General features: G+C 34.4%; 1 protein-coding gene across 2 annotated transcripts; it reads right to left on the bottom strand.

Moving 5' to 3' along the window:
* Positions 1-80,842: 80,842 nt before the first annotated feature.
* On the bottom strand, positions 80,843-243,239 carry DKK2 (dickkopf WNT signaling pathway inhibitor 2). 2 transcript variants are annotated; one of them, XM_003772918.2, is made up of 4 exons: positions 241,977-243,239; positions 88,225-88,375; positions 85,050-85,205; positions 80,843-82,156 (listed from the first exon to the last, which is right to left on the bottom strand). In XM_003772918.2, the coding sequence occupies exons 1-4, from the start codon at positions 242,196-242,198 to the stop codon at positions 81,906-81,908; spliced, it is 780 nt and encodes a 259-aa protein (XP_003772966.1). In that variant the 5' UTR covers positions 242,199-243,239; the 3' UTR covers positions 80,843-81,905. The 2 variants fall into 2 exon arrangements, with proteins under 2 accessions (XP_003772966.1, XP_031799287.1); XM_031943427.1 differs by having other exon boundaries at positions 241,938-243,238.
* Between the last annotated feature and the right edge of the window lie 45,119 nt (positions 243,240-288,358).

Raw genomic sequence — 288,358 nt, 5'->3', positions numbered from 1 at the left:
GGAAATTGTAATAATCAATTTTTAAAACCATAACGTTATGACTCCTCCACTAAAGTTCTATTCAAACATTTCAGTGTGTTAACAGAGTCCTCTGGAGTCCTTAAGGCTATGTTAGTGAATCATAAATTTTAGCAGATCTTTTTCTAGTAACTGGAAAAGATTCAAGAGCTCAAATTATATATCTATAATATAAGGATAAGGTATATGATATCTTATCTGGATAAAAAGTTGTAGATTGGGAAAAATGTGCTTACTTCAGTCAAAAAATGGAAAGGAAGCACTGTGGGTGACAGAGTTGTTTAAGTAAAATTTAAAGCGTGGCTTGGTCCATGAGGATCAAACTGTAATGTCCTAGATGGTTATAAATGTTATAGAACTCTCATGGAGGCTGTCCTCTTTGAACAAATTTGAGAGAAATGATTATTAATAACCAATGATTTTGGAAGATTCATACTTTCCCCCTTTTTTTTTTATCCTCATTTTAGTTACTATTTACCTTAAACATGATTCATGAGATGAGAAAATGAGAGCCCTCTAGTGGACAAAGTGATAGGTTTAAATGGCCACACACATCTTTTTCAGAATTTAAATAGGAAGAAAAAGTATTTTGAGAAAAAGCAACCAACTGACTTTGACAGTATATTATGAATATAATTCAATACAACTGACTTATATTTTAAAATTATATTACTTTCTCTTTTAGAATAATTTCAAGGTTTCTTTTTTATTAAAAAAAATCTAGAGAGAATTATTCTCAGCATCACATTTATTAAAAATGGAAACAAAATAAAAAGTCTACTACCCACCCCATAGGAAAACATGCACATTGGGAAATATTCATTTTTTTCATTTTTATTATTTTATTCAGTTTTTATTTGCTTTTAATTTTTTAATGAACATGTCCTATTTTTGATGAATTTGTGGCTTCATCAACATGAGTATTCCTTCTTTTCATGCACAGCATCACCCATTCATGTTTCTCTACTTATTAGACTTTTGTCATATTTTCTAAATATTCCACAAGTGTTCAGCCAAACTTTAACTTTAATAGTGCTTAGGTAGACCCCAGATGATCTCCCTGACTAGTCTTCATTTTTATTGGAAGTCTGGCTTACTTCCTCTTCCTAAATTGATATAAGTCACTCAACAAGCATTAAGCACTTATGAAATAACAGGCACTATGCTAAGCCCTGGAGATACTAAAAGAGGCAAAAAAGCAAACAGTTTCTGTCCTCAAGGAACACACAGTTTAACTAATAATAATAAAATATTATTAATAATAATAAGATAAGATTAAATAATAATAACTAAAAATAATAAGCAGAGATAATAAGCAAATAAAAAAAAATTAAATATACTTTGTATGGGGTAAATAAGAAATAATTAAAAGGAGGAAAACACAAGAATTAATAAGGATTGTAACAGGCTTCCTAGAAGATGGGCTTTTAGCTAAGAACTCATCTTCTAGGAACCTTGTTACAATCAATTGGCAAAAATAAGGATGGAGAATACTCCAGGCATAGGGGACACTCACAGGAAATGCCAAGAGATGGGGTCTTGTTCATAGAATGGTCAGGATGCCACTGCCATTATATCAGAGTATGTCTTGGGAAATAAGATGTAAGAAAACTGGAGAAGGAGGAGGGGTGGGGTTATAAAGGAATTTGAATGCCAAACTGAGCATTTTGCATTTGTTCCTGGAGCCAACAAGAATTAGAATTAATAGGGATAGATGGGAGCGAGGTGGAGTGGGAGTGACAAGATGGACTTTAAGAAAATTATTTTGATGGTTGAATGGAGAATAGATTGGGGTAGTTAATTTGAACATGGCCAACCTAGCAATAGGGATATTAGATTAAATAAAGAGTAAAGTGATCAAGTTCTATATCAGAGTGGTTGCCTTATCAGAGAAGAAAAGAGGGACATATTTGAAAAATGTTGTAAAGGTGAAATTCATAGTCTTAGTAACAGTTTGATATGGGATGTGAAAAATAATGAAGAATCCAGAATGATACCTAAGATGTGTGACTGAGAAGACAGAGCTGGTAGGAAAGATGAGGAAGGGATTGAGGTGGAAAGATAATGAATTCTATTTTGGACATGTTGATTTAAATCTACTAGATATCCAAAATGAAATATCTGAAAGGCAATTGACATTTCTGCTTTAACTTATTTAATTCTTTGAAAACTAAATATTTCATGATATCCATGATTTTCTCTATTCTTTCTTCCTCTTTTGTTTTGGCCTTTAGAGAAGCATTAGAAAGAAGATTGGGGCCATCACAAATAACATGCTATTTCTCACATGTTATTCAGCTGAGTAATAAAACCCCATTTAGGAGGTTTAAAAAATTCTGTGATTGAGTAATCACTCTACAAATTCTACAAGTCCTACAAATGTAGCCTCTAGAGGGCCTCATCAGATTTAGGTAATGGTTTTCTATTTTACATTTAGAATGTTTCTGGACATCCTCCAAAATGGTAGCAAATATCATTGGTGAATATGTTTGTTTATGATTATTTTGATATACTATTGAACATAGTTACCACTCTCATTGAAACTTTCAAGGAATCTTGGCTTTAATGTATGCATAGGGGAATTCTTGTCAGAGGAGAGCCTTTAAGGAAGCAATTTGCCCTAATGAATATTTTCAATAGTTCATAAATAATACACAATGAAATTTTGTATTCCTTGTACCCAGTCAATCATGTGACTGTAAAGATACTCTAGAATATCATTGGGAAAACCTAGCAGTTCCTTTCTTACACATTTATCAATGATTCTCTCTTAATTTTTGTATAGATTATTCTTATGAAGATATTTTTAAAGATGCATTCATCCAGTATTGATATTATCCATTATTTTTTCTTTTCTCCAAGCACTAATTTTTCAAACACCCATATCTGTCCTTCAGCAGCATCAAAACTATGTTACCTCTAGCATGAATCTCCTCTGTGTACACTTCATTTGATTGAGCTTTTCCTTTGTGCCATTTTTAATCCTTTTGCATCAAATCAAATGTTTTGATATCATATTCTAAATATGCCTTGCCTTTATTATTGTAAAGAATAGTTTATTATATATTCTTGAAATATCTCTTCCACTTCATGGTCCTCTTTCCAGTTTCATCTTGGGATGGTTTTGCTCAATTAGGCATTCCACCAAGTTTTCTTACACCAATTCTTCCCTTTACCATTTTTCCGTATGTTGCCAAACTCTTCATTGCTGTTTCCAGAATGAGGAAGGCAAGACTTTCCCATGAGTGTTCTAGGAATACATGAGGAGTTGGGGAATGTCTATCTCAATTGCTATCTGTTCAGGGTCCACCTGGTATGTTCTTTCCAGAGTTGGGCACTAATGGATTCCTGTCTCATTTCCATTTAATCAATTAACATTACAGAATGGTATTTATTGAAGATATAACAAGAACAAAATTGTAAATTCTATTCCTAATACTTTGGGGCACAGTCTTCTCTATGTCACCTTGGATTCAGAGAAGAGAAGACTCACTGTTAATGTGGTTTCTAAGCAGCATTTATTCCATATAGCTTGTTTCTGAATATAGTGTAATCAATAGATGGATGAATTCACATCTTGGCCACTGCAAGTCTAGATCAATTAAGTCACTAGTGCCCCCTCATCATGATTCTGCTTTTGTTCAATGGTGCTGTTACTGGATATCAGCTATTGTTTTTAACTTGATATTCTGTTATTTTATCCCCATGTGCATGTAGAAACAATTGTTGACATTTGAGCTTTTTTTAAGTTCTGAATTTTAAATTTTGTCCCTCTTTCCACTCCTTCTCCCCTTCCTGTGATGGTAACCAATCTGATATAGATTATATATTTAAATTATGTAAAACCCTTGAAAGAGTTTGAAAAGTAGTATTTTTTTTTGCAAAAATGAAAAAAGAAAAGAAAAAAACAATATGCTTCAGTCCATAGTCACACAACAGCTGTTTTTTCTTTAGAGGTGAATAGCATTTTTCATCATGAGTCCTTTGGAGTTGTCTTGATCATTCTTTTGTTGAGACTAGCTAAGTCATACATCATTCTTCATCATATAACATTCCTGTTACTCTGTACAGTTCTTTCCTGGTTCTGTTTATTTTACTTGGCATCAGTTCATGTAAGTCTTTCCAGGTTTTTCTGAAATTATCCTGCTTGTCACTTCTTGTAGAAAATAGTATTCATTACATTAATATAACTTGTTTAGACATTCCTCAATTAATTGACATTCCCTCAATTTCCATTTCTTTGTCACTACAGAAAGAACTGTGATAAATATTTTTGCACAAGCAGGTCCTTTTCTCTTCTTAATGATCTCTTTGTAATACAGATCTAGTGTTGGTATTGCTGGGTCAATGAGCAAACAGAATTTTGAAGTCTTTGGGGTATAGTTACAAATTGTTCTTCAAAATGATTGGATCAGTTCACAACTTCACCAACAGTGTATTAGTATTCCAGTTTTCTCACATTCTCTCCAATATTTATTTCCTTTTTTGGTATCATATTAACCAATTTGATAGGTATGCAATGATTTAGAATATTTTTATATGACTATAGATAGCTTTGATTTCTTTATCTAAAAACTGTTCATATTTATTTGACCATTTTTCAATTGGAAAATGGTTTGTATTCACATAAATTTGACTCCATTCTTTATACACTTAAAAAATGAGATCTTTATCAGAGATATTTGCTCAATTTCTTTTCCTTAGTTTTCTGTTTTCCTTCCAATTTTGGTTTCATTGGTCCAAGACTTTTAATATCTTATATAATTAAAATAATCCATTTTAAATTTTGTAGTGCTCTCTATCTCTTGTTTGATGCTAGATCCTTCCATTATTCCTAGATAAAGTATGGATAAACTATAATAAGTGAACTATCCCATATTCTCCCAATTTGTTTATGGTATTATCTTTATGTGTAAATCATGTGCCTATTTTCACCTTATCTTAGTTTAATGGTATGACATGTTGATCTACACCTATCATGCCATATTTTCCAATTTTCCCAAGGCTTTTTGTAAAATAATGAGCTTTTGTTTCAAAAGCTCATTATTTGGGTTTAGACACTAGATTACTATGGCCATTTACTATAATGAATTGTGCACCTAAATTAATCCATCACTCTATTTCTTAGCCAATGCCAGATTGTTCTGATGATTACCTTTTTGTAATACAGTTTGAAATATGGTACTGATAGGCCACTTTCCTTCATATTTTGCTTACGGTCACACAACTATCAAGGATCTGAGGTTGAATTTCAGACACTCTATCCAATGTGCCACCTAGCTATCTCTTTAAGCTGATATATGTCTTTTTATACCTTACTGCCCCAAGTAACTCCTTAAAAGGTCTAATTTTCATAGCATGTGGTAATTTTGATGAATGGCGAACTCCAATAAAAATACGTCAGCTTTAAAAAAACAAAAAGAAGAAGAAAGAATATGGAATACTTAATTTAAGACAGAGAGAATGCTGAATATTTTTTAAATACCTTAATTTCATTTGATAGTCTGGTTGATCAGGACAATGTGGATCAAAGTAAGAATACACACACACACACACACACACACACATATAAAATTAGAAGCTCTGTGAAGAAATACAGATACATGGCCTAACTTTTTCTCTTGAATGTCATCCTTATAGTCATCAATATGACTTAATTTGAGTATGTGTTTGCCCCCTAAATAGAAGCCCCCATCGTTAGCAGGGGTTATGGTGTCTAAAAATAATGCCTGGCATATCTGGAATGTTTTATTAAAATTCCAGGAAGCTTGGTGATGACTTTTGAGCAATACATAAAGTGAAATAAATTTCTTGGAAATTCCAAAAGACCAAGGACTTAATAATCTTAATGGAATATTCACAAAATATCAAGTGGGATAAGCCACACTGTACCCTGCCCCATTTTTCCATTTCTCTGTCTGCCAGTACTGATTAGAAAATCATCCCACATTCCTTCCTCCCATCTTTTTCTCAGAATTTTGAGTTAACTACCTTATTTGTTGGGTCTCTTTAAAGCTGATTTCTGCTGACCACACACATAATCACTCTGTTTCTGTATCATTTTTTCTTTTTCTGTTTCTATCTGTTATTCCCTCTCCCTGAATGTGTTTCCTTCCCTTTTCCTTTTCCTCTCCATCTTTTTTCCTCCACCTATGTCTTCCTCTGTCCTTATCTCTTTTTTTCTCTGTGTCTCTATCTATCCCCTCTCCAAACAAAAGCAAAAACATGGACAAAGGTAGTTTATGCCTGATTTAAGTGAATGTCTATTTACATGTGCTTTTCCATGAAGCATGATTTACAATATTTCAAATACAGTTGAGTTTTTTAATGTTGCTTAATACCTCTGCCTTTTATTGATTCTTGAGGCAAGTTTGAATTTTGTATATTTTCTCAATTAAGAAAAGACTTAATTGACTTTTCAAAGACTAAATAAATCAAGATATTTCTTTAAATTTATTAGGCTTTTTATTCCATTACTTATTGGGCTCTGGAGAATAAAAAAGAGGGATTCAATTATGTTCCTTAGGGCAATAATTCTTAACTCTTTTGAAATTGTCATCTTTCTTTGATCTTCCCACACATTCCTCCAAAGCCTGCCACTATCCCCCTCCTTAATTTTAAAAAGTTCTGTAGGATGCTCATTTTTAAAAAATAAAATAATATAAGCATATTTTTTGTAGAATTTTTATGATACTTCTTGACATTATTGGAGGCTAGAATGCTGCAAAACAGGACTGGAAATTCTGTCTTCAAAAAAGAAATTTAAATAACTTATTAAATTAAAATGAAGAAATTGGAAGATTTAACTACCACTCAATCAATTATTCAGTCAGCATGCATTTGTTGTTGTTGTTTTTTTCCCTAGGAAGAGTGATAGATTTTGAACTCAAATGTTAAGTAGCCTTGAATTAGAATTTTTTTAAAGTGAGATCTTTTTACTTCTAATCCCAGATTCTGAACCTTAGTTCTTATTCTCAGACTCCTTTCCTCCACCCAATATCATACCACCAGCATTACTGACTTGAATTCCATGAGAGTATCAGTTTTTTGGGTTGATAAACATCCACTTTTATATTTGCTTAGGCAGGTGTTTACATATTTACCTTAGCATGAGTTTGTTTCTTCTCAATCAGCTAAGATCTTTACATAAGGAATGGAGTTTGGAATGAGGCGAAGAGTGTTGTTATGGAGGGCAGACATAAGTGAGGACTAGGCATCAGAGCCAGTCAGTCAATAAACATTTATTTTTTAAAATTTATTTTATTTTAAAAAAAACAGAATACAAAAACGAAAAACAGAAAAGGAAAACAAAGCAAAAAAAGAAAAAAAACAGAATATTGTCCTGTGCCCAGAAAAACATCAGGGAGGATTCAAAATACATAATAATAAATTACTAGTTCAAGAAAGGATATATAATAGTAGAAGAAATTGTATTCAGAAAATACTTTTCTTTACTTCCTTGCATGTTCTTCTTTTGTTATTGGCTGCAAACTTTTTTTTAAAACTTTATTCTTTTTTTACCCCTCTCATCCCCCCACCTTCCCCAAGTAGGCTGTAGTTAAGCAAGGATATATATATATATATCACACACACAAACACAATATACTTTTTCTGTTCCTGATAACTCTGCTTTAATTCTGCTCCTTACTTACCTTGCTATTACTTACTCTCCACCAACCCTTATCTTTTTCCCCGACCCTTTGCTTCCTCCTGTGCCCATCCCTACCTCCTTATTTCTTTGTAAATTTTGGAGAGTGCTATACCCTTCATGGTATGTATGCAGTGTTGCCTATATAACTTATTCCAAATGTGAGTAGGTTTTCGGAACTATGAGCCTTCCTATCCCCTCTAATGCCTTTGTGTCTATTTTTCCTCAGCACCTCATTTGTATAACATAATTACTATTTTTACCTTAACTGTGCTCCAATCTTTCTTCTGAGCTACTCAATTGCTGATGTCATTCTTAAACATATGTCATACATTTCCATATAAAAAACAAAGGCAATTTGTCCATATTAAGTTCCTTGAGATTGATGTTTGATATTGACTCTTATATGTTAAATTTTCTATTATGTTCAGGTTTAATTGAAAAAAAGTCCTAAAAATCAGCAGGTTCATTGAATGTACATATTTTTCATTTACTATCATGGATAATTTTGAAGAATATGATATTTTGGGCCTAGTTCTTTTGATTACCAGTATATATAATTCCAAAATATGCAGTCTTTTATTATGGCTGCTGCTAAGTTCTGTGCAATTCCAATTGTAGCTATAGCATGCTTCTTTCTTATTTATTGCAAAACTTTCTCTTTGATCTGGGGGTTTCAAAATTTGGCAATAATATCCCTTTATTTTCCACAAATGATCTCTTTGAGGTGGTAATAAATGGATTTTTTCCATTTCTATTTTTCCTTTATGTTCTGTCACTCCAGGACAATTTTCTTGGATTATTTCTTTTCAAAAATTTTTTATTAAAGCTTTTTTGTTTTCAAAGCATATGCATGGATAATTTTCAACATTCTCCCTTGCAAAACCTTGTGTTCTAAATTTTTCCCTCCCTTCTCCCCTACCCCTAGATGTCAAGTTATTCAATATATGTTAAAAAATGTGCAATTCTTCTATACATATTTCCACAATTATTGTGCTTTACAAGAACTATCAGATCAAAAAGAAAAAAATGAGAAAAAATAAAATGTAAGCAAACAACAATAACAAAAAAGTGAAAATATTATGTTGTGGTTCACATTCAGTCCCCACAGTTCTCTCTCTGGGTGCAAAGGTCTTTTTCTTCATGATAAGATCATTGGAAATAGCCTGAATCATCTCATTGTTGGAAAGAGCCAAGTCCATCAGAATTGATAAATCTTGTTGCCATGTACAATGATCTCCTGGTTCTGCTAACTTTACTTTGTAGCAGTTCATGCAAGTCTCTCCTGGACTCTCTGAAACCATCCTGCTGATTGTTTCTTATAGAACAATACTTATTCCATAGCATTCATATACAACTTATTCAGACATTCTCTAACTCATGGGCATCCACTCAGTTTCCAATTTCTTGCCACTACAAAAAGGGTTGCCACAAACATTTTTACAAACGTAGGTCCCTTTTGCTCTTTTATAATCTCTTTAGGATACAAGCCTACTATATATGAATGTTATATGAATATATGAAAGGGTGTATTCTGATGGAAGTAGCTATCTTTGACAAAGATCCAATTCAGTTCTAGTTAATGATGGACAGAATCAGCTACACCTAGAGAAGGAATACTGGGAAATGAATGTGGACTACTTGCATTTTTGTTTTTCTTCCCAGGTTATTTTTATCTTCAGAATCGAATTTGTCTTGTGCAACAAAAGAAATGTATGGATCTGCACACATATATTGTATCTAAGATATACTTTAACATATTTAACATGTATAAGACTGCTTGCCATCTAGGGGAGGGGGTGGAGGGAGGGAAGGGAAAAGTTGGAACAGAAGTGAGGGCAAGGGACAATGTTGTAAAAATTACCCATGCAGAAGTTCTATCAGTAAAAAGCTATATATATATATATATATATATATATATATATATATATATATATATATATTTAAAGGATACAAGGCTACTAGAAACACTGCTGGATCAAAGGATATGCATGGGATGGGGGGAAGGGAGGAGGGTGCAGGTGGTGGAGCCAAGATGGTGGAGAGGATATATGCTTCTTTCTGAGCTGTCCTACTACCCTCACATAAATTACAAAATTCAGCCTCTGAAATAATGCTTGACTGACAGAATCCATGAATATTGGGAGTGCAGCAAATTACCAGCAGAAGATAATTTCGAAGATCATCAGATAAGGTCTGTTTTGATTGGGCACAAGCACCAGAGGAGGCCAGGTGCAGGCAGGGAGGAAGAGCATGGAAACCAGCATATTCTGAACAGACAGGGGGTGGAAGGCATTCTCCATGGGGTGGACAATCTAGAGGGAGGATTCTACCACAGTGTTGGCTACTCTGCCCTGGTTGTAAAAGCCAGTAGATTAGCAGAAAAGTTATAAAACATCCAACACAAATACAAAAGATAAAGTGTACCCCAAAGTGCCAGAGTCTCATGGGACCAGGCCATATCCCAGGAGGGACTCAGTGTGATCCCAGCACAGCCACTGCCACTTCCTACTCTGTAGAGGAAGCTTGGAATCTCCTTGCCCTAAAAGCAAGTTTTTTTTTTTTTAAACGAGTAAAAAGGCAAAACAAACTCTAACTATAGACAGCTTCTAACCTTGAGGAGATTACAAGCAGATTGTCTCCAGATGAAGCCCCAAAGGCTTCTATAACCTGGTTCCCACCACAGAAGGCTCTCCTAGAAGAAATTTAAAAGGATCTTAAAAGAGAGCTAAAAGAAAAATGAGGTAAGGAGAGAAAAACTCTGCAAGAGGTTTTGGAAAAGGCATATAACTCATTAAAAGAAAGATTTGATAAAGTGAAAAAAGAAAACAGCTCCCTAAAATGTGAAATGGAAAAGGTAAAGAACTCCCAGGAAAACAGAATTTGTGAATTGGAAAAGGCAAAGAACTCGCAGGAAAGCAGAATTTGTGAATTGGAAAAGGTAAAGAACCCCAGGAAAACAGAATTTGTGAAATAGAAAAAGAAAATAACTCCTTAAAAAATCTGTGAAATGGAAAAAAATTCCATAGAACAAAATAACTCATTTAAAAACTCAATTGGATAAATACAAAAAGAAGTAAAAAAAAGTAAATGAAGAAAATAATTCATTAAAAATCAGAACTGAACAAATGGAAATGAATGACTCAATGAGACATCAAGAATCAGTCAAGAAAAACCAAAAAAATGAAAAAAAAAAAGTTAAATACCTACTTAGGGAAAAAAAACACCTGGAAAATACATCTAGAGAGATAATCTAAAGATTACTGGACTCCCTGAAAATCATGATTAAAAAAAAAAAAAAGCATAGACACTATTTTTCAAGAAATCGTCAAAGAGAACTGTCCAGATGTCATAGAATCAGAACGTAAAGTAGCCATTGAAAGAATTCACCAAACACCTCCTAAAAGAGACCCCAAAATTAAAACTCCAAGGAATATTGTGGCTAAATTTCAGGACTATCAGACCAAGGAAAAAATATTATAAGCGTCCAGAAAAAACAAAACAAAACTGAAATACCAAAGATCCACAATAAGGATTACTCAGCATCTAGCAGCTTCTACATCAAAGGATCGAAGGACCTGGAATCTGATATTCCTAAAGGCAAAGGAACTTAGAATGCAGCCAAGAATATACTACCCAGCTAAACTAAGCATTTTCTTCCAGGAAAGAAGATGGACATTCAATGAAACAGGTGAATTCCATTTATTTCTGATGAAAAAACCAGTTAAACAAAAAATTTGACCTCCAAATATTGGACTCAAGAGAAGCATAAAAAGATAAAAAGAATTCTTAAGAACTGTATTTCTATTATGGGCATACATAGAGAGTGCATGTATGATTTGATTTTACTGTTATAATATAAAAAAGTAATTATAAGTGGAAAGGGGATTATACCAGAAAAAGGGAAAAGGAAAAAGGGAAGTAAAAAGAGGGAAATTTCATCTCATGAAGAGGCAAAGGAAACCTATCGTATCTGAGGGAAAGAAGGGAGGGAGATGAATATTGTGTGAATCTTACTCTCATCAGATTTGGCTCAAAGAGAAAACATAAGATATATTTAGTTTACACAGAAACTTCTTTCACCTTATTGAAAAGTTCGAGTGGAAAAGCAAAAAAGGGAAGCGATAGGCTAAATAGAAGGGAATTCAGAAATAGTAGGGGAAAGGTATAAGAAAGAGGGAGGGACTCTAAGGGGGAGGAATTCTAAAGGAGGAGGGCTGCTTGAAGCAAGTAGTGCCCCTAAATAATGGGGAAGGGGGTATGGGGAAAGGAAAGAGAAAAGTATAATCTGGGGATAATAAGATGACAGGAAATACAGAATTAGTAGTTTTAACCAAAAATGTGAATGAGGTGAACTCTCCCATAAAATGGAGGTGGTTAGAAGAGTGGATTAAAAGCCAGACTCCAACAGTATGTTTACAGGAAATACATTTAAAGCAAGGTGATGCATACAGAGTAAAGGCAAAAGGCTGTAACAGAATCTATTATGTTTCAGGTTAGCTAAAAAAAGCAGGGGTAGCCATTCTGATCTCAGATCCGGCAAAAGCACAAATTGATCTAATTAAAAGAGATAAGGAAGGAAACTATATCTTGCTAAAGGGTACCAGAGATAATGAAGCAATATCAATACTAAAAATATTCACCAAAAGGCACTAAATTCCTAAAGAAGTTAAGAGAGCTTCAAGAACAAATAGACAGCAAAACTATAATAGTGGGAGATCTCAACCTTGTACTCTCAGAGCTAGATAAATCAAACCACAAAATAAATAAGAAAGAAGTTAAAGAGGTAAATAGAATATTAGAAAAGTTAGGTATGATAGATCTCTCTCTGGGTGTAGAACCCAGAGAGGTTCTTATTTATTTGATTATTTATTTTTGTTTATTTTTACCTTTTCCTCAATCTCTCTCACTTTATTTTCAGTCTTTTTCAAGTTCTATAAATTTCTTCTGGGCATGTAACCATTTAACATCACTCTTTTGGGTAGGAAAGGCTTTTTTTATATCACTGTCCTCCTCTGAAGATGAAGCTCACTTTTTCCCTATTTCCATGATAGGTTTCTCTGGTTCATTTCTTTCTTCTTTACCTGCTAATTTATTTTGATGGGCAGCCTTAGTGTAAGCACCTCTAATCCTCTGTTTGAGGGTATGGTGCCTCTACCTTTACTTCAGCTTTGCCCTCTGACCTAGAACCCCAAACCAAAAGCTCCACCGTCCTGCAAGTGCCCACAGCCAGTAGGTCCCTGCTCCACTTATGCACTCAGTATATGTGATGGTTCCATCTTGTACTGGGCCTTGCCTATGCAGCACAGCTAAGCCTGGCTTTCCTAATCAGGAGAGATTCCCTCAGTTTTCCTTCTCTCAGACTCTCAACTCCCTACACTGACCAGAAGGTGAAAGTTCCTGTGCTTTGGGCTGAGGTTCCAGCCAAAGCCAACTAGCTTCTGGGCTCTGCTGGATATTTCTGTGGAGTTAGCCTGGAGATGTTTGTACTTTGCACTGATTAAAATCTATTCTAGGGTCTTTCTTCTGGTGTTTTTGAATTGTTTCAGGAGGACACCTTTTCTAACCCAAATCATCTTTGTTTTTCACCAGTCTGCATTCACCCTGAGGTGCCAATTTGTTCTGTTTATGGGGAAAATCTGGAGTGCTTGGAAATTTCTGACCTACTCTGCCATCTTTCCAGAATCTTCCCCTACTTCTTTTATCACACAAATATGGTGTTGGTATTTAAATCAGGAAGAGCAGAAACAGAAAAAAAGTTAGACCAATTTCCCCAAGGAATATTGTGCAAAAATTTCAAATAAAATATTAGCAAAATGATCATAGCAAATATCACAAGGATTATACACAATAAGCAGAAATACACATATATCAGGAATGCAGGATTGGGTCAATATTAGGAAAGTCATCAGCATAATTAACCATATCAATAATAAAACCAACAGAAATAATATAATTATTTCAATAGGGTATGAAAAACCTTTTGACAAAACCCGCACTAATTTATATTAAAAAATATTAGAGAGCATTCCTGTTTATTCCTATAAAGGGAGCATCCCTTCAATTGATAAGCAGTGTCTATCTAAAACTATCAGAAAGCATTATATGTATTGAGGATAAGCTACAAGCTTTCCCCAAAAAAATTACTGGTGAAGTAAGTGTGACCATCATCACCTCTATTATTCAGCATAATACTAGAAATATTAGCTTTAGAAACAAGAGAAGAAAAAAAGAAATAGGAGCAATTAAAATATGTGATGAAGAAAAAAAACTATCACTACTTGCAGATATATAATGATATACTTTAGAAAGTCCTACAGATCAAGTAAAATTTGCTTGAAATAATTAACATTAAGCAAAGTTGTAGAGAACAAAATAAACCCACAAAAATCATCATTTTTTCTATAACCAACAAAGCCTAGCAACAAGAGATAGAAACATTGCATTTAAAATATTTGGAAGTCTACCTGCCAAGACAAACTCAGGAACCATATGGACACAATTACAAAACACTTTCCACACACAAATAAAGGCACTAGATCTAAACAACTGGAAAAATGTCACTTGCATATAGGGTAGGTTGAGACAGTATTTTAAAAATGACAGTTCTCCCTAAACTAATTATTCAATGTCATACCAATAAAACTACCAAAAAAAATACCTCTAGCTGATAGAGTTAGAAAAAATAAGAACAAAATTTAAATGGAACAACAAAATATCATGAATATCAAGGGAATTAATAAAATACAAAGAAAGGTGGTCTAGTAATGTAGAAGACCACAGATAGTGAGGGAACTCTGGGTGAGATATAAGACCCTTCAGCCCAGAGGGAACCTGCTAACAATGTCTGGTTTGGCTCCCCATTTCCCTTAAGGTCTCTTGGCCTTCCTGAGAAGTCTGGGGACTGTGACAACCTGTTTAGTAGTTGAAGCAGAGTGATTTCAAGTAGCAAAGAGTCATCTGCATACAACAGAAAGTTGTTTATGTGGTCCCACATGCACAGTATATATTTAGTGCATGCACAATGTTGCTTTGGTTATATAAGGGTATTAGGGTATATAAGGATGATAGAATTTGGAATAAACAGGCTCCATGTTTGACCAGCCAATGTGAGTCTCCTGCCTTCATCACTCCTCCAGTAAGACCAAGGACTTAGGCTGCTCCCAAGATCCTCCAGAGAGCTAGTCCAGACAGTATATTTTGGCACCAGTGTGGGGGCTCTAGAAAACATAGTACATTTTGGCACCCCAGTTTGGGGGCTCTAGAAAGCACACAACATGTCAATACCAAATCACAGAATATATTATAAGGTAATAATCAATCATTATCACTATCTGGTATTGGCTAAGAAATGGAGTGGTACTCAATGGAATAGACTTGGCATACAAGACACCATAGTGAAGGATCTTAGTAACCTAGTGTCTGATAAAGTCCACAGTATTTGGAAGAACTCAATATTTGAAAAAAAAAAACTTCTGGGAAAACTAGAAAACAAGAGAGTACAAATGAGGAATAGATCAACATCTCACACTATATACGAAGATAAAGTGCATGGGTGCATGATTTAGACATAAAAGGTGAAAACATAAGCAAATTAGAAGAACAAAGAATAATCTACCTGTCAGACCTATAGGAAGAGGGAAATTTTATGACCAAACTAGAGAGAGAGAGAGAGAGAGAGAGAGAGAGAGAGAGCATTATGAAATGCAAAATAGATAATTTTGATTATATTGAACCAAACAACTTTTGCACAAGCAAAACCAATGCAATCAAGGTTAGAAGGAAAGCAGAAATCTGGAAAATAATATTTGTCTCTGACAAAGGCTTCATTTCTCAAATATATAGAGAATTGAATCAAATTTATAAGAATGTAAGTCATTCCCTAAATGACAAATGATCAAAGAATATTAACAGGCAGTTTTCAGATGAAGAAATCAAAGCTATCTATAGAGATTTGAATAAGTGATCTAAATAATTTTTGATTAGAAAAATGCAAATTAAAACAATTCTGAGAATGCTTCCTCATACTTTTCAGATTGACCATTATGACCAAAAAAAGAAAAGTGAAAGATGTTGGGAAGGATATGAAAAAATTGGGACATGAATGCACTGTTGGTGAAGTTATGAACTGTTCCAATTATTCTGGAGAGCAATTTGATGCTGTGCACAAGGATCAAACTGTGTATGCCCTTTGATTCAGCAATACAACTATTAGATCTATATACCAAATAGATCATTAGAAAAGGGGGGGGGGAATATATACATGTGCAAAAGTGCCCTTTTGTGGTAGCAAAATACTAAAAATTGAGGAGATGTGTTAAGAGACAGGTCAATTCTCCAAGCGCCTCCACAACTGTGGATCATAACATCTGAAGGAGTTGCAAGGCAGCCTTTGCTAACATAGGTGTTGCAGACTAGGAATGAGATCAATCGGAAGCAAAAGAAAGAGGAGAGAGGTCAGACAATGCAATGGCCTCTTAGTCAGATAGGTCAGAGAACAGCAACTTCCTCTCAGTCTCCTTGTATCATCCTCTCACAAGAGGAAATCCATTCTGGGTTGGATCTCCAGCAGCCACTGTTAGGTGGCTCCCATGTATTCCAACATATGGCACCTGAACGTGGGGCAAGAATTACAAGAACCAGAGCTGTTCATGAGAAATATCCTTCCAGAGTTAAGAAAGAAGGACCCTGGTAAGATTGTGTTAGTTGGGGTAATTAAATGGGCCAACACATCAAAGGGCCAAGCCAGGAGTCTGATGAGAGATTTAAATGCCTGTTCTGACTACAATCCTCTTCTCCATTTGAAAATTTGCCTTGATCAACACCAGCTACAACCATCCAGAGATGATAGTGCTGCTTGCATTCCTCAGTGTGCGGACCATACTGTGGGTGGAAAATAACAGCAAAAAACAAAAAATGGGGAATTGTTAAGGGACAGGTCAATTCTCTGAGAGCCTCCACAGCTGTGGATCATAACATCTGAAGGAGTTGCAGGGCAGCCTTTGCTGACAGAGGTGTTGCAAACTGGGAATGAGATAAATTGGAGGCAAAGGGAAGAGGAGAGAGGTCAGACAATGCAACGGCCTCTCATTCAGAGAGGTCAGAGAACAGCAACTGTCTCTCAATCTCCTTGTATCATCCTCTCAGAAGATAATCCATTCTGGGATGGACCTCCAGCAGCCAATGTCAGGTGGCTCCCGTGTATTCCAACAGCTCTCCCGTGTATTCCAAAAGGGATGCCCATTAATTGGAAAATGGCTAAACAAGCTGTGATATATTAAAATAATGAATATTATGCAATAAGAAATAAATGAACAGGCAATTTCAAAAAAAAAAAAACTAGAAAGATTTGTACAAATTGATGCAAAGTGAAAAGAGCAGAACCAGGAAAGTATTGTACTCAGTATAAGCAATAGTGTGTGATGATGAATTATGAATGATTCAAGTCTCCTTAGCCTAATCTAAGACAAGTGCAAAGGATTCATAAAGGAAGATGTTATTCATTACCATATAAAGAACTGATGAACTCTGAATGCAGATCAAAGCATATTTTTTCACTTAACTTTATCATTTCTCATGTTTTTTTCCCTTTTAATATTTTTTCTTTGACAACTGTGATTACTATGGAAATATGTTTTACATGATAACACATCTTTGAAAGGATCTTTGAAAGAAGGGAGGAAGAATAATTTGGAACTCAAAATCTTGTAAAAATGAATGCTAAAAATTTTCTTGGCATGTAACTGGTTAAAAAAAAGCTATAAAAAAGAAAAAAAAAACAGAACTTTGAGAGATTATTTGCCTCTCAAACAACCTAAAGCAATAGAAATGCAGAAGTAAATAAATGTAATAGGCAAATTTAGAAACAGAAATAGTCACAACACACTGGTAGGAGATTATTTTTTTCTAAATGTACACAAAGGGATGGGACAAAGGCAGAAATCTAAAGTGGCCAGAGGACATTATGGACAGAATTTGATAATACCTTGTCTTCAATGCCCCAGAATCACAAAGGTAACAAAACTAAGAAAAATATGGCATTAAAATTGGAATGAAAGATACAAAAAGAAATCATTCTGATTTTTTTTTCAGGCACATATTATGTGCTAAAATGGCTGAGGAGATTGAGATCATCCAACTCCTTTAAGAAACTTCATCTCCTGGCCCAGACAAATGATACCCCAGGGGACTGAATGAGCTTGCAGATAAGATTGATGAGTTGAAGAGAATGTGATAAATACCAAACAACTGGAGATGGTCAGATATTGTCCCAGTTTTCAAACAGGGTGAAAAGGTGGATTTTGCAAAATAAACTGTTTATCTTGACATAAACCCCAGCAAATACATACATACATACATACATACATACAAATACATGTGTATATATACTCACATGTGGAAGCAAATGTAATTGGAGCAGCCGGGGTGCTTTACATGCAGATCATGTCAGACTAACCTACTATCCATTTGTGACATAGAAAATAGTTCTTTTATCTTTGTGAAAAAGATGAGAAAATATGAACTGTTTAAGAAAATAGTTGTATGTGTTTACAGCTGATAGTAGCATGCTATAAAACTTCCTCCAGGTCAACCTGGGTTAATGTTTTTATTCATTATTTGGAAGAAGATAGAAAAGGTTTGCTCATTAAACCTCCAAATAGGAATATTTTTGAAATAAGGTTGAAATTATGGGGATCATCAGGCACTTAGAGATGTGAATAGAATATAGGGAAACTACAACAAGAGGAAATTTGAGTGCACATGTGAGTGCATATGGAAATTGTGGAGTTGGTAGCTAGGCAACATGGGGACAGAGTGTTGGATTAGAAGTCAAGATGAACTCTGTTAAACTCTTGTCTCTCACTTGTTCGTTTAACTGAGCAAGTCACTTAATCTTTCTCAGTCTCAGTTTCCTCCTCTGTAAATTGAGAATAATAATAGCATCTATTTCACAGTTATTTCAAGGATTAAATGAGATATAATGCTTTACATACTTGAAATCAATATAAAGTGGTACTAATAGTAGAAAGTAGACAGAGAAAAAGAAAAAGATGAAAAAAGAAAGAAGGAGGAGGAGAAGGAGTAAGGAAGGAAGTTAGGAAAGAAAGGAAGGAAGAAAGGAAACCAAGAAAAAAAGAAGAAAGAAAGAGAGGAAAGAAGGAAGGAAGGGAGAAAGGAAGGAAGCAAGGAAAGGAGGAAATGAAGGAAGGAAGGAAGGAAGGAAAGAAAGGAAAGGGGAAAGGAAAGGGGAAAGGAAAGGAAAGGGGAAAGGAAAGGAAAGGAAAGGGGAAAGGAAAGGAAAGGAAAGGGAAAGGAAAGGAAAGGGAAAAGGAAAGGGAAAGGAAAGGAAAGGAAAGAAAGGAAAGGAAAAGGAAAGGAAAGGAAAGGAAAGGAAAGGAAAGGGAAGGAAAGGGAAAGGAAAGGGGAAAGGAAAGGAAAGGGGGAACGAAAGGAAAGGAAAGGGGGAAGGAAAGGAAAGGAAGGGAAAGGAAAGGAAAGGGAAAAAAGGAAAGGAAAGGGGAAAGGAAAGGGGAAAGGAAAGGGGAAGGAAAGGGGGAAGGAAAGGAAAGGAAAGGGGAAAGGAAAGGAAAAGAAAGGGGAAAGGAAAGGAAAGGGGAAAGGAAAAGGAAAGGAAAGGGAAAGGAAAGGAAAGGGAAAGGAAAGGAAAGGAAAGGGAAAGGAAAGGAAAGGAAAGGGAAAGGAAAGGAAAGGAAAGGAAGGAAAGAAAAGGAAAGGAAAGGAAAGGAAAAGGAAAGGGAAAGGAAAGAAAGGAAAGGAAAGGAAAGGAAAGGAAAAGAAAAAGGGAAAGGAAAGAAAGGAAAGGAAGGAAAGGAAAGGGGAAAGGAAGGAAAGGAAAGGGGAAAGGAAAGGAAAGGAAAAGGAAAGGAAAGGAAAGGAAGGAAAGGAAAGGAAAGGAAAGGAAAGGAAAGGGGAAAGGAAAGGAAAGGGAAAGGAAAGGAAAGGAAAGGAAAGGAAAGGAAAGGAAAGGAAAGGAGGAATATTTGAAAGGAAGGCCAAAAGAAGAAGGAAAGCAGAAAGGAAGAGAATAAAGGAGAAAGAAGGATGGAAGGAAGGAAGAAGGGAAGGAAAGAAGGAAGGAAGAAAGGAAGGAAAAAGAGAGGAAGGAAGAAAAGAAAGAAGGAAGAAAAGAAAGATTTTTGTTAGTTGGGGTAATTAAATGGGCCAACACATCAAAGGGCCAAGCCAGGAGTCTGATGAGAGATTTAAATGCCTGTTCTGACTACAATCCTCTTCTCCATTTGAAAATTTGCCTTGATCAACACCAGCTACAACCATCCAGAGATGATAGTGCTGCTTGCATTCCTCAGTGTCAGGACCATACTGTGGGTGGAAAATAACAGCAAAACAAAAATGGGAATTGTTAAGGGACAGGTCAATTCTTCTGAGAGCCTCCACAGCTGTGGATCATAACATCTGAAGGAGTTGCAGGGCAGCCTTTTGCTGACAGAGGTGTTGCAAACTGGGAATGAGATAAATTGAGGCAAGGGAAGAGGAGAGAGGTCAGACAATGCAACGGCCTCTCATTCAGAGAGGTCAGAGAACAGCAACTGTCTCTCAATCTCCTTGTATCATCCTCTCAGAAGATAATCCATTCTGGGTTGGACCTCCAGCAGCCAATGTCAGGTGGCTCCCGTGTATTCCAACAGCTCTCCCGTGTATTCCAAAAGGGATGCCCATTAATTGGAAAATGGCTAAACAAGCTGTGATATATTAAAATAATGAATATTATGCAATAAGAAATAAATGAACAGGCAATTTCAAAAAAACTAGAAAGATTTGTACAAATTGATGCAAAGTGAAAAGAGCAGAACCAGGAAAGTATTGTACTCAGTATAAGCAATAGTGTGTGATGATGAATTATGAATGATTCAAGTCTCCTTAGCAAAGCAATAATCTAAGACAAGTGCAAAGGATTTATAAAGGAAAGGAAAGGAAAGGAAAGGGAAAGGAAAGGGAAAGGAAAGGGAAAGGAAAGGGAAAGGAAAGGGAAAGGAAAGGGAAAGGAAAGGGAAAGGAAAGGGAAGGGAAAGGGAAGGGAAAGGGAAGGGAAAGAGAATGGAAAGGGGAATGGAAAGGAAAAAGGAAAGGAAAGGAAAGGAGGAATATTTGAAAGGAAGGCCAAAAGAAGAAGGAAAGTAGAAAGGAAGAGAATTAAGAAGAAAGAAGGATGGAAGGAAGGAAGAAGGGAAGGAAAGAAGGAAGGAAGAAAGGAAGGAAAAAGAGAGGAAGGAAGAAAAGAAAGAAGGAAGGAAGAGAGGAAGGAAGGAAAGAAGAGCAGAAGAAAGGAAGAGAAGAAGGAAGGAAGGAAGAGAGAAGGAAGGAAGAAAGGAAAGAAAGAGGGGAGGAAGGAAGGAAACACCTACTTGAGAAATGCTTGAATATGGGAATAGAAATAAAGAGGGAAGGATAAAAGATGAAATTGAAGTTCTATACCTGATGATCTACATTTGAATGATGGTTTTGTAATCAATAGAAATAGGGAAGATTGGCAAAGAGGTAGTATTATCAGGGAAGGTAATGAATTCTGTTAAACCTGCTTATTTTGAGATACCTTTGGGACTGAAACTATCTTTATATTTCTACTACTGCAACAACCTTATGATTGCTCTTCCTGTCTCAATTCTCTTATTCCAATCCACCTTCCACTCAGTTACTAAAGTGATCTTTCTATATCTTTGGTCTCATCATGGAGTTGTCTTTATTCCAACTCATTTAAATGTATAGCTTACTATTAATTTTAGAATTAAACATAAATCCTATTTGATACTTAGAATCTTTCACAACTTGAGCCGTAATATCTTTCAAAGTGGTTTTGTGCTTTCTTATTCCCAAGCACTCTGCAATCGATCTACATTGGCATTCTTATATTTCCTGCCTATGCTTTTTCACTGACTTTCTCCCATATCTGGAATTCTCTACCTCATTACCCCCACTTTCTGGTTCCCTGACTAAGAATCAACTCAGATCCTTCCCTTACCTACCTCTCAGTGCCTTTCCTCTGAGATTAATCTTCTATGTAGTATATATATCTTGTATGTACCTAGATTTATTTGGGGGAGGGAGAGTTGGCATGTTTTTTTTTTCTCCATTAGAATATGAGCTCCTTGAGAGTAGAGATCTTGTCTTTGCTTTTCTTTGTGTCCTCAGAGCTTAGCACAATGTCTGAAACATATTCAGTATCTGGGAACATAAGGACTGTAGCTCATATCTTTATCTACAGAAAATCTAAAAGGTTTCAGCTCCAATTCAGTACTTTTATTAACAACTCATCAAAGATAGAACAGATTGGCTTTTGTTTCTGTTTTGAATTCTATAGCCTCATAGATGAATCCACTAAGATGAATCAAATTATCTTTTCATTTCTAGTGAGGCTTATTACCTCAGGGACATATCCAGTCCTTCAGATTTATAACACTACATTTTGATTGAGGACAGGAATAAAAAAAGAGATAATCAATAGAAAATTTATTACTTATCCCTCGGTGAGCCACCTCTCCCTGAATCTACCAATGGCTGAAACTCTCTGGATAGGCAAACATACTTGGGATCACTAGGCTTTTAATCTCTAGATGTACACAGTCCATACAACTCATAATATAGGTGAAAGACAAAACACAAGTTTTCTCATCATATTGTGCCTATATTCTTCCCTGCTCTCTGACTCTAGCTCTTAACTGCTATTAGTTTGTCCAGGTTTTGTTTGTCTAAGAATTCTTCTTCTGGCCAGGAAGCAGGGTCCTGGAATGGGTATTTTTCTTCCAACTTGATCTAAAAACTTTTTTTCTGGATCTTATATTTTTCCCCTGCCTTGCCATTTGCTGCCAGTTTATTCAATTTCTTCAGCAATGTTGCTCTCTAGAAAAGTTATATACATACTTTTGTATGTTCCTATTCTAAGAAAGGTCATATGCTAATGGAAGAAATAACACAAATGGAAAATTTCTTTTTTTTTCTTTTTTTTTATTTAATAGCCTTTTGTTTACAGGATATATACATGGGTAACTTTACAGCATTAACAATTGCCAAACCTCTTGTTCCAATTTTTCACCTCTTACCCCCCCCACCCCCTCCCCTAGATGGCAGGATGACTAGTAGATGTTAAATATATTAAAATATAAATTAGATACACAATAAGTATACCTGACCAAAACGTTATTTTGCTGTAGAAAAAGAATCAGACTCTGAAATATTGTACAATTAGCTTGTGAAGGAAATAAAAAATGCAGGTGTGCATAAATATAGGGATTAGGAATTCAATGTAATGGTTTTTAGTCATCTCCCAGAGTTCTTTTTCTGGGCATAGCTAGTTCAGTTCATTACTGCTCCATTAGAAATGATTTGGTTGATCTCGGTGCTGAGGGGGGCCTGATCCATCAGAACTGGTCATCATATAGTATTGTTGTTGAAGTATATAATGATCTCTTGGTCCTGCTCATTTCACTCAGCATTAGTTCATGTAAGTCTCTCCAGGCCTTTCTGAAATTATCCTGTTGGTCATTTCTTACAGAACAGTAATATTACAAATGGAAAATTTCATCTAAAGTCAGATGGAAAAGTCCCATGATTCTTAGGAGCAAAGTAGATGGTGACAATTCTTCTTTAATCATTTCCACTGATAAAATTATGTGTTTCTGATGTTGATCTATTTGACAGTTCCAAGGACTTTGATGAAAAGGACATTCTTTATTGGATCTTCAGTAATCACCACTTTAGCACCTCTAGGAGCAGTAGCCATCTGTAGCCACAGAGTTTGCTTCCCAGGATGATGGCTGGAGGTTGGAGATATGAGAAACTGGGATGGAAGCTTTGTCATTGGCTATACCTACTGGGCTTGGAGGGGAGATGGTGATCAAGACAGTGATGATGGTGAATTTCTTTGTCTTTTGCCTCTTCCATCAAGGTCTTGATACTTCAGTTTTGCTGGCCTGTCTTACAATTGCTAGTCTATGGAGATAACTAACCCTTTCTCCAGAGGAGTTGCTTCTCTGATTTTTAAAGATTAAGGTCTATCCATAACTCAATCAGTTATCATCAACATAATATCAAGACATTGTGGCTTAGTGGAGAGAGGGCTAAATTTAAATTAGGAGGGGCTAGGTCCAAATCTATACTTACAACTATGTGGATATGGACAAGTCAATTAAATTTTCAACCTAATTTTCTTATTAGTAAAATAAGTTAATCAACCATTATTTACTAAGCACCTATCATGTGCCAGGTACTATTGTTAGTCAATGAAAATAGTGGGATTGTTTTGAGAATTGAATCAGTTGACAATTATAAGATTTTTATATACTGTATAGGATTATGTAAGTAATGGTTGTAAGTCCACTATGGAGTTATGATCAAGTCTTGGACAAGATATACATCATACAAGGAAAGATCTTCAAGGTCAAAACAAAATTTTATTTTGGTTCTAATATTGGTTCTAAGAGATAGTTCTAAACTATCCCTTTTCAAAGCTGAGATTTTGCTTTTCTACTGATTTATGATGTGTTTTAATTAAAAATGAAATGAAGAGCATTTATTATGCACGCGTTATGTGCCAAACACTGTGCAAAATATTAGAACTAAAGAGCATTGTTTAAGAAAGCAATTTTATGGCTGAAAAATGATATTTTAAAAAGCAAAAATTGTTGTATAATTGAATTATATGTCTTAAAGTAGTATGTTCAATGACATAACACTTTGGTATGAGGCCTTACTTCCTAATAGAAATACCATGTTTTGCCAAATGGCTTTGGCGCTTTTAAAACAGAATTGAAGAATTTCAAATCCATCCAGAGAGTGTATGTGGAAGGAATTCACAAAAGTTGTTCTGTCAAGGAGAAAACTAAGTTAATTCAGGGAGGGTCTGCCAAGAGTAATGAGCATCTTTGAGGAAACTTGATCAACAAATTAGATCAGAAGAAAAGACTTTAGAAAAATAAGACAGCTCCAATAATTTTTTCATAAAATGACATGCCACAGAGTATCCTGCTTCAAATGAATCATTGTGGAAAAAAAGATGAATGGGCATTGGAGACACCCTAACCTAAGATGCAGCCTGGGAATAAAGCTCTTTGGTTTGTACCAAGAATCCAAACTGTGCTGAGGTTTAGTTTCCTCCCAGTATGGGACTAAGTGCACACCTGCCCTCTGGAGATGGGGATAATGGTTGAATTTACATGGGAATAGATGCTCAGGGTAAATGCAGGCTTTTGACCTTTCCCATCCTTATGCACATAACTATCTTAGTCTAGATAGTGCTCTAAATGACTCCAATTGCTTAGAAGCATGGCTTGGAATTTCCTCCTAGCTTACATACACAAAATACTTTGGCAGCAGACCATTCCCTTCAGCCCACTGCTAAAGCCATCCTTGGTCTGGCAAAGAGACCAGGAGTCTAGTAGCCAAGGATTACCTGGAAAGTGTACTTTCCAAATACCACAGATGCAAAAACAGATTTTTCCTTTTTTTTTCCCAAATAGAAAAGAGTCATTCTAAGAAGCAATCAGATATTTTCATAAATGGAACAATCAGCTAAAGATGAAGAAAATATAACATTGTTAATGTTCTTGCCTTAGAATGATCAGTATTGATAAAGTAGGCTCTGATTAAAATTTTTCTCTTAGTCAGTGAAGTATATTACAAGAAAGATATGGTTTCTCCTGAAAAATCTGGCATTGGCTTCTCTACAAATCTTGTTCATACAGCCTACTTCTGTAGTCAGTGCAGGACCACAGCCCTCTGCGGCTCTTAAAGGAGATATTTTGGTGTTCTTTGGTGTCTTATTTATTTATTATCCATGCTAAAGGAAAAGTTGTCCCAGGCCATCTACTACAATTTTGACAAGAGGTTATTAAATATAGGGTTTTGGTAATTTATAATATGAAATTTATTCTAAGAAAAGCAGATGTCTATCTAGTGGTTACTGTTTCTTGAATAGGTTTCTCCATAGATAGAAAGATAGACAGAGATGTGTATCTATATACATACAAATGTTATGTGTGTATGTATATTGTATGTATTAGGATCAATCTTTCATTTCAGCTCTAGGTCACATTTGGAAAAATAAATCTAAGAAGCCCAGAATTAATTTAATATTTTGCATACATGAGTACTGGAAAATTCTAGGAGCATATTTTGTTTTTCATACCCTATACATTTCTTTTGCAGATATTAAGCAATGTGGGTGTCATCTGGTGACCCAAATTATTCCTTTTGCTTCCCATACTTGTCACTGAATATTCTATCCTCAATAAAGAATGTAACTTTTTCAAGAGATTTTAGTTCAAAAATGCCTTTTCTTCCCCCTCCCCTCCAAAATTCTTTATATTGTTCAACTTAGTATTGTTAAAAAACAAAACAAAACAAAACAAACAAACAAACAAAAGCACAGACTTCCTCTCTTTCAAGATCCTTAAGTATTCTTTCAGGAAGTTCATTCTGGTCTTCATTAATAGATCAAAAGACAACGTGAGGGGAAAAGAGTGTTTTTTCCATTTCCAAATTAGTCCTCTATCCAAAAATTAAGTTAAGAAAAAATAAAACAACTCACAATCCTGTTCATTACAGTACAAAGATACAATCATAAAACTAATTTATCACTTGCACTTTTCTAGGAATTCTTCATATCTCCTGTCTAATCTTTTTAAAGCTGGGATATATAGTGAAAAGTAAACAAGCTGAAGAGTGAGAAAGAACTGGGTCAAAATTTGGTGTCAGACATATGTGAGTTCTGTAATTTCAAGTAAGCTGATTAAATAAACTTCTAGTACTTCCATCACTTCTCTAAAACTACTGATTTCAGAACAGTTATCAACTATTTTCATTTGTAGAGGGAGTTTCCTCATTGGGAAGTGGCCTATATACATATTCAATTAAAAGCATATCATTCTAAGAATTATCTCTTAAATATGACCTGAGCAATTAGTTCCTCATGATATAGACTGTAGTGGACACTGAATACATATACTTTGAATACATATACTTTATTCTATGTTAAATTAGTTCTTGAACCTCACTATTCAATTATTTACCAATCCAAGACATAATATTTAATAATTGTTGAAATTTATTTGTAAAATAATACAACTTGACATTCAGAGAGGACTGTCTGTTTCTTATGAACTTCTACATTAGAAGATTTTTTAATTAGCCTCCTTTATCATGTTATACATAAAGAAAGTAATTAGTAGTTTGTACTTGATAGAAAACTGTATTTCCTTCACCAGCACACATTTTTCCAATAACTCCTCTAAAAATGATTTCAAAGCAACAACTTCCTCTCCTATACATGGGAATTTTTTGTTGTTGCAGTTTTATGTGAGACCTGTAAGAGATTCCCCTTTCCCCAAGACATTTTTTCATCTCATTCAACATTGTTTCCAACTGAATCCATGTTTCTTATGTCTTGTATTAATTCCTTGCTTGATTGTTCAAAAGATGATTTAATTTACCTTTTTTAATTAAAAAAAATCAGGTATAGGATGTAAACACAAGATGTGTTGTAATTGTTGTGAAGTAACTCTATCAATTGTACAACACTTTTTAAAAGACAAAATTCCATTCATATCTTAAGTGAGGAGGGGATAAATTATTGCATTATTTAACAAATTAAAAATAACATTAAGCCAGAAACCCTAACCATCAATTCATATTCTCTCTCTCTCTCTCTCTCTTTCTCTCTCTCTCTCTCTCTCTCTCTCTCTCTCTCTCTCTCTCTCTCTCAGAGAGAGATGTATACTATCTATATCTATATATACACACATACACACACACATATATAAATTAAATCCCATTCCCTTAAAAAAGATAATGGAAAATGGAAGTCAGGGAAGATGAAACAAGAGAGAGAGACAGAGATAGGCACAAAGAGAGAAATAGAAAGTTAGAGAAAAGTTGAGGGAAAAAAGAGAGGGAAACAGACTTCTAGATGTAGTGAATAAAGAAAAAGGGACAGGAGAAAACGACAGATATTGCAGGGAGAGAGATTTGCCTCATAAGTCAGTGCTGTCACAAGTGTAGCTATTGGCAGGAAAGCCATTCCCTGGCTAGCCTTATTCCTTTTACCTACTCAGCTTGTCTTCTGGTATCCCTAGAAATTAGGAGTTAGGGAGATCAGGGTTATCTTTCCCCAGAGGAAAGGAACTTGAGAACTTCAAAAATGAAGAGAGGAAGGTCTCCTGAGCCTGGCCTTCCCTGAGTTGAAGGCACTATGTGTACCTGCAGATGAGTTTAACAGTTGTGTCTGCTCGGCAACAGAGAACTCGCATTCATTGTGGTGCAGCTGGAGGGGTTTGAATGCCTGGGGATTGAATAGGTTTAGTAATGGAAGCTTGCACAGACAAAGAATTGGCTCAGCACAGCACTTACCTTACAGCTAATCCAGACTGTCATGGACCTATCTTATTGGAATGAGAGTGGCAGGATCATCTGACAAAAGGAAAGCTCAGAGTGGCTCAAGTCTTCAATTCCACTAGTCTCTAGATATATCCAAAAGCCACTTTGTGGTAACTCATCATGCCAGAAGAATCCAGATTCCCTTTAGTTTTCCTAAACTTAATAGCAAGAAATGAGCTATTAACTGAGACTCATAACTAAAATTAATATGGGGTATGGATAAGCAAAACTCTGGGGGAGTCATTATCTGTCTTCCAGATGCAGGGGGTGAGGAAAGTATGGGAGTAACTGTGCATCTTAAAATATTCATATTCTTTTGGCCTTGGGCCAGGTCTTGACTAATAATTTTGAAATGCTGAGGACAGAAGTTAAACAGGCATCTAAGTCCAGGTCCACCAGGGAGCCCTTGATCAGCAAGTGCAGATCAGCAGTGAGGAAAGCTATGAAACTTGAAGCCAGTCCAATCGAAGGAAACCCAGTGGGTGCTCACTTATCATAGACATTAATGTAGGAAGATAGTACAAAGGAGGGTGGAGAAGAACAAAACTCATGAAATGATGGTGAATAGAGAAACAAGGCATTCTCCTTGGGAGAAAACCAATGGTGTGGGAACTTCACAGAAGAATCTTCTGGATAATGATTCGGGTACAACATGAAGCAGTAGACACATATTTGAAATCTGTAGATGAGCTAAATACTTTGGCAGTTTGAGAAATTAATGAAAGAGTGATGGTAGGACTAGGTTAAGTATACCAGAAAGCAAAAATGGTAGAATAAAAATGATTCCTAATAAAAATATTTTGGAATTTGAAGGTAGTTGAAGAATTCATTAAGAATTCTACCCTATAATTATTATCGGATCACCTATTTAGAGCTGAATGGGGCCTCAGAAGCTAATCCTCTCATTTTACAGAAGCAAATAGGATTCAATGACTAACTCACACAGCTAGTAGAAGTCTGAGGCCATATTTGAACTTAGATGAGTCTTTCTCACTCCCGGCCTAGTACTTTTTCCATTGCATCACTAGCTTCCTTTTCCTGTTGTACTACACAGCTATGCAATTAATTTTCAAGGAGAACCAAAGAGCATGTTTCATTTTCAAAACTTGCAAAAGCCTATTTTGTGATCAATTATATTTTGTTTTCCAAAGGAAAGATGACTTTTAAAAAATGTAAGCATGCTGACTAACACCAAGAAAAAATATCAGAATTTTAGATTTTGAGTTAATGATTTCAGTGATTTACAAATGGAAGAAGATATTCTGAGATGCTTTCAGGCTATGGTGTCTGAGTATTGCCACATTTAAGAAGGGTCTCCATCATAGCTATAATGAAGATCATGCAAAAAATGCAAAGATTGAATTTCCTATCCTATGAGGTGTAGGGAGGCGAGGAGATCATGGCAATATACTTGTGAGACACACTATCAGACACTAGTCACAGCTGGAAGCACATGAGTGAAGGGAGACATTAAGAACATATAGCTTCACCTATGGATGGAAGTGAGATGGAAGCAGTGGTCTAAAATGACGCTGAGTGTGCTGTTTGGACAGGCATTTGCTGCAAAGGAGAAATCTTTAATATTTTGTTCACCGAGACGAGAAACCAAAACAGCTGCTCACCAGAATGAAGGCCTATCCAAGCAAGGAAATAAATCAAAATGCCACAGGATTAAATAAAAGAAAGAGGACCAATCAGTCACTCCTGACCTAAAATAAAAATAGACCAATTTTCTAAACAGCTCTGCTCTTCTGTGGGCTGGGGAGTCAGGGCTCTGGTTTCAGCTTTGGCCCTTCCCCTGTACATTCTGGTTTGAAAATTTACATTTCAATTCCCAAATCATTGGAGGGAGATCTGAAGAAAAAATTTCTCATCTTGAGCCATGCCATCCATCTCTTTTCTCTTTCTTTCTCCACTTCTTTTCCCCACTCAGTTGGTAGCGAAAAGACCAGTTTCAAAGCTGTTGATATAATGGCAAACCTTTGTCCCCATATAGGAACGGCACTATTATGTCAGATAATTCAAAAAGAAAAATACATATAGAAATTAAAAAGAGAATGAATATTTATTAAGCACTCACTATGTTCTAGGCTATGTGCTAAGCACTTTTTGGTTATTATCTCATTTGAAATCTGAAGTATGATCCAAATAATTTGGGTAGAACAGAATTTTGTCTGACATTTCCATATAATTGTTTCCATACATTCTTCCTTCCTTAGTGAAATGATTCTGTCCCATCATACTCCAATATGAGAATTTCAATTCCACAAATATTGTAGTGACTACTACATACAATCTACTGATGATTCTGGGGGAAATTCATATAAATAAGTTTTTAATCATATTATTAAATATTTGTAAAATGAGAAAGTTTATAAAGTGCTTTTTAAACTGTAAAGAACTATGTAAATTCTAGTTAAAATAATATTGATGATAATACAATTTTCATATAATGGATTATCTTAATAATAAATTATTATTATCATTATACAAGGATTCTGTCCTCAGAAATATTTCATTCTAGGAGGTTAAAATTGGATGCAGTGAAAAATGTGAGAATTGGATGGGAGTTTAGTTTCCACAGTTGTGAAAATTAAATTAAGAGGAATGAAGCTCCAATTAGAAAAATAAAATTGAAACTTAAGAAATGGAGGCAGAACAAGAAAACAAAATTAATAAAAGAAAAAATGTAATTGGGGTGGGAGATTCATACTTATAAACAATTGTAATATGTAATAAGAGGTGGAAATTTAGAATAAGAAACACATCATAAAATATAATTAGGAGTGGGGATTTGAAAGGAAGGTGTGGCGATCAGAGGAAGAGACTATATTTATTCTTTAGTTAGGATACTACTCCGTCAATGGAGAATCAGGAGAAATACTGAACTATATCAATATAAGGTGAATGCCAGTGGTACTCAATCAATGGGATTGGGGGAGGGCTTATGTTTTAGGTATAGAAAAAGAGAAGTATTGAATCCAGGGGTTCCTATTCTTTAGGCTACTCTCCTCTGCAGTTGTGTAATTAAAGCCCTTTAATTTTATGCCTTCTGTGTGGGACAATGCACCCAAATTAAAATTGGAGACTTTCAGAGTAAGAAAAGCAAAAAGGGATTCATTACAATCTCTTGAGAAGACAACTTCCATTTGATAATGTGTTTGTCAGTAAAGGAATGCAAAGCACAAACTTTAAAAAATAAAAGTAAATAGAAGCCCTGCCTCCTCCCTTGATCTTTTCTCCCATTGTCTGGGGGAGTCCAGCTTATACACTAAACTCAAAAATCTATGCCAGAAACAAAAGCATAAGTTGCCTTTAAAAGAAGTACTTAAATGCTAATTAAGAGATAGTGGAAAACAGGAGAATATTCTTTTTTATTTTTTTATTTAATAGCCTTTTATTTACAGGATATATGCATGGGTAACTTTACAGCATTAACAATTGCCAAACCTCTTGTTCCAATTTTTTACCTCTTACCCCCCACTCCCTCCCCCAGATGACAGGATGACCAGTAGATGTTAAATACATTAAAATATAAATTAGATACACAATAAGTATACATGACCAAAACGTTATTTTGCTGTACAAAAAGAAAATAGGAGAATATTCACTCAAGACAATTAAACTCCTGCAGCTTTTTAGATATAACTTAACTTGTTATTGCAAAGTCTCAAATCATAATTAGGGCAGTGGTCAAAGTCACATCCTTATGAGTCCCACTCAATGCTCCTCCCAAGTCCAATGAAGTTATTTTTTTACAAAAAGATCACAGATTTTGAAAAGAACCTATGTACATTATTACCGGTGTGACCTTAGACATTACCTGCATAACCTTGGGAACTACTTTTGTGACCTTGGGCAAGTTTTCTCACCTGTAAAATAGGGGCCTTAGGCTATGTGGCTCTTGAGGTCCTAAATTTCAGTTAAACGTAGAAAGTGCCCCCCCTACAATAAATTGGGGACAAAAAACAAATTGGGGACACTGTAAAACAGCTCTCCAGCAGAAAATGAATTTCCTTTGGAAACAAGGAGTAAGGAATTATTAAAAAGGGAAAGGTAGTAAGAAATAATCTCAAGTAAAAAGTGAATGAGATGAAGTGAGATCTCTCAATACAGTTGTAAAAATCGAGTAAGACTTCACCAACCCAGAGTTGGTGCAGGCCTAAATTGTAAAGGTCACAGATAGTGGGGAAACTCTGGGTGAGGTATAAGACCCTCCAGCCCAGCCAGGTAACTTGCTGATATGTCTGGTTTGGCTCCCCATCCCTGCCTAGGGGTATCTTGGCCTTTCTGAGAAGTCAGAGGGTATGATAATCTGTGTTGTAATTAAAGCAGGATTATACTAAGTGGCAAGGAAACACCTACATACAATAACAAGTTGTTGTGTGGTCCTATGTACACTGTACATAGAGCAGAGACTGTAGTTGATCTAAGATTATTAGGAGATATAAGGCTGAGGGAAATTTGAATAAATGAAATCCTGTATTGACTATCTTCATGAGTTCTGCCCCTTTACTCCTCATCATGATCAGACTACCAAATTACCAAAATACTCTAGTGAGCAAGTCTAGACACTGACCCAGCACCCATTAAGACATACCTACTTCCCTTCTGGTTATTCTTCTATGACATCATTTGCTTCCTATCTCAACCTAAAGCAAATATGGGCAGCTATGCTCTTATTGACCAAAGTTCAATTTTCTGGGGTAAATTTTAGAATGTAAGACCCTCAGCCAATGAGGATTAGGGTCAGGGGTGGGAGAGATTTTTGTGTTAGAGACTATTTAATCTGCTATTCTGTCTCTATGAAGCCTCCTCCCTTTGATTGCTTGTTTGACTGGAATGATGCCTACTTCTCATGAGAACATATAATAAATCTTCATTTTGCTCCTAGAGATATCTCCACCTTTTTTATTATATGGTGGTCACTCACTGTCTGAGCCATATAAAAGGAAAATGAAGCTAGATTACTAGAAAAAGTAATGAAGGTGGGAGGTCTTACTAAAGGAACAAAAAAGTGAGATCCATGAGACATGAGAATAAAGAAACAGGAGGAACAGGATTTCTGAGAGAAGAATATTAATTTTAAAAAATGATAATAATTAGGAAAAAAATCCAGAATTCAGCAAGAGGGGAAATATTGAGAAGCAATGTATTACAAGAATAATAAAAAAGATGTTATGCATTAACATCCTAGATTAAAGTTAGTAGATGTGCATTCAATTATTTAATAAGTTAAAACATTTTCCCAAACTGCTAATATTTATTTTTTTTATTGCTTAAAAATTCGAGCTATTATTAGACTTAGGGAGATTGCTAGCTTGGTGCAGTAACTGCAAAACTTCTGAGTTAGAAGCCAGAAGATGGCATTATTTTAATGCTTCTTCCTTATGTGACTTCAGGCAAGTTCTCATCTATGAAATACATAGGCATGCTCTAGATAATTTCTGAAGTCATTAGGTTATAACAATCTAGAATTCAAATCAAGGTTATTCTTCAGTGAACTTAATATTATTTGATTTCCAGAATTATTAAAAAAAACACTTGTCTTATCCACAACATTATGGACATATATGGACATTTATACCTAGCATTGCATATCAATATCTATCTAAAATGCATTGTAATAAAAATTAAACTCAAACTATGATTATTGGTAGAGAATATTAAAACTAAATCCTCAGGAAAAAATTCATCGTTTATTCATTTCAGTATTGAATTAAAAGCAGCTTAACTTAAAGTAAGCTTTACACAATTTATAAAAAACACAAGTTCCTAACTTTAAATATTGTTTTTAAGGTTTAAAACTCTTTTCTAATGAACAATGGTTGTTCCAGTGTTCCAAATTGTGTTTTTTTCATAGCCAAAGTAACCAGAATATTTATAAATAATTTGCCTTTGCTTTGTTGATGTTCTGTCCTTACAATCTTTGTGATGCCTTTTCTTGGAATTTTCTTGACAAAGATATTGGAGTATTTTGTCATTTCCTTCTCCAACTCATTTTACAAATGAAGCCGAGTTAAGTGTCATACAGAGTCATATAGCTAATAAACTCCCTGAATTCAGATTTGAAATCAACAGTATAAGTCTTCCTGACTCTAGACCTCTAGGCCTGCACTTTATCTACTGTGCTATCTAGCTGCCCATTTGCTTCTCTGTATTTTCCAGGAATGGCCCTAGAAAGGAGATAAAGTCTATTTGGACCCTTGTGGAGACCGAGTTAGCACCCTGGATGCCTTAGAATCAGCCAGAGTCAGGATAAGGAAGAGTCCTTAGTCTTTATTCTTGATCTTTAGGGATAGAAATGAAAAGGATGGACACAAGATCTCCAACAACCTTCCTTCTCTTCATCTACCACCAAAGTGACTCTGGCTTGTCTTATTCCACTCCCTAATCCTTCCCACAATTCTCTATACATCAAAAGATCAAACCAGCACAGAATAGTGGGAAGGGACATTTTCCAAGCATATGCTAATATTGTCCAATCTGTAGTTAGCCTTAAGTGCTTGGTTGTCCAACTTCAGTGCATAACCTCAAGAGTTTCAGTCCTTTACAGCCTACTGTGCCTGGAGGCAAAGAATCCATAGGCTGGAGAGGAACAGATTTCATCTCTCCAGGGGGTATCTCAGCTGTCCCAGTTGCATATAACTCTTATTCTCCCCAGTTGTAATCCCTTTCTCCCATCAGGTTGCTTTCTGGCTAATTGATCATGTCTGGGTACTGAACTTCTAGACACTCTCTGGGTGTAGCATCATCTGCCATTATGCCCAAGTATGTTTTGTCTTGAGCTCTGGGGCTCTACCAAATTGGTCTTCCTCTTCTCGATGCATTCCAGCTTATCTCAGTTTTCCCTAAAATGCCTAGAATGAAGGACACTAGTTCAGATGAAGCATGAACAGTTCAGAACATGATGAAGTGATCACCTTCCACAACCTGGACTTTATAACTTCTTTAATGAAGGCTCTGATAGCAATAGTTTTATTGACAGCTTGTTAGCTGTTGACTCAATTTGAACTTGAAAATCACCGACCTCCTCATCTTTTTTATAGGAATTGTAAGGTCAAATCTCTTCTACTTTGTCCTTATGATTTTGAATTTTTGAATGTTTGACCTTGGTACGTTGCTTCTTTTCAGATTTGGTCAATTTTTGAAACCTCCTTGAAATCTTTTGTCAAATTGAGCTAATATGATTTTTTGAATACAAGATTCTAGAAATGTTGCTGATTGACTAAATGCCTTTTCACAGAATGAGAAAAATCACTGAAAGGGATTTCCATCTTGTCAAGCATCCATTTAAAAATATAGTCCCCATCTTTCTTTTTTCTCCCTTCTGACCTGAAACTATCCTGCAAGAATAATAATTCCATCTTGTTTAATCACCTTAGCATCTGGAAATACCATCTGCATACTGCTGTTCAAATATGTATCCTTGACAAATTGTCTTGTAATTGATTCTTCCTCACTCCCCAGTCTTGTTAATTTTTCAGAGCATACATGGAAAGAATCAGAAAGTCCAATAGCACAAAATCTTTTGTCTCAGAAATGTAATTAAGAATTTTTGGTCTGCCACCTAATTTGTAAAGACCTACAAATATTCTTTTTCAGGGACAAAACATTGCTCTTTCTTGATCAACATAATATCATAGTATATGTAGAAGACAGCCATGACATCCACAAGAAGAAAGCCATACATTATTGGATGATGGTAACTTACATCACACCATTCAAAGGAGCAGCAGTTTCTTTTTAAAAAACTATAGCCTTACTTAGCTCAGGGACAATCCTTAATTTTAGATTAAACTTACAAGCTCTTTAATCATTTTCTTTCCAATGTGACAGTTAATTTTTCTCCTAGATTTCTTACATTTTGTCTTTAAGAAGTCCCTACCCTATGTCCTTTGTATCTAACCATAAACATTTCCCCTGATTATTTCTTTCTCTATGTTCTAAATTTTTTAAATTAATGGGGGAAAAATACTCAATGTACTCTTTCCTTGTGTTGCACAAGAGAAAGAGTATAATGCTTTTTATGGAAATCTTATGATTCATTTTGTGAAATTATTTAGTTGTATAGGATATTGCAGGTAAATCAAAGAGATTCTTATTTTAATGCATTGTTTGATTTAGATTGAGTATTCTTAATTCTCTGGATTGGTCAATTACCTCATCTGTGATTTGAGGGAATTAACTATAATCACTTTTAGTTCTGAATCTTATGAATTAGTATTTGGACTATTGTATCCAATTGTGGATTTTCTCTTCATCTGGAACATTTCTACTCTGTTGAAATTCCATTCTTTAAAACCAACCCAAAAGAAGTCACCTCTTACAAGAAGCCCTCCCTAATTCCCAGTTACAATTTTCTTTTTCAGACTCACATAATATTTTGCACATATTTTTTGACTGCATTAATAATGTTTTATTTTATATTTATTTATGAACAACATCTTCCTCCTTCCTCCCCTCATTAGATTCTAAACTTCATGAGGACAAAACTGGCTTATTTAGAGCCTAGTTTCTCAAATTGTGGTTCACAAGTCTATCTGGGGCCGTGTAAACTGAATGTGGGAGTAATGAAATTATGATTTATTATCAGTAAATGTTTTATTTGTATAACTAATATGCCTCCTAATCCAAGGTCCACATAAAAATTTCTCAGGTGAAAAGTGGTGGTGAGTAGAAAAAGTTTAAGAAGCTCTGATCTGGACATCATAACTCCTCTGAGCAATTATCTAGTATAAAACCCTGTGTACAAAAAGAGATTTTTATATATGCTAGATTTGAAGTTAAATGAGTGATTGTCACATCTTCTACAAGATGAAAGGTAGATTATTTGCATGGGGATACAGTTTTAAATATGGACTTCAAAATAGAAAGCTATGCTTCATGTTATTTGCCCTTTACTATCTTGTTCACTTTGAAAAAATATAGAGTAAACTAGGGTAGGAAGAAAGGAAAGGGAGTAAGCATTTATATAGTACATGCTATGGCCTGGGAACTGTGCTAATTACTTTTTAAAAATATTAACTCATTTTAACTTTACAACAAGTAGATGCTATTATTATCCCTTTTACAATTAAGGAAACTAAGATTTATTTTGTATTTAATTTATACTTTAACATATTTAACATGTATTGGTCAACCTGCCATCTGGGGAAGGGAGTAGGTGGAAGGAGGGGAAAAATTGGAACAAAAAGTTTGTAGTTGTCAATGCTATAAAATTATCCATGCATATAACTTTTAAATAAAAAGCTATAGTAATAATTTAAAAAAGGAAATTAAGATTAAGTGATTTGCTAATAAGTGTCTGAGGGCACATTTGAACCTAGGTCTTCCTGCCTCCAGTGCCACTAGGTGCTAGTTAGTAAGACTTTCAGTTAGCAGCAGCAAAGGAAATTAAAACTGTGGAGTTAGGGATGCCACTAAGAAAAAAAAAAGCAATGAGACAAACAAACAAAAGGAGACAAACAGAAGCAGAAAAAGAGATGAGAAAGATGGTGGGGTGGGAGAAGTGATGTGACTAAAGTCTACTACTATAGAAAGAATAATGACAACATATTTTTATTGACTATGACTTTAGTGTAAAATACATAGAAACACATATTTAGAATGAAATGAGAACCTGAATAAAATAATTTCTTTGAATAAGTTTGCTGCATTCTTTAAAATGCCTGAAAACAGTTGAAATTTCCAATCCTTGAAATACCTTGTAAATATCAAAGTATAAATGTACTTACTCATGCTCATGCTCAGGAAGAAATGACAGAGGAAGAGAAGTATAAAGAAAACAACCCTGAATTGGAAATATGTAGATGTGAATTTTCATCCTAATGCTCTTAGGGATTTAGGACTATAGGCACAAAAATCACGGGATCTCAGAGGTGGAAGGACCTCAGGAGCAATCTGCTCCAATTTGCTCTTGAGTACAAGTCTCATGTAGCACAGTGGCTAGAGCTCTGGGCGTAGAGTTAGGAAACTTAAATCTGAGTTCAGATATTTAAAGTGTGACTCTAGTCACGGTCTACCTCAGTTTCCTCATCTGTAAAATGAGCTGGAGAAGGAAATAGAAAATCACTGTGGCATGTTTGCAAAAATCCCCCCAAGACAAAACAACCAACAAAAAACCTGAAATGGGGATTATGAAACATTAGAGACACAATCACAAGGATAACTATTTCTATTCCCCATCTGCGACCAAACAGATTGTCTATTCTTTTTTTCCCCATGACAATCTTTAAACTACTTAAAGACAGTGTTTCTCAGTCTTCTCCAAGTCAATCCTCAATACCTTTCATTTGGTCCTCATATGGTATAGTATCTAGTCTCTTCATCATCCAGGTCATTTTCGGATAAATAGACTCCAGATTCTCAATGTTCTTCCTGAAATGTGTCAGCCAGAACTGAACATAGTCTTTTCTAATTAGGGCTCAAAATAGGTCTTGAGTCAAATTCTTTCTGGAAGTCTTTGTTCCTCAATCACATAGTGAAACAGTTGGAGGAGATGATATGCTGAGTCCTTTATGTATCCTCTCTTCCATGTTCTACCAGTCTGCCTTAGATTAACAATAAATTCAAAGAACTACTCCTATATTAGTGGATTTCCTATGATGAAAAATGAGAAAAAAGATTAAAGTTCAAGAAAACAACAAAACAGGGGAATAAACAAATTGTGCAAGGGCTGGTGTTTAATCAACTTTTCCTGGAATAACTTGGGGTTGACTGTAAATTGCATGTGGGTGGCCAAACCACAAATAAAGAATGCAATTAATGATTAAAAGTATATAAGACCTCATATAATTTTCAAAATACTTATCTTGGAGGCTGTCTTCTGTATTTCTTACAGCTTATAATAACATTTCCTTCTTTTTTCCATGAAGTGCAAAATTTATCCTGAGAACAATGATATCATTTACAAAGATGAAATTTTATGAAATGCAATATAAAATTAGTATCAGTATCAGTTGTATTAAAAACTGAATATTCATTTATATATTCATTTGTCTGTATATTCCTTTAATCTTCAATATATGTATAGTCAGTCATCCTTCAATATATATCAAAACCTTTCTCTTCATGAAAGTATGATGATCTACAGCTTCTTAATAAAATGTCTCATTAATGATCTTTTTATATGACAAGCACTTCCTGACATATCTCAGTCCTTATGAAACCTTCCTTGAAACAAAGAAAAACAGTGAAACAAAACCAACTATTGTTGACAGTGGATGGAACATAACTGACAATGTCCTACCTCTCAATTTATTTTTAAAAATTTTTAAAAATCCATGTATGTTAAATACAATATATGTATACATATTTGCATATATATTTATATAGTTATCTTGCTGCACAGGAAAAATTGGATTTAGAAAGAAGGTGAAAATAACCTGAGAAGGAAAACAAAAATGCAAGCAGACAATAACAGAAAAAGTGGAAATGCTATGTTGTAATCCACACTGATTTCCCATAGTTCTTTTGCTGGGTGTATCTTGTTTTCTTCATTACTGAACAGTTGGAACAGATTTGGATCATCTCACTGTTCAAGAGAGCCATGCCCATCAGAAATGATTCTCATATAGTATTGTTGTTGAAATGTATAATGATCTCCTGGTTCTGCTCATTTCACTTAGCATCAGTTCATGTAAGTCTTTTCAGACCTCTCTGAAATCCTGCTGCTGGTTATTTCTTACAGAACAATAATATCCCATAACATTCTCATACCATAATTTGTTCAACCATTCTCCAATTGAAGGGCATCCATTCAGTTTCCAGTTTCTTGCCAATACAAAAAGGGTTGGCACAAACATTTTTGCACATGTGGGTTGCTTTCCCTTCTTTAAGATCTCTTTGGATCTTTGGGATATAAGCCCAGTAGTAACACTATTTGATCAAAGATTATGCACAGCTTGATAACTTTTTGAGTATAGTTCCAAATTGCTTCCCAGAATGGTTGGATCCATTCACAACTCCACCAACAATGCATCAATGTCCTAGTTTTCCCATATCCCCTACAACATTCAGCATTATCTTTTTCTGTCATCTTAGCCAATCTGAAAGGTGTGTGGTGGTATCTCAGAGTTGTCTTAACTTGCATTTCTATGATCAATAATGATTGGGAACATCTTTTCATATGAGTAGAAATAGTTTCAATTTCATCATCTGAAAATTGTCTGTTCATATCCTTTGACCATTTATCAATTGGAGAACGGTTTGGTTTCTTATAAATTAGAGTCAATTTGCTATATATTTTGAAAATGAGGCCTTTATCAGAACCTTTGACTGTAAAAATGTTTTCCCAATTTATTGCTTCCTTTCTAATCTTGTCTGCATTAGTTTTGTTTGTACAAAAGCTTTTTAACTTGATATATAATCAATATTTTCTATTTTGTGACCAGAAATGCTCTCTAGTTCTTCTTTGGTCACAAATTCCTTCCTCCTAAGTCATGAACACATTTTGATCTTATCTTGGTGTATGTTGTTAAGTGTGGGTCCATGCCTAGTTTCTGCCGTACTAATTTCAAATTTTCTCAACAGTTTTTGTCAAATAATGAATTCTTATCCCAACAATTGGGGTCTTTGGGTTTGTGAAACACTTGATTACTACAGTTATTGACTATTTTGTGCTGTGAACCTAACCTGTTCCACTGATCAACTAGTCTATTTCTTAGCCAATACCATCCATTTTATCTTTTAATGAGTTTATGCCTTATCCAGACCCTCTTGCAAGGTTTTCCTTTTCTTTCCCCATTCTTCTTCTAGCTCTTTTTTAAGAGTTTTAATTTTTTAAAAATTTTAATTTTTTAATTTTAATTTCTTCTATGAGAGCCTTGTGTGGTGGGCACCAGGTCATATCCCCTTTTTTGGAGAGTCTCATCTAGAGACAATCTGTTTTTAGTCTCCTCAGAGTTTGAAATCTGCTCTCTTTCATTATAGAAGCTATCTATAGTTAAAGTCCACTTTGCCTTTTTACTCATTTTAACAACAACACAAAAAAGGCTGCTGTCTGCTTTTGGGGCAATGACAGCTTACAAAGCTTCTTCAATAGACAACAGGGAGTGGCAGTGAAGTGGCAGAGGAAGCATTGGTGGCTGTGCTGGGATCACTCTGAGTCACTCCTGGTATTGGGAGGATGTGGCCAGGTCCTGTGAGACTCCAGTGCTTTGGGGTGCATTCTTAACCCTCTGTGTTTATGTTGGAATTTTTATAACTTCTCTGCTGATCTATTGGCTTGCTGCTAGGGCAGAGTAGCCAACACTGTGGTAGAGTCCTCCTGGTAGATTCTCTGTAGCATGGGGACCACCCCCCTCAACCCTCTTCCTCCCCCGTCTGCTCAGTGTGAGTTGTCCTCCATGCTCTGCCAGCTTACCTACCTATGCCTGTGCCAGGCCTCCTCCCATGCCCAAGCCAACTAAAACACACCTTTTCTGCCAGTCTTCAAGATTATTTTTTGCTGATAACGTGTTGTACTCCTGATATTTGTAGGTTCTGACAGTCCAGCACCAATTCAGAGGCTGAATCTCGTAAATAGTTTGAGGGTAGTAGGGGAGCTCATAATGAAGTGTATGTCCTCTCTGTCATCTTGGCTCTGCCCCCTACCTCTCACTTTAGAAGAGAATTCTATACAATCATCTATTCTCTGGGTCCAAGATTTTTATTGGCTGTTCCCTCAGCTTGGAACTTCTTGTTCCTCAACTCCACCTTCTCATTTTCTTCAACTCTTTTACCTTCTGCAAGAAGTTTTTTCCAAGCTTCTCTCCATGTTGCTGCCTTGTCTCTGAAATTCCATTAATTTATCCTAGTTCATCTAGTTTCTACGTGTCCTATTTGCCTAGTTTATATGTTGTCTCTCCTGTTAGATTGTAAACTTCTTGAAGTAGAGAAATATTTTTGTCTTTCTTTGTATCCATAGTTGTGAGCAAAGTGCTTAACAAGTGGTAGGTATTTAGTAAATATTGACTTGAAATGAATATGATTACTCAGAGACTCAATGTATATTGACATTATTATAATCATAGTACAGGTTGTTTTTCTGTTTCTGCTTACTGCATTCTGCCTCTGGTCGTACAAATTGTTCCAGATATTATTGAATTCTTCATTCTTGTCTTCTATTAAAGTGCAATAATATTTAATTACATATAGATTCCATAATTTATCTAACCATCCCCCAAACAATAGACATTCATTTTGCCCATGTTTTGAATATTGCATATAAAATATCCTGGTATGAATATATTGATATATATTTGGCCTTTTCTATGTCACATGCCCAGTATTGAGTGTGACAAATTATTTTTAAAGGAAATTTTAATCAATTTTTATGTCTTATTCATTTTTAATATATTTTTGCTCTACCCACCTCCCACTTATCCAGTCATCCCTTGTAGCAAAGAGTAAAAATAAAAACAGTTCAAAAAGCAATAGCAAAAGTGAATCAGCTATTTCTGAAAGCATATATAATAATATTTCATTCATATAGTTTCCTTTTACAGAAAAGGAAAGGAGGGAAGTTCATTTTCTTAGCCCTTTTCTGGGGCCAGGCTTGGTCCTTTTAATTACATAGTAGACATAGGAAATGAATTAAGAAAGAATTACATTGATTGTGTGTTTGTTTAAATCATAATTCTTTTTAGCATTCTCATAATAAGAACATTATAACAATGTCATGCTGTTAGAAATGCTTGTTATATTCAAACAGATAGATTAAGAGTTTGGCAATAGCCCTTTCCCACAATCTCTTGGACTTGACTGCCCAAAGCTCAGCCAGGTATACTAGGAGAGATGTGAAAGGAGGAAAGAATAGGGTTAGAGATGCAGAAAGCTGAACTCCATGCTGAGCGGCTATCAACCTTCTTGACTGGCTGCAGATCTGAAGGCTTCTAAGAAGGTGATACCTATTTCTTAACAGTCCCTAGCACAGGCAAGCAAAATTTCCTTACATTATAGTCCCTAGTATAACTCGGTTGGCCAGTTTCCATTAAGCAGCCTCTACAGACTTCTACAAAATATGCTTGAAAAGTTCATTCAATTAGTTTATATGGCTACACCACTAAGTGTCTTTACACTTCAGAGTTCTAGGGTCACTATTATTCCTTCCTAGTAATTATGCCTCTAGGGGCCTTAGAAAATCTTATCCACACATCCATATTTAACTATCCCCTACTATGTTATAGTCTAACATCTGTATAGTACTTGAATCTTTGCAAAACAATATGATTTAATGTCCACAGAAGTCCTGGGAGGCAGGTGTTATTATTTCTATCTTGTAGAAAAGAAAACTGGAGGTTAAGTCACATACCTAGTGTCACAGAGCTAGTGTTTGAGGCCTAAGTTGAATTAAGGTCTTTCTGATAGCAGGAACTTCGCTAAAGTACAACCTAGCTCTCTCAGAACATAGGATTTAAGAACTAGAAAGAACCTTGGATATCATCTAAGATATCTGATGTTTGCTGTCCTAATTAGAAACTTCCATTTCAGGAAAGTCTTAGCCATGCTTAATTTTGTCTTCTTACTTTTGGCACAGACCTCTAGCCTTTGTTCCTCTCCTTTCTCCCTCTGGTTTCAAAACTAAGATCAAATTAAATGCCATTTTTCCAGGATGAGGTGTAAACTCTATCTGCCCCTTTCCATCTCCCCTCCTTTCCCACACTCTTAGGATTCCATTCACCACTTCTAAAAAGTCTATTGGAATTGGCTTGAATCATCTCATTGTTGCAAAGAGCCACATCCATCAGAATTGATTATCCCAGAATTTTGTTGTTGCTGTGCACAATGTTCTTTTGGTTCTACTCACTTCACTTCATCATCAGTTCATGTATGTCTTCACAACCCTCTCTGAAATCATCCTGCTCATCATTTCCTATAGAACAATAATATCCCATAAAATTCATATTTCATAACTTATTCAGTCATTCCCCAACTGATGGGCATCCACTCAAGTTCCAGTTCGTTGTCACTACAAAAAGAATTGCTACAAACATTTTTGCACATATGGAACCTTTTTCCTTTTTAATGATCTCTTTGGAATACAGGCCCAGTAGAGACAGTTGGATTAAAGGGTATGCACAATTTGATAGCCCTTTGGAAACAGTTCCAAATTGGTCTCTCGAGTAGTTGGATCAGTCCACAACTCCATCAACAATGGTATTAGTGTCTCAGTTTTCCCACATCTCCTCCAATATTTATCATTATCTTTTCCTGTTATTTTAGCAAATCTAAGAGGTCTGTAGTGGTATCTCAGAGTTGTCTTAGTTTGCATTTCTCTGATCAATAATGATTTGCCGTTAAAATATTCAAAACCAAAATTCACCTTCCTGATAATGCTCCTGTTTGTATGTGTCTCTTGCTTTTAAATATATTTCCAACACTCATTACAGAGCTTGGCTCTTAATAAGTGCTTGACAAATGCTCTTCCATTCACCCATTCATCCATCTGTCCATCCATCCATCCATTTTTTCTATCCATTTACTATAGTTGTTCTATTTCATATTTACCAATCAGTACCAATCAGCTGTACTATACAACTGAATTGGAGACATTGGATTTATACTAACCATAGCATGCCTAATAATTAATAATAACTCCTGAGATATCCAACACATCTTCATAACAAATATTGATACATTAGCCCTCCTTGGGTTAATCCTTGCTGCAACTGGAAAATCGGCACAGTTCGGTCTGCATCCATGACTACCCTCAGCTATAGAAGGCCCTACTCCTGTATCAGCATTACTACACTCTAGTACCATAGTTGTTGCAGGTATCTTCCTACTAATCCGATTTAGCCCTGTTACACAAAACAACCAAACAGCTTTGGCTATCATACTATGCCTAGGGGGAATTACAACTCTATTTACCGCCATCTGTGCTATTACCCAAAATGATATCAAAAAAATTGTAGCTTTTTCTACATCAAATCAACTAGGCCTAATAATAGTAGCTTTAGGCCTAAACCAGCCACACCTGGCATTCTTACATATTTGTACACATGCCTTCTTTAAAGCAATACTATTCCTATGCTCCGGCTCCATTATTCACAGCCTCAATGATGAACAAGATATCCGTAAAACAGGAGGACTACTCATACTTCTCCCAAACACATCCTCCGCAATTATACTAGGCAGTGTAGCCCTCATAGGAACCCCATTTTTAGCAGGATTCTACTCAAAAGATGCAATCACTGAAGCCATAAATACATCACATATAAATACCTGAGCCCTATGCATAACACTCATTGCTACTATTCTTACAGCTTTTTACAGTATACGAGTAATTCACTTTGCTCTATTAAATGAACCATGATTCCTTCCCCTCTCTCCAATAACCAAAAACAACCCAAATATAACTAACCCTATTATACGACTAGCTCTAGGTAGTATCTTCCAGACACATTATTTATCTCTTCATTCCCTTCAAGGCTCAACTCACGAGTTATACATTCAACAAGACCTTTCCTGATTATGCCTGGTGTTAGTGTCACCTCGTCATTGTGAACTTATCTTATAGATATCTGATATAGTATATACTTAATTGTGAACACATTATATTTTCTAACAGAAGTTGTCTCCTAGAGGGAAAAGAGCTGGAATAAACAAATGAGGCCATCTAGTCCAAATTCCTCATTTTTACAAATGAGGAAACTGAAGCCCAGGGAGGTTAAAGTGTTGGACTACAGATAGGATTTACATCTAGGATCTATGAGTTCAGAGATAGGGCTTCTTCCACTGGAATTTCTTAAGAGTTGGTGCTTAATAAATGCAAATTTATTGATAAATGAAGAGCTCTTTGATAAATATCTGTTGGTAGGCAGCTAGATGAACAAGGAACTTGGAGACAGTAAAATCAGGGACATTTTGTAATCTTGGGAAAAGCATTTAATCTCTCTGTGCCTCAATTTCTTCATTTGTAAAATGGGGATAATATTAGCATTTATCTGAAAGAGTTGTGAGGATCAAGTGGGTTAATCAATGTAAAATATTATGCAAACTTTAAGGAGCCAGACAAATACCAGGTATCATTATTTTTGTTGCTCTTAGGAATAGCAGTTGTAGTTCAATCATTTTCAGTTGATCCAACTCTTCATGACCCCATTTGGGATTTTCTTGACAGAGATGCCAGCTTAGTTTGTCATTTCCTTCTCCAGATTTTTATAAGTGAGGAAACTGAGGCAAACAGGTTTAAGTGATTTGTCTGGGCTCACACTACTCGAGTCTGAAGCCAGATTTGAACTCAGAAGAATAAGTCTTCCTGGCTCCAGGCATATTTAGTTATTCCAAAGATTGCTGTTGTTTAGTCATGTCTGATTTTTCTTGACTCTGTGAACCATGGCAGAGCAATATTGTTCATGAAGTTTTCTTAGCAAAGATACTTAAAAAGTTTGACATTTGTTTTTCCAGTGGATCTTAATCCACTGATTAAAATGAAATTAAGTGACATGCCCAGAGTCACATAGCTAGTGTCTGAGGTCAAATTTGAACTTAGTTCTTTTTCTCCTCAGGCCTAGTGCTTTATCCACTGTGCCACCTAGCTACCCTCAGCATTGGCAGTAATAGAATGAATTCTCTGAGTATTTGAGGAATTTTAGGATTTGGATAAAGTACAATTTAATTCTAAAATGGCTCCTTACAACAACTCTGGGAAGTAGCTATTATTATTTTTCCTATTTTATAACTAAGTCAGTCAAATTAGAAAAATTGACCAGGATCACATAGCTACTAAGTGTCTGAGGCTCGTCTTCCTAAGTGACTGACTCCAGGTCAAGATATCTATTCACTGCACTATCAACTTGGCTAATAATAGCGATATTATTTGCCAATTAAAATTCTCCTCCTTTTTCCTGCTACATATATATTTCTATGAGGTCAGATTTTCTTGATATATTTCAACCAAACATATAGAAACAGATTGAATACAGAAGCAGCTATGAGAATCCATCTGTCTTCTATTAAGCTAGACATTAAAGAGATTTGCAGAAATACGTAAAGCAATATCACTCTTCTTGCTAAAATTACTTTGCTTTTGAAAAACACATATTTTTTATTAAAACATTTCATTTATGTTAATATATAAGGAGTTTGTTATTTTAAATGAATTAATGAATAGATACTTTTAAATGTATCAGTTTTAATTTCTAATACAGTCAATATTGATAGATATAATTATCTATATTGATAGATATAACTAGGTATGCTCCTCAACAGAGATTTTTAGTGTGAGAAGTTACACCTCAGAAAATACTACAAATAAAGATTTGATTTATTGTTTTGTTGATTACTTAGAATTATTACAATGTTGGAGAAAATGTTGACAATGCAGATTAAACTTAAAAATAAATTGTGACCAGTTTTTTCTTTTGGAAAACTAGGTGTTAACATTTACCAGGATATCCCTAGATATAACCCACATAAACAAAAAGCTTTTGTGTATCTCCAAAAATTTTTAAGAGCATAAAGGAGCCAAAGAACAAAAAATTTTAGAACTGTGGTTCTAGAGTATTTACTAACTTTCACAAATTTATTTTCCAACTGTATATTGTTTGTGAGCTGTGAGTGACTTTATTCTAATTGTATTGTATATTCTGAACATATACTATTGCCCTCTACTGGACAATCATAAGCTACACTTAATTCTGGCCAGACATATTCTTAATTTGCATAGGCAAAAAGTAGTATATTCATAAATGATCATTATGAACATCTTGCGTTTTCCTTCTCTGGGAGCTAAATGCAAATTGAGTGAATGATAAGACTTTTTTAATTCTCTACTTTAAAGGACCAGAGAGTGACAAGCATTATGGACACTGTATGGTTAGGTCTTTTAAATACAAATACAAACGTAAATTATTTCAGTTTCCAATCTGTGACTGGTTGTAGCTGATGATTTTTCATTTTTATAAAGTAAAAAGTTCTGAAATATTCTCCCTCAAAAAAAAAAAAGTCAACCACAGTAGCAGACCTGCTTCCTTTTAGTCTAAATTTTTATTTCCTTCATCTTGTATTGTAATTAAAATATTATTTCCTTTATCTCTGTCAACTCCTTCAATCTACCTAATTCTCTAGTTTTCCAGAACAGTGATTACTTTTTCATCATGGAAGGTAGCTACACTAATCTGAAATTTTCCTTAATAGTAATAGGATTCCATGAGTTGGGCAATTAGGTTGTTTCCCAGGTAAATCACATTTTATTAAAAACAACAACAACAACACCAAAAAACCAAACAGATGACAAACTATTCAAGGGAAAGAAGTTTGAAAATAACTTTAATGATTATAATGCTAATCTGTGTCTTGATTATCTGGTTCAATGGTTAGAATGCTAATCTTAGAATGAGGAAGTTAGGCCTTCTTAAGTTCAAGTCTAGTTTCAATCATTTCTAGCTATGTGACACTGTATAAGTCACTTACCTCTGTTTACCTCAATTTTCTCATCTATAAAATGAACTAAAGAAGGAAATGGAAAACTAAGTATTTTTGCCAAGAAAACCCCAAAAGGGTTCATGAAGAATCAGACATGACCGAAGTGATTGAATAACAATAAAGCTTTGGTTTCCTCATGATAAATAGGGATAATAACAACTATTTAATATGTTTTTATGAAGAAAAAGCAAGATACAATATGTAAAATGCTTTGCAATCCTTAATAGGCACTATAAATACCAGTTAGTTATTATTATTTTATATTGACTTGCCATAAATATTATCAATACAGAAATGTTAATTTTATTATCTTTTATTTTGAAGAATTTAACTGAAACATATCTGCATTTTATTACACTACAAGGATTTTTCTCCCAGTGGCTTATTTTGGAATGTCACATGCCAATGAAAATCCTTACCACATTCAGTCACTTTAGTTCTATTAAAAATAAATGATAATTAAAATGGACATTTTGAGCCTACAGCTTTGTTGATGAGTCAGGAAGCGATTAATGGATTTTATTATAGATGAGTAATGTTCCGTATAATCTGCCACCCTGTTTCTCACAATGTCAGAGGCTATAAATCTTAGGCGAAAAGTCCTCTTACATTAAAGATGAAGGCAGAAAGACCCCAAAAGGCCTCTAAGGGAAAAGGTAATGACTGCTTTCAAGTTTGCAGGGAAGAATAATGCCATAGGGAATGGAGAACAGTTGTTTCCATAGAAGGAGGGCAGGATACAAAGAAAGTTCAGCAACTGATGTAGGAAGCAGTTATCAATCAATCAATCAATCAACAGGCATTTATTTATTAAATTCCTATTATTTGCCAGGAACTGTGTTAAATTCTGAGGAATAAGAAACAAAGTGAAACAGCTTGCTTACAATCTAATTGTCTTCAAATATTTGAAAGCTTGACTTCTGGCAAAGATGGTGGAGAGGACACACAGATCTACTTAAGCTCCATGTTTTCTCTCAGAATTTATTTCATGACAAGCCTTGGAATTAATGTTTGACTAACACCCTCCCCCCCCACATCCCAAACACCAACAGAAGAAATTTCTTGAAATTCGCAGAAAAGGTCTGTTTTTGCTCGAGGACGGGGACAGTTAGACGGGGCCCAGGCTGAGGCAAGCAGTGTCAGCGAGAGCACAGCAGGCATCTCACAATGAGTAGACCGGAGGGCAGTGGGGTGTGCTCTTAGCCATCTCTTCAGGGAGAGCTTTACTACAGTATTGGCTACTTTGCCCTGGCATCAAGCCAGTAGACAAGCAGAAAAGCTAAAAACACAGGGGGTGAAGACTATAACCCCGAAAAGCTAGTCTCTCGGACTTGGCCACACCCACCCACAGTGTCTCAGCATGCTTTCAGAGCCTCAGAGTTATCCTGCTAGTGCCTCGCTGCTCTCCCCCCCCCCCCCCCCCCCCACAGTCTGTAGAGGAAGCTTGGTAATACCATCCAGCCCCCTCTCTCCCCTCCCCCCAAAAAGCAGATGGACCCTAACCATTGATAGCTTCTATATGGATAGAGAGCAGACTTTAAACCCTGAGGACACTAAAAACAGACTGTGTCCAGATGAATCCCCAAATGGGGATATGATCTGGTCCTCAACACATAAGACTCTCATAGAAGAAATTTAAAAGGCTCTCACAAGAGAAGTAGAAGAAAAATGGGAAAAGGAAAGGGAAACTTGGCAAGAGAGTTTGGATAAGTCATCCCATTCATTTAAAGATAGAGTGGATAAAGAAATCAAATCCTTGAAAAACAGAATTAGTGAGTTGGAAAAAGAAAATAGCTCTCTAAAAATAAAATTGGCAAAATGGAAAAAAATTCCATAGGACAAAACAATGCACTTAAAAACTCAATTGGACAATTAGAAAAAGATATTTAAAAAGTGAGTAAAGAAAATACTTCATTGAAAATCAGAATCGAACAAATGGAGACACCAAGAATCAGTCAAGCAAAACCAAAAAATAAAATGAAACAATGGAAAAAAAATGTCAAATAATCAGTCAAGCAAAACCAAAAAATAAAATGAAACAATGAAAAAAAATGTCAAATACTTTCTGGGGAAAACAACAGACATGGAAAATAGATCTAGTAGAGACAATCTGAGAATTATTGGACTCCCTGAAAAATATAATGAAAAAAAGAGCCGAGATACTATCTTCCAGGAAATTATCAAAGAGAACTTTCCAGAAGTTATAGAAACGGAGGGTAAAATAGAAATTGAAAGAATTCATCGATCACCTACTGAACAGGATCCTAAAATCAAAACACCAAGAAATATAGTGGCCAAATTCCAGAACTATCAGATGAAGGAAAAAATACTGCAAGCTGCTAGAAAAAAATCAATTAAAATATAGAGGAGCCACAATAAGGATTACCCAGGATCTAGCAGCATTAAAGGATCGAAGAGCCTGGAATAGGATATTCCAAAAGGCTAAGGAACTGGGTATGCAGCCAAAAATAACTTACCCAGCCAAAATGAGCATCTTTTTCCAGGGAAGAAGATGGACATTCAACAAAATAAGTGAATTTCCTCTATTTTTGAAGAAAAAACTGGAACTAAACAAAAAGTTTGATCTACTAATATAGTAATTATTGTGCAACTAAAGGTGTGGCTTGTTCTAGAGAATAATCTATAAAAGGCATCCAATATATCTGTTAGCTTAATATCTATTCCTATTCCTTTCTCATATTTTTTAAACCAACGATGTATTCATTAGCCACAGTCATAAGAATGTTATAATAGATATGAGAAAGTAAGTATATGGTCAGTCAGTCAATAAATAATTATTAAATACTTACTACTTGTATCCCTGAAGCAGCTAGATAACTTGGTAGATAAAAACACTGGGCCTGGATTCAGAAAGGATAGTAGTTCAGATCCAGTCTCAGCCACTTACTAACTTTGTGACCCTGGGCAAGTCACTTAATCCCATTTGCCTCAGATTCCCCATCTGTCAAATGAACTGGAAAAGGAAATGGCAAATCACTTCAGAACCTTTGCCAAGAAAATCCCAAAGGGGTCATGAAAAGTTGGACAAGACTGAACTGATGAACTCTCCTTTGTTTACCCTATATATCTTATCCAGTCAGAGGAAGGGAGAGACCTAAGGGCAGGAGGTACTGAGGAGATATGAATTTTGGAATTGATGTGATCTTGCAGAATAAGATTTTAGACAATGTAATGAACTCCTGAGGAGTGCAGCTAGGTAGAAAACAATGAATATGGGTCAGTAATAACATATATTTTAATCATTTAATAATTTTTTGTAATAACCCACGATCTTTTTATCCTGTTTTTTCAGGAAAAGAAAGGCTTTATGATATTTTGAAAATTAGCACCTGAATGTTTTTAAACTTATGTCCTCAAGGTGGATTTCCTCTGTACATATTTGGTCCAGTTCCAGCTACTTTTTCCTGATTTTCTTTTCTTCAATGCCATTTCCATTTTCTTCTCTACTGTGAATGATGAATGACAAAGATACTATCAAAGAATTAGTGATGGATCTGTTCCATTTAATATTTGTCTATTGACTTCCTTCAACAGCTAATTGGCAAAGTAAATAGAGGACTGGACCTGGAGACAGGAAGGTCTGAGATAAATTCCTACCTCAGATCCATATAGCTGCGTGACCGTAAGCATATTATTTCACTGCCATCTGCCTCAGTTTCCTTGATTTATAAAATAGGAATAATGATGGCACTTATTTCCCAGGATTGTCATGCAGATCAAATGACATAATATTTATAAAGTGCTTTGTTAACCTGAAAATGTTATATGAATAATAGTTATTCAAATACATGCTTTAAATGATCATTTCAGTTGGCAGTGATTTGTTCCAAATTATGTAATAGTTTGTTTTCTTTTCAACTTATTTTTTAGGTTATACAGGTGCAATCATATTAAACATATTTCCCCATTAATCATGTTCTGAAAAAAGAATTAGAAGAAAAAGGAAAAACCATGAAAAACAAAACAAAAGTGAAAATGGTTTGCTTAAATCTGCATTCATATTCCATAATCTTTTCTCTGGATGTGGATAGAATTTTCCATCAGGAGTTTTTTGGGATTGACTTAGATCATTTTAATAGTGAGAAGAGTTAAGGTTGTCATAAATGACCATCACACAATGTTATATGTACAATGTTCTCTTGGTTCTACTCACCACACTTAGCACCAGTTCTTATAAATTTTTCCAGGTTTTTCTGAAATCTGTCTAATCATTGCATTTACATTAATGTTCCACAATATGTTTAGCCATTCCCCAATTGAAGGGCATCCCCTTGATTTCTATTTCTTTGCCACCATAAAAGGGCAACTATAAATATTTTGCATTTAGGTTCTTTTCCTTTTTTATGATCTCTTTGGAATCCAGACCTAGTAGTTATATTGCTGGATCAAAGAGTATATATAGTTTTATAACTTTTGGGAATAGCTTCAAATTGCTCTCAGAAATGGTTGAGTCTGTTCACATCTCCACATCCAATCCATGACTGTCCTGATTTTCCCATATCTCCTCCAACACTTATTATTTTTCTTTTCTGTCACATTAACCAATTTGATAGGTGTAAAGAATTATCTCAGAGTTATTTTAATTTGCATTTCTCTAATCAATAGTTATTTAGAGGATTTTTTTTCATATGACTATAGATAGCTTTAGTTTCTTCATCTAAAACTGACTGCTCATATATCCCTTGACCATATTTCAATTGAGGAATGACTTGTATTCTTATAAATTTGACTCAGTTCTCTGTATATTTTGAGAAATGAGATTTTTATCAGAGACACTTGCTATAAAAATCATTTCCAAGCTTTCTGCTTTCCTTCTAATCTGGGTTACATTGTTTTTGTTTGTGTAATGTATTAATTTAATGTAATCAAAATTAGCCATTTCTCTGTGCCTAGACTTTGACCAGTGTTAGGGGAGTAGTTTGCCATTTCTTTTTCCAGCTCCTTTTAAAGATGAGGAAATTGAGGCAAACACAGCTAATCAACTTGCTCAGGTCACCCAGACAGTAAGTACCAGAGGCTGAATTTGAAATCAAAAAAAGGAGTCTTCTTGATTCTAACCCTAGAATTCTATACACTGTGTCACATATTAATGTGCATCTGACATAATAATGGTGAGAATGTTAGTGAAAATTGTAGGATAAGAGAATTAGATCTTAAAGATACCTTTAACACCATCTACTTTAACCTTTTTTAAATAAAGAAACAGAGGCACATAAACATGCTTAAGATCTCACAAGTGATGATTATCAGAGCTAAATTTTTAATTCTCTTTCTTTGACTCCAAACTCAATATTCTTTCCATGGCACAATTTATTGCTTTCCACTGCATAAATCTTCACAATTGATGCTTTGTCAAAAGCAGAGCTCTGAGAAAATTTCAACTTGCCTTCATAATACGGTTTTAAAATTTTTCAGATAGCACAGTTTTTTCTTCCTTCATTTAAAGATCATAGTGAGGAAGAAACTGCTATTTTGGTTGAAAAACCAAGAAAACCTTCATTCTTTAAAATATCTAAGAAACAACAAGGGAAGATATTATCCTAGACCTGATTCAGACCAACCTAAATTGACTATTAATGATGTCAAATAATAATTTACAAAGAGAAGAAGTAAGAATCTGGACATTATTCAATAAAGTCCTTATATCTGGGAAGAGTGAATTTCAGAAAAATCAGAGAAAAAACAGATAGAATGTTTTTTTGTTCAGCTCTATGGACCCATTTAGGGTTTTCCTAGCAAAGATACTATAGTAGCTTTTCATTTCCTTCTCCAACTCATTTTATAGATTGCAAGAAAAGCAGATTTAAGCTCAATGTAAAAAATAAAACAAGAGCAGGTAGGTGGCACACTGGATAGAGTAATAGCCCTGAAGTCAGGAGGACCCCGAGTTTAAATATGACCTTGCCACTCTTTCTAGCTTTGCAACCCTAGGCAAGTCATTTAACCCCAATTGCCTTAGCAAAAACAAAAAAAGAACACAACAAAACAAAAGATGCCTCAATTCCTGTTCACAGTTCATTCAAAGGAATTAAAGGGTTAACAAATCTAAAGTTGAGAATGACCTCAGAGGTCAATGGATCTGAGTCCCTCATTTTAAAAACCAGGACACTGAAGCATAGAGTTAATTGACCTTCTTACATCTAGTTGGTGTCCGAGATGGGATTCAAACACACCATGCTTTCTTTCCTCATCATTAGAGATTAATTATTGCTCTCAGTTTTAAAATTTGTCATTGATCTTGAAAGAAAGATAACTACTTTTTAAAGATATTGGCAAAAGGGATTCTTTCTTAGCCATTATTTGGATTATATATATTTGGATCATCTCCAAGAATTCCTTCAATCTTGAGATTCTACAATTCTGATTTCATTTATAGCTAGATTGTTAATAAGGATTCACTTGCCATTAGACAACTATTAGACATTTAGAGTTCTGACAATATTTTTAGATGAATTTAAAACTGTGCTACTTTTATATTCTCTATTCCCTTTTGAGCACTATACTATAAAAAACAAAACAAAAAAAGGTGGAAAGTGAAAGTGGAAAGGAATAAGGATATTATGTTCTTATTTCTTCCATGAAGTTCTGTATCTTTGCCCTTATTCATTGTGTTACTAATAAACCCTGAAGAATTCCCAAAAACCAATCAGAGAAAGTGTCTAAAACTACTTAGGGGAATAATTTCTTAAAAAAAAGAAAAAAAAAAGATCAACATGGTTCACTCCTCTTCATATATTGGGAGTCAACAGTTCTGCTCTATAGAATTTCTAAGCTTATTCATCACATCTCCTTGTGGACTGTGGCATAAGGGCCACCAATGAAATCATTTTTCTCTAAGTAATTAACTTTAACTCTCCAAAATTAACATAGGCTTCAGGAGGACCACAAGATAACTCCTCCATTCCAGACCCATATAGAAGAGGGTCTCAAACACTATTCTTCCAAATGGTATCCGAGGGACCTTTCCATTCAGGCCATCCTATCTGTAGTGGAAAGAAAATAAATATATGTCTTCATGGACCATTTCCACTCTAGATCAATTTGAACAAAACAAATATTGCCAGTTGGATTGAAATCAAAGCTCTATAGTTGTGTTCTGGGATCTTAAATTCTCTGGAAGCAAGGCCAAGACCATCAGACTCAATTCATTCAGAACTTTTTACCATCACATCATCAGAATGAGTTCAACTCCAGATGGTCAAGAATGAATTGCAACCAAGTTGCTTCAGGGGAAAAATCATTGATTTGATAATTAATTTGATAGAGTTAAGTGTTTTTTTTTAATTTCACTGCTTTCTTTCATTTTAATTAGTGCTTGGATTTAGATAGACTAATAATAAAAAAATACTCATCTGTCCCCATCTTCTATAGAATCAGTTTACTCCAAGACTTTTTGATTCTTATTTAAGAGGTTTGGTTTGCCAGGCAAACTCTTTTAAAACAAGAGAATTAAAAAAATATTTAGCATATGATGTTCTTGTTTTAAGTATGGACATCCTTGAACTCTAGAAGGTTATTTATCCTAGCAAGAAAAATTCAACTGAAGGTTGGATTTTTTTGGAGGTCTTTAGAAACTTGGGTGACTTGGGTGGTCAAGGTCAAAGTAGAATTATTGACTACATAGAATAGAAGAGTAATTACTCAAGGTTGGGATGCTAAGAAAAGAATTGAATCTGGAAAGAAGGAAGAAAACAAGAATTTATTAAGCACCTACTATGTGGCAGGTACTATGCTAGGAGCATTACAATTATCTTGTTTAATCTGCAGAACATCACAAAAAGGTAGGTGCTATTATCCTACTTTACTATTGAAGAAATTGAAGCAGATAGAAGTTAAGCAAGTTGCCTAGGATGACACAGCTACTAAAAGGCTAGACTTTAACTTGATTCCAGGCCCAGCACTCAATCAGCTGAGCTACATAGATGTTTTGAGCTTGAGTCAAACCCACTTACTTCTTTCTTTCTTTCTTTCTTTATTTTTATTATAATAACTTTTTATTAACATAACCCATGCCAGGGTAATTTTTTTACAACATTATCCCTTGTACTCACTTCTGTTCCAATTTTTCCCTCCCACCCTCCACCCCCTCCCCTAGCTGGCAAGCAGTCCTACATATGTTGAATATGTCGTAGTATATCCTAGATATAATATATGTGTGCAGAACCAAACAGTTTTCTTGTTGCACAGGGAGAATTGGATTCAGAAGGTAAAAATAACCCGGGAAGAAAAACAAAAATGCAAACAGTTTACATTCATTTCCCAGTGTTTTTTTCTTTGGGTGTAGCTGCTTCTGTCTATCATTGATTAATTGAAACTGAATTAGGTCTCTTTGTTGAAGAAATCCACTTCCATTAGAATACATCTTCATACATTATCGTTGTTGAAGTATATAATGATCTCTTGGTTCTGCTCATTTCACTTAGCATCAGTTCATGTAAGTCCCTCCAAGCCTCTCTGTATTCATCCTGCTGGTCATTTCTTACAGAACAATAATATTCCATAACATTCATATACCATAATTTACCTAACCATTCTCCAATTGATGGGCATCCACTCAGTTTCCAGTTTCTAGCCACTACAAACAGGGCTACCACAAACATTTTGGCACATACAGGTCCCTTTCCCTTCTTTAGTATCTTCTTGGGGTATAAGCCCAGTAGTAGCACTGCTGGGTCAAAGGGTATGCACAGTTTGGTAACTTTTTGGGCATAATTCCAGATTGCTCTCCAGAATGGTTGGATTCGTTCATAACTCCACCAACAATGTATCAGTGTCCCAGTTTTCCTGCATCCCCTCCAACAATCATCATTATTTTTTCCTGTCATCTTAGCCAATCTGACAGGTGTGTAGTATCTCAGAGTTGTCTTAATTTGCATTTCTCTGATTAATAATGATTTGGAACACTCTTTCATATGAGTGGTAATTGTTTCAATTTCATCATCTGAAAATTGTCTGTTCATATCCTTTGACCATTTGTCAATTGGAGAATGGCTTGATTTCTTATAAATTAGAGTCAGTTCTCTATATATTTTGGAAATGAGGCCTTTATCAGAACATTTAACTGTGAAGATGTTTTCCCAATTTGTTGCTTCCCTTATAATCTTGTTTGCATTAGTTTTGTTTGTACAGAAGCTTTTTAATTTGATGTAATCAAAATTTTCTATTTTGGGATCAATAATGGTCTCTAGTTTGTCTTTGGTCACAAATTTCTTCCTCCTCCACAAGTCTGAGAGATAAACTATCCTATGTTCCTCTAATTTATTTATGATTTCGTTCTTTATGTCTAAATCATGGACCCATTTTGATCTTGATATACGGTGTTAAGTGTGGCAAACCCACTTACTTCTATCCTTATTACCAATAGAATACTGAAGGTATCACTTCATTTCCCTGGACCTCAATTTCCAAATATGTAAGATGACCTTGATGGAATCCCACAGCTTCAACAGCTCTAAATCTCTAATTCTATGCATCTTTCAAAGAGCCATTTCAAAAATAGTTCAGAAATTATTAATCCTAATTATTTTATAAATGGTGATAAAGTTCCTTACCTCAAATTTAAGAGCCAAAAAGGACCCTAGAAGCATCTGAGTCAGTTTTCTTCTTTTATAAAAAAAAAGAGCTGAGTTAATATTATGAAATGATTTTTGAATATCTCATGTGCTGTTTTTTTTCTCCTTCTTTTATGATCCTTGTACCTTCCATTTAGGAAGAGATCAACTTTGGTAGGAGTGGGGCTTGCCAACCATCATTATTTTTATTGTCAGGTATTGATATTTGAGCTGTTGATCTGATTAAAGAACCAAATGGGATACTCTATACAGAAAAGCAATATTTTGTTCTTTCATTTGTTTTAAACATTAATCTGGACAGCACCTGCTAAGCTAGGATCTTTGAACAAGGGCTAAATCAGTGAATGTAGAAAAGGGCCTTTGGGAAATACATAACTCTTTCAGGTAATAAGATTTTTTTTATTGAATAGGCTTTTGTCCTGGGCACTGTCAGTATCAATATAATTTGCTAAGGTGCATGTCAGAATTACATGATTTCATCTTATGTGTAATGGTGAGGCAACACATACTTATTGAGTCCTTCAAAGGAAAGGGGAGAGGAAAAAAAATTTAGGTCTTTTCTCTGTTGCTTATTTCATGTCACACATGTTGATGATCTGTGTTTTGGATTCCCCACTCAGGCATGTAGTGTCTTTTATTCTTGCTCCTGGACTTTATTTGAAAACCAGAAGCAACCTTTTGTCCCTACTCCCACCAGGCATATCAATAGAGATCTTCTTGGCATTGCTTCAAGCAGCATTACAGAAAGTAGTTAGAAGGTGCCCAGCAGACCAAAGAGTTAACACAGCTCCTCAAATCCCTGGATTCTTCCCCAAGCATGCTCAATCTCCCATGGAAATAGGCCTTGTGTTTTCTAGTTAGAGTACATAATAGAGATTCAAAGTTTTTGGCATTGATCCTTGGTTCTATCATTGAATTACTATGTGACCTTTGGTGAGTCAATCTTTCTGTCTGTGAAATGTAGATAACTAGCTGTCCATATGCAAGGAAGAGTGGAAAGGCATGTTTAATGTTCTCAGAGAACTTTGAAATTATTGCCTAAAAGGTGTTGCATGCCCTTTGAGAGAGGGAGATCAGTGGATGATGTCATGGTCTCAAACATGTGCCTAAGCATGTCAAAGAAAAGTAATGAAATGAAGATATTTTCATTTTTTTCTTAAGGAAGATATGTGAGTGTATATGAGAAAGGGTGCTCAGATAAGTAGGTTGCAGACCTCATATTTGTTTTCCATAATGCAAAACTTTTTCATCATGTTATTTTGGCATGCAGAATCCCAAGACTATTCCTATGAAGGCATCTTCTATGCTGGAACGTTTGATAATAAACAAGCAAACAAATGAATGAATGAATGAAGAGATGAACAAATGAATAAATGAATGAATGAATAAATAAATAAATAAAAGAGCATAGGGAAGTAATTGGGAATCTAGCAATGTGGATTTGATTTGAGCCACTGCAAGAAAACCTTCTTCTCTGTGTTGTTTCCATGACATGTAATATTATAATGATGACATTTGTATATTCCAGGCCAGGATTTCTGCAAATACAGGATTAACTGTGGTGAAGTCAAAGCTTGGTTAGATGACTCAGGTCATCAGAGCATCACTAAGCAGATGATCTTACCTAAATTACAATGTGTTTTGCAAATTGTGCCAAGGAATCACACCAAATTATGACACATATAAGGGCAACATTTTTCTTCAGACTAGACTATATCTCTGCTCTCAGCTTGAAGGAGTCCTTGCCTTAAAATAATAATACCAGAGTAGTTCCCACAATAGAGATTACAACAATACCACTGACACAGATTTATGGTTTCATTGGAAACATCTCATCCCAACCAACATTTATCTTAAATGATGAGCTACTGGTGGGGAGGGAAGGATATGACTTATATATGAAAGATATGAATATTTTAGATGTCAGGAATGGATGATACACAGATACAGATATGGGAATCTTTCTATTATTTCAGCTGTCACTTAGGTATTAGCTAGGATATACCCTTTAAGCATCAGAAAATCACCTGACATCATGTAAAGATGTTATGGGTTGTTTAAAGCAAACTATTAAATGTTCAGTATCATTAATAATAACAATACTGTACTAATATGCTCTTTCTGTTATTTATATATGTCATATACATACATACACACATATATGCTTTGCAAAGTGCCTCACAGCTGATTTATTTCTCTCGTTACAAAAATCATGTAAGGCATGTAAGGTAGGTACATAAAATCCCAACTTAAGAGCTGAAATGGGTCTTAGAAGCCATCTAGTCTAGCCCTTTTATTTTATAGATAAGGAGATGAAGGCATAATTTATTTTACTGATATAATATAAAAAAGGGGGAAGTAGAAATGGAAAGGAGATAGTATCAGAAAAAGTGAAAAGGAGAGATAAAAGAGGGAAACTACATCCCACAAAGAGGCAAAAGAAATCTATCATATCTGAGAGAATTTAGGGAGAGGAAGGAACACTGTGTGAATATTATTCTCATCAGATTTGGCTCAAAGAGAAAATAACTGACATATTTGGTTTACAGAGAAACTTCTCTCACCTCATTAAAAAGTGAGAGAGGAAAGGGGAAAAGGAAAAGAAAAATAAAGGAAAGGTATAAGACAGGGAAAGGGAATCAAAAAGGGTGGGAGGGATGATAAAGAGGGAGAGTTGCAGGAAGAAAGTGGTGCCCACAAGTTTAATACTGGGGAAGGGGGTAAGAGGAATAAGAAAAAGAAAAGTATAATCTGGGGATAATAAGATGGCACGAAATACAGAATTAGTAATTTTAACTGTAAATGTGAATGGGATAAATTCTCCCATAAAGCAGAGGTGTATAGCAGACTGGATCAAAAGCCAGAACCCTACAACATGTTGTTTACAGGAAACACATTTAAAGCAGGGTTAAGGTAAAAGACTGGAGCATATACAGAGTAAAGGTAAATGACTGGAGTAGAATCTATTATGCTTCAGGTGAAGTAAAAAAATCAAGGCTAGCCATCCTGATCTCAGATCAAGCAAAAGCAAAAATTGACCTAATTAAAAGAGATAAGGAAATTATATCTTGCTAAAGGGTTGCACAGACAATGAAGCAATATCAATACTAAACATATATGCACCAAATGATATAGCATCTAACTTCCTAAAGGAGAAGTTAAGAGAGTTGCAAGAAGAAACAGACAGCAAAACTATACTAATGGGAGATCTCAACCTTGCACTCTCAGAATTAGATAAATCAAACCACAAAACAAATAAAAAAGAAGTTAAAGAGGTAAATAGAATATTAGAAAAGTTAGGTATGATAAATCTTTGGAGAAAACTGAATGGAGACAGAAAGGAGTACACTTTCTTCTCAGCAGTTCATGGAACCTATACAAAAATTGACCATATATTAGGACATAAAGATCTCAAAATAAAATGCAGAAAGGGAGAAATAGTAAATTCATTCTTTTCCGATCACGATGCAATAAAAACTATATTCAACAAAAAGCTAGGGGCAAATAGACCAAAAAGTAATTGGAAACTAAATAATCTCATCCTAATGAATGACTGGGTGAAACAGCAAATCATAGACACAATTAATAATTTCACCCAAGAGAATGACAACAGTGAAACAACATACCAAAATTTGTGGGATGCATCCAAAGCAGTAATAAGGGGGAAATTTTATATCTTTAGAGGCTTAGTTGAATAAAATAGAGAACGAGAAGATCAATGAATTGGACTTGTGATTTAAAAAGCTAGAAAAAGACCAAATTAAAAACCCTCAATCAAATACTAAACTTGAAATTCTAAAATTAAAAGGAGAAATTGATAAAATTGAAATAAAAAACTATTGGATTAATAAATAAAACTAAGAGTTAGTTTTATGAAAAAAACAATAAAATAGATAAACCTTTGGTAAATCTGATTAGAAAAAGGAAAGAGGAAAATCAAATTGTTAATCTTAAAAATGAAAAGGGAGAACTTTCCACCAATGAAGAGGAAATTAGAGCAATAGTTAGGAGTTACTTTACTCAACTTTATGCCAAGAAATTTGATAACATAAGTGAAATGGATGACTACCTTCAAAAACACAGGCTTCCCAGATTAACAGAGGAGAAAGTAAATTGCTTAAATAGTCTCATTTTAGAAAAAGAAATAGAACAAGCTATTAATCAACTCCCTAAGAAAAAATCCCCAGGACCAGATGGATTTACATGTGAATTCTACCAAACATTTAAAGAACAATTAACTCCAATGTTATATAAACTATTTGAAAAAATAGATAATGAAGGATTCCTACCAAATTCCTTTTATGACACAGATATGGTACTAATACCTAAACCAGGTAGGTTGAAAACAGAGAAAGAAAATTATAGACCAATCTCCCTAATTAATATTGATGCTAAAATCTTTAATAAAATATTAGCAAAAGGATTACAGAAAATCAACTCCAGGATAATATACCATGTTCAAGTAGGATTTATACCCGGAATGCAGGGCTGGTTCAATGTTAGGAAAACTATTAGCATAATTGACCATATCAATAACCAAATTAGCAAAAACCATATGATCGTCTCAATAGATGCAGAAAAAGCATTTGATAAAATCCAGCATCCATTCCTATTAAAAACACTTGAGAATAAAGGAATGAATGGATTTTTCCTTAAAATAATCAGTAGCATCTATTTAAAACCATCAGTAAGCAACATATGTAATGGAGATAAACTGGAATGATTCCAAATAAGATCAGGAGTGAAACAAGGTTGCCCACTAGCATGATTACTATTCAATATTGTATTAGAAATGCTAGCTTCAGCAATAAGAGTTGAGAAGGAGATTAAATGAATAGAGTAGGTAATGAAGAAACCAAATTATCACTCTTTGCTGAGGATATGATGGTACACTTAGAGAACCCCAGAGATTCTACTGAAAAGCTATTAGAAATAATCCACACCTTTAGCAAAGTTGCAGTATACAAAATAAACCCCCATAAGTCATCAGCATTCTTATATATCACTACCATTTAAAGTAAATGCCGATAGTATAAAATATTTGGGAATCTATCTGCCAAGGGAAAGTCAGGAACTATATGAGCAAAAGTACAAAACACTTTCCACACAAATAAAGTCTTATCTAACCAATTCGAAAAATATTAAATGCTCTCGGATAGATCAAGCAAATATAATAAAGATGACAATACTACCTAAACTAATCTATTTATTTAGTGCTATACCAATCAGACTCCCAAAAAACTATTTTAATAACCTAGAAAAAATAACAACAAAATTCATCTGGAAGAACAAAAGGTCAAGAATTATAAAGGAACTAATAAAAAAATCAAATGAAGGTGGCCTAGCTCTACTATATCTAAAACCATATTATAAAGCAGCGGTCACCAAAACCATTTGGTATTGGCTAAGAAATCGACTAGTTGATCAGTGGAATAGGTTAGGGTCAAAGGATAAAATAGTCATTAATCTTAATGATCTAGTGTTTGACAAACCCAAAGACCCCAGATTTTGGGATGAGAATTCAATGTTTGACAAAAACTGCTGGGAAAATTGGAAATTAGTATGGCAGAAACTAGGTATTGACCCACACTTAACACCATACACCAAGATAAGGTCAAAATGGGTTCATGATCTAGGCATAAAGAATGAGATTATAAATATATTTTTTTTATTTAATAGCCTTTTATTTACAGGATATATACATGGGTAACTTTACAGCATTAACAATTGCCAAACCTCTTGTTCCAATTTTTCACCTCTTACCCCCCCCCCCTCCCCTAGATGGCAGGATGTTAAATATATTAAAATATAAATTAGATACACAATAAGTATACCTGACCAAAACGTTATTTTGCTGTAGAAAAAGAATCAGACTCTGAAATATTGTACAATTAGCTTGTGAAAGGAAATAAAAAATGCAGGTGTGCATAAATATAGGGATTAGGAATTCAATGTAATGGTTTTTAGTCATCTCCCAGAGTTCTTTTTCTGGGCATAGCTGGTTCAGTTCATTACTGCTCCTTTGGAAATGATTTGGTTGATCTCGTTGCTGAGGAGGGCCTGATCCATCAGAACTGGTCATCATATAGTATTATTGTTGAAGTATATAATGATCTCCTGGTCCTGCTCATTTCACTCAGCATCAGTTCATGTAAGTCTCTCCAGGCCTTTCTGAAATTATCCTGTTGGTCATTTCTTACAGAACAGTAATATTCCATAATTTTCATATACCACAATTTATTCAACCATTCTCCAACTGATGGACATCCATTCAATTTCCAGTTTTTAGCCACTACAAAAAGGGCAGCCACAAACATTCATGCACATACAGGTCCCTTTCCCTTCTTTATAATCTCTTTGGGATATAATCCCAGTAGTAACACTGCTGGATCAAAGGGTATGCACAGTTTGATAACTTTTTGAGCATAGTTCCAAACTACTCTCCAAAATGGTTGGATTCGTTCACAACTCCACCAACAATGCATCAATGTCCCAGTTTTCCCGCATCCCCTCCAACAATCATCATTATTTTTCCTGTCATCTTAGCCAATCTGACAGGTGTGTAGTGGTATCTTAGAGTTGTCTTAATTTGCATTTCTCTGATTAATAATGACTTGGAGCATCTTTTCCATATGATAGAAATAGTTTCAATTTCTTCATCTGAGAATTGTCTGTTCATATCCTTTGACCATTTTTCAATTGGAGAATGGCTTGATTTTTTATAAATTAGAGTTAATTCTCTATATATTTTGGAAATGAGGCCTTTATCAGAACCTTTGACTGTAAAATATTTTTCCCAGTTTATTGCTTCCCTTCTAATCTTGTCTGCATTAGTTTTGTTTGTACAAAAACTTTTCAGTTTGGTATAATCGAAATTTTCTATTTTGTGATCAGTAATGATCTCTAGTTCTGCTTTGGTCATAAAGACCTTCCCCTTCCACAGGTCTGAGAGGTAAACTATCCTATGTTCCTCTAATTTATTAATAATTTCAATCTTTATGCCTAGGTCATGAACCCATTTTGACCTTATCTTGGTGTATGGCATTAAGTATGGATCAATGCCTAGTTTCTGCCATATTAGTTTCCAATTTTCCTAGCAATTTTTATCAAACAGTAAGTTCTTATCCCAAAAGCTGGGATGGGTTTGTCAAAGACTAGGTTGCTATATTTGTTGACTGTTTTATCCCTTGAACCTAATCGATTCCACTGATCAACTAATCTATTCCTTAGCCAATACCATATATAAATAAATATATATAATAAATATATAAATATATTAAAAGAACATAGGATACTTTATCTCTCAGACCTGTGGAGGAGGAAGGAATTTGTGACCAAAGAAGTACTAGAGATCATTACTGATCACAAAATAGAAAATTTTGATTATATCAAATTGAAAAGGTTTTGTACAAACAAAATTAATGCAGACAAGATTAGAAGGGAAACAATAAACTGGGAAAACATTTTTTATAGTCAAAGGTTCTGATAAAGGATTCATTTCCAAAATATATAGAGAATTCAATCTAGTTTATAAGAAGCCATTCTCCAATTCATAAATGGTCAAAGGATATGAACAGATAATTTTCAGATGAAGAAATGGAAACTATTTCCAGCCATATGAAATGATGCTCCAAGTCATTATTAATCAGAGAAATACAAATTAAGACAACTCTGAGATACCACTACACACCTGTCAGATTAGCTAGGATGACAGGAAAAGATAATGCTGAATGTTGGAGGGGATGTGGGAAAACTGGGACACTGATACATTGTTGGTGGAATTGTGAATACATCTAGCCATTCTGGAGAATGGTTTGGAACTATGCTCAAAAAGTTATCAAACTGTGCATATCCTTTGAGCCAGCAGTGTTACTACTGGGTTTATATCCCCCAAAGAGATCTTAAAGAAGGGAAAGGGACCCATATGTACAAAAATGTGTGTGATAGCCTTCTTTGTAGTGGCTCAAAAGTGGAAATGAAGTGGATGCCCATCAATTGGAGAATGGCTGAATAAATTGTGGCATATGAATGGTATGGAACATTATTGTTCTATAAGAAATGAACATCAAGAGGATTTCAGAAAGGCCTGGAGAGACTTACATGACCTGATTCTGAATGAAATGAACAGGACTAGTAGATCATTATATACTTCAACAACATTACTATATGATGATCAGTTCTGATGGACGTGGCTCTCTTCAACAGTAAGATGAACCAAATCCGTTCCATTTGTTCAATAATGAATAGAACCAGCTATACCCAGTGAAAAAAACTCTGGGAAATGAGTGTGAACCACTACATAGCATTTCAATCCCTCTGTTTTTATCCACTTACATTTTTGATTTCCTTCACAGGTTAATTATACATTATTTCAAAGTCTGATTCTTCTTGTACAGCAAAATAACTGTATGGATATGTATATGCATATTATACTTAATATATACTTTAATATATTTAACATGTATTCGTCTACCTGCCATATGGGAGGGGGTGGGGGGAAGGAGGGGAAAAATTGGAACAAAAGGTTTTGCAATTATCAATGCTGAAAAATTACCCATGTATATATCTTGTAAATAAAAATCTGTAATAATAAAAAATAAAAATTAATCATAAAAAAAGAATTTATTGATAATTCACTTATAAGGCTTGCCATTTTCAAAATTGCTTAATATTATCCAGAGTAGTTCCCACTAAACCTTTTTCTTGGTAATTTAGCATTGGTTAGTCCATTTTCCTCTTTTAGTAGAAAAATGAGAGTGAGAAAAAATCAGCTTCAACAGAAGGGAGAATTAGAAAAGTAAGGTATTCTGGCTCTCATGGATGATTTTCTTGGTTAAGGAAAACCAGTATATTTCTAGTTATTCATTATTTTATCAGAAGTTTTCAGAACTGAATTATTTACCATCATATATAGACATTGGCTGTTGTGATCAACTTCAAGTCTCATCATCTAGTGTTTTCTGAATGCTATAAAAGGAATTTAAAATATTCACATGAGCTAACTTTCTTAGGATATTTTAATGACTTTAAAAATGGCAATGGACAAACCTCAGAATTTTTTTCCCAAGATTTAGTTCTTTTTAATTCAGAGACCCAGGGGTAGGATTGTAGAGGAGTACTTCCTCTCATTAATGGCCTTTTACAAATCAAACAAACAAACAAATAAAAAATCTTTGGCTCCAGTTCTTGCAGCTAGCTCATTTAATCCATAATTTTTACTATATGCCTGCAATGAACCCACCATGGGACTAGATGTAATAATAAGAGTATTATAAAACTTGGTCCCAGATTGGAAAGATAAGACATTAGGTAAATAATGTGTTGTAATACATCATTTACAATGATTTTTTATGTTAATGAGAATATGGTTCAGAGAGAGGGATAATTGGGGACCAAAGTACTAGAAAAACATCATTTCTATTCATGTAATCTTTACTGTCTGCTCCTTCCCATTTCTCCTACTGTAAATTAAGTCTTTCTTGTATACTTCTTTGTAAGATAATTTCTTCCATTCTTCCTCTCCCTTCTTTTTTGTTCCATCACATCGTTCTTTCTTATCCTTTCATTTTTTTTTTGAGATCATCCTAACATAATAGACTCATATTTATATCCTGTCTCTAAGTAAATTTCTTCTAACTGCTGTAGTACTGATAAAGTTTTTAGGGTCTATATGTACCATCTTCTCATGTAAACAGTTTAGTTTTATTTAAATTCCCTTATGATTTTTCATTCATGACTACTTTATCCTTCTTCTGATTCCTACATTTGGAATGTCAGATTTTCTATTCAGGTCTGGTCTTTTCATCAGGAATGTTTTATTTTCATTAAACAAATCAAATTAATGTCATTAAATATTCATTTTTAGTCTTGTGGTATAATATTCAGTTTTGTTGGCTAGGTTATACTTGGTTGTAATACTAGCTCCTTTGCCTTTCAGAACATTATTAGCCATAGTCATCCACTCCCTTAAAGTGGTAGCTACTAAATCTTACATGATCCTGACCTTGGTTCCACAGTATGTGAATTATTTCTTTCAGGCTGCTTGCTGTTTATTTTATCTAGACAGCTTTCTCCTTTATCTGGGAGATCTGGATTTTGGCTATGATATTACTGAGAAATTTTTTCAAAAAGTGGAGGTAGGGATATTAAGAGATGATCAAGATTCCTTCAACCTTTACTTTGGTCTCTAATTCTAAGGTATCTAGTTGTTTTCCTTTGAAATATATCTGTGCTTTAAAAAAAAAAATATGGCTTTCACCTAACTCAGTTTCATTTGATCAATGATGGACAGAAGCAGCTACACCCAAAGAAAGAACACTGGGAAATGAATGTAAACTGTTTGCATTTTTGTTTTTCTTCCCAAGTTATTTTTACCTTCTGAATCCAATTCTCCCTGTGGAACAAGAGAACTGTTTGGTTCTGCACACATATATTGTATCTAGGATATACTGTGACATATTTAACATATATAGGACTGCCATCTGGGGGTGGAGGGAGAGAGGGGAAAAATCGGAACAGAAGTGAGTGCGAGGGATAATGTTGTAAAAAATTACCCTGGCATGGGTTCTGTCAATAAAAAGTTATTATAATAATAAAAACAAGTATGGCTTTCAAATAGTCCAGTGAATCTTAAGTTATCTCTCTTTGATCTATTTCCCATATTGTTGTTTTTTTCCTATAAGAAACTGTACATTTTCTTCATTTTTTCAAAATTCTTTTGATTTGGTTTTATTGTTTCTTAATGTCTCATTGACTTCCATTTCACCAATTCTTTTTTTTTTCTTTTTCTTTTCTTTTGCTGAGATAACTGAGATTAAGTGACTTGTTCAGCATCATACAGCCAAGAAGTGTTAAATGTCTGAAGCCACATTTGAACTCAGGTCCTCCTGATTTTAGGGCTGGTACTCTATCTACTACAACAACTAGCTGCCCTCACCAATTCTTATTTTTAAGAAGTTATTTTCTTTTTTTTAATTATTTTTTTTCAAAAACAGAATAAGAAAAAATAAAAACAGAAAAGGAATACAAAACAAACCAAAAACAATCCTTGCCATGTGTGCAGCAGAACATGAGGGAAGATTCAACATATGTAACAACAAATTACCAGTTCAAAAATTATATTCATGAATGTCCATCTTTTCTTTATTTTCTTGTAAATTGTTCTTCTAGTCAATGTTGGGTACCTTTTTGATTCTATTCTTTTTTTCCTTTCATCCCCCCAAGCAAGCAATAGTTAAGAAAAGATATTTTTATGCATACATATGTAGATATATACATACACATACATACACACACATACACACATATCTTTCCTATCCCTGCTAATTCTTTGTTTTAATTTTGCTCCTTAACTTGCCTTGCAAGTTAACTTAACCTTCCCCCATACCAAGAATCCCTCCCTTGTGTTCTTCCCTCACCCTTTGCTTCCCTATCTGCCCATCCCTCCCACTTTATTTCTTTATAAATTTTGGAGGGTGTTATATCTTTTATGCTATATATATAGTGTTGCCCATTTAACCCATTCTGATATGAGTAGGTTTTCAGAACTACAAGCCTTCCTTCCCCCTCTAATGCCTCTGTGTCTATTCTTCCTCTACATCTCATTTGTACAATACAATTACTACTTTTACTTTAACTCTACCCTAATCTTTCTTTTGAGCTACTCTATTACTGATGTCAATCTTAAACATATAGTATACATTTCCCATGTAAAAAGAAAATAAACAATTTGTCCATGATGTGTTCCTTGAAATTGATCTTTGATGATGGTTCTTATGTGTTAATGTTGTATTAAGTTCAGGTTTGGTTGATAGAAAGTCCTGAAAATCTGCAAGTTTATTGAATGTCCACCTTTTTCTCATTCAATATTACATATAATTTTGCTGGATATGATATTTTTGGCCACAAGATTAGTTCTTTTTATTGTCCTATAGATACGATTCCAGGATCTGTGTTCTTTTTTATTGTGGTTGCTGATAAATCCTGTACAATTCTAATTGTAGTTATAGCATATTTGAATTGGTTTTTTTTCTTGGTTTTTGATCTGGAGGTTTCAAAATTTGACAATAATATTCCCATGTGTTTTCCATTCTTTAAGATGGTGATTTATTTTTTTCTATTTCTACTTTCCCCTTATAGATGAAAGTTTCTGTATTTCCTGCTGAGGCTTCAGCCAAACCCAGCTAGCCTCAGAGCTCTCTACTTGCTATTTCTGTGGATTTAGCACTTCACACAGGTTAATCCCCACCTGGGATCTTTCTTCAGACATTCTTGGGTTCTACCAGGAAGACCCTAGTTTTGTTCCACCTCTTCTTGATATTTCACCCAGCTATGTTCATCCTAAGACACAAATTTTTCTATTTGTGGGGAAAATCTGGAGAGCTTGAAATTTATCAACCTCCTTGGCCATCTTCCCAGAATCACTCACTCTTAAATATTTTTGAACCTCTTTTACCATTTGGCCAATTGTGATTTTTAAGGAGTTATTTTCTTCAATACTTTTTCTATCTCTCTTTTATCAAGCTGCTATTCTCTTTTCTCGCATTATTTTAATTTCTCTTCAATTTTTCCTCTGCAACTGTCATTTGATTTTTTTCTTTTTTTTTTCTTTTTTGTCTTTTGCTCTTTTAAAAATTCTTAAGCTCTTCTAGAAGTCCTCATTGATCTTATGTCCAATCTGCATTCTTTCTTCTGAGGTTTTACTCATAGACATATTCAAGTCACTGTCTTCTGGGGTTGTGTCTTAGCTTCCATTTCACCATAGTACTTTTTTATGGTTAGTTTTGTTGTTGTTATTGTTATTATTTGCTCATTTTCCTAACCTATTTCTTGACTTTGAACTTTATTGAAGAATTAGATCTCTGGGGATGGAATGGGGTAGGTATCTGGCCTGAATATCTATTTTTTATGAACTTTTACTGCTTTTATAGCTCAGTGGACATCTGAAAGTTTTGAGTACTTCCAAAATTGTTTGATCCAGAGAGAGATATGGTCACTGCCATCCTCATCTTTATTCTAGTTTTTATACATGTATAGCCCTGCTCCCTCATAATAGCAATTGTTGCTCTCTGTGCTAGAACTGCAATTTAGAACTGGGCAATGTGTGACTGAATTGTCAAATTATATCTGATCTAGTCCTACCACAAGGGATTGCTGAAATCTCTTTCTGATAAGCTTTTTAGTCCCCTTACTGTCACTGTGTACTAGGTGCTATTAGTGTCATTTCTGTTATACTCAGATCCTGGACAGTCTACATCCCAGATTTTGTAATCCTTTCTATCCTCACACACTGTCTTGGGATGAAAAATGACACAGTGTGACTTTTTATTAACCTAATAAGAATTTTGTTTGATGCATTTGTTTGTTTGTTTGTTTTTTATCTTTTTTAGAGGAATATGTTGGGGAAACTTGGCAAAAAATTCCCAGTTCATTGTATCATTTTGATCCTGCTCTATGATATGAAACCTAAATTGACTGGTATGCAACTGCTATCTATTGTTACAGATTTAACCCTCTGGTGCCCAACAGAATACTTTTAATTTCTCTTTCTCATGACAACCCTTCAAGGACTTCAAGACAAAAAGCACATCTTCCCTGACACAATCTTCTATAAGATAAATGCTTCCCATTATTTTTGTCTATTAAACCTAGATCTCCATAGTTAATTTCTTTTTGCTGTATCATATCCCTTCCTTCAACTGAGGACATACCAAAAAGGCTTCATGGATAAAGTGAGATCTGGCCTCTCCCTTGAGGGAATAGAAAGATTTTAACAGATAGAAGGGAGTATTTTTAAGGCATAATATTTTGTTTATATGAATGCACAAAGATAAGATAGGACAGAACAATCAGAAATAGTTATACGTTCATGGGGGGCAGAGTTGGGTTATAGAGAGTACCTGAAGAGGAATAGTGTAAAATAAGGTTGTAAAAGTGGAATGGAACCAGGTAAATAAGGGTCAAGCTAAATCGAAATCCAAGATAAGTATCTATAGGTTGCTTGAAAAATGGGTGGCTGTAAATTGTATTTATCCCTCCACAGAGATGAAATCTCTTCATATATATAAGAAACAGAAGTGAAAATAACTTTTAGGAGACAACCACTCACGTGTCTTCAGGGATACACACATGACTGCCAAGTCTCTGGGTGGTAGAAAGGATAAACTATGGGGCTTGGGTTATTTAAGTAACTGTAGGGAGTGGAGCTAGATGTGTGGCACTTCTTAATGGGCCAGATTGATTCATTTGCCCATCCCTAATTAAATTTTGCTTGCATTTCTTACAAGTTTTGTGTGGTTAGTAGTTCCAAAGGAAGGAGGAGGAGTGATCTTTTATTGTTTATTTCTAAAAATCTTTTGTATGCATGTGTGTGAGGTTTCTACGCTTTTATCCCCCTTTCCATTGAAAAGAATACAACTATCCTGGAAGAGATTTTGGAAAAGAGTTGCAAGTATATGTTAATGGAAAAGAAATATTTCTACAGGGAAAATTCAAGGCTGTTTGAAAATAATGGCTTTGTAATTCTTTGTTGATCTTTTTTTATGTTCATGTTGATATATGCAGGCTTTCTAAGTGCACTTTCCCTGATTAAGAACCCCCCATTACTCTAATTAAAATAACACATCTGGTCTTAATACTTTATAATAACTGACTGTTATACCCCCTAATCCTAGCTCTGGAGTAAATTTCACAATCTGGACCATAAGATATAGAGGTCATACAATATTCCTGAATTGACTGCTACAGTTTATGAATGTGTTGATGGGTCAGTGAGAAGAAGGCAGAAGGAGGGAAGGAAGAAGAAAAGAAAGAGGAGGTGCTGAGGCAGGCAGAGGAGCATAGTGAATTGAGCTCTGGACGTGAAGGCTGGTTCAAATCCCAATACTAACCCAAAGCAGATGTGTGCCCATGAACGTGACATTTAACCTCTGAATTGCAGTTGTTTCATATGTAAAATGGTGACAATGGTAATGAATTTTTCAGGAATCAAATGACATATTAAGGATCAAATGAGATATTATATCTAAAAAATGCTTTTGCAAATCTTGAAGTACTATAGAAATGTGAACAATGATGGTGATTTTGAGCTGGAAGGGAACTTCAGGCCACCAGTTGTAAGCCTTTGTTTTTCAAGATGAAGAAACTAAGGCTCAGAGAAGCAGAGTGTCTTGCTTGGATATTAATAGCCAGCATTTATGTAGCATTTTAAAGTTTTCAAAACACTTTACATGCAATATCTCATTTGACTTTTACTATAACCCTTGTAGGGAGGTCTTATTATTATCCCCATTTTACAGAAGGAAGAAGTGAGGCAGACAGAATTTAAGTGATTATTCAGGGTAACACCTTTAGAAAGTATCTGAGACTGGATTTGAACTTAGATCTTCCTGACTCTAGATCTAACCTCTGTGCAACCTAAAGTCCAAACACTGGAGAAAACATGTGAACTCTATAATTATTTCACTTTGCATAGTAGCATGGCTGATTGAGTTATTGAATTAAGAATCTGTGCATAAGCTTGTGTATATATGAGGGGACAAAGTGTCTAAGTCAAGTATTTTGTGTTCTATAGCTTAGGTCACTGAATCTAGTGTCAGAGAACCTACCTAGTTTCAAATCCTACCTTTATCACTATCTGTGCAACTTTGGGCAAATCACCTAAATAAGGGATGATCAGGGAAACAAAGGGGATTCGATAAAGCACTTCCATATTGTGTACTTTCACTGAAATTCATCCCAAAAGTTAAAGGTTATTTCTATTTACCTAAATCCTCTACTCACTTGTCATTGGCCCATGTAACAACCTCATTTTCTTTAATTGATTTTCCCCCACTTATATACTTTTTCTTACTATTTCCATTTGAAGGAGAACATATAAAATTCACTCCTTAAAATTCTCTTTCATATCCTTGAAAAGTCACATTGCTTGACTAAATTGAAAAAGAAGCAAACAAAATAAAATCCTTCTAAATCTCTCAATTTTTCTGGGGTTTTTTTTAAGTTCTTAATTTATGGTTTACAGTGAGAATCACCACTTCACTGAAGCTGCAGTTTCCTAGGCTACACTTCCCAAACTAATGAGAAACATGGTAAGCATACAAAGCTGTTAAAGAGGGAGCCTGACCCAGGGGTGAAAGCACAGGTGTGAATTTGCAGTATATTAGTTTTAGTCCTGGCTGAACCAAAGTCAGTTTCTTACTTTGGATCTCTATCTTTAAAAAGGGATGATTGGGAATAAAGATCACTTACATTTGAATAGGATAGACTGTATACATGTGCCTGGCAACTAAAATGTGGTATATTTTGAAAACTAGTTTTATAATAGCAGAATTAGCTAATGGAAAGAATATATAGCTCATATTCAATTGTTTATTTTGTAGATTTTAAAAAATCATAGCCCAAATACCTGTCCCTCCACTGAATTGTTTTTTTGTAAAAAAAAAAAGAAAAAAAGAAAAACTTAATCATAATTGACCGATAAAAATGACCATGAGCAAATGTTGTTTACAACAATCCTTTCTCCCCATCCCTCTTCCCCGACCCCCCTTTTACAACAATCCCCTCCCATCCCTACTACTCTTTTCTGAGCACAGGGAAACAATCATTTATTCTCTAGTCATTGCAATTAATCTATTTTTGGTAGTGTTGGTTTTAAGTCTAAAGTATCTTGTTTTAATATCCCCCTTCACTTAGTACTTAACCTCTCCAGACCTCATTTTTTTTTCTTTTTTTAAATCAGTACAATGAAGGGGTTTAGAATGAATCGTTTTTATGGTTGCTTCTACTTTGATAATTCTTTGAAAATTACAACTTTGATCTGTAAGTGAAACTTACTTGAAACTTCTGGATTCTGTGGTATAATGAAAAGAATGTTGGGTCTGAATTCAGAACAACTGGGTTCACATCCTTGCTCTGCAATTTACATTTTCTAAGACCTTAGATAAGTCGCTTCAATAGTTGGATCTGTTTTCTGATCTATGAAAGAGAAGTTTGCATTGGCTGGGTTCTAAGACCCTACTGAATGGGACCCGGTGGAGATTTCTCAAAAACTCTATGAGATAGAGTAGATTAGACCTTAGGCCTAAGTCACATGATTCTCATTCCCAGAGCCAGCCTTGGGCCTCAGGTTGCAGAAGTCAAATGATCTCTGGGCCTAAAAGTCCCTAAAAGGTTAAGACTCTAGGCCAGCTACAGGAAGTGACCGTGACCCATAGAAAGCAGACGGTGGTGACCATTGGTCAAGGATGGTTATTTCCTTTTAGTCTATTCAATGAAAAGGATTGAATCTTTTGCCATTTAACCCTTGACAAGCTTCTTGTTTGTCAGGTCCAGGAGCACATGGTGGGAACTGGGATGCCTCCCAGATGTGCTTGGGCCTCTCCCTGCAGAGACTAAATAAATCCTTTCTCTTTGTACCTGAAGATGTCTCTGATTAGTCGATTTGGGAAATGGGGTCTAGCACCTGTTCCACACAGTTCTAACTCTAAGATATGATCTTATTGTCAAAACACCTTCAGGAAATATGCAATATTGAGAGCCATTTCAATTGTTCTGTTGGTGACTATATACTTTTGCTTTTATGTAATTTAAACTCTTCATCCCTGTTTCAAATATTTTCTAGAATCAAATATTGGAGATGGTAGTTTGTCTTCTGAAAAGATAGCATCACATTTTATTAACAAAGCTGTTGGTCTCAGGCTGAGGTATCCAGGGTGAATTGTCCACGCTTTTCCCACCACTCTCCTTGTACATTAGGCTAGGAAAAGCAAATGACTAGGGGAAAAAATGGCATACAATGGGGCAGAATAGGATTTAACAGAGTGAATTATTAGAGCTAGTTGACCTTCAATTAATCCCCACATTTAACAAATTGTTGGACACAGTTCTCTTTTATTATCCTGACTCAGTTTCCCTAATTATCCTGACTCAATTTCCCTAAATTGTCCTGACTCACTTTCTCTAATTGTTCTGCTTCAGTTTATAATTATCAGCTCAAAGCTCAGTCCTGCAAAACCTCCCCTCCCTCTTTATCAGAATATTTGATAAGGATAAAAGATCTTATGTTTTAGAATATCAGAATGCCTCTCCCCATCCCAAGCTGTCTGAATGTCAGATACCATCATATCAAGATGCCTGCCCCATCTCTGCACCGCTCTCAGCACCCAGCATCCACTTCTGCCTCCCTCTACCCCCTGAGTCTGAGCCATGTGTATTTAGGTCATTGAGAACTCACATTGTTTGCTGGATTATTGGAGATGATAGTCTCATTCAGCCCTGGGACCAAACCATGGATCCATTTGGTCCCAGTAAATCTCTCCCTTTCAAATAAAATATCAAATACTCTCTAATTTCTATCTTGCCTCAGTTTCTCCAGCATTACAAAATGAGAAAACTGAAGCCTTATTAAATGAAGTCTCTTGCCTTAGCAGATAAATGGAAAAATCTGGATTAGAGCCCATATATCTTCCTCAGTAGAATGGAACTACTTGATTCTAATGGAATGACGTGTTGAAAAGAGCCTGCAAATGAAAAAAACAAAAACAAAAACAAAAAACTTGAATTCTTATTTTAGATGCCTAACTTTTTAGGCAAATTATTTACTCTGCCTATGATTTGCTTTCTTGAATATTGGATCTTCTGACATCTCAAAGGTTGTTGATGGGAAAAATAAAATAATGTATATAAGAAGGATGCAGTGAACTCTGTAAAAATTGTGTAAAATAATCACTGAAACTATGTCCCCTTTGATCTGCAAAAGAAGAGAGATTGGGGTCTCCCAGGCTCCAGAGAGTCTAGGAAGAACTAGACCAGTATCATTCAATTGTAAATCTTGGGCAAATCAGTCCTCATTGATCTTTGCGTGGGGGGGGGGGGGAACCAGATCCCCCATTCAGGCTGAAAAAGTCTTCAAAGTGATTTTCATTCAATTGGGAGATCCTGGTCTGATAATCAGTTCAAACTGCCCCCAAATTTTCTCATAAAATAGGTTTTTTTGCCAATTCATTCTTGCAAATTTCTTCATTAAGAAATGTGCCCCCTAAGGGAAAGCCTGTTAGTGAAAAATGAAACTTCCTTTTTTTGCCACAGATTTTGGGGTTTTAGAATTCTTTCGCTTTTGAATCAGTGTCTCAGAGCAGAGGGGATCTCATTCCTACACATCATCAAGAACACTTTTAAATATAGTAAGATTGAATTCAAAATTACTGCTATTGTTATTAATATTACTTTTTCCAGTGGAACTGATACTCTCTAGATCTCTTTTGAATAAGGTAGGTAGACACTATATCTTCCTGAAGATGCTTGGAAGAAAGGAAGACGGAACCCAAATGAATTAAATTTTTGACTAAATTTTCTTAGTACCAACAATGATTTGTTTCTCTGAGATTTCCTTAAGACCAACTAGTTTTATTCCAACTGTATCCCTTTCCGAAAATGTTCCCTTTTCTTGAACTATTTCAAGCCAGATGTTGCATTCCTTTGAACCAAACGCTTAAAAAAAAATTAAAAAAAGGAATTCTACTTAGTGCCTACCTCCTTCCCCTCTAGCCAGCCTCCCAGGATTGCCTTGATCAGGGCCATTTCTTTTCCTTCCCTTTTGTAAATTTCCCCCCATCCCCATCCCCTAACCTATTCTTAACAATGAGTGAGCTTTTCCTGTACTTGTTTTTCAATGTTAATTAACAAATACCAATTCTCTTCTGTAACATTCAGACAAAATTTAGAGAAACTTTATACTCATTAAAGAAGCAAATCCCACACGCTCTCCAGCTGTCTCCACCTCTTTGATTAAAAGGGACTTTTTGCATAGCATTCCAGCATTTTTCCACACCCAACATTTGGTTTTAAAGGTCCCAACCCAATACTTGTGAGTTTACCCCTACCCTCACCTCTGTATAATATTCAAGACCCCCTTAACAAAAAGTTTAAGGAGAAGTTTCAATGTAGGTTTCTCTTAGGCATTATAAAAGGCAGCATTGCCACATTTGGGGTTTGGGAAATCAAAAAACATGTGTTAAACAGCTTGAATATTACTACATGAGTCTCAAAGATACTGTAAATTTACAATTATCTAAATTTGATTTAACCATGGCCTAAAATGGGACCACAGAATGAGTGATTGTTTGACATAGAGAAGAAGGCAGCTGGGAGGAGCGAAACATAAGGTAGGAAAAAAAGATCCTAGAAATCACAGTTTTTTAAATCTATAGCAAGAGCTGAAGACATTTAAAAAAATCCAAGCCTAGCTAATCTGATGTCCTCCATCTGTTCATATCCTTTGAGGCTGACCAGCTATTAAATATAAAATAATGACTAAAGTAACAGGTGCAGAGGGATGGGAAGGTGTGGAACCAGTAAAACAACTCTGTGGCATCTCGCAGAGATGCTGATCCACAAGTTTAAAAAATTGTGCCCAGCCAGATTTCATGACATGTGTGAGAGGCATGATGTCAAATAGATTTCTTTTGGAAATTTCATTTACTTTCATACTTATATTCCTCTAGAATTCACAGTTACTTTCTGACACAGTAACTTAAGGCAAAAATTAGAAAAAGCTGACTTTGGCAAATTACCTTCTCAATACCATTCATTAGTTTGATGTCAGTGGGAGCCCTAGTCAAACACTTCTGTTAAAATAATTCCTGATACCCACTGCTGTGACTTTATCATTTTCATCCTTACAGGCTTCCTTTGGCTCTCCATTGCCACCTGTATCAAATTTAAACTTCTCATTTCGTCTTGAAGTTTTTCCACTGCTCCTCCCTGTTTAAAGTACCCGCCAAATGTCTCTTATTCTCCATGCTAGTAACTGAGCTCCCATTTTTCTCATTTTCTTTCACCATTCTCTCATCCCAGTCTATCTTGTTTGTCCTTCCATCTAACCCCAGTGGTTTGGTAGGGAGTGGGGAAGTGGGGGGAGGAGAGCTTTTATTCCAAAGCTGTGTCAGCTTTCAGGTTAAGATACTTAGTTTTGAATTATTGCCTTGTCATGGGCTCTGAACTTGAATTTCCTTTTGCCAAGAATGGAGATAATATCTATACAATCTACTTCACAAGGTGCCATGAGAAATGTACCTTATAGACTTCAATGTATTTTAGATATATCAACTAATATTATTATTTCATATTATTCATCATTTATTTCTTGACCCTTTTAATTCTTTGTGCAATCTTTTTCTGATCTATAAAGTTAGTTGACATGAGACCAATACATGGAAGTTCATAACTATGCTCATTTTATTCTAGGTAATTCACATAGTTACCTCCTGAGAAGAATCTGTTCTTTCTCTGCTTTAGTTAAAAATCAAGCCCAATGAAGGAGAAACACTATCTTAACCATGTCTTGCATATTTTTTCATTGATTCTTTAAATAACAAGATAATATGGGATGGGATGTTAGAGAGCACATAATAAAATCCTTCCATTTCACAGATGAGAAAATTGAGGAGCAAAGAGATTAGGTGACTTGCCTAAGATAACGTAAGTAGTAAGAAACAGAGAGAATTTGAGTCCAGATTCTTAAAGCAATGCTCTTTCCATGATGCCTCATTGAATTCTCCTAATTCTCTTCTTACAAATATAAATCATCATCATCATTCTTCTCCTTATCATCACATCATTTTCTATCCAGGGAATTAATACCAAAGTAAGAGTTGACACATACATTTCACTAGTACTGGAGGCATATCAAACTTTAGCTGCTACCTTCTTTGAGGATATCCTTCCTTTTCCTAAAAAATGGATAGCAGGAATATTTGTCACTATTCATATAAAAGAGAATCCATGGTTAGCATTCTGGTGAACTGGGGAGTGGTGAAAAAAACAGTCTAAATATCATCAGCAGCAACCATATGAAAACCAAAAAGCATTGATCTATGGAATGGGAGTATAAATAATCTATACCTATAATTTCATCAGTATAAGGAGCTCAATGTGGAAACTCCCTCCATCAATGGATATCAGTAACTCATGGGACACTTAGCAGTAGAATGACTTGCTCTCATGTTCATATAGTAAAGTTAATATGCCTTAGTGAATTCTTTTCCTAAGAATCCATTCTCTACACACAAATATGTGACTCTCATGGACTTTTGTCAAAATAGATAGCTCTAAAGGACAATTTAACTGTCGTCCAATGAGAATCATTAACATTTCTTTAGCCAATGATGAAATGGCTCTCTCTCTCTTGTCAGCTGATTCTCTTGCTATGGGTTTATTTACCCAACTCTATAAAAACTAATTTTTCTACATCCAGCCAAATCTTCTTTTGCTACTTGTGAAGTAACACCTTTCTTTATACAAATATAACCCACCTTTGCACTGTAAGGATTATGCAACAAACCCCATAAGCAATGTCAGCACTTTTTTCAAATTTGTCAAAGTTTAGCCTAGAGAAGAAAAGGTTGAAGAGAATATGATATCTGTCTTCAAGTACCTGTCAGACTGCCACAGGTCAGATTTCTTGTCTGTTGCTTATTGACTGAGGCAGAGCAAGCACTATGGGAAGAAATCAGAGGGAGACACATTTTAGCTTAGGACAATGGAGAATATCCTTGCCATTGGCCTCTGTCCAACAGTAGAATGGAAAGCCTTAGGGAATGCTCCTTGTGATTATTGAAGTAAAGACCTTATAGTCATCTTAGCAGGCACATAAAGAAAGTACATGTACCTGAGCAGGAGGTTAGATTAGATGACCTCCAAAGTTTCAATCAGTTCTGATATTACATGGAAATTCTTTCTGTAATCAAAACACACATAAATGTAGATGTGATATTTGAAAAAAGAGAAATTTAATATATTTAATCTTATTTATACATTTCCCCTAAATTACAAAGTCAACAGGCTGCAAATATATTCTGCTACAAAGCTTTCTGTAAGAAATATCTCTATAAGAAAATACATCTCATTAAACATTCCCTATAAATAAATTACTTCAAATAATCATTTTTGAACAGTTAGGGTAGATCAGACACAAGGGGAGTCATGCAGAAGCCAGCATATAAATGTAATTGATGCATAGAAATGGTTCATGGAAATGCTGCATTTTTTCACTTCTTCAAACTCACAGAAGCCTATTTGTACACACTCCGAATATTATATAGATTGGCAAACAGTGTATTATATGTATATATTTTTTTATCAGTTGTGGGGAATATTTGTAAATCTTAATCATTCTTTTTAAGTGTGGATGGGAACTCAGATTCCTAAGAGAGTAGGAAGAGGAAGAGAAAAAGGAGGAGAAGGAGAAGAAAGAAGAAAGAAGATTCTGACATCGGACCATGTACAACATTTTAACTAAAATTATGGACTTGTGGACACTGTAAATGTAATTCAGATACTGTTTACCATTTATACCATTCCTCTAGCTCTTGTCATTTTCCAGCATCTGGCATGATACCAAAATGGACTTCAAGAATAATATTTCATATAAATCTGGCTTCATAGAACTTCAATTTGTCTACTCTTCCAATAGTCATTAACATCCTCATGGAAACCTATTCTCTGGCACAGTCTAAATTTATGGGAAGACAAATGATAAATGTCAAAATTTTCCACTCCATGCTTTTTTTTTTTAATAGCATTTTCACAAATGTTTACATTATTTACATAAACAAGTTTGCATAATGGAAACTTTCCAGCATTGGATGTTGGCCAACCATTCCAAACTACTTTGAAGGACTTTAGTGATTGATTAGTTTCTTTTCATTTTTTGGTGATCTATACAATCCTCATTTGAGCCCTTCAGCTTTGTTATCTCCCTTTTCCACCATGACATAAAGCATTAAATACACAAATTCACAGTCTTCTAGGGATGTTTTCCTCATTTCAAGTCATATTTTCTGACACACATGGAGTCTGGCTTTGGAGGAGTAGGTAGCATCTTTCCATACTTTGCAAGACAGGCCTTTGGCACAGTCACACCGCTGAAAGATCTCCAGGCCATGAGAGCCCTTCTTACGTTGCTTGGTGCACACCTCCCCTTGATGTAGCACTGGTTTGCAAATCTTGGTCCAGAAGTGACGAGCACAGCAAAATCCTTCCATGCAGTCTGAAGACCTTAAGCAGGGATCTCCTTCATGTCCTGAGGAGATAAACAGATGATTGTTATTTCCTCATTCTGATAACAGTTCTTTCAAATCAGACAGCATGGTACAATGGCAACAACTCTAATTCAAGAATGAGAAGATTTGTGTTCAACTCCCATATCTGATTGTTTCCCATCTGTAGGAGGGGGTGTTATGGACCTCAGTTTCCTCATCTTTAAAAGGAGGAAGTTTGAATAATGGTCTTTAAAATTCCTTCCAGCTCCAAATCTAGGATACTATAACATTAAATAAATTATTTTGGAACCTTCTTAAATATTCTTATACACAATATTTTCCACATGAATATTTCTTGTTATTTAAATAATTTGGCATATTTCCCCCATCTTAACTTTTGAAAATCCATCACTGTCAACTTTTGACTACTAAAGAGCTGACAATTCTGTTTGTAAAATATCCAAGTCCTTACCCTATCCCACTCTTACTCCTTTTCCATATTGCTTTTATTCTTATCATTTCCTAATGTCAAAAATATAAAAAATAGTTGAAACCCCAAACAGTCAATGTTATGCTTCACTGGAAACTTCAATAAAAAATGAGACTGGCAAAACTTTAACATTCAAACTTCATTTCCAAATCATTATTTCCATTATTCATATCAGCTCTGTATTTCATGAATAAGGATGCTATATACCCATTATAAGAAAAATTTGGAAATAGAGGGATGAGGCCAAGGGAATTCCTGAGGTAAAGAGGTGCCATCCATTTAACATCACAACTCCTATTGTTGCCTTAAAATTTATAGAGCATTTTTCTCACGCAAATAATGTGAAATATATAGAGTAAATGTCATTATTCCCATTTTACAGATGAAAAAACTGAAACTCAGTTAAGTTCCCATTTCACTTGGCCACATAAAAAACAAATGCCATATATGAGCTTTAAACCTAGGTCTCCTGACTCAACTTCTAGTGTTCAATTTGCTACATTATCTGAGATATTACCAGAAGTAAACCATTCTATAATATGGCTTAGGGACAATTTCCTGAAGGACTAGAAATGTTGCCAAATATTGTTACCTAAGAATATCTCTTCTCCCCACTCCCAACCCCCTACCCACCCTCCTCTCTCTCTTTGTCTCTCTCTCTCTATCTCAAAAAAAAAGGTATACATGAAAAATTAGGAAGTTTACTGAAACGAAAAAAAAAAAAAAACAACCAATAAATGTTATTCTAGGTGGTCCTTACTAAGCTTGGAAAAAATGAGAGTTACAGAGAAAGAATGTGATAGCCTTTATTCAGCAATGCTTTGGGAAAAGGATGATCTATTGATGGAACATGAGTACTGATTCCCCAGTTTGTCCAATTGTTATTGCTTCTGTTTTGTAAATGGAAAATTAATATTACTAAAATGAGATTGAAATCTTGTCATTAGAAAATATCAGATGATCTTCATAAATTATCTGCTTAAATTCTAAAACAATATTTTTCTATAGTCTATTTTCAATTCAACTTAATGAAACAGACATTTATTAGTCAGTAAGTACACATTTAACAATTTTTTGTTTAGTCATGTCTTCATGACCACATTTAGGGTCTTGGCAAAGATATAGGAATGGTTTCCCATTTCTTTCTACAGCTTGTTTTACAGAGGAAGAAACTAAAGCAAACAGAGTTAAGTGACTTGCCCAGAGTCATAGAATTAGTAAATGTCTGAACCTGGATTTAAATTCATGAAGATAAGTCTTTCTGACTTCACATCTACCACTGTATCATCTAGCTATCTTAAACACTGATGATGCAAATAGAAACAGCTCATTGTGTTAAAAACTTTACAGCAGCTAGGTGCTATAGTAGATAGAACGTGAGGCCTGATGAGCTCAATTCCAACCTCAGACACTAACTAGCTTTGTGACTCTGAATAAATCATTTAAACCTGTTTGCCTCAGTTTCCTCATATGTAAAATGAGCTAGTGAAGAAAATGAGAAACCACTCTAGTGTCTGCAAAAAAAAAAAAAATCCAAAACAAAACAAATGGAGTCATGAAGAGTTGTACCTGACCAAAATAATGTAACAATAATAACAAATTCACATGGCATTTATTCTGTATATTCTTATGCATGCCATTATTGTCTTCTCCATTAAAATCTAAAGTCCTTGTGAATAAGAATTGCTTTATTCTTTGTTTAAGTATCTTAATGCTTACACAGTTCTTAGCATGTGGTAGTTGTGTAATATGTGTTTCTTTCTCTATTTTAAGTAGTATTTTATCTAATTACACGTATTGACAAATTTCAACATTTGTTTAAAAATTCTGAGTTTCAAATTTTCTTCTTTCCTCCCTCATTTTCTCTATCCCTAAGATGGTAAACAATATGACATAGGTTATATCATGTAAAATTTCTCTATTAGTCATATTGTTTCAAGTTTTTTTTTTTCTGAAATCATCATGTCTATCATTTCTTATAGTACAATAGTATTCCAATACATTTATATATAACACAATTTAATTGATTGATGTTATTCAAGATAACCAGCTAATGCTATGAGTTGCAGAACAGATGACAAACCGCACTCATAAATATTCAAGAGACTAAGCTTGTCAGTGAGGACATAAAGAGAAAATATAATACATTGTTTTCATTCAACAAGCTAATAATTTAAGATGTTAGAACCTCACATGACTATAAGAAAAGATAGAATGAGACAAGTGAAAAGAAGTTTAAACAAAGAACCATGTGCATATTGAAGGAGGTATAACAGCAAGAGAAGAAATGTCACTTCAATTGGACCTTGAAAGATTTCTACAAATGCAAATCATGGGGAATGGTAGTAGAGGAAATCTTGTGCAAACCTGTAAGTGGTTGTTTATTTAAGTCTGATATAAAGTAAAAACAAACAGACAACATATAACAGCTTTTGTAATCCAACCTTTTATGTGTGAAAGCTTAGAATTTGATCTTCCAAGATTCTGCCAGCCCAAGTCATGATGTGAATAGTGACCATGATTGCGATCTTTATGGCGTGTGCCATCCAATGCTGGGATGTGAGGAGTTAATATGCTTTCAGTAACTGGGATACAGATGCCTAGAAAGAATGATGGGAGAGGTTAAATTAATTCATTTATACTCACTAGTGATTTTCTATTTCTTTATCAAGTCATATAATGTAGACGGCCACAGATAGTGGGGGAACTCTGGGTAAGGTATAAGACCCTTCATCCCAGAGGGAACCTGCTGACATTGTTTGATTCAATTCCCTATCTCCCCTTGGGGCATCTCACCCACTTGTGTACTACTTGAAGCAAGGGATACTTAAAGTAAGAGGAATTTACATATCAATATCAAGGTGCTTATAGTTAACACATGTGCAGTGTGTTGTGGTGATGGGATGATGTCATGGTTCTACAGTTGTACACATGCTGTAGTTGGCACATGCTCAGTGTTCTGTAGTGATGTAATTATACTAAGGTATTTAAGGCCTGAGAGGACTTGAAATAAATGAACTCCATCTTTGACCATCCTTGTGAGTTTTCTGCCTTCATCACTCCTCCACTAAGGCCAAGGACTCGGGGTGGTCCCAAGTCCTCCAGAGAGCTAGTCCAGATGGTATATTTTGTCACCCCCCTCTTGAAGGCTCTAGAAAGCAGGATATTTTAATCATGCTGGTGTGGAGGTTCTAGAAAGCAATGGTATGTTTTGTTACCCTGACTTGGGGGCTCTAGGAAGCACACTACATTGCAACATTAAAAATAGGGGAGGGGAATTGATAAAAAAAATTACATTCTTCATTGACTGACTAAACAACAATCTCTTGTTAAGCATATGCTTTTTGCCTAGATTGTACTTTAAGGAGAGAATGAAAGAAGGGAGAGGGAAAGGAAAGAAAGAAGAAAGGAAGGAAGGAGGGAAGGGAGGAAGAGAGGAAGGAAGGAAGGAAAGGAGGAAAGAAAGAAGGAAGGAAAGGAAGGAGGAAAGGAGGGAGGGAAGGAAGGAAAGAAGATAGGAAGGAAGGAAGGAAGATAAGAAGGAAGGAAGGAAGGAAGATAGGAAGGAAGGAAGGAAGGAAGATAGGAAAGAAGGAAGGAAGGAAGATAGGAAGGAAGGAAGGAAGGAAGATAGGAAAGAAGGAAGGAAGGAAGGAAGGAAGGAAGGAAGGAAGGAAGGAAGATAGAAGAAAGAAGGAAGATAGGAAGGAAAGAAGGAAGATAGGAAGGAAGGAAGGAAGATAGGAAGGAAGGAAGATAGGAAGGAAGGAAGGAAGAAAGGAAGAGAGAAGAAGGAAGGAATAGAAGCCTTGATAGAGAGTTTCATTCCAAATTTGCCCAATTGCCTGTCTTCTGCAAACAATATATGTCTAGTCTATAGTACATTATAAATTGGAATAAGCTTTCTTTCGAGTCAGAGGATCTCACTTCCAAAACTTATGATTCATGTGTTGGCACATCATTTAACCTCTATAAGTCTCATTGTCCTTAATTGTTAAGAAAAGTTGAGTTAGATGGTCTCTAAAGTCCTGTATGATCTATAATTCCAGATCACTTTTCAAACTTCAGTGAGTGTATCAACAACTTTGTGAAAAATCTGTGCATCTCCTTCTTCTTCACACTGACTATAGATGTTAGCAAAGCACATCATCCCAGATCACAGGAATAGCCATAGGATAGGGCTATGTATAAATATGTTCATCTGTGTATGTCTTTGTACTTTCCAAGGTCAAAGATGAATAATTTGTATATTCTTATTGTCTGTGAATCCTTCCCACACCTTTAAATAGAATAGATTATCACAAAGGAAATTCATTGAGAAACACAGACCTGGGTGTTTTGAGACTCAAATGAGGAAATGAACATAAAACACTCTGTAAAGCTTAAAGAGATGTATAAATTACAGATGTTCATATTATTAATAATGTCAATTTTTATTCTTAATAATATTACTGTTATTATTATCTTAAAGTAATCAGGCTTCTGATCTGGTAGTAACATATACCCTGAGCCCTGTCCTATATTTTTGCTGAGTTCAAGGAATGTTTATCCTTGAGCTCATTTATAAATCATTTATAAATGATTTCATCAGACCTTGCTTATTTTCTTTAATTTATAAATATTCTTAATCCTAGAACAGTTTCTGTCCTTTGATTCTTCTCTACACATAACTGTTATTTAGGCCTTTTTAATTGAAAAGCACATTTAGCTGGGCATATGAAATGAATAATTAGAGAAGCAACACGAAGAGAAAGGAACAGGCATTTCTATAGTACCTACTATGTGCCAGGCATTGTGCTAAGTAATTTTTATAAATATTATCTCATTTGATCCTTAAAATAATCCTGCAAGGTAAATGTCATTATTCCCATTTTACAGTGGAGGAAACTGAGGCAGAAAGGATTTAAGTGACTTCCCCAAGGTCATACAGATAGTATCTGAGGCCATATTTAAATTCTATTCTTCCCATCTCTAGTTACCAATGTCCAAGAAAAGTAAATTTCAGGTAAAATTTACTTTCTAACACCTTTTGACAAACAAACTAGGCACCTAGTTGGCACTGAGGAGAGATAAATGTTGGACTTGAGAGTCAGGAAAACCTGAGTTCAAATTCTTATTCAGACACTGACAATATGTGATCTTGGGTATATTATTTAATTCACTCAGACTATTTTCTCATCTGTAAAATGGGAATAGCAACATCTGCCTTACAGAGCTATGAAACTCAAATGAGATAACTTATATAAAGTGTTTTGCATACTTTAAGTACATACACCCCTCACTCACCTACCTACACATAAAGTTTTACTGCAGTTTTAAGCTAAGTAAAAACTAATATCTATAGCTATCGATTATGTACTATGAACAATATATTAATGACATACAATATTTACATTATATTTTATGTGTTATTTATATATTATATTGTATGTGCTATTTTATATAATATTTAACATATAGAAGTATAATAACAATAATATATTCTATTTTTTCCCATCCCAGACTTCTGACTAAAAGGAGGGAATGCCCAAACTTTAAATCCATGATTCCTTAGTAATAAAATCTTTAGGACATATGGAAAGAGAAGAGGAGTGCTAGGAGAAAAGCCTATTCATGTACCATTGTTGCAACGGGTGCTGGGGCAGCACATGCCATCTCTATGGCAGCGTTTCTTTTTTCTCCGGCACACTAGGCAGGCTGAAGAACCCTGATGGGGACTGTTGCAATATCGTCCAACTTCACATTCTTTATCACTGCTACAAGGGTAGGCCTGTCAACAATTTTTTAAAAATTAGGAATTATGGTTAGATTATCAAATGCATCTGGGGAAGAAATAAAATCAAAGTCAAATAAATAACCAAAACATTTCACAAATCAAACTAGAAAAACAATATTAATATGGTATTAAATATATCTCTTATATAGTACTAATCACTCTTCAAAACCTTAATGTTAATTATTGCTTTAATATTGAATAATGAATAAGAATAATGAAGAAACATTGGGAAAAATTTCCATTTTTAGGAACTTTATTATTAAACATTAGAAAGACTATTGAGCAATAGACAAGTTTCAATGAGCTCTGACAACATGGTAGTTGTGGCCAGGGACTCAAATGATTAGAAATTTACTACATAGGTTTTGAAGTCTCTAGTCCCTAAAGTAGCTTCATCTATCTGATTGAAGGTAAGAATTCACTGAAAATCTATCCCGCTGGGATATGTCCAAAATAAAATAAAAGGAATGACTGATATTTCCTTGTTGGAACAAAAATAAGATACACATCATATTCCTGAATAGGAGGAGCAAGCATATGAGGTAAAATGTGATTCAGAGAGAAATTTAAAAAGAGTTGAATAGATTTGGAGTATAAGATTGAGTAAAAGAAGCAGAACTAGAAATAGGCAAATGGAGTTACCTTGCCATTTAAATCATCATGTTATTTACAAGACAAAAAAAATTCAGTCGACAATTTGACCATTTATTGCACCTTTATAAGAACAGACCCATCCTGTAGTCTAAATTACTTTTGAGTCACTCAGTCAACAAGTATAATCACTGTCTGACTAGGCACTGTCTTAAGTAAACATTGAGTTACAAAGTAAGACAAAAATAAATAAATAAAAAGGACTTTGATTACTATATAAATGACTTCTGGGAATGTGAATGACACATTCAATGAAATAGTTAAATCTGAATGCAAATTTGTATTTGCAGGAAAAAATGTTTTGTAGTTTCTTACATTATAATAAAATACAAAAGCTTATTACTCTGACCCTTTATTATTGCATTTCACTTTCCTTCTGAGGTTCATCGAAGTTAGGATTCATAGCACTTGAGAAATTCCTTATTAGTTTAATTTCTGCTAGTTAAAACACCAAAAAGAATTTTTTAGAATATTACATTTTCTATCCTGAATTGAATTGCATATTAAGACACATTTCCAATCACATCAGGTTCAATGTCACTTCCCCTCTCTGCACCTCAATTTCCTCATTTGAAAACTAAGAGCTAGACAGAATAATTTCTGATGTCTGTGATCTAAGAAGATCATTTTTATGCATTGCTTTAAGTAGCATGTGGTAGGAGCATCAGCCAGAGATTCTAAAGAGCAAGGATTTGAATCCCATTTCTCATACTCTTAAACCATGTGATCTTTACTTCAATTGCATCACCTATAAAAGGTAGATGACACCTGTGCTGACTATCTCCCAAGACTCTCATGAATGGAAAGTGCTTGCAGCCAGAAAAACATTATAATAAATTTAAGCTTTTGTCCATTTATCTTAGAATCACATTTCATGTCATAGTTGATGCTTTCTTGGTTTTCTCAGATTCATCACTTCCTTCTTTTCTATATCTTCCAATTTTACCCCCTTTTTATGACTTTCCCCTCAGATGAACATATTATCCAAGTCAGTCAGTAGCTTTTGTTGCCTTTAGTTTTCAAAGTTTTCAGAAATGTTGGAGTTTTGCACTTTAGGAAAAATCATCTTAGAGCATCATTATAATTTATTTTGTCCCTTTACCTCCACACACTACCAGCCTATCCAAAAACAGAACTCAAGTACACATGTAGATCTCTAATTGTGAGTGTTTTTTTAAACAATATATGGTGATAATTTCTAATAAGTACTTCCTGCTTCAAAGAGTAGTGATCTATAGAGCTAGACCTGCAATTAGTCTTTCTAGCCAGGAACTCTATCATGACAACTGGAAAAAACCTGCATGAGGTTTCTGAACATATATTAAATTTTCTTTTTTTCAGAACATAAAACAAAAGGTCCCCCTTTCCCCAATCCACTCTCCTTCCTCCTCCCTACCCCAAATCCAGCTACCCAGTCAAGCACTTAACTCCTTTGGGAATAAGATTCACATTTTTTCTTAATTTGTTAAATTGTTGTTTTGCAAGAGATATTTGATGTCTCTTACAACTTTTTGATGTCTCATTTCCCCCTTAAAAATAGGGCATATCCTTCCAAAGAAAAACAACCACAATTACCTTCCCCCTTTAAAAAGAGATTATAATCATTGAAGAAACAACAATTTTCAGAGAATTTTGCATTTAGTTCAACAGTTGTATTCTTGGTTTTTTTCAGCTGAATGTATAAAACTACTGGTAACTTTATACTTCTATGGTTAATGTTTTTATCAGAATGGATGATTCCTTTGCTGATCCAGATAAAAAAATTTCTTCCTGCCTTAGTAGAGCATAGACTTTTAGGAGCAAAGCTGAGGATTGAATTCATTTCTTGTGGCTCCAAATCTGATGTTCTTTCCACTATATAATGCTGATCTTATACTTCTGGATGTCCTCAAATGTTAGTAATTTTTCTGATATCTAGCCTAAAATAGGCTTTGTTACAACTTTAGCCCATAGCTTCTAGTTATTTTCTCTGAGGCCAAAAAGGACCATTCAAATGTAGACCTCCTCTACATTACAATCCTTTATGTAGTTGGACCATAGGTTTCAAGTACAGGTCAGACAATGGGCAATGTGTATACACCAGACAATAAGACAAAAGATTTGCCTGTACAGGTGTGGAGAGACTCAATGCCAAGATGACCACAGAGTAACTAATATCTCAGCCACAGTACATTTTGAACAATTGTCTAAGTTATTGGAGGATTATGGTCAATATCCTTGTGTTGTGGTCAATGGCCAGGTCTACTTGAAGTTCTGTGAGCAACTCCCATCTCTAAGAGACCCTTTGTATTGGCTGCCATCCATCCCTGAAGTCTTTCCTAGTCCTTATTATCCACCTCAAGTGATAATAATCTTCCCTTCTCAGACTATTTTAGTCTTATTTCTTATAAGTAATTAGAGCAGCTAGGTATTATGGTGGATAGAAAGCTAGATCTGGAGTCAGAAAGAAATTAGTTCAAATACAGCTTCAAGCACTTCCTAATCATATGACAATGGACAAATCATAAATCCTCAATTTCATCATTTATAAAATGGGGATAGTAATAGCACTTACTTCCCAGGGTTGTTGTGAGAATCAAATAATATAATAATTGTATATGCATATTGTCTGGCATATAGTGCTGTAGAAATGTTAGCTATTATTATATCTTGTACATACCTGGTTATTTTGTCCTCCATTAGAATGTATGCTCTTGGCTCTCTCTCCCTTTCTCTCCTGATCCCTATCTCTCTGTCTCCTTTCTTCCCCTGTCCCTCCCACAGTTGGTCAGGCATTTTAGGCAGTTGGCAGGGAGGTGCCCATATCTTGTCACTGTTAAGGTGCAGTATCCTTTAGCATCCCTGCTGAGTATCTCTCTAAAGAGCTCGATCACATTTTATCTAGATAAAAGCATCTTGAGCATTATATGTGGACAAATTATTAAGAGCTACAGTGAAGAGGGTGAATACACCCAGCCAGCATATTCTGAAAATTCCTTGAACAGGGCAAGTCAGAAAAAAATCAGTTCAAATATAGCATCAGGCACTTTCTAGCTATGTTACAATAATGATAATAATAGCATAATAAAACAATTACTGCATTTCAGCAGGGAAGGTTTCCTCCAAACCTGTTCTCTACTCATCCACTATGAGGCCTCTGATCCCTCCTATTCTTGAAATGATGCTTGTGTAGCTACCTCCTGGCATGAGGATGTCCATGGAAGGCCATATGCCTATGATACCTGGCCCTCCATTGATGAGCTTCCTTCCTTATCTTATGATGGTGTCCATTTACTCAGTAATGCCCAGACTAGACAGATAAAATAGAAAAAATATAAAGGAACCCATTTCTCCGTTTTCTATTCTTTGTTCTATTTCACCAAAATATCATGGTGCTAGGTCTCAAGCATTCTTTTGCCCACTACTTATCCTTTTGAAATGTTGACACTCTTATATTGCTGTCATTTCCCCATGATTCCCCTTCTCCTGCTCTCCAGTATATCTCTCCCCTGTTATAAATAAGCACATTAAAAATAATTATACATTGGAAAAATCTAAATATTTTCCTTCTTCTGCATCTGTAATTTAAAACCTCTCTGCTAAAAAGAAGAAAACACTTCACTAATCCTCTGAAGTCACAGTTGCATAATGCATTGATCAGAATTTCCAAGTCTTTATGTTGTTGTGGTGGTTGGGTAAATTTTTTTCTTGTTTCTGCTCTACCTTTAGTTCATACAAGCCTTTCCAAATTTCTGACTTTTCCATATTCATTTCTTACATCCCAATAATATTTCATTGCTTTCATGTACCATATGTTATTCATTTGATGTTTGTCAATTGATGAGCATTGTTTGCTTGTAGTTCTTTGCTACTATAAAAAGTGCTGCTTTAAATATTTTTGCATATATTGAATTTCCCCCTTTATCTTTGCTTTTCTTGTCAATAATGGTATCACTGAGTCAGAGAGGTAAGTTTTAATGACTTTTTAGAATAATTCTAAATCATTTTTCAGAACTATTAGACAAATTCACAGATCCGCCAAAGGTGCAATAGTGTGCTTATCTTTTCCATTGTCCTTCCATCCCACTGATCATTTTCATCTTTTGTCATCTTTTCCAATTTTATTGAGTGTAAAGTGGAACTTCAGAATTATCTTACTTTGTTCTCTTTTGTAGAGTTAGAGCATTGTGTCATGATTGTTAGCTAGCAGTTTTTCTTTTTTTTTTTCAAAGTGCCCTAGGGTCAGTTTTTAAACATGTAAGAAAAAACAATTTAAAAAGGACAAGTGGGGTGGAAATTCAGTTTATAATTGTATTGTGGTGTGTAAAAATAAAAGTATTGACTGTTTTAGCATTAAAAAAAAAAGAATGTATGCTCTCTGAGAATTGGAACTATTTTGTTTTGTTATGAATTTTGGTCTTTTTTTATTTCAAGTGTTTAGCACAATATCTGGCAGCTATTAATTGCTTAGCGAATAGGTAAGTAGCACAGGGAATACAGTACCAGGCCTAGACTCATAATTACTTGAGTTCAAATCTAACCTCAGACACTGAGTAGCTGCATGACCATGGACAAGTCACAACCCTATTTGTCTCAATTTTCTCATCTATAAAATAAAATGGAGAGGGAAAAAGCAGACCATTTTGGTATATTTTTCAGAAAACTCCAAATGGGGTCACAAAGAGCTCGACATGACTCATACACTAAATAATAGCAATAGTATTTATTGACTGATGGGAATGAGGGAGAGAGAGATAAAAAGGGGAAAGGCAGAAAAGGAATAAATCTTCAGTAATGAAAATTTAAGATTCTAGAAGAATTGACTTCAATTTAATCTTATCTTGAGAAACTATCAGATTATCTCTTTTCATGCAATCTTACATAAAATAAGAGTACCTCAATACAAAGTCCCATAAAATTAAAAGGATAATGGTCATGTTGAATAGACAAACTCAACATTCCCTCTCTGAGAGCTGGATTGCTGTCTTTTTTTTTTTTTTTTATTATAGCTTTTTATTTACAAGATATAAAGATATAAGCATGGGTAATTTTTCAGCATTGAACCTTATAAAACCTTCTGTTCCAACTTTTCCCCTCCTTCCCTCTCTCCCCTTCCCTAGATGGCAGGTAGATAAATACATGTTAAATCTGTTAAAGTATATGTTAAACACAATATATGTCTACATATCCACACAAATATTTTGCTATACAAGAAAAACCAGACTTAAAAATAAGGTAAAAATAATCTGAGAAAGAAATAAAAAATGTAAACGGACAAAAACAGGAGTGGAAATACTATGTTGTGGTTCACACTAATTTCCCATAGTTCTTTTACTAGGTGTAGCTGGTTCTCTTCATTATTGAACAAATGGAACTAATAGGGTTCATCTCATTGTTGAAGAGAGTCACGTCCGTCAGAATTGATCATCATATAGTGGAGGAGGCATTGTGTGTGATTATTATTTATGTAAAGCCCAAGCTAGCTCCCTGGAGGCCTCAGGTTCAGCCAGAGTCAGGATAAGCAAAAGTCTTCGGTCTTTAGGGGGAGAAGTGAAGGACATGGACAAAACTGCCAGGAGTTTTGCCAAGGATCCCTCCTTGATTCTAGAATCTACAATCTCCACACTTTTCTCCTTCTAGTTCTGTGGCCAAGTGAAGTTCTTTCTCTCTCTCACTCCACCCCCTAATCCTTACCTACAATTCTTTTAGCCCCAAACATTGAGCCAGCATTAACTGAGAGAAGAGCAATTCCAAACATATGCTAATAGAGTCATTGTCCAATAGGTAATTAGCCTTAAGTGCTTGATTATCTAATTAAAGTGCACCTATTCAGAGTTTCAGTCATTTACAATATAGTATTGTTGTTGAAGCATATAATGATCTCCTGGTTCTGCTCATCTTACTCAGAATCAGTTCATGTAAGTCTCTTCAGGCCTTTATGAAATCATCCTGCTGATCATTTCTTACAGAACAATAACATTCCTTAACATTTATATACCACAACTTATTCAGCCATTCTCAAATTGATGGGCATCCATTCAATTTCCAGTTTCTAGGCACTACAAAAAGGACTTCCACAAATATTTTTGCACATACAAGTCCCTTTCCCTTCTTTAACATCTCTTTGAGATTTAAGCCCAGTAGTAACACTGCTGGATCAAAGGGTATGTACATTTTGATAATGTTTTGATAATAAATTGTCCTCCAGAATGGTTGGATGAATTCACAATTCCACCAACAATGTATCAGTGTCCCAGTTTTCCCACATCCTCTGCAACAGCCAGCATTCATTTCTGCTGATCTGCTGTTTTGCAACCAAAGCCGAACAACCAACCTGTGGTAGACTCCTCCTTGCAAATTCTCCACCTGAGGAGACTGCACCCCGCCCCTGGTCCACTCAGCTTGTGCTAGCCTCTGTGTTCTGCCTCCTGGCCTGCATTGGCCTCCTCCCACCTGATCAAGACAGACCTTTTCTGGTGATCTTCCTGGTTATCTTCTGCTGGTAATTTGTTGTACTCCCAATATTCACGGATTCTTCCAGTCAAGCACTATTTCAGAGGCTGAATTTGGTAATCAGTAGTGAGGGTAGAAGGAGCTCAGAATGGATGGTTCTTTTCACCATCCTGAGCTGAACTACTTTCATACCCTCTTGGTAATGGGATTTTGGCATTTGTCATCTTCTGCAAATTTTGCTGAGTGAAATAAAGGATTTTATTTCTTACCTAGTTCAAAAGAAACTTCAAGTGAATTGGGAAATTTGTAAGGGAATCCTGAAGTTTGGAATGGGATATAGGACTGGATAAAGAGGAATGGTTAAATCCAGAAGACAATGCTGATGTTTAGGGCCTTTTGGAAAGCTCTGTTAAATGAATGGCCTTTTATTAAATGTGTAATATAAACCAAGAGCTGTGATAAGTGCCAGGGATACAAATGCCAGAGAAAAGATGAGTCCTACCCTCTAGAAGCTTGCATTTTAAGAGGAGAGACAATACAACTAGAGAAATCAGAGGTAGGGAGAGACATTTTGGTCCAAAAATGTCCTGTAGTGGAGTAGTCCATCCTGGGACACTAACAAAATCGATTTCTTATTCATTGTTCCAGAGATGCAAGCAATGAGGGAGGCAGAAAGGATAAGGCAGAGGCTATGCAGGATAAAGGCAATGATAAAAAAGCACGTCAGGGACTTTCCCAATATAATCTTCAGGAATATCTGTCATTTTTCAGGAAGGAGACCTGCATCCAAGGACAGGTGTTCCTAATGGCATAGAATTTTACTAATTTTGGGCAACTTCTTTAACCTCTTAGATATTCATTTTTTCTTAGTGTTTCTCCTTATTAGATTGTGGTTCTAGGACCACCCTTTGAGAAACTTCTGCCCTATATAAATGTCAGTTGTGGTGATAATAATGTCTTTCAGGAATGAATAACCATTTATAATTAGATATATGTGAGAGAGAAATAAAAATGAAATGATTCACTCTAATACCTGCTCCATTAATGAGTATCTATTGATTATTCCAAAATAAAATAATCCCTAGAAACAGAAACATTGCTGTGTCCAGGACCGATGCTAAAAGTGACTTTGCTTAGCCTAAGAATAAATACTGAAATGATTCTTTCCAGTACAAAGTATACATCTATGCATTGATACAAAGAAACAATATATGTGTATACATATATATATATATATAGTGTCTATGTATCTGTTTGTGTGTGTGTATACACATATGTGATAATCTCATTAGGACAAATTGTAAACAACAGATAATACAAAATAACAGAACTCAGAGTTGAGAAGGAACACAGATTACCTAGCCTAACATGCCTAAAATTACTCCTCTCATATCTTCTACAACATACCATGCAAGTGATCATTCATTCAATCCCCTACTTATAGATCTTCATGAGAAGGCTTTTTTTTTCAGTTTTGTACATATTTAAATATTAGGCAGTTGTTTTCCCCTTTATAATAAGACTATTTCTGCCTCTCTATTTTCCTACCATTTCTATTCAATCTTCTCCCTGGGGTCAGACAAAACAAATAAGTTTAATTGTCTCTCCCTAAAAATACCAAAAAAATAAAATACACCAACTCCCCTCTGGTATACACAGACTTTTCTTCTGGAGGCTCAATGCTCTCAATTTCATCAAGCTACCCTCACAGATAGTGTGTGCAGACTGCTCATCATTAGGGTATTTCTCTGAATCCATCCTACTGTGTCAGCGTCCTTCCTAAAATGGTGTACCTAGAACCAAAATCAACATTCTAGATGTGATCTAACCAAGGCAAAGAACAGTGGGACTATGACCACCCTCTTTTTGGGTCATTAGACCTCTATTACTGTGCCTAAGATTGCATTAGTTTCTTTAGCTGCTATATTATATTGATAAATTGTACAGTGACTTTATTATTAACTCTATAGCTTGATAGTCTCTTTAAAAAAAACCTCAGAACTTTTCTACATAAACTATTGTCTAACTTGACATCTTATACTTGAGCAGCAGAATTTTTGAAGTTTAGCATGCAAAACTTTATATTTATTTAGATCAGATTTCATCTCCTTATATTTATCCTATCATTATCTTTTGATCCTCTTTTATCCAAAACAGTAGCCATCCCTTGAAACTTTTTCTATCTTTACTATCCTTCCTCCTTTCTTTGCTTCCTCCTTCCCTTTCTTCCTCCCTCTCTTATTCCCTTCCTATCTTCTTTCCCTCTCTTTCTCTCTGTCTGTCTGTACTTTTTCTTCCTCCTCCATTTCTTTCTCCTTCCTCCTCTTTCTTTTTTCCTCTTCATTTCTTTTCCTTTTCTTACCACACTTATGTTTGTATCACTGTAAAGACTTCCCTAAAAAGGACTCTCTATAACCCTAACTAACCTTTGTTCTGCAGTTTATCTTAGAATGTTATACAGGTTATGGAAAGATTAAGGTCAAGCAGTTTCCCCTGGGTCATAAAAGCATGAACAAAATTATGAATTTTTTTAAAAGTAAGAACAAAGGTATAAAAAGGTAGACAGATTAATATAACATGCAAATTTTATAAGCATAAGAATAATTTTTATCAAGTTAAAGTCATTGATAAAAATATTTACTCTGAATACCAAGACGACTAGTCACTATATATCTTCCTCCAAATAATAATAATTAGCATTTACATAGTGTTTAAAATGTGTACAGCACTTGAAAAATATCTCATTTTATCTTCACAGTAATACTGAAAGATAGGTGCTGTATGATATCTATTTTACATATAAGGAAACTGAAGCACTGAAGCATTGATTTACCCAGAGTCATGTGAGATTCAGTCCTACTCTTCTTAACTCCAGGTCCATTATGTTTACAGACACTTCTTAACTAAAGGTCCAACACATTCTCTGGATCGCCTGACTGATACTAACCTATTAATCACTAATTTTTGAGTGTAATCACTCAACCAGTTCTGAATCTATTTAGGTATACTGTCATGGAGTTTTTATTTCTTTGTCAACTTTAGGGGGGTAATCATAATTTTATTTAAAAGAATGCTACACACTTTATTTTATTTGCTCTCAATATCTTATGATATAAATTTATACTAATTCTTATAATTTTAGAAAATGGGCAAAGATCATGAGACTTTGGAAGAATAGATGAACCATTAAAGTCAAAGCAAATATTTATCAGAAGACACAGAACCAGAGCCAGAACCAAAGCAGAGGGTTCTAAGTCCTTGTCTTACTACTATGACAGCATGTTCCACCTTTTAATGCAGAATGCTCCAGATCACAGAGTTTTGGTACACTCTCAGGTAACAGAGTTTTGGTGAATTTTTTGGGGGGAGGGGAACTAAGGAGGATCTGAATCAAGACATTAGGAGGAAAAAAAAGGTTTCTTCATTATTCATTCCCATCAGTCTCTGAATGTCAACAGTGTAAATTTGTATAGCTGTTGGAGAGGTTGACAAAAAATATCAACATGTCTGTAAACAACATTTTTTCATTTTATCTCTCTATCATGGTTTTATGTCTGATTAAGTTTAATACAAATCAGAGGCTCAAAGTGAAATTCAAAAATTCAAGCAATTATTTTGTATAATCTTATTGAACAAAGGGAAAATTAGATTTAGTTACTGCATTTAATTTTAACTAATTGATTTTTTTCAATTATGTTCAACACTGCATGGTTAAAAAAAAAGGGTTATTAATTCAAGTAAGACTTATATTTAGGATTTTAGATTTTTCTGTGGTTAGTTTTGTTCCCCTTCTCCCCAGCTGCTGTCCATTATCTAGAACATATAATGTGTAAGAATGTGACAAGCTGATCAGAAGGAATAAAGGGGAAATAAATGTATTTCAAGTTCATAAGGACATTGTGGATAGAGTCAGTTATTTCACACCTCTCGAAAATCTAGTTTAGCTACTGAATGAATTTTCAGGCTAATGAAACTGTTCATGTTAATAACGGAAAAAGAAGGAAAGAAACATCATGAAAATGATCCTGTAGGATGACCACCCATCCAGACTCTTGCAAGATTGTCCTAGTTTTATTTTGTTTTGTTTCTGTTTTTTTTTTTTTCAAAAAAATGGGGACGATCCCTTGTCCCACAAGCCCTTTTTGTACACAACAATTTAACAATCTTAAAAGCTTTCTGGAGCCAGAAAAACATCATCCACTGGGCAGACAGTATAATGCCTGCAGGGGACAGTCCAGCTGTGGGAATGAAAAATATTCAAAGGATAATAAGGGAAGGGATGTGTGGAGGAAAGCAGTTCTGAGGCCAGGATTGATTCAGATCTGAAGGCTCTAAGAGAGCATCAGTGGAAGATCAGAGGTTGTCTTGGGAGTCTAGTTCAGATGTCCTCTCAGGGGCCTAATGGAAATTTTAATTTGTAGAGGACTGGAATTCCTTTTAATCAATATTAGTAATTAGTAATTATTCAAAAATTATTTTCCGTTTCATAAACTTCTATGCACTCACAGGGCATTTCACCCACCAAGGGGAAAACTACAAAATCAAAATCACTTCAGATGGTTTGTCCTGCTCTAGTTTAGTAACACATATTTCTTGCCTGATTGGTGAGTGAGCACAAATTCACCAATACACTTTATTTAACAAGTCTATACATTTCTTCTTATTCCATCCAATCATCCACCAGGAAACCTATGACTACATGACATCTTGCCATCCATGCCATTGCTATGTGTGTTTCTCTCCCTGTTTTCTTCCACCTTAACTTTTTATTCTAAGATCAATAATCACTGCTAATTAATATTACTCCTATAAAAGACATGATAATCCCTGTACTGTGGTTAGTGCCCTATAGAATTGCCTAGACTAAAACTCCTTTTCCTTAATCACCACTTCCAATTGTCTCACCCTATTGGAATATAAACTCCTTGAGGTTTTTCTGTTTTATATTCCCACTACTTAAAAAAGATTGGATTGACCAATTAAATAATCAAAGATGTAAATGTATAATATAGCAAGCTAATTTGGAATTAGTACATCCAATAGCAAACCAGTCAAGTTTCTGGAGCTTCCAAATTCAAGAGCACCTTGAAGAAGGAGATCCTTGTGTCTGAAAACCAAAAGATATAAGGAAGAGGAAAGTAAGCTCAAAAGAAGTTCAAGACCATGATATGAATAAGTAGGAAGTTGTGTACCCATAGGGAGCTGAGACACATGGGGATAGGGGCTTTCAAAACTATGCAAAATTCCTGTAGTCTAGTAGACAACTACACTTAGTGGTAATGATTGCATGAAGAGAGGGGGAAAAAAGGCTTCCAATAATTTAAGAAGTAAAGCCTTATTAAACATCTACTATGTGCCATATTTACTATACTAAAAACTTTACAAATATCTCATTTTAACCATATTGAGAGGTAAATGCTATTATTGACAATTTACAGTTGAGGAACCCGAGGTAGACAGAGGTGAAGTGACTTGAGAAGGATCGAATGCCTAATATATGTCTGAGATAGCATTTGAATTTTTTTTCCTAATTCCAGACTTAGCTGCTGTCTCTACTATGGCACCTAATTGCCTCTACTGCTATAAATTATCATTTTGTCACATACCTGTCTTACTGCCATGTTACTCTAAGTCTGAGCCCATTCTTCCCATAGATTTCTTTGTAAGTGAGTTGCCTAATATTTTTGCATGCCATTTTGGCACCAACTGTTCTAATTACAACATATTAGAAAATACTTTTTTCTAAGGTTAATTAAATCTCACTGGGAGTTCATAAATACCAGTATTAGAAATCTTGGACTCTTAGAACTCTAATAAAAAGAATTTGCCCTTTGTCTTCAGGAAATAGAGAGGGGGAGTATTATACATACACATGTATGTATGCATATGTGTATAATTTGCATGTGTGTGTATGCATTCCTTGAAGTTATGGACTGGTTCATTGTTGTCCTTGTATCATCAGTGTCTAGCAGAGTAACTAGCTATTGAACAGCTATTGTCATTATCATCATTATTATCAGTGGCTTAATTTTCCTCTATAATATAACATATATAGTATAAAAGACATCTATATCTCCCCACCTCCAAATCCAGAAAGCAACATCTTAGTAAAGATTTTCTAATGGTCAGGTGTATTTTCAAACAAGGCATATTTTCATTTCTCTCAGAAGACTTGGTGGCCATTCCTAAAGAGAGAAAGATGGATGGAGTATATAATCTATCTATTTTTGTTTGCCTTTTGTTCTGGAAGAGGACTATGACATCTAGTAGGTGACCATGACTTTTAAGGTTCCTTTGAATGTCTGTATAAGATCCTATGATCTTTCATAGCACTACGATTGATGAAATATATGTTACTGCTGAGTGTCCTTGTCTTAGAAGCATACATTCCCATGTGCCTTATGGTGAATAACCCCTACCAGTAAACTCTTCAGCACATTCAGAAGGTTCTTGCTGAGGACAAATGCTTTGACAAAATTCCTGCTTTCTTTGTAGGACTTAGCTGTTGCCCTCTCCACTTTGAACACAAGCATTTCTAATGTTACTTATAAAAGCAAGGTTAAATACATACCAGATGCATTGGTGCACCTTGGGACAAGCCCAGTATGGATTCAGAGCTGTCATCATACCTATTATAACCAGATTGGTTTTATGTATTCATGTGGTACACACCTGCATCTTGCTGGTCATGTAAGAGGTTACAGTTGCCTTAAATCTTTGCTCCCCTGGGTAACTTTGCAAAACCAATTCTCTTCCTTTCCTTACCAAGCACAAGGCAGAGGTGACATAGGTTTTCATTATTTTTTCTCTCCAACATACCACATACTATAAGAAATTTTCCTTCTTGAGGGAAGATGCTAGTGTTACAAATAGAAGACAGAATGCTATTAACATTGCATTAAGTCTTGGACTAGTTATTACACTTCCATAGGATTTTATTTCCTCATTTTTAAAATGCAGGGAATTGGCCTACATGATTTTCTTTTTTTTCCTATCTGTTTCTAACAATTCTGTTGGATAATTGGGTTATGGTATGTTAATTTTTTTTATTATAGCTTTTTATTTACAAGATATATGCATGGGTAATTTTTCAGCATTGACATTTGCAAAACCTTTTGTTCCAATTTTCCCCTCCGTCCCCCATCCCCTCCCCCAGATGGCAGGTAGTCCCATACATGTTAAATATATTAAAGTATATGTTAAATACAATATATGTATGCATATCCATACAGTTATTTTGCTGCACAAGAAGAATTGGACTTTGAAATAATGTACAATTAACCTGTGAAGGATGTTCACACTCATTTCCAAGAGTTCTTTCACTGGATGTAGCTGGTTCTATTCATTATAGAACAAGTGGAACTGATTTGGTTCATCTCATTGTTGAAGAGAGCCATGTCCATCAGAATGGCCTACATGATTTTCAAGATTCCTTCCAACTCTAAGAGATACATGGATTAGATAAATACAAAAAAAAATTTTGGCTTATTCTAAAGGTTGAGTTCTTCCTTTTTTTCTTTTTGGTTCTTATCTGTGACTGTGGGGAAGCTAGGTGGCACAGTGGAGAGAGCACCAGGCCTAGAATCAGGAAGATCTCAGCTCAAATCTATCTTCAGACATTTATTGTACCCAGGACAAGTCACTTATTCTTGTTTGCCTTGGTTTCCTCATCTTTAACATGAGCTAGAAAAGAAATGGCAAAGTACTCCACTATCTTTGCCAAGAAAACTCCAAATGAGGGTTATAGAGGGTCAGACCGTATAAAAATGACTAAACAACAGAAATGTCTGCATAATACTTAAGTATTCAAAAAATTTTTTAAAAATAGGAAAAGAGAATAGCCAAAAGAAAGGCTGATAAAAGTTTAGGAAAATAAAATAAGAAAACTTGAACAACTTGAGATCTTAAAATAAAGTGACATTTGTGATGAATTCAATTTAATTTAACAATCATCTTAGCACCTATTGTACTAAGGACAGATACTGTCCTTGATGCTAGAGATTTGAAAATGAGAGGACAGATATTGTACTTGACCTTAGAGATTTGAAAATTAGAGATGAGACATAGTACCTTGTTTCAAGATTATAATTCAGCAGAGGATATGAAACATGTAAATTTGAAAAGAAAACAATCCCCCAAAGAAAACTATATTGCAAATTAAAATATGAGTAAAGAATTAGCTCTTTTCCTTCATTCTTGCCTTTTCATTGGTTATCTCCCACATCTGGGATGTTATCCATCTATCCTCTCCATTTGGTTGCCCTGACTTTCTGTAAGATTCAGACTTAGTTCAAATCCCACCTTCTATAAGAAACTTTTCTTGGTCTCCCCATTGCTATTATCTTCCATCTTTGTAGTACTTCTCATTTACTCATTAAACAAGTATGTATATATACACATACAAATTCATGTATCTATATCTATATTATATATATATATATATATATATATATACACATACACACATACACACACAGGTATTCCTTCCACCCTACAGATATTAGTGGGTGCAGCACCCCTGCAATCTAGGAAATCCAATTAAAATTTTTTGGTCTTCCCTTTGTACCAGAAAAGAATTATTATGGTATTGTATTAAAAGATAAAAATGTTGATATTATGCAACACTGTATTTTATTTTATTCATATTTATGTGCATATTTTATTTGTATGTATTTTATGCATATATATTTATGCATTTCTGAGTTTCTAAACTTGTTCTGTGTCATCTATGGATTCTGCAAAATTTCCCCAAAATTTCCATTTAATTTGTTCTGCTGATTTATGACATATCAAAACCATTGTAGGGAAAGGCACAGTAGGAAGGAATGGTGTGCACACACCACGCACACACACACACACAAACAGTATATCAAAAAGTCTTAGTGCAGTATATATTTTATGTAAGTAACTGCTTGTCTCACACACTAGAATGTGAGCTGGTTGAGGATAGGGACTGTGTTTGTCTTCCATTATATCTCCAGAGCTTAGGACACATAAGTCCCTAAATGCATATTAAATTATTGCAAATACTGCAGGTTTACAAATAAAGCCATAGGATTGAAAGTGAAATTTCTTGAGACATATTCTCTCATTTTATTGATAGGTTCCTTTATGATATGTGTTTATAATAACTTGACTTCTCCAAAGTATATCTTTGGAGGGCCACTGTTTTTCAGGATATATAGTGATAAAGTCATCTCTCATGGTTGCAGATTTTTATGGTTTTACAGAAGTGTCACCTTTTCAAAGCCCAGCATGAAGCCAATTAAAGTTGCCAACTCTATTACAATGCCTGACTTATGCCAACAATAATTGATTTGAGTCATTACTTGCTATCCTGGACTGGGCTTTGTTTAAAGTAGATGTAAACACTAACACTTCTCTGATATTGACTGAAGACTGATTCTAAGAATCTGTCCAGACTAATCATCCAGTGGTTCTTTAGTAAAATATGGGAGAGATTTTTGAGGAAATAGGTGAAATGAAAAGCTAATATTTGAAAGATGAATCCATTATGATAGGGGGAAAATAATTCTTCATATTTCAACCTGACTTGAAAATTCAGTTCTATTCAATGAATTTTATTAAATGATCAACATATACAAAGCACTTGAAAATATTTTGAGTATCTGATTAAAGAACACTTGAATTTTGTTTAAATATTTTCCCTGCCAGTGCTATATTTTGAAATAAGTTTAGATTTGTAGCTAGAAGGCACTTTATATTAGGAAATGAGTTTTACTGTGTGTAAATTGGTGGTATGAGATAAACTCATCTGAAGAAAAGAATCACCACAATAAAAGTAAGGCAGTCTAATGCAAGAGAGCTGGACAGCAGAAATGATTTCTTTCCTCTAAAAATATTTAATTAAAATGAAGTGTCTAAGTAATTATCTCCTAAATGGAAAAATGTGGGTACAAAATCTTACTTATAAGACAGTGATTTCTCTCTTCTTTCCATATGGAAGAAAGACAGAGTACTTTTTGGAAAGTCATCCTCTGCAGGAACTACTATGATCTTTGACCTTTACTGCTGAGAAGGAAAGAACTAATATAGAAGTTGGAGATATTTTTCTGTGAAACCCCAAAATCTAGCAGTGGCATAGTTATTTCAAATCTGCTAAATGATAGAATAGAGCCAAATCTTTTGTTTGAAGACATAGAGAATCATTGAATTTTGCATGGGAAGCATGCATACAGATTGATGCCTTTTTTTTTGTAAATGAGAACATGGAGAACCAGATAACTACTGTCCAAAGTCGTACAAATAAAATGCTCTCAGAGGCAGATTTTTGAACACATGTTCAAAAGTACAGTGCTCTTTCCACCATACAAGGCTGACTTAGAAAACAAAAGAAATTTTAACAGATAAGAAAGAAATGCATCTGTATACTTATTGTGTATCTAATTTATATTTTAATGTATTTAACATCTACTGGTCATCCTGCCATCTGGGGGAGGGGGTGGGGGGGTAAGATGTGAAAAATTGGAACAAGAGGTTTGGCAATTGTTAATGCTGTAAAGTTACCCATGCATATAACCTATAAATAAAAGGCTATTAAATAAAAAAAAATTTAAAAAAAAGAAAGAAATGCATCTAAATATGAAGTTTTTAAAAATTATCTATGTAAGAAACACATGTACGTATGTAAAAATATAAAAATTTATGTAAAAAAGAAAATTCATATAAAAAAAGAAAAAATATATTTTTAAAAAATTGGTTATTTAAATAGTCATCTATTCTAGTTTTTAAGGCATACACTGGAAAAATGTAATATCTTAGTCTTTATCACTAGTTAAATTAGTAACTTGTTATTTAAATCACAAACCACATTTACTACAAGACTCTCTAGTTGAGAGCTCTACTCAACTACATTTAGGGTGATAACTCCTAAATACATATAAAATATCCAAAGAGAAAATAATTAGCCCTTTGAATGCTGAAAATAAAGTCCTAAATTAATAAAGCTATGAAAGCCAAAATAATTGTTGCTTATTAAAACTGTGAACAAGAAAGAAAAGTTGCAATAAGTAGGTACACATCAAGTTAAATGTCTAGAATCTCAAATAAATTGAGAAACTTCTAAAAAAAGTTAAAAACTTAATATTTTCAACTTTAACTTTCTGTTAAATGCATAGAAAGATTTTTAAAGTTGTTTTTGTTTGTTTTACTATGTGCAAAAAAACTAGTAATACAAATAGAATAGTAAGACAATCCTTACTTTCAAATAGTTTACATTCTAATGCGGGAGACAATCAATTCATATAGGAGGTTTTAGCTACAATGTTTTTAGTGAAGTTTGGGTTTTTAGAGGAACTAAAAACCAGTTGGAGGTATAAGTTTATATTATCATAACAGTCACACATGTAATGGAGGTATGGTTTTCTGAAAGGAGGATGTGGGGATGTCAGTATGTAGTCAAATCATTTTTTCCATCTTTATGTTTTGTTATTATTTATACTTATTCTTGTAATGACTATATGCTTCGCACATGCCCCCATCATGATGTATAATTGATGAGGATATATAACTTTTCTTTCTGTTTGATTTATTTCAAACAGAGACATTTTGTAGTGAATGAGAAAGCATTATAAATAACAATATCTCCTCACTTTCCCAAACAGCAGACCCCACTACAAAATAGTAGTATGTTGAAGTAGCACTTTGATCTTTTTAGACATAGATGGTATTATTGACAGCTTGAATATCTCTGGCTTCAAAGAAGCATAAAATTTGTTCTTAGGAATGTTTGACCCCCATCTTCATATTCCTGGGCATGATGAGAAGACATGTGAGATATGGAGAAGGCTCCACAGTAACAAATGTGTTCACAGTTGGCAAGACTTCATTTATTTCAGAATCAATCATTTATTCAATCAATCAATGAATATCTATCAAATGTCTACTGTGTGCCAATTCTGGAGAGTCACACAATGAACAGGTTGAAGTGGGTCAACATTGTGGAACTCTAGCAGAGAATAGCAACAAAAATAACAAATAAGGTATAAGTAATAGTGACAGTTATAGTGAATCAGCATGGTTTTATGGCTAAAGAGCTGGCTTAGAAGCCTAGAAGGTTTGGGTTCCAAAGCAACCTCTGGCTCTGTGTTCCTGGACAAATTATTTAGATACACAGTGTCCTAGACAATTTTCTAATATTATAAATTGTATAAAGATGCCAGCCTTCACTAGTATAGGGAATTTACTCCTGGAGAGATTCCCTAAATCAATGAAATCACATCACTAATCCTCACAATTGTTTGAGAAACTACCATTCATTTTCTATTTTCAACGCAAACAATAAACAATAATCTCCTTTGTATACACATTAAAGTCACAAGCTTAACACTTCCCAGGGCTTTTCCCCAGTAAAACAATTTGAATTCTTATTGCGTGGCATATGGAAGGAAGGGTTAGAACACAAGGACAAAGGAAATTCATATAAAGTAAACAACATGGTATTGTGGAAAATACCACTTGTTGACTTGTGATTCAACATCTGTGCAAATTTCCAGACAAAAGCTGGGCTAATCCATTCAAAAGAATAAAAGTATCAGTCAAGAGGACAGATCACTTGGCTTCTTGACTATTATGCTAAAATCTCAGCCTTTCAAGCATGGTATATTTCGTGATGACATCACAAATGTGTTAGTAATCCAAAAGAGAACAGATGAAAGGAATTGGACTCCCAATCCCACCACCCACTTTGGTGCAGTGACCAAATGCTTTGTGACAAGATTAAAACAAAATAATCTAAACAGAAACCGGGCTCAGAATGTGTCACTTTCCCTTTATCCCATTGGCGTCTATATCCTGGCCAAAAAGTGAGCTCCCCTTTGCCTCTTGGTCTTGGCCTCTGTTCATTGCTAAGGAGCCCCAGATGTACTGGCTCTGGCTCCCCCTTTAACACCTCCCTGTCTGGCCTCACATTCCAACAGTCTTTGTAGGGAATATGGCCTTTAAAAATGGTGGAGGAGGGGGAAAGGGGAAAAGTAGATTATTGCCAAGAAAACTGAGTTCCCCCTAGGGAAGAGAACTAGTCTATCTTGGCCCAAAGCAACTCAAGTGAAAGTTTGGTGACTATAAAGATTAAGCAATCAAATGAAGGAAGGAAGGGAGGGGGAGAGGGAGAAGAGAGAAGTTCATCTCTGAAAATGCTCTTTAGAATTATCTGGTTCAAAGTACATCAGGGCTTCTTGATTAAGGAAAGAAATCATGAAAAGATGACTAAAATATATATTCTCCTGCATGATTTATTTATGCTTTATACTGCAAAAATCCCCATCAAAAAACTCCAAAGTGCTCTGGGAAGTCCAATGACCTGAAAATTAAGTTATCAAAATAGGCAAAAAGAAGGGGCAGTATTAGGAAAGCTAGATGGATTCAATTGTAAAAAAACAATTTAGGAAATAATTTGCATTGGACTGGTGGGAATTTGTGATCAGCTGACTAGCTCTAGATAAAAAGTACTTAATGTTTCCTATTGCTTATCTTCTCTCAGGTATACTTAATATATAAATCTGACAATAAGCTTTGCTCTTCTAAGTGCTAAAACCAGTTTTATTTGCTTGCTTGCTTTTCCCATTTGGTTAATTGAATATCAACCCAGTAGGCCAACAAAGTAGATAAACCATTTTCTATATCAAATTGTTCTTAGAAAGTAAATTAGGCATGCCTGAATACCTTCCTTAGTTAGTGCATAGTTTTTGGACCTCTTTTCCTATTATCTTACTCTTCATTTTCATTCCTCTTTTCTTCCTCATTTCTACTTCTTATATAATTGCGATGTCTCTGATAGAGTATCATGTTATATTTGGAGTCAGTAAGACTTAGATTTAAATCCTGCCTCAAGCAGTTACTGGTTATATCACCTTGGACAAATTATTTACATTTTTGTGCCTCAGATTCCTTTTAACTACATAATCCTATCTATGAACCTATGGGCTACTCACAAGTAGAGAGTTTATATGGAGAGTTATATGGCTTAGAAAATATGGCTTGTAAATGGAGATCCAGTTAAACACTGATGAAGACGACATAGCAGAAAAGAGACAATATCAATCATTCCATTAGACCGTTTAGATGAGAAAGGCTCTTGCCCATCTCATTTTCTAAATCTACCTTGAAGCAGAAGTATTCTAAACAGTACATGACAACCAAGGCATGTTTTTTTCAGGATTTCAGTTTGTTTACTATCCTAACTGAAAAAAAAAAGTCAAATGATTTTTTTGTCACGGTTTGAGGAGAGGGTTATACTAAATTACTTACATGAAGTTCCTCAATTTCCCTCAATTTTCAAATTATTTTTTTGCCACTACAAAAAGGGCTACTATAAATAATTTTGTACAAATAGGTTCTTCCTCCCCCTTTTTTTTACTTCTTTGAAATGCAGACCTAGTAGGAGTATTACAGGGTCAAAAACATATATACAATTTTATAAGCCTTTGAGCATAGTTGCAAATTGATCCCCAGAATGGTTAGCCTAGTTCACAACTCCACCAATAGTATATTAGTGTCACATTTTTCTATAGAAATAAGTAGCTTATAGATCTTGATAAAGTATTTGTAGTCTTAAGAGGAGGGGCAATTTTCATCAGATTAGGCTAAACAAGATTGCTAGTTGCTACCTTGTGAACTTCGAACACATGCATATATTTGTCATATTTGTTAATACATTATTAAATTTATCTATATCTATATAAACTTTATACATTTGTGCATACATAGGATTAGTGTATAATGCCAATTTATAGCTGTCAGAGAAATAAGGTAACATATATACCAGTAAAAGGGAGTTAGAAAAAGAGGCTTAAAAGTTATTTTCTAGAAATTCATCTTGTATTGCTTAGGGATTGGGACTGGGATAAGGACAGAAAGACATTTCTCAGGCAAAGAAGCATTTCATAATATTTGTACATTTGTAGGTGAGATATCAAGTGGCTATTATCAGCATGGTTGATGTTAGTGAATATTAGTGAAACCAAAAGCATAAATTATATCCTTTTAAAATTTACTTTATTAAAATTTATTTTTGTTTAATTCACTAAATATTTCCCAATTATATATAAAACTTTTAAAAACAAGCTTTTAAAAAAAATGAATTCCAAATTCTCTCCCTCCCTCATATTTTTCCCTCCTTGAGAAGATAAGCATTCTAATTCCAATTATATATATGAGCTCATGCCAAACATATTTTCATATTATGATGTTGCAAAAGAAAACAAATAAAAGAAAACAACAAAAATAAAGAGTTAAAAAGTATGCTTCAATCTGCATTCAGAATTCATGAGTTCTCTCTCTGGAGATAAATAGCATTTTTAATCATAGATCCTTTAAAAATTGTCTTGGATCATCATCTTGATTAGAGTAGCTGAGTTTTTCCAGATTGTCATCTGTTCTCTTGATTTCACTCAATTCCTTTTGTGTGAGTCAAACACCCCCCCCCCACTCCTCAAAAAAAAAATCCTCAAGAAAAATAAATCTATATTCAAACACAATCAGTTCTTCTTTCTCTGGGTAAGGATAGCATTTTTCATCATTAGTTCTTCAGAATAGTTTTGGATTATTACATTGTTGCTGCTTGTCATTTCTTATAGCACAATACAAGGAATACTAATTCCTTGACAATTATATACCACAACTAGTGTATGCATTCTCCAATTGATGGGTATCCTCTCAATTTCCAATTCTTTATCACCACAAAAAAAGCTGCTATAAGTAGTTCTGTATAAAAAAGCCTTCTAATAATGGTATTACAAGGTCAAAAGGTAAATACAATTTTAAAGCCTTTTGTTCACTAGGATGGATGGACTACTTCACGACTCCACTGACAATGCATTAGCATCCCAACTTTTTTATATGTCTTCCAACACTTGTTATTTTCCTTTACTGTCATGTTAGCCAAGCTGATGAGCTTGAGGTGGAATGTCAGAATTATTTAATTTATATTCCTCTAATGAACAGTAATTTAGATAATTTTTATTTATTTATTTTTTATTTAATAGCCTTTTATTTACAGGTTATATGTATGGGTAACTTTACAGCATTAATAATTGCCAAACCTCTTGTTCCAATTTTTCACCTCTTACCCCCCACCCCCTCCCCCAGATGGTAGGATGACCAGTAGATGTTAAATATATTAAAATATAAGTTAGATACACAATAAGTATACATGACCAAACCGTTATTTTGCTGTACAAAAAGAATTAGACTCTGAAATATCGCACAATTAGCTTGTGAAGGAAATCAAAAATGCAGGTGGGCATAAATATAGGGATTGGGAATTCAATGTAATGGTTTTTAGTCATTTAGATCATTTTTAAAAAAGTGAGTATTGATAACTTTGATTTTTCACCTGTTCTTTTTTTTTTTTTTAATAACTTTTTATTGACAGAACCCATGCCTGGGTAATTTTTTACAACATTATCTCTTTCACTCACTTCTGTTCCGATTTTTCCCCTCCCTCCCTCCACCCTCTCCCCCAGATGGCAGGCAGTCCTGTACATGTTAAATAGGTTACAGTAGATCCTAGATACAATATATGTTTCACCTGTTCTTATATGTTGACTATCAACTAGAGAATAGATCTTATTTTTATAAATTTGATTGTTCCCTACATATTTAAAAATGAGACCTTCATAAAAGAAATTAGTTGCAATTCTCCTTCACCCTCAAGTTTCCTACTTTTCTTCTAATTTTGACTTTTAGATTTGTTTGTGCAAAAGGTTTTTAATTTCATGGAATCAAATTATTTTGTTTCCTGTAATGCTATTTTGTTTGGTCATAAATTGTTCCTTATCCATATATCTGACAGATTTTTGCATAATACTCTAATTTGTCTGTGATATCATACTTTATGTCTAATTTTTTTATTTTAACCTTAACTTAATATATGGCATGAATATTGGTCTATATCTAGTTTCTGCCAAACTACTTTCCAATTTTCTCAATAATTTTTGTCAAATGTTAAGTTCATTTGGAAAATTTGGATCTTTGGGTTTAATCAAATAGAAGATTATTAAGTACTATAAATCTAATCTGTTCCATTGATCCACTACTCTATTTTTTATCCAGTACTAGAGTATTTTGATGACAACTACTTTGTAAAGTTGTTTGAAATCTGGAACTTCTAGGCTTTGTTCCTTCATTTAAAATATATACATAGTCACATACATATATGTATTCCTTGATATTCTTGATCTCATGTTCTTTCAGACAAATTTCATTACTATTTTGCGTAGTTCTACAAAATAATTCTTTTCTGGGGTTAATTGGTATGACGCTAAGTAAGTTAAATAATGTAGAATTGTAATTTTAATTATATTGATTCAGTTTATCCAGAAGGAATTGTTATTTCTCAAATTATTTGGATCTATCCTTGACTGTGTGAAAAGTGTGTTGTAATTGTATTCATATAATCCCTAGGTTTGTTTTGATAGATAAACTACCAAGCATTTTATATTGTCTGCAATTATTTTTAAATGGAATTTATCTTTTTAACTTTTGCTGCTGGGTTTTGTTCACAGTACATAGAAATACTAATGATTTGCATGAACTTATTTTATATCTTGCAACTTTGCTGAAGTTGTTAATTGTTTCAGAGAGTTTTTTAATTAATTTCTTAGGGTTATCTACATATGCCATCATATCATCTGCAAGTGATAGTTTTGTTTTCTTGACTATTTTGAATCTTTCAATTTATTTTTCTTGTCTTTTTGCTATAGTTTCATTTTAAGAAAGACTCCATTAAATTCTATGTTTTCTAATTATTTTTTAGGAGGAATGGATTTTGTGTTTATTCAGAGTCCTTTTCTGAATCTATTGATATAATCATATGATTTTTTCTTATTGTTATTGATATGTCAATTATGCCAACAGCTTCCCTACATCAAATCAGTCTTGTTTTCGTGATGTAAATTCCACATGGTCAAAACAGATTTTTTTATGATTTTTTTCATTAAAAAAAAAAGTTTCAGGTCTGGTGTTTTACTGCCCCCTTAAATAAATAAATAACTGAATGAATGAATAAATAAGCAAACAAACAAATGAATGAATGAATGAATAAACAAATGAATAAATATATAAGGGGGCAATAAATAAATAAATAAATACATTTTGCATCAATATTCATTAAGGAAATTGATCTATAGTTTTATTTCTCTGTTTTTGCTCTCTCTGGTTGAGGTATCAAAACCATATTTGTGCCGTTTTGGAAGGATTATTTTTTTTAAAAAAAATAGTTTATATAGTATTGGGATTAATTGTTCCTCAGATGTTTACAAGCATTAACTTGTGAATTTATTTGGTCCTGGGGATTGTTCTTGGGGAACTCAATTATGATTTTATTCAATTTATTTTTCTAAGAATAGGGTTATTTAAGTATTCTGTTTCCTATTTTGTTAATCTGGGCAGCTTATACTATTGTAAACATTCCTCTATTTTATTTAGATTGTCAGTTTTGCTTACATATAATTGAACAAAATAATCTTTAAATAATTGCTTTAATTTCATCTTCATAGGTTATGCATTCATCTTTTTCTTTTTTTCTTTTTTTTTTTTTTTTGATACCAGAAAGTTGTTTTTCTTCTTCCTTTTTTTTCTTTTTTTTTTTCAGCAGCAATTGGGGTTAGGTGACTTGCCCAGGGTCACAAAGCTAGGAAGTGTTAAGTGTCTGAGACTAGATTTGAACTCAGGTCCTCATGACTTCAGGGCTAGTGCTCTATGGACTGCGCCATACAACTGCCCCTCTTCTTTCTTTTTTAAAAAATTAAATTAACCAATGATTTATCAAGTTTTATGTGTTTTCTCCTGAAAACCAGGCCTCAATTTTATTTCTTAGTTCATTTTTATTTTAAATTTAATTAATTTCTCCTTTGATTTTTCAGAATTTCCATTTAGGTATTTATTTGGGGATTTAAAAATTGTTCTTTTTTAAAAGAATTTTTTCCCCCATGCCCAATTCATTGATCTGCTCTTTCTTTCTTTTACTGATATAAATATTTAAACAAGTAAATGTTCCCCTCAGAACTGCTTTGGATGCATCCCACACATTTTGGAATATTATCTCATTACTGTCATTCTCTTTAATGAAATAGATTGTTTTTATGATTTGTTTTTGACCATTCATTCCCTATACTTAGATTATTTAGTTTCCAATTAGCTTTCAATGGCCTTTTATTAAATATAATTTTATTACATTACAGTATAGAAAGGTGCATTTAATATTTCTGCTTTTCTACATTTGGTTGTGAGGTTTTTATGTCCTCATATGTGATCAATTTTTGTGAAAGTGTCATATACAGCTAAGCAAAAGGTATGCTATTTTATTCTTACTCAGTTTTCTCCAGGAGTCTATCATATCTCATTTTTAAAAAGTTCTATTCATCTTCTTGACTTCTTTCTTATTTATGGTTAGATTTCTCTAGTTCAAAGAGGGGAAAGATGAGGTCTACCATTATTCAATTTCTGCTCTGAATTTATGTTTTCCCACATTTTACATTCTTTTCTATTTTTTTATTTTTATTTTGTTTTATTGTTTCTTAGTGTCTTATAAAGTCTTAAGCTTCCACTTACCCAATTCTAATGTTTAAGGAATTATTTTCTTCTATGAGCTTTTATGTCTATATTTTTTTTGTATGTGGCCAAATAAGTTTTTTAAGGAGTTATTTTCATCAGTGAATTTTTGTATGTTTTTTTCCATTTGGCTAATTCAGTTTTTAAGGCGTTATTTCTCTTAGTGCTTTTGTGCCTCTTTTACCAAGATATTAATTGCTTTTTCATAATTTTCTTCCTTTGCTTTCATTTCTGTACCTCATTATCACTCTTACTTGATTTTGAAAATGATTTTCAACACTTCCAAGAATTCTTGCTGGACTTATGTTCAATTCACATTTTTCTTTGGTGCTTTGGTTATAGCTGCTTTGACTTGTCTTCTGAGTCCATGTCTTATTCTTCCTTGTTACAGATGGTCAGATTCTCTATTTGTTGCTTGTTTTTTTTCCATTCTTTTTCTTGTTTTGGTACTTTCTCTAATGTTGGGCTCTGTTTCTGGTATGAAAGGAAGGATCTCTGTCTCAAATTTCAATATTTTAAGAATTCTTTTCAGAGCTAGTTTTTAGTTCTTCCAAGGTGGTGACCTGGGGAGTGGTGTAGTTACTGCTCTTTTAGTCTGCAGTATGGTTTTTATCCTGGAAGGGTCCCTGATCCCTTGTGACTACAATACATACTGCTCCTCAGGGCCCCTTTTCTCTTGCGATCTGAAATGATCCTGCCCCTCAGGGTCTCTGATTCCTTGTGGTCAGAAGTAATATTGTCCCTCTTGACTAAAAATGTTTCTCTTTGCCCTTGAACTATGAGCCATTAGTGGGAATAGGCAATTGAGTTTTCAAATTGTGCCCAGTCCTGCATCTATTGTTAGTACGGAAAGACTCTATAATCTCTTTCTGACCAATTTCTGGGTCCCCTTACTATCAATAGCTTGAAAGCTCCTGAGACTGCTGCTTCTATCGCCAAGACTATCTCACCACTGGTGTTTCATCCACATTGGTTTTGGGCCATCTTCCTTCCACAGATCTCTTTCCAACCTCCAGTGGCTGAAAGAATGTTTTCCTAACCTTCTGTTGATGCTGCCATTCCAGAACTCAATTTGAGACATTATTTGTAAGCTGTTTGGAGGGGAATGGTGGGAAAGCTTAGCTGAGTGCTTCTCTACTGAACTAGCTTTAGAAGTCTAAATTTTATCTTTCTATAAACCAGAAGACCTAGCATGAAATAATAATAATAATAACAACAACAACAATAACATCTAGCATTTATATAACTTACAATGTATTATGTTGAATTCTAGCATCATATCTATAGAGTCACCTAACTGCTATAGTAGTAGTAGTAGTATATATAGAATTGACCTTGAAGTCAAGAATATCTGGATTTAAGTATTGAGTCTCTTACATACTGATTGTGTGACCCTGGACATGTCATTTACCCTTTTAATTCTCCAGCCAAGAATCTAAGACTAGGAACTACAGTAAGTGTGAATTGGAATGGGAAAGGGCAATTCCTTATAAGGAATAACCTAAACAATAAAATGCAGTTAAGTCCAGTAAAAAAACAAAGTTAGTGGTTGATTTTATTCTCTTCCATGGTCATACCCTTGTGATATGTGTGCCATTAGTCTGAAAGAATATCAGACCTTAGAATGTGAAGGGAGGAGGGTAAATCCACCACCACATCCATAAAACAAGACTCAAAGTACTCTCCCTTCTCATAGTGTATTAGTAACATCCTTTGCATATATAATAAATAAGAGCAAGTTTTAAGGATTCCAGCTAAAGGGAATCTCAAATGTTCACATGGAACTCTATGTGGAACTCCCTGAGAAGTGACTTGCTTGCACAAATAGATCTTTACAGCAACTGTTCTAAATTAGGTCCACATTTGATATTTATAATAAAATAATGGCACCTGCTTGGACAGACAGTACAGTAATGTTGCTGTGCCTTCTAGCTTTGCTTCTCCTAATTAAATTTGCTTTCCCCACATTTGAGATTAAGGCAGTGATGTAGCTATGTATGAAAATGTTGAGATCTATATAAACTCTGCATGAATTGCAGCTGTATATATGAACAAAGCAACAAATGGTTATATTCTGCAATGATAGGATACAACATCTGGGCATAGTAGGTAATACGGGGGATGGATTATAGTAGAGCTGCAGTATTCTCTGTGTTTAAATTGAGATTCCCAAGATTTTATTTATTGTCACTTTTTAAGGGGTGGAAAAATAACAAGTTATTTCTACATTAGCATTCAGGGGAACAAATGATCATGATTATAGAATCTAGCATTAGCTTTGTACTGACCAAAACCCAAGGGCAAAGCAAAAAATATTAATGGCTTAACCATGCTGTTTTTCATCTTTTCCTATTGTGCATAAGACTGTCCAACACATGCTGATCAAATCATAATTGAGCTGGCAGAAAACTAGATCCTTAAGTGAAATATTATGAAAAAAGCAAGCTCTGGCTACTAAATAAAGCTACGCACTCATAGTTTAATGTGAGCCTAGTAGCACACTCAAAACTGTTCACAACTTTCAAACCATGCTTCCAAGAATTATTGGATGCCTTTCTTGAAAAGGAAAATTAATAAATTCCAGCAAATTTAAAAAAAAAAAACATTTTCCAGATAATCTTTTAGAAAGAATTTCACAGCTTTAACAGTTTTGCAATCAGCTTGCCACCAAGTAGTGAGATTATGTAATGATAATTAATATGAATACTTCATATAGGGCTTTCTGTTTTTAAAGTACTGCACATCATTAAGTATTAATTAATTATCTGTTGCAAACTACAAGCATCTGTTTTGGAAGTCTCTTGAGGGAATTTTTTAACTTAATATTCATGTGCTTGGAGTGCTAATATTTGTAATAAGAGACTTTAATAGGTAAATAATTCTGGATATGTAGAAATGAATGTAAAAATTCCTACTTGTATCCCTGTTATCATAGGCTCCTGTGATTGATCTTCAACTTATCACCCTAATGTAGGCAGAAGTATGCTTCAAGGGAAGTTCTAGAAGGGTTTTCATTTAAGAATCCAGAAATTGTCTGGGAATTTGAGTGAATAATCTTAGTATGGAGCACTATAATTTTCACCAAAATTTAGCCAGAGATATAAACCTTGAATTCACTAGCCCTATAAAGCTTTTTCTGTACATAGATGCTATTGGTGACAGTCCTTCCCCTGAAACATATATGCATGTTATACATACATACACAAGTGTGTTTATCTAGCTTATCAATCTATCTTAAGAACAATGTCCAGAAAACATACACAAAACACCCGGCAGATATTCCAGGCTCCTAGAAACTGCAAACACATTGATGTCTTAAAACCTTTTAAACTGATTTTCCAATTTGCTGGAAAACATTTTCAAAAAGTTGCAATCTTGTATGGGATTTGTGATTGTGAATTGTGAAATTGAGAAAAAAAACTGTAAATTGAAAAAAGACTAAACAACAGGCTGAATTTCTGGGTTGCAATCATTAGTTTTTGTTTATTTCAATAAACTGTGTAGCATATTTAATACATCATGAGTGTCTCACAATGCCTCCATTCCTTCAGAACTGGGAAAATCATAGGTTCAAAAATATAGAGTTAGAAAGATTTCAAAACCATCTTTTCCAATCCTTGCTGCTGGCCCCTCCATTTTACAGATTCAGAAGTAGAGACCCAGGAAAGATAGGCGATTTGAGATCTCAGAAGCAGTAAGTAGTAGAAAAAGAATTGAAAGTGCCTTTCCAAACTAAATTCTCCTTTTACTGTACCAGAGGCGAATTGTAGAAGAAATAATCAGATAGTTAATTGATTGAATCAAATCCTCTCACTCCAAATCCAGCACTTTTTCTGTTGAAGAAATTAACATTTCTTCAACTGCAACACCCAACCAAGAGAGAAAAATCTTATTTTACATATTCAAACCATGGTGAGATTTTTTGGGGGGAGTTGTCTTGTATTGTAGCATGAAAGTAAGAAAAACTGACTTCTTAACTCTTTCCCATCAAGGCCTCTAACACATTCAGCTGAACCAATTTTTTTCTTTTTTTCCCTCCCATTGAGCAGACTGGAGTGTTAGAGTGTAGTTGTCCTCTTTAAAACTATCCAGTGTGCAAATTATTCTATGAGTCAATGAAAAATACCCAAGCACTATTTTTCCCCCTGAGACAATTGGGGTTAAGTGACTTGCCCAGAATCACGTACCTAGGAGCCATTAAGCATCTGAGGCTGTATTTGAACTCAGATCCTCCTGACTTCAGGGCCAGTTTTTTTATCCACCGAGCCATCTAGCTGCCCTCCTCCCTCCCTTCCCAAGCACTTTTGAGGGAGAATCATTTATAAGATGAGATAATTGATTTTCCATATTTTCAAAGACTGAGACTCTTCAAACTTAAAGCAAGTGAGGGAGGCAGTTGATGAAAATGTACTAGGTATATATAGTTCTATTAGAAAGGCTAAAATACCTGATAAAAATTTTGGCCAGGACTAACTGAATTAAGAATGTCAACTGTTGGCTAGAGTTAGGAGAGGGACAATAAAGGTATTGTCCCTTCTTTGTTTATTGATTAGGTACCTAGTATGTTCAAGGTACTGCCTTTGGTACTGAGAAGCAAAATTATACAAAGATGTCTCCCTTCATGCCATTGTGAAACTTTTTTGCATACCGCCCCCCCAAACAATAGAACTATGCCTTTACTCTTGAGAACTGAGCCAAAATTATAATTATATATATATATATAATTAAATTATATATTTATTTATTTCATTAAATATCTACCAATTGAGTTTTGAATTCTCTCCCTCTCACCCATCCTTTCCTCTTCCTTCAGAAGGTAAGCAATTTAGTATCAGTTATACATGTAAACTCATGTAAAACATTTCCATATTAGCTATGTTGCAAAAGAAAGCACAGATTAAAAAATAAAATAAGATAAAAATTTTAAAAAGATAAGCTTTAATGTGCATTCAGTCTTCAGCTTTTGTGTGTGTGAAAGTGGACAATTTATTTTTGTTTTTTTTTTATCATGTTGACACATACAATTTACAGTGGAAACCCTGTAGCCTAGGTGTATATGTGTGTGTGTTTGTTTGTGTATGTGTGTCTGTGGTGTTTGTGACTCTCTTTCTTTGTATGTGTGTAAGGGGTAACACCAGTGCACATTACAATACAAGCAAGCTCACAGATATTCCAACATCTGCCTACCAGATCCAGATGCTTACGTATGTTTTCTCTGCTGGTCATTTTTACTTGAAGGTGGTTGAGGGACGAAGCTAGAGTAAGTGAACAGTAGAGCTGACAATGACTTGTTCTCAGACTTCACAGTTCCTTTAATCTCCTTTCTTGCTTTCATGTCTAGGTTTCCTCTCTACATGCAGGGATAGTGGAACTAAGTACAGCACAAGGAAGCCATTTACAAGTAAATGGTGTGTGTTACAAACACCTTCTCTGTCTTTGGTGCCAGGTGAGTTGGATTACACACATATTTCAAGGTCTCTGTTCTCTGAGTAGGTGGACTCTGCATTATCTTGACCTCTAGAAATATAATAGGAAAGGGGGAAAAGCTCTGACCACACTGTTTTTCCATAATGTCTTTAATGCAAATTGCAAAAGTAAGACTTTGGGGAAAAGTTGTTGTTGCCTTTAAAAATATGTGCAAGCAGCTAGAATGTTTTTGTTAAATGATTTTTAAATTCAATAAAGAACTTTCTACCACAGTTAGGCTGTGCACATTGAACTATTTCTAAGCTGTTTCTTTATACTTTAAAAAAAGGAACACATCTCTTTAGAAATTATTTTTAGTAAAATCATTGTGACATAGTAATATTCTTTTAAGTAGCAATGGGGACTTTAAAAAATAATAATAATTAGTACTTAAAAAGCATTTACTAGGTGCCAGACATTTACAAATAATATGTCATTTGAAACTCACAACCCTGTGATAGAGGTGCTATTAAATTCCCATTTTTTTCCATTGAAAAAATAGAAACAAATTTATAAGAATACAAGCCATTCCCAATTGATAAATTGGTCAAAGGATATGAATAAGCAGTTTTCAGATGAAGAAATCAATGTTTCTGTAGGCTTATAAAGCACTTTTGGTTAATGAAATGCAAATTAAAACAACTTTGAAATACTTTTTGTGCCTTATTTTTTCTGTATTACCTTATCTTAAAATGAAGGGTGTGGGACTAGAGGGTCTCTAGCTTCCTTTCCAATTCTAAATCCAATTAATATTAGGAAAGAAAATGAAAATGCTCATGTAACAGTAGTGGGATACATTTAAAAGTATTTCCTTATGTTTTTTTGTTTTTCAGTCACTAAGTGCACACACACACACAGACACACACACACACACATACACATGCATTTTTTTTCCCTTTCACAATGAAGTGGCTTCAAGCTTTCCCCATCCCTCTTAATGATGGTTTATTGGTAAACATTGCTTACAGAAATTATTCTTTAGGTTTTACTTTCCTATATTTCTTTAGGTCCCCATGGCATCTGATACAAACTCTATGGATTTGTTTTTATTTTAACTTTTGTTTAAAAAAAATGATCTGTACTTTTCCTCAAAGAATATGTTTAAAGGAATCTTTTGAATATGGAGATAGTTGCCACCCTGAAGGAGAAATGAAAGTCCACTGGTCAGACTCTTTGGGACCAAATAGTAATATGTTTTCCTGCAATGGAGGAGTCCTTCACCTAGGGAGATGAAGAAAATAAAGCATTTTTGTTCCATGTAAAGCATGCTAGATTTGTAGTCAGAAGATACAGGGTTCAAAGCAAGTCTTTCCTATTTCCTATACTGTTAACTTTGGACTTAACCCTTAACCACTTTGAGTTTCAACTATTCCAGCTTTAAAATAAGGGAGCTAGAATAAAACCTCTCTAAGGTTCCTTGCAACTCTCATCTTGATGCTAGCTGCCTATCCAATATGAATAAAGTAGCATACAATCCTTGTTTTGTTAGTCTGGGACTTATAATGCAAGGTTTAAACACTCAACATTTGTTTGCCCTTGTTTAGAGGTTTTCCTATAATTACTGTCATTAAAAACCCCCACAATAATAGTTTGTGTGCTATTCCACAGCCAACAGGATATGGGAAATGTTTTGAATCTGTTTGACCTTTCTCCTGAAATCTTCTTGATGAGACACCAGGGCTATGAATTTAAGACAGTATTTGCCAGTAGAGGGAAGTATATAGGTAAGGGCTCAAACCTTATAGTTACTTCTAATGTAAATTCTACAGGACAAAAATGACTAGAGAAGGAAATAGCAAATCATTCCAGTGTCTTTGCTAAGAAAACCTCAAATGGGGTCAAGAAAGAGTCAGACACGACTACACAACCAAACAAGAACAAAAAAAGGGACAATTACAACTATTGATGAATGAATAAAGGTAAAAATGCTTATTCATTGCTAATAATACAGTAAAATCTCACGATACCAGCTCAACAATCATAGTTGACATTTAAATAAAATTGAAGGTTTGCAAAGCCGTTGATATGTTCTCAATTTGATGCTCACTCTCTGAAGTATATTTACATTTTTCATATGAGGAAATTTAGGTTGGAAGAGGATAAACAATTAGTCAGTGACCACACAACCATATTTAAAGAAATACTGGAATTTGGAACTTTTATGACTCCATTCCAGTGCTCTTTCAAATTTGTTCTATTGTTTCAGTCATGTCTGACTTTTTGTTACTCCATTTGGAGTTTTCTTGGAAGATATATTGGAGTAGTTTTCTTCTCCAGCTCATTTGACATATGAGGAAATTGAGGAAAATAGGGTTAAGTAACTTGCTTAAGGTGACATGGCTAGTAAGTCTCTGAGGTCAGTCAATCTTCCTGACTGACTCTATCCACTCTCTCCACTCTGCCACAGTAAATAAATATTCTTAGGCATATTTAGAAAATTATTGCAAAATTAAAATGTATTATTTACTAATAGTACAATAATTCTAAACAAAAATTATACATAATCATAGAGCTGAAACTTTTTTCTATATTCCTAACTTTTTCATTTTTAGTAATTAGGGACTATTAGATTGAGATAAAGTACATGAAAGAATTACTAAGCAGATTTGTTAAGAACAAAGAATATATTGTCTATGACTGGAAAAACATTTAAATGGAAATCAATTATAATGATGAAGTTCTAAATGATACTGAACAGAAATACACTGATGTATCAGTATGATATTGGACAAGTCACTTAATTTCTATGGGCTAAATTTAGGGAGTAGATTAGATCTGTAAATAAGGGAGTAGACTAAATAATCTAATGCAATTAGGAGGGATGATGGCTAGGAATGGTATCAAAAAGATCTGAGTTCAAATCCATCTTTAACACATTAGTTTTTTGACCCTTTGACCCAGTTAAACTTCTGTCTGCCTCAGTTTCTTCTTCTGTAAAAAGGGGAAGATAATAATATCCAAGAGTTGTTGTGAGGATAAATTGAGGCAATATTTGTGAATCACTTTGTAAACCATTAGGTGCTATACAAATTATCTTGTTCTTAAATACTCTGTGATTCTCTAAAACTAAACAATATACAGTAACTTACATTAAATTTATAAGAAAGAAATCTCAAAAGCCTCTTTATTTGTAATAAAAAAGCATGATTCAAGATGTATAGTATGACAGTGAGTAGGAAATTATAATTTTATAGAGTTAAATATACTTATGCAGTAACACACACACACACACACACACACACACACACAAAATCTGATTTTGCCAGAGACTCATCCGTCCATGGACTATATGCCACTCCAAAGGATAAGTCTTGAATCCAGATTAATTTTGAAGAACATTCTCCATGAGTTCTGAAAATGCTTGAATGCTTAATTTAAATTACTTAATTTTTCCAAACTTCAAGTTTCCTCATCTGTAAAATAGGATTAATAATATCTATAATATCTACCTCACCAAGAAGTATAAGGATTAAGTGAAGTGTACATAAAATGCCTAATAAACTTTAGTGTTCTCCCTAGATAACTATCACTGATAATATCCATATTAATTATTCTTTTGCCAGATCTTCAACTATTCTAATTCAATCTCCTTTTCCTATTAAAGTTTATTATATCTATTCCTAGTTAACTATTTTAAAAACAATATCAATAATAATCAACAAAGATTATTTTTTAAATGCCAAAATGTTATTGATAATAAGGAAGCAATGTTTTCTTTTATCCATTTCTTGATGTTGATATAGTTAGAGAAAGGTTTTCTACTTTCCCGTCTTTTTGAAAGTTGCATCAGATTTCCTGTGCTAGCTGAGCTATTTCTCCATGTTTGTCCAAAGTAACTACTTTTTTGTAGTATTCCCATTTGTGTGTCAACCCCTTGTTTAGTTTTTCTTTTAGGCAACCAGCTGTTAAGCCTAAGAAAAGCAGATATATGTGCTAGATTTATAAATGTTGTTACTTGGGGCAACAAGTTCTATGTGCCTGCCCTCGCCATCCTTCTGCTTCCTACTGTAAAGGAAAAAAGCAAAAACAAACAAAAAACAAAACAAAAACTGGACTGCATCTTCCTCTGGAAATGAAACAGACCAAAGTGTATTTGAAACTCAAAATTTTTAAATTGAAGGGAAAAAAAGATCCTGTTTTTGTGGGAATTTGTATTTAGTTCTTCCCCAAAGCTAAGTGCACATTCTTGGCTGCTTTAATGATTAAAGGTTTATTTGATATTACAACAACAACAACAACAAATTCACAACTTAATAAAGGTTAAATTCTTTTTAGATTAAAGGTAAAATTGTGAAGTCTCACTTTAAAAAGTGAATCAACAAGCACTATATTAAATGTTTTCTTAGGTGATAGGAAGACAAAGACAAAAGGAAGATAATCCCTGCCCTCAAGGAGATTGTAAACTGAGAATTCCATCAGATTTCTACATAAGTAACTGTAGAACAAATGCAAAAATAAATATAAAATGATAGAAAAACAATACTAACATATAGAGGAAGTAGGAAAGTACTCTTGAAGAAAGTTTTACTTGAGTTAAATCCTAAAGGGAAGTGAGTTGTCTACATATAAAGGGCATATCAAAATTTGCCATGAAGAAAAAGAAGTTCAGGTAATAGCCAGGTTTGGAAAAATTGTAGTTTTTGGTGACACAAAGAAGTTGCAAATGGTAATAGTGAGGAAGACAAAAATTCCAAGCATGAGAGATAAATTATAGTAGACACAGAAGTATAAAGTGCTATGCTACACATTTTTGGAACTGTGAATGAGCTAGTTTGGCTGAAGAACAAAATATGTGAAAGGAAATAATTCATAATCAGCTTGGAAATATAAATAAGAGTCATGCTGTAAATATCTTTCAATGAAATGTGAATTTAATCTTAAAGACAATGGGGAGTCAATTTCCTGATGAAGATAGAACATTCACAAACCATGTTATTTTTAACATCACAGAATTGTAGGTCAGGATAGGAGAATTAGTCCAGTCCCCTTGAAGAGGGGAGCTTCAAAACTCTCTCTCTCTCTCTCTCTCTCTCTCTGACTTTTGGGAGAAAGCTTGGGAACTCCCTCAGAGAAGCTCTCACTTGAAACACCAGCCCCAGGGAATCAAGATAAAGTGATTCTGTTATCTGGGTGGGACTGGTTGAATCCAGTACCATTGAATTGGAGATTAGCCCAGAGACACTCATTCAATTCCAAGATTCTCTATTCTGATTCCAGCTCAAACTGCACCCAGCCCCCATCAAGAGCTGCTAGCCTAGGCTTCTATTATAAAAAGAGCCAACTTGGGGCTCAGTCCTTGCAGAGGACCTAATATGCCATGCCATGCTATGCTAAGGAACCTCTCTCTCCCCTTTGCATAGCAGCAACCCTCTGCCTGCTGAAATGATATTCTCTTTCAGTGTTACCTTCTCTTTATCCTCACCTATTTCCCTAACAAGACTTTATCCTCTCTGTTGGGATTTCTCTGCTAGAAACTTTACTTCTCTGTTAGGACCTTGCCACCAAGGAATTCAGTCTTTCTATTCATGCATAGCAAAGGCTGACCCCCTTTTGGGGTTTGTAAATTCCTTTATGAAGGACCCTGTGCTTCCAGTAGGAGTTCCCACAACTCCCTGCCCTGTGCTGAATCTTAGGGGAATCTAGGGAACCCTGAACCTCTTCATTTGTTTCCCTGAACCCCGAACCTGTCACTAACCTCATCACCCTCATTTTCAGAAAAGGGAACTGAAAATAGCTCTTAAACTCTATTTGCTATTTAATTCTGGATAATTCACTTAGCTTTGTTTCAAGTAATGTCATTGTGCCACAGTTTCCCTAAATTGTCCTGGCTCAATTTCCCTAAGCTGTTCTGCCTCAGTTTCCTTAATTATTCTGCCTCAGTTTCCTGGAGCTGTTCTGCCTCAATTTCCCCAGTTGCAACCCCCCTTTTTTTTTTTTTTTTTTTTTTTTTTTTTTTTTTTTTTTTTTTTGCTCATTAGAACTGAGATAATTAGAGCTGCGGAGATCTGACATTCCAGAAGATAAGACTCCAGATGTCCTATCTCAGATACCTAATTGGCATTGTATCTCTAAATTTCAGACTTCCTGGCTCTAGTTGAACACCTCTTAAGTCCTCCCAATTTGTGAGAATTTATGGTCCTACCTCCAACCTATCAGAACTGGATTGATGGTCCCTGCCTGGAGATTCCTACTCATCAGAGTTTGGACTCCATCCTTCCCCCCTCCACACACACACCCTGCCTTTGTTTAGTTACCTGAGCTTGGAGCCATAGATATATCATTGAGAACTCACATTCCCTGCTGGATGCTTTGAGACATCAGCCCTGGAGGCAGCATGCCCCCAGCACAATCTCTCTCTCTCAAATAAAATATTAAAAACTCTCCAATCTCTATCTTGCCTCAATTTTTCCAGCATTATTGTGTAAAGTAGTATTTTTTTCTTTGGAGAGGAAGCCAAAGAATTGTGTTTATTTAAAAGGTATTAAGGAAGAATAAATGTTTAAGATACATATTGATTATACTTATGGACTTCTTCTAGGGCAGCAATGTCATCAATGTGCCATATATGGACAACTTATATATAAAGGGCATATGAAAGTCTGCCATGAAGAAAGGGAGTCTTGAGTATAATGACCAAATTTGAAAGATCTATAGTTTTTGGTAGTACATTGTTCCTGAGACAAAATCAGTAGTGCTTCCTGAAATTTTCTACTTGCATCATTTCAAAATTCCATATTGGCAAGGAGGGATAACTGGGGAAGATTGAAGAAGGAAGGATGGCTATTATATGTGAATTTTCACTACACCATTTCCCACTATGACATGATTTTGAAAATGTCAATTTTATATGTTAGAGAAGGCAATCACTTGGCAGCTTATGGTGAGTTTAGGCTAGGATCAATGATAGATAAAAACAATGTTATATTAAACAAAGTGTTATAGAATAGACTTAGAGGTCCTTTGGGATTGTGGTAGAAATATTTCTGGACACTGAGAAAGGGGATTCCCTGTTATGGAGTATGATCTCATGGGTTCATAATTTAATAACATTCCTCTCTTCTAAATTGAAGAGCCATGGGAAGTAGTTTAGTTAAGTATTTCTTAATTCCTCTCAATGGAAAAGTATTTTGTTGACAAATTAAACCATAATGGGACAAATGAACTGTTCTAGATTTCAATGTCAATTGTCTTAATAAATAAAAAATTACTATAGATTTGTGAGACTTAACTTTCTCTTTCAAAACCAATAATGGTTCTAACTAACCTTTTGATCTTCTCTTTCTTCTCCCTAACAGATAAAAGGGAAATAACTTTCCTTTATTTACTTTTCTGGAAACAGATAGACTTGAGTTACTTCTCACAGTTTGTGTTTATCAATATACAATATAACTATATGGGAAAACTTTCAATAACTGTTTTTGATATCCCAATCTTAAAAAAAAATATCCTGGTCTAGATCCTCATCCAGAAAATAGTAGAGGTAAGAGGGAGATCTCAACATGTGTCATTTGCTAGGTATAATAAGACATCAAGGAAATCTCCACACTATAGACTGCTTTTGTTTGTTTTTGTTTTAACTTCTACCTGGTAGCTGACTTTCATTGACTTTCTTTTAGCCTTGCACTCTCAATTCTGCTTATTCTCTTGGGTTTGATTAATTCATGTCCTCCTAGCATAACCTATATATGTAATAGGCATATATTTTACACATTTAATTTTTCCTAATATCCTTTGAAATAACAGAATTCTCTATCTTCCTCCACCTTTATGCAAGTTGAGAACAAAACTAAATAGAATTTAAGACAATTTGCCTAGAATTATGTAGTACTCATCTTACATCTGGTCTCTTCCCTTCCCCACAGCTGATAATTGTTTTCTTTTTCTTATTTGTGTGTTTAGAGTTTTGAGTATCTGAAAGATCCTTCAGAGACCCAGAAACTACTCTACTACAGAATACCATATCATCACATAATGCCTAGAACCTTCAAAGCATCAGTCAAAGTTTTAAAAAATTCCTAGCCCACTCCAATGGCCTGTTCTTTCCCCTAGCATAAGAACTAATAATGCTAAGATTATTCCACTAGGTCTGTGATATACTTTTATGAAGTTAAAAATGATTAGTTAATGCTATAATAATTTCATTCTAATTTCATATGCAGAGACATACACAATATACAGAGTTGGCCCAGAACTTAGAATTTATGGGATTCTGAAAGATGGGAAGGAGAATAGGATAAGACCAGGATTCTTAGTGTTTGCTTCCACAGGCTGGCCAGGAAATCAACATAGAGCATAGTAATATATTTGGGAAAACATTTCTAGCATGTACACATAAATGTTCAAATTAACCATAATTTATCTCTCTTTTTTATATCAAAATGCAAGAATTTAATTTCATCCTAGAATTTAATTATCATTGTTAGCATTTTCAAACAAGATTCTGCAATCATGTATAATGGTACATCCTCAATTAATGGAAACATCTATCCAAATTTCAAGTAAACCTAAATATACTAGTTTAGTTGCAATCTCCATTTCTAAATACAAAGAGATCATAAAAGGAAAAATTATCCTTTTTAATGGGAGGGGTTTGTTAATGTCATAGCATTAGAGCAAGATACAAACTCTTAAATGAAGATTAAAAAATCTTTGAGAATTTTGAATTATCAGATTCAAGTCTTTAAATATAATTTAGTTGAATATTAAAGTGGACGTTCTCAATCTTAAATAAATGGACTTTTACCTTTAAGCAAATAGACTCCTCTTAGCAAATGAAAAATAAACACTAATAATAACAGCCAGTTCTTCCAATGGATTCTATTTGATCTTGGCATGTTACTTAACTCCCTCAGATCTCATTTTCCTCATCTGCAAAATGCGAATGTTAAACTAGATGATCTCTGAGGCCTTTTCCAGCTGTATATCTGTGATTTTATTATTCTAAACTAGAGAATCTGAATATATTCATGAGTTCACATATAATTGGAGAATTAGGAGGTCATCTTGTTTAACCCAAACTCAAAAGGGACCCCTAATATGGTATTTGACAAGTAATTATCCAGCCTCTACTTGAAGGAGAAAGACCCTTGTCAATGAGAAGGAGCTCACCACCAATCAAAAAATCCCAATCTATTTTTTGACAATTCTAATTGTTAAGAAACTTTTTCTGATCATCAAGCTTTAATGTGACTTTTTGTAATGGTTGATAATTGCTGCCAGTTTTCTCCTTTGAGCCAAATGAAACAAATGTAATATCTCTTCCACTTAATATTCCTTTAAATATTTGAAGTCAGTCATCAGTTTCATCTCCCAAGTCTTCTCTTCCCCACATGATAACTTCAAGTTTATTCAATGATCAAAATATAATGTACTTCAGAATGCCTCACCTAATTTCTAGATACTATGATCTAAGGAAAAGAGTGGTTGTAAGTATCATATTGTTATATAATAAAGGACTTTACATAGAATAAGCACATTAGCCCCTAGAATAGGGCTACATCTCATTTATCTTTCTTAAAGCAATACTAAACAACAAATCTTCAACTCTTTTACTTTTGGGTCAGCCAAGAAAAATAATTTAAATTCAAATTATGATATTCTCCAAGTAAGCCTCATATCTAAGATCATACCTACTTTAGGCCTTTAGTTCTATTTTGTGAACTTCACATAGATGAGGAAAAAACCAGAAGAGTAATGACTGCATTCCCTAGTTTATTTATTCCTTGTTCTCAAAGAGCAAAACTTCATCATCATTAATTTTTTGAAAGAACCAACATTTACATAATGCTTCAAAATTTGTAAAGAGCATCTAATAAATGATAGCCACATTGGGTATTTTGAGAACCCAATATAAAAAAGTTGAATTCTGGTTACATCAAACAGAATTTTTGAAATAAATACTTTGCACCTAACCTTTATTATATGAAAATAAACAGATTAAAAAAACCCAATAAATCAAGAAGCATTGATTAGACCTATACTATTACCATATATTGTGCTATTATTTAGAGATATAAAGATAAAAACCTAAAAGTCCCTGCCCTCAAGGAACCTACTGGTTGACAACCAACTTTTCTAAATAATAGGAGGGGTTGTCTGATCCCATGTCAATGCAAAATATTCCTTTTGTGACCAATATCATTCAACTTTCCCTGTTTTTCTCATTAGTTATATTTTTAAAATCAGGAATATAGAGAAAAGTGATAAAAGGAGGAATGAACCTAAAATAAAGAATTGTGCTCAATAGAATGTTTTTTTTCCTTTATAATCCATTTATATTCTGTTCACTTTAAAAAGGAAATATGCCCAGTGACTGTCTACAACTCTCTGAAGTCACCCAAGATTTTATTTGCTTGTGTGGGAAAAGTTTCCAAGTGAGTAAAGAGGTTTCCCCAATGAATTTGAATTCAAATATTCAGAGTCTCTGCATTACAAAATTCATTACTTTAAGCTATTTTTATGAGTGTATGATTGTCTCTCAGAAGTTTATGTTCCTGATTGATCTCTTATTTCTCTGGGACTCTTAAAATATTGGCTTTGATAGTAGTAAGAAAGAGTTGGTTTGCAATGGCTCAGTTCAAAGGTATTGCTCCTTTCCATTTCATGTAAATCTTTTAGTTGTTCTGGGAAGAACTCTTCATTCTGCTTGCCTTTTTCTTCAAATGTTTGTTTAATGAGGATAAAGGGATTAAGTGTGACTTAAACACAGAACAAAATTCCCAAATGTAATTTCATTTCAGAGAGAGTATGTCTGACAAGAGGAATTTTGTAGTAGATCTATCTGGAAGATACTAAATAATAATAAGAATCACCCGCCCAAGGAATTTTACTCCTGGGCTTCAGCAATTCTGAACAGGTGCCCTCATATTCAAGACTCACATATTGTTCTCAGTATTTTTATTATCTGAACTACTTTCTAAGATTGGTTTCATTACCCAAGATGGCTTTTTGGGAAAATACCCAAAATAAAAGGAATTTTCAAGACTCACATATTTTTCTCAGTATTTTTATTATCTGAGTTACTTTCTAAGATTGGTTTCATTACCCAAGATGTTTTTTTGGGAAAATACCCATGCAGACCTTTGCATATTTAACATACCTGTTAAACAAAGCAAGACCCTATCACCTATTTAAGGCAGAAAATATAAGAATCAAAAAATGAAAACATGGAAAACTTAAGACTAGCAAAAGTCCAACATCTGGTTGATCCTGACCTCAAAATCTAACAACCCTGTATGTGTAGCACAAGCACACATTTGCACACATACAAATCCAGCTCCCTAGAAAGACAGAGAATAAATTCAAGGATATAATATTGCCTATAATAATGCTGCAAGTCATATTATACGGGGCTTTCATGCATTATTACCACAAAGATTTTGCTTGAATTTTGACCCATTAATTCAATTAAAAAATTGTAATTCAACCAATGTGTTAATTGGTTTTGTTTTTAAATATGAACTGATTTGTTGACAGATTTTCTTGATCAAAACGATTAAACCAGTTGTGGGAAAGACCAAAACTCTGACAATAGAGGTAGCCTCAGGGACAGAATTTCATTTATAAGGGGTGATTCACATAGAAGTGGCCTATAAAAAGCCATACTTCATTGAAGGATTATGTTAAAAGGCCACCCAGTACAATATTGAGGTTCAAATGTGATAAGTGCTCACTACTGCTTATCTAAATGCTTATGTCTACAATGTATAACTGCCCTCTCTACAGCCCTCAGTCTCAGGAACTGATTAATGCTTATGATATTTGTGTAGATTTTAACAATACTAACCAGATTAAAGAGAATTCAATGGCATAACCAACTTCTTTTCTCTCTATTTCCTTCTTTTCCACTGTTTTTTTTTTCTTTTATTGTCATATATCTACTCTACTATAGGAAACTAGTTTAATAATAAACCTTAGTCACCATTTGATGAGGGAATAAAATTGGATAAAGGGCCAGTTTCCTTTTGAAAGGGCTAAGAGACTCCACATTGGATCTCATCAAACTAGAGTGATTTCTCAAATGAGACCTGCAAAGATCAATGTTTTGTTTTACTAGGCCTAGAACCAAAATAGGACACATGGAAGTATTCATTGCCCACTTTAGGGATGCCTATCCATTTCCTTCTGCTACTTACATTTCTTGTGCCCCCAAATAAATATGAAGTCATCTTGGTAGAAAATTCCTGCACATGACTTTGGATCAATTGACTTTATACTTACATACACATGATTTTCTAGGAAAAAATACTAGAGTATTTTTTGCCATTTCCTTCTCCAGATCATTTTACAAAAGAAGAAGTAAGGGAAATAGGATTAAGTGCCTCAATTGGTAAGTGTCTGAGGCTACATTTTAACCCAGGAAGATGAAATCAGAAAGATTCCTGAACACAGAACCAGTACTCTAACCATTGCACCGCCTAGCTATTTTGGGTGTAAGTATATGTATATATGTATATAAAAATTTTCATCTTTATTAATATATATATATGTAAATTTGAACATATACAGCTAAGTGTGTATGTATATGTGCATATACATATACACATAGCTTTCCACTAAATTTGACTACTCAGTGTATAAATTATGATTTTTCCAAGTACTTTGCTTCAATTCTTGCACAGACCTATTTCATATATTGATAACACTTTGATTAGAGTGTGAAAAAAAGAGGAAAAAAAAACTAAACTAAAATTCAACCATTTAGATGTTTATCAAACAGTTATCTGAAAAAGTTTTGGTAAAGAAGACTTGTTATTAAAATGAAATTTTTGCTCCCTTCACTTAAATCTTTTCCCTCCTCTCATTTCCAGAGCTCCTCAAAATTTGGTTCTACTTTGGTTTCTCTTCTAAAACTGGAATTTTAAAGCTCATTAAAACATTCCAAAAATGGGTTCCATCTTGTTGACAAGCTAATTAATGTTGTGGGTTTTTCTTTTTTAGTTCTTCAGGGGTGGAAAAAATTCTCAGTGTTTAATTATAGTAACCATGTTTTTAACATCATGTTAATTTTTTTCATAAATTTTCAATAATGTTAAAAAAAAAAAAACTTCTAAGACTAGGCCATCATGTTAATAAAGTAGGATTCCATTCAAACAGATCCATTTGTCTGCAAGGCAATAAATTTCAATTATTTTGTACTTGTGAAGGAATCGCAAACCCTAAGAAATCTGTAGTCACCAACAGCCTGCACTAAAATCTTTATAGCTCATCATCTTCCTGGAGAAAACTTCCTGGTTTATACTTAGAGTCACAGAGCTATGCTGGAAAAAACGCCAACCAAAACAAAACAACTCTCTTTCATATATTTACTAAATAGTAAAAGTTTAGTGCACCCCTTTGTAAATTGTAAATTGATAAACCTCTTACATATATTTCTGGGTGTATGTAAAATATATTTCATGATATTCTTTTTTTTTTAATTCATATAATCTTTTCCTGCTATAATACCTAGAGTCAGAGAGACTATCTTTACAGAGTCAATATTCCTATGTGGTTAAGAGGGGGAAAGAGTAAAAGAACAACATGATAGCTATTTCAACGAGAAGCAGCATAAGGATAGGGACAGGACTGGACCTGGCCTTTTCAATTGGAAAGTGAACTCCAGAATGAGGAAATTTCCTCTATCAATACAGATTAACACTTCTGCACTTCAGAGTCTTAGAGTCTTGCTTAGGCATTGAAAAACTATCAGATTTACTAGGATCCTTCATCCAGTATATGTCAGCAGCAGTACTTGAAGTCATCGTGATATGTTGTTAAAAGAACTAGTTCTGAAGTCAGAGAACCTGGGTTCAAATCCTGCCAGTAACACTATCTATGTCATCATGGACAAGCTACTTGGGCTCTCTGGGTCTCGATTTCTTTTTGTACAAAATGAAAAGGTTGGGCTAGATGGCTTCTTAAATTCCTTCCAGTATTTATTCTCTGATCAAATGGTTTTTTTCAAGTCTCCAAAGGGTTTTCAAATGCAAGAGTCTTGTTAATCTTGGCCCCAAAGCAGATATTTTTGACCTGGAATCTGAAAATTTGTGTTTTTAATATTTTAGTAATTGTGTTTTGACAATTGATTTCTTCTGTAATCCTGTGCATGTTATTTTATGCATTTAAAAAAAAGTATTCTGAAAAGGATTATGTAGATTTCACCATATTGCTAAAAGGATCCTACAATACAAAAACTAAAAATCTCTCTCTCTCTCTCTCTCTCTCTCTCTCTCTCTCTCTCTCTCTCTCTCTCACACACACACACACACACACACACACACATACACACCTATTAAGAACTCTACCCCTGCCTTCCAGATGTGGGAAGAACAGTATATGAAAGTTGAGGCACATTTTGGTTCATTCCAAAAGTTAGAATAGATCAGGAGATGTAGAGTTCATCTCCATTAGATATCTATAAATGAAACCTGGAAGAAAGATCACTAAAGTGGCAATATTGTAGGGAGAAGGGGGACACTCCTGCATGGGTGGAACTAGACAGTCAGTGAGGTCCCTTTCAACTCTAAGATTCTGTGATTTTATAAAACAGGAAGAGTATAAAAATTGATCCCACAAATAATCTCTAAACTTTAATGAGTTAAAAGTCTCAATTTCTTCTTAAATTATAGAGCCATAATACTGACAGCATTGTTATTTCCTCCTTCCACATCTATTCCTCTCAACTTTGCATTTAATTTCTATGTTACAAATTTTCCCTTTTTTGTCATTTACATTTTATAGTGATAAACAGTGGACAAATAAGTACTAAATGTTTTTACTAGAGAGGAGTTATGTTTATGACATAAATACTTAATATTCTTAGAAATCTTTAGAATTCACCATTGGGTTTTGAATTTAAACTGCTCATCATTAGAGTTCTTTAAAAGTAATTGCAGAAACCTCTGCAGGATTAGTCTGTCTAAGAAGATCCCAAGTCTTCTTAAATAAAATATATAAAAAATATAAAATAAATAAAATTAAATTAAATAAAAAGCAATTAAAATCTTGTAAAGAGGCAACCTTTCCTAATGAATACAGAGTTGGCCTTGTTTCCTGCTTCATATTCCTTAGTATGTTGACTAGGCCACTTGGAGCAAATCACTTCACCTCTCAAGTGCTCTGGGTATCTCTCTAAGATAATAGTTTACAGGGAAAGTATCAACCTGCATGGGTGGAGAGGATTTTCTCGTTAGGAAGTCCTTAAATCAATGAAATCACAAGATTTTTATGCCAGAAACTCTATACAACCATTAACAGCATTTAATAGATGCTATCTAATTTGTAGTTGATCTTTTAATAATTCTTTCAAATTTCCTCCTAAACTTCTTATTTTCCAAGGCAACAGAGACATCCCTGATATGTTTGAAGTTCAGCAGAATTCAGAAACAATATGAAAATTCATTTAGCAAAATATGAATACTTATCTTATAGCTATATACATATGAAGGACAATATAATTCAGAGAAAGAGGTATGGATTTCATATCTTTGGTTTGATTAAGTTTTCACTGTGGTACTGATAGCTATATAACCACTATGTAATATAGTAAGAAAAACCACTATATAATATAGTTAGAAAAGCTACTCTGAGCTAGTTGGCTCTATGTTGCTTTGGAGAAAGTATTTTAAAAAACTTCTAAGTCCTTTCTTATCATCATCACTATCATCATTTTTATTATCATTTTATTGTTTACTTGTTATGGATTTTATACAGAGCTTTCATACATTTGGATAGCATAATATAGTGGAAAGAGCACTGAAACTGGAGTCAGAAGACCCAGATTTGAGTCCAATCTTTCCCTACAAAATAATGGATGGCATAATGGAAAGAACAATAGACTTGTAATCAGGAAGATCCGAGTTGAGTTCAGATCCAACCTCAGACAATTACGAGTTGCGAGACCTGGGGCAAATAATTTAATCTCTAATTGCCTCTGTTTTCTCATCTGCAAAATGGGAACAATCATAGCATCTACCCTCCAGGGTCCTTGTGAGAATCAAATGAGATGATATTTGTAAAGTTCTTAGCATAGTGTTTGGCACATAATATGTACTATATAAATGCTGGCTATTTTTGTATTATCTGACTTATTCTTAGGCAAGTCAATTAACTGTAAATGAGGAGTAAATAATTCTTAGGCTGCTTATCTCTCTGACATAAGGTCAAAATTAGAAATGAGAGATTATACATAACTCTGAAGGGGAAAGGGAACTAAGAGGTCCCACTACATCTCAGTTTCCCAGATGATAAAAGCATGATCCATATAGATGAAGTTAACCTGCCCAAGATCACATGGTTTGTGTCAGAGTTACTATATTGTTCTTATTTTAGTTAAGTAAAGACTTGCCAATGAAATTTGTAACTTTTGGGCAAATACTTTGCTTATCTCATTTCTTAACTGAGAGAGGAAGAGAGGCACAGAGAAAGACAGACAGATAGACATAGAGACAGAGAAAGAAGAGAGAGAAAAAAAGAGAGAATGCAGGAATGTCTGGCTCTAAAATAATGACTGCTTTGATCTTTTTACAAGTTGGTGGGCTCTAAATTCAAAACTTAAAAAACAGAAAATAGATAAGGTATAATTCAAGAATGGTAAGTGGTGGATTATGATTAAGAGGTAATAGAAGCAATTTAATCCAACAACTTGGCAAAAAGCAATAACTAAACATGCTGACTTTAGTAACAAGCTGACATCTGTAACATAACTCTCCTGCTGAACAAAATAGTGATCAAAGTTACTTATTTTATGATCATGTGTTACATAATTTAAAAGAATGAATCCAAGTCCTTTGTTCCTTTCACATGTGGAAGCAAGGGATTATACATGGGGAAATATGTTAGATACCAAAATTTACACATGACATATTATAATCCCTATGTACAAAATCTATAATTGTACCCAAACCTAGTTAATTTCCACAGGGTTTTCTTATTACCATTTGGCTTTTCAAACCTTCTAAACTTTCATGTATTCTAATTTTCCTAAGAAAAGATTTATGTTTTTATTTAACTCTCATCTGTTAGGAAGCAAACTAAACCTCTTGACCATTGTTAGCAACAGTCATGCTGAGGATGGCACATTGTAAAACTCTTTTTTATTCTTACATCCAACAATAAGCATCTTATTAAGGAGCCTAGAAAATGAAATCCTTAGGAGAAAGTCCTAGAAATCCTTTAAACCTCATCTATAGGCCTCTGTGCATTTTGTTTGTAATAAAATGCCAGTAGAAAAATGATCATAATTAAAAAGCTATTTTTGAAAGACTGCTGTCATTATCAACATGAACGTGCAAAGCACATGAGTCATTTCTTCAGGAGGAGCTATATATTTCATTTCTTTGTAAGCCATGAGACCACCAGCAGGGTGATGGAAGACTGACAGGCAAGTCCCAACAAGGAAGGAGAGAGAGGGGAGTAATGCTATTTTCAGTACTTCCTTATCTGCTGAAATTTTTGGCAAACTTCTAAAGAGAGGGATGGAGCACAATCAATAAGCTCAAATGTTTGATGTGACTGAGAGGGAAACATTTGTGCTGCAATTTTTACTCATATTGCCTCAAAATAATTATTATTCCCATTCTATGGAAGAGACAGGCCCATTGCTTAGTTCAGATAGGGCAACTCTAGTTGGAAATAAAAGGGCATCATCTTATTCAGCTTCTATTTCATTTCATCCTTCTTTGTACATATTTCCTCCCTTGTTTCTATAGAAGAGGAGATTAATACAGAGGGAAAATACAGGTCCATTGCTTAAATCACACTGGATGGGATTAATAGAAAATGAAAAAAAACCGCATTTATTCAACTCCTATTTGATTTCAGCCTTCTCTGTACATATATCTTGAACAAGAAGGTAGCACTATCATGGTCTGTAATACTGGAGAGCTTAATGCAGGTGATAGCTTGAATTCAGAAATTCTGAGCTGCATCAATGCTAAAGCTGATCAGATGTCCTTATAAAGTTAAGCACCAAGCCCTAAGAACAGAGAAATACCATGTAACTGAAGATATGGCAAATAACACAGATTAAGTTAAAATTTTCCTGATGAGTAACTACTGTTTTTCCAGCCTGAGCATGCTAGAGAGAGATTCAGTCTCAAAACCAAACAAAACATTAACAACAGAGGGAATAGATAGATTGTAAGAACTGTGAATTAATTCAAGTTAAATATTTAGTTCAAGGCTCTCAGTTCAGCAAAGTGAAACTCTAGGCTACCGGAATTATGACAATCCTGTGGAAGGACATAGGTTCAAGAAGATTAGAAATAAGCACATGCTTGCTTTTTTAAAAGGGGAAGAAGTTAGATCCCCTGCACTATGAACTGTTAATACTGACAACAATCCCTAGCAAAGTTCTAAGACAGAATGGCAATTAATGATTTGTGATTACCAATTCCCAGCATTTAAACCAGGTGAATCCCTTTTCCTCTGTTTTATGTTGCTGCAAACACTAGGAGGATTGAAATTTAAGTATACCTTGAAGGACCAAGCTGAGTCAATTGAAGTAGTATTTTTTTTTAATCATAAAGCAGAGAAAATAGAGACAGGATGTTTATTTCAAAATAAAATTAATAAAACTGACAAATTGTCCTTCTTGTTCTAGATTATATTGATGGATCAAAGAAATGTTGTCAAACTACATTCATGATATTTTGATATCCTCATAGAGGAGTTCAAGAAATATAGTCTTAATAATAATCAATAAGTTCAATTTATATCTGATTGAACAATTGCAGTCAAAGAATGTTGATTAACAAATAGATTGGGGGCAGCCTAGGTAACACAGTGGATAGAGCACCAGTTCTGAAGTCAGGAGGATCTGAGTTCAAATCTGCCTCAGACACTTAATACTTCCTGGCTGTGTGACCCTGGGCAAGTCACTTAACTCCAGTTGCCTCCGGAAAATAGATTGGACAGAAGTTTTCAATGACAAAACCCAAGATTTTATACTCAGCTTTGTTTAGCTAAATATAATATCAACCACTCGGTAAAAAACAGTTGGTCTCCAATTCAACAAAATCAGGATCCCAAAATATGTTAGAATAATACAGTGAAACTAAAAAGGTAAAAATCTAATAGAAATAAATGTAAAGTCAGATACTTTAACTTCAAAATGCATTTATTATGTGACAAATTAAAGTCCCTTTAAAATTTCAAATTCTCTATATCTAAGATCCATGGACTTCTTTGGAAATAAACCACAATGTAGAAGTTCCCTCTCCCTACCTCCCAATCCAGTTCAAGGTTACTATATCCTGTGTGTAACTATCTTCCTTTTCCCTTTCCACAATAATAATAACAAATATAACTAATATTTATATAGCACTTTAAAGTTTTCTATAAGCTTATACATATTAGCTCATTTCTTCCTCATTTCATTCATTCACTCATTCATTGCCCTAACAAGAATCCAAAGTTTGAGGATCTAAGTAACGATGACCCATGTTATGAGCTCTCCTTTCCCAAAAGAGCATTTCTCATAGCTTATAACTCCAGATTCTCCTTGGTATTTGAATATATTCTATTATTTTGCCATATAGTTTACTCTAATGAGTTGTTCCCTCTTTCATTCATGTTTCTCAGGACACTTAAGAACACTGAACAGCAAGGGAGGCAGTGTTGCCAAGTAGAAATACCCTCTGTCACATGGATAGTCATATGATCTCATACAAAATAATGCAAGGCAAGAAGCATTTATTAAGTGTTTACTATACGCCAGGCACTTTTCTAGTCCTACAGATACAAATAGAAAATGAAAGATAGTTCCTGCCCTTAAGGAGTTTAACCTCTATTGTTATTGTTCAGTCATTTTAATTGTGTCTAGTTCTTCATGACACCATTTGGAATTTTCTTGACAAAGATAATGGAGCAATTTGGCCTTTCCTTCTCTAACTCATTTTATAGATGAGAAACTGAGGCAAGCAGGGTTAAGTGCCTTGTCCAAGGCCACACAGTTAGTGTTTGAGATTGGATTTGAATTCAAGGTGAGTCTTCCTGACTTCAGGCCCAGTGCTCCAGCTGCTGTCCCACCTGGTTGCTCTACTCTCTAAAGGGGGAAGACAATTTATAGACTAGGGACTTGGAAAGAGAGGAGCCTGGCATGGTATTGAGCAGAATTCTTTCCTTTAAATTATCTTGATATTTCCTTGGATAGCTGCATAATCTGAATTATTAAGGAATTTGTGAGAATGGATAGATTCTGAAATTAACTAACTGATTTTGAAAAAGTTAAAAAAAATGTCTTCATTAAGGAGACTTTTCTTTTTCCTGAACTGGAAATCCCACAACATTTAGATTTAAAGCTAGAAGAAACTTTAGAAGCTGACAAATCCAACATTCTCATTTTACAGTTGAAACTAAAGCAGAGAAGGATTAAGTTGACCTCAGGGTGACAGATCTGAATCTGACTCAAGATTTGAACCCAGGACTTCCTTGATTGACTTTTCCACATTGCTTTTATATGGTGTGATGTGGACTCTAGGTCCAAAATAGTCTCAGAATACAACAATATGATCTAAAAATAATAAGGCTCAATAATGATAATAATTATAACTAGTTTTTATGTATTAATAATTTACAATGCTCTTTACATATTAAGCAATAATCTTAGTGCAGAACTGTTGTTGCTTATGTATACAACTTTACATTTATTTTAGTGTCATTTGATTTTTATTATGTATTTCTCACTTTTTCATATTGAAAGCAATATTCTTCATTAATTATACAATTAACTGGTTTTTTTTTAATCTCAGATTTCTTGGCTGCTAATCAGTATTTTATTATAAAAGCTTATTTCTTTATTCTTGTCATTGCATCAGTGAAAGCATTTATTACAGAGTCTTTTGGAGTAAACATTAAGGATTCAGTCTTTTTAGACAAATCATCCATATTTTGGGGAGGAAGCTAGGGAAATAGGGTCCATAACTGTACTCTTATTTCCTTAAGAAAAGCCAAATCTAGCAATCTGACACATTTTTGACATATATCCAATATAATGACCAGAATATGATTTATTACTTTTTGCTAAATCCTATGACTCAAGGACCACAATCTAGGAATTGCAATTCTATTTCTGATAGTTGACATTTTTCAGGGTCACTTTAAGAAAAGCACAATAGTAATACCGGTAAGTGAGAGATTTTTTTGAACTTTGCTTTTCAATTACATACGTTCACAGAAATGACAAAGTTAATGCTTATATATCTACCCCAATTCAAACCATGAGTCTGTTTCTTTTTTGTTTTAAATCAATACACTAATAGGATTGAGAATTTTAGAGCTAAAACAGACATGAATGGCATCTAGTCCAATCCCATCATTTTTCAGATGACAAAACTGAAGCTCATTCAGGGTAAATGACTCCAAGTTAGTTAGAATAATAATGAATAGATGAGATAAAAACTAAAATCAAAAATTCTGATTCTCAATACAGAACTCTCCATCCACTGATTCTCTCAATCTGAACTTTTCTATAAAAGTTTTCTAGACTCTCAATAATAATAATAATCAATTAATCAAAATATTTATTAAGCACTTCTCTGAATTATAATTTAATTTTTCTTTTCAAAATTAAATTTACATTTATTTTCCCAAATTAAGCCACAATATTCTCAAAATGCAGTTGTTTACATCAAATTTTTTCATAGCATCTTTTCATACAGGTTATCTTTTGAATAATTCTATGAAGTAAATGGAAGTATTATGATCCCACCTTAGTGAATATATGGGAAGGTAAGTGACCAAGGTCAAATTTGCACCTAGATCTTTCAATTTCTAGTAAACTGTTCTTTTTCATTGGATCATATTGTTACCCATTCCAAGAATAATTTTCTGCTCTGCAGATGAGTAGAAGGTTCTGTCATCTAATATTCTTAAATAGGAATATTTTGAAAAACTCTAAAATTATATTTTAAAAGCAACACTTTTCTCCAAATGAATTGCCTTAAATAGATTATTTAATATTTTACAGAATTAGAGATAGTAAAGTGACCATGCCATCTATGCAAAGTCATGTTATATACAGGATTTTAATTACTGCTGAGATTTAATAATTGTAGAAAACAAGCAAAGTATCCTTCTGTACACTAAAAAGAGGTTATTTCCTTGTATATTATATGTTCCTTTTTTTCCAAGAAGGAACCTCACGTCCTAACAGGATGATGGTGCTGAACATGTGCAAAATCATGAGGGCTTTCATATGATTGGGACCAGCTCTGCTGGGTGTGGTGTATATACATATATACATACATATATATATATATATATATATATATATATATATATAATACACAGTAGATGTTAGTCTACACCCAACTTCACTACTTACTGACTTAGATTTGAATTTGATATATAGACTCACCTCAAATTGTTTATTTTTTTTTTTACATGTAGATCTTTTTTTTGAATGCATAGTTTAACTACAATAGACTTTCTCAATATGCAATAAATAAATCACAAAAGGGATCCCATTATCAACAGCTAGTCACTTGCCTGTGATTGGTGGTAACTCACTCATATCCTGAAAAGACACACTTCACATTCTTATAACACACTTTTGAAGGAATTTTGATGATACTTAAAGATGATTTACCTTGCACAAAACTATTTCTTCATTGGATACTCTAAAGATGAATGTAATTACAGCTATCTCAAGTAAATTGAATGAAGTTGATCAAAAAAGAATTTCACATCAGCAGAAGAGTTTGTTCTGAAACAACTCACAATAGATTTTTAAAATACATTAATAACCCCCCTCTCCTCAATAGATTGTAGATTTAAATTTTGGCCCTATGTTTATTTGACTAACTACTATTATATATGAAGGCAACTGGGGCTAAGTACCATGCCAATATCACATAGCTAGTAAGTGTCTATCTCTCTATGTCTGTGATTGTCTAGAATATCTCTCTACCCTTCCTTGTTTGCAAAGTGTCTTCCTGTTCCAGTGGCTTCAATGGCATGGCCAATAGTAGGGGCTGGAGTGGAAACTGGAGTAGAGGTGGAGAGAAAAGAAATCCCTTTCCCATTTAATATCTTCTTGTACAAGTAGAAAGGTCTCTTCCAGAATTGTCATCAACTCTTCTCCTAAACTCATCCAGGATTCAGTCATGTCCCCAAAGGCAAACTGATCTCCTTCTTCAGATAATCATGATGTTCCTTGCTTGACCCAATCAGAGAAGTGTTTGCATTTCATAGAGGAACTAGGGTAGTATATGAATTTTGTTTACATATTAAAAATCTAATAATGTTTGACTACCTTATGTGATTATTCCGGTAAATGGGAGATTTGGCAAACTTGGATTTGGGTTCTGAATAAAAATATTTTCTTAATTTTCTTTCTCCAAGTGTGTTTTGAATTAATAAAATATATATTTTATCCATGACATAATTTGACATGTCTTCTTTTTCTTGTTTTTCCTTAGTTTAGATTTTTCTTTCATTATATGACTATTATGAAATAATGTTTAAAATGATTGTTCACTCAAAGTCTTACAAAATGAATGTTGAAAGCTATCTTCTTTCTATTCTACCTCTCTATCAACTAAGAAATAACAAAAGAAAAACAAAACCCCTAGAATCAAGCAAAATAAATTTTCAAATTGTCCTTGTCCAAAAAAAAAAAAGTTTCAGTTTGCTCTCTGAGTCTATCACTTCTTCACCAGGAGAATAGTATATTTCATCATGAGTCTTGTGGAATAGTGGTTAGTCATCACATTGGTAAGAGTTCTTGTCTATCAAAGTTATTTCTCTTTACAATAATGTTTATAAACAAATTGTTATCCTAATTCTGTTCATTTCATTCTGTATCAGTTTTCTGTGAAACCATGCCCTACATCATTTCTTTATTTTTCACTTAAACAGTGTCTTATTATTTCCAATTACATGTAAATATAGTTTTCAACATTCACTTTTGTAAGATTTTGAGTTCCAAATTGTTTTTCTCCTTCCTTTCTTTACCTTCTCTTCCCTAAGACAGTAAACCATTTGTTTTAGGTTATATGTGAACAATCAGTTTAAACATATTTTCATAATAGTCATGTCATGAAAGAAAAATCAAAACAAAGGGAAAAACAAGAAAAAGAAAAAACAATAGAAAAGGGAAAATAGTATGCTACAATCTGCATTTAGTCTCCATATTTTTTTCCCTTGGGTGCAGATGGCATTTTACATCCCAAGTCTATTGGAATTGTCTTGAATCAGTGTATTGTTGAGAAGAACTAAGTCTATCATAGTTGATCAAAAACTTTTTCTTGAATTAAAAAAAGAATGAATATTGAATTTAAGTCTACAACAAATATTTGACATTTCACAAATATAACTCATGGTCTTTGATCAAAGTTCTTGATTTGATCATTTATTGACACAAGTAAATTTCAGGGATTAGTTTTAAATACTCAGAACCAAATAAACTGATGAAAAGTAAACCTTCAGTCACCCAGCTTTTCCTTCTACACATTAAAAAGCAAAAAATGCAACAGTGATTTGTCCCCCAAATCTGTGAGTTTATTACTGAATTATCTGAGGCAATTGCTAAGACAAAAACAGCCATATAAAATTAAAATATAAAGCAAATGTTCTGGGGCTATGTAAGTAAATTCTGCGCTCACAAAATTCGTGTCTCTCAAGTAGAAGATTGTTAAGTGGCCCAATAGATAGATCACAGTTAAATAATAGACAGAATCTTAGGAAAACCTGATTTTGAAGCCAACCTCAGACATAAGCTGTGTAATGCTGGGTAAACCACTTTTCCTTAATCAGCCTTCTCAATTTCCTCATCTAGTGAATGAGAGATGATATGGGGATAATAATAGTCTTTACTTCACAAGTTTGCTATGAGGATCAAAATACCATGTATAAAGTGGTTTGTAGGGACTTTCCTTATTTTCTCCCAACATCATGAGGGTTTTAATGGACTTTATGAGGGTTCAAAAGAACTCTATCCTTCTGCCATCCCTCATTCTCAACACTTCTTTTCTTTCATGCAATTGTTTGATGATATATCTTATTTCTATTCTTTAGAGTTCTTGTTGGTTATATGGTATACTCTTCCACAATATCTCTGTCAGGTAAGTCAAATGTGTGCTTACTAAAGTACTTTCTGGACTCTTCAAGCATCCTTTTTTGTTTTGTTTTGTTTTATTTTTTAGCAATCAGTTTGCAATGCTTTAACTTTCAGATGTAATAATATAGTTGGTATCAATGTAGTTTCTGTTGCTCACTTCCTATTTTTGATTTTTCAATAGCTTGCTTAAATATTTCCAGGCCAATTGGTCACTAATGCTTTTTTTTTTTTTTTACACAAAGCTTAAACCTATGTACTTCAGTGAAGTTTCTACTCATTGTTCCTGACTTTTCCATCTGAAACCAGCAGAAAATGTTTAATCTCTTTCCAACTTAAAAGCCTTTCAGATGCTGAAAACAGTTTTTGTGAAGTTGATTTTTTTCCTCCAAGCATAGCCTTTATGCTAATATCTATTAAGTCCCATCTAATTAAAGTTGGTCTTTTCTTCTGTTTTTTTTTTTTGTCAACATTTCTTACAGCCCATCATCCAACATATTTTTATATATCTCAGGATCATAAAATTTATAAATTTGATAAGCATCCTTCCCATGATTTTATTCAAGTCATAATAAAAAATTTAAGCAATATCAGACCAAAACTCAGTCCCTGAAAAACTTTACGAGAGTCCTCCTTAAAAGTTGATACTAATTTGTCAATAATAACTCTTTGCATCTAGACATCCTAGCATTTCTGCCCAAACCTAAACATACTGTTCTCTAGACTGGTCTAATGGATAGAGAGCTGGGCCTGGAGTCAGAGCATGAGTTCAAATGTCACCTCAGACATTTACTAGCTATGTGAACATGGGAAAATCACTTAATCCAATTTGCCTAAGTTTCATCATTTGTAAAATGAGCTGGAGAAGGAAGTGAAAAACTACTCTAATATCTTTGCAAAGAAAACCCAAAATGGGGTCAAACATGACTAAAACAATTCAACAGCAACAATTAGACCAGAAGTTGCAGCTAGAAATGTAATTGGAAAATAATTAATAAAATAAATAAAATATAATAGAACATAGATTTTTATTCATATATGATTTCCACATCTTATTCATTAGACTTAGACTCTATTGGCTCTCTATTACTTCTATGATCCAACATTAAACCTTCTTTTTACTATCTGTGTTCTTCACTAAGCGGCCCTTTTCTGCCTTTCCATTCTTCTCATACATTGCTATATACTAGGATATCTATATGTACTACATTTCAGTCATACCAATGTCCTCCAACTCTTATCTCTTCCATTGTATTGACTATAGCCAGTGCTTAGAATGCTCTCCCACTGCAGATTGATCCCTACTTTCCCTGAAGATTTAGATGAAGTGCAACATTTTCTAGCAGAAGGCCTTTCCTGAGATGCTAATGACATCTTTTCTAAGGTTACCTCATATTTATTTTGTACATGTCTTTTATATATTTATCTAGGTCTATGTCTCTTCCATTACAATTTTAGCTCTCTAAAAGCAGAAGCTAACATTTTGGCTAGCACCTAGTAGGTATTTCACATATGCTTGTTTGTTGATACTGACTCTGCAAGGATGGGTGAATGAATACAAGAATAGAACGCATTTTTAACATGTATAAAAAAACATTTGAAGAGAATGAGTTCCAGTTCTCTCAATTATATATTAAATCAATTACTTGGTTTTATTGATGATCTAGTAAATCTTAACTAGTAAGTCTGCCTAGTCACCACACAGATGTATCAACCTTATACATTAGAGCAATAAACCCAACAATCTGGCAAATTATTGAGTCAGCAGAAAGGTGAGGAATGCATAAGACATTTTTCCATTCTAGTAATCCTAATCCCATTTTATTACAATTTAGCCAAAGGAAAATGTATTTTTTAAAAAGAAAGTTCAAGCTGAAGCCTGTCCCCTTCTGGTTTCTTTTTCTCTTTCTCCTTCTTCCTCCTTCCTTTCTTCCACTTTTTTCTCCTACCTGTTTCTGCCTCAATTTCTTTCTTAGTTTCTTCATTTCTTGCCTCCTCTTACTTTCTCTCCTTTTCCTTCTTTCCTTCCTTTCCCCTTTTTCAAAAATTAAAACAATAGGCTTTTAGGAAAGAATTTGTCCAGAGGTTTTTCTTTGATCAATTAACATTTGATTGTAGTTCTTCCAAATAATTGTATCTACTTTTAAATATGAATACTGGATTTTTAAGGAAATGGACATGAACACTAGGCACAGCTTTGCTTCTTAACAATCATGTGCCCTTGAATAAATCATTTGATCTCTATAGTAGTTCTTGACCTTTTGTTTTTCCATATGAATTTTGTTGTTATTTTTTCTAGGTCATTAAAATAGTTTTATGGGAGTCTGATTGGTATAGCGCTAAATAAATAGATTAGTTTAGGTAATATTGTCATCTTTATTATATTTGCTTGCCCTATCCAAGAGCATTTAATATTTTTCCAATTGGTTAGATCAGACTTCATTTGTGTGAAAAGTGGTCTGTAATTTTGCTCATAAAGTTTCTGATTTTCCCTTGGCAGATAGATTCCTAAATATTTTATAGTATCAGTAGTTACTTTAAATGGAATTTCTCTTTGTAACTCTGACTGTTGGATTTTGTTAGTGATATATAAGAATGCTGATGACTTATGTGGGTTTATTTTATAACCAGCAACTTTGCTAAAGTTGTGGATTATTTCTAATAACTTTTTAGCAGAATCTCTGGGGTTCTCTAAGTATACCATCATGTCGTCGGCAAAGAGTGATAATTTGGTTTCCTCATTGCCTATTCTTATTCCTTTAATCTCTTTCTCAGCTCTTATTGCCAAAGCTAGCGTTTCTAATACAATATTAAATAATAACAGTGATAGTGGGCAACCTTGTTTCACTCCAGATCTTATTGGGCTCTATAGTAGTTCTTTCATTTCTTTAATGAGAAGATTAAGAGTAGATACATTTCAATTCAACAAACATTGTTAAACCACCTATTAGTGCAAGGCACTTTGTTAGTTCCCAGGGTTGCAAATAAAAACACAAAATGGTCACCATCCTCCTGAGGGAAAGAAGGGGAGGCACTAGGAGGAATACTATAGGTACATGAGTGATTCAATAAACTCCTCTACTAGACTGTGAGTTCCTTGAGAGCAGAGATTGCATTTTATATTTCTTTATATCTCCAGGGATTAATATAGTGCCCAACATATTATAGGTGCTAATAGATGCTTATTAATTGACTGTTGAATGATATTCAAGACAATTCAAGAGAAATAAATTAGATGAATTCTAATTCTATCCCTAGTACAATCAAGGGCTGACCAATGAGCTCATTCCTCATGAGCATGCACAGAATTCTGCTAATGCAACTCTCACTAAAAGAGACTGAGGAGGCAGTTTTGAGGAGAGTCATGATTGTATGTAGTAGAAGTGTCTTGGAGAAACTTTGGAGCATGTGTAGACATTCTGTAACTGGTTCTAGTCTGCTTACCATGTGGGAGACAGTAGCCCATTTGATTTATTACAGTCATGGAAACACAACTGTAGATACTTTCAGAAGACCTTAGTTGCCCTCAACTTCTTCCTCTCTTTTGATTGGACCACCATTCTAGGTTTGACTCCATTGCTGACAGTGTCTGGTGAGAGACAGCACTGTGAAAAAGTCTTGGACTTTTTCTTTCTTTCTTTTTTATTATTATAGCTTTTTATTTACAAGTTATATGCATGGGTAATTCTACAGCATTGACCCTTGCAAATCCTTCTGTTCCAATTTTTCCCCTCCATCCTTCCCACCCCCTCCCCAGATGGCAAGTTGACCAATACATGTTAAATATGTTAAAGTATAAATTAAATACAATATATGTATACATGTCCAAACAGTTATTTTGCTGTACAAAAAGAATCGGACTTTAAAATAGTGTACTATTACCCTGTGAAGGAAATGAAAAATGCAGGTGGACAAACATATAGGGATTGGGAATTCTATGTAATGGTTCTTAGTCATCTCCCAGAGTTCTTTCGCTGAGTGTAGCTGGTTCAGTTCTGCTCTATTGGAACTGATTTGATTCATCTCATTGCTGGAGATGGCCACGTCCATCAGAATTGAGGACTTTTTCTTTCTGAAAGCAACATGTAAGTATTGTCCACAGTTCTTTTCCTGACTCAGAATTTGTGTTTTTTATTTTAAGTGAAGGAAACTAGGGGCTCCAAACTTGCAAATTTCCCAAAATCCAAAGAACCAGCCACATTGAAGTAAGGGACTTGGAAGTTTGGGAACTTAGGAGTTAAGTTTATAGTAAGTTTTGCAGTCAGCCAACCATCAGTATGCTGAGAACCTAGCTATCTTCGTTTTTCAACTCAGTGGCAGTTGAAATAAGGACTGCTTCTGGTAGCGATGCTGCATTTGTACATGAATTCAGAAAGATTAATATTATAAGGAAATTGTGTTAAGTGTGAGCCCACACTCCTCAGAACCTGAGGTGGTATAGAGAAGAGAATTGAGAAAAATATGTGTCCTTCTGTTCTTGTTATATCTTCAAAGTAAATATCCCTGTAAAAGCAAATGGATATTAATTGACTAAATGGAACTGGGGTGCTAGTCACCAGTAGCTAATAATGTGCGTATGTGTTGGGGCATACACAATCAGAATGGGAGTGAAAGCCAGTGGTAGTAAAAAAAAAAAAAAAGGTACATACCCCAACCCTTCAAAGGTATCTCTAGAATCCTGCAAAGAAGATATAGAAATTCTAATAGCTAAAATTTATATAACACTTTAAAATTTGTGGACAACTTTTGCTTAAATTATCTCATATTCTCCTCACATAATAAAATAAGTATGTAAAGCCTATTTTGCAGATGAGAAAATAGAGGATCAAGGAGGTTAAATGTTGTAGGCATGCTCTCTTAAAGTTAATTACTAGCAATAGCCTAAAAAAGAAAAAGAACTCTAGGTCATCGATCCATGGTCTGCCTCACCCCTCAAGCCCAAACTTAGACATAATTTCTTTTAAAGCCCAACTAATTCCATTCAAGTTGTTTTTTATTGTTTTTATCTTGCTAAATTAGCACAAACCAGATATCAGATTTTATAAAACCTGGGTGATTGTGGGATAATAGTTTATTGGCAAATCATTTATCAAAGAAATAACTGGTACTTGAAGAGTAACCACAGCACATTGCTAACTGAAAATGAACTTTTTCCTAAACTTTTTTTTCACAGAGGAACAGGGTGACATTCACAAATAACTGCCACCAAACAGAGACCTATATCAAAGGATTCTCCAAATTGTCTAATTTGAAACAGCTGGTACCCTTCAAATATGAGGAGTTAAGACTTCTAGAATCATATGCACTACCATTAAGAACAGGGAGGCTTGATTTAAACATTCCAGACTATTCTATCTGTTGGGAGATTTATATCACATAGCTGTCAACTCTCCCACTATTGTTCCCAGACTGTCATGCATAAATATCAACAACAGCATATTTCACTCATGCACTAAAATTAAAACCTTCATCCCATAATTAGCTGTAATCACGATCACATACGATAGTGATTTAATATAACTAAAATAGATGGTGTGGGATTTATTGTTGGGTTTTGTTTGAAAAAGTGGTGGCATATCTTTAGGGAAACATATTGAAATGCCTGAGAAGTTCTGTGTAGAATTAATTAAGTAATTGCATGCTAACCATTTAGGGCATAAAATAACATCTTCTTTCTTCCTTCCCTTTTTTCTTTCTTTCTTTTACTCCCTCCCTCCCTGACATCCTCTCTTCCTTCCTTCCTTCCTTTCTTTCTTCCTTCCCTTCCTCCCTCCTTCCTTTCTTCCCTCTCTTCCCTCCCTCCCTCCCTCCCTTCCTTCCTTCCTTCCTTCCTTCCTTCCTTCCTTCCTTCCTTCTTTCTTCCCAACTCTCTCCACCTAAGTTGATAACAGATCCTATAAGTTAATTCCAAAATAGGGCTCAGGAGGCTGATACCAAAGTATATTGATATATCCTTTGAAAATTCTTCCAAATAGTTGGTTCAGAAATGTTACCACACGTTTGTTCCTGAATGGTGCCTGAAGGAGTAGTTTATGAATTCTTCCATCCATCCTCTAAGAATTTTCATGAGTGTCACAAAAATCTCTGTTTATCAGACTACATATCAGACTATGTACTTATTCATAAGATTGTGCCAAATTATATTAGTAAATAAAGTGAATATGAAGGGAATTAAAAAAAATTGTTCCATTTACTCAATACATCAAAAATGATTCATTTAACCTTCAATTATTTTATTGCATTGTATTGAATGAAGAGTACAGCATTATAACCAATTGTTCAGAAGATCTCTTTCATTCTCATTTTATTAGATGCTTCCATAGAAGTAGAGACATTTTAAGAAGGAATTTAAGTTCAAGTCTAGCCTCTCCCTGCATTTTCAAATACTTATGTTTCACACACAAACATACACATTTCACAGGGGAGTGTGTATGAAGCAAGAGTTAGAATACTAACATATATGTAAACATAGCATTTTAGCTGTCATGAAGACCTACCCTCAAAGCTGAAATCAATGGAAGAGGGACTATTATTTAAATAAGTTAGGGAGCATAGATTTCATGGCTTGCCTTCAAGGTCTTGGTGTTCTTAAATTGGATTCTGATCATTATTTTTCCTATATTTTCACTGATTTTCTTCACTAGTTGAATAAGTCAATGATCAGGGCTGTTCTCATGATATTGCCAATATCTCTTTGAATCCTTTCAGAATAACCAAGAGCTGGGCAGAGATAGTGTTATCTTTTGTACCATATAATCCAAGGCCATTTAACACAGTTCATTTGTACTAATCCCTTAACTGTTTTCTTGCTTCTCATCTAATTATTTTAAGCTGTTTAAAGTAACTTCCATCTGTGAAAAGACATGTCAACTTGTTTAGATGATTTTACCCCTGCCATTTTCTTAGTTATGGAGAAGTGAGAAGTAGCAGAGAAGCCCTAAATACCACATCATCATCATAAAAATAACATAAATATATGAATGATAGATGGATGAATAAATGAAACATTTATTAAGCTTTCTATTCCCAAGAACTGTACTAAACTCTGAGCAAACAAAAAGAAAAGGAAAGACAGTTTCTGTTCAAAATTTTTACAAATACTTTCTGTGCCTCCATTCATGAATTCATAGTGCTCTTTAAAATGGAACCATTTACCTCTTGATAAATAGCTTTAAAGTTGGCTTGACATCACTTTAAATTTAAATACCATTGTCTTCCTTGACAGAACTATGATTTTCATAACTTGTCTTGGTAAAGGAGCTTTTCAGAACTGTTTTCTGAAGAGCTCATAAATTCTATCATAGAAATTTTTATACAAAATTTCTCAGATGGTTCTGTGAATATAAACTTAAGGTGGCTGTGTATGATAAGCATCTAAGTGTTCAATAGAGAGCTAGATATGAAGTCAATAAAATCTCAGGTCAAATCTTGCCTCAAACACTTACTAGCACTATTAATTCATGAATGGAGGCACAGAAAGTATTTGTAAAAATAAATGTTAAAGTGTTAACTATTAAAAATACTTTTAAAAGAAAAAATTCCAGATACATCCTTTTGAAGGCACTCACTCACAGAAAAAAGAAGTCCCATGAAACCTTCTCTAACTTCTTCCATACAGAAGAAAGAAAATCTCTGATGGAATTTGAAGTTATGGACAATGACTTTAACAGCAGGTTGGGAAAGATGGTTATCCCAGAAATTATTCCTCATGCTCTTGATTGTAACTGGTTACAATGCTGATATTTCAATGAGACCACCATGAATAACAGTCAAGAAGATAAACATAATTTAACAGTTGGAAAGTATGTGAAATATAATTTACTTGGGTTAATTCATACAACACTGATACTATCATCTCTCCTATTTGAGAAGAGTTAATTCTGAGGAAAGTTGTAAGAGGAAAAACTGATAGGAGTTGACAGTAATATTGTGGCTGATCAATGAAACTTCCCCAGAATAAATAAAAAACAACGATACTAATTCAGAGAAGAATTAGGTGTCAGTGGAGTGGGAGATTGGTTTTTAGCAAGCACCCAGTATTCCATGAAAATTGTTGGCAGATAGTACAAGTAAGCAGTCACTCTATTATTCCTTTAATATATTACTTCTTGCCTGTCCCTTGCCTTTTTTGGCATATTCAGACCCTGTCTTCATTTTGAATGGAGGCTTTAAGCTAAAATTCAAGTCAGTTACTAAACTGTCATGGACTTCTTCAGAATAAAAGCCAAGTTCACAGGGTTGGTTCCTAAGATCTCCAAGATAAATAATATGACTACAAGTGTAGGTAAGTATTTATATACACTGAAAGGGTTTGGGGAACAGTGAAGGCTTAGCTGCAAGTACTTCAGTTATTTTTTCAGTGTCCACTTAGAAAATTTTGGCCCAGGACTTGAAACGCCTGTCTCCCTTTCAGCCAGAAAGCAGTCATCCATAACAACAACAAAAACCTAGTTTCATGATATATGCATGCATTAATGTGCATTAACTCTGAATTCAATCTTGTTTTTGGGGGACAGGTTGTATTGGGTGGACCTGTTATTGCAAAGAAAGCCATACAGGAGGTCAACATTAATTCCTTCTCCCTACTATAATCCAAGAATAACAGTCCTTTGCCTGAATAACAGGAAGAATAAAAGAAATTTACTAAATTAACCCTTTTGGTGCTACTACATCTGGGACACAGCTGTTTTTCTTTGAAGTTTTGTTTGAACTATTGAAATCATAATGAAAGGTCATGATGTACCTGATTCAAGAGGAAGCATTGGAAGTATTCTTTTTTGTCAAGATATAAGGCATTTAAAGCCAGAATGATACAGTTACCTACATAAATGACTATAGATAGAATATAAAAATTGTTACCTCACTTGATTTTTCCACCAGATACCGTTTTCCCATTACAGAAAACGTCTTAGAAAGAATGAATGAACAGCTTGTAAAATTTCAAAAGCACTGGACACTTTTGACTCTGACCTCTCCTAACTGAATGCTCAGTTATTCCCACTCAGTCTTCTTGGGCCTCAGTTTCACCTGTAAAAGGAGAGGACTGGACTAGATGGTCTCTGAGTTTTTTTCCAACTCTAGAACTATGATTCTCATTCCATGATCTCCTGATGTCTTAACACAATTCTCTTTCAAAGCTACTAAGGTCATATAAAATCAATGGAGAAATGACTTTTCTTTCATAATACTTGACTTCAACATCAGATTATAGACAACATTTCTCATGTGTATGCTACCTTAATATTTAATGTTTACATATTATATAACTATTTCAGTCTGGGTTTCAAATCTTCATAATGTGGCTCCAGCTTGCTTTTCCAATTCATTCACTGCAATCTTTCACACACTCTTCACTCCAATAAAACTAGCTGGCTATATACAGTGCCTGGCAATCCATCTCTCAACAAGGGATCTTGCAAATGGTCCTCAGTCCATGAATGGATTATACTCTTTTCTCACTTCTACTCCACACTATCCCTAGCTTCCTTCAAAGTAGAACAGCTCAAGTGCTACCTCTCTCACAAAGTTTTTCCAGTGTTTCCAATACTAAGCACTCTCTTATTAAAATTACTGTTATTGCTTTGTATTGAGTTCTGTACACATTGTAAAATGTTAAAGTACAAGACATCATTATCCCCACCATTGATAAACACATCTTCTTTATATATGGTAGATTTGCAGTTTCATGTATAATCTTTTTTTATTATTATACAGTGTTATATGAATACTTGTTTTGTTATGTGAATTGGAAAATAAAATAAAATTTAAAAATATGCTGGGCAAATTCAATTATTGCTCAATCACAACATTTCAATTAACTCATACCAATTCTCCCTCTCATAACTCCTATCAGGATTACCTAACTTCAAACTGGATAGATAATAGTAGAAGTTTTAGGTGAAAAAAACTCAAATAAGGTATATTTTTCAATAGAATGTGCTCTTGGGATCCATATCATTTTTATCTTTGAATTTACAGTGCATAGCAAGAAGTCTTTTACATAGTAAATACTTTAATCCCTGCTTCTCAGAAGGCTATGGTTACTGGATTGCTTCAGGAAATCTGAGCATCAGCATGGCCAATACTAATTGGGTGCATGTACTGAGTCTGAAAGGGTGAGTTCTTGACAGCAGAGGTGTGTGTGTGTGTGTGTATGTGTGTCTGTGAGAGGGAAGGAAAGGAGGACTTGGAGAGGAAGAAGGTCTTGCTCAGATCAGAGAAAAGAGCAAATCAAAACTTCTATGTCAATCATCAATGGGCAAGATAAGGAAACTTATTTGAACTCAGGCCTTCCTAACTCAAGTCTAGCATGTTAACATACGAAGCTTTATCTACATCATATTCTCAGAAAATGTATTATAGACAATTTTAAAACACTGTAAAATGTAAGTTGGATGGCGATAGACAACTTAAAGATTTAAGAGTTTTCGGATAGTCAATATGACATTTTTTCTTATCCTTATTTTCCCCTGTTGAATTTTTCTTTATATGGTGAAGGTTGAAAATAAGTTGTTCTGTAGCTTTGAAATCTTTGCTCCTGATTATTCTGATACTTGTAAGAATCACACAATCATAAGTGTTCAGAGTTGAAAGAAATCTGGCTGGTCAATTATTAAACATAAATCTTTCCTGCCTAGATTTTATCAGTGTCTTCTTTGTGGATCTCTGTCATTAAGGAATCACCCAGTTCTCTATTTTGTATATTGATTGACATAATGTTCCTAAATTTGCAATGCTTATTAAGATTGGTAGTATGAGTTTCCTTCTGGCAGATGCTCGTTTAAGTCTGTTTCAGCAGAGGGAACCATAAGATAAATTAATAAGTCTTGCTTGTTTTCAAAGATAGAAACTATGATTGATAGCTTCCTTATCAGAAATGTATGGATGAAGACTAATTATAAAGTGAGGGTCTGAACCATTGATAGGTTGTTTTAAGGTCTTTTCTTATTAGGCATGTAGGTGGTACAGTTTCTAGAGCATTAAGCCTATAAGTGTTCAGTAACAATTGAGTTCAAATCCTGCATCAGATACTTCCTAGTTATGTGATTATGGTACAAATAATAGTAGAGCATCTAAATGGTGTAGTGGATCCAGGTCCAGAAATAGGGGCAGAAACACCTCAATTAAAAATCTGGCCTCAGTTTGCTAGCTGTGTGACCATTTCTCATCTGTAAAATGCACTAGAGAAATTTCCTCAACTACAAACTAGAGAAGGAAAAGGCAACCAACTCCAGAATCTTTTCCACAAAATATTTCCCCCTTCACCAAAGGTCACAAAGAATTGGAAACAACTGAAAATTACTAAACAAGAAGAAGAATTGGCTCTTGATATTGTTAAATATTATATCTTTGCCTTATCTATGACAAAAATGTCACTTAGAAAAGAAAAGAAATAAAAACGTCAAATAAAGGAAACTGAGAAATTCAAAACAATTTAGGCTTCTGAACTTTAAAAAAGAATATATTTCTATGTTTAGTTTGAAAATATTTTATTTCATAATGAAATAAGAAAAACCCATCTTTGATTGTCTTGGGATCTTCAAAGGCACAGAGTCATTTAGAGAAGAATAGAAATACTCTAAAGCAAATTGGCTTCAGTTACAAACATTTCTGACATAACATTCTTTCCAGAAAGAGGTCATAAAAGTCCTATTCCATTGAGGGCAGATTACAAGATCAGTGTCTTCCACTTTAGATATTTAATGTTTGAACTTCATTCCTGAAGAAGAGACTAGATGATGGGATTGAACCAAAAATTAGAAATGGACTGTTTTTGAATTATTCAAATAAGTGATTGAAAAAACTCTGAAAGACAGATTTCCTCTATCCAAAACTTCTGGATATTTGATCTTATCCACAAAATTAAAGGATGATGGAATGAGAAAACATTTTCATACTCCGATTGTTGATTTTTCTTCTCATAAGTAAGAACTACCAGGACCAGGAAATAAAGGTCAATTCTTTCCTTCAATGATAGAACTGAAACAGGAGCGCAAATTGTAATTGATCCTTTATTATGAATTCAAAGGAAACAGGAAATTACAGTTATTGCTATTGCTGCTATGGGGATAATTTCATTCTGGGATTTTCTGACATCTCAGATATCTCATTTACCTTTGCTCTACACAACTAGTAGAGACTTTAAATTCTATAGATCAAATATTTTATTAAACAGATTTTTTAAAAAGTTTGATCAAAAACAACTTACCATATTACTCCCTGGTCCAATGGAAAGAGCACTGACACTAGAATGAGGGGATGCGTTTCTACTTTGGTCAACTCACTTCATTTTCCTGGGCCTCAATTTCCTTACATGTAGAATGAAAGGAATTAGTTAGCTTCTCAGGTCTCTTCCAGCTCTCAATCTGTGACCCTATAATCCTATCAATTGTCTTTTATCTTTCATAGTGATTGCTTTTCTATAAATAAGACCAATGTAATTAATAATTACTAGTACCTCTCCTTTGTTATGATTTTGGAAGCATGTATAGAGTGAGGTATATTGGAACAGAGTGGGGAGCATGTTCCATGGGGGCTCAGGGTAAAGCACATTGGTATTCACTGAGCTAGCTATCTCACTGTCCTGGTGAATAATTACATCTATACATAAAAGACATGTCCTAATACCTTTCAAATGAGAGAACAACACTTTCTTTACCTAAGATTAATGCTGTTTATGAGTAGACAGTGGATGGGGTCGGGGGGGACAGAGCCAAGATGGCAGAGATGACACACTTCTTTCTGAGCTCTCCTTCTACCCTCACATAAATTACAAAATTCAGTATCTGAAATAGTGCTAGACTGACAGAATTAATGTATATTGGGAGTAAAACAAATTACCAGCAAAAGATATTTTGAATATCACCAAAAAAGGTCTATTTGGATCACACGGGCACAGGAGGAGGCGAGGCAGGTGCAGATAAGGAGGCAGAGCATGGCTGCCAGCACATGCTAAGTAGACCGGGGGTGGGGTGTGGTTTCCAGGCTCTGTGCTGCAGAGAATTTATGGGGAGGATTGTACCATAGTGTTGGCCACGCTGCCCTTGTTACAAGCCAGTAGATCAGGAGAAAAATTATAAAACATCCAAACCAAATGCAAAAGGTAAAGAGTATACAGAATCTCATGGGTTCTGGCCACCCACCCAGTACCAGAAGTGACTCAGTGCAATTCCAGTCCCAGCGCAGCCGCAGTTCCTTCCTGGTCTGCAAAGGAAGCTTGGAATCTCCTTGCCCTAAAAGCAGACCCCACCTTCTTTTTTTTTTAATGAGTAAAACAGGCAAAGCAAATTCTAACTATAGATAGCTTCTATAGTGAAAGAGAACAGATTTCAAACCCTGAGGAGACTAAAAGCAGAGTGTCTCTAGATGAAATCCCAAAGTGAGATATAACCTGGCCCCCACCACACAAGGCTCTCCTAGAAGAAATTTGAAAGGATCTTAAAAAGACTGCTAGAAGAAGAATGGGGAAAGGAAAGGAAAACTTTGCAAGAGGGTCTGGAAAAGGTATATAACTCATTAAAAGATAGAATGGGGAAAAAAAAACAACTCCCTGAAAAATAGAATTTGTGAACTGGAAAAGATAAAGAACTCCCAAGAAAACAGGATTTGTGAATTAGAAAAAGAAAATAACTCTTTAAAAAAAGATTTGTGAAATGAAAAAAACTCTATAGAACAAAACAACTCATTTAAAAACTCAATTGGACAAACACAAAAATAAGTAAAAAAAAAGTAAATGAAAATAATTCATTAAAAATCAGAATTGAACAGATGGAAATGAATGACTCGAGACATCAAGAATCAGTCAAGCAAAACCAAAAACAAATGAAAAAATATAAAAAAATGTTAATACCTACTTGGGAAAACAATAAACCTGGAAAATAGATCTAGCAGAGATAACCTAAGAATTATTGGACTCCCTAAAAACCATGATAAAAAAAAAGAGCGCCTAGACAGTACTTTGCAGCATATCTCTTTCAAGAAAGAGAACTGTTCAGATATCATAGAATCAGAATGTAAAATAGCCATTGAAAGAATTCACTGAACACCTCCTAAAAGAGACCCCAAAATTAAAACTCCAAGGAATATTGTGGCTAAATTTCAGAACTATCAGACCAAGGAAAAAATATTACAAGCAGCCAGAAAAAAAATTCAAATACCAAGAAGCCCCAATAAGGATTACTCAGGATTTAGAAGTTTCTACATTAAAGGATTGAAGAACCTGGAATCTGATATTCCAAAAGGCAAAGGAACTTGGAATGTAGCCAAGAATAAATTACCCAGCTAAATTGAGCATTTTCTTCCAGGGAAGAAGATGGACATTCATTGAAACAGATGAATTCCATTTATTTCTGATGAAAAAAACAGAGCTAAACAAAAAATTTGAACTGCAAACATAGGACTCAATAGAAGCTTTTATAAAAAAGATAAAAAGAACTCTTGAAAACTGCATTTCTGTTATGAGTATACATAAAGAGTACATGTATAATATAGAGTTTACTGTTATAAAAAAGGAACTGGAGGAAGAAAGGAGAAAAAGTCAAGAGAAAATAATCTCATTCTAAAGAGTGAATGGGTGAAATAGCAAATCAAAGACACAAATAATAATTTCATCTAAGACAATGACAATAATGATACACCATACCAAAATTTGTGGGACACAGCCAAAGCGGTAAAAAGGGGAAATTTTACATCTATAGAGACTTACTTGCCTAAAATAGAAAGAGAAGATCAATGAATTGGGCTTGCAAGTAAAAAAGCTAGAAAATGAGTAAATTAAAAACCCCCAGTCAAACACTAAACTTGAAATTCTAAAAATAAAAGAGAGATTAATAAAATTGAAAGTTTAAAAAAAAAAAAACAACTATTTACAATGGGCCAGAACACTGGAGAAAGCTGTTAACTCAGTTGAAGACAATGGTTATCTACTTTAGCATGGTGATTAATAGTTCTTTAGTTCAGTATGATTGATATCTTTTTTTTTATTATTTTATTTTAACTTTTTATTGACAGAACATATGCCTGGGTAATTTTTTACAACATTATCCCTTGCACTCACTTCTGTTCTGACTTTTCCCTTCCCTCCCTTCACCCCCTCCCCTAGATAGCAGGCAGTCTTATACATGTTAAATATGTTACAGTATATCCTAGATACAATATATGTGTGCAGAACCAAACAGTTCTCTTGTTGCACAGGGAGAATTGGATTCAGAAGGTAAAAATAACCTGGGAAGAAAAACAAAAATGCAAGCAGTTTACACTCATTTCTCAGTGTTCCTTCTCTGGGTGTAGCTGCTTCTGTCCATCATTGATCAATTGGAACTGAGCTAGATCTTCTCTTTGTCAAAGATATCCACTTCCATCAGAATACATCCTCATACAGTATCGTTGTTGAAGTATATAATGATCTCTTGGTTCTGCTCATTTCACTCAGCATCGGTTCATGTAAGTCTCTCCAAGCCTCTCTGTATTCATTCTGCTGGTCATTTCTTATAGAACAATAATATTCCATAACATTCATATACCACAATTTACCCAACCATTCTCCAATTAATGGGCATCCATTCATTTTCCAGTTTCTAACCGCTACAAAGAGGGCTGCCACAAACATTTTGGCACATACAGGTCACTTTCCCTTCTTTAGTATCTCCTTGGGGTATAAGCCCAGTCGTAGCACTGCTGGGTCAAAGGGTATGCACAGTTTGATAACTTTTTGGGCATAATTCCAGATTGCTCTCCAGAATGGTTGGATTTGTTCACAACTCTAGCAACAATGCTTCAGTGTCCCAGTTTTCCCACATCCCCTCCAACATTCATCATTATTTTTTCCTGTCATCTTAGCCAATCTGACAGGTGTGTAGTGGTATCTCAGAGTTGTCTTAATTTGTATTTCTCTGATCAATTGTGTTTTGGAACACTCTTTCATATGAGTGGAAATAGTTTCAATTTCATCATCTGAAAATTGTCTGTTCACATCCTTTGACCATATATCAATTGGAGAATGGCTTGATTTCTTATAAATTAGAGTCAATTCTCTATATATTTTGGAAATGAGGCCTTTATCCGAACCTTTAACTGTAAAAATGTTTTCTCACTTTGTTGCTTCCCTTCTAATCTTGTTTGCATTAGTTTTGCTTGTACAAAGGCTTTTTAGTTTGATGTAATCAAAATTTTCTAATTTGTGATCAATAATAATCTCTAGTTTGGACTTCCGGCCAAGACGGTGGAGAGGATGCACACATCTGCTTAAGCTCCATAAGCTTTCTCTCAGTATGATTGATTTCAATCCTGTAACAAGGTGTTAGCTCAGTGGAATTAAGATAATGATTCTCTAGTTTATATTTACATAGCACTTAGTATAGTTTTACAAGTTGACACTTATTCTACAAGATTGACACTTATGATAATGTACTTATACTAGAGTATATAAGAGCTAAAAAATCTGGGAAGGAGGACAACCCGGAAGATAGACAGTGAAGACAGAGGAATGGAGGCTGGAGCTCAACTCTCAGACTCATACATAGACTCAAGAATAGACTTGAAAAAAGATATTCTATCTCCCACCATCCTGGTGGCTCTCTTGCCTCCTGAACAAGGGACACTGGCAGACTGTGACAGACACAGACTATGAAGGGGATAATAAAGACTTTGGACTTTATTCCTTACTATTCTCATGGTAATTATTCTGCTGAGACCAAGGCTGATCCCAAAACCCTCCAGAAAGCTAGCCCAGACATTGCAACTATTGAATTAATAAATAAAACTAAGAATTGGTTTTATGAAACAACCAATAAAATAGATAAACCTTTATTAAATTTGAGTAGAAAAAGGAAAGAGAAAAATCAAATTGTTAGTCTTAAAAATGAAAAGGGAGAAATTAAATGAAGAGGAAATTAGAGCAATAAGGAGGAGTTAGTTTGCCCAACTTTATGCCAATAAATTTGATAACCTAAGTGAAATGGAAAAAAGGTTGCCCAGATTAACAGAGGAAGAAGTAAATTGCTTAAATAGTCCCATTTTAGAAAAAGAATAGCATAAGCCATTAATCAACTCCCTAAGAAAAAATCCCCAGAACCAGATAGATTTACATGTGAATTCTACCAAACATTTAAAGAACAATTAACTCCCATGGTATATAAACTATTTGAAAACATAGAGATTGAAGGAGTCATACCAAATTCCTTTTATGACACAGACAGGGTATTGAAACATAAACCAGGTAGGTTGAAAACAGAAAGAAAATTATAGACCAATCTTCCCAATGAATATTGATGCAAAAATCTTAAATAAAATATTAGCAAAAAGATTACAAAAAAATCATTCCCAGGATAATATACTAAGACCAAGTAGGATTTATACCAGGAATGCAGGGCTGGTTTAATATTAGGAAAACTATTACCATAATTGACTATATCAATGACCAAATTAACAAAAATCATATGATCATCTCAATAGATGCAAAAAAAGCATTTGATAAAATTCAACACCCATTCCTATTAAAAACACTAGAGAGTATAGGAATAAAGAGACTTTTTCTTAAAATAGTCAGTAGCATCTATGTAAAATCACCAGTAAGCATCATATGTAATGAGGATAAACTGGAACCATTGCCAGTAACATCAGGAGTAAAACAAGGTTGTTCACTATCACCATTACTATTCAATATTGAATTAGAAATGCTAGCTTTTAGCAATAAGAGAAGAAAAAAAGAGATTAAAGGAATTAGAGTAGGTAATGAGAAAACCAAATTATCACTCTTTGCAGATGATATGATAGTATACTTAGAGAACCCTAGAGAATTTACTAAAAAGCTTTTAGAAATAATCCACAACTTTAGCAAAGCTGCAGGATACAAAATAAACCCACATAAATCATCAGCATTTTTATACATCACTAATAAAAAGAGATACAAAGAGAAATTCCATTTAAAATAACTGTCAATATTTGGGAATCTATTTGCCAAGGGAAAGTCAGGGACTTTATGCACAACACTCTAAAACACTTTTCACACAAATAAAGTCAGATCTAAACAATTGGAAAAATATCAAGTGTTCTTGGATAGGTCAAGCAAATATAATAAAGATAACAATACTACCTAAACTAATCTATTTACTTAGTACTATACCAATCAAGCTCCCAAGAAATTATTTTACTGACCTAGAAAAAATAACAACAAAATTCCTCTGGAAGAACAAAAGATCAACAATTTCAAGGAAACTAATGAAAAAAAATCAAATGAAGGTGGCCTAGCTGCACCAGATCTAAAACTATATTATAAAGCAGCGATCATCAAAACCATTTGGTATTGGCTAAGAAATAGACTAGTTTATCAGTAGAATAGGTTAGGTTCACAGGACAAAATAGTCTATAATATAGCAATCTAGTGTTTGACAAACCCAAGACCCCAGCTTTTGGGATAAGAATTCACTGTTTGACAATAACTGCTGGGAAACTAATATGGCAGAAACTAGGTATTGACCCATCCTTAACACTGTATACCAAGATAAGATCAAAATGGGTTCATGATCTAGGCATAATGAATGAGAGTATAAATAAATTAGAAAAACACAGGATAGTTAACTATCAGACCTGTGGAGGAGGAAGGAATTTTTGACCAAAGAAGAACTAGAGATCATTATTAATCACAAAATAGATAATTTTGATTATATTAAGTTAAAAAGTTTTTGTATAAATAAAACTAATGCAAACAAGATTAGAAGTGAAGCAATAAACTGGGAAAACATATTTACATTCAAAGACTCTGATAAAGACCTCATTTCCAAATTACATAGAGAATTGACTCAAATTTATAAGAAATCAAGCCATTCTCCAATTGATAAATGGTTAAAGGATATGAACAGATAATTTTGAGATGACAAAATGGAAACTATTTCTGGTCATAGGGAAAGGTGTTCTAAATTATTGATCAGAGAAATGCAAATTAAGATAACTCTGAGATACCGCTACACACCTCTCAGATTGGCTAAGATGACAGGAAATGTTAATGATGAGTGTAGGAGGGGATGCGGGAAAACTGGGACACTGATACATTGTCGATAAAATTGTGAATGAATCCAACCATTCTGGAGAGCAGTTTGGAACTAAGCTCAAAAAGTTATCAAATTGTGCATACCCTTTGATCAAGCAGTGTTTTCTACTTGGCTTATATCCCAAAGAGATCTTAAAGAAGGGAAAGCAACTCACATGTGTAAAAATGTTTGTGGCAGCCCTTTTTGTAAGTGGCTAAAAATTAGAAAATGAATGGATTTTCATCAATTGGAGAGTGGTTGGGTAAATTGTGGTATATGAATGTTATGAAATCAAGATGACTTCAGAGAGGCCTGGAGAGACTTATATGAATTGATGCCAAGTGAAATGAGCAGAACCAGAAGATCATTATACATGGCAACAACAAAATTATATGATGATCAATTCTGATGGATGTGGCTCTCTTCAACAATGAGATGATTCAAACTACTTCCAATTATTTAATAATGAAGAGAGTCAGCAACACTTAGAGAGAGAACTATGGGAAATTAGTATGGACCACAACATAGCATTTCCACTCTTTTTGTTATGGTATGCTTGCATTTTTGTTTTCCTTCTCTTCTTTTTTCTTTTTTTTCTGGATCTAATTTTTCTTGTGCGTCAAGATAACTATATAAATATGCATGTATATATATTGGATTTCACATGTATTTTTTTTAACATATTTAATATGTATTGGACTACCTGCCATGTAGGGAAGGGGATGGGGGAAAAGAGGGGAAAAATTGGAATAGAAGGTTTTGCAAGGGTCAATGTTGAAAAATTACCCATGCATATGTTTTGTAAATAAAAAGCTATAAAAATAATAAAAAATATATTAAAAAAGAGTAAACAGTGTGGTTCAGTAAATAGAGACCAAGTTTTGGAGTCATGATAACCTGTGCTCCAATCCTGCCCTTGACTGGCGAGACCCTCAGAGAATCACTTAACAACAATCTAAGACTCTAAATTGTCCTGAAGATGTGAATCTGTATCGCTAGAGGAAAATTCTCCTTTGAAAATTTCTTATAATAATGAAATCACAGATCTGGTTAAGTAAGTGTAGAACTTTTGTGGATGCACATATGTGTGCATGTGTGTACATGTAATTCAGAATATACATATACGGTATTTTCATTTGTATAAAAAGATTCAAGAAAAATATAGACGATGTTAAATCTTCATGGCGATTTCAACACGTGGTTTTGGAGGGAAAGATTATGTGGCCTTTCTGAGCAACTAATAGAATGGATAGAACACAGATCTGGAGTCAGGAAGACCTACATTCAAATGTAGCCTCAGACACTGTGTTAAGACTGTGTGTCACATTGGGCAAGTCATTCTTTTAGCCTTACTTTCCTTAGATGTAAAATAGGATCCTAATAGCACCTACTATTAGGATCAAATGGGATGTTTGTAAAGTGTTTTAAAAACCTTAAAATGACTAGCTATTATTGCTGTTATATTTCTATATTATTCTAGTCATTATTATTTCTTATTCCTATTGCTGTGGGATTTTTTTGTCACATTGACTATTGAAAACCTGTGGTTCTACTCTAAAAACCCAAACAGCACTAGGACTAGGTAAGCTCCTGAAAACAAAGCCTCCTTTTCCATAATAAATCCAGTAAACTTAAATTGTTTAAGATAGAATCAAATTGCCTAAGACTTCAGACATATTGCAATAAATTTTCAAGCTTTGAAATTATGCCTGTGTGCATAATTATCAGTTGATAAACTGATTTATCAACCTTACTAATTTAAAAACTTTAATAAGTATTGCACTTGCCCCTTCTCCCCATTTGAAATAATTTTCCTTTTAGGGTCTACCACTAAATGTACCTATTTAGTGAAAATGCTTTCCTTTAGTGAGTAATCTTATCCAACTATTGTTTTCTACTGAAGTTAATAACAAACATTTGCAGATGTTTAATGTCAGATTCCTGTTTCTAGAATTACAATCTTCTGGGAGCCTCCAGCCACTGTTGAGAGCTGTCAGAACTTCTCTAATACAAGTATGATCCAAAGTTAATTTAGCATATTAAATGATCTTTTATTTTTTAAGTGAGTAAGGCAGAATATTAACTGACTGACAGAGAGATCTTAAAGTATCCCAGAAAAGCGTAATAGTTTTCCTCTGAATTGTCAAGCCATCTTCTTTTCTCTCAAAAGTAATTGACCAGAATTTTCAGACTTGTTCTGAATGGATGAACCTCTCATCCATCGGGTCTCAAAATGAAAATGTGGTAGCATTATTTTTTTTTTTTGCTTGAGTTTCTTCTGGAAAAATGACATATTCAATGTTTCCCATTATATCTCTTTTAAATTGTTTCAGCATTGTGCTAATTGTGCTAAGCATCTTTTTGGATGATAGAGAGAAAATTAAATCATTTTCTTATTCCTCAAAGATCATAGGACTAGAAATGATCACAGACACTACTATGTCTAGCCCAGTTCCTTCGTTTTACAAATTAGGAAACTGAGTCACAAAGAGATTATATGATTTTTCCAAGTTAACATAAGTAACATTAGAGTAATATTTGAGCTTATTTCCTCCAAAAACTATTTCCCCTATCCCTGCTGAAACATATTGCTATCTCAATATATAATGAAAGGATTCTTATTTTAGATAGCCTCAAATAGACATGGTAAAATATGTACTGTTGTTTTCTTCCTGGAATTACCTGCAATTTGCCCTGTATATATCTTGTTTATATGTAGATGTTTCCATGTTGTTTCCCTAATTAGATTGCAAATTCTTTGATAGCAGGGAATCTTTTGATATTTTTTACATTCTAGAGGCTTTGTATCTTTAGTACAAGCATGGAGTAGAAATTAAATGTATACTTGACTAATTACTGAATAGTTGACTAAATATTGACAGGCTAATTTAACGTGCTTTATGCAGGGTATACATTATTTAAAAATCCGTATCTATTTTTAATTGAAAATTTAATTATTCAGAATATAGCTCTCCAAATACAATACATTTTGGGGGAGGTATAATATGTGATCATATTGCATAATCAAGGCAATTATAATCTCCAAATATGCGATTAAATTCAGATTTTCATGTTTTCCTAAACTTGAGATTAGCTTTAGTTTTTGCCTTGTATTTTTTTGTTTTGGTTTGGTTTGTTTGTTGCTGTTGCTGTTTATAATGGGTTAATAGTAAAGAATCTCCTCCAAAAAAGAAAATACTTTGGCTCAGTAAACAAATATTGTACTTTGAGTATTTGGCAATAGACTGTAAGCTCCTTGAGGGCAAAAGCTATTTTATTTCTTGACCTTGTATTCAAAGTGTCTTGTACATAAAATATGCTTGGCAGATTTTTTTTTTGCATAATATTAGGTACAGATCTGAGATAGTGAAGACTCAAAAAGTTGTTGTGAATATGTAATTAGATACTTGTAAAAATGAGTTCTTATATCTTGTGCTGCTGAGCCAATAAGAGGCAAGAAACCACAGAACAGAACATTATGTCCCTTGGTTAAGTTTGAAAAAGACAAAAAAATTGAAAAAGAGAATTCCAGTTTTAGTAGAAAGGGATAATTAAACTCAATGAAGAACACTGGTTTATATTTCATCCTTCCTATTGTTCTGACAAATTGGAGGTTTTACATTTTGCTCAGATTAACAAGAATTCTTATGTACTTTCAGAAGGGGAAAATTACAAGGGAAATTAAAGTTTGATCTATTCTAGCAGAGTGAATTATATCCTATTTATTACAATCTAATGCCATCATTTTAACTCACTTTAGTTTTTTTAAGTTTTTATTCAATGTATACATTGAATTCTTATGTGTTTTAGAACCTCAATTAAGCTCTAATCTTATTGCTTAAAATTGTACTTTTAAAATAATTTCTTTCTCTTAAACTCACTCTCAACAATTAGCATATGCTATGGGTTCTGTCTGGTTTGAATTGCTAAAAGATGAGAACAAGACACTCTTAGAAAAGAAATCTTGAGGCTTATTTTTCCCATATCTTCCTAGCCCAGAGTTGAAAGATCTTTTTTTTAAGCCTCATCCTAAAGAGAAAAGGACAAAAAAGATATTTATTAAATGAAAATAAGCTTGATTGAAGGTCTTTTAATATTTCCTAAAACCAACTGGAGAAAGCCACATTAATATAGATGGTATTCCATGGATATGTTTCTTTATAAAGGTATTAACACATAAGGATCTCTTTATAACTCTTAACAACTTAACAATATTTCTGAGTGTCACAAAAGTCAGGGACTTCTGGGGAGCAATGATCTCACTAATGTGCTTACTTTCTCAGATAGTAAAAGTCACAGCCCTTCTATATCTTCATTTCAGTTCAGCTCAACCCAGTAAACATTTGCTTTTATTTTATATTATTTATTGTGATATAGCACAGTGCTTAGACCTGTGTTCAAATATGATCTCCTTCATAAACTGTGAGAGCCTGGGCATGTTACTTTACAACTCTCTTGTTTTCAGTTTTCTCATCTACAAATAAGTATGACAATAATGCCTACATTGTTGCATTATTGCTTAGCATTGTTGCAAGAATCAAATGAGATAATATACAACATAAGACACTGCAGATCTTGAAGAAATTTAAACCTTAGATGCTAACTACACTACTATTATTCATTATTAAGCATCTATTATATGTCAGCCTGTTAAGCACCAGTTATGCAAATACAAAAATGACAATAGTCACTTGGATTCATCTTCTAATTTTATATAACTTTTGCCCCTGTATTCCCACTTTAGTCCTCTTCAAGAATGAATGGTAAATAGCAATAACAACATAATTGTCCAGAGGGGGCTTACTTTATGTTCTGTGGACCTTCATCTAGTTCTTTATTCATAATATGCACACCAATAGTGTATCTTTGATGTCCCATTGGCCATGGTTCCCTCCTGACTGGCCTACCTCCTGTTATAAGCACACTTCCCCCCTCCCCCGCCCCCAATTTTTAGGTTCTGTCTTCATAATTCTTCAATGTTAATGCACTTTAGCTCCTTCATACTACTATGCATCTCTCTGTCTGCAAATAACTTCTTTAGAGATTATGATACTCTATGATCTGCAACCATATACCACAACTAGAAATATATTAGTATTAAAATGGGTCTTTGTTCAGGGTAAAACTAGAAATCATTAAAAATACCGGGGCATATCAGTGGAGACACCAAACACCTTTGTTTATTTGTGTTTTAAGAATTTTTAATTTTTTTTCACCTCTGTTTTTAAAACTTTGATTTCTAGATCCTTTCCCTTCTACCCATGTCCTCCCCGCATTGAAAAGGCATGTGAAATTATGCAAAACATTTCCATAAAAGTCATTTTGTGAAAGAAAATGTAGATCTCCACTCCCAATAAAACTCAGGAAAAATAAAAAAAAATGCTTGAATATGTATTCAAACACAATCAGTTCTTTCTCTGGGTATGGATAGAATTTTTCATCATAAATCCCTTGGGGCAATCATTTTTTGCTGAGAATAAAAAAGTCATTCATAGCTGATCATCCCACAACATTGCTATTACTTTGTATACAATGCATTTCATTTTGCATGAATTCATAGAGGACTTTCCAGGTTTTTCTAAAAGCATTCTGCTCATCATTTCTTTCTAAAAATACTAATAGTTTTTTTTTATTTTTGAAAATATACACAAAAATAGTTTTCAACATTCACCCTCACCAAACCTTGTGTTCCAATTTTTTCTTCTTCCCTCCCTTTTCCCCTACTCCAGACAGCAAGTAATCCAATATAGCTTAAGCATGTATAATTCTTCTAAATATATTTCCTTATTTATAATGCTGCACAAGAAAAATCAGATCAAAAGGGGAAAATGAGAAAGGAAAAACACCAAGCAAACAAACAGCAAAAAAGGTAAAAATACTGTGTTGTGATCCATATTCAGTTCCCATAGTCCTCTCTCTGGCTCTCTCCTTCACAAGTCTATTGGAATTGTTCTGAATCACAGTTGAAAAGAAGTAAGTCCATCACAGTTGCTCATCACATAATCTTGTTGTTGCTGTGTACAATGTTCTCTTGTTTTTGCTCACTTCACATTTATATCAGTTCATGTAAATCTCCCCAGGCCTTTTTGAAAAAATGCTCACCATTCCTTATAAAACCATAATATTCTACCACAATCAAGTATCATAATTTATTCAGTCAAATCCCCAATTGATAGGCTTCCCCTAAATTTATAATAATATAGCTCTTTGGACATAGATCATTTGCCAATTGGGGAATTGCTCATTTTTTAAAATAAATTTAACTCAGTTTCCCATACATTTGAAAAATGAGGCCTTCATCCAAGAAACTTGCTTCAAAATTCTTTTCACAATTACTATTGCTAACCACATTTGTTGCCCATTTATTTTATTCTCTCTCTCATTTTACTCTATCCTCAAAAAATGTTTTGCTTCAAATCAATGCAACCAAGATTAGAAGATTAGCGGAAAACTGGTTAAAAACCTGTTATGTCCAACGGCTCTGATAAAGGTCTCATTTCTTAAAAGAGAGAGAGAGAGAGAAAGAGAGAGAGAGAGAGAGAGAGAGAGGGAGAGAGAGAGAGAGAGAGAGAGAGAGAGAGAGAGAGAGATATGACTCAAATTTATAAGAATACAAGCCATTATTCAATTAATAAATGATCAAAGGATATGAACAGACAGTTTTCAAATGAAGAAATTAAAATCATTTCTAGTCGATGGAAAAAATGCTCTAAATCATTATTGATTAGAGAAATACAATTAAAATAACTCTGACGAGCCACTACACACCTCCCAGATTGTCTAAGACGATAGGAAAAGATAATGATAAATATTGTTAGGGATGTGGGAAAACTGGGACACTAATACATTGTTGGTGGTTGTGAACTGATCTAACCATTATGGAGAGCAATTTGGAACTATGCCCAAAGTGCTATCAAACTGTGCATATCCTTTGACCCAGCAGTGTCTCTACTGGCTCGGTATCACAAAGGGATCATAAGAAAAGGAAAAGATTCCACATGTGCAAAAATGTTTATGGCAGCCTTTTTGTAGTATCAAGGAACTGGAAACTAAATACATGCCCATTAGTTGGGGAATAGCTGAATAAGTTATAGTATATGAATGATATGGAATATTTTTGCTCTAAAACAAATGATCAGAGGGATGATTTCAGAAAGGCCTGGAGAGACTTACATGAACTGATGCTAAGAGAAGTGAGTAGAACCAAGAGAACATTGTCCACAGCAACAACTCTGATGAATGTGACTTTTCAGCAATAAGCTGATTCAGTCCAGTTCCAATACCCTTGTGATGGAAAAAGTCATCTGCATCTAGAGAGAGGATTATGGGGACTGAATGTGGATCACAACATATTATTTTCACTTTTTTGTTGTTTGCTTGCTTTTTTTTCTCATTCTTTTCCCTTTTTTTATTTGATTTTTTTCTTGTGCAGCAGGATAATTGTGGAAATATGTCTAGAAGAATTGTACATGTTTAACATATATTGGATTACTTGCTGCCTAGGGGAGGGAGTGGAGGAAAAGGGAGGGCGAAAAATTTGGAACACAAGGTTTTGCAGGAATGAATATTGAAAACTATCTTTGCATGTATTTTGAAAATAAAAAGCTATTATTAAAAATGTTTTGCTTCTGACCATCCCTCCCCCAAAATACTCTCTCTTTTATCTTCTTCCCCCTTCTTGTCCCTCTTTCCCTCTTGCTTTGTCTTCAAGATAAAACAGATTTCTTTACCCATATTGAGTGTATGCTATCTCCTCTTTAAGCTAATTCTAATGAGACTAAGGTTCGCTTATTCCTCCTCTCCTCCCTCTCTTCCCCTCCACTGTAAAAGCTTTTTCTTACCTCTTTTGTGGCAGATAATTAATACCATTCTGCCACTCCCTTTCCTTTTCTCCCAGTACATTCCTCTCTCACGTCTTAATTATATTTTTTTTCGATATTATCCCTTCATATGAAATATATAATTATGCTTTCTGTCTATATACATACTCCTTCTAGCTGCCTAATAATGAGAAAGTTCTTAGAAATTACAAGTATCATCATCCCATGTAGGAATGTATATAGATTAATCTATATTAAGTTTCTTATGATTTCACTTCCCTGATTACCCCCTTTATACTGCTCCTGAGTCCTGTAATTGAGAATTAAATTTTCTATTGAGCTATGATCTTTTCATCACAATGCTTGACTTCTTCAATTTCTTTGAATATTCACTTCTTCCCTTGAATGATTATACTCAGTTTTGCTGGATAGGTGACTTTTGGTTGTAATCTTAGCTCTCCTGCTAAGCCTTCTTTAATGTAGAAGCTGATAAATCTTGTCTTATCCCAACTGTGGCTCCACTATACTTATATGATCTCTCCTGGACCTATTTTCTAGATCAGTTGTTTGTCCAATGAGATATTTCACATTATTTTCTATTTTTTCATTCTTTTGGTTCATTTTATTGTTTTTTAATTTCTCATAAATTCATTTGGTTTCATTTGTTCAATTATATTTTAAGGAACTATTTTTCTCAATGAACTTTTGTACTCCCTTTCCCATTTGGCCAAATCTGCTTTTTAAGTCATTCTTCTCCTCATTAGCTTTTTATATTTCCTATTTCATCACTCTCATTTCTCTTCCCAATTTTTCCTCCGCCTCTCTCACTTTATTTTCAAAATCCCTTTTGAGCTTTTCCATGGCCTGAGCACAATTCTTATTTTTTCTTGGAGGCTTTAGAAATAGGAGCTTTGACTTTGTTATCTTATTCTGAAGATTTTCTTTGTCATTGTACTATCTTTTTATGATCAGAATCTTTTTTAATTGTTTGCTTCCACCTTTAGAGGAAAGGTGCAAGTGTCCCAAGTGTCAGGGGTTTTGTGCAGCTATTTTCAGAGATCCTTCTAGGAACCTCTATTGTGAATCAACACTACAACCTGGTCTGAGTATGAGCAAAGAAAGAAAGTCCTGCGTTAATGCTAGCAAAGAGACCCCCCAATAATCTCCTTTTGACCAACTGTTTGGCTCCTTTATTAGTCAGCTGAGACCTCTGGAAGCTGCTGCTTTTGATGTTGCTGCCATTGCTGCCAATGTTGTTGATTCTGTGGCTTCCAAAGCCCACTCTTGGTTTTCTGAGGCTCCCCTCATACCCTAATGCAACAAACCTTTTTTTTTGACAATCTTCCAAGTTATTCTTGGCATGTATGGATCAAGAGGTATGGAAATCTCCACTGCTGCTACTTATTCAGAAGTCCCAAGGGCTAAGACTGGTTTGCTGGGATGCAAGCTGTGCTTTTGTAGAGACTGTGTAGAGATTATGCTCCAGGTCCACTCTGGTGCAACAGACTTTTCTTATTGATCTTCAGCTAGAAATCCACAAAGAATTCTGATGCTTTAAAATTTGTTTAAAATCATTATTTAAAGGTATTTGGAGGGAGAGCTAGCTCTTGGCTATTATTAAATACTTATTATGTCTCCTGTAGCCCCAAAGTTGGCTCAGATCCGGGTGGGGCTGGGACAGGTCCGGATCTTCTATTGGAATTCAAAGGGACTAGGATTTGTGAGTCAAAGGGTAATTTACATTAACTAGTAGGGGGTTGGGAATCAAAGATTGGAATCTTTCCTCGCATCAATACTAATAGGAAATATTTGCAACAAGACTACCATGAAGATAATTGCATGTCATAAACTGTAATTGTGGCACATCTAAGATAGTAGAATTCTGAAAAGAACTCTTGTAAGACTTTTGAACATAAATCAACATTAATTTTAATCCTGAGAGGCAACCTGACATAGTGGATAGAGAGCTAGCTTCAAAGCCAGAATGACCTGGGTTCAAATTCCACTTCTGACCCTGGGCAAGTCACTCAACTTCAGTACACTAGGTAATTTTAGGTTGCAGAAAAGGTGCCAACTTATACTAAAAGATAAAGTTTAGAATATGCGCGCTGGGAACCCCTCTTTGCAGAGATTCTAAACATGCCAGCCATGTGAGGACCCTCTGTCCACTGGACCCTCTGTCCAGTGCCCTCCTTATCTCTATCTTCACCTATCTCCTACTTCTAAACTCAATAATAAACCTCTTTTATCAATCTAGCTCTCCGGGCCAATAAATGCTTTTACTGGGAATTCCGCACCTCTATTAGACCTCATATACTGCCGTGTCCTTGCCGAATCCAAGGAGGTTGCAGGGGAGCTTTGCTTCACTCCCTGTACCCCAAACTTGCCACTAGACCTTAACTAAAACCTAATTTCATTTAGGTACCCCAAATCTAGACCTCAACATTTGGTCCACACCTCAACAGTATGACATGGATGACCAAATGTCTTATGAAACGGTGCTTCTTGCTACCTACAGATTTGTAACTCCCTCCTAAATACCAGTGTCTTCCCTCTCTTAAATGTCACTACTTTATCCTGTACAGATCTTGTTTGTGCATTGTCTATTATTTTTTTTATTGTAAGTTTCTTGAAAGCAGTGTTTGTCTTGTGCTTTTCTTTGTATTCCTAGTGCTTAGCATTGATTGCTTGATTGACAATAAAACCTAAGTTTTTAATCTATTCTAAAAAGAACTTATTATTCATTTTGCATTTTAACTTTGTGACTTCATTTAAATTGAGATTGTTGAGATTAAAATGATGCAATTGCTCTGATACATATATTGGTCATTAGATATAATTCTTCCATTTAGTCCACAATCTAAAAGCTGGGTAGTTCTTGAAAACTTTTTCCTACTTCTCTGCCACTGACATTGTACAGAAGAAGGGAGATTACCAGAATTAAGAATTAAATTCTTTTTGATGAGTTTCCATGAACAAATAACTCAGCAAATGGCTAAGCTATTGTTAACAAGTCCTACTCATCTGTGCTCATGCTCAAAAATCAATCTTTTACCAGGACCATGGAGGACATTTTTTTTTTCCTTCATTTGATATTGCCAGAGCTTAAGTAGCCTCCAAGAATGACAGTCACCTCTAAGAGAGAATGAAACATAAGATTGGGACTTTGTGGGGGTGATATTTCAAAGTAAATAAAATAATGAAGCCAAGGAGGAATTTTTGAAAATTCATGGAAAGGGAAGAAATCAGAGAGTATATTACAACCAGGAAGAATTAGTACTAAGATTTGACTTAGAAGGGCAAAATAAAGGGAGAAATAGGTGACACACTGGACAAAGTTCTGGTTCTGGAGTCAGGAAGCTCAAAGTTCAAATTCCTCCCCAGAGGAGTTTGCTAGCTGTGTTTAGTTGATTAACGTTTTGTACACCTCAGTTTTTTTATCTGTAAAATGGAAATAATAATAATACCCAATTCCTAGGGGTTTTGAAAATATAAAATGAAATAATATTTATAAAGTATTTTGCAAAACTTAAAGCACTATATATAAACTTAGCCATCATTATTGTAAATGTTTTTATGATAGCTAAAACATCCAAGGCAAAATGAAAATAAGCAGAACATAAATAATAAAAGGCATGGACATAAATTATTATTCTAATTTTTATTCATAAGTTGGATTTGAGAAATAATGCTGCTTGGTTGTGTTTGACTTTTTGTGATACCATTTGGGATTTTCTTGGCAAAAATACTGAAGTACTTGCCATTTCCTTCTCCAGCTCATTTTACAGATGAAGAACTGAAGTAAATAGATCTGATTTGAACTCGTGAAAATGTCTTCCAATTGATTCCAAGATTAGTGATCTCTCCAATGTGCCACCTAGCAGCCAAAGGAGGCTAGAAAGAGTAATAGCAGGTAGACAGTGGGAGTGCTCAGGTGGTACTTTCTTGATATTGAGAAATATTATATGGTATATTTTTGAGAGCTCATGAACCAGAATTAACACAGATTAGATAGATACAGTTGTTTTCTACTCTGCATTCTTGAAGAGAATTTCTGAATTTATGACATCCCAGACAAATTTGAATATTTTACTATATTTTAAATTACAGGTTTAGTTTTGAAAATTTGAATCTTTCATAACATTAAGGTGTTACTGCATATCCCCCCAAAACTTAAGTCTATATAATTTCAGAACAATTGGTCATTTCACTTTTTGTTTAGTTCTATTTTCTATTTTTCACTTTGTCTTTTTGTTATGTAGACACAGTCTTGGTTGCTTTCTAATGCATAGGAAGCTAATGTTTTTCTTGGTATAAGGTATATTGATATAAATTTATTTAAAATTACAAATAAATATTCAATAGCTTTATCCCTGAGAACTAGTTCATAAAATATGAAATGTGAAAACAAGCATATAAAGATGTGATAATAAAGATTAACTAGTCTGAAAGGAAGTATGCAAACAGATGATAAAGAAAAAGAATCAAACATCTATCAACAAAAATATTTAAAATAATGCTGATTTTCTTGAACACACATAGATTAAAATGATGAAACATAGTTCAAGGGGGTTTAATATTTGTCACACTAAATGAAATCACTTTTTTCTAAATGTCTGGCCCCTTATTAATATAAACGTGATCTTTTTATGAATTAGTCCTTACTAAGCTTATATACTGAAAAACCACACTTCAAGCAATGTTGGAATATTGTCAACAACCAGAGGTTAAATTACAGTCTTTCTGTTTAATCCATGTACCATATAGCACTAATTTTAATTAGAATAAAGAATGTTACATAAACATTTGGATAAACCAATTATAAAATTTCAAACTAGGCAAAATTTAAACCATCAATTTTGTAACATTAGACACTATATAACTTACCACACATGAAACAGTACTCATAATAGAGACTTCCAATCTTAAAACCAAAAGACTTTTTCTTGGTTTGAATATGAATAGAGAGATGGCTACATGGCTACAGGTAAGAAGACTAGCTCAATTCCCACTTCTGACACAAACTGGCTATATGACCAACATACACAGCGTAAATCAGTACTTTTTTTTTTTTTTATAACCAGCGACTGCAGTCCTTTTATTCCCCCATCAAAAGCAGTGATACTATGCAGGCCAATGACTGGGCTGGACTGAAAAACCACAGAGTGGTCGACTCATTGATAAGTAGGAAGCACCATGTCCTGTTACATGAAAATCTTATTGTGTGCTTAATTTTTTGCACTTGATACATAATAACTTTTCCATCTTCCTTCAAAGAGAAAAAAACAAGTTCAGTTTCAAAACCATGTGTTAGAGAAAAAATCTGTCCTGAATTATATCATTCTAAACTAGCTAGCAGACACTCTTTCTTCATAATGCCTGATTTTGACAGGGCATGGATATACAAACAAATTGTTTAATTTTTTTCAAGTCTTTACTTTTACACAAGGGAGAACTCTTAAGTATCACCGTGGTGGCTCTGCTGCTAAATAGACCTACATATTCTCTCTGCATTTTACTTGCAGAGTCTTAGGAAGCATATGCTGGATCCAATTTTAAAATGAAAAGACATGGTATGGACTATTTATTTATTTATTCATTTATCTATCTATCTATCTATTTATTTGTTTATTTTTACAAAGGATTTACTTTACAATGTTTGCTGTTTGGGTTCTTTTATTTGACTTTTTAAAAAATTAGTCTCTTCAAAATATGAATGGAAAATGTTTGTCTGCTGGAGGGCTTCACATGCTTCTGGTTTGCTGGCTTAATGTTGTCTACTGCCAAAAAACAGGAGTGGGGGAGAAGGAGGGAGAGAGAAAGAAAGAGAAAGAAATAAAAAAGAAAGAGAAAGACATAAAGGAAAGGAGAGAAAGAGTGAGGCAGGAAGGAAACATGGGAGAAAGGAAGGGAGGAAGGAGGGAGATGGGAGAAAGAGAGGAAGAAAAGAAGGAAAAAAGGAAGGAATGGAAGGAAGTAGGGAGGAAGAGAGGAAAAGAAGGGAAGGAGGGAAAGAAGAAAGGAGGAAGGGAGAGGAAGAGAAGAAAGGAGGAAAGGGGACAGGAAAAGAGGGAAGAAGGAAAAGAAAAATGGAGGAAGGAAGGAAAAAAAAGGAAAAGGAAATTTTACTTCTGGTCAACAGGAGATGACAAATATAAGAATAAAATCAAATTCTTTGTTATGCTTCAACATAGTGCTTACAACAACCTAGCTCCTAAATCCACATAGTGGATGTTAACTCAAGAAAAAAGAGAGAAAGTCTTCTGTTGCTGGATAGTACTCAAATAGTCTTGCAATAGCAGCATGCATAGGTTGAAAGGAGAATATGGTCCAACTTCAAATATCTCCTGAATTCCATTTTCACATTTTCAAGTCTCTCCTGGACATTTCCAAAAGAATGTCCTATTAGCACTAAACAAAACTCATCTACCCAGCAAAACCTGCCCTTTCTACCAAATTTATGCTGATAGTGCCATCATTTTTCCAGGTATATAGTCTATCTGTATAAACTTTGACCTCTACCTATATCTTACCCAACCTATTCAATAATTTCCTAAATTCTTTCAAATCTGCATTAAATTCTCAATTCCATTACCTTTCTTCCATTTACATTATTCTTAGTTCAGATCTTCATAATCTGTCATCAAGACTACTATATTAACCTCCTGATTTCTCTCCCTTCACTCTCTTCTCTCCAATCCTCTAATTCCTATAGGTTTGATCATGTCATCCAAGAACTCTTTCTCTTTAGCACAAAATGCAAACATCTTGAAATCTAAGGACCTTCACAGTTTATATTTTTATATTTGCAGACTGATCACATTACTAATCTTTTCATATTGTGCATTTCAGCCAAATTTCATCAATTACTGGAGCTTGTTTGGCACATTCGTACAAGACTCCTTATTTATGTAGGCTATTACCTATCCCCAAATTTTGTTTTCTTTTGAAATCATTTTGTTCTTCTCCTGAGCTACCTCAGATATTACCTTTTTATATGAAGTCTTTTCTCATATCCTCAATTAATAACAATAACTAGTATTTACATAGCACCTATTATATTCCAAGAGCTATGCTAAATCCTTTGCAATTATTATTTATTTTCAACAAACCTGGGAGGTAGGTGCTAATATTATTTTCATTTTTAAAAACAACAAAAAAATGAGCTTAAGGGACTTATCCAACTTAGTACAGCTAGTAAATATCTGAAACTGGATTTGAACTGAGGCCTTCTTGACCACAAGCCAAACTCTATCCATTGTATCATCTAGCTGCCTCCCTTCATTTGAAAGTAATCTCTCCTTGAATTTCTTAGACACCTTGATTTCTGCCTCTCCTTTGCACTGGATTTTGTACTTATATTATACTTATGTCAGAGATTCTGAAATAATAAGAATGAAGTAGATACAATTTGAAGAATTTCTTTCTGTGGTTTATTACTCCCTTCCAGATAATATGGTAACTTCAATATTTAACACTGCTCTTTGGGTTGCCACCATCTCCCCTTACAAATGACAATGATAAGAATCCCAGGGTAGACAGACAGCTACATGGGGAAGACACAGTATTCAGAGCAACTGTCAACAAATCATTAATTACTCTCTTAGGCTATTTAAAAAGTATTCTTACATTCCTTTTATACTGGTAAATCTAGCAAAGTATAGACCATTTATTAAGTGATTGAAATAGAATTGGCTGTTTTTGAGTGAGAGAAAACATGTGATATTTATTAAGTATGTGCAGAATGTGTACTGAATACTGGGGAGTGAGTATAAATCAGTGCCAACTTTATGTGCAGAGTATGTGGCAAGAACACCCAGGAGCATCATGGAAAGTCTCCTAGTCTAGAAATCAATAGATTGCCTGGGTTCAACCCCTGGCTCTGACACTTAATAATTATATGACTTTGGCCATGTCTCAATCTTAGAGTGTCAATTTTCTTATCTATATAAAGGGCATAACAATAGGTCATATCTATCTCATAAGATGTTGCCAAAGATCAAATGTGTTGATCAGTGTTGTAAAATACTTCACAAATATTAAATAAACTCATCTATATAAATGTCTACTACTATTATGAAGCAGAGGTCTAGTTAAGTGGAATACAAAGAAGGAACTGATTAACCTATAGATTGAATAATATAAATAAAGCTTAGACAAAAGCTCATGAGACCTCATGACAATTTTAGCATTCACTTTTAGATTTGAAGTTCTAAGTTTTTCTCCTTGCATCCCTCCCCACCCTTCTTCCTAAAATGGTAAGCAATTTAATATAGGCTATGTGCGTGTTATCATGTATTGTATTACCAAATTAGTCAGAATTGTGAAAGAAGAAACAGATCAAAAGGAAAAGAAACACATGAAAAAAATTTAAGTGACTCTTAATTAAGTAATTGGTACTGTTCATTTCACTTTGTAAAAATTTGTACAATTTTTCCAGATTTTTCTGAAATCTGTTAAATCATCATTCCTTATTACACAATAGTATTTCATTGCTTTTATACCACAACTTGTTCCCAAATATTTCCAATTTCTAATTTTCCAATTTTCCAATATTTTGCTACTATGAAAAAGGTTGCTTTTCACAGGTAGTTCCTTTTTCTTTTTTTCTTTTTTATGATCTCTTTCAGAAACAGATCTAGTAATGATATTGCTGGGTATGAATAGCTTGGTTGCCCTTTGGGCATAGTTCCAAATTACTCTCTAGAATGGTTGGAGCAATTCACAACTCCACCAATAATTGTATTAGTGTCCCAATTTTCCCACATTTTTTGTAACATTCATCACTGTCTTTTTATCATATTAATGAGATGTTGTTATAATTTATATTTCTTTAATCATAAGTGATTCAAAGTATTTCTTTATATACTATAGATAACTTTGATTTCTTCATCTGAAAACTGCCTGTTCATATCCTTTAACCATTTATCAATGGGGAAATGACTATTATTCTTATAAATTTGACTCCATTCTCTATATATTTGAGAAATTAGATTTTTAATCAAAGACTTTTTTATAAGGACTTTCCCAGTTCTCTGCTTTCCTTTTAATTTTGTTTGCATTGGTTTTGTCTATTCAAAAGCCTTTTAATCTACTATAATCAGGATTATCTTTTTTTACATGTTGTAATGTTCTCCATCTTTTGTTCAGTTATGAATCTATAATTCATTTAAACATCCCTTTTAAGTATTTGGATACTATGCCACTTGATATATATATATATATGTTTAGTATTGATATTACTTCACTGTTTTATGTTAGCAACATATGATTTCTTTCCTTATCTCTTTAATTAGGTCTGGTTTGCTTTCTCTTTGTCTGAGATAAGGATTGTTAACCCTGTTTTTTTTTTTTTAACTTCAGCTGAAACACAATAGAGTTTCCTTCAGCTCCCTTACCTTTACTCTGTATGTGCTTCTCTGTTTTCATTGGCTTTTCTTGTAAACAACAACATATTATGGATTCTGGTTTTTGATCAATTTTGTTATCCATTTCTTTTTTAGGGGAGATTATCTTCTATTTACATTTCTAATTATGAATACAAATCGTGCATTTGACTTCATCCTATTTTTCCTCCTTTGTTCTCTCCTTTTAGCCTTTTCTTTCTCAACAATGTTTCCACTTCTCTTTAACTATTTCCCCTTGTCTACCCTCTCTTCTGTCATTTCTCTTCCCCCTTCTTCTACCTTTACTTAATGTCCTCCCATCCTACTTTCCTCTCTAGTAAGATATATTTCCATATTCAATTAATTATATCCATTAGTCCCTCTTTGAGCCAATACTGGTGAGAGAAAGCTTCAAACAATGCCCATCATCCATCTTCCTCTTTACTGTAATAGGCTTCTTCATGTGAAATACTTTAACCTTTTCTACCTCTTCCTTCCTTCTGCAACCAATGTACTCCTCTTTCTCATTCCTTAATTATTTTATGTCATTTCCTCAAGTTCACTTTATACCTATATCCTCTATCTATATATATTCCTTCTAGCTATAATATTAGTGGTATAATTCTTAAGAATCTTCCTATGTAGGGATGTAAGCAATTCAGCTCCATTGAATACCCTGTTTCTTTTTCCTTTTTATATTTTTCTTAAGTCTTAATATTGAAGATCAGTTTTTTTGTTCAGTTTTGCCCTTATTCTTATGAAAGTTTAAAATCTTCTCACACTCTTTGAATAACCATTTTCTTCCTTATATTATAAAGCTTGATTTTGCTGGGTAGATGATTCTTCATTGTAGTCCTAGCTGCTTTGCCTTCTGGAATATCACATTCCAAGATCTCTGATCCTTAAATTTTGCAGCTGAACATTTTCTGTGTAATCCTGATTGTGACTGCCTGATATTTAAATTGTTACTTTCTGGTCATTCTTTTTTCTGGCTAATATGTTTTTCACTGATCTGATAGCCCTGTAATTTAGCTACAGTGTTTACTGGATTTTTTTTTTGGGGGGGGGAGGGTATCTTTCCTAAGGTGAATAATGGATTCCTTTAACGTCTATTTTGCTCTCTAGTTCTAAGACATCAAGGCAGTTTTTCTTGATAATTCCAGGTCCCAGGTAGGCCAGTGATTCTGACACTGTCTCTCCTGGAACTATTCCCTAGGTTAGTTATTTATCCATTTCCCATTTTCTTTTGTTTTCATTCTTTTGAATTTGTTTGATTGATTCTTGATGTCTCATGGAGTCAATACTTTCCACATGCCCAATTCTAACTTTTAAAGATTTTTTTTCCCAGTTAGTCTTTGTACCTCCTTTTCTATTTGGTCAATTGTACTTTTTATTGAGTTGTTTTCTTTGTTATATTTTTGTATCTCCTTTTCCAAAGTTATAAAAAGTTTCCAAAGTTATAAAAAAGAGGACATTGTTAATCTCTTCTTAGTTTTTGTCTTGGTCTTCCCTCTCACCATAATAACTTTCTATAATTATTCTGTTATTAGTGTTAAAAAACATTAAAGTGTTTTTTAAGTGAGCAAAAGCTCACTTTTTTTGGCCCTTTTTCCTTTAATTTTTTTTTAAAATTTGAACTCTGCTCCCAGAGTAAAAGAAGTATTCTCTCAGGTTTCTTGTGCCAGTGTCTGCAGGTTTGGGCTGTTTACCTGGTGCTGCACTGATGTTGTCCTGAGACCCATAGGGGAACTTTGTATGTGATTTGAGGTGGTTGGTGCTGCTTGAGGCCATAAGTATCTACCTGTTACTGAGCAAGAGTCCTAATACTGGTATGGAATGTGCTGAGGCCAGTAAGGATGTTTCTGCATTTTCTTAGGGCTACACTGAAGCATATTGTAAGTCTAGCCACTGGAGGATGCGGTTGGTCCCGCTGTGCTTAAGCATATAGTGGTTCTAGGAGCTGGAGTTTGCTGGTTTACTTGGTGATGCTGAGGCACATGGGGGGGCATCCTGGTATTGGTGTTTGCCTGCTCCACCACACTGGAAATCAGGATCTCCTGCTGGCTTGCTGGGATGCTTCCTGTCCTGAACTGTGCTTCCTCTTTTGCCAGAGTTAGAGACCTTTCTTGACAATCTTCCAAGTTTCTTAGGCTAAAATCATTTCACCCAAACTTTTTTTTGCTGGTTCTGCTGTTTAAGGATTTGCTCATTTATGGTTTTTTTTTTTTTTTGGTGGTGAATATGGAAAAGTTACAGCAATGTACTCCTTATTCCACCATCTTGACTCCCTGAAATGTCACTTTATAGTTTCTTGAGCTATGTGCTTAGCAGATTTTGTTTGTTGAATCTAACAGAAAGTATGTGCTACTAGTGCTCATTTATATAGTGCTTTAAAGTTTGCAAATGCATGTATTTAATTTGATGCTTCCAATAATTCCTTGAGTTAAGGAGCTATTCCCATCCTATTTTCATTTATAGTTGAGAAAATAAAGACTAAGAATAATTAAGTGACATAACCAGTTTCACAAAGATAGTATCAGACATGGATTCAAACTCAGGTCTTTTCAACTTCAAGTTCTGCACTATTCATTATGTAACACTGTCTCAGCACATCAAATGAAACTCTCAAAGGATTGTCATTGTTCAATCATGTTTGACTTCTCATGACCCCATTTGGGGGTTTCTTCAAAGAGTTACTGGAGTCATTTGCTATTTCCTTCTCCAGCTCATTTTACAGATGAGGAAAGTGAGGCAAACAGGATTAAGTGATTTGCTTCAGGATCACAGAGCTAATTGCTTTCTGAGGCCAGATTTGAATTCAGGAAAATGAGTCTTCCTGACTCCAAGCTCAAAGCTCTATCCATTGTGTCATCTCACTGCCCCAGGCTAGAATCTGATTAGTTTCTAGAGACAAACATTTCTGTTACTTGTTTGTTCCTATTAATTTTTTTTTTTTTAATAAGGTTGGTCTGGTGTTCTAACTCCTATTTAACAATAAGCTATCGAAAGTTATTTTCTAAAAATCCTACTTATTTTAAAAATATTTTCACTCTATTTTTATAATCTGTTATAAGTCAATGAAATGGTAACAGAAATTATACACAAAATGTCATGCTAAATGAGCCACATACAAAGAACTGAGAAAAGCATCCTAACTTCCTGTTTTTAACACAGGTCAGTCAGAAGCAAACCATACTTTTTGAGCATACTCATGCCTGACTTCAGAGAATATTTCTTCAGTTCGCTTTTAGTTCTTTTTATAGGTGGCTCCCATTTGACAGTCACAATGCACGATTTTTTCTGAACACTTCATTGTTAACTTGGGGGGAAAAAGAGTTATAATATTAGTCTTTATAAAGGGAGATAAAATTTAAGCTGTTTTAGGAGTCTAAAAGTAATAGGATTTATTCTGTTCCAATCATTATTAGGACTTCAGTATCTAATTGTATCTAATATCCACTAGAGTGACTGAATTATCACTAGGGCCCTATACCATAAATTTCTTCTACTGGTCTCAAAGAGGGATTATTTAATTTCTTGTGATGTAGTCACTTACTCCTAGAGAACACTTCATTTCCCCCAAGGCTCCTTCATAATTAATAGACCGCCTTCTGTTGGGACATGTGCATTTTCCTCTTCACAAGGAGATCCCCTATTGCATTTTAGAGTAAATGGAAGAGAATAGTGTTGGAGATCTGTGTGTGAAAGATATGTGTTGAAGAGGAAGAGGAAGAAGAGGCAGGACAAAGATATCTCTATCTCTCTGTCTCTGTCTCTGTGTGTGTGTGTCTCTCTACATCTCTCTATGTACGACTATATATGTATATATATATAGTCGTACACAGAGAGAGATAGATGTGTGTGTATATACAGATATAGATATATCATAGAAATATATCAACCTTAAAAGATCTAGTCTTATGGACTGCATTAAACTATCATGAATATTTAAAAATAAAATTAACTATTTGATATGATAAATCACCATAGCCAACCCTTTAGGTATAATTCTACTTCTAACGAAAATTTTAGAAAGAAGAATAACATTTTCCATGTTGGGTGGGAGACCTGTTCATAGCTTCACCTAATATCAGCACGAATTTAAGATAACATTAGCTATGACAACCAAAAAGCTACCCCAGATTACAGTAGGAACTTCTGATTACTAAGGAATTCACAAGGAAATAGATTTTTTTTTTTAATAATCAGGTTCCCTCTCCCACCCAACATCTTAATGATCCAATCAAAGCTTTATATGGCTTGTAGCTCTGTGGCTAGAAGTTGAATATGACTCAGAACAAAAATATTTCAGCACTGTGGTCATGTTTTTAAAGCAGACATGTTAGTTATGCACCTATCGAAACCCCAGAGAGCCAAGGAACCCCAGAGGTATATCCTCTTTCTATTCATTGAAACACCTGGTGTTGGGAAAAGGATTATCCCCAAATACATAATCTTTTCATAACCAAGGGAGTTGGTCTAGGCCAAATTTCCAAAATCTGGGTGAAAATATTGAATGACTGAAACTCCATGTGAAACATCCACAGTGATTGTCAAATGATAAGATGAGTTTCTTCATTCGATCCTGAAGTTTGGCTGACTGAAAGCTCAGATTTTTTTCCCCCTCTGCTTTGTGCTTCAGTCCACTCAGTCTCTGTCAGTTTGTTCAGCAAACATCACTATACTTTTATTCATCTGACTTAAGAGTTCTGCTTAGGCAGGTGGGAAATATGGCTCAGAAACCCATGTAATATGTTTATGAAAAACAAACACAAATTAAGGAAATATGAATTTGCTGGATGAGACTTTTTAGTTTGAAACAGTGCTCTTGGGCACTTGGGTTCCAAACAGATTTGGAACCCAAGAAAACCATAGCCATCAAATTTAATTATTTTATTTTATATATGAAGCAATGGAGGTAACAGAGAGAAGGGAGAGATATTAAACAGTCAAATCAGGATTCAAACATAGCTTTTCTAATTCCAAATCTAAAGCTCTTCCTACTACATCACTCTTTCTGGTTTGATTTGGAAATAAAGCTTTGAAGTGGTTTAATTAAACCAAGAGTAATTTTGCTGTCCTTGAAAGAGAGAGAGAGAGAGAGAAAGAGAGAGAGAGAGAGAGAGAGAGAGAGAGAGAGAGAGAGAGAGAGAGAGAGAGACAGCAAGCGCACTTGCTTTTTGACCAGGAGCAAAGAACAGGATAAAGTGGGGATGAAGAGGAGAGGTCATCTGGGTTGTGGTCATATTGGGTTAAGTAGAGGAAGAGCTATTTAATAGTCTGTTATTTCAGCTCTTCGTTGATTATTGAATAAAGAAAAAACAAAACAAAAGTAAAACAAAAACCCAATTCTTTGACCTGGGATTTAGAGCACTTCACAGACTGGCTCTCAACTACATTTTCAGCTTTACTTAATTCTATTCTCATTTATACAGTCTATGTAATAAACTCTCCATGTCTTGCCTTTAAGTATCCCCATAAGTTTTCTCCCATGTCTAAAATACTGTTTGATTACATCTCTACTTTTTCAGTATTATCATATTCCTATACGGTTCGGTTCCAGAGATACTTCTAGGATAATTTCCCTACTTCTCCATTCTCAATCCTTCCTCCATTTTCTTTATTATTATTACTATTATCATCATTATCATTATTATATGTGAATGCATATTAAATCTACCTAATAGGATGGAAATTCTTTTTTGTAAAGTACAGTTTTTGCCCCATTGTAGCCTGTCAACTGGACAAATAGGCCCTTAACCTGTCAAACTTGTTACACAGAACAGACTAGAGACAGGAGAATCAGAAACTGAATAGGAGTTTAATTTCAAAGTGAAGGAAATGGTTTGCAAGAAAGGAGGAAAATTAGACATGTGCTGGGGCTCCCCCCTAGTGGGGAAACCTGCTTTAGTGTAAGCAGGCCTCAATACTTGTACTAGTATCTATGCAGTGAACTGTAACCCTGAAGCTACAATGTGGGATTACAACAATATGACAAGTTTGAATTATAGCAGGGCTTTAGGACCAGAACTTGTCTAAGCTTGTCCTATGTCAGATCAGAGAACACCTGGTACTGATCAAATCAATCTAATAATCATGGAATTTTGCCAGAGAGTGAGATTATCCAGAAAGTGAAGCAAAGGATTGTTGTTATGCTAAGCTCAGGGTACAGCTTGTTTGCTGAGTTGATAGCTCTGGAAAACAAGATGTCTCCTATTAGTATTTTGACAATCCCTAGCATTTAGCATGATGCCTTACTCATAGAATGTATTTAATTCTAAAGCTTATTATTCTTGTTAGCTACAAGTGCTAAACTCATCTATTTCTGCCTTCCACCTAGTTGTAAGGGTGTTCGAAATTTTCATGCCCTTTCATACCAGTTTTTCTGATCTTGTTACACCTATGAATAAACTACTCCATTACAACTCATGAAGAACTCATTCTTTTAGACTTGGGCCAAAAGGACCTGGCACTTAGAATAATGCTTTATTTTCTGTTTTGCTTTCCTGCCAAAATCCATCCTTGTCTAAGTTCTCTCTATTGCTATTAGAGGGATTCCCATTAGCACTTCAGATCATGGTATCATATATTTAGAGCCAGAAGGAATTTAAGGGTTAGCAAGTCCAATCTCTTTATTATACAGAAGAGGAAACTGTTTCTTGGAAAGATTATTCATGCTTATATAAGTACTCCACTAAGATATGTTTTGAACTCATATTTTCTGAAATATAAGTCCAGAATTCTTTCATATACATACCCAAACACACACACACACACACACACACACACACACACACACACACACACTTTTTTTTTAAGCCCCCTCAAATAAAAAAAAGATTAAAAAATAATCTTCATTTTTTCACTAGATGTGAGTTTCTTTCTTTTTCTTTTTTTGGCAAGGCAATTGGGATTAAATGACTTGCTTAGAATATACTAAGTATTCAGTGTTTGAAATCAAATTTGAATTCAGGTCCTCCTAACTGAGCCCCAGTGCTCTATTCATCATGCTACCTAACTTCCCTAGTGAGTTTCCAAGGTAAGGAAATGTCAGGATAATGAATTTCCCAGAACATTTTCATGAATGTGAATGTGATAAGACATATTACAGAAAATTTTTCAATTGCTGAGAATTCATTGACTAATACCCATCGCGTAGCATCAGGATTTTCAATGTTCAGGGCAGATGACGAATAACCAAAGAAGTTAGTAAATGTGCTCAGAGTTTTCAGCTTGTTCCTACCATGACTTAGGTAAGCTTATAAGAGTTGTTCCCAGATTCTCAGGAAATATCCATGTTCAGAAGAGGAGAATGAGAATCCCTATTCTAAAATCATTCTCTATTGCATGCAACCTGATGCCTTGAGCAAAGTTGCTGCCAAGAAGAGCAATAAGAAATATTGCTTCAATGAAGCAATGAAATAACTTCTTCAAATTACTCAATGAAATAACATGCAATGACATAAAAACACAGCACATAGAGTATGACTAATTGAGATAATTCTTTGTCTTATTCTATACTTTTTTATTTGTTTTTGTTTATGTTTTTTGGGAAGGGTTGCTTGTTTCTGGATTGTTTTGTTTTGTTTTTTACTAGTCTAATGCATACTGAGCCCTGGAATGAACTAATGAGCTCTCATTAGCCCTGTCTCAGAACTTATTTTGATTCTGTTTTTGATCTGTTTCTGCCTCAGTTGTTACCCCCTGCCTGTGGGTTTCTTAGCTCCATTATTCAGCTCTTGAGTATTAGGTCTTAATTTTTTTATATCAAGTTTCTGACCTCTGGATGTATGGCAGAGTAAAAAATTTCTTCCAAGGCTTACATTTAAAGAGCCATCCCTTCAGTTCCTGCCTTCAATACTCTTTTCTTCATGTCCATGCTTTGGATACATTTTCCCCCTCCTTTTTCCTTCCCCCTAACCTGGCTTTTTCAGCTACTTTTTAAAGTGTAGTCCTTTCCCATTAGATTGTAAACATCTTGAGATATGGACTGGCTTTCCTTTTTAAAATTTGTATCCCTAGTACTTAGCACACTGCTTGGTACATAACAACATAACAACATAACATTATTTTTCTTATTCTCTTTCCTTTCATTTGTTCAGGAAAGAGTTTCATCAGTACAATGGACTCTAATTAATCACAATTCCTGAAATGTTGGGACAAACTGTTTTAGCATATCCCATAATCTCCACTCTAGTTATATTCCTGGTAACACATCTTTCTGTTGAAAACAACAACAGCAACTATGTGTAAGAAAATAGTTAAGTAAGTAGTAGGATCAGTAAGTAGCATTAATCCATGGGAAGGTAACAGAAAAGGGAATTATAATGTACAAATAATAAACATTAATCAGAAAACAACAAAATAATAATGAGAAATTTAACAAGTATTTATATTTAACTTATAGGAACCAGGTATCCAAAGCACATGAACTCATAATCCCTTAGAGTCTCAAATGGAATCTTTAAAAAACAAAATCAAAACAATGTTCCCTGATTGATTATATACCAGTTTCTTAGTCCTTAATGCCCAATATGCTGAATGGAAATCAAGTTAGCCAAATCAAATGACATAAAAATTATAGCCTTTGGAGATGGTTTAAGTTCCAATTCTATACTGAATTCACTATATAGTATGAAAAAGTCATTTAATTCTACTGGGCATCTGCTTCCTAAATGGTAAAATGGTTGGGTTTTTTTTTTTTTTTTTTTTGATTCATCAGTCTCGTGATTATGCTCACAGCTTAAAGAGAAGACAATGAAATAGAATACTGAGTACTGATAAAATTCATGTGTGTGCATATATGTATGTTTACTTAAATGCTCAGCTAAAAGTTTTAAAAGATATACTTGGAGATGCTCACATCATTCTCTAACCCTTCTCTCTCTCTCTCTCTCTCTCTCTCTCTCTCTCTCTCTCTCTCTCTCTCTCTTTCTCTCTCTCTCTCTCTCTATTCTAGCAGGCCACTCCCGTTCTCTTAATTCCTTTTAATCTATCACTATGTGTTTGTATTGATTTTCCAATCAATGGTTACCTAACCCTCTCTCTCTCTCCCTCTCTCTCTCTCTGCCTGTCTGTCTGTCTCCCCCTTCTCTCTTTCCCTCTCCCTTTCCTCCAAAGGTAATAGAGTGTTTTTTTTCTAGATTATACTCATAAATTACAGAAGGAGAAGAGAAATAGAAAGAGGAGGAGGAGAAGAAAGAGAAAAAGAAGAAGAAAAAAAGAAGAAATATTGTTTCATACATATTCCTGTTCACCTAGCTTCAATGATATTTTATCCTACAAAGTCTCCGTATTCTTTATTCCAATTATAATAGAAAGAAAGGTACAAAAATATTTTTAGCAGCACTTTCTGTCATAGAAACAAAAACAACTGGAAACAGGGTTAGGTAACCATTGATTGGAAAATCAATACAAACACATAGTGATAGATTAAAAGGAATTAAGAGAAATATGGGAAGAATATGCTTGAACTTTAAAGCAAGGAAAAAATATCAGGAGAACAATATGACTATGATAATGAAAATAAAAACAACACTACGAAGAACTCTAAGAAAATGAACCTTCTTAGTCATAGACTGGAGAACAGATGATCAAATTTATTTTACTTCTCTTTAACAGAAAGACGGCAGACCATGAGCATGGAATTCCACAAACTCTCTAAGCTACAGTTGTTTTGTGAGTAGGTTTGTGTAATTGTTTTTCTTTCTTAACCAGAGAAGATTCAATGGATTGAGAACTAAATTGAGAAATATCTGTGTGATATTTTAAAAAGCCATCAATAAAACATTAAAATGAAAGGAAGGAGTTAGAGTAGATGTATTTCCTAAGGTCCATCACACATCAGAAATTCTACCTATCATTTTCTAATAAGATAGATTCTTTTCTATGCTGAAAAGTACATGTTGATATAATAAATTCCAGAGAAGTTAGTTAATTTACTTTTTTACCTAAGTGTCTCCCATCCAAATACTAATCAGGCCCAACGCTGCTTAGCTTCCATGGGCATGTTCAGGGTGGCATGGCTGTAGACTTTACCTAAATATCTATGAATTGCCTCTCTATTAACAAGAATACTTGAATAGTCAACATACTATTATCTGATCATTTCAGATAATAATGAATTCACTGTGCTTGTGTAGTTCTAATAGAATAACAAATATGTAGCTTAAGTGATGTAATGGATGGTATGCCAGGCCTGGAGTCTGGAAGACTTCTGAGTTTAATTCCAGCCTTAGACACTTACTGAATGACTTTATACAAATTACTTGGTTTAGGTTGTTTCTGTAAAATGGGGATAGTAATAGCTTTTCTACTTCCCAGGATTCTTGTGAGATTCAAATGAGATAATTATGAAGTGCATGGCATAAAGTGAATTCTATATAAATGTTGGATATTATTGGGTTTTTTTTTTCGTTTTAGCCTAGCAAAGTGAAACTAATGATCACCCAAATAAATGGAGTGGTGCCCTGTGTTCTAGGGAAACAACAGTTCAGGAAATTGGCTCCTCTTTCATAGTTTGTCTTGGCTTCATCCTAGACTTTTTTCTCCTTGAAGAGAATCTCAATTCTCATGTCTTCTCCCTAGAAAATGGAAGCCAAAAGAGTAACTTCCCTCCTCTTTCAACCTCTTCCCAGATCTCCTCTGCCTATAGACAGGGAGCTTTGAGTCAATTTTCACCAATGAGGAGAGTCTTGAACAAAATAGATTTTGAGCTCTTGAAATTATATTTATTTGTGTGTTTGTTTTTTTCTCAAAAAAGAGTGGGCATGACCAAGATCAGTGTTTCAATGTATGATTGTATTATGTGTGAAGATGTGATTAATCTGAGAAATAAATTAATGATAAAAGTAGCAACTTGAATAGTAATGTTTTTGATTTTGAAACAGTGCAACCATATCTATCTTTGAAGCAATCAAAAGGACTCCTGAGAATGTGACAACAGTGGGCTTGGAAAAAGACCCTGAGAGAATTTCAATTTTAAAAAATATATCTGTTAAATATTTCTGTAATTTGGGGCCTGAAAAAAACACGAAGGGATTGAAAATCTGCAGCTGGAAAGTAGAGGGCAGAGGAGAGAAAATGAGTTTTATTTTAAACATATGTATTAATTATGGCTCAAAATAGGGTGAGAGTTTGCAGCTGGGAGGTGGAGGGAAAAAGGAAAAATGATTTTTTTATTTAAGAATAAATTTATTAAATCATAGTTCAACCTGGGACTTTGCAGCTGGGGGAGGGCAAAGGGACAGCAGTGTTTTTCAAGCTAGTCTCTTTAATAAAACATGTGAGCTCTCAATTTGACACAGTGTTGGAAAGGGAGTTTCTTGAACTAGCATCAAAGTGGGATCAGACACATTTTGAAGCAATAGCAATTTTAGGATCCTTGGCCTTTTTCTTAAATAACTGCTTGCTAACCAGTTGAGCCAGATTCTCTTCCTGCATAATCATAGGCCATTTCTCCTAGGATTACATAGAATGAGAATTTGGCCCCATGTGATTTCCCTCAATTTCTGCACTTCAAAAGCATGTTTATCCTATGAGAAATTCAAATCATTTTGTATGTTGTGACATTTACTGTTGATTTATAACCTTATATTGACAATTTTATTTCTGAAAAGGCTTTTTGCCTCATGACTTTTCTTGCAATTGGGGCATAATACCACCAGGTGGTGGTAGCTGCTTTAATGTCAGTTTAAATTAGTACAGTGTGAAATTTCTTTAAAGGTTGCCTTATCAAGTCCATCAAACATAAACAAATGTTTCATTTAAAACAATAACCCACTGCATCGTTGCTAAAGGAATTAAACATGAGATGCAGCATTGTGATAAAAGTCAGGAAATAATGTAAGTGGACAGAGACATCTGATAGACTCATCTTTCTGAATTCAAATCTGGCCTCAAGACAGTTGTTAGCTATGAAGTCCTGGGCAAGTCCTTTAATCTTATTTCTGTCAACTTCCTCATTTGTCAAATGATCTGGAGAAGGAAATGGCAAACTACTCTAGTATGTTTGTCAACAAAATCCCCATTGCTATCACAAAAAATCAGACATGATTGAAATGATTGAACACTTCCACCACCAGTAGGCAGATGGGTTCAAATCCTGCCTCTGATATATATTAGCTATGTAAGTTCCTTAACCTTTCACTGTCCCAGAAAATTCTCCAAAACTTAATGGTAAGGTTATTAAACACATATACATAGCTCTATATACATATAAAAGAAAAATCTTAATTATACTGGTGTACTCTTGTACACCAGTATAATTAAGGTTATTTTTCTTTGCCTTTGGAATAAACTTTCTCAGAATGAAACTTTAGAATTTTCATTCATGTCACTTTTCAGCTTTGAAATTTTTTTGTAACTGCTAGAAATTTCCTTTTTAAAATTCTCCTAATTCTGTGTCCAATTCATTTTTTAAAAAATTACATTTCTTTCTGAATTTTTTGGAGGTTGAGTTTATTTTTTTCTTTTGGTTGTATGTATATGTGTGTGCATGTGTGTGAGGCAATCAGAGTTAAGTGACTTGGTCAGGGTCACACAGCTAGTAAGTGTCAAGTGCATGAGGCTAGATTTAAACTCAGGCCCTCCTGGCTGCAGAGCCAGTACTATATCAACTGTGCCATTTCTTTTTGATCTGACTTGTGATTTAATTGATCTGGAAAACTCTTTTTAACCAATACAGATTAGCATTTGTTCTGCCACATATTATCTTAGAGATCCGTTTCCCTTGAAGAGTGATTTGCCCAGCAATTTCACCAAGAGATATGGTGAGAAGGAGGAAATGAAGTCATGTCCTTGATTTTGAGATAGCTTTATATTCTATAAACTCTGTTGTTTTATCAGAGGTCAAAATAATCCAAATAAATACTTGTAATACTTGTCCACATGGTACTCACTGGCAGGTGCTATGTGAAATATTTTATGAAAGTGAAAAAAAAATCAGAAGACAAGTGAGAAGAATTAATAGCTTCTGGAACATGTGGCTACCTCTATAAAAGTATTTATGAAAGCCCATATTTGCCTACAAAGAAGAGAATTTAGGAAATAATTCTTTCCAAGGGCTCAGTTTAATAAGTGACACTTCACTTACTTCTTTGGCAGTCCCATGCTTGATGATTTAATTTTTTTAATGTTACATTTCTGGGGATTTAAAAAAAATCTTTGTAGACATAGAAAACATCTAAATTACAAAATGCAGATGTTTCTCCACATTTTTATGAGATTATTTTTCCTACAAAAGCCTGATCTATTCTACACTTCTCCCTTTTATCTCAACGTAAATAAGTTAAGTGAAAAGAGTAGATATAAAAATCATAGAAGAGCCCTAGAAATGGAAACAAGTTTTAGGATTAACCAACCTATTTGTTTCATGATTTATAAGTAGAGTGTGACTGCTGCTGCTGTTGTTGTTTTAAATTCCAATATTATTCTTTTAGTGGAGATATATGGCTTTGATAATGACAACAACAACAATAATAGTTAACATTTCATAACAATAATAACTAACATTTATATGAAACAGGCGCCATGCTAAGCACTTTATAATTATTAACTCTTTTGATCTTCCCATCAACTGAGGGAGGAAGGTGGTTTTTATTTCCCCCATTTGATAGATGAGAAAATTGAGGCAAACAGATTAAGTGAGTTGCTTAGGGTCACATTGTTAATATCTGAGTCTTAATTTGAATTTCTGGACTGTAGGCTCAGTACTACATGCACTTTAGTGTCACCTAGTTGTCCCTATTATTATTCACGAAATAATTAGAATCTCCAAAGAACTGAAAAGAGTGGGTGTCGGTCCAAAAGGAAAAGGAAAGAAACTTCATAGGCATAAGTAAACTCCAGTCCATCATCACTCATGCAAGAAGTTATAGGCAATAAGGTAGTTCGTGCAATAAACTATGTCACCCGGGAAATATATGATTGGAACTGGAGACATGCAGGCATTTAGCATGTGTTAGGGATGCTCACTCAGCCTATGAGCTGTTGTACTGGTACAAACAAAATATTAATCATCCCAGAGCTAAACCTACAGTATGTTGGTGGACTTTCTTCAGCTAATTTATCGGAAGACATGGATAAGAAGAGTTATTTCCACTAGAGAGAGTGACCACACTGATTAAATCACAAATCTAATTCTCTACTTTCCCCTATTATAAGGAGCAGTGGGACGAACCCGCCAGAGTATGTGGATTTAAAATCTACTTCTGATGTTTCCTCCCCTTGTGAGCTTTGAAAAATTGCTGAGCTTCACTTGGTCTTTCTTAGCTGTAGAATGATGGGGGTTGGACTGGATGGCCTCCGAGATCCTTTGGAGTTCCTTCAATCTGGGATTTAACTTTCTTTCATTTTCACATAATAGATGCATAATAGTAATTATGCATCTATTATTACATTATTATAATAAGTTATTCACAATAATGCACACACATACACACACACTTTTTTCTATTTTAAAATTATTTCCCAGAAAGATTTCTCTGAAACTAATCAGGATTTTTTTCCCCAAAAACATATGACCTCACTACATTCACGTGGAAACAAGGGTTACTTTATAAGATTGTTATCACTTTGCTTTTTGTCATTTTAAAACCTCGTATGACAATTACTCATATTTATTTAAAGCATTAAATGTTAAACTTTCTTCACTAACCAAGTGGAGGGAGTCAAGTGTTCTCATTTCACAGATGGGAAAATAGCCTCAGAATAATTAATTGATTTGCTCAGGATCACATAGCTAGTAAGCATAAGAAACAGAATTTGAATTTAAGTCTCTTCTATCACCAGGAAAAGGCTCTCACTAGATCAAATTGTTACTCTTTTATAGTAACTAACAATGGAATTCTTTAAGAGGTTCAAAGGAGGGTAATGTGCTACACCAAAGGTAGGAAGATAAGGGAGAAAATAGGAACTTTTGAGTACTCTATACAACACCGAAAAGTGTAAGTGGAAACAAAGGTGAGAGACAGATAGAAAGACAGAGACAGAGATGTAGATACACACAGAGAAAGACAGAGATAGAGAAATAGAGAAAGACAGAGAGACAAAGAGACAGACAGAGAGATAGAGATCCTTTAATCTTTGATCATGAAAGGGATTACCAGAATACGAATGCCCCAAAACTCTCTAGCCACAAACTAAAGAAGTCAATGTGTATATATGGAAATATGGAATATATAGAATATATTCCATTTAAATATGGGGAAAATGGTCAGTCACTGAGCAATTTCTTCAGCCACACTAATTAAATATGGAGCTTCATGGACTCTCTATATTTAGAATTAGCCATGTACAGAATAAGAATAATGATTGTAAGGGCAGGAAGGGTGAGTTTGGATTATAATTGGTATAATTTATCTAATTTATCTCTTCTTCTTGCATATATTGGTTTACAGTAATTATAATAATAATTTATAATAATAACTACCTATAATAATATGTATATGCAATATAATAATAAATAATGTCATAATCTCAAATGTGAAGCTGATATGTACTCATGTATGTCAAATCAGGAGTCTATATGATGGATGGGAAAGATCTGTACAGGGGCCAGTCCCACAGGCATCATTGAAGATTACAGATTCTCTCTGATTTAAATATATCTTTGAAAGTTATTGAGCACAATCATCTTGTTATTATGCCCCTCTCTAATTTAGACAGATCATTAGAAGGCAGGTTTAATATTTAACACCAGATCTGACTTATGAGAGATGTGCTATCCTTATATAATTTTTGAAAATACAAAGTTAGATTATATAGATTACAATAAGGCCTTGGAATAAGACTTTAGTGGAGTACAATGATGTGTCTGTGAGCGATGGAGGGAGTGTGTATATGTGTGTGGAGGGGACAGAGACAAAGAGAGAGGGAAGGAAGGAGAGAAAAAGGTAGTGAGGGAGAGGGAGGTACAGGAACAGGAATAGGGATGGAGTGAAGGACAGAAGAAAGGAGAGAGGGGGAGGGACAGAAAGGGAGAGAGAGAGAAAGAGAGACAGACAGAGAGAGAGACAGAGACAAAAAGAGAGAGCTCTAGATTATAGTAACACCATAGATCTTTATAAACTTCCTTTTTCATACATGACTGAGCTTATTAGTTAAAGTGTAAGTTGACAAACAACTGTTTTAGTTGCCTGATACTCTCAGAAAGCAAGGAAATGAAAAGTCTTTAAATATTGTCTTCTATGAGGAAAATTTTTTCAAAACATCTGGATTCTGCACTCTAAAATATTTTTGGTGAGACTGAAATTATTATGCAAAAGAGTTTGCTGTGGGAATGTGGAAACTATAACAGGGTTTCTTCTTTGTCATCTAAGTTTTGGAAATCTCTTTTACATTCATGGTTACTTGTTGGAACATTAAGAGACTCATGCCAGTTCAGTGATTTAGAAACCTTGAGAACTGTCTAACAGTGGAGGGAGATTTCCAACTTGACAAAAAGGGCAGAACCCAAAGATGTCTATGTTTATTTCACAATTTTTGATCTTTGATAGTCATCCTTCCCCTTCTTGCTCAGGGACTTTCCCATCCATATCAAGAGCACCCCAGATACTAAGAAAGAAGTAACAGAAAGAAGATTGAAGACAAGAGACTAAATAAAAGAAAAAAGACATAACCAGAAAGTTGGGCCTGGGTCCTTCAAGCATGACCCTTCACATACAACCTCCTGCTGAATCTGAATGAGAGAGTTATGCTATCAACACAGCTGCTGCTGTTATTGTTATGCTGGTGTATCCACTGTCACTAGGAAATAGCATGGCCAAATCATACTTCCCAGTGGAGAATAGCCTTCTGTCAGAATTTCAAGAAGACTAAAATCAGAACACCTGTGTACCAGATATGCACAGCTGTGTCTGTGGGTCGGGACTGCTGAGCCATATGCTGAGCATATGAAGTGCCAGCTGCTTTGCTCAGCGTGGGTTCTGGAGGAGGGATTCTTTAAAGAGAAAGCCCATAGTTCTATTTGTGACATTCTTATTCCGTCTCACATTTTAAAATAAACAATTTTAGGAAGAGGGGATTAAAGGATTATGTGTGAGAGATGACAAGAAGGGTGCATGCAGTGCTTGCTCCATCCAGAGCACTGGTCTCAGAAGTTCCTTTCCAGGTTTTTTTGTTCTGATGGCTGATGAAGTATGACTGAAATTTTAAGTAAATTCCAAGTGTTAAATTAAAAATGTATAAAAAATTTATGGGCTCGTTTCTATTGTGATCTGAATTGAAGGGGGCATACAAAAAGTCGACCTTACTGAGGACCACATATCTCCACTGGGACTTGCTTTGAGATGATGAAGTTGGAAGTTGAACAGAAAAAACTGTTTACTCAGTGGATACTTAAAGTAAAATAACCCCACTTGCTTTCTTCCATTTCATATGGAATTGTATTAGGACAAGATGTTTCCCATGAAGGAAGGCAACTATTCTGATGCCAGGTAGCCACAAATACATGATATACAAAGCAGGAGTCTTCACCTACCTGGACAAACTGAGTCTGGATTTCAAGCTATCTCGTGTCAGTTCTTTCCTGACCTTAGATAAGCAGGTCTGAAATAGATGTGTCTCATTTTGGAGGATTTGGAGGAAACTCTCCAAGTTCAAGAGGTTCAGAAATCTTGTGTCCTTTTGTTTGGAACCAACTGATGATGAGAAAATGATCACTAATAGATGATGTGATAGACCCAAAGCTGACTGATTTTGCCCTTGGATATGGACCTTGAACTGCTTAAACAATATAGAACCTAGGTGAAATGTAGTATATTTATTTAGTAGCTCTACAAACTGATTTACATGGAGTTGTTAAATATGAATCTTTTGAGAGGATATAATAGGAGTTTTAAGTAAGTTATTGAATACTTACAAAGTTGTTCTGTCAATGAGCACCTCCTGTAAAACTTATCCAAAAAATAAATACATTTTGGAACATCCAATTCAAACATACATTGACTACCTTTTTACTCTACATTTTGAGGAGATCAAGTCACTACCCCAAGCTATAAGTATCTCAGGATACAAAGTTGGGTTTAATGAAGAACTGAGAAAAAGGAGCCTAGGTTTATTTTCATTAGACAGAGAAACTCCCAGGAGTGAATCTAGTAGGGAACAATTGCCAGGATCCAGAGTAGAAGAGCCCCTTTTGTAAAAAAGACTTGGTGTAATTCCTCAGACTTGTAACAAGCAGGGGTTATTATTTTTTAAATCTAAGAGATTAATTTTTTAAAGTAAAATGGAATAACAACAATTTTCAGATTCTATTGTCTTTTTAACATTAAAAATATCAAAATATTTATGAGTCTACACAATTAATTAGTTAATTTATCAAACCTCTGAACAGAGTCTGACAAAATGAAACCACACTCCAGTTCAAGATAGATTGGAAAAGGGTCAGTATCACTGGGGTGAAAAGAGTGTTCAATCCAGCTCAGACAGACCTTGGGAAAGCCAGAGAGAGGGTCTTATTCACAGCAAATCAGCAACTTTGACTCTCGATCATGGCTCAACAGAGAAACAGATCAATAGAGCAACCTACAGTTCCAGCTCTGGAAAACCATGCTGTTTTCTGGAAAGAGAAGACAAAGCTATCCCCTGAAAACACAAGGGGCCCTTGTGCTCAAAGATGAGGCTCAGAGCTACACAAGAAACTTGGGATGGTGCCCTGTCTATCCCAGGAGCAGAGTTTGACCTTAAAAGTAAAAAAAAAAAAAAAAAAAAAAAAAAAAAAAAAAAAAAAAAAAAAAAAAAAAAAAAAAAAAAAAAAAAAAAAAAGGAAATACTCCAAAAGAAAAAGGAAAGAAAATCAGCAAGAAACAGAAAAGAACTTTAACCGTAGAAAGGAAGTAGGGTGACAGGAAAGACCAAAACACCAACTTAGATAAGAACAAAATGTTCGCAGAGGAGATCTCAAAGAGTAATATTGGTCTCAAGCCTACAGAGGCTTCTTAAAAGTGCTCAGATAAGAGAATTAGAAGAAAATATGAAAAAAAGAAATGAGAGGTATGCCAGAGAGAATCAACAACTTGGAAAAGGAAGGCAATTCCTTAAAAATTACAATTGGCCAATTGCAAAAAAAAATCCACTGAAGAAAGGTTGATCTCAGTTTTTACTCTTAGAGGGAATAGCTTAATCATTCAGTTGGGCATAGAAATTTATCTAAATTTCTATATAAAGAAGTAGGACTAGAAAGAGGAAAGAAAAGGGAGGAGTTGGATAGAAGAGAGAGCAGAAACATTAGAAAATAAATGATAAGAGAAGGGGGGAAGGGGTGATAGAATTTAAGATAGTGGGTGGGGGCGGGTCAAGAAACAAAATCAAGGATCGTATAGAGTCTCTTAATGCTACCTTAATCTTGTAGCTCCCTTTTGAGCTACTCTTAATGCTCATCCATCAATCGCATGGCTAGGCCACACTTACCCGTCCTCGGGCACCAACCTGGATAACATAGAGACAGATCAATAGGAGGTAGGGGTGAAGCGAAAGAAAACTTTATTATTAGATAGTATATATTTATACCCCCCTGAGGATCAGGGGAAGGGGAGGTCCTCTAAGTACCTGGCATAACAGGATTGGCCTGAAAAGAGGGAGGGAGGCCTGCTAGCCTTTGAGAGCTCTAAGGAAGGAGACATGGTACCTGGAGTCAGACACAACCTCTTGGGGCTATGCCCCACCTCCACATAGAACTTTCTTGTGCCTCAGTACCTCTCATCCCTCACATCCCTCAGGTCCCCCCACATGCCTTGAACTTCATTCCTTAATTCTAGAGGCTTTTTAACCCTTGCAGGTAGAAAGAGAGGATAAAAGTATATACAGGGAATAAAATAGGATTGAGGAAAATACAGAACTGGTAATGATAGTTGTGAATGTGAATGGGATGAACTCTCCTATAAAATGGAAGCAAATAGCAGAGTAGATTTAAAAACTGAATCCTATAATATGTTGTTTACAAGAAAAATTTGACACAGAGAGACACATACAAAGTAAAGATACAAGGCTGGAACAGAATTTATTATGAGTTAAAGTTAAAAAAAAAGCAGGAGTAGCAATTCTAATCTCAAATAAAGTAAAAGTAAAATAGTTTTAATTAAAAGAGATTAAGGGAGCAAAGTACATCTTGATAAAGGCTACCATAAACAATGAAGTAGAAATTAATTCGTTATGCCAATTATAGTTTTTAATTATTCTTAAGGTAACAGAAATATATCCTATGGGATATTCCCTTTGGTGATTAAGCCTTCGAGAAGGGGGAATCACTTGTGTTTTCTCATAAAACCCAATTTTTCAAGATACAGTATCTTCTTTTGTTCCTCTTAAAAAATCTCAAATTGGAAAGTCTGAATTAGCAAACTGGTCTTACTAAAGCTTCACTCACCAGAATAAATAAGGTTCCCTTTTTGACCCATCTCATTTCTAAGAACAAGTAAAATGCCCTTGATTTCCAAATCTATAATAAAATCATGGAGGTTGACATTATATGTATTTTGAAAAGGTGTTGATACTCTTGGGTGAAATATAAGAAGAGAGATTCCTATTAACTCTCTTCATTACCTTATATCATTTGGAAGAATCTGAATAAATGCCTATGTCTTTCTATTACCACTAAGAAATAAAGTATCCTCACTAGTCTCTTAGTCCATGGTTGAAAAACAAACATGTTCCAATTAACAGCAATTCCAAAGGTAAGTTTGATTTTTTTATTGATATATTTTCATCTTATATTGTCTAAATTTGTTTTAATATTTCTTTCCTGACCTCTTAGAAAGCCATCTCAATGTAACAAAAAATATTTTCCTTAAAAAAAAAATAGAGAAAGAAAAGGAAAAAATAATTAGCAAAGGCAAAAAATAAATTAGAAAAGTTTAAATATATGTAACATTTCACATAAGATGATATCTCACCTCTAAAAAAAGAGTTGGGGGAAGTATCTACTAATTTCTTTTCTTTGGCTCTTGCTTATTCTTTGTAATTCTATAATATTCACTTTCAATTATTTTGTAGCAGTTGTTTTCCATTTTACACAGTGTATTTATTTCTATATTATTTTCTTAGCTTTGCTGATTTCCTTCCATATCGTACCATTGAAATTTTCCTATGATTTTCTATATTTGTTATATTTCTCATTTCTTATCACATAGTAATATTTCATTATATTCACATAGCACATTTTTTTCGCACTTCCTAACTGATAGGCTTCTTTTTATCTGAACATAAAAGTTAAATCTTCTTTGGTCTTCTTATAGGATCTCAAAATGGTATTAAATGATAAAAATGATATTTTTTATTCCCTTCATAAACAGAGGTGATTATCTATCTATCTATCTATATACATGCACACGTTTGTATTTTGGTTTGTACCATTGGCTCTCCTGATATATCCAAATGCTATTGACTGTTGACCTAGAAGAATATCATCCCATTAAAAAAATACATATTTATTCAGGACAAAAATAATGTTCTTTCCACTTAAAAACTCAATATGATGAAATCATTTTCAATACAAAATTCTGTCTAAGATTTCACTCTCTGATTGTTATATAGTTTAAGTTAGAAATAACTCAATACATTTTCTGGTGCAAACTGTACTAAACAGGAATCCTGTCCCTGTTTCTCAATGCACAGGGAGAAAGCTTGAGTAACTTATTTCACCTTCCTGTATCTCAGTTTCTTCATCTGTAAAATACAAAGGCTGTACTAGTTGGTTTTAGAAATCTTATCTACAAAATACTAGCTTCAGCAATAAGAGCTGAGAAAGAAATTAAATTACAGTAGGCAATGAGAAAACCAAATTATCACTCTTTGCAAATGATATGATTATATACTTAGGGAACCCCAGAGATTCTACTAAAAAGCTATTAGAAATAATCCACAACTTTAGCGAAGTTGCAGGATGCAAAATAGTGGTAGTGGTGATTATGATAACAGTAATAGTAATTGTTGTTGTAGTTGTAGTCAGAGTAGTATTATTAGTATATAAATCATCAGCATTCTTATATATCACTAACAAAATCCAACAGTTAGAGATACAAAGAAACATTCCACTTAAAATAACTATTGATAGAATAAAATGTCTGGGAATCTATCTGCCAAGGGAAAGTCAGGAACTATATGAGCAAAACCTACAAAACACTTTCCACACAAATAAAGGCAGATCTTACCAATTGGAAAAATATTAAGTGCTCTTGGATAGGTTGAACAAATATAATAAAGATGACAATACTACCTAAACTAATCTATTTATTTAGTGCTATGCCAACCAGACTCCCAAAAAACAATTTTAATGACCTAGAAAAAATAACAACAAAATTCATCTGGAGGAACAAAATGTCAAGATTTTCAAGGGAACTAATGAAAAAAAAAATCAAATGAAAGTGGCTTAACTGTACCAGATCTAAAACTATATTATAAAGCAGTGGTCACCAAAATCATTTGGTATTGCCTAAGAAATAGACTAGTTGATTAGTGGAATAGGTTAGGTTCACAAGACAAAATAATCGATAACTTTAATAATCTAGTGTTTGACAAACCCAAAGACCCCAGCTTTTGGGATAAGAATTCACTGTTTGACAAAAACTGCTGGGAAAATTGAAAATTAGTATGGCAGAAAATTAGTATGGCATTGACCCACACTTAACACCATATACCAAGATAAGGTCAAAATGAATTAATGATCTAGGCATAAAGAATAAGATTATAAATAAATTAGAAGAACATAGGATAATTTACCTCTCAGAACTGTGGAGGAAGGAATTTGTGACCAAAGAAGAGCTAGAGATCATTATTGATCACAAAATAGAAAATTTTGATTATATCAAATTGAAAGGCTTTTGTACAAACAAAACTAATGCAGACAATATTAGAAGGGAAACAATAAACTGGGAAAACATTTTTACAGTCAAAAGTTCTGACAAAGACCTCATTACCAAAATATATAGAAAATTGACTCAAATTTAAAAGAAATCAAGCCATTCTCCAATTGATAAATGGTCAAAGGATATGAACAGACAATTTTCAGATGAAGAATTTGAAACTATTTCTAGCCATATGAAAAGATTCTCCAAGTCATTATTAATCAAAAAATGCAAATTAAGACAACTTTGAGATACCACTACACACCTCTCAGATTGGCTAGGATGACAGTAAAAGATAATGCTGAATGTTGCAAGGGATGTGGGAAAATTGGGACATTGGTGGAATTGTGAATACATCCAACTATTCTGGAGAGCAATTTGGAACTATGCTCAAAAAGTTGTCAAAGTGTACATGCCCTTTGATCCAGCAGTGTTACTACTGGGCTTATATCCCAAAGAGATCTTAAAGAAGGGAAAGGGACTTATATGTGCAAAAATGTTTGTGGCAGCCCTCTTAGTGTGGCCAAAAATTGGAAACTGAGTGGATGCCCCTCAATTTGGAGAATGGCTGAATAAATTGTAGCATATGAATGTTTTTGAATATTATTGTTTTATAAGAAATGACCAGCAGGAACATTTCAGAAAGGCATAGAGAGACTTACATGAACTGATGCTGAATGAAATGAGCAGGATCAGGAATCATTATATACTTCAACAACAATACTATATGATGATCAGTTCTGATCTTCAACAATGAGATGAACCATATATTTCAGTTCCATTTGTTCAATAATGAATAGAACCAGCTACACCCAGTGAAAGAACTCTGGGCAATAAATATGAACCACTGTATAGCATTCCCAATCCCTCTGTTTTTTTCACTTGCATTTCTGATTTCCTTCTCAGGTTAATTTTCCTTATTTCAAAGTCCTATTTTTCTTGTGCAGCAAAATAACTGTATGGATATGTATACATATATTGTATTTAACATATACTTTAACATATTTAACATGTATTGGTCTACCTGCCATCTGGGAGAGAGGGTGGGGGGAAGGAGGGAAAAAGTTGAAACAGAAGGTTTTGCAAGGGTCAGTGCTGAAAAATTACCCATGCATATATCTTGTAAATAAAAAGCTATAATAAAAAAAGATTAGAATGTGAGCTCCTTGAGGGCAGGAATTATCTTTTGCCTCTTTTTGTGTCCCTAATACTTTAGCACAGCATCTGGTGCGTAGTAAGTGGGTACTTAATAAATGTTTGTTAATTGATTGGCCTCATATGTGTCAAGCATAGTGATTGGCACTGTGGATATAAAACAATAAAAAAAATTCCTGTTTAAAAAAAAAAGAAGTCTACAATATTTCTAATAAATTGTCATCTAATGTAATGGGCTGAAGCTCGAGTTGATGCACTGAGGTCCCAAGCATGTGAGGCTAAATAGTAATTGGACCATACTCTGTTAATATATGCTTGGAGAAAGAATGGCCCCCGCCCACTCTTTGTGCAAGTTTTGATGTGTTGCATAGGAAATGACATAGAGACGATTTTGGTGGGTGGAGAGAGAGATACAGAGAGAGAGGCAGAGAGACTGCTGGCCGGGTTCGTGTCACAGCTGCTCACGTTCCTATCGCCATCCCCCTTCACCTCCACAAAGAATAAAGATCGAAAATTTTCCCTTAACCTGAATTCCTGACTCTGGCTGATTTTAAAATACCCGGTCATCACAATCTAACTTCAAGTTGAAGGCATTTGAAGACCAAAGGGGAAAATCAGACCCTCAGAAGCAAGCCATTCCATTTTGGGATAGTTCTAATTTTTTTTTGGTGATCAAACTAATGGAAGAATGGATTCATATTAATCATTCACATAATAAAATGAATCAGCATAACTGATTGGAAGGAAATTCTTAGATATGCAATTGAGGAATTAGTGGAGGTAGTTTTATCACATGTACAGAAATCTTTTCATGAGATATTTGGTCATTTTATATTGCTGTGCTTACAACTTATCATGAGCCCATGGTTTATCATTTCAAGTAGACTACTATGAAGATAATTACAATTAAAATATCAATATATTTTGTTAAGGATGAGGAATTACAAAATTACAGTTTTCCAAATTAAACCAACATTATGTTAATATATAATGGACAAGAGGGAGTTAGGAAAATATATTAGAAAATGCAATCCAATAGTAATAAATAAGAGAAATCTATATAGCAAGTATATGGAAATTGACTTCCCTCTTGAATAGAGTCAATTGATGCTACACATCATAAATGCTGAATAACGTTATTATTATGTTTTAATAATAAACAAGAAATTACTGAATATTGATGTAGGGCACATTTCTGAATCAGCTTTCTGTGTAATGTTAATACTATATTCAAATTAAGAACAAAAATGTAAAAATATTAAGAACAATTGAACACACTCCTATTTGTTTAAACTGGAAAGGGAGAAACAGATAAAAGAAAAGGCATCAATATAGGTTATCACCATTTCCAAAGAAATTTTAACCAAGCAATTTTAAATCAAGCACTAAAATAAGAAGACTCAAAAGATAATAAGAAAACCACAAAGCCAGCAATCACTTGATCTCCTTTCCAAACTAAGAAAGAGAAACAAAGGGCAACAAACAAGTTTAGAATGTGTACTTCTTAGTAAAAAGCTTATGTAGGATAATAAAAAACACTGAAAGGCAAATAAGTTAACAGATATATAAAAATAACAAAAGATCTGTCAAGCTTGCTACATCAAATTATTCTTCAGTGGCAGTGAAACTGATTCAAGCATTTAGGACACTGGGTAAAGTAGAAATAACAAAGGAAAACCCAGACCAAAAAAAAAAAAACAAAACATATTCACCAGCTCAATAATACACAAAATAGGCTCTAAGGATCTCATTATTAGCAGAAAAAGAAATTAGAAGATCAATGACTACTGGCTTTCCCATTTCTAGAAAATCTTTCCTTTTAAATTCACTTCGTTTTTAAATTTTCCATAGTTAAAAATTATAAATTTTGTCTTTTATGACCTCTAATTCTCATGCAGTAAAGAATTCTTCCCTAGACATAATAGTGAACAATAGACATCTCTTTTTTATAGTGAAACTTTTATGTTTAGATCATATATTCATTTTAAACTTATTGTGGCATGTGTTATAAAATAATAGTTTAAATTTAATTTCTACCAGACTAATTTTCTCAGTAGTTCTTGTAAAAATGTGTCTTTCTTAATTTGCATTCTTAGGTTTATTAGGCCCAATTAGATCAATATCATGGTTCCTTTCCAAGGTATTCATGATGAATCTATAAAAAGAGAACAGGAAGTTTTTCACAAATTAAAAAGTAAATCATGTCTTTGCCTTTACTTTCAAATAATTCACTAAAAGTTATGAAGAATAGAAGATTGCTTGCTGATTTATTTTAGAAAGTATTTGATTTAGAATAGTTTAATGTCACTTTAAAAAACCTTTGGCAGTCTGGTGAAACTTTTAGATTCCTTCTTAGAATAAGGTTTTTAAATGCATAAAATAACATATATATAGGATTCTAAAGAAAATAAATTATTTTGAAATATAGCTATCAAATATTTTTAATAAAACAATGTTACAGACCCCTTGAAATTTAATCATAAACTCTATGGGGAGGGTCCATTAATGCCAGATGAAGAATGTGTGCCTTCAAGGCCCTTTTTAAACAAGATGGCTCTGATGTTTCTATCAGAATGATATGATTCCTCTAAATTTGTAACAACAGGGCTAGCTTTGTCAAATTTCCCTCTATTTAAATAGCAAACATTAAACAAGAAGTCATATAATCTCTAGTTATTTGCCATCATCATAAAAGATGTCCAGGGAAGAGTCCAAATGGAATGGGAATTCCATATAAATAGTATTCCTCAGATTCTCCTATTAATGAATAAACATTCTAATGATTTCCTCAAGCCCTAGAGTAGTGGAAGAATTAAAAGAAATTTTGAATGATAACTTATAATCGCTGTAAAGAATTAAATCTAACTTTCCCCATTGGAATATAGATAGATAGATTAGATAGATAGATAGAGAGATAAATACATAGATAGCTATACAGTTCAAACTATACTACAGCATTGAATTTACAATCCATAAAGTTGATCTACTATTTTGGATAGATACAACGAATTGACCATAAATTGGGTACAAAATTAACTAGAAAGAGAAGAATGTATTATCCTTTGGGAAACTGTGTAGTACTTTTTAAAACCCCATACTTTTTCTTGAAATGAATACCATCTTTTAAAAACAAATATTCTTTTAGTGATAAAATATGAATATTAATCTGGAATACACAGGCCACGAAGAAATAATTAGAATTTACCCAAAGAGTGATAGGTGATAGAGAGATAAGCAAGAATAATCAGCAGGCTGCTAATTGGTCATAAAGAACTCCCAAGGAGTGGCATCTATATGGTGCAGTGGATAGAGGATCAGCCCTGAAGTCAGGAGGACCTGAGTTCAAATCTAGTCTCAGACAAACACTTTCTAGCTGTGTGACCCTGGGCAAGTCACTTAACCTCAATTGCCTTAGCAAAAAAACCAAACAAACAAACAAACAAAAAACTGCCAAGGAGATGTGGTATAAGAAATAAAATCAGGAAAATATATGACTAATGAAGAAGATGAGCAAATCATGTAGTAAGACTCAGGAGTAATTGAATCATAGTCTGCTCTTCTTTGTTAGAAAGAAGAAAACCTCTAATATTCTAAGAGCAGTCCTGGTGAATTTTTAGGAAGACATGGAGAAGAACTGACCAAATTGAGAAGGTATAGATGGCCTGGCAACTGGTACCATTAGAAAGACTATTACTATTTATTAAATCACAGATCCATTAAAGCATTAATGCATTTTCTTCTTTTAATTGTTTTTGTTTTGCTTGTTCATATCCTTTGACCATTTATCAATTGGGGAATGACTTGTATTCTTATAAATTTGACCCAGTTCTTTACATATTTTAGAAATGGGACTTTTATCAGAAATACTGGCTGTAACAATTTATCCCAGCTTTGTACTTCCCTTTTAATCTTGTTTTGTTTGTGCAAAAACTTTTAAATTTAATGTAATCAAAATGGTCCATGTTGCCTTCAAGAATTTTCTTCAGTCCTTCTTTGGTCATAAATTCCTCTCCTCTCCAAAGATCAGATTGGTAAATTATCCCTTGTTCTCCTAATTTGTCTATGGTATCCTCCTTTATGCCCAAATCATGGATCCATTTTGACCTTATTTATATATATGAGATGTAGGTCTATGCCAAGTTTCTGACATATTATTTTCCAGTTTTCCTAGCAATTTTTGTCAAATAGTGAGTTCTTATTCCAAAGCTGGAATTTGGGGGTTTATCATATACTAGATTGCTATAGGCCTTGATTAGTGTGTTGTGTGTATCTAATCTCTTTCACTGATCCATCATTCTATTTCTTAGCCAATGTCAAATGGTTTTGATTACTGAATGCATTTTCTTTACTGCTACATACATTCATTTGTCCTATTTTTTTCTTTGAAGCCCAATGCTATCTTTATTCTTTCTTTCACTTGATAAAGACTGATTCTTTCCCAGTGAAAATATTTTCTGTAGACTAAACACTTGTACTTCCTTCTACTGATCCTCATAGATGAGAGCCTATAATCTATTATCTTGATCTCTCTTCTCTGGATCTATTCCAGCTTCTTAACAATCTCCTTAAATTCAACATAATACTCAAGATACAGACTGGTCATGACAAAAGATATAGACTTTGTTCATTTCTATAAAGGCAGTTTAAGATTACCTTAGTTTCTTCTGCTCTTTTACCATGCTCTAAATTTCCTTCCTTTAATGGATACTTATTGGTTGCCTGGATTATATAAGGCACTATTCTAGGCAGCCTAAGATGCCCAAGTATATTTATATCTATCACATCATCAATTATGAATATTGATGAATTTCCTGGAAAGCAGTAATAACTTTCATCCATACAGTGCTTTAAGACTGAAAAAGCTTTGGATACATCGTGTTTTATAATATCACATAATCTAACGTTTAGATATTACTGCAGTTGTTATTATCTTCATTTTACAGAGGAGTAAATTGAGGCTGAAAGGAGGCAAATGATTTGCTGAAAGGGGACTAGAAAGAAATAATTATTTAATATAATCACTTAAGCCCAACAACAACCCAGGTGGGGGTCAAGTTGGGGAGGGGGTAGGTACTGTTTTTATCTCCATCTAATACTTAAGAAAACTGAAGTCAACAGAAATTAAGTGATTTGCCCCGGATCATATATCTAGTAATTGCCTCAAGTTAGATTTGAACTCAGATCTAGCACTCTATCCACTAGGTGCCTTTGGGTCACACAGTGACAAAAGCTAGAGGATTAGAATTAATTTCACCTCTCTCCAAGTCCTAATTTGGAAAGCAGATATCTTCCTTTTAAAACCCAGCAAATTCAACTTTTTTTTTAAAACAATATCTTAAAATGTATTCAGTTTTTCACAGGATGATAATTTCTGTTCCTTCTTTGTTCTGACACCTGGAATATCAGAGAGTCTGGGCTGTGCACAAGAATGCAATGGACCATGAATTTACTGCCTGGATTTTTCTTTTTGCTTCTGAGTTATATTCACCTGTTCATTATGAAATTCACTTAATTTCCTCTCCATTAATCTTTTCTCCAAATAATTGTTTTTTCATGTTAGTGTATCACTTCGTATTAACTGTGATCTTTCAATAGATACTAGATCTATTGAATGTAACTTCCATCTGCCTTTGGTAGGGAATTTTCGATGTTGTCAGACTCTTACTAAATATATGAACCATCAGTTTCAATTGATCAATGATGGACAGAAGCTGCTACACCCAAAGAAAGAACACTGGGAAATGAATGTAAACTGTTTGCATTTTTGTTTTTCTTCCTGGGTTATTTTTACCTTCTGAATCCAATTCTCCCTGTGAAAAAAGAGAACTGTTTGGTTCTGCACACATACATTGTATCTAGGATATACTGTGACATATTTAACATATATAGGACTGTTTGTCATCTAGGGGAGGAGGTGGAGGGAGAGAGGGAAAAAATCGGAACAGAAGTGAGTGCAAGGGATAATGTTGTAAAAAATTACCCTGGCATGGGTTCTGTCAATAAAAAGTTATTATAATAAATTAAAATATATATATATGAGCCATACCAATAAGTTCTATAGAATGGAGTAATATGCATTAATTAAATTAACTCGTCTTAAAGACAAGTGAACCATGTGGGTGAATTTTCTAAGAATAATTTTCTCTGCTTTCCATTCCTTCCTTATCCCTCACCTTTTACCTTTTCTGACACCATAGCACCTGTCTTAGGAGATTCTAAAATACATCTTTATAAAGAGGCTGATGGTAAGACACTATCTCAGGGAATCCAAATTCTATGTACTGGTTGGCTTTTCTCCAGTTTCTCTCAGCTACACTCTTGGGAATAGAATCTTTAAAAAATTAAATTGGGAGGAAGGAGGAGGAAATCAGAAACAGAATGGTTTATGCGAACTGAGTTATTGTAAAGAATACAAATGTATATCTAGAGAGAATTCAGATGGGTAGAACTGTGTGGACTGAAATAGACATAGATGGAGGAAAACATCTATCAAATGCTATGGGGGCAGGAATAATGATGGGATGTATAGAGTAATATCTCATAATTGCTATACGGGACTGCCATAATGCATACTTATCAGTTGCAATGTAGGTTAAATTAATTTACACCAGTCCATAAAGTTGGAACTTTAGGGAAAAAAACAAAAACAAAAACTTGACCATAATACAGCATTTTTAAGTGAGTTAAATATTATGCTTATACTATCTTATTTGTGCCCGAAGTCATATAAGGTAGGTATACCCTACAGCAGGTAGGTAATACTTGTAAGATAGGTACAAAGCAATTAAATGGCATAGAAGACTGTTATCTGGAGTCAGGAAGACCTGATTTCAAATCTAATCTTAGACATTAGCTGTGTGATTCCAGGAAAGTGAGCTAACCCTGTTTGCTTCAGTTTTCTCATCTGTAAAATGAGCTGGAGAAGGAAATGGCAAACCACTCCAGTACCTTTGCCAAGAAAACTCCAAATGTGGTCACAAAGACTCGAACACAATTGAACAATAATAAAGGGACTACAGGTACTATAGTCTTTATTTTGTAGCTTAAAAATGAATGCATAACACATACATTGTATCTAGGATATACCAGGACATATTCAACATATATAGGACTGCTTGCCATCTAGGGGAGGGGGTGGAGGGTGGGAGAGAAAAATCAGAACAGAAGTGAGTGCAAGGGATAATGTTGTAAAAAAATTACCCTGGCATGGATTCTGTCAATAAAAAGTTACTATAATAATAAAAAAAAATGAATGCATAGAGGGTCTTCACGATTTTCTCATTATTATCAAACTAAACAAACTAAAACAACATCATGGACAAACTTTGAACCCAGTTATTCCCAACCACAAAGCCAGCTCTCTATACCATGATGCCTATAGTGGCACAGCAGAAAATAATGCAAATAGTAGAATCCCATAACTAAGGACATTGATTGCTATTCCTATCCCTCCAATCAATATATTTGCCTCAATTTTGTTTAGTGATATAGAATTTAAAATCATGTCTTTGTATTCCAACAGAACACAACATCCTAATACTAATATAGCAGGAATTGAGAATTCATTGGCATCTGGGGATTTCTATTTCAGAGATACTGAGAGCAATTTGGACTCTGTAAGAGTCTGAGTTCTAAGAAGGAAATTCCCTAAGAGCAATTTGGACTCTCTCAATCTCTGAATCAGAAGGTAAACTTGGGTCATATCTGGGAGCTTTTAAATCTGGGACTTAATTTTGGGTCCATGAACTTTTATTTATTTATTTTTTAACATTTACGTAAATATATTTTGATTCAATTGGTTTCCACCATAATTCTATGTTTTGGATTTTATGCATTTAAAAGTATTGTTCTAAAGAAGGGTTCACAGGATTCACCAGACTGCCAAAGGGATATATGACACAAATATTGTTAAGAACTTTTCCTTTAAAGGAATAGCACAATCAACAAGTTGGCAGTATGAGAAGGAGCAAAGACAATATAAGCTAAGTAATATCAATAGTGATAGAGTCAGTATTTTTAACTCTGATTTCTGTATAATGAGCAAATTTAAAAATTTGAGTAGTACAGGAGTGACAAGCAAAAGGGAAAACTGAAAAGAGAGCTAAAGTTCAAAAGAGAAGAGAGAAAGAAGGCCATGGGGCTATTGTGGGCATTTTGGACCAAAAGTTTTTGAACCAAAGTGACTGTACTTCTTAAAAAACTAAAGAAAGCTCTCAAAGGTCCATTTTCCCCTTTTAATTTCTCCTCCCTACGACTATCTGGTAGCAAGTACTGTAATGTTCTACACTTGTTTATTTTACCTATTTCTTAGATTCTGATTTTGCATCAAGTATATAAAAGACAAGTTCAGCTGAAAATACATAAAATATTAATTAGGGCAGGGAGTCAAAATAGCTGTCTAAATGTTAGGATTTTTTTTTCTTTACTAGGGGATCTGAGCTATTGTGATTGTATTAATAATTTTTTATCTAATATAAGCCCTTTAAAATAGAAGAGAAAGGGACCATATAAATCCAAAGTCCATGATATTCCCCTTTGCTAAGAAAATATCACATTTTTAATCATCATTCCTTCCCTCCATGAGAACTTTGGAAAGACCTGGAAATAATTGCTCAGATAATTTACACATGGGAGAAAGGAATAGAAAGGTTTAAATACTGACTGGCCAACTCCACCCTCCACTAATTCACCCACTAATATTATATTAGAAATCCATTTAGATACACTGTTCTATTTCCAAGTTCTTCCATTAGATGTGAGCTTTTTGAGAACCTTTTGTCTTTCTTTGTATCCCCAACATTTAGCACAGTGCTGGCACATGGTATTTAATCAATGCTTCTTAATTCTAATTTCTTGGTGTCCCTAAGTCTTTAGGTACATTTTGTTATGTTGCATTGACGACTTCTGAGAAGTAATTTACCCATTAACTTCTGTCAATAACTGTAAATTCTTTTTTTATTATAACTTTTTATTGACAAAACATATGCATGGATAATCTTTCAACATTGACCCTGGCAAAAATTTCTGTCCCAACTTTCCCCCTCCTTCCCTCCACCCCCTCCCCTAGATGGTGGTAGTCCCATGCATGTTAAATATGTTAAAGTATATGTTAAATACATATTTTTACAGTTATCTTGTTGAACAAGAAAAATCAGATTTAGAAAGAAGGTAAAAATAACCTGGTAAGAAAAATAAAAATGCAAGTAAACAACAACAGAAAGAGTACAAATGTTATTCTGTGGTCCACACTCATTTCCCAGTGTCACGGGGTATAGCTGATTTTGTTCATCACTGATCAGTTGGAACTGATTTAGATCCTCTCATTGCCAAAAATTGCCACTTCCATCAAAATTGATCCTCATAAAATATTGTTGTTGAAGTGCATAATGATCTCCTGGTTCTGCTCATTTCACTTAGCATCAGTTCATGTCAGTCTCTCCAAGCCTCTCTGTATTCATCCTGTTGGTCATTTCTTATAGAACAATGATATTTCATAACATTCATATACCACAATTTACCCAACTATTCTCCAATTGATGGGCATCCATTCATTTTCCAGTTTCTAGCCACTACAAAAAGGGCTGCCACAAACATTTTTGCAATTCAGGTCTCTTTCCTTTCTTTAATATCTCTTTGGGATACAAGCCCAGTGGTAACACTTCTGGATCAAAGGGTATGCACAGTTTGATAACTTTTGGGGCATAATTCCAGATTGCTCTCCAGAATGGAGGGGATCCATTCACAGCTCCACCAACAATGCATCAGTGTCCCAGTTTTCCCACATCCTCTCCAACATTCGTCATTATCTTTTCCTGTCACCTTAACCAATCTGACAGATGTGTAATGGTATTCAGAGTTAATTTGCATTTCTCTGATCAATAATGATTTGGAACACCTTTTCATATAAGTAGGAATAATTTCAATTTCATCATCTGAAAATTGTCTGTTCATATCTTTTGACTATCAATTGGAGAATGGCTTGATTTCTTATAAATTAGAGTCAGTTCTCTATATATTTTGGAAATGAGGCTTTTATAAATAACTATAAATTCTTAAGTTTAAGTCTTAAAAATAAAGGCTCTAAGCAGGGACAGTCTCACCAATGTATTCTCTCCATAGATCAGGTTATTTCCTGACTCTTTGAACCTTAAAGAACCAGATGATTTCAGACCATAGTTATAACAAATAAACCAGAATTAGGCTTAAAAATTATCATTCCTTCAGCCTATTTAGCATATTTGTTTAGGCAGACAAGCTTTAGAATCACATTCCTTCAAGTGTCAAGTCTCTGACAAATAGACTTTTGTGCTGAAATCTTGAGTTTCCTAACAAGAAAACGAACACCACCTACTCCAGTCAAATTTGTCATAAATCACCAAAATGGCTACAATGCAAGTCCTCAGTGTTGGTCACTTATACTTTTAACCAAAAGAATGAACAGAGAGTAAAGTTCACATGAATATGTTGCAGCTACTACAGCCAGGCCCCACCTTGGAAATGCAATTTTAAGAGCATTCTTCTCATTAAAAAGCCATTTCCTTCTAAGGGGTGTCTGGTAAACAGCAGTGGGGATAGAAAGGCAAATGAGAATATTTACAAGCATTTCCAAAGAGCATTTTAGAAATATATTCATTTAAACAATAGTAAAACATTTTCTTATTTTTTTTTCTTTTAACTAAGTAAGCAACTTAATCATTTTCTTGAAACTTTTAACTTAGAAGTTTGTGGTCTTTTAAAAAAATCTTAACTTTTGATAGACAATTTTTTTTTTTTGGTCTTAGTGATTATATCACATATTGCAAAGTGCACATAAATAGACAAATTGCCTGACCATACTCTGGAAGCCATTTAAGATTTGATATGTTCTTTCTTTTTTCTAATGGAAAAAATAAGACCCAAAATATGGAATGTGCTACAAATTTACATCATGTCTTAAATATATTCATTTTCTCTGTGCAGTCCCACAACTTGGATCACATTCCAGATAAAAGTATGGCTATAATGTCATGGCATTACTTCTGATAACTTTTTATTTTATTGACACTGCCAGTACTCAAGACATTTTAGAACTGTTCCCAGATTTCAGTCTTTTCATTTTGAATATTTCCCATGATGTCTTAACCTTTATCTTTGAATGAGAGATTTGGGGAAGAGGAAGATGGGGAAGATGAAAAGTCCAATGTCAATCTATCTATTAGCAAGAGTAAAGCAATTACTCTGCACCAGGCATTGTGTGAAGTGTAAGGATACAAGAAAAAAACAAAAATAAACTCTGTTCTCAGGAACCTTACATTCAAAAGGGGAAAATTACATATACATTAATGAATACATATATATATATATATATCATGCATATGAATATGAAATGAATGGAAGGTATTATGAGTTGGGAGAAATCATCCCAAACCTTGTTTAATCAATATAGTACAGCTAGATTATCAAATTTTGGTTCAAAATCAACTAGAAAATAACAAGAATGATCTTTACATATATATATATATATATATATATATATATATATATATATAGTAAACTGTTTTAAAAATCAAAATAGTTATTTTCCAAAATATTTTGAATAATGGCAGCATCATGGGAATAAACATCCTAAGACAAATATTTAAAAAGGCTAGCACTTAACATGCATAGGTAAATTTTAGTATATTTGTTTTTTTAAAAAACACTAAATATTTATTATGAGCTTTAATTAGACACAGAATGTGTTGTTCAAGCTGAAGTATGTGGAATATAAGCTCTAATATTATTACCATATTGGAAAGATTTAAAATAATTAAAAAATGGTTACCACACAACACTTTCATTTGATCCTCAAATGAATATCATTCATTTGATCCTCAAAATGCTGTGCCACAGTTTCCTTTTATTGTCCTGCCTCAGTTTCCCTAAATTGTTTTGCTTCAATTCCTTTAATTGTTCTGCCTCAATCCCCCTGGTTGCAACCCCCTTTTCCTGTTTATTAGGCATGAGATAATTAGGGCTGAGGAGATCTGGCCACTCTGGCATTCCAAAAGATAAAACTCCAAATGTCCTAGGTAATTGCAACCTCTATCTCTAAGTTCCAGACTTCCTGTCTCTAACTAACTACACCCTCCCTTCACTCCAGTTTATCAGAATTTATGCTCCTACCCCCAACCTGTCAGAACCGGATTGATGGTCCCTTCTTGGACCCGCTCTCAGTGTTCAGACTCCACCCCTTGTCTTTGTCTCCCCTGATTTCTCAGAGCTATATATAAATCACTGGAACCTCACATTCAATGCTGATGCTGATGCTGAATGTTTTGAAACATCATCCCTGGGACCAAAATGGATTCTTTGGTCCCAAACAATCTCTTCCTCTCAGAAATCCAAACAAAATATTAAAAACTCTCTAATCTCTATCTTGCTTCAGTTTCTCCAGCATTACAACAATAATGCTATATGGTAGGCACTATTATCACCTTCATTTTACAGATGAAGAAGCCAATATTGAGGTTAAGTGACTTGCCCAGAGGAACCCAGCTAGAAAGTACGTGAGGCAAGATTCAAACTGAGGCTTTCCTGATACCCAGCCTGGTAGTTTATCCACAATATTCAACTGCTTCTCATACATCGTGTTAACAGAACATATACCTAAGGCCCAATTCCCATCAAAATTCAAATTGGCCACACATTGATGAATTGTGCAGCTACAGTACCTCCAAAACACTGTCTCTCAAGTCATAAAGAAGTCATAACCTATTTTCCTCTCTCTGTGACAAAAATCTTGGTTCTTTTGGGGTTTTTTGCAAGGCAATTAGGGTTAAAGGTCATACAGATAGTAAGTATTAAGTGTCTGAGACCAGATTTGAACTCAGGTCCTTCTGTCCTGACCTGTTATCCCCAACAGATTCTTGAAATATTGGAGGATAACTGATTAGAACATGGTCAATATTTGTCCACTACAGAATCATGAGCAGGTTCCCTTTGAACAGATGCCCTTCCTTTTATACTTTACATGAGTCCTCCCCTCTTAATATAAAGAACTGGCCTATACGTTTGTTCTCTTCTCCACTACAGTATTACAGAAATCTGATCCCTTTAATTTTTTTTCTGCCTCCTAGTTCTCAGTTCTATATATTTCCATCCAAAACTGGCTTCGTTTTTTGGAACCATGGAACCAGGATTAGACCTCCCAAGAGAGCCACTAAGTGTGTGCCCACTGATCTAGGAAGTAGCTAGCATTTCTAGGGTGGGAAAAATGAAAAAAAAAATCCACCACTGTACCTTTGGACAATTTGCTTACTGCCCAAACTTCCATAGAGAAATACTTTGGCCATGTATGGAACAGTATGACAATGAGTCAGATTGACTGGGCTTAAATTACTCATTGGAAGGAAATACACACACATACACACACACACACACACACACACACAGCCATTATGTGATTATGTTCAACATCTTTCTCACTAGGTTCATTAATGAAAAGACATTATCAAAAAGAAGCAAGTTCAAAAGGAGCTTCCTTCTTGACCATACCCAAGAAAACTTCCTATTTCTGTCTACAATCATTCAAAATCAGAAGAAAAGGAAAGTCAGAGAGGGGTTAGGGTGGGGGAGGGAAGGAAGGAGGGGTGAGAGACAGAGACAGAGAGAAAATTAAAAGTGATCTTATTTCACCAAAATTTGATCACACTTAATATTCTCCATCTGTTCTGTGCTAGATACTTAGGAATCAAGCTTAGGTGGCTGTTAGCTAAAAATGTATTGTGACTGATCCTGTCTGCTACCTCCATTAAAACACAGATTGAAAACTTAAAATATAATATAGATATTAAGAAACTGAATGGAAATCTGGAGTAAAAAATAAAAACAATTTTTAAAAATGTAAAACAAGTTCCAAAATAATGGAAGAAATCTAGAAAATCATAAAAGCAAATATGATTTGGAAGATAAAAATCAGTTTAAATGGCAATTTTTATTACTTACTTTATCATTAAAAATGTCAGGCTAAGAGTATGGGTTAACAATATGACATGTTGCATCTTAGAATCCTTTGTTTCTTTCACAACATAGTTCAAACTACCTGAAATATTTTCTGATCACATCCAGATGCGAGGGTTTAACTATGACAACAATGCCTACTTACAATCATCACCACCATCACTACTACTATCATCTCTATGGTAGAGATGCGGTGCATGACCACAACCATTACTAGTACTAGTACTAGTACTACTGCTATTACTACTTTTCCTTCTTCTCCTATTTCTCCTTTCTTTCTTCTCCTAATACTACATTCTTGTATTTATTTGGTAAAGGAAGCAATATGGTACAATGGATAAATGGTCTTGAAAGCCAGGGGGATCTGGCTTCAAGCATGACCTTTAATATATTCTTGTGGTATTACTTCAAGTCACTTATCCTCTCAGTGTAACTCTTGAATACTACAGTTATCTTCCAATGAAACCAAATAATGAATCCTGTGATGTGCTTACATTATTAGAATTCTTGTTACTTATTTCCATTCTTCTACCCATTGCTCAGCATGGGTAAAGGTAAATTCTTACCAGTATCCTTATGCTAGTAATATCACAAGTCCTGTCTCTACTTACTTTGCAAAAAATTATTTATGTATCCGTTATGTACGTATCTCCATAAATGTATTTATGTATCTGTAATCTCCTTGAGAAAAAAGAAAACTTTTATTTTTGTCTTTTACCAAGTGCAATGCCTGGTGCATAATAGGAACATTTTTCCTGATTTTTTGATTGATTGGATGATGGTCATTCCATCCTTCTATCAACTGAAGCAAGAAAGGCATCTAAGACTATGTTCTATGCTTTTGAAAAGGCAACTGCCTATCATAGAAAGATTGTGATTTTCAATGTCAGGACAATGTTTGAGGACTGGCCCTGGCACTAACTGGTTGTGTGATTATGGGTAAATCTTTTCATCCTTTTCAATGTTTTCATCTGTAAAAACAGATATATGTAATTGGTAAGGAACTACTTCCCTATAACACTTAGCAAACTTGAAAACATGGGTCATAATAGTAAATAATGTAGATATTTTATTGCTGGGCCAACTTTAAAAAAGGGGGGAATTCATTTATCTCCATAATTCATGATATCTTAGAAGCAAGAATGGGAATAGAATAAGTAGTTATATAGTACTTAACTACATAAAAGGTACTATGCTAAGCATTTTTTACAAATATTTCATTTGATCCTCAGGAAAACACTGTGAGATAAGTATTGTTATTTTCTCCATTTTACAGTTAAGGAAACTGAAGCAAAGAGAGGTTAAGTGATTTGCCCAGGATCAAACAGCTACTATCCATTTGAGGCATAAGGGCTCAAGTCTTCCTAACTCTAGCCTTAGTACTTTATCCCATTTACATTATTTCTTGGAGGTTTCTTCCTGTTCCTTAATTGATTCTTTGAAAGAGAATCAACTTTTAAAGCATGAGATTATAGTTATTGTATTTGCCATTAGATCACCATATCTTATTTCGGTGAAGAGAGTGGGGAAAAAAGTATCTCTGAATGCAGTAGGTAGATTAGTAGTTGGAGTGCTTCACCTAGAGTAAGGAAAACCTAGCTTTGAATGCTGCATTAGACACTAAAGAATTGTATGATTGGTCTTGGGAAAATAATTTTACTTCTCTCAGCTTTACTTATCTGGACCCATGCCCCAGAATTATTGTGTAGCAGAAACAAAATATGTATGAAATACTTTGTAAGTCTTAAAATACTGTATAAATGTTACCCATTGTTATGACTATAAATATGTGATGAGAGTGTCTCCAAATGTGACTTTTCCAGTATAAAAAGGGAAGAAATAGAAATTTATATTTAAATTTAATTTAACTCAATACCAACTATCTACCTCATAGGATTTGCTAACCTTAAACAATCTACTTAAAATAAACCTTCAATAATCTACTTCATAGATTTTGCAGACATTATAGTACTCTATACAATGTGAGTTACTTTTAAAAGTATTTATTAAGTATCTACTTTCTACAAGACAGTGGAGATTTGGAAAGAGAAAACTAAGATATAAACAGTAGTGGAAGAGGCAAGACAAATATGCAATTAACTCCAATACCAATTAAAGTATAAGTTTTATAAACCATCAGAGGAAACATGTGGCTTTCAGCTGAAAGTATCTGGAAAAGTTTTTACGGAGGAATTATATCTTGAAAGAAGGAAAGGATTTGAATAGTCAACAGTAAGGAAAGAATGTATTTGCATGAAAGGAATGAAAAGAATAAAGGCATGTTCAGGGGAGAGAACAATAAGTGATACTTATTCCATCTATTCTTGAGTATAATCCATGAAAAAGTAGTGCCACAAAGGTAAATTGGAGAACCGAGTTGTTGCAAACTTTGAATACTGTTCAAATTTGTATTCAGTTGGTCCTATGAGACCACTGCAGTATTTTGAGTAGGGTAGTACCATGATTATTGATTGATTGATCACATGAAGAATGGAGAAAGTAGAAACTGAAGTCAGGAAAACCAAGTTAGCATAATACCAACAGTTGGTACTCCAGGCAAGAGGGGATGAGAACTAATACAAAGATGGTAAACATGAATGAGAAATGGAAAAGAGATATGGGAGGGGGGTGTAGAGGTAGAATTCATAGAACTTGGTAGTTTATTAGATGTAAGGGGAAGAGAAAAGGAAGAGTTAATAATTTTTAAGCTTTGAGACTATTTGACTGGGAAGACAGAATTATCTACAGAAATAAAAAAGCAAGAAGGCAGGGAACTTGGGATTCAAGATGAGAAATGTGTTTGAGTTTGAGATAAAGTAGTATACCCTTTTATATAAGATGTATCAACAAAGGAAATGCTTTATTTACTTGGAATAATAGTTATTTTTTTGATCTAGTACAAAACAAAAATAGCCAATCTGAACTATTATCTCTCTGACATTTTTAATAATGAGAAGTGTGAAATGATTGAAAATTTTCTTCTCCTTTTAAAATGGTCTTTTCTAATCTTATTTTCCAGAGTTTCTATTCATGAAATGAAAAAAAAATCAGGATCATCTGAGTGCTAGGGAACTATGTGGCACAATGGATTTTGAGACAGGAAGAAGAGTTTGAAAATTGCTTTAGAAACTTACTTGCTGTGTGTTCCTGGCCAAAACACTTGACCCCTCAGTGTCCAATTTTCCTCATCATAAAATGGCAATAATAATAGTACCTGTCTCCCAAGTTTCTTACAAATTTCAAATGAGAAAATATTTAGTATTTTAGAAGTATTAAAGTAGTATTAGGATTATTACTTATATATTATCATTTATTATTACTATTACTTTTCTTGTCCACTGAAATATTAATTTCTTATTATAAGCCATCTACATCTCTCCATTTTCCATTTTCTTGGCTTGAACCTCAAGGAAAATGATAGTCCAGGGCTAGATGCCCACTGATAGCTCAAAACCCTCCTCCCCTTGAACTTTCTTTTTCATATTTGTATGCTAAACATATGGCACAATCTTGGAACATAAGGGATTAATATGTTCATTGAATTGAATCAGATCTATGGGTTTCACTTATATATTTCCATCATTATATTATTAAATGGTGTTCATCTCCTCAGCATTAATTTTATTTCATGTCATTTCAATTTAAACAACCTGTCATACTTTTTATACTCCAAGTTACTAAAAAAATTTTTAAAAAAAGGCTTAAAGGTAACAAAATTAGGAATATTTGCTTCAACAATGAAAATTAATGTAGTTTTAAAAAATATGATAACAATTGCCTTGAATACAATATTTTTGCTCTAATGGTTTCACATGTCCATTTCCCCAATATGTCACTTCCAAGATTCCCAAACATGTAACATGAATAATTGGAATTATTATGTTGCTTCTTAGGAAATGTTGCTTAGTAATATAGAATGTATTTTCAACAGCTGTGTAAAATATCTCCACTTTTGTTTGAAGCAGTTTTGACAAAATTTATTTTCACTATGTCAGCCCATGTAGTTTCACGCTCATAGAAGTTGACTTTGTTACTGGATGCTGCTCAGAATTTTATCCATTATGAACCCTGTGGACCTCTAGGAGTTCAAAGCATGATCCTCCAACCTAATATTATTGTCTGGAAAGTTCACTGGTTTTCATGAGAAGCTGTATCTTCACCAACTCTCATCTTTGTCATTTCTTTTCTGAAGTGACTGAAAAGATATAAATAGTATGCATTCCAGACACAACAGAAAAAATAAACTGCCCATTGGGCTCTATGGACTGCCATAGTATTTGTGTCTGTCAATATTTAAGTAGACTAAATAAAATAAATGACAATGTTGCTAAAATGAATGAAATGGTTGTTTCTGGTTATTATATTCTGAAGAAAGAAAAACATATTAAAGTAGGTCTTTCTTGCTTTTTTCCTAACACTCTAATTACTTTGGTCCTATATTAGTGATTCATGAAAACAAATGAGTTTTAAATTTAATTTTAATTTTTAATTGCAAAAATATTACTAACAAATTTCATAATGATTAATATCTGAAAAATTCAGTTACAAGTAGATTAATCCATTCCTAAGTAAATTCATGATAGGTAGATGGTACAGTTGAGCCTGGAGTCAGGAAGATGGGTTCAAATCTGACCTCAGACACTAGCTGTGTGAATCTAAGGAAATCACTGTTTGCCTCAGTTCCTTATCAATAAAATGAGCTGAAGAAAGAAATGAAAAAACATTGCAGTATATTTGCCAAGAAAATCTTAGATTGTGTCATGGAGGGTCAAACACATAAATGAAATGAACAATGAATGACAACAACTACAAACAAATTAATATTAACAGTGCTAAATTTCAGCTTCAAATATGTCCAGTCGAAGTTAAATTTCGTGTTTCTGAATTTATCTTTTTAGTCATAGCCATACAGAGTAAGTGGATTCATTCTAAATTTATAATTATAATTTATCTATTATAGCACAGTGGTCTACCATGAGGCTAAGTATAGCTCATTGGTAATATACATAGAATTAGAGATTTAAAGTTGAAAGGGAAGTTAACTAAATATTTTACATACCACAGATTTATTCTCTATCTTAATATTAAAATCTACTCAACTAAATTCAATTCCTCAACTAAGGTTGAATAAACTAAGATAATTTGTTTTATTTAACCAAATAAACAAAACCCAAATCCCCATTTAAAAAAAATCATTAGTATTTCTTTTTGTAAAATGAAACAGAAGATAGCTCCTTACACTGATGGAATCATGGATTTTCCTTATATCTCTTCTTACTACAGAAAAGTAGGAAGGACAAGTATTCAATTAGATAATAAATTTCTCTACCTTATGTATTATTATGGCATGGAAATGACAAAAAGACTATGGCAGTAGAGCACAAACTTGAGTCAACCCTACCAAATCCCCAAACCATGGACTTTTATCTGTCATCTAAAGATTAGGTAATTCATTTTTGTTTTTAGTCACAGCGAGATCTCTGAAACAAAGTTTAAGATCTAAAGCTGACAGTCCAGCAATGAGTTACACCATCCAAAATCTGAGAAGAGTGTATTTGGTCTAGAATCATCATATACATCTAATCAAAAGAACTTGAAGCTGAAAGGGAAAAGAGAGAGAGGATCCTACTTATGTGAATTCATTTAATCAAATACCATAGACAATTACTACCATGAATGAAAAATAAGAATAGATACCTACTACAAAAAGATTAAGGATCTGGACATAAAACCCATTACTTTAGGTAGGTCTACAGAAATTCACAACGAAAGGGCATTATATATGGTAATTTACAGTGTAAAATGCAAGAGAATAAATTTGACCTCAAAGGTTGAGACATAGTCAGATAGTATCCATGACTTTAATATGGTTTTAGAAAAGATAATTGTAATAATAATGATGATGACATAGAATGCGGAGTGGAGTGCTTTATAAATATTGTCTTATTTGTTTCTCACAAGAGTCCTGGGAATTTTTTAAAATTTTGTTTGGTCTTTTTTTGGGTTTTTTTTTTTTTTGCTGGTTTTTTGTTCATTTGTTTTAAGTCATATCCAATTCTTTATGACCCTGTTGGGGATTTTCTTGGCAAAGATACTGGTGTGGTTTACCATTTCCTTCTCCAGTTCATTTTACAGATGAAGAATTGAGACAAATAGGGTTTAAGAAACTTGCCTAGGGTCATACCCAATAAGCATCTGAGGCTATATTTGAACTCAAATCTTCCTGACTCTAAGTCCAACACTATTCAGCACTCCAGTTAGCTATATCAATAGTAGAACAGGTTGTTGGAGTTAGGATAGGACAGAAGTAGTATTAAATATTAAGAAGATATTTTAATATGAAAATTTTCAGGAAATAGAAAAGGATGATCTGGTCAAAATCAGAAATAGAAGCAATTATAACCATTGGAGTACACTATAGATCTGAGATTCTAAAACTCTGGATTGTGATCCCTATATGGGGTCTTATAACTAAATGTGGGGATTGTGAAATTATGATTTATTATCAGTAAATGTTTGGTTTGTATGCCTTCTTTATATACCTATACTTAGAGTCATATAAAAATTTCTTAGACACAAAGGGGTCGTAAGCAGAAAAAGTTTAAAAAGCCTTCCTACAGACTATCTTTTTCTTGCCTTTTTCTATGCAGAAAAAGAAAGTACACGTGTTGCAAAAAGGAATGGCAGAATAATCATTATAAGGGCTTTAATTTTGTGAGCATGTGTTAGAGTCCTATATGTTTTCACCCATTAAAATAGGACTTCTTTGCAACACTTGTACAGTTCCCTAAATGACTTTATTTTCTTTTTCTGCATAGTTGATCTATAGCAATGTTTCTTAAAATTTTTCTGCTCATAATTTCTCTTTGCCTGAGAAATTTTTATGTGACCCCAGGTATATAGGTATATAAAAGAGGTATACAAATCAAACAGTTATTCAAAATAAATCATAATTTAGTAATACCTACATTCAGTTACAAGACCTCATATGTGATTGTGACCCAGTTTCAGAAAGTAGGCATTAGAATATGAGCTTCTCAAAGGTAGGAACAATGTTTCTTGCTTCTATTTCTGTCCTCAACATTTAGCACAATGCCTGGCACATCATAATCACTTAATAAAAATTCTATCTATCTTACTATACTATTGTTTTTATCTAGCTATACTATAATCTACCTATCATTTTATCTATATATTTGTTATCAATCTATCTAATATCTACCAACCTATCATCTATCAGTCTTTCTACCTATCAACTGTCAATCTATTTTTCTCAAACATCTGCCTTTCACCTATTAATTTACCATCTATCTCCTATTATCATTCAAAATATCTGTCTCTACCTACCTTTCTATCTCCCTATCATCACTCTGTCTATCTGTCTATTCACAAAGAAGCAAAGAATATATTCATCACTTTGAAAATGATTAAATAAATTATGGTCTGTGAATATAATGTAGTGTTACTGTGCCATAAGAAGTAAAGAATATTAATTCATACAAGCATCAGAGTAAAAGTGATGCTGGCTAATGTAAATAGAACTATAAACTTAATGACTAAAACAATGTAAATGGAAAGAACAATGATAAAGAAACTGACTGTCCTGAACTTATAATTACTAAATTTGACTCCAGAGAAGAGTTGAGAAATGAGTCGTTAAGTGAAGTTATCAAGCATCTTTCATGTTAGATGCTGGGGATAAATTTTTTAAAAAGAATATGCTGTATAGAGAGAAGTGTGCCCAGGATAGGAAGATTAACTCTTGAAAGCCAAATAGATATCCTTTTTACCCCATTGCTTAGATGGAGGAACTATAGATATGGAATATCCATACACTGTCAGATATGTTAGTTAATCTTTGTTAAACAGAACAGATTCCTGGATTTGTAAAGAAGAAAGAATGTATTTGAAAATTAATATAATATAAAAACAAAAGGTATCAAAATATTTTAGTTAATAGAATTAAATGGAATCCAGGGAAGAGGTAGTATTGGAGCAGAGAGATGGTCAATAGTGTCATATTCTGCAGGAGTCAAGGAGAATGAGAAATGTGGAAACCTTATAGAACCTTACAGAAAGATGCTACAGTGGGATGAATTTATGCTGTGATTAAAGAAAGTGAATATAGGAAGTATATAATGCTTTTTAAAAGTTTGTGCACATTTTTATTGCTTTTAACGGAAAATGTTTACATTTTTCTCCTTTGGGGATCACTTGAGAGGTATCTGAAAGGAAGGAAGCTAGGTGGAATTGTAGATAAAGCACACATATTCATCAAATCAAAAAGATATAAGTATGAATTTGACCTCAGAAACTATCTGTGTGACCCTGGACAAATCTCTCTGTGCCTTGTTTTAGTCATCTGTAAAATGAGGGTAATAACAGCACTTACCTCACAGGGATGTTATGAGTATCAAATGAGCTAAATTAAGTAAAGTACTTTGCAAACCTTAAAATACTATCTAATTAGTAGTTGTTTGTTATTATTATTTGAGTAAATTGAGAACAATACTTGCAATATGTCCATTTCTAAACATATGTTATACATATAAAAACATCATCAATAATTTTCATTTAAATTTCAAATAGTTTGAAAGGTAATAATAACTTCCAGGTGATTTGCATCAGGGAGCAAAATAGAGAGGAAAAGTAAGAAGGAATTGGATTAGAAAAAATCTGTGCCCAGTTTTCCAGTTCAAAAGGAGACAGTAACTCTGCCATCCACATACCAAGAACGATACCAGCTCACAGCAAGATGTCTGGCTTCCAGGCACTCAATGGAAAGTGCAGAGAGCACTGTCCTTTGGGATGCTATCGAACTTCAGAGGATATCAAATTAGTGCTCTTGGCAGTGGTCTCTAACTGCCAGAGTTAAATTATTTTAGTTCTTGTGGTTAAATAATTAATGTTGCCTTGGTTGTCAGAACTCCAAATACTGTGGTTAAATTCTTAGTGTCTGGGGTGCCCTCGTTGTTTCTGTGATTTCTAGATAATTTGGCTAATTACTGAATTGCAGGCTATTTTGCTTAATTTCCATCAGACAATACTGCCTTAGTATTTATTTTAATGGTAAAGAGAGGGTTGATAACATCCAATTCTAGGTAGTGAGCAACAGAATATTATACATTTACTACATTCATATCCATGGTGTACATAGGTTTAACATGATAGTTTACAAAACAATTTGACTACAATTATTTTTCTTACCTATTCCTAACAGTAGAAAAAAGGAGTATCAGTTCATATCCAATACTGTGCCCCTTCAAATCCGCCTAATGATTCCATGTACAAGAGGCCACCCACAAAGCTCCATAGCTCTATGGTGAGTTATATAGATGGTAGGGCAAAAAACAAGCATATCTCTGTGATAGTTTTCTTGAGAGGTAAAAATCAGTTTTTCTAATCCTTCTGGCGATCTTATCATTTGTGACTGTGTGCAGAAACTACAGGAATAAACCTAAAGTTGATCCCACAGCATCATAAAGTTAGAGCTAGGAGGAATCCTTGAAATTAATGTACTCATTTTATAGATGAGAAAACTGAAAACTAGAGAGAATTGGTTCTTTTTTTTAAGACAATATAGTGATTTGGTGGTAGAATACAGATTATACCAGTTCAGAGAGTTACAGAGATAATTACTGTGAGGAAAGTGGAGGCTTTTGCTGATAGCAATTCCTTTATCTTTTCTGCCACCACATCATCACATCATCTATGAGGAGGAATCTTTTCCTATTATCCTTGGAATTCTACACACCTACATGAATACTGGTGAGAAAAAGGGAAGAAGTTGAAAGACAGAAACAAAGATAGGGTAAATAGTGGATTGGGTGGGGACAAAGCCTTTCTTCAACTACTTAAAAATTTTATTCCAACTTTGAGAGGCAAAAAGTAGCTACTTTTTGGGCTGGTATAACCTGGTTTTCTGAGGCACTTATATTTAAAACCATTGCACTGGAGAAAGTAGGGAGGAGGAAGAGACTAGAGGAGTAGAAAAAGGCTCTTATCACTAGATTTGGAGGAAAAGGGCAAAGAGAAGAGAGGAGTAGAGGTGAATAATTTATTTAGAAAGGAAACTTATAACAAGGACATCAAGAAACTCTTCATGAAGAAGTTTGTGCTTGGGGTTAACTTTGGCGGAAACTAGAAATTCTAAATGACAAATTTTGGTATGAAGGATATCTAGCCATAGGGACTAGTCAGTGCAGAAAAGGGTGATTTATATACTTGTCTATGTATATACATATATGTCATATTTATATGATATGTACATAGATATTATGTATGTATATTCACATACAACCTTTGTGTCCTTTAAGAACATGAGAAAAAATCAAGGGTTGCTTTAAGACAAAGGTATACCGGGTCACTAAAGAAGATAGTCAATAATTTTGAATAATCCAATGAAACTGCTTATAGATAATAAAGTAGAGAAGTATACCCAAGTAATATCCAAGGAGTATGGATATCACGAATTTGAATCAGTCTACCTAAGGCAGGTCATGAGACTTTCATGTAGTGACAATAGGCTATGGGAAACCAAAAACATAAAGCTAAGTGGTGGCAGTTAAAGGCCAGAAGAGGGCACCAGTGAACCAAGTGAAATTTGCCTGTGAGAAAGAAAAAAGATGGGTTGGAATACTTAATAGTATAAGAGGGTGATAATAAGATGTGTCCTTGAATCTCTAATGAATGACACTATCTCATCGTTTCCTTCGATAGCTCATGATGAATATCTCATCGATAATCCTTTGTGGAAGCTGTTGTAGTAAGACTTCCATAAACAACTTCCTTTCTCTATCCACTGTGATTACAGATTTTTCTCCTTTTCTGCATCTAAATCAATGAGATCATGGATCAATTGAAGTATTTTGAGAATCGAGCATCTGCTGCCTTTAGAAAGATGTGTGGTGGCAAATATTTCAAAACATTTTTATAACAAGACTATGGTAAAGAATCAGATATTTTGTTTTTAGACTTCTTTGGAACTGACTGTCCTTCCTTCCTTCCCCAGGAAACTCATTTTTCGGAAATCTCATTAAGTTGCAAGATTGAATCTGCCTAGGACTCACATCTCCTTAGTATCCTCTCTTCCCCATCCCCTCACTCTTCCATTCCACTCCTGGCCTATTAGGCTGTGATTGAAGAGCATGAAGCTCTCATGAATCCTGAGCTTCAGGATTTCTAAAGAAAGGTCTCATCTTTGCATTTTCTATCAGCCACACTGCTTTCCATCATGACCTCACTGCTGAGCACCTTCTTCCCATCTTCCTCCCTTTTAGTTTCCTTTAAGTGTGCTCTCTTCTCTTACTATATTGTAAGCTCCATGAAGACAGAAGGTGCCTTGTTTTTAATTGGCATTTATATCCTTGGTACTTAGTACAGGGCCTGGTACATAGTAAATAAATGGGTCTATTTATTAACTGCTAACCATTGATTGGGAAATGCCTAAAAATAGTGGTACATGACTATTATGACATACTTGTATTACAAGAAATGAGAAATATAATAAATTATAAAGAACCATGAACAGATTCTAAGTGAATTAAGCAGAAACAGGAAAACAATCTGAAAAATTCTATAACAATATAAATGGAAAAAAATCATAAATTATTTGAAAATGAACATTACAAAAATATAAGGAATAAGCATCATTACAAGAGATATGCAAAGATATCTTCACCAATTTCTTTCTAAAAATGGGAGTTCCATAAATGTAGACTATTGCATATAATAATAATGCATAAATATTTTCTTTGTATTTATCAGTTTGTCTGGTTTTCTTTTTTCTGTCTTTCTTAAAAACTATTTGTTATAATAGAGCAGTGGGAGAGTTACACAAAAAAATTTAGGCAATGTGAAAAAAATCAATAAAAATATTTATGAAAAAATGAAAGGAGCACCTTGATGGCGTAGTGAATAGAGTGCCAGCCTGAAATCAGGAGGACCTGAGTTCAAATATGACCTCAGACACTTAACACTTCTTAGCTGTGTGACTCTAGGCAAGTCACTTAATCCCAATTGCCTCAGCCAAAAAAAAAAAAAGAAGGAAATATGCATGATATTGTTGGCTGTGAATGAAAGCTATAATCTGAACAAATATAAGAGACAGCATCTTTAAAGTCAAATTAGATAGCAGCAAGAGCATCCAATGAAAATACTGCATATCCTAATGATTATGAGAGAATACCATGACATGGAACCTAGAAAGAAGTATGCTGTAAGTTTGTCTTAAGGATTCCATCAAAGGATGCTGAAACAGCATTCCAACTAGTGCATCAGGAGCTGCAGCTGAGGTCACCAGAGACATGAATGCAGGGAGCAGAACAGCTGAGAATTCTTGACTTTCCTTGCTGGGAATTTCATCCTTCAGAAATTGAAAGAAGTGACAGTTTGACCCTGATTCTGGCTAACAGAGGAACTGTGTTGAGAGGTAGATTTAATGGTAACCTCGGGAGAAAGTAATCATGTCATCTTTGAGCTTGTCACAGGTATGGAAGGAGAATGTTCAACATAAACTGAGGAGAACAAGTTGAAACTTGTAATCATTCAGAAAAAAAAATGAAAACAATTTTCTGCCCAAAGAATCTATAGGAAAGGTAGCCTCATCATAAAGCTCTCTGCAATGGAACTGTGGCTCATTCATTTATAGTCAAGTGTTGTCCAAAGAGCCCAATGCAGATGCACAAAGAAGTCAATGATCAACTAAAACTCCTTAAAAAAACATACAGAAGAGAAAAAATAAGGCAAAATCAAAGAACGATTCTAGTAATGCTAAACCTCAGAATTAGGTGAAACTGGTAATGAATACTAAGGAAACAAAATGAACTTTTTCTTAAAGTTATTTTGGGGTGAAAGGACTATAAAAGAGGAAAAGAGTTAATGTTGGGAATGTGTTTATTACTAGATATCAGAAAGAATATAAAACTATTCAACTCATTTTTATTTCCTTTTCTTTAGAAACATGAATGATCTTTTAACTTAGAAGAGTGAAAGAAAGAAAAAAAATGATTGTGAAAGAACTAGAAACCAAGATAAGTCCTAGACAATAGAAAACAAGGTATTATCATTGAGTTCAAACTGCTAATTTATACAATGGAATTTCTTAAGTTAATTTGAGACTTTGGGCTATACATATATCTCAAACTTCTAAAAAAAGTTAAAAATTGATTGATGAACTTTAGAGAAATCTTAGAGGAATATACTAACCATTTCTAAATATCTGAATGGTTATGATATGAAAGGGTTAAATTTATACTGCCCAACCTCAAACAGCAAGATTAAGAGATATATGGAAACTGAAAAGAGGCAAATTTAGTGCTTGAGGGAAAAACAACAGTAACAAAAACAAACTTTCTATCAGTTAGAATTGTCTCATAGTCGAAGGGAAGAAGTAATGAGTTCTATATCTCTGGAGGTCTTAAATATTTCTTACTGGCTAGAAAATTGTACTCCAGATTAGTAGATTGCATGCTGTCCTACACAAAGCAGCTTACTGAGTTTCTTGAAATTATACTTGCTATATCTGTTCAAGTAGAATGCCCGTCTCCTGATTCTGCTGGCTCACTCCTGATCCCACACACCAGAAAAATATATAATCTAATGTTGCTACTTTCCATTCTAGATCTTGGGGCAAGACACCGCCCCTTTAGAAAAAGATGTGGGAAAAGTCCCCTTTCTTTATCTTTGGAATTAGGGGATTGGATTAAATGATCTCCAAAGCAAACTCCAATTCTGAAGTCTATAATGCTATGGTCTGGCAGAGTAAAAACCTTAGTTTAAGAGGATGCTTCAGACTAGGATAATAACAACAGTAACAACAATAGTAATAATAATTCATATTTATATAATTTTTTAAAGTTGATTGTTATGGACCAGAACTCTTGTACTTAAAACAAAGATTCTTACAAGGTGCTAAGTGGAATTAATAAGACAATTGTTATCTAATTTAGCATGGTGATTAATAGTTCTCTAGTTCAGTACATGTACTTAGTACTTAATATAGTTCTACAAGATTCACACCTACGATGATGTAATTATAATAGAGTATATAACAGCCAGCAGGGACTGAGAGACAGATTCATTTCATCTTTCACCTTTGTGGTGTCTGGAGACGGAAGCACAAGCCGGGGACTCAGAGCCAGATTCATTCAGTTCATCTCACACCACCGTGGAGGCTGGCCTCCTGCTCCCCTCACTGAGACCAAGGCCAGTCTAAAAGGCTCTCCAGAAAGCTGCCCAGCCCCAGACAAGGAGGCAATAAAGAATTTGGAATTTAACGCCTGGCTATTCTTGGGGTGATTACTCTACTGAAACGAAGGCTGCTCCAAGACCTCCAAAAAAGCAACAAGAACTCTACAATTTAGAAATCACTTTACAAAATAGCAACATTCCTGGAAATTAGGTGGTAATATTATTCCCATTTACAAATGAGGAAACTGAGGGTAAAAAGTTTTAAATGACTTATTCAATACCTTACAAGTTTTCCTGTCTTTCTTACTCAGGGTTTACTCTATACACTGTGCCACCTAACTGTAAGTAAGACTTTGGGGAAATCAAAGCTGCTTATAATACATTCATGTTCTCTGATTCTTTGGTACCAGTCTACTGTTACGACTATTAATATGATTTCCCCAGATTTTTGTGTGAGTGCTCAAAAGGAAGAAATTATAACACTTGCCAAAATTAGCTCAGGCCTTTCTTGACACTGGGTATTACTGACACAGAGGTAGATGAGTTTAATGGAGAGAATCTGGGTAATGAGGAAGCCTGAATTTGAATCGTGTCTCTAACATTGCCTATTTATGTGACGAATGGACATGTGAAAAATCTTATTAGACTTCGTTTCTATTCTCTTTAATCTTCTATAGTTTCCTCTTCTATAAAAAGGATACTCAATTCTGCAAATAGCTGTCTCACTGGATTATTATCAAACATGTATCTCAAAATATAATATTGTAGTATGTTATTAGTACACATGTAATGTATAAGGGCTTTTATCAGAAAGCTTGCAGTGCTCCTCAAACTTTTGTTCTCAGTATCTTTTTACTATTAAAAGTTATTGAGGATCTGTCCAGAGAGTTTTTGTTTATGTGGTTTATATTTATAGATATTTGCCATGTTAGAAATAAAAGCTAATTTTGAATGTGTAGACCCTCTGAAGGGTTTCAAAGATCCTGCCAGGATGCTCTGGACCACACTTTGAGAACCACTAGTTTAGAAGATCTATCTATGGAAAGGCAAACTTTCCCTCATCATGGCATTTTGTTTTGTAGTAAATTGCTTTTGGCTTTATATATTTCTGTACTTTAAAAGAATGAGAAAAAGAATGGTGGCTATTCATAATTCCAAAATTACTAAGTTATTCTATTTTGTTAGGTATTAGAATGGTCACAGCTGGAGTGGCCAATATAATATAATGTTATATATAATATAATACAATATAAAGTTCATTAGAAAGAAAAGCAGGACTGTAAATATAAATTTGATGTATATATGTACAGGCTTTATGGCTTACAAAGTCTTTTCCTGAGTTTCTTGAAATTGTATTTGATATGTATAAGTATCTCTAAATCAAATGAATCAGGTCTTTCAAGTATCATTTACAAATAAACAGACTGTAAACATCTGGATGGATTTTGAAGTGGAGATGAGAAGTTATAATTTTTTGTTTTCTGTGTTGATATTTTAATCTTGTTGTTTTATGATATTTATACTCGTATATACATTTAAAGACCTTGTAGATATCAAATATGAACTCTAGACCCATTACATGATGTCAGAATGGACTTTATAATAAGTATTTTGTAACTGGTACTGCATAAATGAATTGTTTTTGAAAATGCAATGATACAAATAAGATTTTGGCTCCATTCTGCCTCAGTTTTTTTTTTTGGTTCAAGTTACCATTGCAAAAAATATGAATTATGAAATGAGTTATCTCAAAAGATTAGTCATTGTTGTTAGTAATGACCTGTAGGTCATTGGTTTGCATCCAGTCCAAGAAGGTAGTGACTCAAGCTGTTAATATCATTTAGCTAGTTGGTGACCATTTGTCAAAATGCATGGTTAGTTAAATTTCTGTTTGTTTATGGACAGATGTTCATTCGTATCACATAATGCCTCTTACAATTCACATCTTATTTGACCTACTTGTTTGAGAGAACAGCTGATGTTTGCTTTAACAAAGCTGAAAATAGCCCTAAATGCATTAAGCCAGCTCTTACTAACGGTGAAAAACTTCAGGAAAAAAAAAGTCAGATAGATAACAATGAAATAAAAATGGCATTTTATCATAATAGAAACCTAAATGTTCATTGATACTGTTTCATACTCTTAATTATCCCATGACTGATGGAATGCAGGTTTTATCATCTCCTTTTTACAAATGAACGAACTGAGGTTCAGAGAGGCTGAGATATACTCGGCATCTCCCGGCTCACAGGAGGTGGACCTGGAATTCAAATCTAGGCTCCCTAACTTTAAAATGCTTTTTCCACTAAACCAGGTTAGTAAAACTCAACAGCATAATGCAACACTGATATACTTTTCTTGCAATTTATTTGTATATACAATACCAACTATCAGTTGGATTCAATTTTTTAAAATTGGTCAAATCAGCTTTTGCTATTTTTGTCAAACAAACATAATTTTTGATTTACTGATTTTTAAAAATATTTTAAAGTTTTTTAGGCATAGTGGTGTGTCCATACAAAAAAAATCAGCATTTCTTATTCTCTCTAATAACCCACAGAAATAATCAGAAAGAAGGTTAGCAGCATATCGTTTCCTGTTTTATAGACAACTAAATAAAAACACAATTAAGGGAATCAGCCTTGTATAAAGCAACTACCTCAATGAGCTCCCACAAATCACCCTAGTAGTGAGGCTTCAAATCCAGGCTTCCTCACTCCCAACCCACTTAACATTCTAATAACAGGACAACATTATATCTCTGGAGAAACTGTAATGCACCTGAGTCTAAACATAAGAATGCAATAAGTAACAGAGTTAATCTTTGAAATTTGGTATATTATTAAAATATACATTTTCAATATTAATATTGCAGAGAAAAGACTCCAAGATTCTCCTAGAATAGTTCACTCTAGTAAGGCCTACAAATGGTTTCCTTTCACTAGTTGAAAAAATGCAAACTTTGCCTTATTTTGTAAAGGGGAAAAAGAGGGAATAGATGACCTCTGAGGGAAATACTAAGGGAGAGTGTGACAAAGTCAGCACAACAGCTGGAGTGCATTCCAGCAACTTTGTCCCCTTTGCGTTATTGGACTACAACAAAATGAAATATTACTAGTTACTTGACTAATTCTACGCAAAGTAAATTTCTTCTCATTTCAAGTTATCTACTTTAATGAAACACTATAGTTGTACTAATGACCCATGCCAATGGATGAACCTTACTTATAATTATTTTGGGGATGCATTTTATGATTCTTTCACTCAAAACCTACCTGGCTCTTCACAATAGCTATCATATTTTAGTTCAATGGATTCAGCTGACAAAGGAGACAACATGTTTTGTTTATGCTGATGACAGAGATGCGACAGAGATATGGACTACAGGAAAAGCAGAGAAATGTTTTAAAACATTGCCATGGAGCATTTCACAAACTAGCGACCTACTCTTTTGCAAGTAGTTGAGGGTAAATGCGGTAGCAAGTTCCTTCCATTTACTTTATATCAATAGATGAATATGTAGCAGTGTGTCTATGTACAAATATATAAAGTATATATGTATATATATATACACACATACATACAATATTTGCATATTTATACAAGTGTATAAATATGCATTTTTCTCCAGAAACCTTCTGTCTTAATGCATATGGGAGTCCGATATTCATTTCATGAAAAGTAATTTCATCTAAATCATAGTGCTATAAGAATCCAAATTAAATGAGAAATCATGGAATATGAATAGAGTAATCTCATATATTTTATTTTCATAGAGGCAAGAACCAGGAAGTCTTTCTGTATTTTTTAAATCATGAGTTTTTTTGCTTGCTCTTTTTTTAATCACATTTTTGAATATTTCGAAATTCCATATTATTGCATTCAAATGAATCTCAACTGTAAAAGTATCAAAAATATAAGGTAAGCAACAAATAATACAAATAAGAAATAACAATTATTAGTTCAAAGTTTATTTCTGATGCAAAAAATACTTTTAATTACACAAAATAAATAGGTAATTTTAGAGAAAAACTCTGCTTATAAGGGCAAAATACATACTCTAGTTCAAGTCTTTAAGAAGAGCAATCCTAATTAAATATTGTTCCTGTAAAATAATTTTGCAGAAGCCTAATTTGTTAACATTTATTTGTGTTCTTTTGTGAAAATCAATCGGTCCTTTTGGAATTCTGAGTGAAATAAATTGTGTGTAACAATCAGCAAGGCAATGTAGTTTCATTTACTTTGATATATATGTGGTGCAATCTTTTTTAATTTATCTAAATATCGAAAGTGAAATGAAAACATCCTCCTGCTCCAAATAAAGGTAGTTTTGTTTTAATGACTTGAATATTTATTTCCTTAATTTTCTACCTCATATATTGGATAACATATAGTAAAATTATACATAAAAAATTATTTGTCCAAACCCTAGAGAATACCTATATAGATATTGTAAATAATTTAAACAAAAAGAAAGACAACTTTTTCAAGATTTTTGCAACTATTAATCAAACTAGCTATGTAAAAAAGTATCATTAATATTTTTCATTCTTGTAGGTAATATGATTCAATTTGCCAAAGTAAGAACAGATTTCAGTACATTATTAAGCTAATTCTTATAGATAAGGCACTTACCTAGTTTCCCCTCCAAAGACACATCAGTTTTCCATTTTTAAATGCTATATGTTTATAATAAATTTGGAAAATAGTTATCTAATCTAAGGTTCATACAAAAAAACTAAAAAATTATCTAAAGACTTATTCTCTTTCCTATCTACACATTTATTTTTAAATAAATAATTTTGAGAATTTTTAAAAGATAGTTTTGGAAGACAGGTTGTTTCCCCACCCCACTCCCTCTATCTAGAATGAGTGATCTTAATAGATTTAGACTAAATTCTTTCTGTAGGAGGCTGCTAATATTACCATTAAGGGAAATTTTTTTTCTCCTTACTCGCATTATCAGGACAATCTCTTTCATTAAACATGCAATTAACTATTTTCTGCTTTGAAGATGATTGATAATATCAAATCAATTGTGGTTCATAGTTCCTTTCGTAAAGATATCTCTGTTTGCATCAGGTAATGACAGTGTTCAAAAGCATATGTTTCCTGATTTGAAAATTCCGTATTTCCAAGGTATGGAGGGCCCATGCCTAAAAAATTATGGACTGTTGGAGGACTGAATTTAGTAACAGTGTTATGCTCTTATCACATGTTTCTAATCATCAACATAGGGAAAATGAAGCAGTGTATGAACTCCATTAACAGTGGAGTTCAGCGTATTCAGAAGTTAGTTACATCCACTTTATTCCATGATATTGCATATTCTAACTCATCTGTTGAACAAGTGAAATGCTGGAGTTTATTAAAGATAGCTCTCATGTACATAAATGACTTTTGGCTGAACAACTAAAAGTAGTTTAGGAATTCACCTGTTTTGATCTCCCCAGAAACTCTAAACACAAAGTACAGATGAAATACTGTATATTAGTACATATGACTGACTATAGTTCTATGTGATTAGCTCATTTGGCTTTTATACATCATGTATTATGCTTATTACATATATTCATTCTGTAGATATATACATATATAATATGCTTTTTAAAAAATAAATACTAATTCTTGGAAAATGTTAGTCAATGAAACTTTTCTTGCACTAAATCATACTTTGAAGCCTCTTGACCAGAGTAAGGATATTACCAGGACTTAAAACATCATATCCAGTGGAACACAAGTTTTTTTCAGGTTTCACAAAGTCAGAAAGTCATGACCTTACTTACATGCTTGTCATCTGAGAACCAGCTTGGCTATGTAGGTTCAGAGAGGTTACTCTCCATTTTGGGTGCACAGTGATGAATTAATATTATGTGTACATCAACAGAACCTCAAATATGTGTGTGTGTTTGTATACATGTATATGTGAATATACATATATATTCCACAATGGGCAAATAGGGCTGGGTTTATGCACTCCTTTGGTGGAGGTAATATCCATACCAAAGATTTTTAATCTTTCAAAGCAAGTATAAATAAACTATACATAAAAGAAAACCAGCAGAAAAAATAGGATGTTATTTAGTTTTGTTGGTTATTGTTTCAAATCACAAAGTCCTATGGTAAATCCCCAAATCTGACCTCAATAGCTATCATATGTTAGTTCAATGGATTCAGCTGACAAAAGAGACTAATATGAATAGTCGCACCATCTCAGGAGTGAGACTAGAAAGAGTGATCATTAGAGGTCATTTAGTTCTTCCCCTACCTTTGCCAAAAGTAATTTATCTTAGACAGTGAACGACACTGACTTGAGGCTATAGTTAAGAAGCAGAGAAAATAAAAGATCAGACTACTATAAGAATAGTCTCTTCAATACACTCTTTTCCACAATCAGGGAGAGAGTGTGTCCCATAAATATATTCAATACATTTTTACATGATGTTTCAAGGCGATAAATTGAGACAAATAAGGGAAAAGATTGATGGTGACAGAGTTTGTATTTTGTGGAGGGGAGAAAGGTCTGATGTTCTTCAGGGTAAGTAAGGGAGAGTGTGCCCAATTAGGATAGTTTTCATTGCTAGCATTTTGTTACTTGAGATATATATAAAAAAAGAAGGTGGAGAGAATCTAAGAGCTGAGAAATATTTGTTTTAACTTGGTTTGGGGAAATGGGCTCCTCAGGAAACAAGCAGCTTTCCTGGGGCTATTAGACGGCATCAAAATATGTCCAAGAGAAGTTTAGCATAGGGTTAGACTCAGAGCAGTAACTCACCCCCATCTTCATTTCTGTTCCAGGTGGCCCCTTTTCCAAAGACTTGAAAAAAGCAACAGCTTCAGTCAGGCAAATGTGCCAAGAGCCCACAGAGATCCTGAGCTTAGTAGTGTTGTAGTTTTACTTCAGGGAAAGAGCTTTCTCATACTAGCCTAGATCTAGTTGTTGGTTATCTCTGTGTACACTGGTATGCCAATGCCCTCTAGAGACTTTAATTCTGCTTTGGTTTCTAAAATTCAGAATCTGAGCTTGCACCTTCCCCTTGGACTTCCCCATCCCCCTGAGGGCCCCCTTCTCCTGGCCAAACAGTGTCAAGATTCAGGAAACTTAGGAAAACCTCTCTCTCTCCCTGTCTCTCCCATTCTCTCCCTCTCCCCTCTCCCTCTCCTTCTCCCTCTCCCTCTTCCTCCTCCCTCTCTCTCTTCCTCTTCCTCTCCTCCCCTCTCCCTCTCTCTCTCTCCCTCATTCTCTCCCTATCTCCTCCGCTCTGTGTGGGTGTGTTTTTCTGTGTATGTCTGTCTGTCTGTCTCCTATCTTCCCTCCCTGCCTTTCTCTCACTCATTCTCTCTGTGTGTGTCCCCTTGTGTTCGTGGGAAGAGCTTTTGTCTGCATGTGTATAAAAGACACAAACAGTGGCACACAGAGACAGATGCTGAAAAAGTGACAGTGAGACACACAGAAATAGACAAGGGAAATAGAGCCAGCCAGCCAGCCAGGGGCAGAAACTTTCAATATATTTCAGGCTTTTTGATCTGTCCTGTAATAATGTATATGTTGGTATAGTTTATCCAGTATACACAGGCATCATCCTTTTATTGTTTTCTCTAAAGTTTTCTTTTCAGGAGTGAGGAACCACAGAACTTTAGAAAATCATTCTCTATCTATTAAAATATTCATGATCCACTTGGGGGAGGGCGACGGGAATGGAAGAAAGGCAAATATATGTCATTTCTATGACTAGGAGGAGGCTTTTGAATTCAGGAAAATAAAATTAATCAACAAGTGTGTGTATACATAACTGAAGTTCCCCCCCCAAAAAAATAATTCTGTACTTGGCAAAATATATGAACACACGCTCCTGCACATTTTAGCATACACAGGCTTTCAAATCTAGAAAACCACGGCTTAGGGACAGCTGTGCGAACATAACCCAAATACAACAAGCACCTGATCTAATGGCAACGCAAACATAAGCAGTGCTTTGGAAGTAGAATGGTCCCATACCTCTCCTTGCTGATGATTGTGTTTTGAAGATTTTCCTACCTGCCCCAGGTTTTTGCCCTTCTTACTGCTGCCGAAAGTCAGTCCTTGGTAGATGGCCGCAGATCGATTGGTTGCCTGAGTCGGGGTCTCCCCGCCCAAGACGGACTTGATGGAGTTCAGTTTGGATCTGGAGCTTCCCAACTGGGAGCTCTCCACCATCAGGACCGCGGCTAGTAAAAGGAGGCAGCGGGAGGGCTCCTTATTCCACATCATAAGGGTCATCTCTCCAACAAGGCAAGAGGGGACCCCAAGAAAGCTAAAAATCTAGGAGGAGAAGGAGAAGTAGCAAGGAAGCAATGAAACCCAGAACTTGTTTTCCAAAAAGAGAGCAAGGAAAGAGCAGGAAGCGAGGGGGAGTCTCAGTCACTGTCCCCCAAACTTTGAGCGACTTCTGGAAACGAGTCTAGAAAAGTGCAAACTCGGTCTTAATCATTCAGGCTGGGAGTTTCGAGGCTAGAGGTCACTTCACCACAGCCGTTTTCTTCACCAGTTGGGAAAATTCTTCAGGCAGTAGGATGCGAAGCGCCTCCCCACCCCAGAAGGCGTGCCCCAAGGTGATGCAGAATCCAGAAGAGCAGCCCTGCTCAAGGCAAGTTGGGAAGAAGCTTCGAAGTCCGCCCTCCTTCGTTCCTGCCCCCAATCAGACAGGGGGAGAGAATGAAAATCAGCCCGCATTCAAGGACCCCAGAGGGTTGGGAGAGTCGGGTTATTTCCCCCACACGTATACACCCACACCTCCTGGTTTAATTGTCTGGGTTTTGTTTTTCCTCCTGTTTTCTTTCCTTCTCCCCTTGTCTTTCTCGTCTTTTGTCTGAGTCCCTGCACTGTGTCAGAGCACACGTCTTCCAGTTCCAGGTTAGTAGGCGCTAGTTTGGGGAGCCAGTAGAGCAACCCAGGAACTGGAGACTTGGAGTCAGAGGCCGAGCCAGGGTTGTCCACACACACACAGGAATACGCTCACGCACAGCCAGCCTTTTCTTCTGGTACACTCAGGGAAGATACAGACAGGCAAAGAGCGACACTGTGCTCTCTCATCACCGGCACGAGCTGTTGCTGCATATTCTCTCTCCCCTTATTTTCTTCCCCCCTCTCTCTGCTACACTCTCTCTCTTTGCTTTCTTCCCGCTAATCCATTTTCTTTTTATAGCTTGCTGTAGTGGGTTTTCTAGATTCCTCCGCCCCCAATTCAAGAGTGACAAAGAGTGAAACCGATTCTCTTACCCTCAACACGTACCCTTGCCCCCCCTTCTCTCGCTCCCCTTCCTTCCTCCTTCCTTCCTTTCTCCCTCCTCCTCCTCCTCCTCCCGTTTCCTCCCCCTCCATCCCTTCTCACCTCCTCTCCACCCCCTTCCCTTCTTTCTCCAGCTTTATATCTGCTTCACGTGGCCACCAGCAAAGTCTCTGGGCTGCAGCTCTGGAGGAATTAGGGGGTTCAAGACAGCAGATCCTGTGAGGATGCGGCGGCGGGGAGAGAGAGAGAGAGAGAGAGAGAGAGAGAGAGAGAGAGAGAGAGAGAGAGAGAGATGGGCAGAGGAGATCTCATCTGGAGGGGAAACCGGTGTAGATGGAGATGGGATTTGGGGACCGGTAGCTCCGACAGCTGGCCAAATCTAGAATCAGACAAGCTACAGAGGATTGTTGCCCAGAAGCCTGAGCGTCTGAAAAACTGAGAGAAAATTGAAGTTTCAAATAAAGGCGTTCCTGACTGGAGCTCTGGCCGGGGACAGACGCCCTGCTCTCGAATCTGACAACGTCCTGCCGCTTGTTCCCCCTCAGGTCTTGAAATGATCACACACCCCCACTCCCACTACGCCAGTCACTGTGAACAGTGTGTAAGAGACAGGTTTCTGACATCGTGTGTTCGGATGCATGCTGGGTTTAAATGTGTATGCGTTTGTGTTGGCGCTTCTGATGATGTGTGCATGTGAGGGTGTATGTGTGCTTGTGTATGTCTAACCCGATGAGAGCATGGTGGGACCGTGTTTGTCTGTGTGCATGCATGTGCCTGTGAACAGGCATATTGGTGCTCTTCTGGTTGTGTGAGAGTATTGTGGACGAGTGAATTGGTTTGTGTGTGTGTGGGTACGCTTCTTCATATATGTGTGTGTGCACCCGGGTATGTGTGAGCATCTTTTGAATATGTGTAGGGGCATTTCCAAGGGGCGCACTCCTCCCCAAGGGGGAGGAGAGGAGGGAAGGGGAAGAGAAAGGCACTGGATTTTGCCCTCAGGAGGTATTTGGATCTTTCCAGATAGATGTCAGATCCACTTCACTAGCAAGGTGAGGCAAATCCACGTCGAGACCCTATTGCACATAGGGCCGCCGACGGACGGACAGATAGGCAGTATTTCACTCATGTCTGAGTCAATCCTTCCAGGTTTTCTCAGTTGTTTTGTCTGGAAAGACCCAATATCAATAAGAATGAATGGAAGCAGCTGTGCTCTGGACCACGGGTCTTTTTTCTTTCTCCGGGACAGGCTCACAGGTAGTCCTGAGGAAACTTTCCTCTTCTGGGTTCTGGTATTTTAAGGGTCAAGAATTCATTTGGAAGTATTAGAGTATGTTTTAAAGATTATATTAGTAATAGCAATAACAATGTATTCAGATTAAAATCTCCAAGAGCACCCAGTGGTCCCTAGAAGGGAGGATAGCATTGAAAGATAATTACTGGGATTGAGGATATGAGCTGAATCTATGTTTAAGGGAGAGGGGATAACAAAGTTTCTCTCCAAGACACTTTCACAGTGTTATGGGAGACAAAAACTATCTTTTTAGTGGTTTAGAATTTAAAGGTTTCTCATTCTCATTCTTCTTTGAGAATACAGTTTACTTCCTCTGTGCTCTACTCTGCTCTCCTCTTTTAAAAAAGGTCAAAAATAAAAAACAGAGAGAACTTCTCTAGGCAAGTTATTAGAATCACTAACTAATCACTTCCTTAGTTTCTGTAAGAAAACGAGGACCCATGATACAGTTTATAATGTTGAGTTCCCTGACAGTTTGCCCATGCCCTGGAGATTTCTCCTTTTGGTAGCTTCCTCTTTATGCTGAAATTTGTCATTTTCAGTAGATTAAAGACTGGTGTGTTTTCTCTTCTTCCTTGGATTGCATTGTTATTGTCGTTCTTTTTGGGGAAGTAGAGGCATGGAAGATTTTCACATTTTAATGATTTCCCTCAGTTTTATTCAAAAAAGGAGTTTGCAATAATATCAGCATTCCTGGTTCTTTAAGAAAAACTAACCCTTGGAACTAAGTAGGTTAACACTTTGGGGGGGGGAATTGTTGTTGGGTCATTACACTGGAGTACCGAGAGAAGAAAATTATACATTTAAAAGAGAACCTCATTAGCTGAGAGATCTTGATCAATTCACCCTTTTGGGCTTCAATTTTCACAATTATAAAAATGAAGGTATTGGACTGGATTATTTCTAAAGTTTCTTTACAGATCAAATTCCTAAACTTGTCCCATATAATCTGTTTTGGAAAATTAAGATGAAAGATTGAGAAGTCAAGCAAATTATTAATCTACTTATTGGATCACAAAAGAAAATGTATTATTTATATAGCACTTTAAGATTTGCAAAACTCTCTCTATATATATGTTATCTAATCACAACAGAAACCTTGTTAAGTAGATACTATCATCCAAACACAGAACCATAATTCTACTCTTGCACATTTCTGAAAAGAAAAATTATCCTAAAATAATATATATATATGCAATAAAACTATCACCTGAATGAATAAACTAGCTCCAACAGAAAATCTTATATAGTAACATGGCATTGTGTAGAGAAAAATTAAAACTAATCAGAAATTCAATTGCTGAATCATTTTCCTAAAAAAATTCACATATAGAATCATAAATTAATCCATTCACCAAGATAGTTTAGTCACAAACTTAAGCAAAAGCAATCATATTCAAAAGCCAGCCTTAAGTTTGTGATTATAATACAACCATATGAAGACATACAAATATTTCTTTAACATTAAAAGCCTGTATATGTGTCTAGACTTCAGTGATGCCAGGGATCATTGACCTGATCATCTGTGAATATTTCATCAATTGGCAGAGATCAAAATCCATCCACAATTTGATAGTCTTCATGAGTTGCTACTGACGAAAGAAATCATCCCCATTCTCCAAACTTAGCTAGAAAAGTCCTCAGATGACAGACATACAGCACGGCCCTGCAACCCATTCTTGAAGCCTTTCCAGCTGCTGGTATGTGCATTCTGCTGGCATAACTTTTGTCAATGCAAGGTCACCTCTACAACTTGCTGAGAAGAAAGACTTTAGTAGGGAATACCAATCTTCTAAAATAAATAGATGCCCAAATGTAAGATTATCTCTGCACAAATGAATATGATCTTTTAAGAACTTCTGGCTAAGATGGCGGAGAGGACGCACACATCTACTTAAGCTCTGTGTTTTCTCTCAGAATAATTTAATTCATGACAAGCCTCGCAATTAGTGCTTGAATGAAAAAAAAACCCACAAATAATTACCAAGAGAAGATATCCTTGAAATTTGCCAGAAAAGGTCTGTTTTTGCTTGTGGATGGGGATAGATCAGGCACACACTGAAGGCAGGCAGCAGCAGCACAACAGACAGAGAAAGGCAGACAGCTCACAGCTGAACAGACAGGAGGGGGGTGGGGTGTGACCTCAGCCGTTTCTGTGTAGAGAGCTTTAACATACTGTTGGCTACTTTGCCCTGGCAGCAAACCAGTAGACAAGCAGAGAAGCTAAAAACACAGGGGGTGAAGATTATAACCCCAAAAAGCTAGGATCTCTCGGGACTTGGCCACACCCATCCACAGTGTCTCCACACGCTCTCAGAGTCTTAGAGCACAGATGCAGCACAGCCATTTCTTTCTTGCTAGTGCCTTGCTGCTGCCCCCTACAGTCTGTAGAGGAAGCTTGGTAATACCATCCAGACCGCACCCCCTCCCACAAAAAAGCAGACCATTTGTTTTTCTTGTTAGTTTGTTTTCTTTGACTCTACTTTGACAAAATGAGCAAAAAATCAAAGCATACTCTAACTACTGATAGCTTCTATATGCATAGAGAGCAGACTTTAAACCCTGAGGAGATTAAAACCAGACTGTCTCCAGATGAATCCCCAAAGGCGGATATGATTTGGTCCTCAACACATAAGACTCTCATAGAAGAAATTTAAAAGGCTCTCACAAGAAAGCTAGAAGAAAAATGGGAAAAGGAAAGGGAAGCTTGGCAAGAGAGTCTGGATAAGTCATCCCACTCATTTAAAGGTAGAGTGGATAAAGAAATCAAATCCTTGAAAAACAGAATTAGTTAATTGGAAAAAGGAAATCGCTCTCTAAAAAATAAAACTGGTGAAATGGAAAAAAATTCCATAGAACAAAACAACTCACTTGCACAATTAGAAAAAAGATATAAAAAAGTGAGTGAAGAAAATACTTCATTGAAAATCAGAATCAAACAAATGGAATTGAATGACTCAAGGAGACACCAAGAATCAGTCAAGCAAAACCAAAATAATAATAATAACAATAATAATAATAATAAAACAATGGGAAAAAATGGGAAAAAAGGTATTCTTCAAATACCTTCTTGGGAAAACAACAGACCTGGAAAATAGATCTACGAGAGACAATCTGAGAATTATTGGACTCCCTGAAAATATAATTAAAAAAAGAACCTGGAAACTATTTTCTAGGAAATCATTAAAGAGAACTGCCAAGAAGTTATAGACACTGAAGTAAAATAGAAATTGAAAGAATTCATCGATCACCTATTTTGAAAGGGATCCTAAAATCAAAACACCAAGAAATATAGTGGCCAAATTTCAGAACTATCAGATGAAGGAAAAAATAGTTCCTGCAAGCTGATAGAAAAAATCAATTCAAATATAGAGGAGCCACAATAAGGATTACCCAGGGTCTAGCAGCATCCACATTAAAGGATCAAAGGGCCTGGAATATGATATTCTGAAAGGCTAAGGAACTTGGTATGCAGCCAAACATAACTTACCCAGCCTTAAAATGAGCATCTTTTTCCAGGGAAGAAGATGGACATTTAACGAAATAAGTGAATTTCACCTATTTTTGATGAAAAAAACCGGAACTAAACAAAAAGTTTGATCTACAAATATAGAACTCAAGAGAAACCTAAAAAGGTAAAAAGAAATCCTGACAACTATATTTATGCTATAAAGATATATAAAGAACACATGTATACTTTGTTCTAGAAACTAGAGGTGGAAAGGACATTGTACCTGGAAAAGGGTAAAGTGGGAGTACTACAGCTCATGAAGAGGCAAAGGAAACCTATTATACCTGAGAGAAAGAATGGAGAGGGATAAACATAATGTGTATCTTACTGCCATCAGAACTGGTTTAAAGAGAAAAATAATAGACATATTCAATTCATAGTGAAACTTCTCCCACCTCATTGAAAAGTGGGAGGGGAAAAGTGAAAAGGGAAGGAGTAAGCTAAGCAGAAGGGAATACAGAAATTGTGAGGAAAAAGGAGTAAGATAGGGAGAGGAACTCTAAAGTTGGGGAGGGATACTAAAAAGGGAGAACTGTGAGAAGCAAGTGGTGCTCACAAGTTTAATACTGGGGAAGGGGATTAGGGGGAAGGAAAGGAGAAAAGCATAAGCAGAGGTTAACAAGATGGCAAGTAATACAGAATTAGTAATTTGAACCATAAATGTAAATGGGGTAAACTCCTCCATAAAGAGAAAGCGGTTAGCAGACTGGATTAAAAGCCAGAACCCTACAAAATGTTGTTTATAAGGAAACACATTGGAAGCAGGGTGATACATACAGAGTAAAGGTAAAAGGTTGGAGCAGAATCTACTATGCTTCAGGTGAAGTTAAAAAAAAGCAGAGGTAGCCATCCTCATCTCAGATCAAGGAAAAGCAAAAATTGATCTAATTAAAAGAGATAAGGAAAGGCACTATATCTTGCTAAAGGGTAGCATAGATAATGAAACAATATCAATATTAAACATATATGCACCAAGTGGTGTAGCATTTAAATTCTTAAAAGAGAAATTAAGAGAGCTGCAAGAAATAAACAGAAAAAATATAATAGTGAGAGATCTAAATCTTGTACTCTCAAAATTAGATAAATCAAACCACAAAATAAATCAGAAAGAAGTCAAAGAGGTAAATAGAATACTAGGAAAGTTAGGTATGATAGATATTTGGAGAAAACTGAATGGAAACAGAAAGGAGTACACTTTCTTCTCAGCAGTTCATGGAACCTATATAAAAATTCACCATATATTAGGACATAAAAACCTCAAACTCAAATGCACTAAGGCAGAAATCCTTTTCAGACCACGATGCAAAGAAAATTACATTCAATAAAAAGCCAGAGGAAAATAGACCAAAAAACAATTGTAAAGTAAATAATCTCATACTAAAGAATGATTGGGTGAAACAGCAAACCATATACATAATTAATAACTTCACCCAAGAAAATGTCAATAATGAGATGTCATACCAAAATGTGTGGGATGCAGCCAAAGCAGTAATAAGGGGAAATTTCATATCTCTAGAGGCCTACTTGCATAAAATAGAGAAAGAAGGTTAATGAATTGGGCTTGAAAGTAAAAATGCTGGAAAAGGAACAAATTTAAAAACCCCAAACACTAAACTTGAAATTCTAAAAACAAAAGGAGAGATCAATAAATTGAATTGTGAAATTGAAATAGAAAGTAAAATTGAAAATAAAAAAACAACTGAATTAATTAATAAACCTAAAAGGTGGTTCTATGAAAAAACCAACAAAATAGACAAACCCTTAGTAAATCTGATTTTAAAAAAAGGAAAGATGTAAATCAAATTATTAGTCTTAAAAATGAAAAGGGAGAACTCACCACTAATGAAGAGCAAATTAGAGCAACAATTAGGAGTTACTTTGCCCAACTTTATGGCAATAAATTCGACAACTTAAATGAAATGGAAGAATACCTTCAAAAATATAGCTTGCCCAGATTAACAGAGGAAGAAGTAAATAGTCTAAACAATCCCATTTTTGAAAAAGAAATAGAACAAGCTATTAACCAACTCCCCAAGAAAAATTCCCAGGACTAGATGGATTTACATGTGAATTCTACCAAACATTTAAAGAACAATTAACTCCAATGGTATATAAACCACTTGAAAAAATAGGCATTGAAGGACTCCTACCAAATTCCTTTTATGATACAGACATGGTACTGATACCTAAACCAAGTAGATTGAAAGCAGAGAAAGAAAATTATAACCAATCTATCTAATGAATATTGATGCTAAAATCTTAAATAAAATAATTAGCAAAAAGATTACAGAAAATCATCCCTAGGATAATACACCATGACTAAGTAGGATTTATACCAGGAATGCAGGGCTGGTCCAATATTAGGAAAACCATTAGTATAATTGACTATATCAATAACGAAATTAACAAAAACCATATGATCATCTCAATAGATACAGAAAAAGCATTTGATAAAATCCAGCATCCATTTTTGATAAAAACACTTGAGAGGTTAGGAATAAATGAATTTTTCCTTAAAATAATCAGGAGCATATATTTAAAACCGTCAGTAAGCATCATATGTAATGGGGAAAAACTGGAAACTTTCCCAATAAGATCAGGAATGAAACAAGGTTGCCCACTATCACCATTATTATTCAATATTGTATTAGAAACACTAGCCTCAGTAACAAGAGTTGAGAAAGAGATTAAAGGAATTAGAGTAGGGAATGAGGAAACCAAACTATCACTCTTTGCAGATGATATGATGGTATACTTAGAGAACCCCAGAGATTCCACTAAAAAGCTATTAGAAATAATTCATAACTTTAGCAAAGTTGCAGGATACAAAATAAATCCCCATAAATTCTCAGCATTTTTATATATCACTAACAAAATCCAACAGCAAGAGATACAAAAAGAAATTCCATTGAAAATAACTGTCAATAGCACAAAATATTTGGGAATCTATCTACCAAAGGAAAGTCAGGAATTATATGAGCAAAATTACAAAAAACTTTCCACATAAATAAAGTCAGATTTAAATAATTGGAAAAATATTAAGTGATTTTGGATAGGACAAGCAAATATAATAGAGATGACAATACTCCCTAAACTAATTTATTTGTGCTATACCAATCAGACTTCCAAGAAACTATTTTAATAACCTAGAAAAAATAACAACAAAATTCATATAGAAGAACAAAATGTCAAGAATTTCAAGGGAATTAATAAAAAAATCAAATTAAGGTGGCCTAGCTGTACCAGATCTAAAATTATATTATAAAGCAGCAATTACCAAAACCATTTGGTATTGGCTAAGAAATAGATTAGTTGATCAGTGGAATAGGTTAGATTCACAAGACAAAATAGTCAATAACTATAGCAATCTAGTATTTGACAAATCTAAAGATCCCACCTTTTGGGATAAGAATTCATTGGAAAACTAGAAATTAGTATGGCAGAAATTAGGCATGGACCCAGACTTAATACCATATACCAAGATAAGATCAAAATGGGTCCATGATTTAGGCATAAAGAACAAGATCATAAATAAATTAGAGGAAGATAGGATAGTTTACCTCTTAGACTTGTGGAGGAGGAAGGAATTTGTGACCAAAGAATTAGAGATCATTATTGATCACAAAATAGAAAATTTTGATTACATCAAACTAAAAAGCCTTTGTACAAACAAAACTAATGCAAACAAGATTAGAAGGGAAGCAACAAATTGGGAAAACATTTTTACAGTTAAAGGTTCTGATAAAGGCCTCATTTCCAAAATATATAGAGAATTGACTCTAATTTATAAGAAATCAAGCCATTCTCCAATTGATAAATGGTCAAAGGATATGAACAGATAATTTTCAGATGATGAAATTGAAACTAATTCCACTCATATGAAAGAGTGTTCCAAATCACTATTGATCAGAGAAATGCGAATTAAGACAACTCTGAGATATAGAGATTGGCTAAGATGACAGGAAAAAATAATCATGAATGTTGGAGGGGATGCAGGAAAACTGGGACACTGATGCATTGTTGGTGGAGTTGTGAACGAATCCAACCATTCTGGAGAGCAATCTGGAATTATGCCCCAAAAGTTATCAAACTGTGCATACCCTTTGATCCAACAGTGCTACTACTGGGCTTATGCCCCAAAGAGATACTGAAGAAGGGAAAGGGACCTGTATGTGCCAAAATGTTTGTGGCAGCCCTGTTTGTAGTGGCCAGAAACTGGAAAATGAACGGATGCCCATCAATTGGAGAATGGTTGGATAAATTGTGGTATATGAATGTTATGGAATATTATTGTTCTGTAAGAAATGACTAGCAGGATGAATACAGATAGGCTGGGAGAGACCTACATGAACTGATGCTAAGTGAAATGAGCAGAACCAGGAGATCATTACATACTTCAAGAATGATACTATATGAAGATGTATTCTGATGGAAGTGGATATCTTCAACAAAGAGAAGATCTAACTCAGTTCCAATTGATCAATGATGGACAGAAGCAGCTACACCCAGAGAAGGAACACTGGGAAATGAGTGTAAACTGTTTGCATTTTTGTTATTCTTCCCAGGTTATTTTTACCTTCTGAATCCAATTCTCCCTGTGCAACAAGAGAACTGTTTGGTTCTGCACACATATATTGTATCTAGGATATATATAACATATTTAATATATATAAGACTGCTTGCCATCTAGGGGAGGGAGTGAAGAGAGGAAAGGGAAAAGTCAGAACAGAAGTGAGTGCAAGGGATAATGTTGTATAAAATTATCCAGGCACATGTTCTATCAATAAAAAGTTATAATAAAAAAAGAAAAAAAGGACTATTATCTTTTAAAAACTTGGAATTGTCAGATAGGGAGATCACACATTTCATCATATTGTGAAGAAGAAAAACCATGGTCTACTCTTCTTTTTGTAAAAGCAAGGATGCATTAAAATTATGAGTATACTTCTTATCTACAAACATTACTTTAGAATCTGCTTCCAAATCTTCACCTCATGACTCCTGTTTATCATTAGGATTAATTTATAATGAAAATCACTGAAATTTTTTTATAATTTCCTAATACAGAAAAAAGAAGTTTGAAAGTCACTTTCCTGCTATACTATATTCACATTATATCTACTCATTAAAATGGTGATTATATGACTTCCTAGTTTTTGAGAACAGCATAGTCTACTTTAATTCTTGTGCCAGGCGGAGCAAATATGGCTGAACAAAGAATAGCTACTGTTTGATAAGAAGCTTACTAGGTGGTACAATGGATACAGAGCCAGGTCTCCTCTTCCTACGTTCAAGTCTGGCTTCAGATAATTTCCACCTGTATGACCCTAAGTAAGTCACTTTATTCAATGTGCTTTGGTTTTCACATTTGTAAAATGCATTGGAGAAGGAAATGGTAAACTACTTAAGTATCTTTGCCAAGATAACATTCAAAAGGAGTCACAGTCAGACATGGCTGAAACATGATTAAATTTATCATCAAAATGCTGTACCAATGTTGCATTAATGTGGATGTGAAAATAGAAAGCATTCTTGTGCTCTGAGAAATTATCACATGACTGGACATTTTTGTCTTTTTCTTTTCTTTCTTTCTTCTTTTTTGGTAAAGACTGAATCTACTTATTTTGTTCAGACTAGAATTATAGGGAATGCTCTAAGACATAACCCATCACTTAGAGTCATGGGAGTTTTGACATTTTCAGTTTCCAATCTGGGCTTGTTTGCCCTTCCTTAAGCAACCTGGTACCATTACCCCTATTCCTATGGACTTATTATACTGATATTTCCAATCAGTATAGTTCAATGCATTTCAGAACTCATAATCTCAGAAAATTCACAAGCTTCAGCCTTCCCAGTAATTGGGATTATAGGTATGTGCTGTCTCATATAATCATACATCTTTTTTTATTCCTAGATATTAGAAATATCATTTCTCAGGGATTCATTAAACCCTCACTACACTTAATACTCAAAATATTTGCCAGTCACTTACAAATTATCACTGTCATGCTTCTATGAAATCTTGATCTCTACCCCTAAGCATATATGTCTTACTCAATTAATAAAATGTACTTTATTTAATTTCCTCTTGTTCAGAGTCTCTGGTTTTTCCGAAAGATCAATTAGCTCATGTATTAAATGAATCTTTTCTAATCTACTAAGGAAATTTAATGAAGGCCCCTGAATCTTCCCTCCTCTTTCCTTTTTCTATACTCTCAGTATCAACTAGATCTGTGGTATTCTGTTATGCCACAGTTCTGTTTTATTGTCCTGACTCAGTTTCCCTAATTATCCTGACCCAGACCTGACTCAGTTTCTCTAATTGTTCTGCTTCAGTTTATAATTATCAACTCAAAGCTCAGTCTTGCAAAACCTCCCCTCCCTTTTTATTAGAATATTTGATAAGAATAAAAGATCTTCTATTTTAGAATATCAGAATGCTTCTCCCTATCCCAAGCTATAGGAATGTCAGATACCATCTTATGAAGATGTCTCCCCCATCTCTGGTAGCTCACCCCACCCTGTCAGAATCTCGTTCCTGCTCTTAGCACCTGGCATCCACCCCTGCCTCAATCTAACCTCTGAGTCTGAGCCATGTGTATATAGGTCATTTGGAACTCACATTGTTTGCTGGATTCTTGGAGATGATAGTCTCATTCAGCCCTGGGACCAAAGCATGGATTCATTTGGTCCCAGTAAATCTCTCCCTTTTAAATAAATTATTAAATACTCTCTAATCTCTATCTTGCCTCAGTTTCTCCAAAATTACAATCCCTTATATGGAGAACTCTAGAATGAAGAAACTCCCTTGTGTCACACAGGACAGCATCTTTTCTACAACTTTCTAAATCAAAGATTTAGAAATAAAAGGGACTTAGGGTCTGTAAAATCCTACATATTGAAGTTTACATAGACAACAAGAGTTTTCCATTTTCTAAGACTCTACCTTCTCTTTTTCCATATGTTAAGATGGCTTTGAGAGACAAAACACTCACTTATATTTCCTAACCCAAAGAAAGAATTGACTCTACAAGTAGGTTTCACAGACTACAAATGGAACAATGGTATCTTGACAAGTAGGAAAAGTAGGAAGCTATTTTTTTTTTGCTAAGGACATTGAGGAAGAAAAGCTTCTTATACTTGATAGACTTTCAGCTTGTCCTTAAAGGATTGGTGGAATTTATGGAAAAGAATGAAGGGAATGTATGAGTTTAGTCTGAATAAAAGTAATAGGGTTAGTGCCATCAACTGCTTTTTTTTTAGGTAATTTAAAATAAACTAAAATTAGAAGAAGCTCACAGGAATTTTTTTCTTCCTTGTGGACATCTTCCATGCTAGATGTGATAGTCATATTCCCAACTGGAAACCCTTTGAATTAGTTCATTATCTTCCTATTCCATTGTCAAATGGACTCAGAGAGGGATCAACAACCACTAACATTGTATAGAAAATTAAAAAAAAATTCTTTTTAAGGAAATAACAATATCTAATATTTATATTGTTCTTTAAAGTTTACAGAGTAAGCCTCAGGACAGTCTTAGGAAATAGATTTTACATTGACTTTGCTCTTCAATTTACAGATAAGGAACAGCTTTTTTTTAATAATTATAACTTTTTATTGACAGAGCCCATGCCAGGATAATTTTTTACAGCATGATCCCTTGCACCCACTTCTGTTCCGATTTTTCCCCTCTCTCCCTCCACCCCCTCCCCCAGATGGCAAGCAGTCCTATATATGTTGAATATGTCGCAGTATATCCTAGATATGATATATGTGTGCACAACCAAACAGTTCTCTTGTTGAACAGGAAGAATTGGATTCAGAAGGTAAAAATAACCTGGGAAGAAAAACAAAAATGCAAACAGTTTATATTCATTTCCCAGTGTTCTTTCGTTGGGTGTAGCTGCTTCTGTCCAACATTGATCAATTGAAACTGAATTAGGTCTCTTTGTCAAAGAAATCCACTTCCATCAGAATACATCCTCATACAGTATCGTTGTTGAAATATATAATGATCTCCTGGTTCTGCTCATTTCACTTAGCATCAGTTCATGTAAGTCTCTCCAAGCCTCTCTGTATTCATCCTGCTGGTCATTTCTTACAGAACAATAATATTCCATAACATTCATATACCACAATTTACCAACCATTCTCAATTGATGGGCATCCATTCATTTTCAATTTCTAGCACTACAAAAGGGCTGCACAAACATTTGGCACATACTGGTCCCTTTCCCTTCTTCAGTATCTCCTTGGGGTATAAGCCCAGTAGTAGCACTGCTGGATCAAAGGATATGCACAGTTTGATAAGTTTTGGGGCATAATTCCAGATTGCTCTCCAGAATGGTTGGATTCATTTACAACTCCACCAACAATGCAGTAGTGTCCTAGTTTTCCAGCATCCCCTCCAACATTTGTCATTATTTTTTCCTGTCATCTTAGCCAATCTGACAGGTGTGTAGTGGTATCTTAGAGTTGTCTTAATTTGCATTTCTCTGATTAATAATTATTTGGAACACTCTTTCATATGAGTGGTAATAGTTTCAATTTCATCATCTGAAAATTGTCTTCATATCCTTTGACCATTTATCAACTGGAGAATGGCTTGATTTCTTATAAATTAGAGTCAATTCTCTATATATTTTGGAAATGAGGCCTTTATCAGAACCTTTAACTTTGAAGATGTTTTCCCAGTTTGTTTGCCCTTCTAATCTTGTTTGCATTAGTTTTTTTGTACAAAGCTTTAATTTGATGTAATCAAAATTTTCTATTTTGTGATCAATTGGTCTTTAGTACATCTTTGGTCACAAATTTCTTCCCTCCTCCAAAGTCTGAGAGATAAACTATCCTATGTTCCTCTAATTTATTTATAATCTCGTTCTTTTATCCAAATCAATGGACCCATTTTGATCTTATCTTGGCATATGGTGTTAAGTGTGGGTCCATGCCTAATTTCTGCCATACTAGTTTCCAGTTATCCCAGCAGCTTTTGTCAAATAATGAATTCTTATCCCAAAAGTTAGGATCTTTGGGTTTGTCAAACACTAGATTGCTATAGTTGACTATTCTGTCTTGTTAACCTAACCTGTTTCACTGATCAACTAATCTATTTCTTAGCCAATACCAAATGGTTTTGGTGACTGCTGCTTTATAATATAGTTTTAGATCAGGTACAGCTAGGCCACCTTCATTTGATTTTTTCTCATTAATTCCCTTGAGATTCTCGACCTTTTATTATTCCATATGAATTTTGTTTTTATTTTTTCTAGATCATTAAAATATTTTCTTGGAAGTCTGATTGGTATAGCACTAAATAAATAGATTAGTTTCGGGAGTATTGTCATCTTTATTATATTCGCTCATCCTATCCAAAAGCACTTAATATTTTTCCAATTATTTAAATCTGACTTTATTTGTGTGGAAAGTTTTTTGTAATTTTGCTCATATAATTCCTGACTTTCCTTTGGTAGATAGATTCCCAAATATTTTATGCTGTAAACAGTTATTTTGAATGGAATTTTTCTTTGTATAAGGAACAGATTTTAAAAGGCTAAATTATTTCCCTCTGGTCACATAGCTACTGATTACCTGAGTGAGAACTTGAATCCTGGTATTTTGTCTCGATCTTCCTTTTAAAAACTAACTGGCCACTAATTTGATAGTTAAAAACCCTATGAAGAAAAGCTTGGGGGTGATGGTTGGGAGTGGGGATTATAAAATCACTAATTCAAAGATCACATAATGTTAAAGCTGGAAGGTGCCTTTAGAGATTTCCTAATCCCTCTCCTCTTACCCCAATTACAGATGAAGGAAACTGGCCTAGGGTGATGAAGTAGCTTGAAACAATAAAATTACTAATGCCTAAACATCCCTTTGGCCACACTGCCATCTGAAATGTTTTACACTGATGAAATTCAGCATTCTCACTCTAGTCACCTTTTCCATATAGCTGCAAAGATTAAAATTCCTGCCTGGTGGCATGTAAGTTTATCCACCCCTGCCTCAATCTAACTGCTGAGTCTGAGCCATTTCATATATATTTACATGTTTACAGATTATCCGAACTCTTGTGAAAATGTTCTTATGATTAAGTAAAAACAATTAAGCAAACCTAAACATTCTACACCTATAGCTTCCCTTGCCATTTCCACTTCTCTATTTTTTAAAGTGCATATTTTTAAGTGACCACATTAATTTTCTCTCTTTCATCCCTTATCATATTGAGGAATGGCAGAATAAACTCTTGTATGTAAATGTGATAGATTATTATTATACAGTAATATATGATGAAATAAATGATTTCAAAAAGACATGGAATATTTATGTAAATTAATTTAGAGCAAAATGAGCACAGCAGAAGAATTTATACTATAACATCAATATTTGAAAAAAGAATCATTTTGAAATCTTTTATAAAATGTTCAGGAATGAGATGAGCAAAACCAGACAGAAAATTTATAAAATAACCATAAAATTGTAAAAATAAACAATTTTGAAAGCCATAAGCAGCCATATTCTAACACTAATTCCACTAAAGGAGAATTAATCACAGAGTCTGGTCAGAGAACATGAACAAAAATCAGTAAAAGTATTATATAAATTTTATATAAACATATATATTCAAAATTGTTTGGAATAAAAAATGGCATCGTTTTTATTTGTTTTTTTAATTCTTATTCAGAAAAACTAGATTATTTTAAATGTCACTAATAATTCTGGATCTCAGTTCCTCATATGTAAAATGCTGAGGACGTATGTCCTTTAAGATCTTTTTTAGCTTTAAATTTATGATCTGGAATTAGAACCCATGGCTCTGGGCATTTATTTCAGAGATATTTCTATTATAGCAAAAAATTTTTGCTGCTGCAGAACTTTAAACCCTTTCTGTTACTTTCTTTTCTGAGTTCTGGCAGGAAGTTGGCTTAGAGAATAGTATTAAAATACTTCATAATTTGGGAAAGGGAAATGTGCCTAATTCTTTAATGGGGTTCAAATCCCAGAAATCCTGCTCTTATGAACAATCAAAATAAATATCCAGGGGCAGCTAGGTGGCGCAGTGGATAGAGCACCAGCCCTGAAATCAGGAGAACCTGAGTTCAAATATGATCTTAACATTTCCTAGCTGTGTGACCGTAGGGAAGTCACTTAACCCCAATTGACTCAGCAAATAAATAAATAAATATCTAAAAATCTAGACAAAGTATTTTGTGATTGTCATAAGTGTTTATATACTTACTAAAACACAAATTATAGGGGAAGGCTATAAAAGGAGCTCAAATGATTATTTTATCAGTTCCTCCCCAAAAGATAGCACAAAAGCTATACTCTTGAAAGAATCACAAAAACAAACAAGCAAGCAAACAAAAACACTTTCTTGCTTCAAGGATTAGTGATTTTGGTTTGGATGAGTCTTCCACAAAGATTCTTGTATATTCCATAGCTAGTAAATGCCTAAAGCAGTAGTCAAACTCACATCCTCTTGACTCCACTTTAGTTATTACATTACCTTCACTATACAGAGGAACTAAGCTAAGGAGACAGGGCTGATGAATAATTATTGAAGATAAGAAGTGAGAGTTGAAAGACTAAAGAGAAAAAATCCAGATAGTCATGAAGGGAGGCAAAAAATATTAAAGAGAAACTGATTTCCCTCTCTCCTCATAAAAAGGAGAAAATTGATATATTTCTAACAGAATTTATTATCTTAAACACCTCATAAGAAAACAATTCAGTCATGGCATTAGAAACTCAAAGCCATTTTTGTTTTGTTCATTTTAGTTTTATTTGAATTTTTTAAAAATCAGCTTTTCTGAAATCTAGTACTAGAACCACCATTTCTAGAGCAAAATGCTTTACGAGCAATCAGTATGCCAATATACTGATTTCCACCCTGTCACTGTCACAAATTATTTCCGACACAAACATTGCTCATCTATGGAAAGTATTCAAGATCTAGTACTTTCATCAATGAGAAATGAATTTGTTCATTTGAAGAACTGAATATTAATAATAAGGGAGTCAGAGCAGCTTGAGCCTGTCACTCAAAATGGCTATTCCTGATCAGTTATTATGAATCTATGAGTGATTTACAAGGAAATATTTTTACTATGCTCATAATATGTATAAAATAAATAATTTATTATTATAATTATCATCTTATTTATAATATGAAATTCTGGGAAATAATTGGGGAAAAATTTGAATGGCAAAAAGAGAATTCTTTTTTTTAAGTGAAATCAACCACTTGTCTGAACAACAGAGGAAATGTTTGGATTCTTTAACCATAGAATCATGGAATTTTAGAGCTAGAAGGACTTGAAAGACATGATATTTTTCATTGATACTGCCAGAAAAAAAAAAAAAAAGATAAGTTCTCCCAGGCTACTAGTGGCATTCTATCAAACCTCTCCTCTTTTTTGTTTGCCAACAACTCAATATGCGTGGGATTAGGTTATTATCTAATCCAGTAGATTCTACGGTAGGTTATCCAATTTAGAATCCATAGGATTTACCTGGAATAAAATATCTCAAGAGCACCACAAGAAACCAGAATTCATTTTTAATCAGTCCGAGGAATAGGCATTGGTATTTTGAGTCCATAACCAGAAGACCATACTATTCACAAGCAAATAAGACAGACCAACCTATAGAAACCAAGAATGTTCTTGGATAATAGAACTATAATCTTCGCTCTTTGGCAATGGGAACAGCTCCAACCTTATCAATGGACAAAGCCTTATGCTTAATGTGCCATGTTGCCTTATTGGTTCAAACTAATGTAGCCAAATAATATGCAAACCATTGTGTCTTGTGATGCAGAAGACTATTGTAAGAGAAATTTCATCATTTGAATAGTGTTATTCTATTGGCTACCTTATGAGCCAGACATTTTCTAAAGGTAGGAATCACTCATGAAAACCAATGGAATTCCCAATGACATGTCACCTTCCTTCAAATTTCTTCTTTTAGAGGTGTGTATATGTTAGGCAATTAGAGTTAAGTGACTTCCTTTGGGTCAGTGTCCTAGTAAGTATCAAGTTTCCAGGGCCAGTACTCTACCCACTGTACCACTTAGCTGCTTCCTTCTTTCAAATTTAAAGAGGGGAATAAAAGTCCATCAAGTTATGGAACTTGAAACTATATTCATCACAATTCTTATAAAGGAGAATAATTAAAGAGTGAAGAGTCCCAGAAACTATCTAATATAATCTCTAAAAGGTAGGTTCTGTGGTAAACTTCAGAGATAGCATTGTCACAAGTCTTTGCAAAAGATATTCTAAAAGCAGTCTAGAATAATTCAACCATCCAGCAGTCATTTATAATGAATTTGCTATGTGCCAGGCACTATAAATACAAGGAGGAAAAAGGAACTATCCCTGTCTAAATTCCATAGGATTCATAGACTCAAGAGGCAGAAATTATGATCACAATCTAAAAAGCCCAACCAAATAAAGTATTAATATAATCAGAAAGTCAAGAGGTAAAACTTCATGTCTGTTTATTAAAACTGATTTGTACTCAGTTACCAATTCATAATTACTTAGAATCATAGTATCTTTAATTCAAAACAGTATTAGATATATGAAATCTGTGGAATATTTTAATTCTTCAAATCTATTTGAATACTTTAAAAAATGTTTATCTTTTAATTATCTACTAAGGAAGAATTAGAATGACCTTGAACAAGTTACATATGTGGGTTTGCATAGCTTTATAGTTTTTATACACTGTTCCAAGTTGGATCAAGTATGAGAATCTAATAGTGAATAAAATACAGATTATGACACAGTAAGCATATTAATGAAGGCAGCCTGATGGTGCAGTAGTTGGAGTGCCAAGCCAAGTTTGGCTGGATTCAAGTTCAGGAAGACTCAGCTTCCTGAGTTCAAAACTGGCCCCAGAGATTAATCACTTACTAACTGTGTGATCCTGGGCAAGTCATATTACCCTATTTCCTCACCAAAACCAAATCAAACCAAACCAAAAAAAATGAAGAAATGCGTGGTGGACATAAGTAGATGGTTGCATGTTATCAATGATGGCTTGTATGTAAGAACCAATGCAAAATGTGTCATTTTTATGGGAAATATAAGATTAGATTGTACATTCATTGAAAAAGAGAAAAAAAAAGACTTGTAGACAGCCAAAATATTCCACAGATTTCTACAAATCCAAAGGAGAACTAGAAAAGTCTCCAATATTCTGGGTGGAACTTCTATGAAATATTCATGGGAGAAAACTGACAAGAATGATTAAAGGGTGAAAGGTCATAGTTGGACTGCTATGTGCATCATTTGAGGCAACATTAATGAGATCACACAGAATCTATCTAGTTGATATGAAATGGAGCTCTTATTTGGCTAACATTTTCCAAAGTAGAACACTTATGCCAAGAAAAATATGAGAATATAATTAATATAATATAACATAACATGTAAAACTGCCATTTAAAAAGCATTCAGTTTGCACAGAAGCATGGGTAATCAATATGGCAACATGATTAGCAGAGGTCACCCATGTAAGACCACAATTGAAATCTCTGATCAAAACACTTCTCTTCTTATAGGGCTCCCAAGACTTCTGGTTACTTACCCATTTCTGAACATAATAAGCGTGTTTATCCAATTTTTCTCTTCCAAAGATCACTCAGTTTTGAAGTGCCTCTAAGGAAACCACAGTTGCCAATAAAACTCAGTTTGACATTCAGCTCCCACAACAAGGACATCATCCAGAAGAGGCTCTGTTAACTATTAGGACGACTAAAGTAAGACACTTCTTTTCTTTGACTCAGCTGAGGAAAAATAATTCAGAAAAACTGGAGGAAGACTGAATTCATGCTGCAGAGGGAAGTGATACACATGGGATAGAGAGAGAGAGAGAGAGAGAGAGAGAGAGAGAGAGAGAGAGAGAGAGAGAATATGATAATGTGAATTTTTTTTTGAGAAAACACAAACAATTTGTGCATTTATGACTGCAATTTAAATTAGAGGGCTTGACCTTGAGATCATCAGCTCCTCCCAGGCTATATATAACAGTTTATAAAATTACATGCAACTTTAAATTTTAAGGTCATAAACAACATTGTAAGTTCAAATCTTGAATTCCTAAGCAAAAATGTTTAGAAATGCTTCCCTTATATGACAATAGGTAATGGGAATAGAGCCTGTGATTTGATTTCATTCATATAAGGAATTCCCAGCTAAGTAATCTATCAATACAGGTTGGCACTTTATATATAGATCATTTTTGTCTCAAGTCTACTTACTTTTCTGGGGCTTTCCTTAATTTTAGGACTGTTTGAAATAAAGTAAAAATGTTTTTACTTTATTTGTGTTTTTATCCCCTTTTGGAAATACTCAATTGACTCAGAAATTGAAAATATACTTAGATATACTTACTTGTGAGTACATTAGAAACTGAGAAATTATACATGAGGTCCACATACAGTGTTGGGAGTAATGACGCTTCATCCTTGGATCAATCTTAACCATAGTTATATATTTGGACTTCAGACTAAAGTTCATAATACTCAAGAGACCTCTGGAGTTATTTCTTTTTTTTTTTTTTATTTAATAGCCTTTTATTTACAGGATATATGCATGGGTAACTTTACAGCATTAACAATTGCCAAACCTCTTGTTCCAATTTTTCACCTCTTACCCCCCCACCCCCTCCCCTAGATGGCAGGATGACCAGTAGATGTTAAATATATTAAAATATAAATTAGATACACAATAAGTATACATGACCAAACCGTTATTTTGCTGTACAAAAAGAATCAGACTCTGAAATATTGTACAATTAGCTTGTGAAGGAAATCAAAAATGCAGGTGTGCATAAATATAGGGATTGGGAATTCAATGTAATGGTTTTTAGTCATCTCCCAGAGTTTTTTTTCTGGGCATAGCTGGTTCAGTTCATTACTGCTCCATTGGAAATGATTTGGTTGATCTCGTTGCTGAGGATGGCCTGGTCCATCAGAACTGGTCATCATATAGTATTGTTGTTGAAGTATATAATGATCTCCTGGTCCTGCTCATTTCACTCAGCATCAGTTCGTGTAAGTCTCTCCAGGCCTTTCTGAAATCATCCTGTTGGTCATTTCTTACAGAACAGTAATATTCCATAATATTCATATACCACAATTTATTCAGCCATTCTCCAACTGATGGACATCCATTCAGTTTCCAGTTTTTAGCCACTACAAAAAGGGCTGCCACAAACATTCGTGCACATACAGGTCCCTTTCCCTTCTTTATAATCTCTTTGGGATATAATCCCAGTAGTAACACTGCTGGATCAAAGGGTATGCACAGTTTGATAACTTTTTGAGCATAGTTCCAAACTACTTGGAGTTATTTCTAATGCTACTCTTCCATCCAGTTAATGCACTTTGGATTTTAGATTTAGTATTTGTATTGAAGCCAGTTTGAACTGACTCAGAAAGCAGATTATTAAACTGTCAGTGTGAACATATATCCTTATTTCAATTTCATGCATGCTTTTTTTTTTCTTTTCTGGAGAGCAGGTTGTTAAGCATCACCCATCACAAATTGCTAGTCCTGATTTTAATACAACTACTTCTAAATTCCTCTTTGCTGCCACACTTCACTTCCCAAATGCTGCCCCAATTCCACAGATCTAAATGATCCCTGAAGTGTACAGTGGTATAACTTACTGATAACAGGTGATAAATGAGAAGGAAATATCAAGTTTCCCAGAGGAAAAAAAGGACCAATAGGAACAGGTATACCTTGATTATATTCTGAATCTATTTTGGCAATCTCCAGATCCAGTCACAAGAATCCTAAAGTCAGCAATGGTGACCCAACTACTTAAAACTTACCACAGATGATATTCTTAATATTTTCACTGCAAATATCTGGCATCTCTTTCTAATAATCTGTCCATCCATATATATATATATATATATATATATATATATATATATGAGAAAACTTGATAATACATTTATATAAATTAAAACTATATAACACACATAAATATATATATATTCCTTTTATATTTAAGTTGGACTATATACACTCCTAAAATTTATAGCTGGAAGAAATCTTGGAGGTCAGCAAGTCTGATCCTCTAATTTTACAGATAATTAAATTGAGGATCAGAAAAGTTGTGACTTGGTTAAGGTCACACAGTAAGTGAATGAAGCAGGATTTGAACCCAGGTTTTCTTGATTCCAAGATCAGCACTCTCTTTGCTGTTCCATGCTATCTCTACAAATATAAGAGCAGTGGGATGCATGATTTGAGACACAAATTGTGTGTGAGAGCCCAGAAGCTAGAGTGGGGCAATAGAAATCATTTCAGATGTGAGTAAAGGCAGCTGCCTCCATGAAAATGATTTACATAGTGCATTTGATACTATACATCTCCACTAAAAGGTTTTCTGTGCACGCACACATGTGTATGTGTGTATTTTTATAATGCTCTTTTTAATGAATTTAATGTATTTTTAATTGAACTAATATCAAGTTATTATACAAGTAAATAAATCTCTTTCTTTCCCTCAGGTACTGGCACCAATCTCATTGAATTCCAATTGAAAACCCTTCAATCTCATAGTGTAGAGGGAAGAGGAGGCAGCTAAACAAAAGAGGGGGGCTTTTATGGCTCTGAAGATTTTTGCAAAGGGAACAAGTATTAAGAAGGAAGATACAAAAAAGAAAAAAATTAAGAATTATATAATTTATATATAAGCAACACGTCTACTCTCTCTTTCCCATTTTTGTCTAGATTTATAGAATCAAAAACAAGTAACTACTTGTAACACTGCATTATACAATATTTGTAATGATTATTTGACAACAAATATTACAGAACGCCAAAAATGCCCTGTGGAACTCTGAGGAGGTTTGCCTTCAATATACTATGACTGCTTGTCCTTTTCACTAATCTAATATTTGAATCTTGGGCCAAGTGCTAAAAATAGAAAGAAGGATAAACAGAATCCTGCCAATTTTATTTCTTTGGGAGGATGGGTAATTATCATGACATTCCTAGACAGAAAACAAAACAAAAGAAAAACGATCCATTGAGAAACATTTGCAATGGACAATGGAAGTCCCAGAGAATCCTACCTCTGCTTGTTAAACTACATCTGCTGGTATGTGGAAGATGGAGCCCCCAATACAGATAAAGTCCTGGTTCTCAGGTATGATAATAATTTTAACTTTCATTGTGCTAGGGAACCAAGGCTGTAATTTCATTTTTCAGCCTGACAGAAATACATGAGAACAGTTAGTGGTCATGATTTAGATGAGGATATCTGGATTTGGGGGATATCATTCTTTCTGGGTTCTTCTCTAAATCATTTGACTGAGAACCCAGAGAGAATGGTATCCCAAAAATCCAGGTTAAAAAGAATATCAAGAAGAGGAGGATCTATCCATCTTTAAAATGTGGGATGAGAATGCTGAAGGTGAGAACAATTTGAACTTTTATATTTACCAAGCAATTAGCACCAGTGCTTTGTACACAGAATTTTTCACTCACTCAACTCATTTATTAATGAACTATGATTTTTGAGCTTGTTCCTTATTTCAGGAGACTTGTATGCCTGGTTCTCTTTTTCTTCCTTAGTACTAAAGCAGTAATCAAAGAATCAATTTTGTGTGGTGGAAATGCTTCTAAATGGGCCAATAACACTACAAAGTTCTGTGATCCAGAGTTGAGTTACACTAAGTGCATGACCTTTCCTTCCTCATGTGCTTCACTGTCAGTTTCTTATAACTGTATGCTCACTCTTCACATAAATACTGGGCACATTTATGGGAGAGTGTGATCCAGTTTTATTTATGTATTGTGAGGTACTTCATTATTTATGTATTTGCTTTAACATACTAACATTTATAATATCCTTTATTTTACTTTATTATAAAAGTTCTGTTATAATATAAGGTTCTATTTATTAATGGTTCTGTTTATGATCTAAAAGTATCATCATCCTTGTAGGAAGCTGTGTTAATCACATCCTGTGTCATTTGGGTAGCTAATTATGTAGCTATAAACCACATTGTATAGAAGTTCACAAATTAAAGTGGTGAGTAGGGTAAATATATTTTCCCTCCACAGAACTAACCTTAGGATCCAAGGAAAAAAGGAAAGAGAAAGGAGTTAGGAAATGAGGGGAGAGGTAGAAAGAAACAAAGAAAGAAATGAAAGAAGATAAGAAGGAAAGAAGGGAAGGAAGGAGAGAGAAAAGGAAGGAAAAAGATAAAAAGGTGGAAGGAAGAAATAAAGAAGAAAACAGATACATAAGATAGTCAAATGTGAAAAGTTGGTTCATTGCTTTGAAAACATTAAACAAAATGTTTGATGAAAGAAAGAAATGAAAGAAAGAAGGGAAGAAAGAAAGGAGGGAAGAAAGAAAGGAAGGAAGAAAGAAAGAAAGAAGAGAGGGAAGAAAGGAGGGAAGACAGAAATGAGGGAAGGAGGAAAGAAAGGAAGGAAGGAAGGAAGGAAAGAAGAAAGGAAGGAAGGAAGAAAGAAAGAAAAGGAAAGAAAGAAAAGAAGGAAGGAAGGAAAAAAGGATGGAAGGGAGGAAGGATGAATGGAAGAAAAGAAGGAAGGAAGGAGAGAAAAAGGAAGAAAACACAGATACATAAGATAATCAAATATGAAAGTATGGTTCATTGCTTTGAATACATTAAACAAAATGTATGATGTTATTCTTTAATTTTGTAGCTATTTTTGGTAACAGTAGAATATAAGGGATTAGTAGAAAAAACTGCTTCAGTCTTTAGCCTTCTAAATTTCTGTTCAATGAACATTATAAAAAAAAAGAATAAATATTTATTGTGATTCACCACAAGCATTCTTACCCATTCTCTCCCAAAGGGACTGCAAGGTGGTGAGCTTAAGAAAGAACTCTGAGAAAAGAATCAGAGCTTTTTAAAGAGCGATTAGGTTCATTGCTTATGACAGTCATGGAAACTATGAGTCAACTTTGTTCCCTTACAGAAAATTGGGATTTTGAAACAGATACAAGGTTAGTACCTTGAAACCATCACTGTGCAGGTCTGAAATCATTCTATTTGGTGTTTTTCTTTTAAACCTATAAAATTTTCAGTTGAAAACTGCACTTAATAACTATTTTAGACAAGTAGAAGCAATCATTTCAGATTTAGAGAAGCTTTAGGAAAAAATCCCAAGGCTGCTCTTTTTCAGAAGAGTTTTTAGGAGATGCCCTTTGAATAGAAACACATTGAGAGGGAGTAGAAAAAATAATATTCACAATACATGGATGAAATCAGTGGAAAATTTTTTTTCTATTTTTATAATGGACAGAGAAAATATGGAATACTAGAGAGTATGGCAGTAATCCTGCCCTAACACATATTTGCTGTATGGCCCTGCATACAGAAAACTTTAGAGAGTTTTCTATTTCAGATAAAGTCATGCAATGGTAGGTAAAGTTGCAGTGGTAGAGAAATTTTTCTTACTTGGGATTTCTTTATTTCAATGAAATAACCAGTCTAGTCTCTATTCTTGACCAGTAATATATGTACATATATTATTGGTCAAGTCCCCCAAGACTGGTTTAAAATTTTTTTCATTTAAAATATATCTTATTAGGAGGTACAGTCCATGAGTTTTCCAACTCTGACATTCTTAAAGTTTGTTAATGCCTAACTTAAAAATAAACAAATGTCTAACTTTATTTTTTAATTGATACATACAGTTGAATGAGAAGAGATGAAGCTTAATGATAGGGAACTTGCTATAAAAAGATGTCAAAGAAGATATCTATTTTCCCTTTAATGTGTGTTATGTGGAATTACCTTAATTATGTAGTCTTAAAATTTCAAGAATAATTTTTCATGTAGTTTCCCATTTGATACTTACCAAAAACCTCTAAGGTAAATAGGATTGGACTTATAATGTTGGTTTTTTAAAAAATAAATGATATTTCATAGCATGGCAGGTGAAATGACCAGCTCAAAAGCTTCCTGACATTTTCATTCTTATCTTCTGGTAGGGACTCCAAATCTGGGAGTCATCTTCAAATCTTGCCTTAAAAACTTACTAGCTGAGCAACTCTAGACAAGTTATTTAACCCTGTTTGCCTCAGTTCTTAATCTGTAAAATGAACTGGAGAAGGAAATCACAAAGCATTTCAGTATCATTGCCAAGAAAACTCCATATGGGATGATGAAGCATTGCACGACTGAAATAATTGAACACCAAAAATATAATATCTTCAGGATTTTTAAAAACAGATTTGGGCATGACCATGTACTCAGGCTGCTTATAAAACGAATTGTCTTTTGAAAAGCATCAAAAATGCTTTGACATTCCTGGGATGTCCCAATTAGAGACAAGAGTCATCAAGCTGAGGTCAAAATGAATACCAGAAGTCAAACAGCAATTTCTGCCAAACATCAAAGTTGTTCCAGAACAACTTTGTACTAGTTATTATGTACTTTTAGGTGGATGTAAGAGCAGTATAATTTTTCTTATGTCATGAAGGTAATGGTGGCCAAAGTCTTTTCTAATCTCTCCCATTACTCACTTTAAAAACATATTTTACATGTATCAAAATTATATATATTTATATACATGTTTAAAACATATACATGTATAAATGTGTGTTTATATATAGGTTTTTGTGTATTTTGTATATACATACTTTTATAATACATATATGGCACCTGGCACACAATAGATAACAAATTCTTGTTGCTTCATTAACTAGACTCCTTGAATTGAAAGCCAAGAATTTCTGAGAGTCCCTGAAATGGAATATTAACCATCAGTGGACTGGTAAATGTTTAACAATTGTCTCTCTGCTGGGGTGGGGGAGAATCGAGTATATATGATGCACTTATAAGCTTAATTTGCTTTATATCCATTTATATCCATCAATCAAACAATCAAACAATAAGTCAGTTCCTGAGTTTAAGATTTCCCAATTTTATAACTCAGTCAATAAGGATTTATTAAACACCTATTATATGCCAGACACTGCTAAAAACTAAGAATTCACAAGGAGGCAAAAGACAACTCTTATTTTCAAGGAATCCACAATTGAATAGGTGCAATTGCTCACATTTTGTAGCTGATTTCCAGTACAATACACCCCAGGACTAAACCCTTACCCATAACAAAGGAACAAATAGGGTTAAGAAGGAAGATGTCCATAAGCCCCACAATGGATTCCCCAGAATGTTTTGATTATAACCTACATTTCTAGTCTGCATTGATGTTAAAACCAATTTTGTGTCCTGGAATGTAGACTTAATAGGCCTATAGAGAGACTGGCATTGGATCTGTGATTACATTAATATAGAGAGCTTCCAGGTGAGGACATTCCATCTACCAAGATTTTCATCACCTTCTCAGCAACCTTTCAAGTCTTTGACTTTTAAAGCAGTGGTGTGGAACTGAAACAGAAATGTATCCCCACAGTTTTTCTGGCCATATATTAAATGTGAAAACCACTGTTTACTACTATCTATGTTATTGTACGTTTATTTATTTTGTTAAATGTTTCCCAATTACATTTTAATTGGATATGGAGGTTTTTTGTTTGTTCGTTTGTTTTTGCTGCAGCTTGTCACCTCCCTCCTAAAGAACTAAGAAGCTAAATAACTTTTTTAAGGTCACAGCCATAATGGCTAGAACATGAAATCATATCTTCCAGGCTTTGATGACAGGTCTGTATCCATAATGTAACAATCTTTCTCAAAAATATTATGCAGTCAAAAGTAAATCCTTTAGAGAAACTATGTGGTTATTGTGGAAAGTGCTAGACTAATCCAGCCTAATGATGGTTTTTCAGTCTGAAAAAGATTCCTATCACTAATATTCTTAAAAGTTTATCTATTCTATAGTGATATCAAGCCATGAGGTTAAAGAATTACAGAGGTAAACAACTGCTGAGACCCAGCTCTCAGTGCTGCATGTGATTTAAATTCAAAAGCATGACAGCAAGGGGAAAAAGAACTCCAGGAAGTATTAAAAGTAGCATTTCTAATTTGTGTTGTTGTTCAACTTATTTTTCAATCATAGGTGACTCTTTTTGATCCATTTGAGGTTTTCTTGACAAAGATATTGGAGTAGTTTGCCATTTCTTTCTTTAGCTCATTCTTCAGGTGAGGAAACTGAAGCAAACAGGATTAATTGATTTGTCTAGGGTCATAGATTGTAAGAGTCTGAGCCTAGATTTGAACTTAGAAAAATGAATCTTTTTGATTTAAGGTGCAGTAATCTATCAACTGCCCTTTTGTTTTGTGTAGGAAAGTAAAATACCTTTCAGAAGGTATACCAAAATGCCATCCTTGATTTTAAAGCTAAAAAAAGACTTGCCTCATTAGAATAGGTGGATTGAAAACAATTTGTTCTAATGGCTGAACCAAGGTGTTGTGAAATTCTTAGTTAAGCACTGAAGACAACAAAGTCATCCACTGTATCCTGGGCCATTCCCAGTCTTCCTGATTTTTGTCCTGCCACTGGACTTTCATGGCTCTGGAAGAGAGTGGGATTGACAATTCTGAGGAACTCTATTTCACTTAAGTTCATTTTAACAAGCAAATCAAGACTTCATCCTGTGATGTCACTGATCCTCTTCATAAATGAAGATGAAACAACAAAGATAACACTTGAATATATTATCTTGTCACTTTTATTTGCTATTTGTGTGCTTGGATAAATCCCTTGGATCTCAGTTCCCTTGTCCATAAATTAAGGAGGTAGGACTAGATGGTTTCTCAGGTCCCATCTAAACCTATGACCTTTATTTTATTTTTATTTTTCTTACCTTAAAAATGGTAAATACAGAAATAGGTCTTTAAGAAAGAAAGTTTTTTCCCATTCATAAATATAGTAGAACTTTATGATAAGATGGATCATTCAAGAGAACTAGATATAGAGTAGAATAAATCATGCATCCTTCAAAGCCTGATTGATTCCCTTAAAGCTCCCCCAATGGTCTGACATAATGAGATCTGCTTAGCCCACTCTCAGAATCTAATTTGATCTTGCCCATGGAGCCTTTACATTTGAAACTGAATAAATCCTTGCCTCTTGGGGCATGAATGAACATATACCAAATCATAAATTCCTACAGATCAGCAGGAAGAACCATATGGACATCTGAGAGTGTGGTTTGCCTGCAGAAAGGATATTATACAGTTGAGCTTCAACAGAAGAATGAAGTTTCTTGAAAGTTTATAATTCAATTGTTCTTTCTGGTCTACTTCTCCAAAAATTTACATTCAGCCTTTCAACGAGTTGAAAAGATAATACAACAGAACAAAGATAATTGATTTACAAAAATCACATTAAAATAAAGCCAAAATTAGCTTTTATGAGGTTGGACTTTTCTGTGCACCCCTTTAAGGTATAATTATTCCAGGGGTTCTTAACTTTTATTGTGTCATGAATTGCTTTTGCTCTGGTAAAACCTATAAATCCCTCTTCACAAACATGGTTTTGTTTAAGTTCAAAATTGAAGGAAATGCTAAATTTCAGCTAGAGATTAGTGAAAATAAAGATGTAAAATTTTTTCCATCCAACTTCCTGGCTCCCCTAAAATTCATCTAGGACAGGGATCTATGGACTTCAGCTTAAGAATCCTGATTATTCCAACAATGTTCAAATACTTATTTTTACTAATCCAAATAGAAAAAAAAGATTACTTTTTTTTTGTCTAAGCCTACATTGTGAAAGGCTATGTTTGCTTTTTTTTAGAATTACTTTTTGGGTCTATCCATACTCTTTTTATTATAGGAAAGGAGTATTTCTTTCCTTCCTTTAGCTCTATTTCATTCCTACATCTTATTTTCCTACAAAAGAGAAGAATGTTTTAAAGGTAAAAGACTGGCAAAGTCAGACTGATTTTTTAAAATTCAATTAAATAATAGTAATAATATCTAGCATTTACATAATTCATAAACATTTACAAAGTGCTTTACAAATATTGACTCATTTTATTCTCTCAGCAAAAGTGGGAGATAGATGCAATCCCCTTTTTTACAGATAAAGAAACTGAGCCAAGAAGACAGGGTCCCATAACTAGTAAGTGCCTACAATTGGATTTGAATGGAATTCACAGAAAAATAGATTTGTAACTAGGAGAAGCCTAAGTTTCAACCACTAATCTTACAGATGAGGAAACTAAGACTTAGAGGTAAAATAACTCTTTCAGCATCTCCTAACTAGTAAGTATCTGAAGTGGTTTCCTGAGATCTTCCTGACTCGAATGTATCACTTTGCTGCCTCAAATAATATGCCAAATAAGATAATGTATATAAAGAACCTTACTTTTTAAAGATTTCTTAAAGTACAGCAAAAATTTTAGCTATCATTATTATTATCATTCATTATTTGTATTTTGAGGGGCCATGATGTCCTTAAGGAAGATATTTCTTCCAACAGTACAAATTGCAACTCTGATTTCATATTGCCATGGAAGTCAGTAAATGTGATAGCAATAAGAAAGAAGAGAAAGAATTGTATAAAAACCTAGTTCATATTATACATCAGTACATCTTTTCTTTCTTTGCTGAAATGATGAATCAAGATATCTAAAGGGAATTTGTGAACCTTGTAAATCATTCTGGCTTCTGGGGAATAACCAAATCAAGTATGTTTATGTAACACCTTTGGTAGAAAGGAACTATACAGTGGGACAGAAAATGTCATTGCAAAAGATGAAAATAGCTTATCTATATCCAATAGGAAAACATTAATCAGCAAAAAACAGAAAAGGCAGGAAACTTTTCATCAAAAGCTTAAAATTATCTTTGAGATTAGTATAACTCATTGCCAGAATTTGAGTTAAGAAACATTTGAAAGTAGAAAATCCAAATTTATGACAAGATTCTTTTCATATTTGGGATAACCAATTACCACTTGCCATTTGGTGTGAGGAAAATTGAATCTCAATGTCAACATTTCTGCCTGTTTTTCTATGATTATTCCCAGTCAGATGAAGAAGGTGAGTTTGGATCTGATAACCCCAGAAACTTACTGGATTTTTTTCTTCCTTAACTTTTTATATTCCTAAAAGGATAAGACATGTTTTATCAATGAATAAAGAACATTCTGGTGTGGTTAGATTTTTATCCATTGGCGTGAAAATAAAAGAATATAAAAGACCAGAGACCATAATTAAAGGAGGAAGGGCTAAAACTTAAAAAGCAACAATAATCAAAGAGAAAGGCTTTAAAATCAATTTGAAATTGAATTTAAAGTCATTAGGAAACATTGTTCTGTTCCACATTTTCCAAAAGTATGCTGCTCTATCAAATATCATTCTTGAACTTACTTGGTACATTGGTTTATAGTAGTGAATTACTTGAGCTCAGGAGTTTTGAGCTACTTTTGAGCTAAAGCTAGTCAAATGTCCCCTTGCAAAATACATCACCAAGCTGGTGAGTTCCTGTAAGATGAGAGTCACCAGAATTCATAAGAAAAGAATAAGATGGTCTTATTCTGAAAAAAAAAAACAATTTTAACTTATCAATTAGGAAGGTTGAGCAGTCAGGTGGCATAGTAGATAGATGTTTAGGTCTGGATTTAGGAAGATCTGAGTTCAAATATGATTTCAGATATTTACTAAATTTGTGTGACCATGCAGTTATTTAACCATATTTACTTCTGTTTCTTCACTTGCAAAATGAGCTGGAAAAGGAAATGGCAAATCACTCCAATATCTTTGCCAAGAAAAGTCCCAACTTGTCTCATGAAGTGTTGGACACAAATGAAATAACTGAAGAAGAACCTTCCTTAAGGATCAGTTTTAGGATAAGACTCATTCATGACTATTTTATTTCCAATTTTAGCAGAATAGGAAGACTCTAAGTAAAAAAAAAAGATAATAATAATGGAATGATCCTTGTGAGGAAGAGTATATCAAAAAAAAATTTTTCTAGGAAAATAATTCACACAATAACCACAACAATAATGCAAGAAGAAACTATTCTGAAAGACCCGAGAACTATCCAAAGCAACAACCAATCAATCATGACTTCAAAAAACTGAGGATGAAAAATGCCTTTCATATCATGAGAAGTGATGGAGGTTAGGCATAGGCTCAGACATGCATTTTCAGGTGGACCTTGAAGAAAATGAATGTTCTATGGAAGGATTTGGGAAGGGGGATAGGGAAGAGATAATTTCTTTATATATGCCCTGAAGTTCAACTTTCTTTTATGTATTGTCTATCCCAAATCAGAACATGAGCTCTTTAAGAGCAGAACCTGTCTAGATTCTCTGCTATTCCTTTTTGCTTTTGATATTTCTCATCAGGGTCTTTTCCAATTGTCTTCTCATAATGTGGCCAAAGTATTTAAGCTCTGATACATAGTAATGTCTAGTAAATAGGTGCTTAATAAATTCTTGTTCCCTTCTCACCCACCCCCAGTCCCAATGCATAGCAAAATACTTTTCTCATAGTAAACATTTAATAAATCTGATTTCATCTATCAATTTCTACATCCATGTTTTCAGGAAAAAAGGTGAAGGTAATGATTTTCTTACTTAAAAACATATTCTATTGTTCACTTACAGGAGAGAACTGAAGTCTCTCACTTATATTCAATTGGATCATCCTAAATGAGTCTCCATCTCTCTTTTCTAGTTATATTGCTTTCTCTCTCTTTTCAGGATTATTTGAGGTTGAGCGATGTCCAGGGATCTTGAATTATACCCCTCAGGAGATATAGAGTGAAAGCTATACAAAGGTTTAAATTATATGTGAGGTCACATATCCAACAGCTTTTGGAGTTTTATTGGTTCAATAGGTATTTGGCCAACTAAAGTGTTTGGAACTTTTAAACTGCAAGGATTTATAGTTGTATAGAATTATAATATTTAGAAATAGAAGGACTCTTGGGGGACATTTAATCCAAATTTATTTCTGGGGAGGAAGGGATGCGTGTTATCTATTTCTGAAGTTTTCTTTTACATTTACATCACTGCCAATTCCAAAAACATCCCAACCCAATAAACTTTTTCTTGCAATATAAAGGGGGGGAGAATCAATTAAACAAAACCAAATATTACATTTACTGGATTTGATAGCATATGTGAGTACTCAATGTATCTTTTATATGTAGTTCTTGTACTTGATGTGTTGTTTCCCCCATTAGACAATAAATTCCCTAAGAACAGGTACTTTTTTTGCCTTTCTTTGTATCATCAGTGCTTAGCACAATGCGTAGAAACATAGCAAGAACTTGGTAAGTACTTATTGACTGATTCATTAACTTGTCTACCACTTCTTTCAAGAGAAGAAATGTCTCTTTAGAACAGGGATTCTTTAACATTTTTTTGGGGGGGGCATGGTCCCCTTCAGCAGTTTGGCGAAGCTGATAGACTCCTTTTCAGAATGATATTTTAAAATGTATAAAATACAATACATTATTAAAAAGGAAACCAATTCTATGAAAAAATATATTTTTAAAGTTAACTAAGGGAAAAGTGTTTAAATTAACTGGAGTAGGATAAGGTGTGCAGATTAATGAGAATAGGATAAAGAGAAAAGGAAAGTTTTGGGGGAGAAGTTAAGGAAGGGATTCATGCATGGGGAAGATTAAGTAATAGCAAGGCAAGTTAAGGAGCAGAATTAAAGTAGAAGAGTTATCAGGAATAGGAAATAAGATATATAGAAATACTACAACAAGGATCAGGGGTAGAATTTACTAGGAAAAAAAAGTAGGGCTATTAATCATTGATCTTAGACAGTCAAACTTGAAGATTCAATCAAGAGAGAAAAATACATTATAAATCAGCCATATTATTATTGTTTTAAATTGGAGTTTACATACAAGTAAAGGCATATGCATATGCATTTGAGTATATGTGTATACGCAATATACTTATAGCATACAGGTCTATATGTGTATATATGTGTGTGTTAGTTGGTGAGTGACTGTGTATGTGTATGTGTGTATGTGCATAAATATATGTATGTGTGTGTATAGAAATAGATCTGTGCTTAACTATAGCCTGCTGAGGGAAGATGGGAGGGATAAACGAGGAAAAAAGAATAAAGTAAAAAGTGCTCAGTAGAGAACAAAAGAATAATCTAGAAGGAAACAAAAAAAAAAAGATGGACACTGATAAATGTAATTTCTTCTGCTATTGTATCTGCTTTCTTGAAATGGAAATTTATTATTATATATTTATATTTGTTACATATTTTGTTGTTATATATTTAATCCTCCCTAATATTCTGCTGAGCATATGACAAAATTTTGTTTTGTTTTAATTTTCCTTTTCTATTTCCTATTCTGTTTTCTTTACTTTGTATTCAATCCAATAAATTTTTAAAAAGAAAGAATAAGCAAAAATAAAAAAAAAAAATCAAAGTTAGCTGACTCAGGTTAAAAATTCCCCACTCCAGGGAGAGAAAGATACATTTCCCCATATTTTCCCTCTAAAACGAGTATTGATATTATAACTAAACAGAATTCTAATCCCCTCATCTCTATCTCCTATCTATCTATCTGTCTGTCTGTCTGTCTATCTATCTGTCTATCTGTCTATCTATCTATCCACCTATCTAGCTCTAAAACTGAGATACAGAAATATTGAAAGAATTCCCTAAAGTTATCAAGGTAGCAAAGCCTGGATTCTAATCAAAGTCCTTTGTCTCAAATCTTCTGTCTTTTCACTCAATATGTTGCTTGAATCCTCTCCTATCTTCCTCAAGATATTTTCTTCACTATGAATTTACATGACTACATGCCTAGCCTTCACCCCATGATTTTTCCCTTTAACATATCATTAATTAGTACCCCATATTGCTTTGCTGCCTTGACCTTCCACTAACCCTAACCTGTAGATTGTCATTATAGGGTAATCAATACCATTCATTTTTTCAACTCTTACTCCAGGACTGCTGACTATGCTTGGAGAAACTCACAAAAAGTGAGATTATTTTACCTATTATAAGATCACATTATGTAGCCTTAGTTGGCTAAAAAGTCTCTCTGAGCTATATTTATCAATCTCTCATCTTATTCCCCATGGTCACTATTCAAATTCATTTCTTCTTTCCTTTTACCACTAACCATGCTATCCAGCCTCTACTGGATACCAAACTTATTTCTTCCCAAAATAGAAGCTACCTGAATATAAATCCCCTGAGCTCCTTTATCTCCTTCCTCACACTTTCCAAACACATTTACCTTCTTTCCCCTTTCTCATTGGTCTCTTTTTCGTAGAAGAACTGTTCCTGCTTATTAAAGCTTGTGTCTCACAGCACCCATCCTCTCCTACAGAATTATTCCTTTTTCTCATGTATCTTTAATCTTACATTGTTATTGCTGTTGTGCAGATATGTCTGACTCTTTATGAGTTCATTTGGAGTTTTCATGGCAGAAATATTGGAGTGTTTGCAATTTCCTTCTTCAGTTCATTTTACAGATGACAAACTGAGGCCAAGAGAGTTACATGACTTTCTTGGGGTCACACAGCTAGTGTGCTTTTGAACTCAAGAAGAGGAATCTTCCTGATTTCTAGATCCACACTCTATCCACTGCACCATCTCACTGCCCAATCTCTATTTTACTAGGAACCTTTTGACTCTATAAGCATTCTAAGATTCCCCCCAGACCTTTAAAAAATTAAATTTTTCTTTCAATTTTCTAGCCTCTTTACCCTTCTAATCCCATCTCTTTCTTTCTTTTCACTGCTAAAATTTTTGGAAAAAAAAGTTCCCTACACATGATGCACTGAATTTCCTTATTAACTACTTTTTTTCAACCCTCCATAAATATATTCCTGTCCCTAAAACGGCCTTTTCTAAAGTGACCAATGACATTTTAATTGCTAAATTCAGTCGCCTTTATTTAGATCTCATTTTCCTTGACTTCTCTACAGCTGCTTCTGATTCTGTACTATTTAATGGTCTCTTTTCTGTCAAAAAATATTGCTTCAGGAAAGCATTTGGATATATAAATACCTCCTTCTTTTCAGATAGTAACTTGGTGAATAGGAGGGTAAGAAAGAAGAAGGGTTTGGGGAAGTGAGAAAGAGAAACAGAGGAAAAGGAAGGAAAGAAACAAAGGAGAGATATGAAAAAAGATGAAAAAAGAAGAGAGAGAAAAGAAGGAAAAGGAAAAAGGAATAGAGATAAAAAAGAGGATGGAAGAGAGAGAAAGATCACAAGAGATAAAGACGGAAGGGAGATAGGGAAGGAAGAAGAAAAAGTGAAGAAGAAGGAAGAAGAAAGGAGGAAAGAAAGAAAATGGATGGAGATACACATGTTACTGAGGAGTAGTAAGCAAATGGATTCAGAGAAATTTCTACTTTAGTTCAAATACACTATATGCTTACATTTCAAAAAAATTTGTGAACTCTCCCACATAGGTTATATATCATAGTCCATCCATTTTCAATGATTCTTGTCTTTTCTTCTTCAGTTATTCTGTAATGTTCTCTCTAAAATGTAATGTTTTCTGTTGAGGTTTTCTTGGGGTCTCTGGAGGCAGCCTTCATTTCAGTTCAGTAATCACCACAAGTGCAGCCAGGGGTTAAAGTCCAAATCTTTTATTGTCTCTTTCAAAGTCCTATCTCTTTCACTGGGGACTCGGCTAGTTTTCTGGAGGCCTTCCAGAGTCTTGGTTTCAGTGGAGAAGCGAAGGAGGAGAGCCTGCCACCAAGGTGGTGAGAGATGGGATGAATCTGTCTGAGTCCAAGGGTTTGTACTCCAGCCTTCTGCCTCCAACCTTCTGTTTGCTTGTCTGAATATCCCTGGCTGAGGCTTCTAGTTTATAATCTCTACACTGAGCACAAATCAATCATTATATCACTAGGAAACCATTATTTGTTGTAGGATTAAATCAATGCTAAACTAGATTTAACCACTGTCTCCTCAATTCCACTTAGTACCTTGTTTCAAGTTCTGGCACATAACATCTCCTTGTAGGATTAAATCAATCATACTGAACCATTCTAAATTAGATAACCATTGTCTCTATCAATTCCACTGACTTAGTATCTTGTAAGAATCCTTTGTTTCAAGTTCAGAGTTCTGGCCCATAACATTATTCTACATCAGGGAATCACTCAATATGACAAGGTCCAATTTCTTGGGATTTTGTATATGCTAGTAGAATTCATGGGCTGTTTATTAGTTATCCTGTTCTCTTACCTATTTCCTCCTCTCTCTAATTCCCAAACTATCTTTTACATTGTGGGTTTATATGATTGCATGCCTTGCCTTGAGTCCTTAAATATTTCTTTACTTAGTACACTATATTCCTTTTATTTCTTGATCTTCTACTATTTCCAATCTATAGATTATTATTCTGGGGTGATTACACCATTCATTTTCTCAGCTTCCTCTCTGTATGTCTCCCACTATGTATTTCTCCATTGCCCTTTGGGTGATGCTCAATTTCAATTCTTCAAGCATTATAGTATACCAGGATTCATAGACATTCCAGGTGACTGGAAAAATATTGATATTACCAAAAAAAAAGGTTTTTGCTTGATTAATTCAATAAAAACATTTATCAATTCCCTAAAGACATTTTCTTCCTAGTATTTGATTCAGGGGACAACTCTCTGTCTATTTGCAGTGTGTGACCAAGAGATATATACTTATAGATGAATTTTAAGGGTTGCATATCTAACTGCTCATCATAGTCTGGAAAACAAGCATTCTGCACTCAACTATTTTTTTCCTATGCAGATAGCTATAGTAATTGCCCTTTTGAACAACTATATTCTGTTGGAAAATCTTCAATATTCTGGGATATAGTGCAGCCAACACAATGTTACAAATAAACAGGAGCAACTGGAAGACATCTCCATATATTGGACTCCATCAGTTTGGACCATGTAGTATTACAATTACAAATGACTTTGTTATTGTTTGGTCCTTTTCCATCACATCTGATTCTTTGTGATTCATTTAGGGGTTTTCTTGGAATAAATACTAGAATATTTTTCAATTTCCTTCTCTGGCTCTTTTTGCAAACGAGGAAACTGAGGCAAATAACTTAAGTTACTTCTCTGGGACCACACAGCTAGTAAGTGCCTGAAGTCCTACTTGAACTCAAGTCTTTCTAAGACTTCAGGCCAAGGTTCAGAGCCACTTAGCTGCCCCCACAAATTAGAGTTGACCTTCTTTCTCAAAAAGCATCAAAATGATACCACTATGTTAGAGTCAAGGTGTTTGACTGTAGATGATCAGACCAATATAAGGTCAGATGCTTCTGCCACATATTGAGCACAAATAATCTACATGAACATTAGAATGGAGATGTCTCTAAATTTGCACATTTCACATCTTTTGAAATACTGCAGTTCTTCTTCACTTATAGAGTACAGTGCCTTCTTTATGAGAACACACCATGCTAGGAGGTCCTTTGCCAATGTCTCTCAACTCTCACAGTTTATTATGAAGTCATCAAAATGGTTCTGTAGACTTTCCCTTTGGTAGGCAATCTAATATTTCTCCACTACCACATTTTCCTTTGGAGCCTCCCAAACAATGAATTAGCTCTAGCAATGCATGTGTCTAACTTCATTATGAATGTATGCATTCTTGGAAAGTATATTGCCAAGGTAGATGAATTTACTGACAGTATTCAAAATGTTTCCATTTACTGGTACTGATGGTTCCATATGTGGATAGTATGGTGTTGGCTGGTGAAGAACCTGTGTTTTTTTAGTGTTAATTCTTAGGCCAGAATTAGCGTAAGTAGAAGAAAATCTGTCTATAGTGCATCTCAGCTTTAGAGGCTGCATTAAGACTGCATCTGTGAACAACAACAACAACAACAACAAAACATGCATCAATTCTTCCTTCATTTAGTCTTGGCTTGTAATCTTTATAAATTAAATAGTTTGCCATCAGTTAAAACTGACCTTAATGCCATTTTTGCCTTCATTGAAAGATTCTGACAACATTGCTGAAAATATCATGCTAAAAAGCTTGTGAGCAAACACATAGCTTTGTTTCGCTCCATTGGTTTTTGGGAAAGCACAAGAGCATTGTCTGTCTGTTATCCAGAATCCAGGGAAGCATACCATCATGAATGAATATTTGTCTCATTTTTCAAGTGATATTTGTCTCATTTCATGATTTCATTCATATTTGTATTGATATAACTAGAATAGGTAAATTCATATGCTATGGAATGCTATGGAATATTATTGCTCTATAAGAAATGACCAGAAGAATGATTTCAGAGAGACTGAGAGAGTTGCATGAACTAATACTAAGTGAAATGAACCAAACAGCAATATTAGATGATGATCAATTCTGATGGGCGTGGCTCTCTGCAACAATGAGATGATTCAGACCAGTTCCAATGGTCTTGTGATCAAAAGAGTCATCTACACCCAGAGAGAGGACTGTGGAAACTGAGTGTAGTTCACAACATAGCATTTTCATTCTTTCTGTTTGTTGTTTGCTTATGTTTTATTTTCTTCATCATTTTCCTTTCTGGTTTGATTTGATTTTTCTTTTACATCAAGATAATTGTATAAATATGTATGCATATATTGGATTTACCATATATTTCTACCATGTTTAACATATATTGGACTACTTGCCATCTAGAGAAGGGGGTGGGAGAAGGGGAGAAAACTGGAACACAAGATTTTGCAAGAGCTAATGGTGCAGAATTATCTTTGCATATATTTTGAAAAATAAAAAGCTTTAATAAAAAAGAATTTATTATTTATATGTATGATAGACACTCTATAGGGGAAATCTTTAAGGGAGTATTTTGCTCTGACAATTCAAATATTTTTTCCTAATCAAACAATATATGTGGAATTGTATATTCCCTAAACCTTTCAATGGTTGAGTAGTTGTAAATATATGGTGTGCTGCCGTAAATATTTTGAAAAAAAACTTCCCTATTTCCTTCTCATACATCTTTATTGAAGGGCTAGTCAATGGGAGTTCCATCTTCAGAGGATGTGCAGTAAGCTCTGCCTGCTGCCAACCCAAGAAAAAGAGACTGGGAAACTTGATTCTGGAAAGATGTTATGAATAGAAAGGCCTTGACCCATGGCTTGGAACATGCCCAGACTTTCTTTTACTAAATCAGTCATTTAACCAGATGATAAAGAATTGGACTTCTGATTTATTGCTGAGCCAGAACTTAAAGGCATTTAACAGACACTGGATAAAATAAATCTCCTCTTTTGTGCCTGGCTGTGTTCATATGAGGAAGAAAAGACTTCTTAAGCCCTCAATGATGAAAGACCTCAGGCCTTCATCTCCTTATCAGGGCCACCTCAAATTGCTATTGCTTCAGCCTCTGTGGTATTTATTCTTTCAACCTTTAGATAAAGGCTTATGAGTGATTGTTATGATCTTGTGAGTTTTGAAAAGTACCAGAAGACCAGGAGCTGGATGTTAGGATTTGCTAGAAAGCAGACAGTGAGTGAGACTGGCAAAGTCCTGAGCAATTTTTCAACACTGCACAGATCAAAAGCTGCCCAGGAGATACAAAAATCCATCCATTAACTATGTAAAATTCACAAGAGAAGGGGAAGATTCTGGGAAGATGGTAGAGTATGTCAGTAAATTTCTAGCTCTTCAGATTTTCCTCATAAATATTGCAAATTTGCATTTTAGGGCAAATGTAGACATGAAAAATCAAAAAAACCTAAAGCAGAACAGGGATCCTTTGGCACAATGCAAGATCTAAAGAAAGACCCCCGGCTAGGATTAACTGGTGTAAAGTGGAAACACCTCCAGGCTAGTTCCACAGAAATATCAAGTAGGGTTAGCTGGGTTGGGCTGGAGCCTCAGCAGGAACCAAAGAAATTTTCATCTCTAGATCTGTGTGTGGATTCAGGGAAATGAGTCCAGGAATACTGAAGGACTCTCAGCTAATTAGGAATATAAGATCCAACTAGAACAGCCAGTGCGTGCAGAATCAGTGGGGAAGGGATGCTGCAGGCTTCAGGCTCTTGCAGGAGGGGAGAGCTTTTGGTTTGAGGTTCCAGGTCAGAGGGAAAAGTTGAAGTGAATCTAATAGCACCATCTCTGCACTCTTTGATTAGAGGTGGTCACATTAATATTTCTCATTACAAAAAAAAAGAAAGAAAGAAAGAAAGAAAGAAAGAAAGAAATGAACTGGCAAAGAAGAAAGAGCCCAACCACAGAAACTTATGATAGGAACAGGGAAGAGCAGGGTTCATCTTCAAAGGACACTGAAGTAAAAAAAAAAAGTTTCTTCTACCCTAAATAGTAAAATTAAATGACTGTCAAGTTTTTGATCAGAGTCGGGGAGGGGAAATGAGAAATCAGGGAACCCTGGTTCCATGGAAGGGTGGGGGAAGAGAAACAAAAAGAAAACAAAACAAAACAAAAACAAACAAACAAACAAAAAACAGGCGTTGGCAGCTAAAATAGGTTAGCTCTGTCCAGAGAAGGAGGAATACAAAAGAAATCCCAATCCTGGGAAAGAGTGGGTAGGTCAATAGGTGGAAGGATGGATGTGGGAGGTTGGGAGAGGGAGGGAGGGAGTGTCTTTAGAGGTTCTACCACCTGCTGTCTGCTCCACCCTGCCCAGCACAATCTCATATAAAGTGGCCAGGGTTAGTATGAATATGTCCAAAGTGTAAATGGGGAGGCATTTCCCTGGTAGAGCTGTTTCTCTGACCAGTGGAACCAAGAAGGACAGATTGAAGGAAAGGAAAGATGGGGGAAGAAAAATAGGAGTTTAAAGATCAACATTTTTCTATCTAGTCCCAGAATGAAAGGGCTACTGCCATTGTCATTGTTGTTATCATCATCAAGGGGAATGAGGTAGTTGGTACAAGCAGACTTGTACAAGAATTAAAAAAAAAAAAAAAAGAATTTAAAAATCAAATAAAAAACATTGAGGAAAAACTAAAAAAAAACATTTAAGGAAAACAAGATGATTATGAAAAAAGTCAACCAACTAGAAAATGAGATACAGTCTTAAAACTGAGTATAACTCTTTGAAAATTAGAATTGGGGAAGGGGAAGTCAATGGAGTTATAAGAGACCAAGAAATAACAAAACAGATGATAAAGAATGAAAAAAAAAAAAAGAACAGAATGTAAAACAAAAAAAAACAGATTTGGAGAACAGATCAAGAAGAGAAAATATAACAATGATTGGACTATCTAAAACCTCTGACTAAAAAAAGAACCTTGACCCAATAATGCAAGAAATATTCCAAGAAAATTATCTTGGCGTGATAGAGCATGAGGGGAAAGTAGAAATAGACAAAACCCACCAACTACCACTTTAAAGAGTACCTTTGTGGAAAACACATGAGAATATCATAGCCAGATTTTGAAACCTCCAGATTGAAGAGAAAATTTTGGAAGAAACAAGAAAAATAATTAAAATATACTGGAGCTTCAATTAGAATTGTACAGCATCTATCAGTAGTGACAATAAAAGACTGCAGGTCCTGGAATCACATATATCAGCTATCAAAAGAACTAAGCCTAAGGCCAAAAATATCATATCCAGAAAAATTATCCATAATATTGAATTTAAAAATGGACAATTCAATTGCAGATTTTCAAGACTTTTTTTTCAAAGTCAAACTCAACAGATAATTTAACATATAAGAGCCAATATCAAAGACCTATTTCAAGGAATTTAGCATGGACAAATTGCTTATTTTTTTTATATGGAAATGCATACCATATGTTTAAGATTGACATCAGCAATTGGGTAGCTCAAAAGAAAGAGGACAGAGTTAAGGTAAAAGTAATAATTATTCTATATAAATGAGATGCAGAGGAAGAATAGACACGGAGGCATGAGAGGAGGGGAGGAGGGCTCATCGTTCTGAAAACCTACTCATATCAGGAATGAGTTAACTAGGAACCACTATATGTATGCAGTGAAGGGTACAGCACCTTCCAAAATCTATAAAGAAATAAGGGGGAAGGGATGGACAGATGGGAAAACAAAGAGTGGAGAAAGAAGACAAGGGAGGCATCCATGGGTGGGGAAGTGGTTAGGTAATAGCAAGGCAAGAGAAAAAGCAGGATTAGGAAGTTGATTAGAAATATATAATTTTAAACATAGCCTGCTTGGGGGATGTGAGAGGGGAAATGAAAGGGAAAAAAAGATAAAGTAAAAAATGTGTGCAGCAGAGAACAAAAGAACAACCTACAAGGAAGTAAAGAAATGATGGACACATGAATATAATTTCTTCTACTATTATGTATACTTTCTTGAACTGGTAATTTATTGTTACATATTTTGAATCCTTTCTGATATTCTGCTGGGCACATGATAATGTTCTGTTCTGTTCTGTTTTGCCTTTCTTTTGTTTTCTTCTTAATTCTTTAGAAATAAAATAAATATATATATATATTTTTAAAAAAAGAAGTGAAGGTGTGACTCTCCTACTCCCTCCCCCCACTTTTGCTGGAAATATTTTGTAACTTCTATTTATGCCTCATCTCCTCACTAAACATCCCTCTGATAAAAATTTATTGGTATTTATTGGTAGCATGAAACTGGAGCATTGATGCTCATTATTTGGGAGAATATAATAAAATAGGCATTTGCATTGAGTATTAAAAATGGTGTTCCAGGACATTAAGGATTTGACTCTGGAGAGTGAGTACAAAGTCTTACTATATTTTCATGCCCTTAATAGATGATTAGGTTGTTTTCATAAAACATTTGTAGGAATGTGAAAGTATACAAAGTAATAATAATAAATAACATTTATATCACACCTACTAAGTAACAGACACTGTGCTTAAATGCTTTAAAATAATTATCTCATTAATTTCTCTCATACCAATCTGAGTGATAGGCATGATTATTATTCCCATTTACAGATGAGGGAAACAAGGCAAATGGAAGTTAAGTGATTTTTCTAAGCTAGAAAGTGTCTGAAACTGTATCATAAATCAGGTCTTCCTAATTCTAGAACCAACACCTTATCTACCGTACCACTTCCCTGCCTTGAATTAATTGCTATGACTTTGGTATGGCACAACTCAATATTGCATCACTACTCCTTTTCAAAAGAGAAATTAGTTTTGGATCAAGAAGATCTAATCCATTCAGTAAGGAATAGGAGTAGGAATAGTAGCAATAATGGTAGTAGTAGTAATATTAGTAAAAATATTATAATAGTTAATATTTATCTAGCCTTTTTTAAGGTTTGCATATAGTTTTACACATTATCTCATTTGATCTTCCCAGCAACTCCAGGAGCTCGGGGCCATTTTATTATCCTCATTTTATAGATTAGGAAGCTGATGCAGATAATGGGTTACACAGTCCAGGGTTACAAAGCTAGTTAGTGTCTAGGGCAGGGCTCCAACTGAAGTCTTCCTGAATTCAAATGTAGTCAATTCATTCACTATGTCACTTCATTCTAATATCATAGGTGTTTACTGCTGATCTTCCCCAGTCTGATGCCATCATTTTCTACTTTCCCAGCTCTATACTTTGCCATTTTACCATATACTAGACGCTGCTGTCTCCCTCTAAGCTTTTCCTCAGGCTTTCCCTATGCCTGAAATACCTTCCTACCATCTGCTTGCCATATGCTTTCTATTTTTCTGTTTTTTTTTTTCATTTTTCCCTTCTTTCCCCCCAATTTGCAAGCATTTTTCTTTCTTATCTCTTCCCCACTGGAAATAAAAAAACACACCAAAAATACTCTGAATCAAAATGCATAGTCAAATAAAACTCGCATTGACAATATCTTAAAATAAAACATTTTATATATCAAGTTTATTACATCTTTCTTAGGAGGTAGATATGTTTTTCATCATTAGTTCTTTGGACTTGCACCCAAATGAAATGCTACTTCTCTGCCTCTCCAGAAAGAGAGTATTCCTTCACATTTAACATAATATTTCTTTAGAGTGTGAAGGGAAACTAAAATGAACTTTTAGTGTATCATGAATTATAGTTTTTGGTGTTGGTGCCTTATCATTTTATAGATTATAATATCGTAGAGGGGAGAAATTTAGTATCTTTAAACCATTTGATGCTTAAACTAATGCTCTGCACATATTAGGTGTGTAATAAATATTTGTTTTATGATTATTCTATTGTAATACTGTACATATGTAGGAAAAGAAAAAGGATGAAATACCTTTGCTATCTAGATATGACACTATATAACTTAATGTTTTTATTGAATCAATTTATTGGTAAATAGATATTTGACCAGCATTTTTTTGGATTTACTAAATTGTGTTTCCTAAATTTCATAAAAATTTCAATGGTCCCAAGCTACTTCCTCTCACAAAAGCTCACACATCAGAGTATTAGAAAAATCAAAGTGGCATGTGGCCAAAAGAGCAGGGGAAAAGACACTTGAGGCTCTGAGTGTACTTCAGAATAATTTTTTAAAAAAAGGCTTACATATGAAAAGCAG

The sequence above is a fragment of the Sarcophilus harrisii genome, chromosome 6 (genome assembly GCF_902635505.1).
Source record: "Sarcophilus harrisii chromosome 6, mSarHar1.11, whole genome shotgun sequence".
Classification (NCBI taxonomy): domain Eukaryota; kingdom Metazoa; phylum Chordata; class Mammalia; order Dasyuromorphia; family Dasyuridae; genus Sarcophilus; species Sarcophilus harrisii.
The sequence above is the reverse complement of the archived record's forward strand: the minus strand, read 5'-3'. Positions and strand labels throughout refer to the sequence as shown.

Coding starts and splice junctions, on each gene's coding strand:
- DKK2 (XM_031943427.1), bottom strand. CDS start 242,198: ATGACCCTTATGATGTGGAATAAGGAGCCCTCCCGCTGCCTCCTTTTA. Junction 85,206..88,224: donor CAGCACCCGTTGCAACAATG/GTACATGAATAG, acceptor CATTCTTTCTAG/GCATCTGTATCCCAGTTACT. Junction 82,157..85,049: donor TAAGCTTTCACACATAAAAG/GTTGGATTACAA, acceptor TTATCTCCTCAG/GACATGAAGGAGATCCCTGC.